Source organism: Rhinoraja longicauda, chromosome 26 (genome assembly GCF_053455715.1).
Source record: "Rhinoraja longicauda isolate Sanriku21f chromosome 26, sRhiLon1.1, whole genome shotgun sequence".
Taxonomy (NCBI): domain Eukaryota; kingdom Metazoa; phylum Chordata; class Chondrichthyes; order Rajiformes; family Arhynchobatidae; genus Rhinoraja; species Rhinoraja longicauda.
In genome coordinates this window covers 19,713,120-20,001,477 of record NC_135978.1, presented here as the reverse complement: position 1 = coordinate 20,001,477, position 288,358 = coordinate 19,713,120, and the positions used below count along the sequence as shown (strand labels likewise).

The 288,358-nt window shown below is 46.2% G+C and overlaps 4 protein-coding genes and 1 pseudogene across 8 annotated transcripts in view; 4 read left to right on the top strand and 1 right to left on the bottom strand.

The window, feature by feature from the left end:
* Nucleotides 1-5,204, top strand: part of LOC144606389 (schlafen family member 13-like) — a 10,221-nt gene extending 5,017 nt beyond the window's left edge. Inside the window, exons 3-4 of the mRNA XM_078422430.1 lie at nt 819-1,578; nt 4,355-5,204. Of these exons, the coding sequence (XP_078278556.1) occupies nt 819-1,578; nt 4,355-5,162 (1,568 nt within the window). The 3' untranslated portion in view covers nt 5,163-5,204. The remainder of the gene's footprint in view (nt 1-818; nt 1,579-4,354) is intronic.
* A 17,321-nt stretch (nt 5,205-22,525) lies between these two features.
* LOC144606277 (schlafen family member 13-like) lies at nt 22,526-32,882 on the top strand. The gene is made up of 4 exons (XM_078422213.1): nt 22,526-23,576; nt 23,703-23,831; nt 27,527-28,286; nt 31,788-32,882. Exons 1-4 carry the CDS (start codon nt 22,526-22,528, stop codon nt 32,593-32,595), a joined length of 2,748 nt encoding a protein of 915 aa, XP_078278339.1. The 3' UTR covers nt 32,596-32,882.
* An 11,810-nt stretch (nt 32,883-44,692) lies between these two features.
* On the top strand, nt 44,693-66,325 carry LOC144606151 (schlafen family member 13-like; annotated as a pseudogene).
* A 23,554-nt stretch (nt 66,326-89,879) lies between these two features.
* On the top strand, nt 89,880-231,754 carry camkk1a (calcium/calmodulin-dependent protein kinase kinase 1, alpha a). 5 transcript variants are annotated; one of them, XM_078422029.1, is made up of 17 exons: nt 89,880-89,998; nt 157,826-158,371; nt 182,259-182,306; nt 183,337-183,390; nt 188,124-188,175; nt 192,424-192,557; nt 193,493-193,529; nt 195,353-195,374; nt 195,483-195,571; nt 198,779-198,978; nt 203,050-203,103; nt 206,504-206,577; nt 208,330-208,417; nt 211,310-211,438; nt 212,520-212,623; nt 221,116-221,163; nt 227,775-231,754. In XM_078422029.1, the coding sequence occupies exons 2-17, from the start codon at nt 157,925-157,927 to the stop codon at nt 227,845-227,847; spliced, it is 1,653 nt and encodes a 550-aa protein (XP_078278155.1). In that variant the 5' UTR covers nt 89,880-89,998; nt 157,826-157,924; the 3' UTR covers nt 227,848-231,754. The 5 variants fall into 5 exon arrangements, with proteins under 5 accessions (XP_078278155.1, XP_078278160.1, XP_078278157.1 ...); XM_078422031.1 differs by lacking the exon at nt 89,880-89,998 and adding an exon at nt 107,275-107,389; XM_078422033.1 differs by lacking the exon at nt 89,880-89,998 and adding an exon at nt 143,319-143,410.
* Nucleotides 231,755-244,624: 12,870 nt separating this feature from the next.
* On the bottom strand, nt 244,625-278,166 carry p2rx1 (purinergic receptor P2X, ligand-gated ion channel, 1). Its single transcript, XM_078421947.1, has 11 exons — nt 278,027-278,166; nt 269,255-269,402; nt 264,423-264,494; nt 262,215-262,284; nt 260,092-260,188; nt 258,827-258,907; nt 258,582-258,723; nt 256,690-256,826; nt 250,971-251,061; nt 245,484-245,549; nt 244,625-244,738 (listed from the first exon to the last, which is right to left on the bottom strand). Exons 1-11 carry the CDS (start codon nt 278,164-278,166, stop codon nt 244,625-244,627), a joined length of 1,158 nt encoding a protein of 385 aa, XP_078278073.1.
* Nucleotides 278,167-288,358: the final 10,192 nt, after the last annotated feature.

Sequence of the window (288,358 nt, the reverse complement as noted above, 5' to 3'; positions counted from 1 at the left end):
TTTATCCTCACCTGGACATCCAGGGTTTCCTGTACCTGTTAGCCTTGCTTTCTATCCTGGCAGGTACATATTGGTCCTGAACTCACGCTATTTCATTGAATGCTTGCAATTATGCAGATGTAGACTTACCTGTAAGTGGATGCTCCCAGTGTTGCCTTTGCCCAGTAAGTTGCAACTGATAATGCAACTAAATAGGGTTATGGTGAGTGAAGGGACAACATATCTCTTCAGTCATGAGATGTTACTTAATGTGACCAAGAAATAGAGGTTCAATTGAAAAAGAACATGTCCAAACAGAAGATAGACACAAAGTGCTGGAGTAACTCAATGGGACAGGCAGCGTCTGTGGAGAGAATGAATGCGTGATGGTTCGAGTTGAGAGCCTACTTCAGACTGCTGTCCATACAGATACTGAAAGATAAACAAAGAGGAAAAATGGGATTACATTATGAAAGAAAATAAATTTAATGTTTGACATTTTTAACAATAGTATTTCACTCGTGTGAAGGAATGATATCACACTAGTTTGCTCATTTTTGTGTATAAGATTTTTGGTCGTTGATAAATGTGTTATTAAAATGATACTTATACAATTAAGTACCTTTCTTTGGCAGATTTACTGAATGTGAATGTTCAGGATAGTGATGAAACTCTGGGAGGTTGGCAGTGAACTGCCGTTTCCATGTAGCAAAACATGTGGCAATTTACAAAGCTCAGGTTACCTCAACCCAATGACCTAGTTGGAGCAAGTTGTTCTAATGCTATTTAGTACCTTTGTCATCAGTTTAATAATGCAGTTTTCACTCTATCATTTTCAGAAGACGGTAATTCATTTAGTGGAATCAAAACATATCCAGAATCGGTCTATGAAGAACTAATTTATGATCATCCAAATTTGAAAAGCCTGCTCCCTGGAATGAAACCTGAAGGAAGAGAAGGGATTCTGATATTCTCCAGAAGCTGGGCTGTTAATATTAACTTACCAGGGCACCCAGGTGTAATATGCGATGCCCTGCTCCTGGCCACGGGCGGAGCTCCACTGCTCTATACTATTGTCAAAGAAGAAAACGAGGCAATAACTGAATATTCAAGAAGCAAGGCCATGACCATCAAACAAAAGCTGGTGAATGTGGGTGGATATGCAGGAAAACTCTGTGTCATTCATAAAATCCTTCACTATGTAGACCCTGAAATGGCTGAAGATGGTAATGCAAGCAGTCAGCAGCAGACTGAGAATGTGTTACCAGTTCGGTACCCACCGAGTTATGAAGACTTAACACAAGATGACATCACAAAATTGCTGAAAGCAGTCACCATTGTTAATCTACATTTCACGTCTGTCCTAAGTGATAAGATTGGCAGTGAATTTTTCAATCTACTATCATTGCAACAATTTGAGATTCTTGATTCAAAACACGACATTAAGAAATGTAAAAAACTGTTCATACATGGTCTTCCTGGAACTGGCAAAACAGTTATGGCCGAACAACTCGTCAGAAGAATTATCAACACCTTCCGCTGTGGAAAAGATGGAGTTCTTTACATTTGTGAAAATAGTCCTTTGCAGATAATTATGAGGTAATATCTGCATTTCTACCATTGCAAGTTCTAGCATTACAATTTATTTGGCGTATAGTGTGGAGTTCTGGTCGCCCCATTAGCGAAAAGATGTGGAGGCTTTGGAGAGGGTGCAGAGGAGGTTTACCAGAATACTGTCTGGATTAGAGGGTTCCAGCGACTGGCAAAGGTTGGATAGATTGGATTGGTTTCTCAAGAACGTTGGAGGTTGAGGGGAGACTTGATAGAAGTCTATAAAATTATGAGAGGCATAGATAGGGTAGACAGTCAGAATATTTTCCCCAAGTGGAAATGTCCAATAATAGAGGGCGTATCCATAAGGTCAAGGTTTAATGGCGATGTGTGGGGCAAGCTTTTTTTACAAAGAATGATTGGGGCCTGAACACATTGGCAGGGGTGGTGGTGGAGGCACATACAATGGTGGCATTTAAGATCCTTTTAGATAGGCTCATGGAAGTGCAGGGAATAGAGCACTTTAAATGGATTATGTGTAGGCAGATAAGATCTGCAAATGGTGGTGCATGTATGGAACAAACTGCCAGAGGAGGTAGTTGAGGCAAGGACTGTCCCTTCGTTTAATGAACAGTTAGACAAGTACATGGATAGGACAGGTTTGGAGGGATATAGACCAAGTGCAGGCAAGTTGGATTAGTGTAGCTGGGATATTGTTGACCAGTTTGGGCAAGTTGAGCCATAGGGCCTGTTTCCCCACTCTATCACTCAATTTGTGTTACTTGGCATCACGGTTGGCACAAGCATTGTGGGCCGAAGAGCCTATTGGTGTGCTGTACTATTCTGTGAGAGTTCTCTATCTTCAAAATAGACAGTTGTATTTGATAGCCATAGAGCTGTACAGCATGGAAACAGCCACCATGCACATGTTGACCAAGTTGCCATTCTAGCCTTGTCCCATTTGCCTGCATTTGGCCCATAACTCTAACCCTTTCTACCCATGTATCTGTCAAAATGTAGGTCAGTCAGCTCCTCTGACTGACCTACCTTTCCATTTCTGCTCCTACTTGCCGTGGCTCTGGGAGTAATCCAGAGATTACCGCCTTTGAGATCCTGTTTTTAACTTGTAATTTGGAAAATCTCACTATCCTATCGATAATCCTTATTGGTCTGGTCGATATCTTGACCTCGTCTACCTTGTTATGTTCATAATCAACATTGTAGACTGAAAAGATTTTTTTTAAATCCTTTACTTCAGGATGTCCAAACCCACTATGAAATGTAGTCCAACAGAACCTGACAACCATTTTGTACAGAACAAGGGATCAGGAAGCAGTAATGTGATAACGATCAGTCAGTCCATTTGTGACGGACAAATGTTGGCCAGGACTCCAGAGATAACTCCCTTGTCCTTTGAGTTTGCCTCATGGCACATGGGTCCTGGCTTCACATCTCATCCAAAGGATGTTGCAACTGCTTTGGAGTATCACTGGATATTGTTGTTCAGGTTTCTGGAGTTGAATCTACAAACTGAGATGAGACAAAGCCACAGCTGGCAAGCTTTCCATTGCAGTCCTGCAGAAACATCTGCACAAGTATTAACTATGTGCCCAGATGCATGAAGACTTTCACTATTTATTGCTTCTGAAATTTTATTTTTGACACATATCATGTTTTTTAAATATAAGAAAATAACTGCAAATGCTGGTAGAAATCGAAGGTATTTATTCACAAATGCTGGAGTAACTCAGCAGGTCAGGCAGCATCTCAGGAGAGAAGGAATGGGTGACGTTTCGGGTCAAGGCCCTTCTTCAGACTGATGACAGGGGGGCGGGACAAAGGAAGGATATAGGTGGAGACAGGAAGATAGAGGGAGATCTGGGAAGGAGGAGGGGAAGAGAGGGACAGAGGAACTATCTAAAGTTGGAGACATCGATGTTCATACCACTGGGCTGCAAGCTGCCCAGGCGAAATATGAGGTGCTGTTCCTCCAATTTCCGGTGGGTTTCACTATGGCACTGGAGGAGGCCCATGACATAAAGGTCAGCCTGGGAATGGGAGGGGGAGTTGAAGTGCTCGGCCACCGGGAGATCAGGTTGGTCAATGCAGACCGAGCGCAGGTGTTGAGTGAAGCGATCGCCGAGCCTGCGCTTGGTTTCGCCGATGTAAATAAGTTGACATCTAGAGCAGTGGATGCAATAGATGAGGTTGGAGGAGGTGCAGGTAAACCTTTGCCTCACCTGGAAAGACTGTTTGGGTCCATGGATGGAGTTGATGGGGGAGGTAAAGGGACAGGTGTTGCATCTCGTGCGGTTGCAGGGGAAAGTGCCCAGGGTTGGGGTGGTTTGGGTAGGAAGGGACGAGTGGACCAGGGAGTTACGGAGGGAACGGTCTCTGCGGAACGCAGAGAGGGGTGGGGATGGGAAGATATGGCCAGTGGTGGGGTCGCGTTGTAGGTGATCGAAGTGTTGGCGGATGATTTGTTGGATACACTGGCTGGTGGGGTGGAAGGTGAGAACGAGGGGGATTCTGTCCTTGTTGCGAGTGGAGGGAGGGGGAGCAAGAGCGGAGCTGCGGGATGTAGAAGAGACCCTAGTGAGAGCCTCATCTATAATGGAAGAGGGGAAGACCCGTTTCCTGAATAATGAGGACATCTCTGATGCCCTAGTGTGAAACACCTCATCCCGGGCGCAGATGCGGCGTAGACGGAGGAATTGGGAGTAGGGGATAGACTTTTTGCAGGGGACCGGGTGGGAAGAAGTATAGTTTTTTAAATAATATTTTATTGAATTTTTAATAATATATTATTGAATTTTAATTTTAGCCGAAGATTGGAATGTACGTGTGTTACAAGGAAAACGTTTATGAAGCAGGAGTTTCCAAGTGTGAAACATATCATTGTTGATGCGGCTCAAAACTTCCGCATTGAAGATGGTCTCTGGTATGAAAAGGCTGAGGGTCTCAGAACAAAAGAAGAAACGCATCCTAATGGACCAGGAGTCTTCTGGATTTTCATGGATCATTTCCAAACTTCCCACATTTTTAAGACTGGGTTACCCAGAATTGATTCACAGGATCCAAAAGAGGAGTTGACAATAGTGGTTCGGAATGCAAAGGAAATACAAAATGTTGTCCTTGAACATGTCAAAAAGAGTTTACAATCTGGGAAAGAAGGATCTAGATTTCTGGAAGACCTAGCTCAAAGTGCCATTTGCAATCACTCATTTGGAGGGGTGGCTACGATTAATGATAAAATGACACACGAGGAGATTGTTAGCAACTTAGCTGAGCAAATACAATTGTACTTTAAGGAAGGCTATGCACCTAAAGATATAGCCATCCTGTGCAGTATTCACACAGAATGTGACAGGTACCGTGAACCACTACTGGCATTGCTTAATACACGTTTAGTAAGTGCAGAGGAAATACGGGAAAATGCTATTGTCCTAGATAGTTTCCGCCGATTTTCAGGCCTAGAAAGGTCAATTGTATTTGGCATCAACCCTGTACCTCATTCAACACAGAGCGAACTAACTCCTAATATTATGGTCTGTGTGGCTTCGCGAGCAAGGACAAAACTTCATATATTTTATGAAGGTCCCTCTCCTCTTGGCTCTATGCATAATAATTGAATCTGAGGTCGCTTTTAAAGGGGTGGGATAATTATTGATGATACAAGACAATTCTTAACATTTAATGTGGGTGTGGTAGTAAAGGGTGGGTGTTGCTTCAAAGAGTGCAGTTTCTAACAGAATGCAAAGGTTTGGACTTGTTAAGTGGGAGATAAGAGCTGCTTCTTTGGTGTTTTATTTAAAGCAGGATTAAATTAATAAACATCTGCATGAACGGTTTGTAGATTAGGATAGTGCTAAATCCCTGTATGAGAGGGCAGTGCTGCACTCTGAAATTTATAGTTTAAACCGGGAAAAAAATGTTTCTTAGAATTAATAGACAATTTATTTACATTGTGGGGGATGGCTGAAACCTGCAGTTTCTGCAGCATGTGGGTATTCAGGACACCACAATTCCTGGGGACCATGTCTGCATAAAGTGCCTTCAGCTGCATGAACTTGACCTCAGGATTCTGAAGCTTGAGAAATAGCTGAGGTTGCCGCAGGGTAAGGGAAGCCGGGAGTTTTCTCCGCTGTATACTCCAGCAACTGGCTATCTCATACCCTCTGCATTTGAAAGACAGGAAACTTGGGAATGTTGAGGGTGTGTATTTTTCTTAATCCAGTGGTGAATGACGATTGCTTGAAAGAGGTAGGCTAGAACATAGCACCATTGATAGAGGACTTCCCACAGAGATACAGAGAAGGGTAGAAATGTAATGGCTTTGGAGGATAGCATGGTCAGGGGTTCAGAGCAGTGTTTCTCTAACTATCTGTATTTCATGCCTGACGGGGTGCCTCCCTGGTGCCATGGTAAAAGAACTTCACCAAGGACACAGTGAATGGTAGGGCTCTGGGTAGTGTTGTAGAGCAGAGGGATTAGAGGAGTGGAGATGCATAGTTCCCTGAAGGTGGAATCGCAGGTAGATCGGGTGGCTTTTGGCACATTGGCCTTCATCAGCCAGAGTATTGAGTATAGACGTTGGGAGGTCATGCTGCAGTTGTAAAAGACGTTGGTGAGGCCACATTTCTGGGCACTGTGTTATAGGAAAGATGTTATCAAGTTGGAAAGGGGACAGAGAAGATTTACATGGATGTTGCCAGGTCTAGAGGGTCTGAGCTATAGGCAGAGGTTGAGTAGGCTGGGACTCTATTTCTTGGAGCGCAGGAGGATGAGGGATGATCTTATAGAGGTGTATGACCATGAGAGAAATAGATCGCATAGTGTCTTGCCCAGAGTAGGTGAATCGAAGACCAGAGGACATAGGTTTAAGGAAAAGGGGAAAAGATTTAATAGGAATCTGAGGCGTAACCTTTTCACACAAAGGGTGGTGGATGTATGGAACAAAGTGCCAGAGGAGGTAGTTGAGGCAGGGACTATCCCAACATTTAAGAAGCAGTTAGACAGGTACATGGATAGGACGGGTTTGGAGGGATATGGACCAAATGCTGGTAGGTGGGACTAGTGTAACTGAGACATGTTGGCCGGTGTGGGCAAGTTGGGCCAACGGGCCTGTTTCTACATTGTATCACTCTCTGACTCTATGACACATAACATTCTAAAATGGAGGGGGCAGGGGGGGGGATGGGACAATTAGTTGGGGTTCATTTTGGAAAAAGAAACAATGTCAAGGGAAGGAAACGGATTGAGGTTCACCAGTCAGAGTTTCCAGGGCAGGAGAGAAGGAAGTTAAAATGTAGGATCTCTGAAATGGTAATCTCTGAATTATTCCCAGTATTGAGTGATAGTAAGAGTAAAAATAAAATGATAAAATGGACCAGTGTGTGGTTCAAGGAATGGTTCAGGAAGGAAAACTTCATTTTCTTGGGGCTTTGGGAGAAGGAGTGGGACAGGAGGGACTGGTTCCCCAGGAATGGGTAATACCTCACAAGACTGGGATCAATATCCTGATTGGGTGTTTCAGTGATGATGATGATGATGATTAAAATAAACTGGTAGGTTGGACGGGCATCGGCGCATTGTAATAAGTAAAAGGAATAGGATACTTAAAGGACTTGGGAGTGTTAGAGAAGAGAATTAAAGAGCAGATGAAGAGACAACAAGGAATACAAAAATAGATCCAAAATGTTTGTAAACACATGGAGTGGAAGGAATAAGGTGAGCGTAGTGCGTGCAAATTGACATGTGGCAATAATTGAAACAGGACTCGAAAGACACAGACTGGGCAGTCATGTCTGGGTTCCAGGTGTTCAGTAAGGATAGAGAAGTGAAAAGAAAGGCAGGACTAATTAAGGAAGATAGTACAGTGTTGGATGGAGAGATGAGCTCTTGTGGGGCCAGTTCTTGAGAAGTCAATTACTGAATCCATTTGGATAGAGTTGAGAAGTATGGGTGTCAGGGTTTAGGGGGAGAAGGCAGGAAAATGGGATTAGGAGGAAGAGATAGATCAGCCATGATGAAATGGCAGAGTAGACGATGGGCTGAATGGCCTAATTCTGCTCCTATCACTTATGAACTTATAAATAAGAAGGGAGCTAACATGTTCCTGAAGGTATTCCAATGACCACCAAATGATGGAAGAAGTTTAGGAGTGGTGAAATTGGCGGATTTCAAATGCTGCAAAATTGATTGGGAAAATATAGTCATGCAACACAGACACTGACCCCTTGGCACCCCATAGTCATGATAACTGTTGCACCATTAGGTATGTAGCCTTATACGCTGTGATGATTCAGGTGCTTATCTAGATGTTTCTCAAATGTTGTGAGAGAATCTGGCTCCACCACCTCTTTAGACAGTTCCTTCCATATTACATTACCTTCTGTGTGGGGGAGAAAAATTCCCTCTCACAACTTATCACCTCGTACTGATGTCCTCTTCGTTTAGACAGCTGTACCATCGGAAATAGATTCTTACTATATATCCCTCTCATAATTTTGTATATCTATGTCACATCATTCCCATTATCCTTCCCCTGTCCAGGAAAACATCCCCATCCTATCCAATCCTTTATATTTGAACTGCTGTAATTCAGATAACATCCAGGTAAATCTCTTCTGCACCTCCTTCAGCGCATTCAATTCGAACTACAGTGTGGTGACCAGAACTGAATTCAATACTTCAGATGTGGTCTAACCAATGTTTTATGAAGATGTTACATGATGCCCATATTATTATATTCTCTGCCGTGGCTGTTGAAGGCAAGGGACACTCCCAAGTCACCATCTTAAATATCTGTGTTGCCACTTTTTGGGATCTATGAACTTGTACCTCAGTCTTTATTTACCAACATTTCTTAGTGCACAACCATTGACTGTATAAGTCCTGTCCCTGTTTAGCTTCCCAAATGCATAACCTTGCTGCACTTATGGGAATTCACTTAAAATTTCCCACACTCCACCCAGCTAAAGAATATCATGCTGTAACCTTAGACAATCCATCTCCAATGCTAGAGTAAAATTAGAGTTTGTGTTACTATTAGAGTTATTTTTAAAATAAAGGACAAAGTCGGAGAGAACTTTCAAAACCCTGGTCAGAAGGCAGCTTTCTTGACAAACATGGTTGAGTAAGCCAGCGTTGTTAGATTTGTTTCTGGGGAAATGAGATGGCCCATGTGTGCATGAGAGAATGCTTCAGGAGTAGGAATCATGAGATTGATAGTGTTTGGATTCGTAACAAGAAGAGCAGGGAGAACTTTAAAGTAGGTCTGCTTAATCTGACGAGGCTAATTTCAGTGGGATCTGGATAATGTGGAATGACATCAGAACAACAGGTGTGCTCTGAAGATCAGGTGTTTTGTATGTAGGCTGAGTATGTTTCTCCCAAAGGGAAAGATAATTGGGTCAAAGCCTGTGCTCCTTGGATGACAAAGGAGGGAGAGAGAACTTGCTGGAAGAAGAACGTGTGGACGATGCATGTGTGGGAAGGAACTAGATGCTGGTTTATACTGAAGATAGACACAAAGTACTGGAGTAACACAGCAGGATGGGCAACATCTCCAGAGGAAAGGAATAGGTGATGTTTCGGGTTGGAACGTCTGAAGAAGGGTTCCGACCCAAAACGTCACCTGTTCCTTCTCTGCAGAGATGCTGCCTGACCGGTTGAGTTACTCCAGCATTTGGGGTGTATGATGCATGTCAGGTGAATAACTAGAGGAAAGCAGGCGGATTGTAGTAAGCTGAGTGGGGAAGTGTGAAGGAAAATAAGGCAAGCAATGAAAGAGCTTGAGAAGAGAATGACAGTTGTCATGAAGGGAACCCCGAGTTCTTTGTATATGCATGCAAACAGTGGGTGGGTCGGTCATGGGCCGGTGTGGTGCAAATTGGTGATGAAGCAAATCATCTTTGCAAAGATGCATAAGTACAGCTGGAATTCAGAAAGATTACTTTATATCAATCTTCACCTAAGAAGATGCTGCCAGAAGTGGGGAAACAACAGAGATAATCAATGGTGTGAAAATTGATAGGGAGGAGGAACTAGAAAGGCTGACGATGTTTTAATGTAAAAGGTTCACATTGATGCATAGAGAGTGGAGGGATATGGATCATAAGTGCGGCACGGTGGCGCGGCAGTAGGGTTGCTGCTTTACAGCGCCAGAGACCTGGGTTAAAACTCAACTATGGGTGCTGGCTGTACGAAGTCTGTACCTTCTCTCCGTGACCTGGGTGGGCTTTCTCCGAGTGCTCGGGTTGCCTTCCACACTCCAAAGACTTGCAGGTTTGTAGGTTAATTGTCTTGGTAAAATTGGCCCTAGTGAGTAGGATACTGTTAGTGTGCGGGGATTGCTGATCGGTGCGTACTCTGTTTCCGCGCTATATCTCTAAACTAAACGAAAACTATAAGCAGGCAGAGGAAATTGGTTTAACCTGACATCATGATCGGCATGGGCATTGTGGACCGAAGGGCCTGTTCCTGTGCTGTACTGTGTTCCAAGTTACCAGGTGTGGATGTGATATACCTAGGGGATGTACTGCTGAGGGTGGAGTTCCCAAAATATTCCAATCTTCTGTGCAAACAAGTGAGGTTTTTGATGATGCCTCTCTCTGAGAAGGACAAAGCTAATTAATGGGATTATCCGCAGAGCTAAGCCTATGTTTTCCATTGTGGAGTATATATCGTTAATAACCATTTTATCAAAAAATATATTGCTTTCTATTTTGATTAAAATGTTTTTGCTACTTTTGGTCTATGCGCAATGTTGTGTATCATCTTGCATAACGAACTTTCCAATCAAGCATTATATTCATGAAATTGTTTTTTTCATTGTACTCGTACATTAATTCTGAACGGTTCAATATGCTATTGGCTGTTTTATCTTTGCACGTTCAAATATGGTTGTATAAACTATAGGCTTTCAATAAACTAACTGTTACTTATAGCTTGAGGTTGGTTCTCTCCATGTCATGATCCTCTTGAGGTGAATTGAGAGTGAAATACTGATGCTCGATTTGAGTATCAGCTGTGAGTATTCAACTCAATTGTTTATTAACAACAAATTGGGTATCAGAGGTCACTAAATCTAAATCCTAATCAGTTGAAATTTCATATTTACATTGCGATCCCCTTGAAGATCTCCTAATCTTGGTATCATCTTTACTCTTCTAATAGACACATATTGGAATCAGGCTCGGGAGGCACAGTGGTGCAGCGGTAGAGTTACTACCTTACAGCGGTGGAGACCCCGGTTTGACCCTGACTACGGGTGCTGTCAGTATGGAGTTTGTGTACTGTTCCCCCAAAACACTGATTACACTGCGAGAGGCATAATGGACGGCGGGTTTTGCCTACTAAAATGGCGGACGTTATGCTCCTTTGCGTGCTACACTTCAGTATAGGTGATTTCGACAGAGTGGACCTTCTTGCTCCTCTAGTATCTTTGGATGGGCCTGACTAAGGGCACTGTGTAAACCAGCCCAAACTGAGGAACACAAATATGTTAAGTATGGATCAATCACAATAGGTAAACAGTCCCAAGTGATAGTGAACAGCTATTAATGGTGTGATTCCTCTGATTTTTAGAGTTAATTCTCTTGGTATCAGCTAGATCCAGGCCACAGGACTCCAGTTTGAAAAACAACCTTCCACCATCATTCTCTTCTTTCTCCCTTCCTCCCATCAAGCCAATTCTCTATCCAGTCGGCTAGCTCTCCCAGATTCCCATGTGATCTAACGTTCCAGAGCAGCCTACCATGCAAAACCCTATCAAATGCCTTGCTGAAGACCATGTAGGCAACGTCTACAACTGTACCCTGGTCAACCTGTTTGGAGCAGGTGAGAATCGTATGTGTCAAACATGTAAAATTACAATTAAGGTGGTACCGCACCATCGCACATGGGCTCTGGCAGCGGGGGACCACGTCCCATGCGGTTCTGGACACTGTAGATAAAATATATCACGTGAGTTGACCCTAATGCGAGTGTTGGTGTGGTCACTGCCAAACCCAATGTTATTCCTGATGCCTCACTACCTTAACTAATCTTTTTTAGTTACAATTTTCCCAGTAAATCTCCTTTGCACCCTCCACAGAACAATCAATTTGTTTTACAGGTTCAGAGTGGAAACAGGCCTTTCGATCGACTGAGTCCATGCCCCACCAACCTGCACACTGGTTATATTTTATCCCACTTTCACATCCAGCACACTAGGGGCAAAACACAGAAGCCAATTAACCAACAAACTCTTTGGAATGTGGGAAGAAACTGGAGTATCTGGAGAATCTGGTCACAGAGACAGCGCCTGCATTCAGGATCCAACCTGGGTCACTGAGGCTGCAAGATAGCAACTCTACCATTGAGCCATTGCGCCACTTCTTTTCTGTGATGCGGTGACCATAACAACACACTTCCAACTCAATGGTTCAATGGTCCTTTATTGTCACGTGTGCCGAGGTACAGTGAAATTTGATTTACAAATGATGGGAGCATAATGTGGAGCGTATATGGTAATGGTTGCGAACTTCAAGTTTCTTGGCATTCATATGTCCAAAGATCTACCAAAGACCAACTACATTAATGCGATACCCAAGAAGGCATACCAACATCTCTACTTCCTGAGCAGATGGGTGAAATTCAGCATGTCTTCCGTGACTCCTGCAACACTGTCTGGTTGCATCACAGCTTGCTTTTGGAACAGCTCTGCACGTGACCACAAGAAATTGCAGACAGTTGTCCATGTTGCCCAGTTCAACTGGCCTATGCCTCCATTTACACCGTATGCTGCGTTAGAAAGGAGTTAACAAAATCAAAGATTTGGCCCATCCCGGTCATTCTTTCTTATCTCTGCTCCTGTCCAGCAGAAGTTAGAGAAGTAGATCTATATCCAGCTGTAGCCCTAGACAGCTCTCTTCTCTATCTATAACACCTCTAATTTTCATGTCACCTGCATGGCACTGATGTAAATACAAGAAACTGCAGTTGCTAATTTACTCAAAAGGGCACAATGTGCTGGAGTTGACACGCTGCATCACTCCAGCACTTTGTCTCCTTCTCACTTCTAACTGATGTTGTGTACAGTCCCAGCACCCTTCCCTGCTCTGTTCTGGTGAGTCACCACCCAGCAAAGTAGAATGGAGCTAAATTTAAATAAAGCAGAACAAAATAAATGCAGGTTTTGGAACTGATTCGTCGGAATGAAAGATACTAGAGGAGCAAGATAGTCCACTCGACTCTATAAACTGTAGTAAGTCATAGGTACATTTCAGCGCCATTTTAGTGGGCAGATTCTGCGTGCTGGACTGTGCAGTGTTCACGACTCTGCGATTTCTTCGTATATAAAATGTTTGCAAACGATTATTTTTGTTCCACTTCTTGGATAGATTTTTTTTTTAGATTTTGGAGATACAGCGCTGAAACAGGCCCTTCGGCCCAACGGGTCCGCGCCGCCCAGCGATTCCCACACACTAACACTATCCTACACCCACTATGGACAATTTTTACATTTGCCCAGCCAATTAACCTACATACCTGGACGTCTTTGGAGTGTGGGTGGAAACCGAAGATCTCGGAGAAAACCCACGCAGGTCACGGGGAGAACGTACAAACTCCTTACAGATGGCGCCCGTAGTCAGGATCGAACCTGAGTCTCTGGCGCTGCATTCGCTGTAAGGCAGCAACTCTACGGCTGCGCCAACGTGCCACACGATAAGTTGATAGTTGACATTTATAACTATTTCTTGAAGAGTTGCTGCTTTGTGATCTTTAAACTTTGGATGTTACTGATTGGATATTTGCGCTAGAAATCCGTTCTGTATCAGGCCAATTGATCATATTTAATGAACTGCTCTTTGCTTTCTCTGTTAATTTTTAATTTCACCTACATGAGCTGTATCTCTTTTTGTTTTATTTTTTAAAGTGATGGAAGCAGAGATTAGGCATTTGCAAACAATAGAACTCTACTATATCTACAATATAATTGAAAAGACATTTAACTTAATATTTAGAGCCAAGAAAATTTGAATTGGTGAATTGATTAGTTAAAAACCCTTGACAGCCACTAAAATGACCAATGCTGCCTGACATGGTACAGAAGCATGAATCCAATTCAAATAGACACAGTGGTGGAGTAAATCACTGGATCAGGTAGCATCTGTGGAGAATAAAGATGGGTGATGTTTCAGGTTGGGACCCTTCTTCAGACAAGGGGGGGGGGGCGGGGGGGGGGGAAGGGCTTGTATAAATCAGGAACTGATCTTTTCATAAAAAGTGTTACTCTTGTTTGTGAAGTTCATTTTTGAATGAGGTAAAATTGAAGGGGGTTGGTGCAATATACTGCTAACCCACAAATATGTCATTATGAGATATTCACATTTGAAACATCCATAAATCACAAAAAACATGAAGCTGCCTATGTTATTTAACCAACTTATCGGTTGAATTTAAATATGATTTTTTTACAGAGTGTAGCGTAGTGGGTAAGGATCGTGTTATTGCATATAACTAATTTTTCACAAAAGTAAGGGTTAGCACTATATTGCACCGATACCCTCTATTATATGCTAAATTCAAAACAAAACTATTGTACGTTATTCATATCTAAAGCCAGCACTTCTGTATCAGTGTAGGTATGTGCGCATTACATTTTATTACACTAATATACAATGAAAAGAATGAAAAAATATCTTGACATGTGTTCATAGTTATTTTATTCACAATATTAGGATTTCTGGAAATGGGTTTGATGTCACTGATTGCGAATGTATATGGGTAGGCCCTAATGAAATGTATGTGAGAGAACAGTCATCATGATCGGGAGAACCATGTGCTGAGAAGTGTGTGCATGACTGATTTTAGAGAGAGCGAGTGTGTGAGTGTGGGAGAGAAAAATGTTGCTAAACAAATAATTAGAGGAAATCAAGAAATCAAGAAAGAAACTCATATATATATATATATATATATAATCTTTTTTTGCGCACACACACACACACACACATATATATATGTGTGTGTGTGTGCGTGTGTATGTATATGTACATCATGTGAAAAATTAGATGAAGAGTTAAATAGAACTTTGCTTTAAATCAAAGCTGCTTCTGATCCATGAGAAGGATCTTTGAGATCTATTTATCTCTATCTTTCCTCTCACACACAAACACACACACATTTATAATAATTTAAATTTGTGCAGAGTGTGTTTGATCAATACAAGGGAAACTGTACAAAAGAGGGTGCTGGGGAAGAAAGATGGGAGGGAAATGGGCAGAATCAGTAAGAAATAATAAAATCAGAGAAATTAAGCTGGAGAAAAACATTTTAAAATAAAATAACAAAAAAATGTGAGTTGATAGGTGAGATATTTTCTGCATTTTAATGGTATCATCACATATACTGTTCCCCCACAACACTGATTACACTGCGAGAGGCATAGACAAACGGCGGGTTTTTCTTACTAAAATAGCGGACGTCCCGCTCCTCTGTGTACTGCACTTCAGTACAGGCGATTTCGACGGAGTGGTCCATCTTGCTCCTCTAGGACCTTTGGTCGGCATGCAAGACAAACCACCCCCCCTTCCCATCATTCTTACTGGGCGATATAAGAGACAGATGTTGCGCTGAACGTCGAGCCGAGACGAAACGAAACGAAACAAAACAAAACAGTTGGAGTGGAAGAAGTTTCGCTTCAGGAGTTCAGTATTTCCCGCGGTTAATCGCAATCTAAAGCAAAGGCGATCTATTTCCCCCTGGCTTTGATAATCGAAGGTTAGTGTTAATACAATTGCATTTTGATCCTAGAGAGACACAGAATGCTGGAGTAACTGTCTCAGCGGGACAGGCAGCATCTCTAGAGGGAAGAGATTCTCTCCAGAAATGCCACCTGTCCCGCAGAGTTACTCCAACATTTTGTGTCCATCTTCGATGAAGTTCCCATGCGTTTTGATCCTATTTGGGGTTATGTCCACGCGTCGTTGATGGGTGACCCGGTTCAGGAGCAGCGAATCTCCGCGGGAAACCGCTTTTCAAAGCAGCCGCCCCAGACCCGCCTGTTTCACCGCTTGTGTACACTGCCAGGGCCAGGAAGCGAGCGGGCAAGATCATTTCTGACCCCCTCTAACCCTGGCCACAAAAGTTGTAGATGCTGGTTTATATTTTTTAAAAGGCACAAATTGCTGGAGTAACTCAAGTGGTTTGAAAATATAGAATATTATTTTATTTTTAGTTTAGAGGTGTAACATGGAAACAGGCCCTTCGGCCCACCGTCCAATCTGACCCTCTATCATTTATGCACACTAATCCTGTGTTACCTAATTTTTCATTTACTCCTTACGTATTGGAGGCAATTCTTTTAGAGGACGGTTTTAATCTAGCTGTTTTTATTTATTCGATTGATTTCCATGTTCAAAGTTGGTGTCTTTTTCATGGCAGAGATAGTGGGAGGATGGAGTTGGAAGTTAACTGAATAGCCCCACATATCTGCATTCACTGAACTTCATAACAGCAGATTCGTAAAGTAATCTGTTTTGATTAACACCTGGTGTAGGGCCTCAACCTGAAACCCCTGAGGAAGTGGTTCTCAACCTGAAACGTTACCGATTCCTTTACTCAGATGCTGCCTGACCTGCTGAGTTACTCCAGTATTTTGTGCCTATTTTTGGTGTAAACCAGCATCTGCGGTTCCTTCCTACCCAATGTTTGCCTCCACAGATGCTGCTAGACCTGCTGAATTCCTCCTACCATTTGGAGATTCCAGCATCTGCAATCTCCTGTGTCTCCTCTGTTTTTATTTCTCTCGAGTCATTACATTGCTCAGAAGCCGACTGGTTTCATATATTGCTCTGTCTGCACCAATCAGTTGTAACTCTATCATAATTTAAACTGCTGTTCCTAGTAATATATAATTACAGTGAAAAGGATAAAGTATTATATTGGATGCAAAGAACTGCAGATGTTGGTTTACAAAAAAAGACACAAAGTGCTGAAGTAACTTGGTGGGTTAGGCAGCTTTTCTGGAGAACATGAACTCTTCGCATCGGGACTCTTCTTCAGACTGAGTTACTCCAGCACTTTGTATCTTTTATTATTTTTTAATAGTTGTGAGGACAATGCAGAGGCTGCAGTGGGAAACAGAGTTATGTGTGTGGACAAGTGATGGAGTATAATGTGGTGCGTATATGTAATGGTTGAGAACTTCAGGTTTCTGGGGCATTCATATTAGCAAAGATCTATCATGGACCAACTACATTAATGCGACACCCAAGAAGGCACACCGACATCTCTACTTCCCGAGGAGTTGGATGAAATTCAGCATGTCTCCTGTGGCACCTGCAACATATAAACCACACTGTCTCGTTGCATCACAGCTTGATTTGGGAACAGCTCTCCCCAAGACCACAAGAAATCACAAACAGTTGTAAATGTAGCTCAGTTCAACTGGCCTATGCCTCCATCTACACCGTATGCTGCCTTAGAAAGGAACTAACATAATCAAAGATTTGTCCCATCCTGGTCATTCTTTCTTATCCCTGCTCCTGTTCAGCAGAAGGTACAGAAGTTGATCTATATCCAGCTGTAGCCCTAGATAGCTTTCTATTGCATCTACAGCACCTCTAATTGATACCTTTGAATTGTACCAGCATCTGCAGTTATTTTCCTACACCTCTAATTTTCATGTCACCTGCAAACTTATTAATCATAAACACCCATATTCACTTCATGTTGAAGATATATATCACAAACAAGGTTTCCAGCAGTGATCCTTTCAAGTGCACTCCAATATTTTGGTGGTCCTCCACAACAGAGGAGGAATTTTCCTCTCAATTCTGGCACATTCCCTTGTCACTGTTGCACCTACCTATTGCCTCCTGCTTCTGTGTAATGAATTGCACTTTTCTGACCATGTGTACCTTCCCTCATCTAAAACTTTCCACCTCAACAACTAACTATTCTATATCTTGATTTTCTCATATCAAACCGTGCTGTGCTCAGCTTTCTAAAAAATGAGAGCAGTGTGAAATTTCAGTTTCAAATGCTGGTTTTTAAAATCCAGCCGATTTTTGTTTGATTCTTTTCCCGATTTAAAGTTGGCGCCTTTTTATTTTAGCTGATGTGGAAAGAAGGGAAATGACTGAATAGCGCCATCTGTCTTCATTTACTGAATATAATATCCCAGAACAGCAGATTCGCGAAAGATCTATTTTACTTTTCTCAACTCATTTATGTTGTTTGGAAGCCAATTGGCATGAAATCAGAAGCAGATTTTTCATAAATCACCCTCTATGCACCAATTAATTGCAATACTGTCAATTTTTAAAGCCTAGTACAATGATAATTACGATGATAAAGAGAAAACATTATTTTGGATATTTGTGAGGAGGATTCAGGGTCTGCAGAAGGAAACAGGTTATGTGAGTGAACAAAGGTTTGGCAGATGAAGTATAATTGTGGGAAAGTCTGAGATGAGCCATTTTGGTAGGAAGAATGATGAAATGAAAATTATTTTTATAATAGAGAAAATGCTTAATGTTTTAAGGCATCCTTGGCTCAGAAATATTTCAGAAACTTTTCTAAGACAACTAGCTCACTGTTTATTCAGCATTCTCCCCTCTGCACTGCACGTAGGAATAGATACCGTAACCAATGTGTATGGAGCTGTTTCCTATCGAGGGACATGGGGAAACAGGAATGTGGGAAACATTTAGTGTGAGCAGTCTCTACAAATTGACAAAGTGTTGGTATTGGTTTATATTTGTTTGCGTGAGTACAATCAAGCCATACACAAGTACAATAGATTTTGTAAAGAGTAAATATCAGAGTGCAGTGGATGGTGTTACAGCATTACAGTTACTGAGAAGGCACAGATAAAGAAAAGTGCAAGGTCCGCAATGAAGTAGGTTGGAAGATCAGGACTATGCTCTAGTTTATGAAAGGACTGTTCAGTAGCCTGATAGCAGCAGGGAAGAAGCTGTTCCTGAATCTGTTGGGATGTGCTATCAAGCTTTTGCATCTTCAAAAGCTGCAAGAAGTATGAGTTATGTCATCACTCGAGCTTTGGGTTCTTTTAATAATAAGAAAGTTTATCGAGTGAGATCCAGCATGGAAGCTGGTGCTCAGGTCGCTCACATAATATTTTCTTAATGTCTTTTATTACAGGACTGAATCGGGTTGGAGCAATCAAGAGGAGTGGATTTGGAAAAAGCCACATCTAACGGGGACTAAGTTTTGCATCAGGAGGGCATTATTTCTCATAAGTATCTGCACCAATTGGAATTTAAATCCACGACAATCTCTATCATTGAGAGTTAATGATTAGTGTCAATACAATGACAGTTACTCTCAAGATAGACACAAAATGCTGGAGTAACTCTGGGTAAGGCAGCATCTCTGGAGAAAAGGAATAGGAAGCATTACCTATTCCGTTTCTCAAGAGATGCTGCTTGACCTGCTGAGTTACTCCAGCATTTTGTGTCTATCTTTGGTGTAAACCAGCATTGCAGTTCCTTCCAAGACAGTCTCAATTTGTTTTGTTCAAATATGTTCCTGTCCATTGCAACTTTCATGTTGAAGATATATATCACAAACAAGGTTCCCAGCAGTGATCATTTCAAGTGCACTCCAATATTTTGCTGGTCCTCCACAACAGAGGAGGACTTTTCCTCTCATTTCTGGCACATTCCCTTGTCACTGTTGCACCTACCTATTGCCTCCTGCTTCTCTGTAATGAATTGCACTTTTCCGACCATGTGTACCTTCCCTCATCTAAAACTTTCCACCTCAACAACTAACCATTCCATATCTTGATTTTCTCATATCAAACCGTGCTGTGCTCAGCTTTCTAATCAAGTACAATAAGATCTTTGGAATGTTATGATTAGGGAAACTTTTGAAATAAAGTTCAAAAGAAAATGAAAGCAGTGTGAAATTTCAGTTTCAAATGCTGGTTTTTAAAATCCAGCCGATTTTTGTTTAATTCTTTTCCCGATTTAAAGTTGGCGCCTTTTATTTTGGCTGATGTGGAAAGAAGGGAAATGACTGAATAGCGCCATCTGTCTTCATTTACTGAATATAATATCCCAGAACAACAGATTCGTGAAATATCCATTTTACTTTTCTCAACTCATTTATGTTGTTTGGAAGCCAATTGGCATGAAATCAGAAGCAGATTTTTCATAAATCACCCTCTATGCACCAATTAATTGCAATACTGTCAATTTTTAAAGCCTAGTACAACGATAATTACGATGATAAAGAGAAAACATTATTTTGGATATTTGTGAGGAGGATTCAGGGTCTGCAGAAGGAAACAGGTTATGTGAGTGAACAAAGGTTTGGCAGATGAAGTATAATTGTGGGAAAGTCTGAGATGAGCCATTTTGGTAGGAAGAATGATGAAATGAAAATTATTTTTAAAATAGAGAAAATGCTTAATGTTTTAAGGCATCCTTGGCTCAGAAATATTTCAGAAACTTTTCTAAGACAACTAGCTCACTGTTTATTCAGCATTCTCCCCTCTGCACAGCACGTAGGAATAGATACCATAAGCAATGTGTATGGAGCTGTTTCCTGTCGAGGGACATGGGGAAACAGGAATGTGGGAAACATTTAGTGTGAGCAGTCTCTGTAAGTTGACAAAGTGTTGGTATTGGTTTATATTTGTTTGCATGAGTACAATCAAGCCATACACAAGTACAATAGATTTTGTAAAGAATAAATATCAGTGTGCAGAGGATGGTGTTACAGCATTACAGTTACTGAGAAGGCACAGATAAAGAAAAGTACAAGGTCTGCAATGAAGTAGGTTGGGAGATCAAGACTATGCTCTAGTTTATGAAAGGACTGTTCAGTAGCCTGATAGCAGCAGGGAAGAAGCTGTTCCTGAATCTGTTGGGATGTGCTATCAAGCTTTTGCATCTTCAAAAGCTGCAAGAAGTATGAGTTATGTCATCACTCAAGAGCTTTGGGTTCTTTTAATAAGAAGAAAGTTTATCGAGTGAGATCCAGCATGGAAGCTGGTGCTCAGGTCGCTCACATAATGTTTTCTTAATGTCTTTTATTACAGGACTGAATCGGGTTGGAGCAATCAAGAGGAGTGGATTTGGAAAAAGGCACATCTAACGGGGACTAAGTATTGCATCAGGAGGACATTATTTCTCATAAGTATTTGCACCAATTGGAATTTAAATCCACAACAATATCATTGAGAGTTAATGATTAGTGTTAATACAATGACAGTTACTCTCAAGATAGACACAGAATGCTGGAGTAACTCTGGGTAAGGCAGCATCTCTGGAGAAAAGGAATAGGAAGCATTACCTATTCCGTTTCTCCAGAGATGCTGCTTGACCCGCTGAGTTTCTCCAGCATTTTGTGTCTATCTTTGGTGTAAACCAGCATTGCAGTTCCTTCCAGGACAGTCTCAATTTGTTTTGTTCAAATATAGACTATAGTATGTTCCTGTCCATTGCAACTTGTTTAATCGGGATCCTATTCCCACACCCTCTTTCATTTAATTGGGGCTTCGCTCCCACGCATTCCCTCCCCTCCCCCAAACTATCTTTGATTGTACTTTACTGGCTTTACGTTGCACTAAACTATATTCCCTTGTGTATCTGTACACTGTGTATGGCTCGATTTTAATCTAGTTAGCACGCAACAAAGACTTTTCACTGTACTCCGTACACATGGAAATAAGCTAAACTGAAACTGATACCTCCATTCCCATCCTTTTAAAATCCAAATACCATGTTCCTTTAAACTCAACTGTTTCATTATTTGTTATATCGCTGAACAATATCCAAAAAGGGTGAATTAAATGTGTGCTTGTATATTAGAAATAATATCCGATAGTTTGTGAATTCTGACACCACCAGAGTACCGTGGCTGTTGGATTATCGGAACTTTACTGTATCATGTTTGCCAACCAGTACTTGAAACTAGTTGGCACCTCTTTAATCACAATGCAAAATGCTTGCTAATTTGTGCCGAGACTAGTCAAAATATTATACTGGACAAGAATCACCAATGACTAATAATGAGAGAAAACTCACACCATTTAATGCATTGGTTTTGAGATCACGTACCTCCATCAATTGCATGTTGTTTTTGCTGTTCATTGACATTACCAGCATTAAGTTCCAATATCCAATAGTCCTCTATGTCAAAGATAGACACAATGCTGGGGTAACTCAGTGGGTCAGGCAGCATCTCTGGAGAAATAGGATAGGTGATGTTTCAGGTCAGGACCCATCAAAGAAATTTCACAGTGGAACGGATAAAATGTAATAAAAAGGAACTGCAGAAGCTGGCAGCATCTATAAGTTGGCTTCACTAGATTGCTGCCTCATTTACAGATGCAGTAGGTGCTTCTTTTGTCCTGCCCTTTGCACTGAGGATACGCTCTGTGTTGTAGTCTTGTGTGACACTACAAACACGTGAGACGACTTAGATGCAGAACAGATCCACCAGTTGACAATTGGTGGTTCACGAGGCACAGCAGAAGCAGAAATATAAACTACCACTATCTGTAACCTCATGCCTTGGCATATTGCTCACTCAACCAGTGCCATCAAACAAGGAGATTAATCGTGATTCATCCAGGCATGCAGAGTGTGCTAAACAACAAGACACAATTTACAGTCAGAAACTAAGTGATCTCACAATCTACAGGCCTAATTAAAAATCTGTGATGATATCAGATCTAGTAAATGGTGGTGGAAAATTAAACAATTACTGGAGAACACCCCCAGCCTTGTGGTTGGAGTGGCCCAGTGAAGCAGTGGTGTGCAGTGAAGAAAAAACTGAGCATTCATGACCCTGTTCACCCACAAGTGCTAAATAAATACTCTGTCCTGAGATTCCCACTGCAAAGCATTAATTTCTCACACATTGAATGACATGGACACATATGCAGTGAGACCTTTAACCACAATAGGAAGTTGGATATTGCTGTTGAGTTTCCATCTGATACATTTCCTATGTTATGTTTTATTCCAGGATGGCTCTTGAGACCATACGATTGATGGAGACCCCGTATCCGGACCTGGTGCTGGATGCAGGCACTGTAGACTTTGGGGAAATGCATAGGAAAAAGATGAAAGGCCATTCCTTGAAAAAGGCACAGTGCAGAAACTTAGTTATAGCAGCATGTGCCCTTTTAAATTCTGGTGGTGGAATCATTCATGTGAAAGTGGGGAATGAGGATTACAACCAGCGCACTGATGCAATTGGATTAGATATAGAACAGGAAATTTGCAGTTTGGTAATGGACTCGTCATTAATAGAATTCCTGCAGCAAGGTACCACCATGAGGATTTTTGTGCAGTCATGGATCAATAGCATGAATGAAAAGAGTAAATTGCCACGGTTATGTTCTATAGCAAGCAATGTTTACTGTAGGAGAGGTACTCAGTGTATTCAATTGAAAACCTTTGAAGTGGAGGAATTATTCCAAAGAAAATCCACTTCATCCCAAAGTAGTGATGAAGAAGATTCAGATTCTAGTGATGGCCCAGCAGCAAAAAAGCCTTTTTCAAACCCTAAATATAAAAATACTGAGTTACCTTTTGATATCTTAGTTCAAAATGAATTTCAACATGGTAATTTTTTGCATTTTGGTGAATCTGAACACATTGAATTTAAAGATTTTTCTCGGGAAAAGATCTCCAACAGGATAAATGAAGTAATTCCAACATTAATATCTTCCTTTGCAAATGCAAATGGTGGGTTTATATTCATAGGTGTCACTGATTCGAGGGTAGTTGTTGGATGTAAGCTTGAAGAACCTGATAGTTTTATATCCAACATTGTCAAAAGAAAACTCAAGATTGTACATAATTGTTCCTGTCCAAGGAACATTGCATACAGACTTAATGTTGCCAATGTTATGAAGGAATCAGAAGTTGTTGGCTCTTTGATAATGTTATACATTGAGCAGTCATGCTGTGCAGTGTTTGCTGACAATCCTGACAGCTGGACAGTAGAAGATGACCACGTTAAGAGAATGGAATCTACTAAATGGGCTGAGATGTTGTTGGCTAAAGATCCTGGTAAGTGCCTGTTGTCTAAAATCTTTTGAAGTTCACCCCACACAGTGGAAATATTCTAGTGTAATAAAGTTAAATTCTCCGGATTGCTGGTGAGGTATAATTTTGAACATTTTATCTTTCCTGCAGAGATGGAAGAACTCTGTATGAATTTTAAGAAGGAATTAAGTGTGACTGCATCACCACCAAGGTGTAAGCCTGTGTTTTCACTTGGAGGGGATGACTCTTTGGACAAGATAGTACAAAAGCTCTATAAAGGTTTGAAGCAACAGTGATTTTTTTTCATTGTTTCAATTGTGCTTTATTAACACATGCAAAATACCAAAGTTCTTTTTGAGTCGCCAGGTTGGCACCATTTCCAAAGTCCTGTCCGTGTGCTTGGTCTTTGTCTGGATGTTCAGCGAACCGATGCCCCTAACCTAAGCTGGTCACCTTTGTTGAACAGGGGCACCTCCTGCAGCCGACTTTGAAGGCGTGGAAGTCCCGGGTCCCTGTCTGACTGGCCCTTGCTCCTCGTGATCGTCATCGCTGGCTTCCTCTTCTTCAGTTCTCTGGTCTCTGGAGGACGAGCAGGGGCTGGGCTGGGCGCGGCACCTTCCGCCCCCACTAGAGGTCGCGGCCGCTGGGACTTTCTGTGGGTTCCCGATTCTGCGGCGGAAGAGCCGGATGTGCTGCCGGGCATGGCTGCGGCACCCAGGGTGACCCCCTGTAGTAAATGCCATAGAGTCGCGCAACATGGAAACAGGCCATTCATCCCACCATGTCCACGCTGACCAGTGGGAACCATTCCATATTAATCACATCTTCTAGTACTTAGCCTGCATGCCAAGGCAATTCAAGCGCTTGTCTATACATTTCTTAAATGTTCTCAGCGACTAAGTTTCTACTGCTCTCTCAGGCAATACATTGCAGGTACTTGCCACTCTGATGAAGGAAGCTCCCACCCCACTCCCCTCTCAGATCTCCTCTCGAGCTCTTGCCCCTTAGTGCAAATCTACTTCACTGGTTTTATCTACCTCTGAAAACATTTCCTGCTGTCTCTCCCTACCTCTACATCTCATAATTTTGTGTCGCTCTTCTATTTCTTCGTAAACTCCAGGGAAAACAGACCTAGCCTTCCCAGTCTTTTCTCGTACTGAAATACTCTAGCCCAGGCAATTTCCTGGTGAAACTCCTCTACATCCTCTCTCACATCCTACCTATAGTGTAGTGACATAACTACACATACAGTATTTTATGCTAATGTCTGAACAGACATGGGCAGCACGTTGGCGCAGAGGTAGAGTTGCTGCCCTAGAGCGAACGCAGCGCCGGAGACCCGGGTTCGATCCTGACTACGGGTGCTGTTTGCACGTTCTCCCCTTGACCTGCATGGGTTTTCACCGAGATCTTCGGTTTCCTCCCACACTCCAAAGAGGTACAGGTTTGTAGGTTAATTGGCTTGGTAAATGTAAAAGTTGTCCCTAGTGGGTATAGGATAGTGTTAATGTGTGGGGATCTCTGGTCGGCGTGGACCAATTGGGTCGAAAGGGCCTGTTTCCACACTGTATCTCTAAACAGTATTTTATGAAGTTGGGCCATCACCATCCTGCTCTTGTATTCAGTACCATGACATGAAGACCAGTATCCCAAATGCCCTTTTAACGATGTCATCTACCGCAATACTGCCAACAAGGATGATTGGACTTTTACATCAAGGACCATCTGTTCCTCAATATTCCCTGCACCTCAACCACTCATGGTGTACGGCCGTGCCTCATTAGTATTCCCAAAATACATCGCCTCACATTTATCAGCATCAAACTCCACCTGCCCATTTCTCAGCCCAATTCACTGACATCAATATCTTCCTTTGGCCCAAGACTATCCTGTACACTATCAACAACTTCACTAATTTTGTGTGTCATTTGCAAAGTTATTGATCATGCCGCTACATTCACATCCAAATTATTTACATTCATTACCACTAGTCACGTGTATTCAATCACAAAAATAACCCTATACATCACCCTCTGTCTTCTATTCCAAACCATTTGGATCCAATTTACCAACTTGCCCTGGATTTAGGAACAGTCGCCCATGCAGGGTTTTGTGGAATTCCTTATTGAAGTACATGTAAACCACATCTACTCAGGTTTATCTATCAATACATGTTTGCTACTCAAAAAAATTAAATCAGATTTTGTTAGACAGGATCTGTCCTTGACAAAGCCATGCTGGCTACCTCTGATCAGCCCCTACCTATCCAGGTGATCAATAACCCTGTCATCTAGGATTTTCCATCTTCCCCACTACTGATATGAGGCTCATGGATCTATAGTTAACTGGCTTTTCCCTGATTCTTGACACTAGGAACCACATTTGCCATCCTTCAGTCCTGTTGTACCTCACATGGACAATTAAAAAAATCTCATCCAGAGCCCCAGCAATTTCTTAATTTCCTCCCATTGCAGCTTGAGATACAGCTCATTTGGTCATTTAAGCCTGCTAAGGCATCAAGTACCTCCTCTTTGTTTGTGGAGGCTTGCAATCGAATTTCTCCTTCCCAATGTCTGAACCATCCAACTACAAAGTCTGCTCTGTGAATACCAACAAAATTAATTCATTTTAGTCCTCGTGTATGTGGTCTAGCTTCCCAATGGATCCTACTCTTTCCTGGTTATTTTTTTGCCACTGTCATTTGTCGAACCTGATTTGCCTTCCTAATGTTCTTATTAATTTTCTTAGTTTAGTTTAGACATGCAGAGATACAGCGCGGATACCCTTTCGGCCCACCGAGTCCGCGCCACCCCCGCACACTTGAGACGATTTACAATTTTACCAAGCCAATTAACCTACAAACCTGTACGTCTTTGGAGTGTGGGAGGAAACCGGAGCTCCCGGAGAAAATCCACGCAGGTCACGGAGAACGTATACATTTTATACAGACAGCACCCATTGTCAGAATGGAACCCGGGTCTCTGGCGCTGTAAGGCAGCAACTCTAGAATTAGATTCAGATTTACTTTAACTATGTCTGCCGCTGCCATTTCGTGACTCCAATTAGCCTTCCTAATTTCCTTATTAATTTTCTCCCAACACTTTTTATATCCTTGATGGATTTCTACACCTACCATATGCTTGTTTTCTCTTTATCCTCACCTGGACATCCAGGGTTTCCTGTACCTGTTAGCCTTGCTTTCTATCCTGGCAGGTACATATTGGTCCTGAACTCGCGCTATTTCATTGAATGCTTGCAATTATGCAGATGTAGACTTACCTGTAAGTGGATGCTCCCAGTGTTGCCTTTGCCCAGTATGTTGCAACTGATAATGCAACTAAATATGGTTATGGTGAGTGAAGGGACAACATATCTCTTCAGTCATGAGATGTTACCTAATGAGACTAAGAAATAGAGGTTCAATTGAAAAGGAACATGTCCAAACAGAAGATAGACACAAAGTGCTGGAGTAACTCAGTGGGACAGGCAGCGTCTGTGGAGAGAATGAATGGGTGATGGTTCGGGTTGAGAGCCTACTTCAGACCGCTGTCCATACAGCTATTGAAAGATACACAAAGAGAGGAAAAATGGGATTACATCATGAAAGAAAATAAATTTAATGTTTGACATTTTTATCAATAGTATTTCACTCGTGTGAAGGAATGATATCACACTAGTTTGCTCATTTTTGTGTATAAGATTTTTGGTCATTAATAAATGTGTTATTAAAATGATACTTGTATAATTAAGTAACTTTCTTTGGCATATTTACTGGGCACTCGTGAATGTTGAGGATAGTGATGAAACTCTGGGAGGTTGGCAGTGAACTGCCGTTTCCATGTAGCAAAACATGTGGGAATTTACAAAGCTCGGGTTACCTCAACCCAATGACCTAGTTGGAGCAAGTTGTTCTAATGCTATTTAGTACCTTCGTCATCAGCTTAATAATGCAGTTTTCACTCTATCATTTTCAGAGGACCGTAATTCATTTAGTGGAATCAAAACATATCCAGAATCGGTCTATGAAGAACTAATTTATGATCATCCAAATTTGACAAGCCTGCTCCCTGGAATGAAACCTGGAGGAAGGAAGGGGATTCTAATATTCTCCAGAAGCTGGGCTGTTGATATAAACTTACCAGGGCACCACGGTGTAATATGCGATGCCCTGCTCCTGGCCACGGGCGGAGCTCCACTGCTCTATACTATTGTCAAAGAAGAAAACGATGCAATAACTGAATATTCAAGGAGCACAGCCATGACCATCAAACAAAAGCTGGTGAATGTGGGTGGATATGCAGGAAAACTCTGTGTCATTCCTAAAATCCTTCACTATGTAGACCCTGAAATGGCTGAAGATGGTAATGCAAGCAGTCAGCAGCAGACTGAGAATGTGTTACCAGTTCGGTACCCACCCAGTTATGAAGACTTAACAAAAGATGACATCACAAAATTGCTGAAAGCAGTCACCATTGTGCTACTACATTTCACGTCTTTCCTAAGTGATAGGATTGGCAATGAATTTCTCAATTTACTATCATTCGAGCAATTTCAGATCCTTCATTCAAAACACGACATTGAGAAATGTAAAAAACTGTTCATACATGGTCTTCCTGGAACTGGCAAAACAGTTATGGCCGAACAACTCGTCAGAAGAACTATCAACACCTTCCGCTGTACAAGAGATGAAGTTCTTTACATTTGTGAAAATAGTCCGTTGCAGATAATTATGAGGTAATATCTGCATTTGTACCATTGCAAGTTTTAGCATTACAATTTATTTGGCGTATAGTGTGGAGTTCTGGTCGACCCATTAGCGAAAAGATGTGGAGGCTTTGGAGAGGGTGCAGAGGAGGTTTACCAGAATGCTGTCTGGATTAGAGGGTTCCAACGACTGGCAAAGGTTGGATAGATTGGATTGGTTTCTCAAGAACATTGGAGGTTGAGGGGTGACTTGATAGAAGTCTATAAAATTTTGAGAGGCATAGATAGGGTAGACAGTCAGAATATTTTCCCCAAGTGGAAATGTCCAATACTAGAGGGCATAGCCATAAGGTGAAAGTTTAATGGAGATGTGCGGGGCAAGCTTTTTTTACGAAGAATAATTGGGGCCTGAATACATTGGTGGTGGAGGCACATACAATGGTGGCATTTAAGATCCTTTTAGATAGGCTCATGGAAGTGCAGGGAATAGAGCACTTTGTATGGATTATGTGTAGGCAGATAAGATCTGCAAAGGGTGGTGGGTGTATGGAACAAGCTGCCAGAGGAGCTAGTTGAGGCTGTGACTATCCCTGCGTTTAAGGAACAGTTAGACAGGTACATGGATAGGACAGGTTTGGAGGGGTATAGACCAAGTGCAGGCAAGTAGGATTAGTGTAGCTGGGATATTGTTGGTCGGTGTGGGCAAGTTGGGCCGTAGGGCCTGTTTCCACACTCTATCACTCTATGTCTCAATTTGTATTACTTGGCATCACGGTTGGCACAAGGATTGTAGGCCGAAAAGCCTATTGGTGTGCTGTACTATTCTGTGAGAGTTCTCTATCTTCAAAATAGACAGTTGTATTTGATAGCCATAGAGCTGTACAGCACGGAAACAGGCCCTTCAGCCCACCATGCACATGTTGACCAAGTTGCTATTCTAGCCTCGTCCCATTTGCCTGCATTTGGCCCATAACTCTCTAAACCCTTTCTACCCATGTATCTGTCAAAATGTTTTTTAAAAGTTGGAAGTGTGTCTGCTTCTGAAGAGTCCTCTAGCAGCTCATTCCAGATATGGACCACTTTCTGAGTAAGTAGGTTCTCCATAAGGTTCCTCTTAAATCTTTGTCCTCTCCTCTAATTTTAGAATCCTATCCCCTGGGAAAAAGACTGAGTGCTTCCTTTATCCATGCCCTTCATGATATTGTACACCTCAACAAGTTCGCTCCTCAGCCTCCTATGCTCCAAAGAAAAAATCTCAGCCTAGCTAACCTTCCCTGTAACTCAAGCCCAAGTAACATCCTGGTGAATCTCTTCTGCACATTTTCCAACTTGATGACATTGTTCCGATAGCTGGGTGACTGGAACTACACACAACCCAAGTGTAGCTTCACCAATAACTTGTACACTACATCATTTTGTACTGCTATTTCAACTTTTGTACTCAATGCCATTCCCAATGGAGGCAAGCATGCCAAAGGCCTTATTCCCCATCCTGCCCATTTGATTCTCCACTTTCTCCACTTTGTTCTACAACACTCTCCAAGGCTCTACCGTTTACTGTGTTAATCCTGCTCTGGTTTGACATATGAAAGTACAACACCTCACACTGACCAGAGTTAAATTCCACTTGCCATTCTTTAGCCTTCCTCCTCAACTAATCTGGATCCTTTTGTAAACTTCAATACCATTTCTCACGGTCCACAATATTTTGGTGTCATTTTTGTGTAAATCTACCAACAATGTTAACTATATCATCTTTCAAATTGTTAATATATGCAACAAACAACAGCACCAAGCCCAGCAGCACTCGGTTGGACCCAGGACTGTAAACAGAAAAGTAACCCTCCACAACTACCATTTGATTCCTTCCCGCAGGCCAATTATGAATCTGATTGAATAGGTCACCTTGGCTTCCATGCGATCTAATTTTCCCGTCTAGCCGACCAGGAGGTTTTGCGAAATGATTTGCTCGAGTCCATATGGGCAATGTCCTGTCCTGTAAATCTCTTGGTGACCTCCATCAGATCTGTGAGATATAATTTCCTATGCACAAAGCCATACTGACTATCCCTAATCAGTGCCTGTAAAAAATAGAGGCAGATTGTGTCCCTAAGAATCACCTTCAATGACTTCCCAACCACTGGCGTTAGGCTTAACAGCCTGTAGTACTCTGGCTTGTCCTTGCTGCCCTTTTAAATAATGGTATAACATTAGCCACCCTCCAGTCTTTCTGAATTTCACCAGTGGAAGATGATGCAAATATCTCTGCACAGTTTCCTGCCTAGCTTCCCACAACTAGGCCCGAGGATCGGGCCCTGGGGCATTATCCCCCTTAAGGCTCTTTAAACCTGCTAATACCATCTCTTTGGTCCTTTGTATCTGATCAAAGCCAACACAGCACCTTTATCTCAATTACTCAGCTTCTACGATCTCAATAAAAATGGATGAGAAATAATCATTTAATATCTTCCCCCATATCTTGTGGCTTTACACAAAATGGCCATGCTGATCTTTAAGGGGACCTACCCTTACCATAGCCACCTTTTTACTCTTAATATACCTTTGGAATCTTTTAGTTTTTACTTTACCTTGCCTGCCAGATCTATTTCATGTCCTCTTTTAGCCCTTCTGATTACTTTCTTAAGTGTACTCCAACACTTCTTATACTTGTGGAGGCATTTGATTGATCCGGATGGCCTAAATCTAATTTATGCCTCTTTTTAATGTGACTACACTTTAAACCACCAGTCTTTCCTCTCTCTTTCCCCCGGTACCTGTGTCCTATCTAATAATCTTGCTCTTTTAGACTATGGTAATTGTCCCCAACTCATCTGCCTGCTTTCTGATCTTGATTCCTATTAGTTTAAACTCTGCTAAGTAACACAATCTCCCTCCCAGGATATTGCTCGCCCTCCAGCTAAGGTGCAATCGTCCCTCATGTACAGGTTACCTCTGCCCCTGAAGAGACCACTAATGATCCAAATACCTGAACCCCTACCCCTTGCACCAGCTCCTCTGACTGACCTACCTTTCCATTTCTGCTCCTACTTGCCGTGGCTCTGGGAATAATCCAGAGATTACCGCCTTTGAGATCCTGTTTTTAACTTGTAATTTGGAAAATCTCACTATCCTATCGATTTAGATTTGATAATCCTTATTGGTCTGGTCTTTCTCTTGGCCTCGTCTACCTTGTAATGTTCATAATCATCCTTGTGGCTGAAAAGATTTTTTTTTAATCCTTTACTTCAGGATGTCCAAACCCACTATGAAATGTAGTCCAACAGAACCTGACAACCATTTTGTACAGAACAAGGGATCAGGAAGCAGTAATGTGATAACGATCAGTTAGTCCATTTGTGACGGACAAATGTTGGCCAGGACTCCAGAGATAACTCCCTTGTCCTTTGAGTTTGCCTCATGACACATGGGTCCTGGCTTCACATCTCATCCACAGGATGTTGCAACAGATCATGTTTTTAAAATAATATTTTCATGAATTTTTAATAATATTTTCTTGAATTTTTATTTTAGCCAAAGATTGGAATGTACGTGTGTTACAAGGACAGCGTTTATGAAGCAGGAGTTTCCAAGTGTGAAACATATCATTGTTGATGAGGCTCAAAACTTCCGCATTAAAGATGGTCCCTGGTATGAAAAGGCCGAGGGTCTCAGAACAAAAGAAGAAACGCATCCTAATGGACCAGGAGTCTTCTGGATTTTCATGGATCATTTCCAAACTTCCCACATTTTTAAGACTGGGTTACCCAGAATTGATTCACAGGATCCGAAAGAGGAGTTGACAATAGTGGTTCGGAATGCAAAGAAAATACACAATGTTGTCCTTAAACATGTCAATAAGAGTTTACAATCTAGGAAAAAAAGATCTAGATTTCTGGAAAAGCTAGCTCAAAGTGCCATTTGCAATCACTCATTTGCAGGGGTGGCTACGATTAATCGTAAAATGACACACAAGATGATTGTCAGCAACTTAGCAGGGCAAATACAATTGTACTTTAATAAAGGCTATGCACCTAAAGATATAGCCATCCTGTGCAGTACTAGCACAGAATGTGAGAGGTACCATAATCCACTACTGGCATTGCTTAATACACATTTAGTAAGAGCAGAGGAAATACTGGAAAATGCTATTGTCCTAGATAGTTTGCGCCGATTTTCAGGCCTAGAAAGGACAATTGTATTTGGCATCAACCCTGTACCTCATTCAACACAGAGCGAACTAACTCCTAATATTGTGGTCTGTGTGGCTTCGCGAGCAAGGACAAAACTTCATATATTTTATGAAGATCCCTCTCCTCTTGGCTCTCTGCATAATAATTGAATCTGAGGTTGCTTTTAAAGGGGTGGGATAATTATTGATGATACAAGACAATTCTTAACATTTAACGTGGGTGTGGTAGTAAAGGGTGGGTGTTGCTTCAAAGAGTGCAGTTTCTAACAGAATGCAAAGGTTTGGAGTTGTTAAGTGGGAGATAAGAGCTGCTTCTTTGGTGTTTTAATTAAATCAGGATTAAATTAATAAACATCTGCATGAATGGTTTGTAGATTAGGATAGTGCTAAATCCCTGTATGAGAGGGCAGTGCTGCACTCTGGAATTTATAGTTTAAACTGGGGAAAAAATGTTTCTTAGAATTAATAGACAATTTATTTACATTGTGGGGGATGGCTGAAACCTGCAGTTTCTGCAGCATGTGGGTATTCAGGACACCACAATTCCTGGGGACCATGTCTGCATAAAGTGCCTTCAGCTGCATGAACTTGACCTCAGGATTCTGAAGTTTGAGAAATAGCTGAGGTTGCTGCAGGGTCAGGGAAGCCGGGAGTTTTCTCCGCTGTATACTCCAGCAACTGGCTATCTCATAGCCTCTGCATTTGAAAGACAGGAAACTTGGGAATATTGAGGGTGCGTATTTTTCTTAATCCAGTGGTGAATGGCGATTGCTTGAAAGAGGTAGGCTAGAACATAGCACCATTGATAGAGGACTTCCCACAGAGATACAGAGAAGGGTAGAAATGTAATGGCTGTGGAGGATAGCATGGTCAGGGGTTCAGAGCAGTGTTTCTCTAACTATCTGTGTATTTCATGCCTGACGGGTTGCCTCCCTGGTGCCATGGTAAAAGAACTTCACCAAGGACACAGTGAATGGTAGGGCTCTGGGTAGTGTTGTAGAGCAGAGGGATTTAGGAGTGGAGATGCATAGTTCCCTGAAGGTGGAATCGCAGGTAGATCGGGTGGCTTTTGGCACATTGGCCTTCATCAGCCAGAGTATTGAGTATAGGCGTTGGGAGGTCATGCTGCAGTTGTAAAAGTCGTTGGTGAGGCCACATTTTATTGTGTTCAGTTCTAGGCACTGTGTTATAGGAAAGATGTTGTCAAATTGGAAAGGGGACAGACGATTTACATGGATGTTGCCAGGTCTAGAGGGTCTGAGCTATAGGCAGAGGTTGAGTAGGCTGGGACTCTATTTCTTGGAGTGCAGGAGGATGAGGGATGATCTTATAGAGGTTGATAAGACCATGAGAGAAATAGATCGCATAGTCTCTTGCCCAGAGTAGGTGAATCGAAGACCAGAGGACTTAGGTTTAAGGAAAAGGGGAAAAGATTTAATAGGAATCTGAGGCGTAACCTTTTCACACAAAGGGTGGTGGATGTATGGAACAAAGTGCCAGAGGAGGTAGTTGAGGCAGGGACTATCCCAACATTTAAGAAGCAGTTAGACAGGTACATGGATAGGACGGGTTTGGAGGGATATGGACCAAATGCTGGTAGGTGGGACTAGTGTAGCTGAGACATGTTGGCCGGTGTGGGCAAGTTGGGCCAAAGGGCCCGTTTCTACATTGTATCACTCTCTGACTCTATGACACATAACATTCTAAAATGGAGTGGGGGGGGGGGACAATTAGTTGGGGTTCATTTTGGAAAAAGAAACAATGTCAAGGGAAGGAAACGGATTGAGGTTCACCAGTCAGAGTTTCCAGGGCAGGAGAGAAGGAAGTTAAAATGTAGGATCTCTGAAATGGTAATCTCTGAATTATTCCCAGTATTGAGTGATAGTAAGAGTAAAAATAAAATGATAAAATGGACCAGTGTGTGGTTCAAGGAATGGTTCAGGAAGGAAAACTTCATTTTCTTGGGGCTTTGGGAGAAGGAGTGGGACAGGAGGGACTGGTTCCCCAGGAATGGGTAATACCTCACAAGACTGGGATCAATATCCTGATTGGGTGTTTCAGTGATGATGATGATGATTAAAATAAACTGGTAGGTTGGATGGGCATCAGCACATTGTAATAAGAAAAAGGAATAGGATACTTAAAGGACTTGGGAGTGTTAGAGAAAAGAATTAAAGAGCAAACGAAGAGACAACAAGGAATACAAAAATGGATCCAAAATGTTTGTAAACACATGGAGTGGAAGGAATAAGGTGAGCAAATTGACATGTGGCAATAATTGAAACAGGACTCGAAAGACACAGACTGGGCAGTCATGTCTGGGTTCCAGGTGTTCAGTAAGGATAGACAAGTGAAAAGAAAGGCAGGACTAATTAAGGAAGATAGTACAGTGTTGGATGGAGAGGCGAGCTCTTGTGGGGCCAGTTCTTGAAGTCAATTACTGAATCCATTTGGATAGAGTTGAGAAGTATGGGTGTCAGGGTTTAGGGGGAGAAGGCAGGAGAATGGGATTAGGAGGAAGAGATAGATCAGCCATGATGAAATGGCAGAGTAGACGATGGGCTGAATGGCCTAATTCTGCTCCTATCACTTATGAACTTATAAATGAGAAGGGAGCTAACATGTTCCTGAAGGTATTCCAATGACCACCAAATGATGGAAGAAGTTTAGGAGTGATGAAATTGGCGGATTTCAAATGCTGCAAAATTGATTGGGAAAATATAGTCATGCAACACAGACACTGACCCCTTGGCACCCCATAGTCATGATAACTGTTGCACCATTAGGTATGTAGCCTTCTATGCTGTGATGCTTCAGGTGCTTATCTAGATGTTTCTCAAATGTTGTGAGAGAACCTGGCTCCACCACCTCTTTAGACAGTGCCTTCCATATTACATTACCTTCTGTGTGGGGGAGAAAAATTCCCTCTCACAACTTATCACCTCGTACTGATGTCCTCTTCGTTTAGAAAGCTGTACCATCGGAAATAGATTCTTACTATCTATCCCTCTCATAATTTTGTATATCTAGGTCACATCATTCCCATTATCCTTCCCCAGTCCAGAAAAACATCCCCATCCTATCCAATCCTTTATATTTGAACTGCTGTAATTCAGATAACATCCAGGTAAATCTCTTCTGCACCTCCTTCAGCGCACTCAATTCGAACTACAGTGTGGTGACCAGAACTGAATTCAATACTTCAGATGTGGTCTAACCAATGTTTTATGAAGATGTTACATGATGCCCATGTTATTATATTCTCTGCCGTGGCTGATGAAAGCAAGGGACATTCCCTCGTCACCATCTTAAATATCTGTGTTGCCACTTTTTGGGATCTATGAACTTGTACCTCAGTCTTTATTTACCAACATTTCTTAGTGCACAACCATTGACTGTATAAGTCCTGTCCCTGTTTAGCTTCCCAAATGCATAACCTTGCTGCACTTATGGGAATTCACTTAAAATTTCCCACATTCCACCCAGCTAAAGAATATCATGCTGTAACCTTAGACAATCCACCTCCAATGCTAGAGTAAAATTAGAGTTTGTGTTACTATTAGAGTTATTTTTAGAGTAAAGGACAAAGTCGGAGAGAACTTTCAAAAACCTGGTCAGAAGGCAGCTTTCTTGACAAACATGGTTGAGTAAGCCAGCGTTGTTAGATTTGTTTCTGGGGAAATGAGATGGCCCATGTGGGCATGAGAGAATGCTTCAGGAGTATCATATCATATCATATCATATATATACAGCCGGAAACAGGCCTTTTCGGCCCTCCAAGTCCGTGCCGCCCAGTGATCCCCGTACATTAACACTATCCTACACCCACTAGGGACAATTTTTTTTTACATTTTACCCAGCCAATTAACCTACATACCTGTACGTCTTTGGAGTGTGGGAGGAAACCGAAGATCTCGGAGTAAACCCACGCAGGTCACGGGGAGAACGTACAAACTCCTTACAGTGCAGCACCCGTAGTCAGGATCGAACCTGAGTCTCCGGCGCTGCATTCGCTGTAAAGCAGCAACTCTACCGCTGCGCTACCGTGCCGCCCGTGTTTGGATTAGTAAACAAGAAGAGCAGGGAGAACATTAAAGTAGGTCTGCTTAATCTGACGAGGCTAATTTCAGTGGGATCTGGATGATGTGGAATGACATCAGAACAACAGGTGTGCTCTGAAGATCAGGTGTTTTGTATGTAGGCTGAGTATGTTTCTCCCAAAGGGAAAGATAATTGGGTCAAAGCCTGTGCTCCTTGGATGACAAAGGAGGGAGAGAGAACTTGCTGGAAGAAGAACGTGTGGACGATGCATGTGTGGGAAGGAACTAGATGCTGGTTTATACTGAAGGTAGACACAAAGTACTGGAGTAACACAGCAGGACGGGCAACATCTCCAGTGAAAAGGAATAGGTGATGTTTCGGGTTGGAACGTCTGAAAAGGGTTCCGACCCAAAACATCACCTGTTCCTTCTCTGCAGAGATGCTGCCTGACCGGTTGAGTTACTCCAGCATTTGGGGTGTATGATGCATGTCAGGTGAATAACTAGAGGAAAGCAGGCGGATTGTAGTAAGCTGAGTGGGGAAGTGTGAAGGAAAATAAGGCAAGCAATGAAAGAGCTTGAGAAGAGAATGACAGTTGTCATGAAGGGAACCCCGAGGTCTTTGTATATGCATGCAAACAGTGGGTGGGTCGGTCATGGGCCAGTGTGGTGCAAATTAGTGATGAAGCAAATCATCTTTGCAAAGATGCATAAGTACAGCTGGAATTCAGAAAGATTACTTTATATCAATCTTCACCTAAGAAGATGCTGCCAGAAGTGGGGAAACAACAGAGATAATCAATGGCATGAAAATTGATAGGGAGGAGGTACTAGAAAGGCTGACGAGGTTTTAATGTAAAAGGTTCACATTGATGCATAGAGAGTGGAGGGATATGGATCATAAGTGCGGCACGGTGGCGCGGCAGTAGGGTTGCTGCCTTACAGCGCCAGAGACCTGGGTTAAAACTCAACTATGGGTGCTGGCTGTACGAAGTCTGTACCTTCTCTCCGTGACCTGGGTGGGCTTTCTCCGAGTGCTCGGGTTGCCTTCCACACTCCAAAGACTTGCAGGTTTGTAGGTTAATTGTCTTGGTAAAATTGGCCCTAGTGAGTGTAGGATACTGTTAGTGTGCGGGGATCGCTGATCGGTACGTACACTGTGGGCTGAAGGGTCTGTTTCCGCGCTATATCTCTAAACTAAACAAAAACTATAAGCTGGCAGAGGAAAGTGGTTTAACCTGACATCATGGTCGGCATGGGCATTGTGGGCCGAAGGGCCTGTTCCTGTGCTGTACTGTGTTCCAAGTTACCAGGTGTGGATGTGATATACCTATGTGATATACTGCTGAGGGTGGAGTTCCCAAAAATTTCCAATCCTCTGTGCAAACAAGTGAGGTGCTGGAGATCTGGAAAATAGCAAATGTAACACCAAAATAAAAATGGGGGAGGAAGGACATGCCCAGTAACTACAGGTCGTTCGGTTAATCCTGGTGGTGACGAAGTTCTTAGAAACGAGTTAAAATTAAACGCCCAAAATGGGAACTGGAAGCGAATATCATAATATCAGAAGAAGGGTGGGAGGAATCATTTAAAGAGGGACATAAACTAACTAAGAGCCCAACATGGAGGGAATTTGACTGGAAAGTTAAAATGCGTTACTTTTATACTCCAGTCATTACATCGAAATATAGTAATACAACTGATTTATGTTGGAGGGAGTGTGGAGAAGTTGGGGACTCCACTCATATATTCTGGGATTGCCCAAAAATACAGGATTTCTGGAAGAATATTCAAAAGGAAATTAAACAGATTATGGGCATTAACTTCCCTCTGGAACCAGCACTTTACATTTTGGGTATAATTCCTGACAGTATGACAGATAAGAGTTCGAAACATTTACTGACAATCCTGCTGCTGATAGCAAAGAAGACGATAACAACTTCGTGGTTGAAACCACAGCCTCCAAGCATAATGCAATGGAGAGATAGGGTAAAAAATGTGTATATAATGGAAAAAATCACAGCAAGGTTACAGTTGACAACAGACATGTTTGATAAAAGATGGTCATTATTAATACAGGCAATGCCGGGACTCGAGTCTCTTCCGTTTTTGGGAACTTAAAGTAAGGGTATTTACATTCAATATGCATCTCCTATGTTTGTTTAGTTTGTGTTTGTATGTATGTAAAAAAAATAAAAATAAAAATAAAGTATAAAAAAATTAAACGCCCAGTAAATTTGTTAAGAAAGAGACTTCACTGATTGTTAAAGGCAAATAATCTGGTTAAATTTCTTTAGAACATAGAACAGTTGAGGACGATAAAGGGGGCTTCAGCCCACAATGTCTGTGTGGAAAATACTGCCAGTATGTAATATGGGAAGGTTGAATAAGAAGAATAGTGGAAGCCATTTTCAGAAGACTGAATGGATTTCGAGGAGACATGAGATGGTCTATCCAAAGGCATATTATCCAGACTGTTGTTTGGAATTAAAAGACCAGTAACTGCAAACCTAAGAGATTAGATGAAGGCAGGAGAAGAGTAGAGGTGAATGGTTGTTTATCAGACTGGAGGATGATAGGTGTTCCCAGGAGTCCCTGCCTTAACCATTGCTTTTATATATCTATATAGCAGTCATGTTTATGCAGTGAGCAGGTGTGATCTAGTGTAAGAAAATAACTGCAGATGCTGGTACAAATCGAAGGTATTTATTTCACAAAATGCTGGAGTAACTCAGCAGGTCAGGCAGCATCTTTTATTTCACAAAATGCTGGAGTAACTATTTCACAAAATGCTGGAGTAACATTTATGTTAATGATTAACATAGGTGTGATCTAGCGTTCACTGCTTGTTAGGACGGTGAAAACAGTCTTTGAGTCTTTCAGAAGGGAATTAGATGGGGATGTGAATGAATGATGTGCAGGATTATTGAGAAAGAAGGAAGGAATGGGACAGATGGGATGATTTTACAAAGAGCAGCAAAATCTGGATGGCCTCTTGTGCCATTTAATTTGTAATAAACTTCATTATTAAGTAATTTTTGATGATGCCTCTCTCTGAGAAGGACAAAGCTAATTAATGGGATTATCTGCAGAACTAAGCCTATGTTTTCCATTGTGGAGTATATATCGTTAATAACCATTTTATCCAAAAATATATTGCTTTCTATTTTGATTAAAATGTTTTAGCTACTTTTGGTCTATGCGCAATGTTGTGTATCATCTTGCATAACGAACTTTCCAATCAAGCATTATATTCATGAAATTGTTTATTTCATTGTACTCATACATTAATTCTGAACGGTTCAATATGCTATTTATTGGCTGTTTTATCTTTGCCCGTTCAAATATACTTGTATAAACCATAGGCTTTCAATAAACTAACTGTTACTTATAGCTTGAGGTTGGTTCTCTCCATGTCGTGATCCTCTTAAGGTGAATTGAGAGTGAAATACTGATGCTCGATTTGAGTATCAGCTGTGAGTATTCAACTCAATTGTTTATTAACAACAAATTGGGTATCATAGGTCACCAAATCTAAATCCTAATCAGTTGAAATTTCATATTTACCTTGTGATCCCCTTGAAGATATCCTAATCTCGGTATCATCTTTACTCTTCTAATAGGCACACATATTGGAATCAGGCTCGGGAGGCACAGTGGTGCAGCGGTAGAGTTACTACCTTACAGCGGTGGAGACCCCGGTTTGACCCTGACTACGGGTGCTGTCAGTATGGAGTTTGTATATTCTCCCTGTGTCCGTTGGGCGCTCCGGTTTCCTCCCACATTCCAAAGACCTGTAGGTTTGTAGGTTAATTGGCTTCTGTAAATAGTCTCTAGTGTATAGGATAGAACTAATGTATGGGTGATTGCTGGTCGGTGCTGACTTGATGGGCCGAAGGACCTGCTTCCACGCAGTATCACACTAACCCAACAAGGGCATTCAATGTGATAGGCCCAAAGATAATAGAGCAGAGTAACATAGACCACTCGACCCTAAATATGTTAAGTATGGATCAATCACAATAGGTAAATAGTCCCAAGTGATAGTGAACAGCTCTTAATGGTGTGATTCCTCTGATTTTTAGAGTTCATTCTCTTGGTATCAGCTAGATCCTGGCCACAGGACTCCAGTTCGAAAAACAACCTTCCACCATCATCCTCTTCTTTCTCCCTTCCTCCCATCAAGCCAATTCCCTATCCAGTCGGCTAGCTCTCCCAGGTTCCCATGTGATCTAACGTTCCAGAGCAGCCGACCATGCAAAACCCTATCAAATGCCTTGCTGAAGACCATGTAGGCAACGTCTACAACTGTACCCTGGTCAACCTGTTTGGTGCAGGTGAGAATCGTATGTGTCAAACATGTACAATTACAATTAAGGTGGTACCGCACCATCGCACATGGGCTCTGGCAGTGGGGGACCACGTCCCATGCGATTCTGGACACTGTAAATAAAATATATCATGTGAGTTGACCCTAATGCGTGTGTTGGTGTGGTCACTGCCAAACCCAATGTTATTTCTGATTCCACACTACCTTAACCAATCTTTTTTAGTTACAATTTTCCCAGTAAATCTCCTTTGCACCCTCCACAGAACAATCAGTTTGTTTTACAGGTTCAGAGTGGAAACAGGCCTTTCGATCGACTGAGTCCATGCCCCACCAACCTGCACACCGGTTATATTTTATCCCACTTTCACATCCGGCACACTAGGGGCAAATTACAGAAGCCAATTAACCAACAAACTCTTTGGAATGTGGGAAGAAACTGGAGTATCTGGAGAATCTGGTCACAGAGACAGCGCCTGCATTCAGGATCCAACCTGGGTCACTGAGGCTGCAAGATAGCAACTCTACCATTGAGCCACTGCGTCACTTCTTTTCTGTGATGCGGTGACCATAACAACACACTTCCAACTCAATGGTTCAATGGTCCTTTATTGTCACGTGTGCCGAGGGTACAGTGAAATTTGACTTACAAATGATGGGAGCATAATGTGGAGCGTATATGGTAATGGTTGCGAACTTCAAGTTTCTTGGCATTCATATTACCACAGATCTACCATGGACCAACTACATTAATGCGATACCCAAGAAGGCATACCAACATCTCTACTTCCTGAGCAGATGGGTGAAATTCAGCATGTCTTCCGTGACTCTTGCAACACTGTCTGGTTGCATCACAGCTTGCTTTTGGAACAGCTCTGCACGTGACCACAAGAAATTGCAGACAGTTGTCCATGTTGCCCAGTTCAACTGGCCTATGCCTCCATTTACACCGTGTGCTGCGTTAGAAAGGAGTTAACAAAATCAAAGATTTGGCCCATCCCGGTCATTCTTTCTTATCTCTCTGCTCCTGTCCAGCAGAAGTTAGAGAAGTAGATCTATATCCAGCTGTAGCCCTAGACAGCTCTCTTCTCTATCTATAACACCTCTAATTTTCATGTCACCTGCATGGCACTGATGTAAATACAAGAAACTGCAGTTGCTAATTTACTCAAAAGGGCACAATGTGCTGGAGTTGACACGCTGCATCACTCCAGCACTTTGTCTCCTTCTCACTTCTAACTGATGTTGTGTACAGTCCCAGCACCCTTCCCTGCTCTGTTCTGGTGAGTCACCACCCAGCAAAGTAGAATGGAGCTAAATTTAAATAAAGCAGAACAAAATAAATGCTGGTTTTGGAACTGATTCGTCGGAATGAAAGATACTAGAGGAGCAAGATAGTCCACTCGACTCTATAAACTGTAGTAAGTCATAGGTACATTTCAGCGCCATTTTAGTGGGCAGATTCTGTGTGCTGGACTGGGCAGTGTTCACGACTCTGCGATTTCTTCGTATATAAAATGTTTGCAAACGATTATTTTTGTTCCACTTCTTGGATAGATTTTTTTTTTAGATTTTGGAGATACAGCGCTGAAACAGGCCCTTCGGCCCAACGGGTCCGCGCCGCCCAGCGATTCCCACACACTAACACTATCCTACACCCACTATGGACAATTTTTACATTTGCCCAGCCAATTAACCTACATACCTGTACGTCTTTGGAGTGTGGGTGGAAACCGAAGATCTCGGAGAAAACCCACGCAGGTCACGGGGAGAACGTACAAACTCCGTACAGATGGCGCCCGTAGTCAGGATCGAACCTGAGTCTCTGGCGCTGCATTCGCTGTAAGGCAGCAACTCTACCGCTGCGCCAACGTGCCACACGATAAGTTGATAGTTGACATTTATAACTATTTCTTGAAGAGTTGCTGCTTTGTGATCTTTAAACTTTGGATGTTACTGATTGAATATTTGCGCTAGAAATCCATTCTGTATCAGGCCAATTGATCATATTTAATGAACTGCTCTTCTTTGCTTTCTCTGTTAATTTTAATTTCACCTACACGAGCTGTATCTCTTTTTGTTTTATTTTTTAAAGTGATGGAAGCAGAGATTAGGCATTTGCAAACAATAGAACTCTACTATATCCACAATATAATTGAAAAGACATTTAACTTAATATTTAGAGCCAAGAAAATTTGAATTGGTGATCAGTTAAAAACCCTTGACAGCCACTAAAATGACCAATGCTGCCTGACATGGTACAGAAGCATGAATCCAATTCAAATAGACACGGTGGTGGAGGAAATCACTGGGTCAGGTAGCATCTCTGGAGAATAAAGATGGGTGATGTTTCAGGTTGGGACTCTTCTTCAGACAAGGGGGGGGGGGGGGGGAGGGGGGAGGGCTTGTATAAATCAGGACCTGATCTTTTCATTGGTTAGCTGATATGCGAAACAGCACAACCCTGTATATCTTGCACACAAAATGATGTAAATCTTACCCTGAATGACAGAAATAAAAAGTGTTATTCTTGTTTGTGAAGTTCATTTTTGAATGATGTAAAATTGAAAGGGGTCGGTGCAATATACTGCTAACCCACAAATATGTCATTATGAGATATTCACATTTGAAACATCCATAAATCACAGAAAACATGAAGCTGCCTATGTTATTTAACCAACTTATCGGTTGAATTTATATATGATTTTTTTAACAGATTGTAGCGTAGTGGGTAAGGATCGTGTTAATGCATATAACTAATTTTTCACAAAAGTAAGGGTTAGCACTATATTGCACCGATACCCTCTATTGTATGCTAAATTCAAAACAAAACTATTGTACGTTATTCATATCTAAAGCCAGCACTTCTGTATCAGTGTAGGTATGTGCGCATTACATTTTATTACACTAATATACAATGAAAAGAATGAAAAAATATCTTGACATGTGTTCATAGTTATTTTATTCACAATATTAGGATTTCTGGAAATGGGTTTGATGTCACTGATTGCGAATGTATATGGGTAGGCCCTAATGAAATGTATGTGAGAGAACAGTCATCATGATCTGGAGAACCATGTGCTGAGAAGTGTGTGCATGACTGATTTTAGAGAGAGCGAGTGTGTGAGTGTGGGAGAGAAAAATGTTGCTAAACAAATAATTAGAGGAAATCAAGAAATCAAGAAAGACACTCTATATATATATATATATATATATATCTTTTTTTGCGCACACACACACACACACACACATATATATGTGTGTGTGTGTGCGTGTGTATGTATATGTACATCATGTGAAAAATTAGATGAAGAGTTAAATAGAACTTTGCTTTAAATCAAAGCTGCTTCTGATCCATGAGAAGGATCTTTGAGATCTATTTATCTCTATCTTGCCTCTCACACACAAACACACACACATTTATAATAATTTAAATTTGTGCAGAGTGTGTTTGATCAATACAAGGGAAACTGTACAAAAGAGGGTGCTGGGGAGGAAAGATGGGAGGGAAATGGGCAGAATCAGTAAGAAATAATAAAATCAGAGAAATTAAGCTGGAGAAAAACATTTTAAAATAAAATAACAAAAAAATGTGAGTTGATAGGTGAGATATTTTCTGCATTTTAATGGTATCATCACATATACTGTTCCCCCACAACACTGATTACACTGCGAGAGGCATAGACAAACGGCGGGTTTTTCTGACTAAAATAGCGGACGTCCCGCTCCTCTGTGTACTGCACTTCAGTACAGGCGATTTCGACGGAGTGGTCCATCTTGCTCCTCTAGGACCTTTGGTCGGCATGTAAGCCAAACCCCCCCCCCCGCCCTACCCATCATTCTTACTGGGCGATATAAGAGACAGATGTTCCGCTGAACGTCGAGCCGAGACGAAACGAAACTACTGGAGTGGAAGAAGTTTCGCTTCAGGAGTTCAGTAATTCCCGCGGTTAATCGCAATCCAATCCAAAGGCGATCTATTTCCCCCCTGGCTTTGATAATCGAAGGTTAGTGTTAATACAATTACATTTTGATCATAGAGAGACACAGAATGCTGGAGTAACTGTCTCAGCGGGACAGGCAGCATCTCTAGAGGGAAGAGATTCTCTCCAGAAATGCCACCTGTCCCGCAGAGTTACTCCAGCATTTTGTGCCCAACTTCGATGCAGTTCCCATGCGTTTTGATCCTATTTGGGGTTATGTCCACGCGTCGTTGATGGGTGACCCGGTTCAGGAACAGCGAATCTCCGCGGGAAACCGCTTTTCAAAGCAGCCGCCCCAGACCCGCCTGTTTCACTACTTGTGTACACTGCCAGGGCCAGGAAGCGAGCGGGCAAGATCATCTCTGACCCCCTCTAACCCTGGCCACAAAACTTGCAGATGCTGGTTTATATTTTTAAAAAGGCACAAATTGCTGGAGTAACTCAAGTGGTTTGAAAATATAGAATATTATTTTATTTTTAGTTTAGAGGTGTAACATGGAAACAGGCCCTTCGGCCCACAAGGGCCAATCTGACCCTCTATCATTTATTCACACTAATCCTGTGTTACCTAATTTCTCATTTGCTCCTTACATATTGGAGGCAATTCTTTTAGAGGCCGGTTTTAATCTAGCTGTTTTTATTTATTCGATTGATTTCCATAGAGTTGCTGCTTTACAGCGAATGCAGCGCCGGAGAATCAGGTTCGATCCTGACTACGGGTGCTGCACTGTAAGGAGTTTGTACATTCTCCCCGTGACCTGCGTGGGTTTTCTCCGAGATCTTCGGTTTCCTCCCACACTCCAAAGACGTACAGGTATGTAGGTTAATTGGCTGGGTAAATGTGAAAATTGTCCCTAGTGGGTGTAGGATAGTGTTAATGTACGGGGATCACTGGGCGGCACGGACTTGGAGGGCCGAAAAGGCCTGTTTCCGGCTGTATATATATGATATGATATGATATGTTCAAAGTTGGTGCCTTTTTCATGGCAGAGATAGTGGGAGGACGGAGTTGGAAGTTAACTGAATAGCCCCACCTATCTGCATTCACTGAACTTCATAACAGCAGATTCGTAAAGTAATCTGTTTTGATTAACACCCGGTGAAGGTCCTCAACCTGAAACCCCTGAGGAAGTGGTTCTCAACCTGAAACATTACCGATTCCTTTACTCAGATGCTGCCTGACCTGCTGAGTTACTCCAGCATTTTGTGCATATTTTTGGTGTAAACCAGCATCTGCAGTTCCTTCCTACCCAATGTTTGCCTCCACAGATGCTGCTAGACCTGCTGAATTCCTCCTACCATTTGGAGATTCCAGCATCTGCAATCTCCTGTGTCTCCTCTGTTTTTATTTCTCTCGAGTCATTACATTGTTCAGAAGCCGACTGGTTTCATATATTGCTCTGTCTGCTGTTCCTAGTAATATATAATTACAGTGAAAAGGATAAAGTATTATATTGGATGCAAAGAACTGCAGATGTTGGTTTACAAAAAAAGACACAAAGTGCTGAAGTAACTTGGTGGGTTAGGCAGCATTTCTGGAGAACATGAACTCTTCGCATCGGGACTCTTCTTCAGACTGAGTTACTCCAGCACTTTGTATCTTTTATTATTTTTTAATAGTTGTGAGGACAATGCAGAGGCTGCAGTGGGAAACAGAGTTATGTGTGTGGACAAATGATGGAGCATAATGTGGTGCGTATATGGTAATGGTTGAGAACTTCAAGTTTCTGGGGCATTCATATTAGCAAAGATCTATCATGGACCAATTACATTAATGTGACACCCAAGAAGACACACCGACATCTCTACTTCCTGAGGAGTTGGATGAAATTCAGCATGTCTCCTGTGGCACCTGCAACATATAAACCACACTGTCTGGTTGCATCACAGCTTGATTTGGGAACAGCTCTCCCCAAGACCACAAGAAATTACATACAGTTGTAAATGTAGCTCAGTTCAACTGGCCTATGCCTCCATCTACACCGTATGCTGCCTTAGAAAGGAACCAACATAATCAAAGATTTGTCCCATCCTGGTCATTCTTTCTTATCCCTGCTCCTGTCCAGCAGAAGGTACAGAAGTTGATCTATATCCAGCTGTAGTCCTAGATAGCTTTATATTCCATCTACAGTACCTCTAATTGATACCTTTGATTTGTACCTGCATCTGCAGTTATTTTCCTACACCTCTAATTTTCATGTCACCTGCAAAGTTATTAATCATAAACACCCATATTCACTTCATGTTGAAGATATATATCACAAACAAGGTTCCCAGCAGTGATCCTTTCCAGTGCACTCCAATATTTTGCTGGTCCTCCACAACAGAGGAGGACTTTTCCTCTCATTTCTGGCACATTCCCTTGTCACTGTTGCACCTACCTAAAGACATTGCCTCCTGCTTCTGTGTAATGAATTGCACTTTTCTGACCATGTGTACCTTCCCTCATCTAAAACTTTCCACCTCAACAAGTAACTATTCTATATCTTGATTTTCTCATATCAAACCGTGCTGTGCTCAGCTTTCTAATCAAGTACAATAAGGTCTTTGGAATGTTATGATTAGGGAAACTTTTGAAATAAAGTTCAAAAGAAAATGAAAGCAGTGTGAAATTTCAGTTCCAAATGCTGCTTTTTAAAATCCATCCGATTTTTGTTTGATTCTTTTCCCGATTTAAAGTTGGCGCCTTTTATTTTGGCTGATGTGGAAAGAAGGGAAATGACAGAATAGCGCCATCTGTCTTCATTTACTGAATATAATATCCCAGAACAACAGATTCTCGAAAGATCTATTTTACTTTTCTCAGCTCATTTATGTTGTTTGGAAGCCAATTGGCATGAAATCAGAAGCAGATTTTTCATAAATCACCCTCTATGCACCAATTAATTGCAATACTGTCGATTTTTAAATCCTAGTACAACGATATGTCAAGTCAAGTCAAATTTATTTGTCACATACACATACTTGATGTGCAGTGAAATGAAAGTGGCAATGCCTGCGGGTTGTGCACAAAAAGAATTACAGTTACAGCATATAAATAAAGTTAATAAGTTACTAAACAGAGCACAAAAAGTGTCGACAAAAATTTAGTCTCTGGGGTTATCAAAGTTGACAGTCCTGATGGCCTGTGGGAAGAAGCTCCGTCTCATCCTCTCCGTTTTCACAGCGTGACAGTGGAGGCGTTTGCCTGATCGTAGCATCTGGAACAGTCCGTTACTGGGGTGGCAGGGGTCCCTCATGATCTTGCTTGCTCTGGATCTGCACCTCCTGATGTATAGGTCCTGCAGGGGGACGAGTGTAGTTCCCATGGTGCGTTCTGCCGAACGCACTACTCTCTGCAGGGCCATCCTGTCCTGGGCAGAGCTGTTCCCAAACCAGACTGTAATGTTGCCGGACAGGATGCTCTCTACAGCCCCAGAGTAGAAGCAATGAAGGATCCTCAGCGACACTCTGAATTTCCTCAGTTGTTTAAGGTGGTAAAGGCGCTGCTTAGCCTTACCCACCAGTGCGGCAATGTGCGTTGCCCACGTCAGATCCTCTGCGATGCGGACTCCCAAGTATTTGAAACTGCTCACCCTATCCACAATAGACCCATTTATCTCCAGTGGCGTGTACGTCCTTGGATGTTTAGCCCTTCTGAAGTCCACAATCAGCTCCTTTGTTTTAGTGACATTCAAGAGGAGGCTATTGTCCTGGCACCAGAGTGCCAGATCAGCCACCTCCTCCCGGTAGGCCTTCTCATCGTTGTTGGAGATCCGGCCCACCACCACTGTGTCATCAGCAAACTTGATGATGGAGTTTGAGCTGAACCTGGCCCTACAGTCATGTGTGTACAGGGAGTACAGTAGGGGGCTAAGGATGCAGCCCTGGGGGATCCTATGTTCAGGGTGAGGGAGCTAGATGTGTGTTCCCCCATCCTGACCACTTGGGGCCTGGCAGTGAGAAAGTCCAGGACCCAGGCACACAGAGGGGTGCTAAGCCCCAGTTCCAGCAGCTTCTCAACCAGTCTGCTGGGGACTATTGTGTTGAATGCTGAACTAAAGTCAATGAACAGCATCCTCACATAGCCCCCCTGGCTGTCCAGATGAGAGAGAGCGGTGTGTAGAACCTGGGAGACCGCATCATCCGTGGACCTGTTCGGACGGTATGCGAACTGTAGTGGGTCCATGTTGCGGGGAAGGAGGGCGCAGATGTGCTTCTTGACTAGCCTCTCAAAGCATTTCATGGCAACCGAGGTGAGGGCCACCGGTCGGTAGTCATTTAAACACGCTGGAGAGGCATTCTTTGGCACCGGTACAATGATGGATCTTTTGAAGCATGCAGGGACCACGGACTTTGCCAAGGAGAGGTTGAATATTGTGGTGAGCACTGGAGCAAGCTGAGTAGCACAAGACTTTAGTACTCGCCCAGATATACCATCTGGGCCTCCAGCTTTCCTCGTGTTCACACGCGTCAGAGCCCACCTCACCTCATGCTCGGACACCGAGAATGTGTGCACATCCCCGGTGGTGGATCCCCCTCCAGCCTCGCTAGCCAGCGCCCCTTCGGTGCTGTTTTTAGACGGCGAGCTGGTGGTGTTACCCGTCTCAAACCGTGCGTAAAAAGATGATAAAGAGAAAACATTATTTTGGATATTTGTGAGGAGGATTCAGGGTCAATAAACAATAGAAAATAGGTGCAGGAGAAGGCCATTCGGCCCTTCGAGCCAGCACCGCCATTCAATGTGATCATGGCTGATCATTCTCAATCAGTACCCCGTTCCTGCCTTCTCCCCATACCCCCTGACTCCGCTATCTTTAAGAGCTCTATCTAGCTCTCTCTTGAATGTATTCAGAGAATTGGCCTCCACTGCCCTCTGAGGCAGAGAATTCCACAGATTCACAACTCTCTGACTAAAAAAGTTTTTCCTCATCTCTGTTCTAAATGGCCTACCCCTTATTCTTAAACTGTGGCCCCTGGTTCTGGATTCCCCCAACATTGGGAACATGTTTCCTGCCTCTAACGTGTCCAACCCCTTAATAATTTTATACGTTTCAATAAGATACTCTCTCATCCTTCTAAATTCCAGTGTATACAAACCTAGTCGCTCCAGTCTTTCAACATATGACAGTCCCGCCATTCCTGGAATTAACCTAGTAAACCTACGCTGCACGCTCTCAATAGCAAGAATATCCTTCCTCAAATTTGGAGACCAAAACTGCACACAGTACTCCAGGTGCGGTCTCACTAGGGCCCTTTACAACTGCAGAAGGACCTCTTTGCTCCTATACTCAACTCCTCTTGTTATGAAGGCCAACATTCCATTGGCTTTCTTCACTGCCTGCTGTACCTGCATGCTTCCTTTCAGTGACTGATGCACTAAGACACCCAGATCACGTTGTACGTCCCCTTTTCCTAACTTGACACCATTCAGATAATAATCTGCCTTCCTATTCTTACCACCAAAGTGGATAACCTCACACTTATTTACATTAAACTGCATCTGCCATGCATCCGCTCACTCACACAACCTGTCCAAGTCACCCTGCAACCTCATAGCATCTTCCTCACAGTTCACACTGCCACCTAGCTTTGTATCATCGGCAAATTTGCTAATGGTACTTTTAATCCCTTCATCCAAGTCATTGATGTATATTGTAAATAGCTGCGGTCCCAACACCGAGCCTTGCGGTATCCCACTAGTCACTGCCTGCCATTCTGAAAGGGACCCATTTATCCCCACTCTTTGCTTTCTGTCTGTCAACCAACTTTCTATCCATGTCAGTACCCTACCTCCAATACCATGTGCTCTAATTTTGCCCACCAATCTCCTATGTGGGACCTTGTCGAAGGCTTTCTGAAAGTCGAGGTACACCACATCCACCGGCTCTCCCCTGTCAATTTTCCTAGTTACATCCTCAAAAAAATCCAGTAGATTAGTCAAGCACGATTTCCCCTTCGTAAATCCATGCTGACTCAGAACGATCCTGTTACTGCGATCCAAATGTTCCGCAATTTCGTCTTTTATAATTGACTCCAGCATCTTCCCGACCACTGATGTCAGACTAACTGGTCTATAATTTCCCGTTTTCTCTCTCCCTCCTTTCTTGAAAAGTGGGATAACATTAGCTACCCTCCAATCCACAGGAACTGACCCGGAATCTATACAACAGTATAACAGAACTTTATTGTCATTCGGTATAAATACCGAACGAAATTTCAGCAGTCACAAGACACAGCAAAAAAGAAAAGAACACAGGACACACGACCCCAACACCAACATCCATCACAGTGATTCCAAACACCCCCTCACTGTGATGGAAGGCAACAAAACTTCCACTCTCATCCCCCCCGCGCCCACGGACAGGCAGCTCGACCCCTACCGAGGCAACCGACACGCACAGCCCCCGCAAGGGGATGGAAGGCCCCGCGGCCGAGCCACACCGGGCACTGAAACGTCCCGCGGCCGAGCCGCGCCGGCAATGTTAAGTCCAGCGGCCGAGCCGCACCGGGCACTGAAACGTCCCGCAGCCGAGCCGCGCCGGCGATGTTAAGTCCCGCAGCCGAGCCGCACCGGGCACTGAAACGTCCCGCAGCCGAGCCGCGCCGGCGATGTTAAGTCCAGCGGCCGAGCCGCATCGGGCACTGAAACGTCCCGCAGCCGAGCTGCGCCGGCGATGTTAAGTCCAGCGGCCGAGCCGCACCGGGCGATGGAAGGCCCCGCGGCCGAGCCGCACCGGGCGATGGAAGGCCCCGCGGCCGAGCCGCACCGGGCACTGAACCGTCCCGCGGCCATACCGGACGATGGAAGGCCCCGCGGCCGAGCCGCGCCGGGCACTGTTAGGTCCCACGGCCGAGCCGTGCCGGCGATGTTAAGTCCAGCGGCCGAGCTGGAAGGCCCCGCGGGCGATGGAAGGCCCCGCGGCCGAGCTGCGCCCCGGGGAAGAGACCCAATAAAAGAAAGGTTTCCCCCACCCCACCCCACCCCCCCCCACACACCCCCACACCTTCCACACATACACAGCCAAAAACAGAAACAAGAACCATCCCAACACCGACACACACAAAAAAAAGACAAACAGACTGCCAGAGAGCCGCAGCCGTTAGGCGCAGCCACATTGGAAAAGAATCACTAATGCGTCCACAATTTCTAGAGCCGCCTCCTTAAGCACCCTGGGATGCAGACCATCAGGCCCTGGGGATTTATCAGCCTTGAGTCCCATCAGTCTACCCAAAACTTTTTCCTGCCTAATGTGGATTTCCTCCAGTTCCTCTGTCACCCTAGGATCTCTGGCCACTAGAACATCTGGGAGATTGTTTGTATCCTCCTTAGTGAAGACAGATCCAAAGTACCGGTTCAACTCGTCTGCCATTTCCTTGTTCCCCATAATAAATTCCCCTGCTACTGTCTTCAAGAGACCCACATTTGCCTTGACTATTTTTTTCCTCTTCACATACCTAAAAAAGCTTTTACTATCCTCCTTTATATTATTGGCTAGTTTAGCCTCGCACCTCATCTTTTCTCCCCGTATTGCCTTTTTAGTTATCTTCTGTTGCTCTTTAAAAGAGTCCCAATCCTCTGGCTTCCCACTCTTCTTTGCTATGTTATACTTCTTCCCTTTTATTTTTATGCTGTCCTTGACTTCCCTTGTCAGCCACGGGTGCCTCTTACTCCCCTTAGAATCTTTCCTCCTCTTTGGGATAAATTGATCCTGCAACTTCTGCATTATTCCCAGGAATACCTGCCATTGCTGTTCCACAGTCTTCCCTGCTAGGGCCTCCTTCCAGTAAATTTTGGCCAGCTCCTGCCTCATGCCTCTGTAATCCCCTTTGCTATACTGTAATACTGACACCTCCGATTTTCCCTTCTCCCTCTCAATTTGTAGAGGAAAACTTATCATATTGTGGTCACTGCCTCCTAATGGCTCATTTACCTCAAGTCCCCTTATCAGGTCAGGTTCATTACATAACACTAAATCCAGAATTGCCTTCTCCCTGGTAGGCTCCAGTACAAGCTGTTCTAAGAATCCATCTCGGAGGCACTCCACAAACTCTCTTTCCTGGGGTCCATTACCAACCTGATTTTCCCAGTCTACCTGCATGTTGAAATCTCCCATGACCACCGTAGCATTACATTTGCAACATGCCAATTTTAGCTCCTGATTCAACTTGCACCCTATGTCGAGGCTACTGTTTGGGGGCCTGTAGATGACTCCCATTATGGTCTTTTTACCCTTACAATTCCTCATCTCTGTTCATACTGATTCTACATCTCCTGATTCTATGTCACTCGTTGCAAGGGAGTGAATATCATTCCTTACCAACAGAGCTACCCCACCCCCTCTCCCCACCTGCCTGTTTTTTCTGTACGTTGTGTACCCCTGAATATTCAGCTCCCAGCCCTGGTCCTCTTATAGCCATGTCTCAGTGATTCCCACAACATCATACTTGCCAATGTATAACCGAGCCTCAAGCTCATCCACTTTATTTTTTATACTTCGCGCATTTAAATACAACACTTTAACTTCGGTATTAACTTCCCCTCTCACACCGGTCACAATTGGCCCTGACCTTACTCTCATATCCCTTCTAGAACTTCCCTTCCCATTAATTCAAGAGTCCTTTACAGTTTCTCCTGTATTCGCTTCCCCTTTAACTCCATCTTCATATTCCCAATTTGTCAACCCCTCCCCCCCACTACTTAGTTTAAAGCCACGCTTGTAGCGCTAGCAAAACTGCCTGCCAGAATGTTGGTCCCCCTGCTGTTAAGGTGTAACCCGTCCCTTTTGTACAGGTCACCCCTACCCCAGAAGAGATCCCAGTGGTCCAGAAATCTAAATCCCTGCTCCCTGCACCAGCCCCTCAGCCATACATTCATAAGAAGAAGCCATACATGCAGAAGGAAACAGGTTATGTGAGTGAACAAAGGTTTGGCAGATGAAGTATAATTGTGGGAAAGTCTGAGATGAGCCATTTTGATAGGAAGAATGATGAAATACAAAATATTTTTAAAATAGAGAAAATGCTTAATGTTTTAAGGCATCCTTGGCTCAGAAATATTACAGAAACTTTTCTAAGACAACTAGCTCACTGTTTATTCAGCATTCTCCCCTCTGCACTACACGTAAGAATAGATACCGTGACCAATGTGTATGGAGCTGTCGAGGGACATGGGGAAACAGGAATGTGGGAAACATTTAGTGTGAGCAGTCTCTGCAAGTTGACAAAGTGTTGGTATTGGTTTATATTTGTTTGCGTGAGTACAATCAAGCCATACACAAGTACAATAGATTTTGTAAAGAATAAATATCAGAGTGCAGAGGATGGTGTTACAGCATTACAGTTACTGAGAAGGCACAGATAAAGAAAAGTGCAAGGTCCACAATGAAGTAGGTTGGGAGATCGAGACTATGCTCTAGTTTATGAAAGGACTGTTCAGTAGCCTGATAATAGCAGGGAAGAAGCTGTTCCTGAATCTGTTGGGATGTGCTATCAAGCTTTTGCATCTTCAAAAGCTGCAAGAAGTATGAGTTATGTCATCACTCAAGAGATTTAGGTTATTTTAATAAGAAGAAAGTTTATCGAGTGAGATCCAGCATGGAAGCTGGTGCTCAGGTCGCTCACATAATATTTTCTTAATGTCTTTTATTACAGGACTGAATCGGGTTGGAGCATTTAAGAGGAATGGATTTGGAAAAAGCCACATCTAATGGGGACTAAGTTTTGCATCAGGGGGGCATTATTTCTCATAAGTATTTGCACCAATTGGAATTTAAATGCACAACAATCTCTATCATTGAGAGTTAAAGATTAGTGTTAATACAATGACAGTTACTCTCAAGATAGACACAGAATGCTGGAGTAACTCTGGGTAAGGCAGCATCTCTGGAGAAAAGGAATAGGAAGCATTACCTATTCCGTTTCTCCAGAGATGCTGCTTGACCCGCTGAGTTACTCTAGCATTTTGTGTCTATCTTTGGTGTAAACCAGCATTGCAGTTCCTTCCAAGACAGTCTCAATTTGTTTTGTTCAAACATAGACTATAGTATGTTCCTGTCCATTGCAACTTGTTTAATCAGGATCCTATTCCCACACCCTCTTTCATTTAATTGGGGCTTCGCTCCCACGCATCCCCCCCCCCCCCCCAAACTATCTTTGATTGTACTTTACTGGCTTTACGTTGCACTAAACTATATTCCCTTGTGTATCTGTACACTGTGTATGGCTCGATTTTAATCTAGTTAGCACGCAACAAAGACTTTTCACTGTACCTCCGTACACGTGGAAATAAGCTAAACTGAAATTGACACCTCCATTCCCATCCTTTTAAAATCCAAATACCATGTTCCTTTAAACTCAACTGTTTCATTATCTGTTATATCACTGAACAATATCCAAAAGGGTGAATTAAATGTGTGCTTGTATATTAGGTATAATATCCGATAGTTTGTGAATTCTGACACCACCAGAGTGCCGTGGGTGCTGGATTATCGGAACTTTACTGTATCATGTTTGCCAACCAGTACTTGAAACTAGTTGGCACCTCTTTAATCACAATGCAAAGTGCTTGCTAATTTGTGCCGAGACTAGTCAAAATATTATACTGGACAAGAATCATCAATGACTAATAATGAGAGAAAACACACACCATTTAATGCATTGGTTTTGAGATCACGTACCTCCATCAATTGCATGTTGTTTTTGCTGTTCATTGACATTACCAGCATTAAGTTCCAATATCCAATAGTCCTCTAAGTCAAAGATAGACACAATGCTGGGGTAACTCAGTGGGTCAGGCAGCATCTCTGGAGAAATAGGATAGTTGATGTTTCAGGTCAGGACCCATCTTCAAGACCCCGTGGAAGAGAAAAACTTCTTCAAAGAAATTTCACAGTGGAACGGATAAAATGTAATAAAAAGGAACTGCAGAAGCTGGCAGCATCTATAAGTTGGCTTCACTAGTTTGCTGCCTCATTTACAGATGCAGCAGGTGCTTCTTTTGTCCTGCCCTTTGCACTGAGGATACGCTCCGTGTTGTAGTCTTGTGTGACACTACAAACACGTGAGATGACTTAGATGCAGAACAGATCCACCAGTCGACAATTGGTGGTTCATTGAGGCACAGCAGAAGCAGAAATGTAAACTAACACTATCTGTAACCTCATGCCTTGGCATATTGCTCACTCAACCAGTGCCATCAAACAAGGGGATTAACCGTGATTCATCCAGGCATGCAGAGTGTGCTAAACAACAAGACACAATTTACAGTCAGAAACTAAGTGATCTCACAATCTACAGGCCTAATTAAAAATCTGTGATGATATCAGATCTAGTAAATGGTGGTGGAAAATTAAACAATTACTGGAGAACACCCCCAGCCTTGTGGTTGGAGTGGCCCAGTGAAGCAGTGGTGTGCAGTGAAGAAAACACTGAGCATTCATGACCCTGTTCACCCACAAGTGCTAAATAAATACTCTGTCCTGAGATTCCCACTGCAAAGCATTAATTTCTCACACATTGAATGACATGGACACATATGCAATGAGACCTTTAACCACAATGGGAAGTTGGATATTGCTGTTGAGTTTCCATCTGATACATTTCCTATGTTATGTTTTATTCCAGGATGGCTCTTGAGAGCATACGATTGATGGAGACCCCGTATCCGGACCTGGTGCTGGATGCAGGCACTGCAGACTTTGGGGAAAAGCATAGGAAAAAGATGAAAGGCCATTCCTTGAAAAAGGCGCAGTGCAGCAACTTAGTTATAGCGGCATGTGCCCTTTTAAATTCTGGTGGTGGAATCATTCATTTGAAAGTGGGGAATGAGGATTACAACCAGCGCACTGATGCAATTGGATTAGATATAGAACAGGAAATTTGCAGTTTGGTAATGGACTCGTCATTAATAGAATTCATGCAGCAAGGTACCACCATGAGGATTTTTGTGCTGTCTTGGATCAATAGCATCAATGAAAAGAGTAAATTGCCACGGTTGTGTTCTATAGCAAGCAATGTTTACTGTAGGAGAGGCACTCAGTGTATTCAATTGAAAACCTTTGAAGTGGAGGAATTATTCCAAAGAAAATCCACTTCATCCCGAAGTAGTGATGAAGAAGATTCAGATTCTAGTAATGACCCACCAGCAAAAAAGCCTTTTTTAAACCCTAAATGTAGAAATACTGAGTTACCTTTTGATATGTTAGTTCAAAATGAATTTTGACGTGGTGAAAATTTGGATTTTGGTGAATCTGAACACATTGAATTTAAAGATTTTTCTGGCGAAAAGATCTCCAACAGGATAAATGAAGCAATTCCAAAATTAATGTCTTCCTTTGCAAATGCAAATGGTGGGTTTATATTCATAGGTGTCACTGATTCGAGCGTAGTTGTTGGATGTAAGCTTGAAGATCCTAAAAGTTTTATATCCAACATTGTCAAAAAAAACCTCAAGATTGAACATAATTGTTCCTGTCGAAGGGGCATTGCATACACACTTAATGCTGCCAGTGTTATGAAGGGATCAGAAGTTGTTGGCTCTTTGATAATGTTATACATTGAGCAGTCATGCGGTGTAGTATTTGCTGACAATCCTGACAGCTGGACAGTAGAAGATGACCACGTTAAGAGAATGGAATCTACTAAATGGACTGAGATGTTGTTGGCTAAAGATCCTGGTAAGTGCCTGTTGTCTAAAATCTTTTGAAGTTCACCCCACACAATGGAAATATTCTAGTGTAATAAAGTTAAATTCACTGGGTTGCTGGTGAGGTATAATTTTGAACATTTTATCTTTCATGCAGAGATGGAAGAACTCGGTATGAATTTTAAGAAGGAATTAAGTGTGACTGCATCACCATCAAGGTGTAAGCCTGTGTTTTCACTTGGAGGGGATGACTCTTTGGAGAAGATAGTACAAAAGCTCTATAAAGGTTTGAAGCAACAGTAATTTTTTTTCATTGTTTCAATTGTGCTTTATTAACACATGCAAAATACAGAAGTTCTTTTTGAGTCGCCAGGTTGGCACCATTTCCAAAGTCCTGTCCGTGTGCTTGGTCTTTGTCTGGGTTGTTCAGCGAACCGATGCCCCTAACCTAGGCTGTTCACCTTTGTTGAACAGGGGCACCTCCTGCAGCCGACTTTGAAGGCGTGGAAGTCCCGGGTCCCTCTCCGACTGGCCCTTGCTCCTCGTGATCGTCATCGCTGGCTCCCTCTTCTTCAGTTCTCTGGTCTGGAGGACGAGCAGGGGCTGGGCTTGGCACCTTCCCCCCACTAGAGGCCGCGGCCGCTGGAACTTTCTGTGGGTTCCCGGTTCTGCGGCGGACGAGCCGGATGTGCTGCCGGGCATGGCTGCGGCACCCAGGGAGACCCCCTGTAGTAAATGCCATAGAGTCCCGCAACATGGAAACAGGCCATTCATCCCACCATGTCCACGCTGACCAGTGGGAACCATTCCATATTATTCACATCTTCTAGTACTTAGCCTGCATGCCAAGGCAATTCAAGCGCTTGTCTAGACATTTCTTAAATGTTCTCAGCGACTAAGTTTCTACTGCTCTCTTAGGCAACGTATTACAGGTACTTGCCACTAAAGCTCCTCTCGAGCTCTTGCCCGTGAGTGCAAATCTACTTCACTGAGTTTTATCTACCTCTGAAAACATTTCCTGCTGTCTCTCCCTACCTCTACATCTCATAATTTTGTGTTGCTCTTCTATTCCTTCGTAAACTCCAGGGAAAACAGACCTAGCCTTCCCAGTTTCTTCTCGTACTGAAATCCTCTAGCCCAGGCAATTTCCTGGAGAAACTCTTCTACATCCTCTCTCACATCCTACCTATAGTGTAGTGACATAACTACACATACACCATCCTGCTCTTGTATTCAGTGCCATGACTGATGAAGACCAGTATCCCAAATGCCCTTTTAACGATGTCATCTACCGCAATACTGCCAACAAGGATGATTGGACTTTTACATCAAGGACCTTCTGTTCCTCAATATTCTCTGCACCTCAACCACTCATGGTGTACGGCCGTGCCTCATTAGTATTCCCAAAATACATCACTTCACACTTATCAGCATCAAACTCCACCTGCCCATTTATCAGCCCAATTCACTGACATCAATATCTTCCTTTGGCCCAAGACTATCCCGTACACTATCAACAACTTCACTAATTTTTGTGTCATTTGCAAATTTATTGATCATGCCGCTACATTCACATCCAAATTATTTACATGAATTACCACTAGTCAAGGGTATTCAATCACAAAAATAACCCTATACATCACCCTCTGTCTTCTATTCCAAACCATTTGGATCCAATTTACCAACTTGCCCTGGATTTTAGAACAGTCGACCATGCAGGGTTTTGTGGAATTCCTTATTGAAGTACATGTAGACCACATCTACTCAGGTTTCTCTATCAATACATGTTAGCTATTCAAAAAAAATTAAATCAGATTTTGTTAGACAGGATCTGTCCTTGACAAAGCCATGCTGGCTACCTCTGATCAGCCCCTACTTATCCAGGTGATCAATAACCCTGTCATCTAGGATTTTCCATCTTCCCCACTACTGATATGAGGCTCATGGGTCTATAGTTAACTGGCTTTTCCCTGATTCTTGACAATAGGAACCACATTTCTCCTTCCCAATGTCTGAACCATCCAACTACAAAGTCTGCTCTGTGAATACCAACAAAATTAATTCATTTTAGTCCTCGTGTATGTGGTCTAGCTTCCCAATGGATCCTACTCTTTCCTGGTTATTTTTTTGCCACTGCCATTTGTTGAACCTGATTTGCCTTCCTAATGTTCTTATTAATTTTCTTAGTTTAGTTTAGACATGCAGAGATACAGCGCGGATACCCTTTCGGCCCACCGAGTCCGCGCCACCCCCACCCCCGCACACTTGAGATGATTTACAATTTTACCAAGCCAATTAACCTACAAACCTGTACGTCTTTGGAGTGTGGGAGGAAACCGGAGCTCCCGGAGAAAATCCACGCAGGTCATGGAGAACGTACAAATTTTATACAGACAGCACCCATTGTCGGAATGGAACCCGGGTCTCTGGCACTGTAAGGCAGCAACTCTAGAATTAGATTCAGATTTACTTTAACTATGTCTGCTGCTGCCATTTTGTGACCCCAATTAGCCTTCCTAATTTCCTTATTAATTTTCTCCCGACACTTTTTATATCCTTGATGGATTTCTACACCTGCCATATGCTTTTTTTCTCTTTATCCTCACCTGGACATCCAGGGTTTCCTGTACCTGTTAGCCTTGCTTTTTATCCATGGCAGGTACATATTGGTCCTAAACTTGCGCTATTTCACTGAATGCTTGCAACTAAATAGGGTTATGGTGAGTGAAGGGACAACATATCTCTTCAGTCATGAGATGTAACCTAATGAGACTAAGAAATAGAGGTTCAATTGAAAAGGAACATGTCCAAACAGAAGATAGACACAAAGTGCTGGAGTAACTCAGTGGGACAGGCAGCGTCTGTAGAGAGAATGAATGGGTGATGGTTCGGGTTGAGAGCCTACTTCAGGCCGCTGTCCATACAGATACTGAAAGATACACAAAGAGAGGAAAAATGGGATTACATCATGAAAGAAAATAAATTTAATGTTTGACATTTTTATCAATAGTATTTCACTCGTGTGAAGGAATGATATCACACTAGTTTGCTCATTTTTGTGTATAAGATTTTTGGTCATTAATAAATGTGTTATTAAAATGATACTTATATAATTAAGTAACTTTGGCATATTTACTGGGCACTCGTGAATGTTGAGGATAGTGATGAAACTCTGGGAGGTTGGCAGTGAACTGCCGTTTCCATGTAGCAAAACATGTGGGAATTTACAAAGCTCGGGTTACCTCAACGCAATGACCTAGTTGGAGCAAGTTGTTCTAATGCTATTTAGTACCTTCGTCATCAGCTTAATAATGCAGTTTTCACTCTATCATTTTCAGAGGACCGTAATTCATTTAGTGGAATCAAAACATATCCAGAATCGGTCTATGAAGAACTATTTCATAATCATCCAAATTTGACAAGCCTGCTCCCTGGAATGAAACCTGGAGGAAGGAAGGGGATTCTGATATTCTCCAGAAGCTGGGCTGTTGATATAAACTTACCAGGACACCAAGGTGTAATATGCGATGCCCTGCTCCTGGCCACGGGCGGAGCTCCACTGCTCTATACTATTGTCAAAGAAGAAAACTATGCAATAACTGAATATTCAAGGAGCACAGCCATGACCATCAAACAAAAGCTGGTGAATGTGGGTGGATATGCAGGAAAACTCTGTGTCATTCCTAAAATCCTTCACTATGTAGACCCTGAAATGGCTGAAGATGGTAATGCAAGCAGTCAGCAGCAGACTGAGAATGTGTTACCAGTTCGGTACCCACCGAGTTATGAAGACTTAACAAAAGATGACATCACAAAATTGCTGAAAGCAGTCACCATTGTTAAACTACATTTCACGTCTGTCCTAAGTGATAGGATTGGCAATGAATTTCTCAATCTACTATCATTCCAGCAATTTCAGATCCTTCATTCAAAACACGACATTGAGAAATGTAAAAAACTGTTCATACATGGGCTTCCTGGATCTGGCAAAACAGTTATGGCCGAACAACTCGTCAAGAATTATCAACACCTTCCGCTGGACAAGAGATGAAGTTCTTTACATTTGTGAAAATAGTCCGTTGCAGATAATTATGAGGTATCATATCATATCATATCATATCATATATATACAGCCGGAAACAGGCCTTTTCGGCCCACCAAGTCCGTGCCGCCCAGCGATCCCCGCACATTAACATTATCCTACACCCACTAGGGACAATTTTTACATTTACCCAGCCAATTAACCTACATACCTGTACGTCTTTGGAGTGTGGGAGGAAACCGAAGATCTCGGAGAAAACCCACGCAGGTCACGGGGAGAACGTACAAACTCCTTACAGTGCAGCACCCGTAGTCAGGATCGAACCTGAGTCTCCGGCGCTGCATTCGCTGTAAAGCAGCAACTCTACCGCTGCGCTACCGCTGCGCTATCTGCATTTCTACCATTGCAAGTTTTAGCATTACAATTTATTTGGCGTATAGTGTGGAGTTCTGGTCGCCCCATTAGCGAAAAGACATGGAGGCTTTGGAGAGGGTGCAGAGGAGGTTTACCAGAATGCTGTCTGGATTAGAGGGTTCCAGCGACTGGCAAAGGTTGGATAGATTGGATTGGTTTCTCAAGAACATTGGAGGTTGAGGGGAGACTTGATAGAAGTCTATAAAATTATGAGAGGCACAGATAGGGTAGACAGTCAGAATATTTTCCCCAAGTGGAAATGTCCAATACAAGAGGGCATAGCCATAAGGTGAAAGTTTAATGGAGATGTGTGGGGCAAGCTTTTTATACGAAGAATAATTGGGGCCTGAACACATTGGTGGTGGAGGCACATACAATGGTGGCATTTAAGATCCTTTTAGATAGGCTCATGGAAGTGCAGGGAATAGAGCACTTTGTATGGATTATGTGTAGGCAGATAAGATCTGCAAAGGGTGGTGGGTGTATGGAACAAGCTGCCAGAGGAGGTAGTTGAGGCTGTGACTATCCCTGCGTTTAAGGAACAGTTAGACAGGTACGTGGATAGGACAGGTTTGGAGGGATATAGACCAAGTGCAGGCAAGTAGGATTAGTGTAGCTGGGATATTGTTGGTCGGTGTGGGCAAGTTGGGCCGTAGGGCCTGTTTCCACACTCTATCACTCTATGTCTCAATTTGTATTACTTGGCATCACGGTTGGGTCAACGATTGTAGGCCGAAAAGCCTATTGGTGTGCTGTACTATTCTGTGAGAGTTCTCTATCTTCAAAATAGACAGTTGTATTTGATAGCCATAGAGCTGTACAGCACGGAAACAGGCCCTTCAGCCCACCATGCACATGCTGACCAAGTTGCTATTCTAGCCTCGTCCCATTTGCCTGCATTTGGCCCATAACTCTCTAAACCCTTTCTACCCATGTATCTGTCAAAATGTTTTTTAAAAGTTGGAAGTGTGTCTGCTTCTGAAGAGTCCTCTAGCAGCTCATTCCAGATATGGACCACTTTCTGAGTAAGTAGGTTCTCCATAAGGTTCCTCTTAAATCTTTGTCCTCTCCTCTAATTTTAGAATCCTATCCCCTGGGAAAAAGACTGAGTGCTTCCTTTATCCATGCCCTTCATGATATTGTACACCTCAACAAGTTCGCTCCTCAGCCTCCTATGCTCCAAAGAAAAAATCTCAGCCTAGCTAACCTTCCCTGTAACTCAAGCCCAAGTAACATCCTGGTGAATCTCTTCTGCACATTTTCCAACTTGATGACATTGTTCCGATAGCTGGGTGACTGGAACTACACACAACCCAAGTATAGCTTCACCAATAACTTGTACACTACATCATTTTGTACTGCTATTTCAACTTTTGTACTCAATGCCATTCCCAATGGAGGCAAGCATGCCAAAGGCCTTATTCCCCACCCTGCCCATTTGTTTCTCCACTTTGTTCTACAACACTCTCCAAGGCTCTACCGTTTACTGTGTTAATCCTGCTCTGGTTTGACATATGAAAGTACAACACCTCACACTGACCAGAGTTAAATTCCACTTGCCATTCTTTAGCCTTCCTCCTCAACTAATCTGGATCCTTTTGTAAACTTCAATACCATTTCTCACGGTCCACAATATTTTGGTGTCATTTTTGTGTAAATCTACCAACAATGTTAACTATATCATCTTTCAAATTGTTAATATATGCAACAAACAACAGCACCAAGCCCAGCAGCACTCGGTTGGACCCAGGACTGTAAACTGGAGAGTAACCCTCCACAACTACCATTTGATTCCTTCCTGCAGGCCAATTATGAATCTGATTGAATAGGTCACCTTGGCTTCCATGCGATCTAATTTTCCAGTCTAGCCGACCAGGAGGTTTTGCGAAATGATTTGCTCGAGTCCATATGGGCAATGTCCTGTCCTGTAAATCTCTTGGTGACCTCCATCAGATCTGTGAGATATAATTTCCTATGCACAAAGCCATACTGACTATCCCTAATCAGTGCCTGTAAAAAATAGAGGCAGATTGTGTCCCTAAGAATCACCTTCAATGACTTCCCAACCACTGGCGTTAGGCTTACCAGCCTGTAGTACTCTGGCTTGTCCTTGCTGCCCTTTTAAATAATGGTATAACATTAGCCACCCTCCAGTCTTTCTGAATTTCACCAGTGGAAGATGATGCAAATATCTCTGCACAGTTTCCTGCCTAGCTTCCCACAACTAGGCCCGAGGATCGGGCCCCGGGGCATTATCCCCCTTAAGGCTCTTTAAACCTGCTAATACCGTCTCTTTGGTCCTTTGTATCTGATCAAAGCCAACACAGCACCTTTATCTCAATTACTCAGCTTCTACGATCTCAATAAAAATGGATGAGAAATAATCATTTAATATCTTCCCCCATATCTTGTGGCTTTACACAAAAATGGCCATGCTGATCTTTAAGGGGTCCTACCCTTACCATAGCCACCTTTTTACTCTTAATATACCTTTGGAATCTTTTAGTTTTTCCTTTACCTTGCCTGCCAGATCCTCTTTTAGTCCTTCTGATTACTTTCTTAAGTGTACTCCTACACTTCTTATACTTGTGGAGGCATTTGATTGATCCGGATGGCCTAAATCTAATTTATGCCTCTTTTTAATGTGACTACACTTTAAACCACCAGTCTCTCCTCTCTCTTTCCCCCGGTACCTGTGTCCTATCTAATAATCTTGCTCTTTTAGACTATGGTAATTGTCCCCAACTCATCTGCCTGCTTTCTGATCTTGATTCCTATTAGTTTAAACTCTGCTAAGTAACACAATCTCCCTCCCAGGATATTGCTCACCCTCCAGCTAAGGTGCAAACGTCCCTCATGTACAGGTTACCTCTGCCCCTGAAGAGACCCTAATGATCCAAATACCTGAACCCCTACCCCTTGCACCAGCTCCTCTGACTGACCTACCTTTCCATTTCTGCTCCTACTTGCCGTGGCTCTGGGAATAATCCAGAGATTACCGCCTTTGAGATCCTGTTTTTAACTTGTAATTTGGAAAATCTCACTATCCTATCGATTTAGATTCGATAATCCTTATCGGTCTGGTCTTTATTTTGGCCTCGTCTACCTTGTTATGTTCATAATCATCCTTGTAGGCTGAAAAGATTTTTTTTTAATCCTTTACTTCAGGATGTCCAAACCCACTATGAAATGTAGTCCAACAGAACCTGACAACCATTTTGTACAGAACAAGGGATCAGGAAGCAGTAATGTGATAACGATCAGTCAGTCCATTTGTGACGGACAAATGTTGGCCAGGACTCCAGAGATAACTCCCTTGTCCTTTGAGTTTGCCTCATGGCACATGGGTCCTGGCTTCACATCTCATCCAAAGGATGTTGCAACTGCTTTGGAGTATCACTGGATATTGCTGTTCAGGTTTCTGGAGTTGAATCTACAAACTGAGATGAGACAAAGCCACAGCTGGCAAGCTTTCCATTGCAGTCCTGCGGAAACATCTACACAAGTATTAACTATGTGCCCAGATGCATGAAGACTTTTACTATTTATTGCTTCTGAAATTTTATTTTTGACACAAATCATGTTTTTAAAATAATATTTTCTTGAATTTTTAATAATATTTTCTTGAATTTTTATTTTAGCCAAAGATTGGAATGTACGTGTGTTACAAGGACAGCGTTTATGAAGCAGGAGTTTCCAAGTGTGAAACATATCATTGTTGATGAGGCTCAAAACTTCCGCAATGAAGATGGTCCCTGGTATGAAAAGGCTGAGGGTCTCAGAACAAAAGAAGAAACGCATCCTAATGGACCAGGAGTCTTCTGGATTTTCATGGATCATTTCCAAACTTCCCACATTTTTGAGACTGGGTTACCCAGAATTGATTCACAGGATCCAAAAGAGGAGTTGACAATAGTGGTTCGGAATGCAAAGAAAATACACAATGTTGTCCTTGAACATGTCAATAAGAGTTTACAATTTGGGCAAGAAGGATTTAGATATCTGGAAGAGCTAGCACAAAGTGCCATTTGCAATCACTCATTTGCAGGGGTGGCTACGATTAATCGTAAAAAGACACACAAGGTGATTGTTAGCAACTTAGCGGAGCAAATACAATCGTACTTTAAGGAAGGCTATGCACCTAAAGATATAGCCATCCTGTGCAGTACTACCACAGAATGTGAGAGGTACCGTGATCCACTACTGGCATTGCTTAATACACATTTAGTAAGAGCAGAGGAAATACTGGAAAATGCTATTGTCCTAGATAGTTTGCGCCGATTTTCAGGCCTAGAAAGGACAATTGTATTTGGCATCAACCCTGTACCTCATCCAAAACAAAAAAAACTAACTCCTAATATTATGGTCTGTGTGGCTTCGCGAGCAAGGACAAAACTTCATATATTTTATGAAGATCCCTCTCCTCTTGGCTCTATGCATAATAATTGAATCTGAGGTTGCTTTTAAAGGGGTGGGATAATTATTGATGATACAAGACTATTCTTAACATTTAACATGGGTGTGGTAGTGCAGGGTGGGTGTTGCTTCAATAGACAATAGACAATAGGTGCAGGAGTAGGCCATTCAGCCCTTCGAGCCAGCACCACCATTCAATGCGATCATGGCTGATCACTTTCAATCAGTACCCCGTTCCTGCCTTCTCCCCATACCCCCTCACTCCGCTATCCTTAAGAGCTCTATCCAGCTCTCTCTTGAAAGCAACAACGAACTGGCCTCCACTGCCTTCTGAGGCAGAGAATTCCACACCTTCACCACTCTCTGACTGAAAAAGTTCTTCCTCATCTCCGTTCTAAATGGCCTACCCCTTATTCTTAAACTGTGGCCCCTTGTTCTGGACTCCCCCAACATTGGGAACATGTTTCCTGCCTCTAATGTGTCCAATCCCCTAATTATCTTATATGTTTCAATAAGATCCCCTCTCATCCTTCTAAATTCCAGTGTATACAAGCCTAATTGCTCCAGCCTTTCAACATACGACAGTCCCGCCATTCCGGGAATTAACCTAGTGAACCTACGCTGCACGCCCTCAATAGCAAGAATATCCTTCCTCAAATTTGGAGACCAAAACTGCACACAGTACTCCAGGTGCGGTCTCACCAGGGCCCGGTACAACTGTAGAAGGACCTCTTTGCTCCTATACTCAACTCCTCTTGTTATGAAGGCCAACATTCCATTGGCTTTCTTCACTGCCTGCTGTACCTGCATGCTTCCTTTCAGTGACTGATGCACTAGGACACCCAGATCTCGTTGAACATCCCCTCTTCTTAACTTGACACCATTCAGATAATAATCTGCCTTTCTATTCTTACTTCCAAAGTGAATAACCTCACACTTATCTACATTATACTGCATCTGCCATGTATCCGCCCACTCACACAACCTGTCCAAGTCACCCTGCAGCCTTATTGCATCTTCCTCACAATTCACACTACCCCCCAGCTTAGTATCATCTGCAAATTTGCTAATGGTACTTTTAATCCCTTCATCTAAGTCATTAATGTATATCGTAAATAGCTGGGGTCCCAGCACCGACCCTTGCGGTACCCCACTGGTCACTGCCTGCCATTCCGAAAGGGACCCATTTATCCCCACTCTTTGCTTTCTGTCTGTCAACCAATTTTCTATCCATGTCAGTACCCTACCCCCAATACTATGTGCTCTAATTTTGCCCACTAATCTCCTATGTGGGACCTTGTCGAAGGCTTTCTGAAAGTCAAGGTACACCACATCCACTGACTCTCCCCTGTCAATTTTCCTAGTTACATCCTCAAAAAATTCCAGTAGATTTGTCAAGCATGATTTCCCCTTCGTAAATCCATGCTGACTCGGAATGATCCTGTTACTGCTATCCAAATGCTCAGCAATTTCATCTTTTATAATTGACTCCAGCATCTTCCTCACCACTGATGTCAGACTAACTGGTCTATAATTACCCGTTTTCTCTCTCCCTCCTTTCTTAAAAAGTGGGATAACATTTGCTATCCTCCAATCCACAGGAACTGATCCTGAATCTATAGAACATTGAAAAATGATCTCCAATGCTTCCACTATTTCTAGAGCCACCTCCTTAAGCACTCTGGGATGCAGACCATCAGGCCCTGGGGATTTATCAGCCTTCAGTCCCATCAGTCTACCCAAAACCATTTCCTGCCTAATGTGGATTTCCTTCAGTTCCTCCATCACCCTAGGTTCTCCGGCCCCTAGAACATTTGGGAGATTGTGTGTATCTTCTTCAGTGAAGACAGATCCAAAGTAACGGTTTAACTCGTCTGCCATTTCTTTGTTCCCCATAATAAATTCCCCTGCTTCTGTCTTCAAGGGACCCACATTTGCCTTGACTATTTTTTTCCTCTTCACGTACCTAAAAAAACTTTTGCTATCCTCCTTTATATTACTGGCTAGTTTACCCTCGTACCTCATCTTTTTTCCCCGTATTGCCTTTTTAGTTAACTTTTGTTGCTCTTTAAAAGAGTCCCAATCCTCTGTCTTCCCACTCTTCTTTGCTATGTTATACTTCCTCTCCTTAATTTTTATGCTGTCCTTGACTTCCCTTGTCAGCCACAGGTGTCTCTTACTCCCCTTAGAGTTTTTCCGCCTCTTTGGGATAAATTGATCCTGCAACCTCTGCATTATTCCCAGGAATACCTTCCATTGCTGTTCTACCGTCTTCCCTGCTAGGGCCTCCTTCCAGTCAATTTTGGCCAGCTCCTGCCTCATGCCTCTGTAATCCCCTTTGCTATACTGTAATACTGACCCTTCCGATTTTCCCTTCTGCCTTTCCATTTGCAGAGTAAAACTTATCATGTTGTGATCACTGCCTCCTAATGGCTCTTGTACCTCTAGTCCCCTTATCAGATCAGGATCATTACACAACACTAAATCCAGAATTGCCTTCTCCCATAACCATAACCACCGTAGCATTACATTTGTGACACGCCAATTTTATCTCCTGATTCAAAGAGTGCAGTTTCTAACAGAATGCAAAGGTTTGGACTTGTTAAGTGGGAGATAAGAACTGCTTCTTTGGTGTTTTATTTAAAGCAGGATTAAATTAATAAACATCTGCATGAACGGTTTGTAGATTAGGATAGTGCTAAATCCCTGTATGAGAGGGCAATTTATAGTTTAAACCGGGAAAAAAAAAGTTTCTTAGAATTAATAGACAATTTATTTACATTGTGGGGGATGGCTGAAACCTGCAGTTTCTGCAGCATGTGGGTATTCAGGACACCACAATTCCTGGGGACCATGTCTGCATAAAGTGCCTTCAGTTGCATGAACTTGACCTCAGGATTCTGAAGCTTGAGAAATAGCGGAGGTTGCTGCAGGGTAAAGGAAGCCGGGAGTTTTCTCCGCTGTATACTCCAGCAACTGGCTATCTCATAGCCTCTGCATTTGAAAGACAGGAAACTTGGGAATGTTGAGGGTGTGTATTTTTCTTAATCCAGTGGTGAATGGCGATTGCTTGAAAGAGGTAGGCTAGAACATAGCACCATTGATAGAGGACTTCCTACAGAGATACAGAGAAGGGTAGAAAGTAATGGCTGTGGAGGATAGCATGGTCAGGGGTTCAGAGCAGTGTTTCTCTAACTATCTGTGTATTTCATGCCTGACGGGGTGCCTCCCTGGTGCCATGGTAAAAGAACTTCACCAAGGACACCGTGAATGGTAGGGCTCTGGGTAGTTCTTAGAAACGAGCCAAAGTTAAAATTAAACGTCCAGTAAATTTGTTAATGAAGAGACATCACTGATTGTTAAAGGCAAATAATTGTTGTCTAATTTGGTTAAATTTCTTTAGAACATAGAACAGTTGAGGACGAGAAAGGGGGCTTCAACCCATAATGACTGTGTGGAAAATACTGCCAGTATGTAATATGGGAAGGTTGAATAAGAAGAATAGTGGAAGCCATTTTCAAAAGACTGAATGGATTTCCAGGAGACATAAGAAGGTCTATCCAAAGGCATATTAGCCAGACTGTTGTTTGGAATTAAAAGACCAGTAACTGCAAACATAAGAGATTAGATGAAGGCAGGAGAAGAGTAGAGGTGAATGGTTGTTTATCAGACTGGAGGATGATAGGTGTTCCCAGGAGTCCCTGCCTTAACCATTGCTTTTATATATCTGTATATAGCAGTCATGTTTATGCAGTGAGCAGGTGTGATCTAGTGTAAGAAAATAACTGCAGATGCTGGTACAAATCGAAGGTATTTATTTCACAAAATGCTGGAGTAACTCAGCAGGTCAGGCAGCATCTTTTATTTCACAAAATGCTGGAGTAACATTTATGTTACATGAGTAACATAGGTGTGATCTAGCGTTCACTGCTTGTTAGGATGGTGAAAACAGAGCTAATTGAGTCTTTCAGAAGGGAATTAGATGATGTGAATGAATGATGTGCAGGATTATTGAGAACGAAGGAAGGAATGGGACAGATGGGATTATTTTACAAAGAGCAGCAAAATCTGGATGGCCTCTTGTGCCATTTAATTTGTCATAAACTTCATTATTAAGTAATTTTTGATGATGCCTCTCTCTGAGAAGGACAAAGCTAATTAATGGGATTATCCGCAAAGCTAAGCCTATGTTTTCCATTGTGGAGTATATATCGTTAATAACCATTTTATCCAAAAATATATTGCTTCCTATTTTGATTTAAATGTTTTAGCTACTTTTGGTCTATGCGCAATGTTGTGTATCATCTTGCATAACGAACTTTCCAATCAAGCATTATATTTATGAAATTGTTTATTTCATTGTACTCGTACATTAATTCGAACGGTTCAATATGCTATTTATTGGCTGTTTTATCTTTGCATGTTCAAATATGGTTGTATAAACTATAGGCTTTCAATAAACTAACTGTTACTTATAGCTTGAGGTTGGTTCTCTCCATGTCATGATCGTCTTGAGGTGAATTGAGAGTGAAATACTGATGCTCGATTTGAGTATCAGCTGTGAGTATTCAACTCAATTGTTTATTAACAACAAATTGGGTATCAGAGGTCACCAAATCTAAATCCTAATCAGTTGAAATTTCATATTTACCTCGTGATCCCCTTGAAGATCTCCTAATCTCGGTATCATCTTTACTCTTCTAATAGACACATATTGGAATCAGGCTCGGGAGGCACAGTGGTGCAGCGGTAGAGTTACTACCTTACAGCGGTGGAGACCCCGGTTTGACCCTGACTACGGGTGCTGTCAGTATGGAGTTTGTATATTCTCCCTGTGTCCGCTGGGTGCTCCGGTTTCCTCCCACATTCCAAAGACCTGCAGGTTTGTAGGTTAATTGTAAATAGTCTCTAGTGTGTAGGATAGAACTAATGTATGGGTGATTGCTGGTCGGCGCTGACTTGATGGGCCGAAGGACCTGCTTCCACGCCGTATCACACTAACCCAACAAGTGCATTCAATGTGATGGGCCCAAAGATAATAGAGCAGAGTAAGATAGACCACTCGACCCTAAAACCCGTAGTATCTCATGGCGCCATTTTAGTAGGCAGAAACTTGCAGAAACATTTAAAATGAAAAATAACAAAAGTCTGTGAATTGATAGATGAGATATCTTCTGCATTTTAATGGTATCATCACACATACTGTTCCCCCAAAACACTGATTACACTGCGAGAGGCATAACGGACGGCGGGTTTTGCCTACTAAAATGGCGGACGTTACGCTTCTTTGCGTGCTGCACTTCAGCATAGGAGATTTCGACGGAGTGGTCCATCTTGCTCCTCTAGTATCTTTGGATGGGCCTGACTAAGGGCACTGTGTAAACCAGCCCAAACTGAGGAACACAAATATGTTAAGTATGGATCAATCACAATAGGTAAATAGTCCCAAGTGATAGTGAACAGCTCTTAATGGTGTGATTCCTCTGATTTTTAGAGTTAATTCTCTTGGTATCAGCTAGAAAGCTATTCAAAAGCATTATGCATTGATTCAGGAGCTTCCCATCGGGAAATATTACTTGATGATAAAGAAGGCATGATTAATATATAACTCTCACAAAATAGAATTTGGTGAGGCTTTTTTGGTATGTTCAGGCTGAGGGCATAATGTGCTGGGTACACATAACCTATCGTAAACTTTATAGATGATGCAAACAGATGGCCGATAATATACCGGTGGACAGTTTAGTGAAATGGGCCCTGGGAGAAGAAATTCAGCAGTAGATTGTGGAGCAATACATTTTGTTGAGAACAATGAAGAAGGCAGAATAAATTAATGGGACCATTTTAAAGCAGAAACCAGGAGAAGGATTCTAGATTGTTCACAAGTAAATGTTCGGATAGACTCGGATAGAGTGGATGTGGGAGAGTCTCGGTCTAGAGGTCATTGCCTCAGAATTAAGGAAGGAGATGTGGAGGAATTTCTTTAATCGGAATGTGGTGAATCTGTGGAATTCTTTGCCACAGAAGGCAGTGGAGGCCAAGTCAATAGATATTTTTAAGGCAGAGATAGATAGATTCTTGATTAATATGGGTGTCGGAGGTTATGGGGAGAAGGGAGGAGAATGGGGTTAGGAGGGAGAGATAGATCAGCCATGATTGAATGGCGGAGTAGATGGTGGGCCGAATGGCCTAAATCTGCTCCTATCACTTATGACCTTATGACTTAAAATGCTGGAGTAATTCAATGGGTCAGACAGCATCTCTGGAGAAAAGGAGTCTGATGAAGGGTCTTGACCCGAAACATCACCTATTCCTCTTCTCCAGAGATGCTGCCTGACCTGCTGAGTTACTCCAGCATTTTGTGTCTATCTTCAGTGTAAACCAGCATCTGCAGTTCCTTCTTACATATTAAATGTTTGGATATTGCAGGACAACAGAAGGCTCTTCATTTGATGTTATATTATCTCTGGATGTAAAAGGAGGTCATTTCACAATCAGGCTAAATTAGCTCGATCCTAAACCCCGACTAATTTTACCGTTACTCTGCACATTTCCATCAGCATTTACCTTCACTCCAGGGGTAATTTACAGTGGCCAATAAATCCTCCAAACTGCAATCTTTAGGGTGTGGGAGTAAACTGGAGCACCCAAGGCAAACTATGAAGTCATAGCAAGAAGTGCAAACTCCACGTACACCCAAGGTCACGGTTCAATGGTGTGCAGTTTTGGTCTCCTAATTTGTGGAAGGACATCCTTGAAATTGAGGCAGTGCAGCGTAGGTTCACGAGGTTAATCCCCGGGATGGCGGGACAGTCATACGAGGAAACATTGGGAAGGCTGGGCTTGTATTCACTGGAGTTTAGAAGGATGAGAGGGGATCTTATAGAGACGTATAAAAAGACTGGACAAGCTAGATGCAGGAAAAATGTTCCCAATGTTGGGGGAAAAGTCAGAACCAGGGGCCACAGTCAAAGAATAAAGGGGAGGCCATTTAAAACTGAGGTGCGAAGAAACTTTTTCACCCAGAGAGTTGTGGAATTCTCTGCCACAGAAGGCAGTGGAGGCTAATTCACTGGATAAATTTAACAGAGAGTTAGATTGAGCTCTAGAGGCTAGTGGAATCAAGGGATATGGGGAAAAGGCAGGCACAGGTTACTGATTGTGGATGAACAGCCATGATCACAATGAATGGTGGTGCTGGCTCGAAGGGCCAAATGGCCTCCTCCTGCACCTATTTTCTATGTTTATTGTCACGTATGCACTGCACAGTGAAATTCTTTACGAGTTGTGATATTTTGGCACCATTTACAAAAAGGTCCAAAGTCCGGTCGGTCCACATGCTGGAGGTACTGGAGTGCCCCCAATACAGGTACGCTCCAGACTGCCTCCGTCGCCCTCGACCGCAATGTGTCCCGGGGGCGCCTCCTGCAGCCAACATTGAAGGTGCTGGAGGCAGTACCCCGGTCCCTCTCCTACCAGGTCACTCCTCTCATCCATCGTCACCAGTGGCTCCCTGTTCCTTGACTCTCTGCTCAACCTGAGTCACTGGAGCTGTGAGGGAACAACTCTACTAACTAAAAGATAGTCACCATTGTAATATATATTAAAAAAATGCACTGGACAATTTGCACGCAATTGTTCTACAGTGTGGTCATGTGATCTCTTATATCCGCCTAAGACTGAGGGGAGGACCTTTTACAATGTCCTATTCAAAAGTCAGCACCACGCTTGCAGTGCTCCCTTAGTACTGGACGGCACTGAAAAGTCAGCCTGGATTTCCATACCTATGTCTCAGGCACAAGACTTGAACCCACAACCTTATGAGGCAGAGACAAGGATGCCACCAACTGAGTAGAGATAACTAGAATGATGGGAGGGATGAAAGACCTCAGTTACAGAGAAAGGTTGTAGATTTGACAGAGGTGTTCTAACTCATGAAAGGCTTTAATGACTAAATCAAAAGAACCAATTGGTGAAGGGCCAGTGGGCAAGGGTTTAAGGTGGGTTTAAGGGCAAAGATTCTGAGTAACTTGGGAAGCCATTTGTATTCTCTGTATAGTGACCACAGCTGTGTGTAGTGTGACCACACGGCAGCACAGTGGGCAGCGGTTGAGTTGCTGCCTTACAGCGCCAGAGACCTGGGTTTGATCCTGACTACCGGTACTGTCTGCATGGAGTTTGTACGTTTTCCTTATGACCACATGGGTTTTCCTCGGGTACTCCGGTTTCCTCCTGCACTCCAAAAGACGTGCAGGTTTGTAGGTTAATTGCTTTGGTAAAAATTGTACAATGTCCATTGTGTGTAGGATAGTGTTAGTGTATGGGGATCGCTGGTCGGCGCAGACTCGGTGGTCCGAAAGGCCTGTTTCCGCACTGTATTTCTGTATGGGTATCTCTGCACTGCATGGATTGGCTATGTAAGCAGGTTCAGTTATGTAGGTTCAGCACTAACATTACAAAGAGAATGTCATACAATCCCAGCTGTTATCAGGCAACTGAATCATCCTACCATAACTAGAGAGAGGTCCTGAACTACTATCTAGCTCATTGGTGACCCTCGGACTATCTTTAATCGGACTTTACTAGCTTTAGCTTGCACTAAGTGTTATCCCCTTATCATCTGTCTATACGCTGTAAATGGCTCAGTTGTAATCATGTATTGTCTTTCTGCTGACTGATTAGCACGCAACAAAAGCTTTTCACTGTACCTCGGTACATGTAACAATAAACTGAACGGAAATGAACAATCTTGGAGAGAAAGTTAACTCCACTGAGAAATTGCAAGGGTGAGGGTAACTAGGTCAATGAGCAGGCGTGGGCAATCTTCTATGCTGTTTCTTTTTATGATTCTAAAGCTGTTTCCCAATCACGTTGCTGAATAGGTTATCATTCAAAAGAACCATTCCCATGGTATCATTGGTAGGATATGCCACATGATATTGAAACCATTTTGAGGGACAAATTGGAAAGCTTCCAAACACTGGGAATATAATAGATGTCAACCTCTGCATGTTAAGTGTTCTGGAGCAACACTCCAGGTTCTGGTTTGTACTGTGGCTAGGGTTAATGGCATATCATGATGACTACACTATAGCCTCTGGCACTATTCAATACATCATGTAACCACTCGTGTAGCCACATTCTCTGTCTATAAGCACTCACAACTTCACAATCATCTGGCTAGAAATTTGATTGCGCCCAGATTTTTGTACTAAATCTGCTTTGCAGTTAGCCCACATCTATTTGTACGTGTATAATAATCTGAATCTTTGGAGGCATGTTTCAGTTTTAGTTTAGTTTTAGAGATACAGCATGGAAACAGGCCTTTTGGCCCACTGAGTCTGCATTGACCTATGCACTAGTTTTATCCTACACACTAGGAACAATTTATGGAAGCCAGTTAACCTACAAAAACATGCACGTCTTTGGGATGTGGGAGAAAACCGGAACGTCCAGAGAAATCCCGCACTGTCCCAGGGAGAATGTGTGAATGCTGTACAGATGGCACCCGTAGTTAGGACTGAACCCGGGTCTCTGGCGCTGTGAGACATGTTAGACTGAATGGCATGCAAACAAAACCTTCTCACATTTAAAAATAGGGGTCACCCATATGTTAGTCAGGTGTGAGGCCATTTCACAGGGTGTTTGGAACTCCCTTCCTTAAGGGAGGTTGACACAAGGTGTGGAATCCTTTAAAAATGAATCCAATAAAAACATGGAGGTGAGTGGGTACATGGGATTTTCAGATTAATGCCATGCGCTATTAAACATGGTATGGGGGGGGGGATATATATATATAGATGTGGTGAGAAAATTAGTTAAAAGACAGAAAAGAGAGTACAAATAAATAGGTACTATTGGGAGGAGGTGACAAATCAGTTCAGTGTGGTTGATTGTCACGTGTACCGAGATACAGTGAAAAGCTTTTGTTGCGTGCTAACCAGCCAGCAGAAAGACAATACATGATTACAATCGAGCCATTCGCAGTGTACAGATACGTGATGGATGACAGGCACGATGAGATGCCACAGCGATGAATGTGGGTGCCTCAGATGTTCACAATCTCTATCGATCTGGATGGAGGAGCCAAGTGCAACAGAGGCAGCTAGGTGGCAGTGTGGGCTGTGAGGAGGTTATGTGAATGGACCAGGATGTGGCAAATGGAATATAATGTGCAAAATTTATGATGTCAAACACTTTGATGGAACAAATTGAAACGCGGAGTATTTTTTTTAAATGGAGAGAGATTGAAAGACATCAGTGTCAGAGAGACCTGGGTGCCGTTGTACACAAAACACTGGAGGAACTCAGCGGGTCAGGCAGCATCTCTGGAGAACATGAATAGGTGAAGTTTCGGGTCAGGACCCTACTTTGGACTGGTGGGGGTGGGAAGAGAAAGCTGGAAGAGAAGTGGGTGGTGGGGACAGGACAAAGCCTGGTAAGGCTTTGATTTCTTAATTATTGATTTCTCTAACCTCAAGTAACCCCTTGCACGCCCTCTCTCTCCGTCCCTCCACACCCTAGTCACCGTACTAGAATCACTGTCGTCCTGTTGAGTTTCACTGTCCCTATAATTGGTTATCTCTACACCTACAGCCAACAATGGACCATTGTGGGCTCCACCATTCCTTGATCATCATTGCTTTTTGCATATCTTTTGTTCTATGTGCCTTTTGTATCTCCTGTTTCACTTTCCGCTGACTCATTCTGAAGAAGGGTCTCAACCCAAAACATCACCTAGTACATGTAGGATAGGGCTAGTGTTCAGGGGATCGCTTGTCGGCACGGACTCTGTGGTCCAAAGGGCCTATTTCCTCGCTGTATCTTTCAACTAAACTAAACTAAAAGTGTTTGGCAAAATGGTAGTCGAGTCTATTAGTGATATTGACCTTTATTGCAAGTAGATTTGTGTACAAGAGTGGAGCTTCGTTGCTCTAATTACATAAGACCCCAGTGAAACCATATCTGGTATTTTATTCCAACCTAAAGAAGGATATGTATAATGTGATAGAGTGATTAAGTTTATTTTAGGAGATCAGGCAGACTGGGCCTCTATTATCTTGAGTAAGGGAATCGAGAAGCAGAGGACATGGGTGAGGGAGGGAGAAACATTTAATTAAGACCGGAGGGGTCATTTTTTCCACACAAAGAGTGGTGGGTGTATGGAACGAGCTGCCGGAAGAGGTAGTTGAGGACGGTACTATTGCAATGTTTAAGAAACATTTGGACAGGTACATGGATAGGACAGGTTTAGAGGGATATGGGCCAAACACAGGCAGGTGGGACTAGTGTAGATAGGAGATTTTGGCTGGTGTGGGCAAGTTGGGCCGAAGGGCCTGTTTCCATGCTGTATGAATCTATGACTCTATGATGAGCTGGAGGCAAGAAAAGACCAGGACCAATGAGGGCCGGTCCCAAATGACCTCAGGCAGGGTGGTGCCTGGTGAGCCCATTATTGGCCAGGGAAAGTGTGATCTCAAGAGGGAAACAATGTGGGGAACTGTGGAACTGGTAAAAAGAACTATGATGGAGGAAGGGGGCAATGGGGAGGGGTGGGGGGTGGGAAGTGTGCTGGCCAGTTTGAGATCAAGAAGATGATGGCTGTTGGGTCTCTGGAAAAGCATTAAGGTGGATAAATGGCCAGGGCCTGATGGGATCAATCCCAGGTTATTGAGAGAGACAGAGAAGAGATTGCAGGGGCCTTGACGAAGATCTTTGTATTCTCTCTAGCCACATGCAAGGTCCTGGAGAAGGGGAAGCATTGCCAACATCATTCCTTCGTTAAAGAAGGGAAGTAGACATAATCAGGGATATTAATGGCCAGTGAACCTTACATCAGTGGTAGGGAAGCTATAGGAGAGGATGCTTTGGAATAGGATTTATCTGCAATTGGAAGAGAATGGGTTAATAGAGATAGTCTGGAGAGGTTTGTCCGTGGCAGGTCATATCTTATGAACTTGATTAGGTTTTATGAGGAGATGGTAAGGTGATCAATGAGGGCAGTGGATGTTATTGACATTGATTTTAGTAAGTAATTTGATAAAGTCCCTCATGGCTGATTGGCTGATCCAGAAGATTAAAATGCGTGGGATCCACAATGAATTCGAAGTTTGGATTCAGAACTGTCTTACCGGTAGAACACAGAGGGTAGTGATGGAAGGGTGTATATTTCTGGCTGGAGGTCTGTGACCAGTGGAGTTCTGGGATCTGTGCTGGGATCTCTGTTGCTTATGTTATTTTAAAATGACTTGGACGTAAATGTAAATGGGTCGGTTAGTAAGTTTGCAAACAACACCAAAATTGGTGGAATTTGTGGACAGTGAGGAAAGCTGTCAGTGGGATATGGATCAGTTATAGATATGGGCAGAGAAATGGCAGATGGAGTTTAATCTAAACAAGTGTGGCATGTTGCATTTTGGGAGGTTGGGCGTAAGGGGAAAGTATACAGTTAAGGCGATTGCATAATATTGCAGGTTTATAAAACTTTAGAGTATTGTGTGCAGTTCTGCTCATCCCATCACCAAAAGGATGTGTAGGCTTTGGAGAAGGCGCAGAAAAGGTTTCCGAGAATGCTGTCTGTATTTTTCTCTTCTTCTTCTTAAGCCCTTGGCTCCTCTAGGGAGCGTAGGCCATTGACAAATGTCCTCCACCTCACTCGGTTGTTGGCGGTTCTTTCGAGATCTCCCCAGTTGAGCCCACTCCCAGACATTTCTGCCTGGACATCTCTTCTCCAGCTGTTCCTGGGGCGACCTCTTTTCCTTTTACCTTGGGGGTTCCATTTCAGGGCTTGCCGGGTGATGTTTGTTGCAGGTTTTCTGAGGATGTGTCCAATCCAACTCCATTTTCTCTTTCGAATTTGTAAGTCAATGGGATCCTGGCTTGTTCTTTTCCACAGGTTCACATTGCTTACTTTGTCTCTCCTCCAGATGTTTAGTATTCTCCTGAGGCAGGTGTTAATGAATTAAAGGGTATTAATTATAAGAGGGAATTGGACCAACTTGCATTGTTTTCTCTGGAGTGTCAGAGTTGAGGGGACACCTGATAGAAGTAGATACAATTCTGAGTGGCAAAGATAAGGTAAACAGACGGAAACTTTTCCCTGGGATAAAGATGACAGGACTTAGCTTTAAGGTCAGTGGGGGAAAGTTTAAAGATGCGCAGAGCAGGTTTTTTACAGGGAGTGATGGGTGCCTGGAATGCACTGCCAGGGTCGGGAGTGAAAGCAGATACAATAGTGGCGTCCAAGAGGCTTATAGTTAGGCACATGGAAATGCAGGGAATGGAGGGATATGGATCACATGCAGGCAGAGGAGATTAATTCGGCATCATGTTTAGTTCAGACGTTGTGGGCAGTATGTACGTTAGTATAATGTGCGTGTCTGCTAAAATCAAGATTTTCTATGTACCTGTACCTCTCCATACTAGTGCATATGATAATAAACTTGATAAACCTGATTTGAATAGGAACTGGTTAGGTGCAGTATGTTCTATGCGTCTTTATCTTCTGTAGAGCTGTCCCAAGACCTTTGTATAAACTCATTGCTCCTGTTCTGGATGCAAATGCAGCAGCTTTGGTATTAAGGGAGGGTCACTGTTTTGTCTGTTTATATTAAATGAACAATGTTTATACTAACTTAAACCTTAGTTTACATCATCCCTCACACCCTTATCTCCTGTGTTAACTGTGCACCATCACAGAATAACGGGGCGGCACAGCGGTAGAGTTGCTGCCTTACAGCGCTTACAGCGCCAGAGACCCAGGTTCGATCCTGGCTACGGGTGCTTGCCTGTAAAGAGTTTGGACGTTCTCCCTGTGACCTGCGTGGGTTTTCTCTGAGAACTTCGGTTTCCTCCCACGCTCCAAAGACGTGCAGGTTTGTAGGTTAATTGGTATAATGGTATAAATGAAAAAATTGTCCCTCGTGTAGGATAATGTTAATCTGCAGGGATCGCTGGTCGGTACAGACTCAGCGGGCCGAAGGACCTGTTTTTGCGCTGTATCTCTAAACACTAAAAGAAAACTAAACTAAACATTCAATATAGTGTTCCAATATATTAAATTCAATTTACAGGTCACCTTGAACCACTCTTGTCAAAAGAACAGCAGAGAAATAGGCCTTGCTGCCCATTGAGTCCATGCCAAACACCAGACACCTATTTACGCTAATCCTACATAAATTCCATTTTTTAATCACCCCCAAATTCTCATCTACTTCCCCTGATTTTACCATTCAGCTATACATTAGCAGTAATTTACACCAGTCAACTAGCCCACCAATTTGCACAGGCTGTGGGTGGAAACCAGACCACACCAGAAGAAACCCTTGCAGTCACAAGGAGAACATGCAAACTCCACACAAGCAGCATCCGAGGTCAGTATTGAACCTATCAAAGGGTATCACAGTTCTTCAGATTCCAATACCTTCTTCTGGATGGCAGAAGTGAAAGGAAAGCATGGCCAGGGTGGTGTGGGTCCTTGATGATGCTGGCTGTCTTTTTGAGGCAGCGCCTCCTGTAGATCCCTTTCATGGTGGGGAGGTCAGTAACACTCTCCATATTAGAATGGTGGGAGCATCTTCCCCTGAAGGACTACAGCATTCAAGAAGGTAGCCATTGCCAAGAGGCAATGTTTAAGCCTGAAGAGGGGTCCTGTCCTCCAGAGAGGCTGCCCGACTCGCTCTGAGTTCCTCCAATACCTTGTGTCTCTTGGTCATCAATTGTGTTTCTTGTTGAAGATTCCAGCATCTGCAGCTCCTTGTGTCTCTATTATTATAGTTTAGAGTTTAGTTTAGAGATACAGTGGGGAAACAGGCCCTTCAGCCCACTGAGTCTCTGCCAACCAACGATCACCCATATATATACTAGTTCCAGTCCGCACACTAGGGACAAATTTTTACAGAAGCCAATTAACCTACAAATTTGATTTGATAGCATCGATACGGAAGCGACATTCAAAATCTCGTTGTACTTGTACAATGACAATAAAGGATATTGTATTGTATTGTATTGTATTGTATTAAACCTGGGAGGAAACTAGTGGGTATGGGGAGAAGGCAGGAACGGGGCACTGATTGAGAATGATCAGCCATGATCACATTGAATGGCGGTGCTGGCTCGAAGGACCGAATGGCCTCCCGAATTGTCTATGGCACCCGGAGGAAATCCATATGGTCACAGGAAGAACGTACAAACTTTGTACAGACGGCACCCAAGGTCAGGATTGCACCGGGGTCTCTGGCGCTGTGAGGCAGCAACTGTTCCGCTGCACCACTCACTGCGCCACTGTACTGATGACACCAAACCGAGCTATGGACGTGGATCACATGAGGCAGCTCCAGTTCTCCCTTCACACGGGTTCCTCCCTTTGCTTTAAAGGCCCCAAGGGAATGTGCAAAGGAGAACAGATTGCACTCACAAAGCAAGAGCCTCAGGCAATGACACGACTGACACGTAACTGTAATTAGCACAGCATTAACGAGCTGAACAAGCCTCACTCAGCCACATCATCAGTGCGAAGGTGACAACAATCTCCTTCCTCCCCACAGTGACCCGGCACTCTGCAAGTGATTACTGGGACTGAATGCATGTAAAGCACAGGTGTTGCTTGTAACACCAGCCGTGATTTTCAAATTCTAGAAATTCTCCACAAGGGATTAATTTATTTGTTTGAAACTGCAGGCATTATCCACGTCAAGATAAATAAACCAACAATGTCAGCTTGAGCTTGTCCTTTTTGGCGATGGATCCATTTGAAAATATAATACAGATAAACCCTCCTGTACGTCCGCTGATCTGAACGCACCCATAAACTGGGGTTGGTACATCATTGGAGACACCAGAGGCTGCAGATGCGGGAATCTTGAGCAAAAAAACAAACTGCTGGGGGAGCTCTGAAAAAGGGTCCCGACCCAAAATGTTGCCTGTCCCATTTCCTGCTACAAATAGAACATAGAAACGTAGAACAGTTTAGCACAGGAACAAAGACTGAAGAAGGGTCTCAACCCGAAATGTCACCCATTCCTTCTCTCCAGAGATGCAGCCTGACCCTCAGACTGAAGAAGGGTCTCGACCTGAAACGTCACCCATTCCTTCTCTCCAGAGATGCTGCCTGAGTTACTCCAGCATTTTGTGTCTATCTTCGGTTTAAATCAGCATCTGCAGTTCCTTCCTACACATGATGATAAGTTAATCTGATCTGCTTGTACATGACAGTATAGCTGCTATAGCACATATACATGACAAATATATGTGCTATACTATAGCACATATATTTGTCATGTAACATGTTGACTGCACTTCCCAATATGCTGGATTTAGCTAATTTCCAAAGACAATATTTCACTTTTACAATTCTCAGCCACCCAGAGGTATTTTGTAGGCAGATGTTTCCAAACCACATTAAGTGGGAAACTGAGAGAGTGGGGGGTGGAGGGGAGGGGAGGGGAGGGGGGGGGGGGAGGGGAGGGGAGGGGGGGGGACGGCACGGCGACAAAGAAGACTGTAGGTGTTTGAATCTTGAACAAAAAAGAGAAATACATCAAATTTAAGCTGTGCCCTTTCTGCATTTTTTCTTCCCAGTTACTGTGTTACAGTGTTTTGATCAGAAACATTGACTCTGTTTATTTTTCCATATTTGCCTCATGACCTGCCTTTTTTTCCCCTACTGTTTTTATTACATAATCACAGTTACAAAGTACTATGTAAATCAAAACTGCTTGTGCGGTTTGCAGACGTCAGGTGTTAAGTTACAACATTATCATCCATATCCATGACGCCCTTGAGACCCCGCAGCGACCAGTGTTCAAGGAGACCTTCAATATCTCCGTGGACACCGACCGGGTGTGCTCTCTCCAGGGACACACGGGCATGGACACTGGCCTGGAAGAGGGACAGGTAGTTGACTCGGGCGGAACCCTCGACTGCCTGCTGCCTGGACCATCTTGGTCAGGTTCGTGCAGGACCTGCTGAATGTTTCCAGCATTTTTCTGTACCTATAACCGATTATTTTATTGGTTGTGAATCTCTTGGAGACATCTTTTTTTTTTTTTTTTTAATTTTATTTAAATTTTAACAAAACAAATACATATTAAGTGCAAAGGAAATTCAAGTCACTTTTTGGACATGGACTGGTTGTCTACCTGTAGTTGAAGGCCTGCCTATTTACTGATTGTAAGGTGAATAATGGATTACACTGTAAATGTACATGGTTCAATTGCATCATCTTTTGTTTCCTTAATTTGCACAGAATGGAGATTATGGTACAAATTCATGCAAATAGTTTAAATTGGCAGTGCTTTTGATTGGAAGATCTAAGCACATTCAGATCCAGATTAGTTTATTGTCATATCCACCAGCGTGCAGTGAAATTCCTTGTTCACATGAAGCTCACAGAGTGAACAGTATAATTCAATAATGTCACAATGCCTACAAATTATTTGGGTGGCACAGTGGCACATCTGGTGGAACTGCAGCCTCACAGCGCCAAAGACCCGAGTTCGATCCTGACCTCGAGTGCTGTCTGTGCAAACTTTGCACATTTTCACTGTGACTGTGTGGGTTTCCTCCAGGTCCTCTGGGTTCCTCCCACATCTCCCACAAAAGTGTGCGAGTTAATTGGACAAATGTAAATTTCCCCTAGTTTGCAGGAAATGGATGCAAAAGTGGAATAACATAGAACTAAACAGTTGATCGATGGTCGGCATGAACTTGGTGGGCCGCAGGGCTTGTTTCCATGCTGTATCTTACATGCAGACAATCAATTTGCATCTGAACTGATAACAATGATAACATTAGTGGAGCTTTAACTGTATGATACTCATTTCCATTTCTTTCTGTATTGTAGTCTCAGCATGCAAATCTGCAGATGTTGGTGATAAGAAAAGCTTCCCTCTGGGTATCGGCACCAGGTATATTGAGATGTATTTATAGACGTACTTAGATGGCCACTTGAAGGCCATGGTGTTGGTCAAGATGCTGGAAAATGGGAAGGGTTAGAGAAGTAATTGATGACTGGGACATTTTCCAGCTTTATAACAAGGGCATATATATACACACTGAGCTTTTTTATTATATTCTTTACAGAGTACTATGTTTACATATTCTGTTGTGCTGCTACGAGTAAGAATTTCATTGTTTAATTTAGAGACACAGCGTGGAAACAGGCCCTTCAGCCCTCCGAGTCTACGCCGACCAGCAATCCCAGCACATTAACGTTATCATACACACACTGGAGACAATTTTTTACACATACACCAAGCCAATTAACCTACATATCTGCACGTCTTTGGAGTGTGGGAGGAAATGGAAGATCTCTGAGAAAACCTACGCAGGTCACGGGGAGAGCGTACAAACTCCGTACAGATAGCACCCGTAGTGGGGATGGAACCTGGGTCTCCGGCGCTGCTAGCGCTGTCAGGCTGCAACTCTACCGCTGGATATATGACAAGAAAACACTCTTGACTTGAATAAAATTCTATCATAGGACAATCAGATCTTTTACATTACTGATGACGTACGACTAAATTCAAACCTTTCTGTCGGCAGAAAATCCAACATCATGGACACTTGAGCGAGCTAATTCAAAATTGTTATTCAACCCTACTTGTTTCTGGGTTAAATTGGAAGATAAAAATTAATTCCCTGGGAAGAATCGATGGTCAAAAATCCATTGCCCCTCGCACAGGCCTCGCAAATGATCTTTAGAGTCACAAATTGTCAAGATATTGCAGCTCCTGAAACTAAGGTTTACGCGATGCACTTATTCACAGGCAAACGTGTCTACAAAAAGGTAATGATTCTCTTGGGCACATAGTACTCTGGCATGAATCCATAAAACAACCTTCTTGGCATCGGGCCACGACAGATTGATTAACAAGGCACAGTTGGATTTATTCTCCCTTTGACAGTTTAAGCTTTTTTAATTTTCTGGATTTAGTGCAGGGGATCGAGATACTAAATTATACTGTCTTCTTTCAATATGACCATTAACATCACTGCGTAGGAACTGCTTCATATAGCCCTGTATTACCGAGAGTCGAGTCTTAAGAGTCATAGAGTCAAACAGTGTGGAAACAGGCCCTTCAGCCCAACGTGTCAGTGGGTACCGTCTACACTAGTCCAACCTGCCTGCATTTGGCCCGTATCCCTCTAAACCTGTTCTATCCATGTACCTGTCTAAATATTTCTTAAATGTTGCGATATTTCCTGCCTCAATTATCTCCTCCAGCATTCCATACACACTTCACCGTCTATGTGAAAAAGTTACCCCTCAGCTTCCTATTAAATCATTCCCCCATAGCCTTAAACCTACGTCCTCTAGTTCTTGATTCCCCTACTCTGGGCAAGAGACTCTGTGCGTCTACCTGATCTATTCCTCTCGTGGGAGTAGCAGGATTGTTTTCTGGTGAAATGGTACCCACTGTGAAGTTGGTTCAGGCGCTCACAGTTACAGCCTGATGGCAGATATACACAGAGTCATCTGACTTTCCACACAATGCCCATTTCCACCCGTACCAAACAATATCAGAGCTTCACACCGACTGTTTAGTTTAGTTTAGTTTAGTTTAGAGATACAGCACAGAAGCAGGCCCTTCGGCCCAACAAGTCCCCACCGACCAAAGATCCCCACACATTAACACTCGGGACAATTTACACAGAGCAAGCCAATTAACCTACAAACTACGTCATGCTGGGTCCTTGCATGAGATTGTTGCCACATAAAGGTTTACTCTGCTGACACTGGGAGCTCTGACTGGGCACCTCCAGATCACACCGTGGGACACCTTCCAAAGTCCACAGGACTTGCAAAGACTGACAGGGGGCATTTCCTCCACAACTTATTTGCCGGATGTTTTATACACCAGAGAGTGGATGACAATCTGGAATGTGCTGCCTGGGGAGGTGGTGGAATCGGATATAATCAGGACAATCCGCGGTGTGGTCCTTTGGAAATGCTGATCATCTGGAACCTTCTTACTGTGCAATGTATTGGCATTGGTTTATTGGGGCCATGGTTTCTGTGCTCCTTTTGACTCACGACGTGCCACATCCTATTCTGACTCAATGTGTAGAAAGGAACTACAGATGCTACTTTAAACCAAAGATAGACACAAAAAGCTGGAGTAACTCAGCGGGTCAGACAGCATCTCTGGAGAGAAGGAATAGGTGATGTTTCGGGTCTGAAGAAAGGTCTCGACCCGAAACCTCACCTTTCCCTTCTCTTCAGAACTGCAGTCTCAATTTCGAGAGAGAGTTCGATTTAGCTCTTAGGGTGAAAGGAATCAAGGGATATGGGAAAAAAGCAGGAACGGGGTACTGATTTTAGATGATCAGCCATGATCATATTGAGTGGCGGTGCTGGCTCGAAGGGCCAAATGGCCTACTCCTGCATCTTTTTTTCTATGTTTCTATATTTCGCTGCTTCAAGCATTTTGTGTCTATTTCCTATTCTGACTCACCAGGTTCCCAGTTCCCAATTTCCCTTCTGACTCACTAGAGTCCTGATTCTCATGCTCTCCTTAAACTGACCAGGATCTCATTCTCCACTGACCCTTTAGAGTTACCGGGTTCAATATTACATCTATATACTAAAACTCTCGTTTGTTTGTTCGTTTGTTCCAGAACTACAGCCAAAATGGTACACGATAGCGCAACAATTTTAGGCCCACCTTACTCATCGTCGTCCCTTTGGTGCTAATGGAAGGTTTCATTGAAATCGGTGTTATCTTTTTTAAGTTATTCACATTTTAAAATTTAAATCTATCTCCAAGGGAGGGAGGGGGAGGAGGGAGGATAAGGGGGGTTGATGGGGATGGAGTGGGGGAGGGCAAGGTGGAGGGGGTGGAGGGAGAGGGGTTGGGGCAGGGAGGGGAAGAGGTAGGGGAAGAGGTAGGGGAGGAGGGAGGGGGGTAAGGAGGGGGCGAGGGGGAGAGGGGGAGAGGGGGAAGAGGGGGGATGGGGGAGGAGAGGGTGCTGCATCAATGCAGGAGAGGTTTGGGCCCAACGGGTCCACTTGGTCTACTTTATTATAAAATTATCTAACACTTTTTAAAAACGTGAATAAAAATATGTTTGATATTAATTGGGAGAATAACTTCCCAGGGATATTTTGGTTAACATATGAGGAGCATTTGAAGGCTCTGGGTCTGTACTCGCTGGAGTTTAGAAGGAAGAGGGGGATCTCATTGAAACCTACTGGATAATGAAAGGCCAAGATAGAGTGGACGTGGAAAGGGTGTTTCCAGGAATGAGAGAGTCTAGAATCAGAGGGCACAGCCTCAGAATTAAAGGGCCTCTCTTGAGAATGGAGATGAGGAGAAATTACTTCAGCCAGAGGGTGGCGAATCTCTAGAATTCTTTGCCCAGATTGCTATGGAGGTCAAGCAGACACTAGATATTTTTAAAGTGGAGATTGATAGGTTCTTGACTAGTTAGGGTGGCAAAGGTTACAATGAGAAGACAGGAGAATTGGGTTCAGAGTGAAAAATAGATCAGACATGATTGAATGGTGGAGTAGGCTTGATGGCCAAATGGCTTACCTCTGCTCCTATGTCTTTTGGCCTAACATCTAATAGCCTAGAAAGTCGATACCACCAAAGCTTAGAGTGTGACAGATAATTGAGATTTACTGCAGTATATTTATTAGCAGATTCCTGAGATTAACAGAACAGTTCCTTCCCCTGCAACCGCAGAAGGTGCAACACCTGTCGCTGTACCTTCTCCCTCGACTCAGTCCAGAGATCCCAACAGTCCTTTCAGGTTAGGCAGAGGTTCACTTGCACCTCCTCCAACCTCATCTACTGTATCCGTTGTTCATTATGTGGACTCTTATACATCGGTGAGACCAAACGCAGATCGTTTCGCGGAACACCTTCGCTCAGCCTGTGTGAACCAACCTGATCTCCCGGTTGCCAGAAACTTTAATTCACCTTCCCATTCCTACAAAGACCTTTCTGTCCTCAGTCTCCTCCATTGTCAGACTGAGGCTAAACACAAATTGAAGGAACGACATCTCATATTTCGCATGGGCAGCTTGCAGCCCAGTGGTATGAATATTGATTTCTCTCACTTCAGGTAGCCCAAACATTCCCTCTCTCTCTATCCCTCCCCCATCCAAGTTGCACTAGCTTCTCATTTTCACCCAACAAACAGCTTACAATGGCCTGTTTCCTTTATCATCGTTACATTTTTGCATATCTTTCATTCATTGTTCTTTATCTCTCCACATCACCGTCTATATCTCTCGTTTCCCTTATCCCTATCCAGTCTGGAGAAGGTTCTCGACCCGAAACGTCACCCATTCCTTCTCTCCAGTGATGGTGCCTGTCCCGCTGAGTTACTCCAGATTTTTGTGTCTATCCTCATCTCTGTATCTCCCTCTCCCCCGACTCAGTCTAAAGGAGGGTCTTGACCTGAAACATCACGCATTCCTTCTGTCAGGGTGATTAATGCTGCCTGTCTCGCTGAGTACTCCAGAACTTTGTGTCTATCTTTAGTTTAAACCAGCATCTGCAGTTCCTTCCTACACAATATGAACATTGAATTCTCCAATATCAGGTATCCTTCTAGCTGAGATTCCCACCAGGGAACCGGGTTCGATCCTGTTTACAGATGCTGTCTATGTGGAGTTTGTAGGTTCTCTCCCTGACCGCATGGGTTATCTCCTGGTGCTCCGGTTTCCACCCACACTCCAAAGATGTACAGGTTTGTAGGTTAATTGGCTTTGGTAAAAGTTATAAATTGTCCCTCGTGTGTACGATAGTTCGATCGTGGTCGGCATGGACTCAATGAGCAGAGGGCCCTGCTTCTACTCTGTATCTCTAAAACTTTGTACACCGCTGTACACCTTCCTTTCCAGCCCCCCCCCCCCCCAATCTCCCCGCTAACCTCCTTCTTCCTCCACCCACTCTCCTTACTCCAGGTATCCAATTTTTCTTCCCCTCTCCCCACCATCACTCCCTCTGGTTCTACATTTCACTCTCCACCGCCCTTTCTTATCAGATTCCACCATCTGCACCCTTTTGTCTCTTGTGCACTTGTCACCTCCAGTCTCGGTTACTATCTCCACCTTTCTCTCCCCCACTTGACCCATCTCTCCATTAATCCACATACACAGTAGAAGGGTCTCAGCTGCACCCACCTACCCACCCATCACTTGCCAGTTCTTGGCCCACCCCTTGTCCTCATCTCTCCAGACCACCTGTTTTTTCCCCTCCACCATCAGCCCCGAAGAAGGGTCTCCACCCGAAATCTCATTTTCCTCCACAGATGCTGCCTGGTCCGTTGAGTTTTCCTCCAGCAGTTTTTTTGCTTTTGTTTTTTAATGCTCAGGGTTCCAGCTTCTCCAGTATTTTTTTGTCCCTCCTTTTACTGCCTTGTTCTAAAACCGTGATTGCGGTGCAGTCGTCGAGCGCTAGGACCCGGCGGGTCCTTGCCGAGACTGGGTCCGCCCGCTGCCCGCAGTACGCTCGGCTCGGTAGTGGGGTGGAGCGGAGCGATCGGGGAGCCGAGCGTTGCCGAGTCGGAGCTCCTGCACGGGGGCCACTGCGAGCTGCGGCGGCTGCGGTGGTGGTGGTGGTGGTGGTGGTGGCGGGCTGGGCTGGACGGACAGCGCGGGCACTTCGACCGCGGAACCAGAGGCACACTGCGGCAGCGAGCAGCGAGCGGCGGCGTGGACGGGACGGGACGGGACGAGACGGGGCAGCTCAGGTAGGAGAACCCGGGGAGAGTAGGTGCTGGAGGAGGGAAGGTGACGGTGGAGCTGACAGTGGCGACAATGTCTAATGACAGAAACCAGCAACTGTGTGTATAAAGCAGGGATCAGGCACAATGTTCCCATGGAGCATCGTGTGTCCAATAACAGAAATCAGCTACAATGTGTCTGTTATTGAATCAGCTACAATGTATCCACTACTGTAATCAGCTACATTGTATCCACTACTGTAATCAGCCACAATGTATCCACTACGGCAAACAACTACAATGTGTCTGGTTATTGAATCAGCCACAATGTATCCACTACTGTAATCAGCTACAATGTGTCCACCACTGTAATCAGCCACAATGTGTCCAATACTGTAATCAGCTACAAGGTGTCCACCACTGTAATCAGCCACAATGTGTCCAATACTGTAATCAGCTACAATGTGTCCACCACTGTAATCAGCTACAATGTGTCCACCACTGTAATCAGCCACAATGTGTCCAATACTGTAATCAGCCACAATGTGTCCAATACTGTGATCAGCGACAATGTGTCCAATACTGTAATCAGCTACAAGGTGTCCAATACTGTGATCAGCGACAATGTATCCAACCACTGTAATCAGCTACAATGTGCCCAATACTGTAATCAGCTACAATGTGTCCAATACTGTAATCAGATACAATGTGTCTGTTATTGAATCAGCCACAATGTGTCCACCACTGTAATCAGCTACAATGTGTCCACTACTGTAATCAGCTACAATGTGCCCAATAACATCATAAATTACAGTCTGTCCCGTCAGCTGGCCATTCAAATACAGCTTGTCCAATAACAGAATTCTGCCTCAGAGTCCCGAATAGCAGAAATCTTCCAAAAGATGTCCAATAACATTCTAAGAGGGGAGGCTAAACAGCCAAGAGATCATGGTCCATGTTGGTACTCATGACTTGGGTAAGAGAGATGAGGTGCACCAATATCAGGAAGTCACGATGCTGCTCTAAAGGACATTGTTTGGGCCACAAATGGAGTATTGTGTGCAGCTCTGGTGGGCCCCATTGCATGGAGGCTTTGGAGAGGGTGCAGAGGAGGTTTGGCAGAACACTGCCTGGATTGAAGTGTTTCAGCTGCAGGGCGAAGTAGGATAGGCTTGGATTGTTCTCTCTGGAACGTTGGAGGTTGAGGGGAGATTTGATAGAAATGTATATAATTATGAGAGGCATTGATACAGTAGATAGTCAAAAGCTTTATCCCAGGGTGGAAATGTCGGTCCAACACTAGAGGGCACAGCTATAAATTGAGGGGGGGGGGGGGGAGTTTAATGGAGATGTGTGGGGCAAGTCTTTTTCATAGAAAGTGGTGGGGGTCTGGAATGCATTGCCAGGGGTGATGGTGGAGGCTGATAGAGTGCTGTTTAAGAGGCTTTTATTTAGGCATGTGAATGTGCAGGGAATCGAGGTGTATGGATCACGGAGAAGCGGATGAGAAGAATTTAACAAGGCATCGTGTTCAGCACAAATATTGTGAGCCAAATGGCCCATTCATGTGCTGTACTCTTCTATGTTCCAACATGAAATCAGGGAGCTAGATTAAAGAGTCAAAGAGCGAGACCTTTACGATTGTAATCTCTGGCTTGCTAGTGAGTATAGGAGTTGAGGAATAACTCAGATAACCGAGTGGTAAAGGAGGGAAGGCTTTGGTGTGTTGCATCAGTGGGACTGTTTCTTGTGGAGGAGGGACATGCAGAAGCTGCATCAGTCAGCACAAACAGAAACTGGTCTGACATCTTCCAGGGAGGTTTATTCGTGATGTTGGGGAGAGTTTAAACTAACTTCGCAGGGGAATGGGGCTCAGAGTGGCTGTACAGTTGGAGTGGAGGTACTGTTACACATAGAAGAAAAACAAAGTCAGTCCAATAGGCAAACAATACGAATTGTAAAGGTGCAGGGGAGGATTAGAAGGCTCAGTGCATGAATCTTATGTAAAGAGCCTGACAGGTAAGGCAAATGAAGTTAACAATGTTAGGAATATAATGCAATATAACACAGTACATTGTGGACAGCCCGATTATAATCATGTATTGTCTTTCCGCTGACTGGATAGCATGCAGCTAAAAGCTTTTTACTACACCTCAGTACATGTGACAATAAACTAAACTAAACTAAAAATATGGTCAAAAGAGGGGCAGGACTAACATCTCAACGTTCCAGGGGAGAGATGCTTGCATGATCTGGGAGGTAATAAAAGAGGATCGCAGAAGACCATCACTGCTGTAATGAGGGAAGATGTCCTGGAAGGCTCTCCAATTGAGGCTAGACACAAAATGCTGGAGTAATTCAGTGGGACAGGCAGCATCTCTGAAGAGAAGGAATGGGTGACGTTTCGAGTCGAGACCCTTCTTCAGAAATTGAGGCCATTTGTGTAGAGCTTGGAAATCAAATAGTGGGAATCACTCACTTTGTGGAGTCTTCAACCTGGTGGAGGAGCAGATGAACAGACAAATCACAGAGGGATGTAAGAACAATAGGGTTAAAGTAGTAGAGGATTTCAGTTTCTGGGATTGCCTCAGTGTGAAAGGCCAAGACGGAATTTTAATGTGCATCCAGAGAAACATTTTGAGCCAGCGTTTTGAAACATTTTGAGCTACTTGCCCAGATTAGATCCAGCACTAGGATAATTAGACAAGTGCTGGATCTAATCTGGGCAAGTAGTTAAAGGGTCTGTGGGTGAGCATTTGGGGGACAGTGACAATGATTCTAAGTTTCAAGATGGTAATGGAAAGGAATAAGGAAGCGATGTTCATAAGTTCTAGGAGCAGAATTAAGCCATTCAGCCCATCGAGTCTACTCTGCCATTCAATCATGGCTGATCTATCTTTCCTTCTCAACCCCATCCTCCTGCCTTTGGCCCATAATCCATGACACCCTTCAAGAATCTGTCAATCTTAGCCTTAAAAATATCCATTGACAGCCTCCACAGCCTTCTGTGGCAATGAATGCCACAGATTCACCACCCTCTGATTAAAGAAATTCCTCCTCATCTCCTTTATAAAAGTACATCCTTTTATTCTGAGGCTATGGCCTCTGGTGCTATACTCTCCCACAAGTGGAAGCATCCTCTCCACCTTCACCCTATCCAGGCCTCTATCCAACGATGCTGAATTTGAGGAAGGACAATTTCAAAACCTCAATGGGACGTGACAAAAAATAGTTTGGGAGTAGCTCGTTGTGGTAAATCTACATCTGACCGCTGGGAGCCCTTTATAAGTGACATTGTGAGGGTTCGGGACCAGCTGTGCTCCTGGAAGTGTGGTAGTAAAGGAAGGCAAGTGCTGGGGAGCCTGCAGGATTGTGAGGATGTGATAAAGGAAAAAGCAAAAGCACATGGCAGGTCCAGAGCATTGAAGTCACGGAGGCCCTTCAAGAGCATGGAATGTGTAAGAGTGCAGTTTAACAAAAAAATGGAGGGGAAATGCAGACTATTAACTGCAGACAAAATGTATGAAAATCCCAAGAGGTAACCAGATTAGAGCCCACCAGGGACCTAAGGAGGAGCCTATGTGTGGTAGACGTGGAAGGGGTCTTAAAATTAATACTTCTCATCTGTATTCATTGGGGAAAAATTAAGCAACATGTTAATACTTTTTTTAAAGTGGAGATATTAGATGTCAGGCACAAAGGTGGATAAATCCCCAAGGCCTCATGAGGCGAGAGAGGAAATCACTGAGACTCTGGCAGAGATTTGTCCACCTTTGGAAAGGCAGGAGTTGAACAGGCATCGTCAGCAGGGCTTTGTTGGTGGGAGATCCTTTCTGACTAATTCAGTTGAGTCTTTTTGAAGATGCAATAAATTATATTGATAATGAACAGTCTATGTGTGGGAAGTAACTGCAGATGCTGGTTTACACCGAAGATAGACACAAAACACTCAGCGGGCCAGGCAGCATCTCTGGAGAAAAGGAATAGGTAACATTTTGGTTCAGAACCCTTCTTCAGACCCTGAGTCTGAAGAAGAGTTCTGACCTGAAACATCACCTATTCCTTTTTGCCCGAGATGCTGCCTGACCCGCTGAGTTGCTCCAGCATTTTGTGTCCATCTTCGGTTGATGGAGTCTACGTGGACTTCAGTGAGGCCATTGACAAGGTCCCACATGGTCCAAAAGCTTAGAGCCCCTGGTCAAATTAGATGCAAAGTTTGCTTGGTAATAGGGAGAGTGATAGTCGTGGGTTGTTCTGGGGTAGGATGCCTGTGACCAACAGTGCACTACAGGCATTGATGCTGAGACCCCGACGGTTTGTCACCGTCCGAAAAAATTGCCCACAAATAAGATCAGTAGTAACGTTTTTAATGGGACAATCAGTTTATGTCTGTAAAATAAGAAAAACTCCAGCTTTTTGCGTCAGTCTTTAAGAAAAATCACCCGCTGTGTTTCGAGTAACAGGGAGTAGGTTGCAGTGTGTCCCATTACATAAATCAGTTTCATCCTGTTGATAACCACTACTCTTTGTCTTATCTGAAGCATCCTCTCGCCTGTCCAGTAAAATAAATGGGCTGCTGTGTGTTTAATGAAGGAAGTCAGGTGTAGTGTGTCCAGTATCACAAATTAGCCTTTGAGAGTCTGTGATGATAAATAGTTGCAATAACAAAGAAAGCCATCAGTATGTATGAACAAAGTGGCCAATGAACTACAAGGTGACCAGAAGCAGAAACAATTTCAAGGATTTCTTGTTGCAGGAATCAGTTATGACCATCTCAAAGTAAATATGAATTACATTTTCTGAATCACAAAAGTCAACTGCTGGGTATCAAATAATAGCAATCAGTTACTGTGTATCTAAGTAACAGGAATCATAGATAAATGATGACATGGAAGGAGGTTTTTCCTCCCATTATATCTGTGATGATCAAAAATTGCTACCTAGTTTTGACCAATGTTCCATCACTTAGTCCTTAACTTGCAGATTGCACCTCTTCAAATGCACATGCCAGGACTATCCAAATGTGATGTGAGCTTCTGCCACTATTACACTTCCAGGCAGTGGGATTTAAACCCCACTGCCCTCTGGATAATTTTTCCTCTAATCCTTCTGCAAGTTATGCTAAAGGAAATAGGCCATCAGCATTTTACTTTAGTTTATTCTCACGTGTACTGAGGTACGGTGAAAAGCCTTCGTTGCGTGCTATCCAGTCAATGGATAAACAATACATGATTACAATCGGGTCATTCACAGTGTATAGATACTTGATAAGGGAATAACGTTCAGTGCAAGATAAAGTCAGCAAAGTCCGATCTAGGATAGTCCGAGGGTCACAAATGAAGTCGGTAGTAATTCAGGACTGCTCTCTGTGCTTCTCTGTGTAAGCTCTTCAAGAGTTTATACACCTCAGTTAAATCTTCCCTTGGGTTCTCCATTCAAAGTAAATCAACCTTCCATTAAATCTTTCCTTGTCGCCATAATTATCCAGTCCCAGCAAAACCTTTGCAAATCTCTTCTGCAGCGCAGCCATATCTTGCTATAAGGTGGTGACCAGAATGTATGTGTTGCACTCACCCTTTGTCCTAATGAGATGTGTGTACATTTCTAACATAACCTTTTTTCTTTATCGCATTCTATCGACTTAAATGGAAATTATTTCGAACATTATGCCTCATTGAACCGTACTGACAACAAAATACCCATGAACTGCTACTGAGCCAGTTTTGTATCTAATTTGCCAAATTTCATCCAATGCGAGATCTGGTTAAAATGCTTTGCTAAAATCCTTGCATCAAATACATGGCTTCATTGAGCTCCTTCAAAAAATCCAAATCTTTGGGTAGGTTGTACCTTCCCTAAATAAATCCATGCTGAGAGTTCCTGGGTTAATCTATGCCTTTCTAAATAGAGGTTATATTTTTCCTCAGCGGTTTTTACAAAAAAAACACCACTGGTTAAATTAATTGGCTTGAGATGAATCAATGTATTTTTTTTTTTAACGGTGGTACTTTGTAGCTCCCTATTTCTCTGTCTCACACGCATAGAATCATAGTCAAACTTTTTGCAGTTTCTTGCCTTATCATATCATATATATACAGCCGGAAACAGGCCTTTTTGGCCCACCAAGTCCGTGCCGCCCAGCGATCCCCATACATTAACACTATCCTACACCCACTAGGGACAATTTTTACATTTACCCAGCCAATTAAAATTTGGGCCAGGCAAATTATCCAATTTCCAAAGAAGCTAAACCCTTAATATTTATTTCTTTCTTATAGAAACTTACAAAATTCTTAAGGGGTTGGACAGGCTAGATGCAGGAAGATTGTTCCCGATGTTGGGGAAGTCCAGAACAAGGGGTCACAGTTTAAGGATAAGGGGGAAGTCTTTTAGGACCGAGATGAGAAAGTTTTTTTTCACACAGAGAGTGGTGAATCTGTGGAATTCTCTGCCACAGAAGGTAGTTGAGGCCAGTTCATTGGCTATATTTAAGAGGGAGTTAGATGTGGCCCTTGTGGCTAAAGGGATCAGGGGGTATGGAGAGAAGGCAGGTACGGGATACTGAGTTGGATGATCAGCCATGATCATATTGAATGGCGGTGCAGGCTCGAAGGGCCGAATGGCCTACTCTTGCGCCTATTTTCTATGCTTCTATGAACTATATCCATCTTAGTCAATATTTCAAGGTCACCTTTTTGCTGCAACACGCATCTCTTGTATTGTGAAAGAGGCGACAGAATATTCATTAAGAAACTCTTCCTCCATCCATCAAACATTCTTTTGTCTCGATGAGCCCTGTTCTTTCCTGAGCTGTTCTCTTGCTCTCTGTTTAATAACATAAGCCAGCTGCACTCCTACAATGACAGCAAGGCGTGGTTGTGTGTAAAACGACAATAATCACCCACATTGTGATGGATTAGAGAAACCAGCGTTAGTAACAACCCAGTAATAGATCCCCATTACGATATGCCCAAGAACAGCAAGTGGCTGTATCGTATCGAATAATTGTTACAACACCTCTGGGATTTTCCATTAAAAAGGTGCTGGATCAGGCAGCATCACTGGAAGATGTGGATAGGTAACATTTTACATCACCTATTTACATCCTCCACAGATGCTGCCTGACCCGCTGAGTTACACCAGCACTTTGGGTTTTGTTTTGTCAACCAGTATTTGCAGATCCTTGTGTCTCTCTTGGATTTTCCTTGATTTTACTAGTCAATATATATATATATTTTGGTACCATTTCTTTGCTTTCTTAATTTTAAAAACATTTTTACCGTCACGCTTTCTGTGCTCTTTACTCACGTTCACTGCTGTAATAAGGTCTCATTGTCTGACAGAATGTTTATCTTGCATGCACCTTGATATCAGGGGGGGGGGGGGGGAACCTTTGGCCATCCTTCAATTTTATGAGAGACCTTGTTTACCTCAACCACTTGAATTTCCTCTTTGCCGGCCTGCGGTCCATCACTCCAGGATTGATCTTTTCAAGCAGCTGTTTCCAATCCATTTTGCTAAATCATTTTGCGGTCCCATAAGATTGGCCATGACCCAATTTGGAAATGTTGATCTTGTTTTACATTTGCCCTTTTTCCATAACTGTGCTAAATTAAACTGAACGATGGTGATTATTGCAACATCGCTCTTCCACCGATATTTCTTTCACCTGCACAGCTTAATTCCCAGATTCAGAGCAGAAGTCGGCTACTGTGCCGAACAACAGAAATCAGCTGCAGTGCTTCCAGTAGCAGCAACGGGTGACTGTGTGTGGAGCAGCAGAAATCACCCACATTGTGCACGATATGAGAAATCGGCCTCTGTAACAGTTCAGTAACTGAAGTCCATTCTTCTGCATCCAATAACAGCAAGTGGCTACATTGCATCTAATAATAGAAATTAGTTACATTGTGGCCAATGAAGGAAATGTTACGCTGTCTAATAACAATCACCTACTAGGTGTGTTTGGGAAGAAGTCTCTTATACTATCTCCAAATCTGCTATCTGATTGTGGGGAAATTTCACTGGTTTGGCTTCTGGTTTACTGGGCGCTGATTTCTGCACTCCCCTTCACTCATGGAGTCCCAGTTTCCACTCTCCCTTGAAACTCAACTGGTTCAATCCCCACATTCACTCGAAATTGACCTGGTACTGTTTCTCATGCTCCCTTTACAGTTATAAGTTTGCTAGAACATTTACTAAGCGGAATATTCTGGTTGGGTGGCTTACAGCCCAACGGTATGAACGTTGAATTCTCCAATTTTAGTAACTTCTGACCCACCCACTCCGCCCCTTTCTCCCTCGCACCCCCTCCCCTGTGCTCCACGTGGACTCACACCTTTTTCTCCCCTTTCCTTCCCTCCCCCTCCTCCTTCTACATTCCAACCTCTGGCATCATAATTCACAACTCTAATCCTTTTGTCTCACACCTTTTTTCATCTCTGGCCTTTGTCCAAACCATCTGCCTATCAGAACCCCCCTCTACCTATTGCCTGCCATGCTTTGTCCTGCCCCTCCTCTCTTCTAGCTTTCTTCCTCCCCCCCCCCCCATCAATCTGAAGAAGGGTCCCAAACTGAAAGGACACTGATCAAAGTTTTCCGCGGATGCTGGCTGACCCGCCGAGTTACTCCAGCACTTTTTTATCTTCTTTTGTAAATCGGCATCTGCAATTCCTTGTTTCTACATTATCAGCATTACTTGCAATGCGTGTAATCAATTGCATTGTGCTGAATGACTGATGGCAGGCACTTTGTGCTCTTTAAACAGAATCGGGTGTGGGATCTCTGGTTACAGAGTCAAGCACAATGCAGGGTGCAACCGTACCAAATTAAAATTTAGCGCGATTCGGCTAGAGTTACTGTACGTTCATAAGTTCCAGGGGCAGAATTAGGCCATTCGGCCCATCAAGTCTACTCTGCCATTCAATCATGACTGTTCTATCGCTCCCTCTCAACCCCCTTCTCCTGCCTTCCCGTACTAGTACCTCTGACACCCGTACTAGAATCTGTCAATCTCCGCCATAAAAATATCCACTGACTTTTCCTCCACAGCCTTCTGTGACAATGAATTCCACAGATTCACTGTCATCTGACTTAAGAAATTCCTCCTCCTTTCTAAAGGTGTAACCTTTTATTCTGAGGCTATGGCCTCTGGTCCTAGACTCTCCCACTAATGGAAACACATCCACTCTACCCAGGCCTTTCACTATTCAGTAAGAGTATTTAGTTACAGTACTTACAGTTGCAGCTCCAGTATCTCATGGCAAAAAATCATAGACATTTACAGAACTGAAAGAGACCAATAGTCCAAATCTTCTCTGTTCATATCAGAACGGGCTATTTGTACTTCAAGTCACCCATCTGTAATGTTGGCGTGTTTATTCTCCTCTCTCCATTAGCAGAGCCTGACTCCAGCTCTGTATTTCGCATTCTCCATCTCTAACTGCTTCCATTAACCCATTGACTGTATGATCAGTTGTGTATTTATTCAAGGGGTGTGGGCTCCGTCAGCTGAGTCAGCATTTAATCGTCCATCCCTGGTTCCTCTTCAGCAGGTGGTGGTGAACTGCCTTCTTGAACCGCTGCAGTCCTTGAGGTGTGGGGATACTCACAACGCTGTTAGGGAGAGAGTTCCTGGATCTTGAACCAATAACGGTGAGGGAATGGAATATGTGTCCAAGTCAGGGTGGTCTGTGGCTTGGAGGACAAATTCCAGGTGGTGGGGTTCCATGCTTTTGCTGGCCTTTGTCCTTGTGGGTTTGCAAGGTGCTGCCCAAGGAATCTGGTGAGTTGCTGCACTGTGTCCTGTAGGTGGCACAAAACCTGCTGTCGGTGGGTGGAGTGAATGAATAGTGATGGATGCCTATCAGGTTAGCTGCTATGTCCTGTATGCTTCTGGGCTTCTTGTTGAAGTTGCACTCCTCCAGGCAAATGGGGTGTATTCCATCACAATCCCGACTCGAGCCTTGTAGATGGTAGAGCAGCTTTGGGGGAATTAAGAGGGTGGGTTACTTGCCACAGGATTGCTAGTCTCTGACATGCTCTTGTAGCCACATTGTTTATATGACTACTCGACAACCTAAGCCCATTGGAAAACCTGGCATCACCCTTTTACAGACACTCCCTTTTTTCCCTGTCCATCTGCCTCTCACCTTGTCCGTAACTTCAGCTGTTTTTTTTTAATCTCTTACCCAGTTCAGGTGAAGCATCATTGACCTAAAATGTTAACTCTTTTATTTCTCTCCCCACGGATGCTGCCTCATGTTCTGCTTATTTCCAGCATTTTCTGTTTTTATTTCACATTTCCTGCATCTAGCTGTTTTCTCTTTGGGTTTTCACTTACTTATCTCTTTGCAGGCTCTTTGTGTCATTGTCCCACCTGTCTTTGTATCATCAGCACATTAGCACCAAATCGGTCCCTTTAGCCAAGTTATTGGTGTGGTCCGTGTATAGTTACGGCCCCTGCATTGAGTGATGTGGTATCATACTGGTTACAGCTTGCGAACCTGATTACAGGTTACAGCTTGCTAACTCTTCATCCCAATGCTCAGTTTTCTGCTAGATTGACAATCTTCTATCCATGTCAATATATACCTCTTGCCACGAACACTTGTTACGATATGCCTTTTGGAAATCCAAATACACTGCATCTACAGCTACCCTTAATCCACCCTGCTCAGTTTGGTTTAGTTTAGAGATACAGCACGGAACGAGGCCCTTTGGCCCACCAAGTCCACACCGACCAACGATCACCGCACGCTACATGCACTAGGGACAATTTACACTTGTACCCAGCCAATTAACCCACAAACCTGTACGTCTTTGGAGTATGCGAGGAAACCGGAGCACCCGGGGAAAACCCACGCAGGTCACGGGGAGAACGTACAAACAGCATTCATATTCAGGATATAACTTGGGTTTCTGGTGCTGTAAGGCAGCAACTCTACCACTACACCACTATGCCACCGTAAGGCAGGAGAGCTTTGTCGAAGAGCACTAATGAAGTTCTCACGCCTGATTTCCCTTTCTAAAGCTCCTTGACTGTGTGATTGTATGGTGTTTTCCCTACATGTCCTGCAATAACTCCATGATGATGGATTCTAACATTTTCTCAAAGATGGGTGTCAGGCTATTCGGTGTTTAATTCCCTGCTTTTTTTGCCTCCTTCTGTTCCCGAATAGTGCCACTATATTTGCCAGTTTCCAATCCTCTGGGACCTCTCCAGAATGAAACCCCTGCATGTGCCATTGATGTACCCATGACCTTTAAGATGCCAAGTTGCAAATGATCAAATGCGCAATCAAATGCACTTTCAGTTTGTCAGCATGTTTGTAAGTGTCTGGGTAGATATTTCACATTACCTTGGCTCCTTGGACAGCCCTCCCAAGCCCGTGATCTCTGCCACTGACAAGGTTGACAGCAGCAGGTAGCAAGTACCCCTCCAACTCGTGCATCAACCAGACGAGGAGATATATCACCAGTCCTCCATCACTGCCAAACCCTTGCTGTAAGACTACCATCACCAGAAGGACTGCACCAAGGACTGGTCACTCCCTCTTCTGCCCCATCGGGCAAAAGGTATAGAAGTGTGAAAATGCACACCTCCAGATTCAGGGACAGTTTTGTCCCAGCTGTTATCAGGCACGGTAGCGCAGCGGTAGAGTTGCTGCTTTACAGCGAATGCAGCGCCGGAGACTCAGGTTCGATCCTGACTACGGGTGCTGCACTGTAAGGAGTTTGTACGTTCTCCTCGTGACCTGCGTGGGTTTTCTCCGAGATCTTCGGTTTCCTCCCACACTCCAAAGACGTACAGGTATGTAGGTTAATTGGCTGGGTAAATATAAAAATTGACCCTAGTGGGTGTAGGATAGTGTTAATGTACGGGGATCGCTGGGCGGCACGGACTTGGAGGGCCGAAAAGGCCTGTTTCCGGCTGTATATATATATATATGATATATGATCCCACCAACAACTAGAGAGCAGACTCATGAACTACTATCTACATCATTGGAGACCCTCGGACTATCTTTGATTAGACTTTACTGGCTTTATCTTGCACTAAACATTATTCACGTTATTCCCTTTATCATGTATCTGTACACTGTGGATGGTTCGATTGTAATCATGTATTGTCTTTCGGCTGACCGGTTATCAAGCAATAAAAGCTTTTCACTGCACTTTGGTACATGTGACAATAAACGAAACAAAACTCAAATGCAACTCGACCAATTCAAGGAGGAGGACCATCACCATCTTCTCAAGGCAATTAGGGATAGGCAGTAAATGCTGGTCTCCTCAGTGGAATGCAGATCCCAAAAATGGAATGAAAAGCAGCCAACTTGTTCTCAACGATATCTCAGCCTCTCTGAACATCTGACAAGAGCTCACAAAGCTCACGTCACACAACAACTGAGCTATAAAGAGCAGGTCATTCAAACACTCAGATCTTATCTTTCCCTTTTAATTTGCAATCTAAAGTTGTCCACAATGATGACCAGACTGACGAAGGGGGAGGAGCAGCTGGAAAGGCTGTTTGCCTGTGATACTTTGTCGACACAGGCCACCACTCCTTTCTAGTTCAGTTTAGAGATACAGCGCGAAAACAGGCCCTTCGGCTCACCGAGTCCCTACCGACCAGCGATCCCCGTAGACTAACACTATCCTACGCACACCAGGGACAATTTACATTTTAACCAAGCCAATTAACTCACAAACCTGTACGTCTTCGGAGAGTGGGAGGAAACCAGAGCATCCGGGGAAAATTCTCGCAGGTCACGGGGAGAACGCACAAACTCTGTACAGACAGCACCCGTGGGTAGGATCAAACCCAGAACTCTGGCGCTGTAGGGCGGCAACTCTGCCGCTGTGCCACTCATTCTCCTGTTGGAGCTGAGGATGTTACGGCTCAGCTAGTGCCCACAGGGCAAGTCGTATACCTTCCCTCTTTGTTAGACTTTATAAATCAGCCACAGTGGAGCTCGACAATGTGTCAGCAAAATCATACCAATGTCTCTTGAGATGAAGCGAGCTTCATGACTTGCGATGTGTTGTACACCTTGGTGTACCGTGATTAAAATGCAGTGGTCACTGGAGACAACTTTTTGATCCAATTTCTGTTGTTAATTAATTGAAATGAGCCATGCAAGCTGACAGGAAATGATTCCCGTCTCAGGGCGAAATGCATGATCCAGTTTCCCAACGCACGCAAACACTTAAGAAAAGGGTTTTCTTTTGGTATATTTGTACAATTTACACCTCAAGAAATAGATGCAAAATGGTCAATGTTGCGGAACTCTGATGCCACATTGTATCGCTGGCAAGGCTTTCTTTTGTTTCGACCGTCCTCGATGCAGTGAAATGGTGGCAGTGAATTTGAACTTCTTCTTGAACTTTGATGGGCCTTGTGAATGTGTTGCCAGTGTTGGATGGCAATCCCAGATTATTGGCCCCGCGGTGATGACAGAATAGTGATGGTGTGAGACAGGGAGGGCAGCCTGGAGCCAGTGGACCATCAGTTGCTTTTGGTCTTCTGGGTGGTAGAGTGGTTTGATTAGGAGATGCGCCGTATCTGCCGTGTTTGTCGTGACCGGCACCAAGTCTCATCCCCTTGGTCCATACACTTGATGATTCAATGATCCAGGTTAATTGCTTGAGTTAAGAATTCCTACCCTTCTTTCCAAATCCAACTTCCCTATTTCTGTATTTCTGTAGTCTCCTCTACCTTCAAATTCCACTGTGATGCCTGCACCAATTTGCTTCTGAACCTCCCTCCTCCCTGCATTTAATCACCGCATCACTGGTATCTGCGACTTCACATCGTCTTCTCTCTGCGACTTGATATCTACAACTTCATTTATATCTTCATTGGTGTCCACTTGTATCTTCATTGGTATCTGCATCCTGAGATAGTTTTCTCTATTATGACTCGAGTTCACAAGTTGTCGGAGTAGAATGAAGCCATTCGGCCCGTCGAGTCTACTCCACCATTCAATCGGGGCTGAGCTCTGCCTCCTAGTTCCATTTTCCTGCCTTCTCCCCAAAACTCTTGACACCTGTTCTAATCAAGAATTTGTCTATCTCTGCCTTAAAAAAATATCCACTTGGCCTCCACAACCCTCTGTGGCAATGAGTTCCACTGATTAACTACCCTCTAACTCAAATTCCTCCTCACCTCCTCTCTAAAAGAGTGCCTTTTAATGCTGAGGCTATGATCTCTGGTCCTAGACTCTCCCACCAGTGGAAACATCCTTTCCACATCCACTCTATCTATGCCTTTCATTATTTTGTAAGTTTCAATGAGGTCCCCCCTCAACCTTCTAAATTCCAATGAGTACTGGCCCCAATGCTCTACTCATTGGTATCTGAGACTTCATTGGTAACTTCATTGGTTTCATTGGTATTTGCGACTTCAGATAGTTTCCTCTACAGAACATAACAGCACAGGAATGGGCCCTTTGGCCCACAATGTCGGTGTTGAACATGATGCCTTGAGAAACTGACCTCGCCTGTCTGTACATGATCCATATCTCTCTATTCCCTGCATTTCCATGTGCCTATCAAAAAGCCTCTTAAATGCCACTATCGTATCTGCCTCTGCCACCATCTGCAATGCTTTCCAGCCCCGCACCACTCTCTGTGGAAAACAAAACATCCCCCTCGCCATTAACATCTCCATTAAGCATTTCCCTTCTCACATTGTAGCCATGCCCTCTAGTGCTGGACATTTCCACCCAGTGAGAACGGTTCTGTGGTCAGATTGCACCCTGGGATATCTGCACCGTTGATTCTGGACCTCGCCCCTCCCTGCATTTAATCACTGCATCTGCGACTTCAGCCTCCAAGGCACCTGTGCCCTGGAATCCACATTAGGGGCAATTTACAGAGGCCAATTAACCTACAAAACCCACATGTCTTTGGGACGGGGGAGGAAACCGGAGCTTCCGGAGGAAGCCCATGCGGAAGTCCGCAGGGAGAACGTGCAGACTCCACACAGACAGCACCCGAGGTCAGAATCGAACCTGGGTCTCTGGCGCTATGAGGCAGCAGCTCTACCAGCTGCATCACAGTGATGCCTGAGGCATGTTTCAGTGTAGATTATATGGAGCGAATTTACTTGAACTATCACAGTGCAGTGCAGGGCCTGTGTCCTCTCGCATGTAAATACATCTTAAGGTATGAGCTTAGTGACCCCTACCCTTTGCTGCAGGTTGCATATGGCTGCTCACCAAAAGATCGGCCTGATATTCTCCAATTTGCCACATGCACCTCTCCCCAGCCACTGTTCCTCATCCCTGGTGACGTCCTAACCCGCCCAAATGACCATCCATCCACTCTTTGGGTCCAATGCCCAGCAGAATATTGAAAGGGTGGGCAGGGGATAGTCCCACCAGGGGGCATCACCAGTTCCAAACACCTTTTAAAACACTGAATAAATTTATGCTGTTATGCAGATTCTAATTTAATAGATTCACGCAAAAATTCCCAAATGCTGTACTGCAGCGCCCAAGTCATATAGAGTTATAATCATAGTCATACAGCGTGGAAACAGGCCTTTCGGCCCAACTTGCCCACACTGACCAACATGTCCCATCTACACTAGTCCCACCTGCCTGCATTTGGCCCATATCCCTCTAAACCAGTCCTATCCATGTACCTGTGCAAATGTTTCTTAAACATTGCGATACTACCTGCTTCAACCACCTCCCACAGCTCCTCATTTCACACACTCATCCCGCTCTTTAAAAAAATATATCCCTCAGGTTCGTATTAAATCTTTCCCCCCTAACCTTAAACCTATGTATTAAATCTTTCCCCCCTAACCTTAAACCTATGTCCTCTAGTTCTTAATTCCCCTACTCTGGGCCAGAGACTTTGTACATCGACCCAATCTTATTCCTCTCATGATTTTGTACAAGTGCTTTGTTTAACATATATAACATATAACAACTACAGCATGGAAACAGGCCTGTCCGGCCCTACCAGTCCACGCCGACCATTCTCCCTGACCTAGTCTCATCTACCTGCACTCAGACCATAACCTTCCAATCCCCTCCTATCCATATACCTATCCAATTTACTCTTAAATAATAAAATCGAGCCAGCCTCCACCACTTCCACCGGAAGCCCATTCCATACAGCCACAACCCTCTGAGTAAAGAAGTTCCCCCTCATGTTACCCCTAAACCTTTGTCCCTCAATTCTGAAGCTATGTCCCCTTGTTGGAATCTTCCCCACTCTCAAAGGGAAAAGCCTACCCACGTCAACTCTGTCCGTCCCTCTCAAAATTTTAAAAACCTCTACCAAGTCCCCCCTCAACCTTCTACGCTCTTTTTATTTCTTTATTAAAAGTCACAAATTGAAGGAGATACACCATTAACTACTTGAAATCAATGTAAATTATTGGGTCATTTCATTCACAAAATGCTGGAGTAACTCAGCAGGTCAGGCAGCATCTCGGGAGAGAAGGAATGGGTGACGTTTCGGGTCGAGACCCTTCTTCAGACTGATTAAATCGATTTGTACCAGCATCTGCAGTTATTTTCTTATACTTCTTAAATTATTGGGTCAATATCTTGCAATTCATAGCGAAACCTCGGGAGACCATTTTGTAGGATCCGACAAAGCAATTTTGAAGTGATTGTTAATATAGCGTTGGACAGAGAAAGAGACATACAAAGAGGCAGAGGGAGCGATAGAGTGACTGGGAGAGAAAGAGAGGGACAAGGAGAGACAGAGAAGGACAGGCAGTGAGAAAATTAGATAGACGGAGAGACAGATGAAAAGAGAGAGAGAGAGAGAGAGAGAGAGAGAGAGAGAGAGAGAGAGCGAGAGAGAGAGAACGAGAGAGAACGAGAGAGAGAACGAGAGAGAGAACGAGAGAGAGAGAGAACGAGAGAGAGAACGAGAGAGAGAACGAGAGAGAGAGAACGAGAGAGAGAACGAGAGAGAGAGAGAACGAACATATCTAAAAAGTAAAGACAGACCAAGGGAAAGAAACTAGGGAGAGGCAGAGACAACAAAGTGCAGATAGACAACGGAGATAGACACACTGAAAGCAAGAGTGGGGGAAGCCTGACACAGGGAACTGAAAGAGACTAGTTGAAAATGGGTGTGAGCGCAGGAGAAAATCGCAGGATACGCTGATCTGGCGTCGTCAGCACCCTGAGGAAATTTTTTCGCTGTAACGTCTAGGAGATGAAAGGTGGATCATTGCATGCAGCAGAAGGTTTATCACCTCTGGTGACTGACTGTAGGTGAGGCTGCAGAGCACGGAGCTCCCTCTGCATGTTTGGTTGGGTTTGCGATCCGTCTGTGCAGCTCTGCAGTTCCAGGAGGGAGGACATTAACCATGCGGTGGGTTGAGGAGAGTAAAAAAGCTCTCTGCAGTGGCGACAGTGAAAGCGTTGCCCAGGTAACAAGGTACATTTGCACTAGGAGTATTTTTCACAGTAGAGATAATTAATCGATGGTAAGGGAAATGATACCATGTTACAGGCCATGCGTTTGGCTTTAGCTGCTGTAACGGCCTCAACAAATGTGTCAAAACCTAGTTTTTATACATCATGGTGGCGCAGCGGTAGAGTTGCTGCCTTACAGCGCTTGCAGCGCCAGAGACCTGGGTTCGATCCCGACTACGGGTGCTGTCTGTACGGAGTTTGTACGTTCCCCCCGTGACTGTGTGGGTTTTCTTCGAGATCTTCGATTTCCTCCCACACTCCAAAGGCGTACAGGTTTGCAGGATAATTGGCTTGGTATAAGTGTAAATTGTCCCTTGTGTGTGTGTAGGGTAGTGTTAATGTGTGGGGAGTGCTGGTCGGTGTGGACTCGGTGGGCCGAAGGGCCTGTTTCTGCGCTGTATCTCTAAACTAAACTAAACAAGATTTATTGATTTATTAACATGGCAGAACATTTAATCCTATTCATATATAAAATACTGCTGGCAATATTTAGATCACGCAGCACCTCTCGGCAGTGAAATGGGTTAATGTTTCAAACTGATGACTTTTCATCCTAACTGGGAAGAATTAGATCAATGTACATATTGAGTCGAAAGCTCCTGCAACAGACTGAATGTTGTAATCATTGTCACATTGTTCTGAAGAAGGCACATCACGTGACTCTCCTGTGTAATTTGATCATAGAGTGTCTTCATCCCTAAACACCAGCTGTAATATGGGCACCTGAGCATGGAGAGGCTGTAATTTTGAACATGATATCAGCTGCTGGGGGAACTCAGTGACTCAGGCAGCTTCTGTGCAGGGAAATTGACGGACAATGTTTCTGGACAGGATTTTATTCACAAAATGCTGGAGTAACTCAGCAGGTCAGGCAGCATCTCGGGAGAGAAGGAATGGGTGACGTTTCGGGTCGAGACCCTTCTTCAGACTGATGTCAGGGGGGCGGGACAAAGGAAGGATATAGGTGGAGACAGGAAGATAGAGGGAGATCTGGGAATGAGGAGGGGACGGGAGGGACAGGATCCATCCTCAGACTGAAGGAAGGCCTCGCCCCGAAATGTCACCTGTCCATTTCTCTCCATGCAAGCTGCCTGAGCCGCTGAGTTCACTGTGATTCGGGTATGATTCTACGTCTTGCAGCTTGGCACGGTGGTGCAGCTGGGTGAGCTGCTGCTGCCTCACAGCATCAGAGACATGGGCTCAATCCTAGACGTTTGCATTTCTCCCTGTGACCGTGTGGGTTTCCTCCAGATGCTCCAGTGTGCTCCCATATTAGTTTGGTTTAGAGACACAGTGTGGAAACAATACTTTGGCCCACCGAGTCAGCACCCACCAGCGACCCCCGTAACATTAACACCACGCTGATGACACTTACATTTATACCAAGCCAATTAACCTACAAACCTGTACGTCTTTGGAGTGTGGGAGGAAACCGAAGATCTCGGAGAAAACCCACGCAGGTCATGCCGGCTCCCCAACACTCAATAGTGTCATAGAGCATGGAAGCAGGCCCTTTGGCCCAACTTGCCCACACCGCCCAACATGTCCCATCTACACTAGTCCCACCTGCCTGCATTTGGCCCATATCCCTCTAAACCTGTCCTATCCACGTACCTGTCTAAACGTTTCTTAAATGTTGCGATAGGCCCTGCCTCAACTACTGTACTTCCGCTGGCAGCTGGATCCGTACACCCACCACCCTTTGTGTGAAAAAGTTACCCCTCAGATTCCTATTCAAACTTTTCCCTTTCACCTTAAACCTATGTCCTCTGGTCCTCGATTCGCCTACTCTTGGCAAGGTATCTACCCGATCCATTCCTCTCATGATTTGATACACCTCTATAAGATCACCCCTCATCTTCCTGTGCTCCAGGGAATAGAGTCCCAGCCTACTCAACCTCTCCCTTTCGCTCAGACCCTGTAGTCCTGGCAACATCCTCGTAAATCTTCTCTGAACCCTGTATGCTGTAACTTGCCCACCAGTTTTCAAAAGCATCCTTGTGTGAAGAATGATGCAATTTGATGTGTGCAGATCATGTTGGAACTTAGCATAGGGTGGCCAAGTCACATCTCACTCGATGATGAATACTTTTCCATTTGCATTGGCAGAACTCTCTTGAAAATCGAGCCGCACAATAGAATTTACCCGCCTTGCAGTTTACCTCAATCACTCTTGACTCCATTATTTCATTTGTAGTACTTAAACCTAATCAGATGACAAAGAAGCATAAATTGTATAATAACTCTCATGATTTGATACACCTCTATAAGATCACCCCTCATCCTCCTGCGCTCCAAGGAATAGAGTCCCAGCCTACTCAACATCTCCGTCTAGCTCAGAACCTCTAGCTCTGGCAACATCCTCGTAAATCTTCTCTGTACCCTTTTCAGCTTGACAGCATCTTTTCCATTACATGGTGCCCAGAACTGATCACCATACTTTAACTGTGGCTTCACCGATGTCTTATGGAACTGCAACGTGTGACCTCCCAAAACATGACCTATTAAATTGGAGCTTCAGGTGCTGCTCAGGTGCCAGAGGGCGGGAGGCCCGGAACCTTGGACAACCTCGTCTCTGCAGGCAGCGAGGCCTTTCTAGGCCCCGGCAGCCAGTAGATCCCAGGGCAACAATGTAAAGGGGAGGCAGACTGGGAGAAGAAGCTGAGGAGGTAAATGAAGAGGGAATTTCGCACTTCCGCTGCGTAAACGCTTCCTAACCAAAGAACATCTTTTATTGGTTGCCTGTCTACTGGAGATAGCTTTGAGTGGTAGCTGCACCACCAGGAAGTGTGTGCTTGGCCAAGTTCCTTATTTTTGACCAAGCAACATGTGTTTGAGAATTGAGGAAGTAAACTGCTGTGGTGACATAAAATAAACGAATCAACTTGCATTCTGGAAGATCTTCATTTCTGTGGAGTGCGGCGTACTAAATGCCAAGCACTGGCAAACATTTCCCTCGCCTGAAACAGCCTGCATTCAGGTAGCACCTTCAACGCAGCAAACCGTGCAGGCGGAATCGTGAAAACTGACAACAAGGAGACGCTTAACGCAGGTAAAAATAGGGAGTATTTTAAAGGAGAATTTAAGGGTTTGAGAGGCATTTGAACGAGTAAAGACCACCTACCGCTTCAGGGAAGAACTAAAGACTCAGGGAGCTGAAACCATTGGCAGATTGATGTCCATGGGGCCACAGGTGGAGGAACAGCCACCATGGAGGTCTACAGGGCTGCAGCAGCTCACATAGTGGAAGCGGACGGAGCATGGAGAAGGATTTGGACGCTTTGATAATTTTTTAACATTTTAAAATTTGAACCATTGCTGGAGGATGGGTGGGAGGGTTCTGCTGTGGCAAATATGGGCATGGTGATTGAATGGGCCTGGTGTCCATTAGGATGTTGGCAGTAGAGTTGACCACATTCACGCGAGTGGTTTTAATTGCAGCCAAACCTGGAATTGTGAATTTGGACAAATGTGATGGATCATGGTTTTAATATGATGAAATAGTTTAATAAGAAAAATGTACGTTGCTGGAGATTGGTCAACCTGCACAGAGGCACATTGGACTTTGTCGTGCAGTGAATGAGTTGGTGTTTGGTTTGTGGGCCCACCATCAGGAAACTGCACAGTAGCTCATGCTCGAGGCCTGATGTAACATTGAATTTGTCTTTGTGCAGGGAAAGGCCTTACTGCTGCACTGAAGCCTCCTGGAGTGGTACCCTGAACCGGGGCTCATGAGGGGAAGTGTACGGGGGGGATCGCCAGTTGGCACGGACTCGGTGGGCCGAATGGCCTGTTTCTGTGCTGTATCTCTAAATTCTAAAGTCTAAAGTGATAACGGCAAATAGCTAATGTTGGTCAGGGGACAAATCGTGGGTGGGCACTGGCTATACTCCCCTACTTGGCTGGTGTTAGAAGTTCTCTCACTTGTGCCCGAGGAAGGCAGACTGGCTCTGAGTTTCACATTTAATCCATTTAATTTGATGGGCAGCTTCTCAGAGGGAGCAGAACTCTCACTTCTTTTCTTGAGGTCATGGCTTGAACCCATGACCTTTCAACTCCAAGCTTTCCCATGGAGCGTGACCTTTATTACACGGCAGGAGAGATGAACAGATAAACGTGTGGGGCAAGTGCTTCTTTAACATGTATGCAGGCCAGAAAGATCTCTCCTTTCCTCAAGAATGTTTTGCTTGCACCGATTAGAGAGGTGGTGTTTTAAAATGACAATTTATTTATTATCTCTGGAAGCAGCTTGACTGAAGAGGATTAGGTGTTAGTGAGAGGAGTTAATTTAGTGTGATGGATTAGCAAGCAAACGACTTGTTTTGATTGAGGAAAGGAGCAGAGTCACACCGATTCAGAACGTCTTGAACATGGATCTGTACGTCAGCTCAAGGTTGTATTCAGTGTGGAGTGGATTTGCAGTGAAGGTAAGGGTTGTTATGGGAAAGATGAAGAATTTTTTGGAATGTTTTGAGGATATAACTAGGAAAATTGACAGGGGAGAGCCGGTGGGTGTGGTGTACCTCGACTTTCAGAAAGCCTTCGACAAGGTCCCACATAGGAGATTAGTGTGCAAAATTAGAGCACATGGTATTGGGGGTAGGGTACTGACATGGATAGAAAATTGGTTGACAGACAGAAAGCAAAGAGTGGGACTAAATGGGTCCCTTTCAGAATGGCAGGCAGTGACCAGTGGGGTACCGCAAGGCTCGGTGCTGGGACCGCAGCTATTTACAATATACATTAATGACTTGGATGAAGGGATTAAAAGTACCATTAGCAAATTTGCAGATGATACAAAGCTGGGTGGTAGTGTGAGCTGTGAGGAAGATGCTATGAGGTTGCAAGGTGACTTGGACAGGTTGCAAGGTGACTTGGACAACGTGATCTGGGTGTCCTAGTGCATCAGTCACTGAAAGGAAGCATGCAGGTACAGCAGGCAGTGAAGAAAGCCAATGGAATGTTGGCCTTCATAACAAGAGGAGTTGAGTATAGGAGCAAAGAGGTCCTTCTGCAGTTATATAGGGCCCTAGTGAGACCGCACCTGGAGTACTGTGTGCAGTTTTGGTCTCCAAATTTGAGGAAGGATATTCTTGCTATTGAGGGCGTGCAGCGTAGGTTTACTAGGTTAATTCCCAGAATGGCGGGACTGTCATATGTTGAAAGACTGGAGCGGCTAGGCTTGTATACACTGGAATTTAGAAGGATGAGAGGGGATCTTATCGAAACATATAAGATTATTAAGGGGTTGGGCACGTTAGAGGCAGGAAACATGTTCCCAATGTTGGGGGAGTCCAGGACCAGGGGCCACAGTTTAAGAATAAGGGGTAGGCCATTTAGAATGGAGATGAGGAAAAACTTTTTCAGTCAGAGAGTTGTAAATCTGTGGAATTCACTGCCTCAGAAGGCAGTGGAGGCTAAATCTCTCTGAATGCATTCAAGAGAGAGTTAGATAGAGCTCTTAAGGTTAGCGGAGTCGGGGGGGGGGGGGGGGTTGGGGGGGTATGGGGAGAAGGCAGGAACGGGGTACTGATTGAGAATGATCAGCCATGATCACATTGAATGGTGGTGCTGGCTCAAAGGGCCGAATGGCCTCCTCCTGCACCTATTGTCTAAGATAATGGGGAAAGAAGAATGGTCGGTTCCTTTGATGATACGGTTAGAATTTCCACTGGGTTGTAGAGGCAAGGAACTGCAGATGCTGGTGTATAAATGAAGACGCAAAATGTCGGAGTAACAACGGGTCAGGCGACATCCCAGAAGAACATGGATAGGTGACGTTTCGGGTCGGGACCCTTCTTCAAGTTGGGTTGTGCTTGGTTTCTGGCGCACTTATTCACAAGTTCTTGATAAGTCTCCCAAATCAAGGCATCCTGTGCTGATTTACAGGTAACTAACCCACTCAAGAGTTGTGCCGTGCCTACTGTGATAATCCAGTGTCATTCTGGGTTTCTGCTCATTGTGCCAATTTATAGGCCTTCCAGGAGTCTCCTCAAATTACACTTCTGTCAATGGTATAAATAGATTAATAGCATCTTTTAACATTTTTAAGATGTTAAGAAAGCACACCAATGCTTTTACTTTCTCCGAAGGGTAACATATCTACAAAGGACTATTACCAATTTCTTTTGATGCACTGTAGAAAGCATCCTATCAGGAGGCATCTGAGTCTGGTTTGACAACTGCTCTGCCAAAGACCGCAAGGGATTTCAGAAAGTTGTGAATGCAGCCCAGTCCATCTCACAAGCTGGCCTCTCCCCATCAAATCCATCTATGCTCCATGTTGCCTCGGGAAAGCAGCCAACGTAATCCTGGACCCCCCCTCTTCACTCTCTCATCAGGCGGAAGGTATAAAAGCTTGAAAGAACATAACATCAGATTCAAGGTGTGCAGGAAGGAACTGCAGATGCTGGTTTCCACCAAAGGTGGACACAAAAATCTGCAGTCACTCAGCAGGTTAGGCAGCATCTCTGGACAAAAGGAATAGGTGAGACCCTCCTTCTGAAGAAGAGTCTCGACCCAAAATGTCACCTATTCCTTTTCTCCAGAGATTGCTGCCGGACCCGCTGAATTACTCCAGCTTTTTGTGCCTATCTTCCATCAGATTCAAGAACAGCTTCTTCCCCACTATTAACAGATAGTCGAACATACCTCGCAATTGTCAGAGATAAATTATTGATCTTCCAATCTACCTTACTGCACCCCTTGCATTTTCTTTTACCAGCACTTTCTTTCCTGCTATAAAACTAGACTGTTAATGTTCTCTTTGGCATTGCCTGATGTAGTCATGAATAGTATGATTTGCCTGGATAGGAAGCAACGCGAAAATGTTCACGTTATCTCGATTCACGTGACAATAATAAATCATCCACAGATCCTGCCTGACTGGCTGAATTCCTCCAGCATTTTGATTTTTGCTCAAAGATTCCAGCTGTCGAGGTCGGGCTCATGCATTCTGAAGTTTATATTGAGAATCTTTGAATCTTATGATAAATTTGTAAGTTCATAAGTTACAGCAGCAGAATTAGGCCATTCGGCCCATCAAGTCTGCTCTACCATTCAATCATGGCTTATCTATCTTCCCTGTTCTCAACCCTGTTCTCCTGCCTTCTCCCCATAACCCCTGACACCTGTACTAATCAAGAATCTGAAGAAGGGTCTCGACCCGAAACGTCACCCATTCCTTCTCTCCCGAGATGCTGCCTGACCTGCTGAGTTACTCCAGCATTTTGTGAATAAATCGATTTGTACCAGCATCTGCAGTTATTTTCTTATACTAATCAAGAATCTGTCAGTCTCCGCCTTAAAAATATCCATTGACGGCCTCCATCGTTGTCTGTAGTAATGAATTCCACAGATTCACCACCCTCTGACTGAAGAAATTCCTCCTCACCTCCTTTCTAAAGGTACGTCCTTTTATTCTAAGGCTATGACCTCTGGTCCTAGACTGTCCCTGGACATTATTGAGACGCACGCGATTCTGAGGGGAGATTGTTACACTGCGATCGGAGGGGAAACATGCCCCTGGATCGGGGAGGCAAGGTTTCAGAATATACATCACGTAAAAGTGAGGGTGATATTACTTTCTCAGAGGGTCGTGAATCTTTGGAATTCTCGACGGTAGAGCACTGTCTGGGAAGAATCATTGAGTACATTGAAAATGGAGGCAGACACACTACAGGAGAGTAAAAGGGCGAGGGGGGTGGGGGGTGGTAGAGAGTAGGCAAGTGGTGCTGAGACCAAGATCAGATCACCCATGATTCCTTGTGAATGGTGGATTAGGCATGAGACGCCAACTAGCCTACCCCTGCTCAAAATTATGTTCTTGGGCCCTTATTCTTTTGATGGTAGAGGTTAAAGGTTTGGGAGGTGCTGTTAGGATAACCTTGGCACATAAGTGCAAATGCATTAGGGTTGGGGTTAGTGGTGTAGATGTTGCCAACCTGAGTCAGTGGTGGACGGAATAAATGTCTCCTTTCGTGGATGGGGAGGGTGGGGGGGGGGGGGGGATCAGTTTGACAAGCTTCGTTGTCATGGAAAGAAAGAAAATGGATAGGTGATGTTTCAGGTCAGGGCCCTTCTTCAGTCTGAGAAGAGTCCCGACCCAAAACATCACCATCCTTGCACTCCAGAGATGCTGCCTGACCTGCTGAGTTGCTCCAGCATTTTGCGTCTTTCCTTGATAAACCAGCGTCTGCAGTTCCTTGTTTGTACTTCTGTTTCCTGAGCTCAGGTGCATCACAAGTCCACCGAGCTTCGGTTTAGAGGCAAGAGCACATACAATTTTTTTCATTTCAAAAATAAACTATTCATGAAAGATATATGTACAAGAAATACAAAACATGGCATGGTGTTCTTTACCTCCTTGGTGTCGTCCACTCTATACGTACATTGTGTCATCGGGTTGATACATTCTAGGTACAAAGCACCGATGTCACTCAAGATAGACACAAGAAGCTGGAGTAACTCAGGGAGACAGGCAGCATCTCTGGAGAGAAGGAATGGGTGACGTTTCGGGTCGAGACCCTTCTTCAGACTAGTTAGGGACGAGGGAAATGAGAGATACAGACGATGATGTAGAGAGATAAAGAACGATGAATGAACACTATGCAAAAAAGTAACGATGATAAAGGAAACAGGCTATTGTTAGCTGTTTGTTGGGAGAAAACGAGAAGCTGCTGCAACAGGTATTTATTCACAAAATGCTGGAGTAACTCGGCAGGTCAGGCAGTATGGGAGATATTACGATATTATTTTACACATTAGACATTGTTGTTTAAGGTTTGTAACTACTTAGGCATTAGGCGCCTCTCTGTAACTAATTAAGGCGCTCCCTCCTTACCCGTGAAACGTGTCTGTACTTAGGCATTAGGCGCCTCTCTGTAACTAATTAAGGCGCTCTAGACATTCCTTACCCTTGACACGTGTCTGTAACTGCTCAGGCGGATAATTAATGGTGGAGCGAGGAGGAGAAACATATGAGTTGGAATGATGGATGAACCAGAATAGAAGATAATGGTGGCAGATAAAGAAAGACATAGGCCTTGGGGTGATGAATGGATGTGAGGGATGGACTAGCAGGGAAATAAGGGAGGCGAAGTATGAAGGGATGTGAGCATTGAGATAAGGATAAATTACTGAATGGGATTTAATAGTGGCGGGACAGACGGGTGACTGCAAAGAAATGAATGACCGAAGAAAGGAGTGTGGGTATGAGGTGATGTAAAGAAGATAAGGTTTGGAATAATCCTATAAACATAGGCTGCCCGATGTACTAAGTGGGCAGTCAGATGGTTGACATCCTGATTGTTCCAGCCGTTGTTTGCAAATAAAGGCTTTTAACTTCTTGAAGAATTCTCCGTGTCATCTGCTTCATTTTGAACACCGGTAACCACGACAGCAGCATCTCAGGAGAGAAGGAATGGGTGACCCTTCTTCAGACTGATGTCAGGGGGGCGGGACAAAGGAAGGATATAGGTGGAGACAGGAAGATAGAGGGAGATCTGGGAAGGAGGAGGGGAAGGGAGGGACAGAGGAACTATCTAAAGTTGGAGAAGTCGATGTTCATACCACTGGGCTGCTCGATTTGTACCAGCATCTGCAGTTATTGTCTTATAATACCAGCTGCTGCAACAGTATTTGCTGAGTTACTCCAGCTTTTTGTGCCTATCCGGTTTAAACCAGCATCTGCAGTTCCTTCCTACACCAATGTCACTCACGTGGCCTCTTTATACAACATATGTTCAAGTGGACCCAGACCTCAGTGCTCCTTGGTGGTACACAGCCAGATAAGCCACAGCTGACACTTTACGTTCATTTAAAATGCAGCGTGAACTTTGGCTGTTGTTACCACCTCAAACTAACTGCTCATTCTAGTCGCAGTGTAAATACTGCAGGACTAAATACTGTTAGAGGGGGATGGGTAATTTCTGTTCTTGAAGAGCTGAATTTCAACTGCAAGGTTGTACCCAGACATAAATTGATTTCTGTAAGTCGATTAAATTTTTATTGCGATAGTTTGCCGGTGGGATGCATTACAGAGCATGCACAATTAATTATGCAGAGTGGTGCGGGCAAATTTGAGAGTGGTGGTTTTGTTTATCGAGACTGATTTTAAAGTTAATGCAATTATTATGGATTTAAATCCATATATTAACTTCATGAAGGAAGTGCTTCATATAAACAATATCGATCATTGATTCTCTTTCTTCAGCCGTCAAGCGCAGCATGGTGGCGCAGCGGTAGAGCTATTGCCTTACAGCGCCAGAGACCCGGGTTCGATCCTGACTACGGGTGCTGTCTGTACGGAGTTTGTACGTTCTCCCCATGACCTGCGTGGGTTTTCTCCGAGATCTTCGGTTTCCTCCCACACTCCAAAGACATACAGGTTTGTAGGTTAATCAGCTTGGTATAATTGTATAAACGTAAAATTGTCCCTAGTGTGTGTAGGATAATGTTAATAGACAATACACGATAGGTGCAGGAGGAGGCCATTCGGCCCTTCGAGCCAGCACCGCCATTCAATGTGATCATGGCTGATCATTCACAATCAGTACCCCGTTCCTGCCTTCTCCCCATACCCCCTGACTCCGCTATCATTAGGAGCTCTATCTAGCTCTATCTTGAAAGTATCCAAAGAATTGGCGTCCACTGCCTTCTGAGGCAGAGAATTCCACAGATTTACAACTCTGAGTGAAAAAGTTTTTCCTCATCTCCGTTCTAAATGGCCTACCCGTTATTCTTAAACTGTGGCCCCTGGTGCAGGGATCACTGGTCGGTGCGGACTCAGAGGGCCAAAGGGCATGTTTCCATGCTGTATCTCTAAACTAAACTAAAAAACAAAATTCTGGTTGGGCAAGTTGATTTTCCGCTGATCATGGAACAGGAGATGAGTGATGATGATCATAGCACCTTAGAATTCAAAAGGCGGCCTTTGCAACACCTTCCTTATCCCAGGGCCGTCTTAACGCATGGACCTGATGGGCACTTGCCCGGGGCCCCACGAGCATAGGGGCACCATGCTGATCTGTGTATGTTAAGTGACTTGCAATAAATAAATACTACTTTAAAAATGTAGGTTCAATAAGTGCTTTTTTCGCAACATTTTCAGTCACTAAGTGCTTCTCACAGCGATCTGTAAGTGCTTTTCGCAACAATGTAGCACCCTAAGTCCATCGCTAAGTGCTTTTCGGTAAGTGCTTTTCGCCGGCACGACAGGGGGGGGCTGGCAGGGAAAGGGGGGTGGGGGAGAGTAACGGTAGGGGCCCCAGTACACTGCTTTGCCCGGGGGCCCATAATGCTGTAAAAACGGCCCTGCCTTATCCTGGTTCTTTGAAAGAGTCATTTACTTCGACCTGCTTCCCTGCACTTTCCCCAGGACCCTGCACTATTTTCCTTGACCGAATTCCCTTCGAAAGTTAAATATGCTTCCTCCTTGCAGTCAGTATGTTGTGGATCGTTGTAACTCATTGTATGAAAAAGATTCTTCTCATTTCACACTCTGGTTCATTCTCTGATATTTGTGTCACCTGGTTTACTGATGGGGTAAACTATCTCTACCAATCCTGTGAAACCTATTTATTCTTTTGAACATTTCTATCTCCCTAAATCACCTCCTCTGAGGAGAACAGAACCACAACTAACCTGTTAACAATGGACGCTCCTCATCGCTGTAGCTTCATGATACTTCCACTGCACCCCTTTCCTTCATCCTTAAAGTACGATGGCAGGAAATAAGCACATTGTTACGGCTGGAGCTTAGTTTATTTGAGAGATACAGCGAGGAAACAGGACCTTCGGCCCAAAGAGTCCGTGCAGACCAGCGATCCCCACACACTAAAACCATCCTATGCCTTTTATGGCCAATTTCCCAATTTTTACTGAAGCCAATTAACTTTCAAACCTGTATGTCTTTGGAATGTGAAAGGAAACAGGAGGACCCGGAAAAAACCCACGCAGGTCACGGGGAGAACGTACGTAATTTAGAGATACAGAGATACAGCGTGGAAACAGGCCCTTCAGCCCACTGAGTCCGCGCCGCCCAGCGATCCCTGCACATTAACACTATCCTCCACACACTAGGGACAATTATTACATTTTACCCAGTCAATTAACCTACATACCTGTACGTCTTTGGAGTGTGGGAGGAAACCGAAGATCTCGGAGAAAACCCACGCAGATCACGGGGAAAACGTACAAACTCCATACAGACGGCGCCCATAGTCAGGATCGAACCTGAGTCTCAGGCACTGCATTCGCTGTAAGGCAGCAACTCTACCGCTGCGCCACCGCGCCGCCACCGTAATCGGTACAGAAACACCCATAGTTAGGATCGAACCCGGGTCTCTGGCGCAGTAAGGTAGCAACTTAATCTCTGCACCTCCGTGCCGCTCATAAACAAATAATTTTATGAAGACTTGGTATTGATATTGTTCAAAATTGCCACATGTACTGAGATGCAATGAAAAACTTTGTTATAAGTGCCATTCAGCCAAATCACGCCATCCATGAGTAAAATCAAACCGTACATGAGCACAACAGGTAGTGGAAAGAGAGAGAAGACATAGAGTGCAGAATAGCGTTACAGCTACAGAGAAAGTGCAAATTAAAAAAACCCATAAAGGCCGCAACGACGTAGGTTGGAAGATCAAGCTACATCCTTAACACGTGAAAGTTCCTTCCAATAGACTGATCACAGAAGGGAAGAGGCTGTTTTTAATCTGGTGGTACGTACTTTCAAGATTTGTATCCTGTGTGCTTGTTGGGAGAGGGGAGAAGAGGGAATGATTGGGATGCGAGTGGTCCTTGATTATGTTGGCTACTTTACTGAGGCAGTGCGAAGTGTAGATGGAATTGATGGTCTTCTTGAATAAATTAGGTTCACTCCCCCTACTGTGGATTAGTGAGAATGCCTGGTGTACAAGGAAGAGGCACAATTGCAGTCCTCTGCAAAAAAATGCAACTTCCTACTGGCTGCTGGGAATCTTCGGCCTGTGTCTACTCTGAACGGAGAAAGAATTAGGATGGTTTTGAGAAGTGGGGTCCATGCATCAGGAGGACAAGAGACCATATCTCAATGCACTGCCAGGTGTGGTGGTGGAGGCAGAAACGATAGTGGCGTTTAGAGGCTTTTAAATAGGCAGGGGATGGAGCGGAATGGATCATGTGTAGGCTGAGGAAATTAGTTTATCGTGGCATCATGTTCAACCCAGATATTGTGGGCCGAAGGGCCTGTTCCTGTGCTCTCATTGTCCTGTAATGTACGGATGAATTTTTTTACAAAATGCTACAGGAAGTCTTCCAGTGCCTTAGAAATTCTTTTCAAATGCGGCTGCTCAGCTGATCTCAGTTGCTGTGAAGGCTGAAAACTGAGCTGCCCTTCAGGAAAGGCAAGAGGTCCTCAGCATGGACCTGTTGAGCTGAAAGTTTCATTAACGGAAGTACCACCAGCAGAATGGTGTCTAACGTATTAAATGTGGTCTATTAGGCAAGTTAACTATCAGTCAGAGCCTTAACTCTGGCTGCTGGCCCCAGCACCAGATCTGTCACCTTTCCAACAATGTGCCCTACACATAATGTGGACATACGTATCTCTCCAGGTCCCGAGTCCATTCTGATCTCTACGCGTGTGTAGGCACCTGAGGTTGAATTGCCTCTCACTTTAATTGCCTTGGGAAAGTTCTGTTCCATGAAAGGCACTGTAGGGGCACTCGATGTTCAATTTCAGGACAGCTCTCTGTCACCAAAATGATGGGATTCTAGACTGGGTGACAACCAAGAATAGTTTGGTGACTACTGGAGAGACAGTTGACGGCACGGAAAGGCGGCGCCCAGGACAGGATGGGTTGGCACCCCAGTCTGTGTCTCTCGTGAGAAAGAAACCCAATAAACTAAGGAAAGGCCTTATGCCATCAGACAAGAATGAAATGCTCGGAGAAGGAGGAAGAGGTGCAGCGCACAGGCCTTGAACCTGGTGAGAGGCAGGAGGAGCCCGGCCAGGACTCACCCCACAGAGCCCAGTCCCTCCACGCACCAGAGTCTCCCAACCCCTGCAGAGTAGTTATTCAGAGGGCTGATCCGTGGGCGGTTGCTGCTGGGGCGCAGGTCGGGGCCTGATCAACCCCGGCTGGGTCGCCTGGGCGAGCGAGGGTGTCTGATGTTGTGAGACCCGAAACACCCCATGACCCCAGGTCACATCACTGAGGATGCGTCCCAGCGCATCCAGAGGATGTATCTTGCACACATTGCCATCGGGCCAATAGATGCCCAGCCATAGTGCTTTGCATCGCATCTGCCTGGTGGAGCGAGTGGCTGCCGTGTGCACAGTGCACTAGAGCCGTTTATATGTACATTCAGCAGGAACAAAGAGAGCAAGGATTAACCCATGGGGGATGAGCAAAAGCAGATTATTCCATCCAAAGAGTCATCCGTAGCAGGGTAAGGAGAGGGCGAGCATGACCTTGTCCACCAGCAGTCATTAGTACACCCACAGGCAAGGGCGCTGGTAGCGGTCATATTCTGCCTGGTCTCTGCTCCGATTTACTTGGTGCTGTCAGGCATTACACAGTGAGAGCAGATTTGGGTTATAGATGGAGAAGCTCCTAACCCCATTCTCCTGCCTTCTTCCCATAACCTCTGACACTTGTACTAATTAAGAAACTATTTATCTCTGCCTTAAATATATCCACTGACTTGGCCTCCACAGACTTCTGTGGTAAAGAATTCCATAGATTCACCACCATCTGACTAAAGAAATTTCTCCTCATCTCTTTCCTAAAAAAACGTCCTTTAATTCTGAGGCCATGACCTCTAGTCCTAGACTCTCCCACTAGTGGAAACATCCTCTCCACATCCACTTTATCCAAGCCTTTCACTATTCTGTATGTTTCAATGAGATCTCCTCTCATTCTTCCAAACGCCCGTGAGTACAGGCCCGGTGCCGACAAACGCTCGTTGTAGGTTAACCTACTCATTCCTGGAGCTCCTGCTGATCCACTCTATTCGTCCTGAGTACAAATTCCAGTGACGTGGCCAAAGCAGATACCAACGGGCTTTGCGTAAGATAGACACAAGATACTGGAGTAACCAAGAGGGCCAGGCAGCCTCCCTGGAGAAAATGAGCAGGTGATGTTTTGGGTCGGGAGCCTTCTTTAGGCCTTGAGCTTTTTTTCTTTAGGCTTTGTGCAAGCTCAGCGGGGCATAGTTCCAACTCCTCTTGTCAGCGTTAGTCTTTGTAAAATACAGCAATCTGCCAAAGTGTACTTCAGTGAAGGAACTTTTCACCTTTGGGGCCCAGCAGATGGGAAAATAAGTATTGGTTCATTGGTATTGGTTTGGAATTGGATTATTATTGTCACATATACCAAGATACAGTGAAGACGTTTGTTTGCATGCTGTCCAGTTAAATCATATCTTCCACGATTAAAAACACGTCTTTGCGAGAAAATGAAGTATTGGAGTTGCCAGCATTAACTGAAATGGTTTCCTTGTGCTGTAAGCCACGTTGGTTTGAAAAATCCTGGGGTTTACTTACAAACCATTGGTTGGTAATGGCTGTTGCAGTGCCGATTTAATTGGTGATAAATAAATAGAAGTAAGGCTGGCTCCGAACTTCCATTAGCACCACACTTAACAAGAGGATTGACAATACTTTGGATAGCAATTTAAAAACTTTTGAGTGGTAGCTAGCAGCAATTCAGTATCATCAGAGAAAAGCACCTGCACCAACCAAAGGTTTCCAATCGCAGGGAGATGTCACAGCCAAATTAGAAGGGGAGTTGGGATGGTCACGTCCACTTCTCGGTTAGTGCGGGTGTCAGGGGTTATGGGGAGAAGGCAGGAGAATGGGGTTAGGAGGGAGAGATAGATCAGCCATGATTGAATGGCGGAGTAGACGATGGGCCGCATGGCCTAATTCTACTCCTATCACATGACTTTATGACCTTATGAGCCCGCACAGATTTGGAAAGGGTAGGTCATGTCTCACAACATCACGTTTGTAGTTTCAACATTGTCAGTGAGGGAGCACTTGAGGATGTGGTTTATATGGACTTCCAGAATGCATTTTTTGACAAAATTGCACAAAAAATTGTTAACAAATTGGGAGTACAATCTGTCCGTGGATTACAAATGCCCATCTTATGGACACCCCCACATCAGATCCAGCGCCCATCACATTATTAAATTCAAAGGCCCGATATATTTGCACAGGTTTGGTCTTATGCGCGGCAGAACTAGCTACTTTTCTTTCTTCGCACTAGTAATTGTTCTTTCTTATCTTCTTCTTGCGTTTGAGGCAGCAGAGGTTATGAAGATGCTTCTGCTTCTGCTGTCTCTGTTTGTTGTCGTTCGGCTGACTGAGGTCAGTTGACAGGGCTCACCATGGGGAGGTGAGACAACATGAGCCCCTTCTTTCTTATCAGTCTGAAGCGCTTTTGATGCCATACATTACGAGGCCGTGGAGGTATGGTAACAATATCGATTGATTTTTGTCTATTTTTCCGACTTGCAGACAAAAATCGATGTTTGTAAAACTGTAACAAATTCATTATCCGGAGATGCCCTGGACAGGAAATTGGGTGACCTTTTGTTTGGTATCTCTACTCTGCCACCAACCAATTATCCAGCTTCTCACGACTTCAAGCCAGCACAGTGAACTACTATTGGGAGCACAAAACTACAAAGAGATATTATTAATCAACTGAAGATAGACACAAAATGCTGGAGTAACTCAGCGAGACAGGCAGCATCTCTAGGAAGAAGGAATGGGTGACGTTTCGGGTCGAGACCCTTCTTTGGACCAACTGAGCAGACAAAACTGTGTAACGTGGGAGCTGCACTTTGAATATAAGCAATTTCAGAGTATTTTTAAATGTGAAAATTTAGGAAATTGGATTTCCAGGCCCAGGTGAAAAGTAGTTAAAAAGAGTGAAGAGGTGGCGTAGTAATGCAAATAATATGATGCTAGTTTTGTTATTTTCCTTTGAGGATGTGCTGACTCGATTGCAGCTCCTGGTAAGGCCAGTGCTTTCATCTACAGGCCTTGTCTCACCATGGAGACTATTGTTAAGGACCCCTCAGAAATTGAGAGTTCTTTCCTCTCTTTACATCCTGGGCCTTGCAGAGGCAAGCTGAGACCTTCCCCTTCCATGGCCTGCAAACTCCCTAATTTATCAATCTAATCTCCTTGGCCGAACATAGACACAAAAAGCTGGAGTTACTAAGCGGGATAGGCAGCATCTCTGGAGAGAAGGAATGGGTGACCTTTCGGGTCGAGACCCTTCTTCAGACTGTTCAGATGTTAAAATGTACTCCGTCTAGTGGAGCTGGTCCTCTGCGTAATCTCCTGGCCCTTCGGTCAACAACAAATCATCTCGGTGCTGAGGCAGAGCTGTGGTTTGCGTTGTGCAGTGTGGTTCAAGAGCCTGATGGTTGATGGGAAGATGCTGCTCTTGAATCTGGAGGTCATGGCTCCCAGGCTCCTGCACCTTCATCCCGATGTAAGCACCTTGTCCAGCATCGACACGGTGTGTCTGCCTCTTTGCTATTAGTTCAGGCCCAGTCTGTTTAATCTCCTCTCCTTGAACAGAATCCTTTAACTGCGCCTTTGGGGATTCATTGCATGAATGAGAAGTTTGTTACCTCCCCCAAAGAGCAGTGGTCTGAATCGTCTATTGGACCATGTGATTCTGTAGTAAGACCAGGGCAAAGTGATTTCAGTACAGATAATAAACGGACTCATTGTTAACATTTATATATATGTTCAGACAATAACAGATTTTTTTTAAAAACGGAAGTCACTTAAAGGGGAGAACAGGAGGAATGAGCAAAATAATATAAAGCATGAAAGGGTGATGTGACCGCTTCCCGTAAGAACATTAGTAATAAGATGATCTTCACAGTACAGGTGAGGTCACTGGCAATGATGTGGCTAGTACACCAGAAATAGTCAATAGTCAATAGTGCTTTATTTGTCAATAGTGCTTTATTTTTTCTGCATATATTACACATGCGGGCTCTGCATATATTACACATGCGGGCTCTGCATATATTACACATGCGGGCTCTGCATATATTACACATGCGGGCTCTGCATATATTACACGTGCGGGCGCTGCATATATCACATATGCGGGCTCAGCATATATTACACATGCGGGCTCCGCATATATTACACATGCGGGCTCTGCATATATTACACATGCGGGCTCTGCATATATTACACATGCGGGCTCTGCATATATTACACAAGTGGGCTCTGCATATATTACACATGCGGGCTCTGCATATATTACACAAGCGGGCGCCGCCATTATTCAGAGTCCGGACGGCTTAAGCGCTCGATGTACTGGAGTAATTCCAATGTCCCTCTCCTTGTTCGGCCATCTTTGTGTCCCAGGTCCGCCTCCTGCAGCCTACCTGAAGGCGCTGGCATTACCCCGGTTCACCCTCCTACCAGTCCTTGCTCCTCGCGTCCAGGTACACATCAGGCTTACGCTTTCACACCGGGGCTAGGGGCTGGGCTGCAGGACCTGCTGCCTATGAGTCACTTGTGGGGTCACCACTCAAACTGGGATGATGCTAAAAAAACATTAAAGGTGACAAATTGCTGGAACCTGCTGTTGAGAGAAACCAGACAGAATTGTCGTTGGTTCCACCTGTAACCTCCCACAATTTTGTGGAAAGGATTGATCCCGGTGCTGTTTGTAGGAGTTGCTGGGGTCTACTTGGCTGCTGTATTGCCCACATTACAACAGTGAACGCACTTTAAATACCTTCAATGTCTGCTGCATTTGGAGATGTGTGGAAGTTGTTAAGAGCATTATGTAGAGGCCACTACAAGGCCTAGAATTTAGATTTCTCCAGCACAAAGTGTTTCCAAAAACTGAATTACATTGTTCTTTACAGAATACATAAGGCGATTGGGATAAGACTGGGCAGGAGAGCAAAGGCATGTGAGGAGGGGAGTGGAATATAAAAAGATGCAAAGTGTATCAGGAGAGTAGGAATAGATGTTCGGATGGGATTACATTGCAGTATATTAGAATGGTATTAGACTGGCTGAGGTATTGGGAAAAAAGGACACAAAGTCTTGTCACGGTGGCGCAGCGATAGAGTTGCTGCCTTACAGCACCAGATACCTGGGTTCGATCCTACGGGTGCTGTCTATACGGAGTTTGTACAGTTTCCCTGGGTGCTCCGGTTTCTTTCCACACTCCAAAGATATACATGTTTGTCGATTAATTGGCTTTGGTAAAGATTATAATTTGTCCCTTGTGCGTTGGATAGTGTTCGTGTATTGGGATCGTAGGTCGGTGCGGACTCGGTGGGCCAAAGGGCCTGTTTTGCTCAGTATCTCTAAAAGAGCTGGAGTAACTTAGTGGGTCAGGCAGCATCTCTAGAGAATATGAGTAGGTGACATTTGGGGTTGGGACCCTTCCTCAGACTGATTGTAGTGGGTGAGGAAGAAAAGAGGTGGAAGAGAGGGGGGGGGGGGGGGCAGGCTGATTTGGAGTGGGATATTGATGTGGCATTAGAATGAAGAGTGGGATATTTTGGGATATTTGAAGGACATTGGGACTATGGTTTGAGTGAGATTAGATGGGATCAAATATTAATGGGTATGTTAAAAGCGATGGGGTGGATCTTTAAAGGATAATATGAGTGAGACATTTAATTGAAGGAGTTATGAGACATTGAGATTAACTTGGATAGAACATTAATGGCATTAGATTAACATTCACAACTCTAGGCAGGTGTGAGAGCCAGTTGTACCAGGCAGGTGTGAGAGCCAGAGCAATTTGAACGTTGGACCATCACGTTTTCTAACCTTCGAGCTCCATGCAGAATTCCCATTTATTTACCCGCAATACCGTCGAACTAACGGTGGTTTCTTTGTGTTGACCTTTGCCTCTTTTGCCACTTTCTGCCATTAAGCGATTAATTCCACTATCCTTCACCTATCTTTCCCTTAATATTTCTGTCACGCACTCGTATCTGAGCCGAATCTTTCCTTCCTGATTGGGAACCGAACGTCCTAATTTTGGAACCGGACCTTCCTAAAATCTGTTCCTTACATCATGTTTTATTTAGTTAGACCAAGCAAGCTGTTCCTTTTCCCTTGAGGCATGTGGAGCTTCCAATCCAGGAACACCGTGTGTTTCCAGTTAATTTATTTCTGGATCTCCTGACTGTTTTATTTTTCCAACCAGTGTTGGGTTTACTCGTGGAAGAGCCAAGCATTTCTTCAGAGGTGCCAGCTATGGTGGGCTTCAAAAATATCTGCGGCTTCTACTGATTAGGACCACCTGGTTGTTCACAAGGAGGTTCCTTGATGGGATTCTTGAGACCTCTCATGGGATTTTGTTGAGGCAGTGCTTCTGTTGCCAGCAAGACGATATCGGGCCAGATTACCCAAGTGGTCAGTCCGACATCAACGCCAATGGGTGAAGCACCATCTCACACTTCGCCGGTGATATAACAACATGTGCCAATATGCCTGGATCAGAGTGTTGCTGGGGAACTCACCTTTTGATGAAGAAGGTTGATTTAGTCAAGACTACATTGCCAGCTTGTGGTCAGGAGGAGAACACTATTGCAGTTAGGTGTGCCCACCTCTTCTTTGCTAATCATGCCCTTCCAGAAGATATTGTATTTCACGATACTGAGACTGAAGTTGTTGAGAGAATCAGTTGTTTCCTTTTTGGATACAGGCCAGAGTTTTCTTGAGATGAAAGTAGAAGTCTTTCTCAGCCTCATCTGAAACTTTGAGGTTTGGGCAAGTGTTCTGATGCTCACTATGTCTTGGTTCCATGGTAGACGGAGCCAAAGGGCCAGAAGATAATGACAAATAGTTCAGGGAGAGTCACTGAGAGGCCAGATGAGCTCATTCTTCATAGCAAAGCTCACTATGTGAAGATGACGTTCATCTTCAGGTTTGTCCTAAAGATGTACCCATTGCCACCTTCAAAAAATTGGCCATGTCCTGCCCATGGTGACCCCCAGGGAGGTGATATAGACTTTAGAAATACAGCGCGGAAACAGGCCCTTTGGCACACCGAGTACATGCCAGCCAGCGATCACCCCGTACACTAACACTGTCCTACACACTGGGGACAGTTTTTACAATTTTACCTAAGCCAATTAACATACAAACCTATATGGAGTGCGGGAGGAAACCGGAGCACCCAGAGAAAACCCACATGGTCACAGGGAGACTGTATAAATTCCGTACAGACAGCACTCGCAGTCAGGATTAATCCAGGGTCTCTGGTGTTGTAAGGCAGCAACTCTACCGCTGCGTCCCTGATGATGATATCAGTTGCTAGGCAGTGACAGCTGAGATCATGCAGATCTCTCTCTGCTGGGTCTGTCCATGTGGATCCAGCTGTTCCAGGTGCTGGGCATTACGTTGTTGAATGGAAACTGTCCCCGTGGGCTATCCAGTTTACACCAGCCCCCACATAGATTGACACGAGATACGGGGGCTGTCTGTACGGAGTTTGTATATTCTCCCCTTGACCGCGTAGGTTTTCTCCAAGATCTTTGGTTTCCTCCACACTCCAAAGACGTATAGGTTTGTAGGTTAATTGGCTTGGTATAAAGGAGGTGTAGGAAAATAGCTGCAGATGCTGGTATAAATCGAAGGTATTTTTTCACAAAATGCTGGAGTAACTCAGTAGGTCAGGCAGCATCTCAGGAGAGAAGGAATGGGTGACATTTCGGGTTGAGACCCTTCTTCAGACTTCAGTTTGAAGAAGGGTCTCGACCTGAAACGTCACCCATTCCTTCTCTCCTGAGATGCTGCCTGACCTGCTGAGTTACTCCAGCAATTTGTGAATAAATACCTTCGGCTTGGTATAAATGTAAATTATCCCGAGTATGTGGAGGATAATATTAATGTGCAGGGATTGCTGGTCAGTGCAGACCAGCAGGGATTGCTGGTGGGCCGAAGGGCCTGTCTCCGCGCAGTATTTCTCAACTAAACTAAAGTAAATAAAGTGACAACTCCTTGGTAAGGTTATGGTGCACTGTGGGTTCCAGGTAAACACGTCATCTCTTGCTCTTGTTAAGGGATCTGGTTTCTTCATATCCTGTTTTTGTCATCTTCTATATACTAAACCTCTCGTTTGTTTGTTTGTTTGTTCCTGAACTACAGCCAAAACGGTACACGATAGCGTGACAATTGTAGGTCCACCTTAATCACCGTCGTCCCTTTGGTGTTAATGGAAGAAGTTTCATTGAAATTGGTGTTATATTTTTAAAGTTATTCACATTTTAAAGTTTAAATCTATCCTAGGGAGGGAGGGAGAGGAGGGAGGATAATGGGAGCTGAGGGGGATGGAGTGGGGGTGGAGGGGATGGGGGAGGGGGAGGAGGGGGTGAGGGGTATGGGGGGAGGGGGAGGGGTGGGAGAGGGGGGGGGGGAGGAGAGGGTGCTACACCAATGCAGGAGAGGTTTGGCCTCAACATGTCCACTTGGTCTAGTAGCTAATAAAACCCACACCAGTGGTCCACAGCTGTAACACACGGAATAGGGTCCTCGCTGAGGCTGGCTGATAAGTAGCAAAGATCATTATGGCTGCTATGTACTTCCATGGGAGTTGGAAGTTTTTGCCCTGTGCATTGGGCGATACGTTGGAAGCAGAATGAGGCATTGGGACAGTATTTTTCAAACTGAATTTTTAAAGTCTGGTTGGTATGGTAACATAACAGGAAGTTGCTGTTCTATTTATTTTAAAAAGATGTTCCCAGTGATTGAGTTGCTCCAGTAATTACTCAGCTGTGGGCTGTAGTTTGGAAACCCAGACCATGAGCCAACTCAACGCTGTGCTTTAAGGAGTTGTTACTCTGATTCAATGAGTCCTCTCTCTCTCCCTCTCCCTCACCACCCTATTGTAAGTAACCGCCCTCCACTGTGATTAAAGGAGCATCTCCCAACAGACCCTCCCTCTCCACCTCCAGCTCGACCGAAAGGAATCGCCTCTTAAATGAGCCACCCTTAGCTCTGGTTAAAGGCAATGGCCCTTGCTGTGGTTAATGAGGCCCAGCCCCACCCTCCCCAAGCTCAGGTTAAAGGAGCTATTCCGGGCTCTAGCTTTCTTCTCGTTGCTACCATCAGGAAGCAGGTGTAGTAGTCTGAGAACCATGGCCTCCAGGACCAAGAACAGCATCTTCCCATCAAGCTCTTGGACCTCACTACCCAACCCCAACCACAACCCTCCCTCAGCGCCAATCTACTGTGGACTCTGCACTATTAAAGTTTTGGTTTTAGTATTAGTTTTTAGTTTTAGAGATACAGGGTGGAAAGAGGCCCTTCAGCCCACCGAGGCTGTGCAGACCACGATCACCCATACACTGGTTCTATCCTACATACGAGGAATAATTTACAGAAGCCAATTAACCTACAAACCCGCACGTCTTTGGCATGTGGGAGGAAACCGGAGCGCGCAGAGGAAACCCATGCGGTCACAGGAAGAATATACAAACTCTGTATGGACAGCACCTGAGATCAGGATTAAACCCGAGTCTCTGACGCTCTAAGGCAGCAACTCTATCGCTGCACCACTTTGTCGCCCTCGACACTATTGCTCTCCATATTTCCACTTGCATCATCATGGCCTGGTTCTCCTAGAACTGTTGATAATTTACTGTATGTTTGTTTGTTGTTGTTGCATTACTGTGCTTTTTAAGCTGCAGCAAGTACGAATTTCATTGTTGTGGTCCTCGTGCATATGGCAAATAAACAATTATGGACTGCTGGTTAACTTGTCACAAGTTTTGTCAGGGTGAGTCCTTACAACTTAAGCCTTTCTTGTTATCCCTACGATTCTTCTCTTCTGCGTTGGGGCCACCCCTAACATCATTCCTACAACCACTCATGGACAAACACACACACACACACTAACTGGCTTCCTTCCCCCTTCTCTCTCCCTTTCGTTCTGCCCCTCTCTTTTGCCACATCCCTGCTGCTCCTCTTGTCCTGACCAAAGCTTATAGAGCAGAGCAAGATAGACCACTCGACCCTGAAAACCGTAGTAGGTCATGGCGCCATTTTAGTAGGCAGAAACTTGCAGAGACATTTAAAAAGAAAAATAACAAAAATCTGTGAATTGATAGATGAGGTATATTCTGCATTTTTATGGTATTATCACACATACTGTTCCCCCAAAACACTGATTACACTGCGAGAGGCATAGCGAACGGCGGGTTTTGCTTACTAAAATGGCGGACGTTACGCTCCTTTGCGTACTACACTTCAGTATAGGCGATTTCGACTGAGTGGTTCATCTTGCCCCTCTAGTATCTTTGGTCCTGACTCCCAGCCCTCCTTCATTATGGGAGATGTACTGAATAGGTTACAGTGCTGCAGATGGTAAATCATATTTACCATGATAGTCTGAAGGGAATCGGGTAAAATTGTGGAATGTATTGGGAATGCATTAAAGATTAGGCGCAAACAGATCTTTATCTGCGTGGCATGCAGTGAGAGCCGGAGTGCCAAAGTGATCGGTGTTTGGGCCAAAGGGGAACGTTTAGGAAGGAGACCAGAGTGTGAGCTGTGAGGAGGATGCAAAGAATCTCCAATGTGATTTGGATAAGTGGACAAATGCCCGGCAGATGAAGTTCAACTTGGATAAATGTGAGGTTATACTTTACCTGATTCCCTTCAAGGTCCACATCCAACAACCCAACATGATGAAAGACTGTTGCATGGGTGCATAACCTACCCCTTCTCCTTTGCAAGACCTCCTCCTGCTGGGGCCTACCTATAACCAGCAAGTCTGTTCATCCGTACTTTTTCCTTGGCTGTCCCTCTGAATGACTTGCTCCCATGCCAGCTTTGATCAGGTCAGTGAAGATAGACACAACATTTTGGAGTAACTCAACGGGACAGTCAGCATCTCTGGATAGAAAGAATGGGTGACATTTCGGGTGGAGACCCTCTTCAGACTGAGAGTCAGGGGAGTGGGAAACACAGATAAGGTATGAAAACGAGACAACAAAGGGGATGAGGTTCAAGGAACATTTAGAATAGATCGTTGTTAGCTAGGGGAAGGTGACAATGAAGCATACAGAGATAAAATTTAATCAGGGGGACAGTCAGACTGGCCAGTGATCAGGTCAGATCAGGTCAGTGTTAGAATCACAGATCCTTCCATAGATGGTGTAGGAGGTGGTCATTGAAGGCAGGTGGATGGGAACTTTGTGAGGTGGTTTTGCCCACTAGCACAAGGCATTTGTTGCTACTGACCCCCAGGAGGTTCTTAATACAGTTCTGGATGTTCTTTCTTCACTTTGAGTCAGAATTTCCCAGAAGTTATTGGCAGTTACTTTGAGAAGAAAGCTTCAAGTGCAGACATGAACCTTTCCCATTGTCTGCCTGGTAATCTGTTTCTTTGATCAAGCTCGGAACAGAGTGCCTGTTTCAGAAGGCTGGTGCCTGGCTAGCGAGAGGTATGACGTGGTCAGTGTATCCACAGGCCTCCGTGCTGGGGATGTTGGCCTGGGAAGAGCGCATTGATGTTGGGCTGTTTATCTTTCCAGTGAATTTTGAGGAGAAAGTATGAGTGGAATCTTTTGTATGCCTTGAGGCGCTAACTATAGAGTCCAGGTCTCCGAGGCAAATAGGAGGACAGGGATTACTGCTGCCTGTTAGATCATGAGTCAGGTGCCCGGTTCGAATCCAGGATCGCCAAACACACTCCTCCTCAAACGACCAAGGATTGTGCTAGGGCTCGGAAGACAAAAGTGAATTTTGTGAACATTGCGATGTTGATGCCCCTTGGTGCTGGGAAGAGGCTCCAGGGAGACAGCAGGACTGTGGTACGACAACGGTGCTCTCTGTATGGGCTTTTGCATCTGCTCTCCTGGCGCTCCTGTTTCCTCCCACATCCCACACACGTTGGGGGTTGGTAGGTTAATTAGCCACTGCGGCTTGTGCCTAATTAAATGAGTGATAAAATGAGGAGGATGTTGATGGGAGTAGGAGGTATGATAAGTACGTGTGCAGATGAAATGAAAATTGGCAGTGTTGTGGATAACAAGGACGGTTGTCAGAGGATACAGCAGGATATAGATTAGCTGAAAAGCTGGGCGTAGTGTTGGTGGATTGATTTTAATCCCAACAAGTGCAAGATGATGCATTTTGGGAGGTCGAAAAAAGGTAAATCTAAAAGTTGGGATGTTATATTGCAACTTTACAAAACACTGGTTGGGCTGCACTTTAGTTTTGGTTAGAGATACAGCACGGAAACAGGCCCTTCGGCCCACCGAGTCCGCGCCGACCAGTGATCCCCGCACGCTTACACTATCCTGCACAGACTAGGGACAATTTATATTTTTATACCAAACCAATTAATCCTACAAACCTGTACGTCATTGGTGTGTGGGAGGAAACTGAAGAGCTCCATGAAAACCCACACGGTCACGGGGAGAACTCCGTATAGATGGCACCTGTAGTCGGGATCGAACCCGGGTCTGGCGCTGTAAGCACTGTAAGACAGCAACTCTACCGCTGCGCTACCATGCTGCCGCTTGGAGCATTGCGTGCAGTTTTGATCGTGTCACTCTGGCTATGCTGGAGAAAGTATGGAGGTGATTCACTAGGATGTTGTCCAGATTAGAGGACTTTAGTTATGGGATGGCTGATTGAATATGCTGGGGTTGTTTTCCCTAGACTGAAGGAGGTTGAGGGGTGACCTAATAAAAATGCATAAGATTATAAGATGCATAGGTAGGGTACATAGTTTAAATCTTGTCCCGATGATCGGTGTATCAAAAACAAGAGGGCGTAGTTTTAGGGTGAAAGGAAGAAGTTTTAATGAGGATCCAAAGTGCAAATCTTTACACAGTATGGCTGATTTCTGGAGCTCGCTGTCAGTAGAGGTGGTGGAGTCAGATACGATTAGTGGGGGGGGGGGGGGGGTGACAAAATATCTCTGGCTAACAGGACTATTAAATCCAGGGCAATTTAAAATAATTTTATTAAGGATGTAAGAAAAGCTACGGAAATAGCTCTTAGGGCTAACGGAATCAAGGGATATGGGGAAAATGCAGGAACGGGGTACTGATTTTGGATGAACAGTCATATTGAATGGCGGTGCTGGCTCGAAGGGCTGAATGGCCTACTCCTCCTGCACCTATTTTCAATGTTTCTATGATAGAATAGGGCCCATGAGGGATAATAGTGGATCTTGCTATCCACTTTGCTGCTGTAACACTGTAAATGTCCCCGGTGTGGGACGAATAAAGGAATATATTATTATTATCAACAATGGCAATCGGTGGTGAATGCCAAGGTGAGGTCCCTTTTTTTGTGTGTTCTGTGACTGCTGGAAAATGTAATTTCGTTCGGTATCTCGGTATCGAATGACAATAAAGCTCTGTATTCTGTATTCTTTCATCAGTGTTCACAAGGAAAATGGACTTTGGTTGGAGGATTCAGCAAAGGGGAGGGTAGAATTCCATCTCAAGCCTCTCAAAATAAAGAGGCGGTCCTGATGCCTTAACACAATGTACCCGATTAATACAACGGGTCAGGCAGCATCCGTTAAGGGAATGGAAAGACGATGTTTCATGTCTGGACCCTTCTTTTGACTGGTCAGACTGATGAACGCTCTGCCAGGGCTGGTGGTGGAGGCAAATTTGATAGTGGCATTTAAGAGGCTTTTAGATAGGCACATGTAGGGAATGCAGGGTTATAGAAATGGTGCTGAAATGTTATAGAAATTATACATTTAAGAGAGCTAACCCATTAGCCTTAAGTCCCATTCCCCTCTATCTGGGATATTCTTCTATTTATCCAATTTCCTTTAGAAGTAACTGTTGAATCTATTTTTCCACCTTGTTCAGCAATCTAGATAAAACAGCTTGCATAATGTTTAAAGCTTTGAGGAATTGAAATAAACCTTTTCTCTAAGGTCTAATGGGAATTATCCTTTTCTCTGAGGTCAAATGGGAATTTAGCAATTGTGCATTTCACTGTGTGTTTTAGCATCTGGACTGACTTTGGGCTTGTGAGCTGGGCCTTGAGGCTGGGGCAGTCACTGAATCGGGATGGAGATCTGTTTGAGTGGGAGGGGTGGGGGCAGAGGTGAAGGATGAAAGGTTGATCATGGTGCTGACCTTAAAGGGATTGCAGTCCACATGTGTGCCAGCAGCCCAACCATGGCCATTCCTTAGACTGTATAGAGTCATAGAATGATACAGTGTGAAAACAGCCCTTCGGCCCAACTTGCCTGCACCTTCGGCCAACGTGACCCAGCTAAAATAGTCCGACCTGCCTGCGTTTGGTCCATATCCCTCCAAACCTGTCCGATCTCTGTACCTGTCTAACTGTTTCTTAAACGTTGGGATAGTCCCAGTCTCAATTACCTCCTCTGGCATCTTGTTCCATACACCCACCACACCTTTGTGTGAAAAAGTTACCCCTCAGTTGCCCCACTTTTTTCCCCTTCACCTTAAACCTATGTCCTCGGGTCCTCGTTTCACCTACGGTGGGCAAGAGACTCTGTGCATCTACCCGATCTATTCCTCTCATGATTTGATACACCTCTATAAGATTACCCCTCATCTTCCTGTGCTCCAAGGAATAGAGTCCCAGCTTACTCAACCTCTCCTTATAGCTCCAGTCCTGGCAACATCCTCGTAAATCTTCTCTGAACCCTGTGTGTTGTAACTTGCCCACCAGTTTTCGAAAGCATCCTTGTGTGAAGAATGATGCAATTTGATGTGTGCAGATCATGTTGGAACTTGGCATAGGGTGGCCAAGTCACATCTCACTCCATGATGAATATTTTTCCATTTGCATTGGCAGAGCTCTCTCGAAAATCGCGTTGCACAATAGAATTTACCCGCCTTGCAGTTGTACCTCAATCACTCTCGACTGTTATTTCATTTGTAGTACTTAAACCTAATCAGATGATAAAGAAGCATAAATTGTATAATAACTGACAACCACTTTACTCTAACTTGACTCCAAAAAAAAAAGATCATTTGTAAATACGTTTACAGTAGATAGTTGAGAAAATATCTGTCAGAATTAAATTAGCACAGCTGCGGCAACTGTTAATTATGTTCTTGGCTCAGATTTCTGATACAGGACTCAAATCACATCTTTTGGTTTCATTAAAATTTTGGTACGAATATCTTGTTTAATGGATTGAATGCATATTAAGTATCCCGTGATCATTGCTGGATCGGGTGCTAGTGTATTTGGGAACAGCGCTCAACTAACAAAATCTATTTGTACAGAAAAGGACACGAAGTTCTGGAGCAAGTCAGCGGGTCAGGCAGCATGAAGAAGAGTCCCGATCCAATACGTCACTTTTCCATGTTCTCCAGAGATGTGGCCTGACCTGCTGAGTCACTCCAGCACTTTGTGTCCTTTTTAATATTCCACAATCGTTCATTTGAATGACTAAGAATCGAAAGTGTCAAATGGATCTATTGTTCAGTAGTTCAAAAGTTGGTGTTTTATCATTCATTGCCAATAGGAGAAAATTGGTAGTGATTTATAAATTCTCGTCCAATATGGCAAAGTTCCATCGTTGGTAGAGTTGCTGCCTCTTATCGAAACGTATAAGATTATTAACGGGTTGGGCACGTTAGAGGCAGGAAACATGTTCCCAATGTTGGGGGAGTCCAGAACCAGGGGCCACAGTTTAAGAATAAGGGGTAGGCCATTTAGAATGGAGATGAGGAAAAACTTTTTCAGTCAGAGAGTTGTGAATCTGTGGAATTCTCTGCCTCAGAAGGCAGTGGAGGCCAATTCTCTGAATGCATTCAAGAGAGAGCTAGATAGAGCTCTTAAGGATAGCGGAGTCAGGGGGTATGGGGAGAAGACAGGAACGGGGTACTGATTGAGAATGATCAGCCATGATCACATTGAATGGCGGTGCTGGCTCGAAGAGCCGAATAGCCTACTCCTGCACCTATTGTCTATTGTCTCACAGCACCAGAGTCCTGAATTCAATTCTGACCCCGGGTGCTGTCTGTGGGGAATTTGTACTTTCTTCCTGTGACAGCGTCGGTTTCCTCCGGATGTTCCGGCCTCCCCCCACATCCCAAAGACGTGCGGGTTTGTGGGATAGTTGGCCATCTGTAAAATTACTTGCAGTGTATTGGGAGTTGACGAGAAGATGGAGCAACATAGGACTCGTGTGAATGGGTGATCGATGGTCGCCAAAGGGCCTGTTTCCATGCTGTATCTCTAAACGAAACCAAACTGTAGACTTGATCCAGAGTTTCTGATAATTTATGAAAGTTGTTGGGACCTTGGAGAGTTTGGAGTGAGCCCTGAACCAGAGGCCACAATTGTAGTGTCCTTCTTCGCAGTGTGGAGATGAATGGTTTTAGGCTCGCCAAAGGGTTCCAAGTTGCTACATCCAAATTGGCCCTGCGCTGTTTTTTTTCCTTACGAGAGCTGCCACACTTCCAACGCGTTGCTTTATGTAAATGCAAGCCAGTTCCCTTTGGTTGGGTGTATTCCAGCAGAATGTGCCGTCACCTGGGACAGGATGTAGAAACCAATTAGCAACGAAATCTGTAAACATTGTAAGGTAGGCTGGCAGTAAATCTGTGCTAATTCCATGGAAATTTATGACTGAAAAGCTTCAGCCAGCAAAATATCTTGATTAAAAAGAGGTAATTTGATCTTTGCAAAATCTCTCCTGCCGGTGAAGTTGCCAGTATTCAGTTGCAGAGCAACTGGTTAATGAAGTGCCGGGACCGAGAGGCTCCAACCACTGACAGAATCCCCACTCATCCACTCGCATATCGCGCGTGCCTCCATCCATCTGTTTGTTTCATTTTATTGGCCCACACCGTACAGAGACTGTAAGAGGTTAGAAGACAGAAAACCAATTCTTGTTTGCGGTCCATGAATAATTAAAGTGGGTCTGAGCAAAGAGTGGTCGGTTGTCGTAGAAGTTTGAGCAGCCATAAGACATATTGCAGTTATCCCGTCACTTTCGCCTTCTGTCGACAATTTCTATGCCTTTGCATGTGTGCGTGTGCGTGTGTGTGCAGCAATGCATGTGCTAACCATGTGAATTATCCGTGTGCATGAATGTAAAAAATGGAAGCCTGAGCAAAACACAAAGTGCTGGAGAAACTCAACGGGCCAGACAATAGACAATGGACAATAGGTGCAGGAGTAGGCCATTCGGCCCTTCGAGCCAGCACCGCCATTCAATGTGATCATGGCTGATCATTCTCAATCAGTTCCCCGTTCCTGCCTTCTCCCCATACCCCCAGACTCCGCTATCCTTAAGAGCTCTCTCTAGCTCTCTCTTGAATGCATTCAGAGAATTAGCCTCCACTGCCTTCTGAGGCAGAGAATTCCACAGATTTACAACTCTCTGACTGAAAAAGTTTTTCCTCATCTCCGTTCTAAATGACTTACCCCTTATTCTTAAACGGTGGCCCCTGGTTCTGGAATCCCCCAACATTGGGAACATATTTCCTGCCTCTAACGTGTCCAACCCCTTAATAATCTTATATGTTTCGATAAGATCTCCTCTCATCCTTCTAAATTCCAGTGTATACAAGCCTAGTCACTCCAGTCTTTCAACAAGTCAGGGTGCACCTTTGGATGGAATGGACTGATGGTGTTTCTAGTTAGGAACCTTCTTCAGTTCCTTCCTGCCTTATTGCCCGAGTTCCTCCAGCACTTTGTACTTTGCTCATGATTCCGGCACCTGCAGTTTCATATGTCTCAAAATAGAAGCAGGAATCGTCCAATTGGCTCCTCACATCTGCTGCCCCCTCCAACTCCTCACTAAGGTCATGGCTGATCTTTTACCTCAATACTATATTCCTGCACTAACCCCATATCCTTTGATTCTCTTATCATCTAAAAAACCTTGATCTCTGCCTTGTATGTGGCCAGTGGCTGGACCTCAAGAGGCTCGGCAGCAGTGAATTCAAAAGATTCTCCACCCTCTGAGTGAAGGGACGTCTGACAATGGGATCGATTCTGACCACGGGTGCTGCCTGTGTGGAGTTTGCATGTTCTCCCTGTGACCGGCTGGGTTTCATCCGGGTTCACCGGGTTCCTCCCACTTCCCAAAGATGTGCAGCTTTTTAGGTTAATTGGCCTCTGTTAACCCCCCCCCCCCCCCCCCCCTACCGATCCCTCCAGTTTGTAGGCAATGGGATAACAGAACTAATGTGAATGGGTGGTGGTATGGTGGTGGTGGGCCGAAGGGCCTGTTTCCATGCTGTATCTCTAAACCAATCATTCCCAGTACAACAGCCTCTGAAGGCACTGCAGGCACTTTAAGTCTTTTTAGTTATAGATTGGAGAAAGGTGATTAACAAGCAAACGTCTGATGTATCTACCACACAATGTTCCACATACATTGAAGTTAAGCAAAAAAATATTGTGTGTTGTGAACCATGAGCATCTGTAAATGGAATGGATTGATGGTGTTTCCTGTTAGGACCCTTGTTGGATTTGTTGGCAGAAGGATAGAATCTCATCTGCAAAATACACTGCAGTACATGCCCTGGAGACTCTGACAGCAATTCCCAATCTCACAACCTCTCCCACCAAAAAGGACAGTTTAATGGAATGCCATCACCAAGGGCACCCCAGTGGGTACTCACCATTCTGACTTCATAAGATCATAAGACTCGGCTTGTACTCGCTGGAATTTAGAAGATTGAGGGGGGATCTTATAGAAACTTACAAATTTCTTAAGGGGTTGGACAGGCTAGATGCAGGAAGATTGTTCCCGATGTTGGGGAAGTCCAGGACAAGGGGTCACAGTTTAAGGATAAGGGGGAAGTCTTTTAGGACCGAGATGAGAAAGTTTTTTTTCACACAGACAGTGGTGAATCTGTGGAATTCTCTGCCACAGAGGGTAGTTGAGGCCAGTTCATTGGCTATATTTAAGAGGTAGTTAGATGTGGTCCTTGTGGCTAAAGGGATCAGGGGGTATGGAGAGAAGGCAGGTACGGGATACTGAGTTGGATGATCAGCCATGATCATATTGAATGGCGGTGCAGGCTCGAAGGGCCGAATGGCCTACTCCTGCACCTATTTTCTATGTTTCTATAAAATCATAAAATCATAAGATCATAAGATCATACTGTGGCACGGTGGCGCAGCGGTATAGTTGCTGCCTTACAGCGAATGCAGCGCCGGAGACTCAGGTTCGATCCTGACTACGGGCGCCGTCTGTATGGAGTTTGTACGTTCTCCCCGTGACCTGCGTGGGTTTTCTCCGAGATCTTCGGTTTCCTCCCACAGTCCAAAGACGTACAGGTATGTAGGATAATTGGCTGGGCAAAAAAATGTAAAAAATTGTCCCTAGTGTGTGTAGGATAGTGTTAGTGTGCGGGGATCGCTGGGCGGCACGGACCCGGTGGGCCGAAGGGCCTGTTTCCACGCTGTATCTCTAAATCTAAAATCTAAATCATGAGGCAGAAGTAGAATTAGGCCATTCGGCCCATCAAAGCCTTCTCCGCCATTCTATCAGGGCTGATCTATCTTTCCCTCCTGAACCCATTCTCCTGCCTTCTCCCCATAACCTCTGAAACCCGTACTAATCAATGGAAATGTATATCCAATATCTATGCTGGGTTTAAATCCTGGAACTCCCTTCCTAGCTGCAGTGCCTTCACTAGTGGGACTTCAGTGAATGGTTATCAAAGGTGAATGAATGAGACTTTACTGTCACATGTACCGAGGGTACCCAGGTACGGCAAGATGTTTGGTTTTGCATGCGACCTAGGCAGTGCACAAGTGTCGTCACGTGAATGGCGCCGACAAAGTTGCAAAGTACCCAACAGTCCTGTCTACTGCCTGCCGCCGCACATGGCGCCTCCCCTCCCCTCCCCTCCCCTCCCCTCCCCTCCCCTCCCCTCCCCTCCCCTCCCCTCCCCTCCCCTCCCCTCCCCTCCCCTCCCCTCCCCTCCCCTCCCCTCCCCTCCCCTCCCCTCCCCTCCCCTCCCCTCCCCTCCCCTCCCCTCCCCTCCCCTCCCCTCCCCTTCCCCTCCCCTCCTCTCCCTCTCCCCGCCAGATTCCCCCTTCGTTCTCAGCGCCCCGCCCCATCCCCACCCCCCACCCGACTCAGCACCAACATCTCAAGAACAATTAGGGACTGCCAATAAATACTGGCTTTGCCAGGAGCATCTGAACCTTGAAAGTGAATAATTAAATAAAATCTTTGCTCAAGATTCCAGCATCTGCAGTGTAAGGTGTTTTACGTGTAAGGTGTTTTACTATGGATACAGTGCCTGTGGCTGGAGCAGTTGCCATAGCGACATTGTGATCTGTCATTGAGTTCGATTGGATGGTATTAGTTCTAATAATTAAAAAAAATATGGACAAAAAGAGGCTAATAGTAGCCAGTGGGGGCTAATCTTAATTTGACTGTGGACGTTTATTTTGTTAAATTATTTATGATCAAATAATTTTCTAGGAATATTTGCACATTATTGCTGTTGATTGAGCTTCATGACGTAGAAAGATTCCTATGCCTGCAACATTATTTGGCAAAAATGCTGCTTGCCTAGCTCTCATCTTCCAAGTGGCCTTTCCACAGGGTATTTACAGGCCTCACTTTCCATCTGGACCTTCACTCTGCCCTCCCTCCCTCACAACCTCGCCTCCCCCTGTTCTTGGCACAATCGCAGGTGCTGCCTCGCCAGTAGGATGGTAGTGGGAGACTGTAGTGCGACTGGCGATTTAAAAACGTGCACCGCCTTCAAAATGGTTCCCAGCTTCCTGACCCTGCACGTTCCTGGGAATGTTTTGTTGCCCATTTTGGGTTCAAACCATTTGGGAGGAAGGAGGAGTGGCTGAGTGATGGGATCATTTACTGAGCTGAGATCTGTGTTTACAAAAAGCCCTACTAACTATCTGCTGCATACATCAAACCCACAGCACACCAATTCATCTACTTCCTGAGAAGGCTTAGGAAGTCCGGCATGTCCCCTACAACTCTCACCAACTTCTACAGATGCACTGTAGAAAGCATTTTATCACAGCTTGGTTTGGGAACAGCTCCATCCAAGACCGCAACAAAAATTGCAGTGAATTGTGGATGCAGCCCAGACCATCACACAAGCAAACCTCTCTTCTATTGACTCCATTTATACCTCAAGTTGCCCCCCCCCTGGCAAGGCCTGCAGCATAATCAAGGGTGAGTCGCACGATGGCCACTCCCTCTTCTCCCCTCTCTCATCAGGCAAGAGGTAGAGAAATGTGAAAACGCACATTCAGATTCAGGGACAGTTTCTTTCCAGCTATTATCAGGCAACTGAATCATCCCGCCAACAACTAGAGAGCAGTCCTGAACTACTATCTACCTCTTTAGTGACCCTCGGACTATTCTTGATCGGACTTCGCTGGCTTCACTTTGCACTAAACGTTATTCCCTTATCATGTATTTACTCACTGTAAATGGCTGGATTGTAATCATGTATTGTCTTTCTGCTGACTGGATAGCTTGCAACAAATGCTTTTTTCTGTACCTTGGTGCACGTGACAATAAACTAAACTGAACATTGAGTAAACTTGCTAAACTGGTTCTGCTTGCTGTAGGTGGATGGCATCTGAACCTTGATTATCCCCACATTATCATTCACACCTAGGTCTGTGTTACCATGGTGTCATTTCAAGGCTTCCCATAGGCCTTCTCCGATCACAGGGAGGTACCATCCTGACACAGAGCCAAGCTACACACCGTATGCTGACGAGCTCCAGCTCTGCTTCCCCACCACTCCTCTTAACCGCTCTGCCGACTCTTGTGTCGTCACACTACTCGTCTGATATTTAGTGGAGGATACCTTCTATTTGGCGGCATGGTGGCGCAGTGGTAGAGTTGCTGCCTTACAGCGAATGCAGCGCCGGAGACTCAGGTTCGATCCTGACTACGGGCGCCGTCTGTACGGAGTTTGTACGTTCTCCCCGTGACCTGCGTGGGTTTTCTCCGAGATCTTCGGTTTCCTCCCACACACCAAAGACGTACAGGTATGTAGGTTAATTGACTGGGTTAAATGTGTAAAAAAAAAATTGTCCCTAGTGTGTGGGGATAGTGTTAATGTGCGGGGATCGCTGGGCGGCGCGGACCCGGTGGGCCGAAGGGCCTGTTTCCGTGCTGTATCTCTAAATCTAAATCTAAATTAAGAAGTCTGCAGCCATTGCCTTGATCAAGAAACAAAGTGCTGGAGGAACTCAGCGGCACTGGCAGCATCTGTGGCGGGGATAGACAGACGTCCTTTCGGGTCAGGACTCCCCTTCAGACTGATGGAGTAAGGGGAAGAAAGCTGGCAAAGGGATGTGCTGCTGGGGCAAAGCCTGGCAAGTGATAGGTGGACATAGGTGAGGTGGGTTGATCGGCAAATGGGTGCAGTAAGCTTCTCTCTACATTTGTTCGTCAGGCCTACCCTGGCCAGCAGGTTTGCATTCACATGTTCATCAGTTATAGGAGTAGAATTAGGCCATTCGGCCCATTGAGTCCACTCCATTATTCAATCATGGTTGATCTCTGCCTCCTAATCCCATTTTCCTTCCTTCTCCCCATTACCCTTGGCACCTGCTCTCGTCAAGAATTTGACTATATCTGCCTTAAAAATATCCACTGACTTGGCCGCCACAGCCCTCTGTGGCAATGAGTTCCACAGATTAACTACCCTGCATTGGGTCCCAGCCCACCAAGACCTGCAATTCAAACTTAAGGCCTTCAAGCATGCACCCCTCCCCCCTTCCATCCTTATTCCTTTAATCTCCTTCCATGTAAACACCCACCACGTTTCTTCATTAACATATTCAATTCCTGTCTCCTATTACCTCACCAAAAATAGTTATATCCAACGTTTTTTTTCCCTTTCCTGAATTTTTCTTTGTCTCTTAAGATCGTCCTGATGATGTTTGTTACATTATTTGTGGGACCAAGGAACTAAGGCGACAAACTCAATGGAAATAATCTGGACTCGAGAGCTTCATTTTTAATCCCAAGATATGTTTGAGTGCACGGACAGGCCATTCACCGGGTGAGACCATGCTGGTTTATGGTCCAAATGTGCTTCTTACTGCTCTCATTATCACATTTTCCCAGCACATTTTTTCATGCCTTTCTCTCTTACAAACTTGCCCTGCTCATTACATCCAGCCTGTTCACTTCAACCACTCCAGTGGGAGGGAATTCCACATTCTCTTCACAGGATATAGACAGTCTTTCCTGAAAAATCTCTATTGTATTTATTCGTATCAGGCATTTATTGATGACTCTTGGTCTTCAACTCCCCCACAAGTGGAAACAACTTCACACCTACTCTCCCAAGCTTCCTCTATGAGATCATCCCTTGTCCTTAACTATTCCAGAGAAAGGTGACTCAGCCTTTTTTGGCTCTTCTGTGTGTGGGTGTGTGTGTGTGAGAGAGAGAAAAAGTGTGTGTGTGTGAAACTGTGTGTGTAGTGAAATGAGAGCTGTATTGTTGGGTTCTTCACCGCACCTGGAGTACTGCGTGCAGTTTTGGTCTCCAAATTTGAGGAAGGAAATTCTTGCTAATGAGGGCGTGCAGCGTAGGTTTACTAGGTTAATTCCCGGAATGGCGAGACTATCATATGTTGAAAGACTGGAGCGACTAGGCTTGTATACACTGGAATTTAGAAGGATGAGAGGGGATCTTATCGAAACGCATAAGATTATTAAGGGGTTGGACACGTTAGAGGCAAGAAACATGTTTCCAATGTTGGGGGAGTCCAGAACAAGGGGCCACAGTTTAAGAATAAGGGGTAGGCCATTTAGAACTGAGATGAGGAAAAACTTTTTCAGTCAGAGAGTTGTGAATCTGTGGAATTCTCTGCCTCAGAAGGCAGTGGAGGCCAATTCTCTGAATGCTTTCAAGAGAGAGCTAGATAGAGCTCTTAAGGATAGCGGAGTCAGGGGGTATGGGGAGAAGACAGGAACGGGGTACTGATTGAGAATGATCAGCCATGATCACATTGAATGGCGGTGCTGGCTCGAAGGGCCGAATGGCCTCCTCCTGCACCTATTGTCTATTGTTTACCCTGTACCACACCGAATCTCATTGTCTAAAACCCAGACCCATTCCATGGTGAAGCTGAGACCTCATTGATGCTCATCGGCAAGTTAAACCCTGCACAGACTTGGTCAGGTGCCTGGATGGTGCATCCCTGACCTTCAATGTCTTTTTATTTCTTGCAGCCCCGTTGAAACGCAAAAACTTCCCTTTTGAACTTTTTGCTTAGTATTTTTGATTTTAATTGCTTGTCTTTTGTTAATCACGCTTATTATATTTTAAATGTACTGCTTAAGCAAACTTGAAGTAAGACCAGGGTACAAGGGGTAGTACACCTGAATGTTAAACAACAGCACTGGAATATATCAGCCTGAACGTTTGTGGTGGAGGCAAGTTTCCTCTTGCACCACACCGCACACGAGGGCTTCGGATCGCCGGCTGCGGGAGCTTTGATTGCCCCGACTGAGGGTGGTTCGACAGCCCCGACCGCGGGAGAATAAAGAGGGAGAAGATTGGACTTTATTACCTTCCATCACAGTGTGGAATGCGGGGAGCCGCTGTGGTGGATGTTTATGTTAAATTTTATTTGATGTGGCTGTGTGTCTTGTTGCTTTTCACTTAGTGTGGCTGTATGGTAACTCAAATTTCACTGTACCGTAATTGGTACATGACACTGAAACCTTGAATTTTACACTTGGCTAACAAGCAAAGGAACAGACTGCTGGATGATCTCAGCTGGTCAGGGAGTATCTGGAGATATATGGACTAATGATATTTCGGGTTGTGTGTCTTCTTCAGACTGACTTGAAACATTATCAGTCTATTTCCCACCATAGATGCTATCTGACCGGCTTAGTCTCTCTACTGGTCTGTTTTATTGGTTCAAGATTTCAGCTTCTGCAGTCCCTTGGGTCTGCAAACAAAGCCTTGTGATGTAATGGACACCTTAAGATGCATTCTACGCCAAGGTTAGCAGATTGAAGGGGAGCCACAGTCATATCGAGCTTGGTTAGCTTCCGTTAATATATTGTAGCTTATTTTGAACAAAGTGTGTACGAAAATAACTGCAGATGCTGGTACAAATCGAAGGTATCTCAAAATGCTGGAGTAACTCAGCGGGTCAGGCAGCATCTCTGGAGAGAAGGAATGGATGATGAAACGTCACACATTCCTTCTCTCCAGAGATGCTGCCTGACCCGCTGAGTTACTCCAGCATTTTGTGATACCTTATTTTGAACAAACATGCTTTGGGCAACAGTCGCTTGCCTGATTCTCATTTACATGTTGTGATCGTTGCCCTAATGCTAATCAAGGCTCCTAACATTCTTGGCGAGGTAGGACCTTTGAGCAAGTCTCTGCACAAACGCGCGCAGAAGTGAGGCAATCTATCCCATTGCTGAATTACTCTGCTTTATGTCTGTTTAATGTCCAAGAAATAAAAACAGCTGAAGACCCTGTTTTTAGCTGTTCCTGCTCAAAGTCGTATTTTAAGACGGGGGATGGTTCCAAAATTTCTCTTTAATCTTTAGTGAAATGAAAACTCACGAAAGTAAAATCAAAAGTTTGGATGAGAGGCTCTCGGATCCTGGCGGCATTCTGGTTAAACTGTCATATGATAGGTTGCAAATTGCATCTGATAGTTTGCAAATCTTGACATATTCATTTAAAAAGCTTATTAATGTGCACGAAAGATGGATCTACATTGATAAGTTCTTACAACATTTTTTCAAAGAAACTCATTTTAAAATGCAAATTCATTTTGAGGTGATTCCTCTCCCTTTGTGCATTTCCCTGTGTTTTCCTTCCTTTTTCTTCAATATCCCACCTTCAGAACTGTAAAACTGAAAGATAAGTCAATCATTTCAAAGGTTAAACCTTCATGTTTTTTACTTGAAACCCTTAATGTTGTTAAAATGTAGAAAGGAAATAATCAGCTGCATTCCTTGACAGTAGTTCAAACTCGCACAGGGATAATTAAGATAATTTTCGTGCCTGCTGGAGAAATCCATTACCAGCCTAACAGCAGACTAGGCCATGGGCTCATGATGAGGGGGACGTTCCATAGTGTGTGTGTGTGGGACTGTGAACGAGTTCAAGCACATTAAATCGTACGGCGGAAAACCTGTTCCAAGTTGTGGAGGTCTGTGCGGCAACTTGCTCTGAGACTTCACTCAGCATCAGGCCCCTGAGGTGGGTGACTGCCCAATAGACAATAGACAATAGGTGCAGGAGTAGGCCATTTGGCCCTTCGAGCCAGCACCGCCATTCAATGTGATCATGGCTGATCATTCTCAATCAGTACCCCGTTCCTGCCTTCTCCCCATACCCCCTGACTCCGCTATCCTTAAGAGCTCTGTCTAGCTCTCTCTTGAATGCATTCAGAGAATTGGCCTCCACTGCCTTCTGAGGCAGAGAATTCCACAGATTCACAACTCTCTGACTGAAAAAGTTTTTCCTCATCTCAGTTCTAAATGGCCTACCCCTTATTCTTAAACTGTGGCCCCTTGTTCTGGACTCCCCCAACATTGGGAACATGTTTCCTGCCTCTAACGTGTCTAACCCCTTAATAATCTTATACGTTTCGATAAGATCTCCTCTCATCCTTCTAAATTCCAGTGTATACAAGCCTAGTCGCTCCAGTCTTTCAACATATGCCAGTCCCGCCATTCCGGGACTTGCCATGCGTGCCACCCGGGGCCATTGGTCCAAATCTATCCACACCAGATCCATATGGCTGGTCCTGTTGCCCAAGGTGGGGTGAAAGGTAAGGACCAAGGGAACTCTACCTCTATTTCTGTCTGCGGGGAGGTGGGAAGAGAGTGGAAGTATGGACAAAAGTATTGAGAAATGGATGAGAAATGGCTCCATCAACCACAGTGAAGGGGAAGCAGTCTTTGCTGATAGAGGGGTGGCACGGTGGCGCAGCGGTAGAACCTGCTGCCTTACAGCGCCAGAGACCCAGCTTCGATCCTGACCACGGGTGCTGTCTGTGTGGAGTTTCCGCGTCCTCCCTGCGACCACACAGGTTTTCTCTGAGTGGTTTCCCTCCCACGCCTCAAAGATCTTGCTGGTTTGTAGGTTAATTGGCTTCTGCAAATTGTCCCCAGTGTGTAGGATAGAACTAGTGTACAGGTGATCGTTGGTCGGCACTGACTTGGTGGGTTGAAGGGCCTGTTTCTTTTGTTTAAACTAATAGCAATGGGATCGTGGAGCAATGTAATCAGGTACTGTAGCTGGGCCATAGAATTACAGAGTCGTCCAGTCTGGAAACTAACCCTTTGGGCCCCAACTTCCCATCAACTTCCCACAAATTACACCACTTACCTACCACCAGGGACAATTTACAGCGGCCAATTTACAGCCAGCAGCTTGCAAGTCCTTGTGATGTGGGACGAAACTGGAGCACCTTCGTTTAGTTTAGAGATACAGCGCAGAAACAGGCCCCTCGGCCCACCATGTCTGTGTCGACCAGCGATCCCCGCACATTAACACTATCCTACACTCACTATGGACAATTTACAATTATACCGAGCCAATTAACCTACAAGCCTGTGCATCTTTTGGAGCGTGGGAGGAATCAGGAGATGACGGAGAAAACGCATGCAGGTCACAGGGTGAACGTACAAACTCCGTACAGACAGCACCCGTAGTCAGGATCGAACCCGGGGCTCTGGCGCTGCGAGGCAGCAACTCTACCACTGCCTCACCTGGGGGAAATCCACACAGTCACAAGGAAAACGAGCAAACTCCACACAGACGGCACCCGAGGTCAGGATCGAATCCACGCTTCTGGAGCTGTGAGGCGGCGGCTCTAAGATCAAGCAACCCCCACAGGCAGTACTGGCGCACTCCCGGCTGCACCCCCTGTCAAAGCTGTCTAGGGTTTTTTCTCAGTGCTGCTGCTGAGTGCGCTGGAGGGCCGACTGGTGAAGTGGTTGGGCTGGAAATTCTTTTGCATCGCACAACAATGTGTGGAATTCACTCTCGCGCCAAACACGTCTTTTCAGTCCGTGCACTTTGAAGAATGAGGCACAAAGTCTGCTGGCAAACACGATGTTTCAGGTAGAGGGGCTGAGTACACCTGGATGTATGAGAAAAGTGTCTCGATCCGAAACGTCACCTATTTCCCCCAGAGATGCTACCTGACCCGCTGAGTTACTCCAACTTTTCGTGTCTATCTTTCGCATAAACCAGTAATCAGCAGTTCATTTTTATTACCCATGTCAGATTCCTATTTATAGACCATAGCTCCGCCTTCAACACCCTAATCCCGACCAAACCGATCTCCAGATCCCTGGAGTTAGGAGTCGGGACCCCCTCCCAATGTGAACAATTGCCCAATGAAATGTCCGTGTAAGTACGATGCTCCTCTTGATGGAGATAATGTAAGCTGATTGCCTCTTCTGATGAAGAATGTATGATGCCCTCTGTCTACGTTTTTCATGGCAAATGCAATCTGACGACCATTCCCTCTGGAAGCAAGAGACACAGTTTTAAAATTGGAACTGGGCAATTAAGGACCTAAAATATGGATGACATCTTCACAGAAAGCATCCTGGTGATCTGGAACCATATCTCCAGCGGCCCTTGGCGCCCAGAATCACTGCAACTTCAAGTTAAGTCAAGTCACATGGACAATAAAGTGGAGTTGTTATTCACAAAATGCTGGAGTAACTCAGCAGGTCAGGCAGCATCTCAGGAGAGAAGGAATGGGTGACGTTTCGGGTCGAGACCCTTCTTCAGTCTGAAGAAGGGTCTCGACCCGAAACGTCACCCGTTCCTTCTCTCCTGAGATGCTGCCTGACCTGCTGAGTTACTCCAGTATTTTGTGAATAAATACCTTCAATTTGTACCAGCATCTGCAGTTATTTTCTTACATAAAGTGGAGTAGAGTATGAGAGCAGTTCCCAAAAATGCAGAAGCTGGAATCCTGAGCTAAAAACAAAGTTGCTGGAAGAGCTCAACAGGCCAGATGTCTTCTCAGGAGAGAAATGGATGGATGTTTAGGAGAATCGAAGGAACTGCAGATGCAGGTTTACAAAAAAAGAGACAAAGTGCTGGACGTACCCCAGTGGGTCAGGTAGCTTCTCTGGAGAATGTGGACGGGTGACGTTTCGGGTCGGGACACCTCTTGATTAGGACCAGGACCCTTTTTTTAGACTGATATATACAGCGCAGTGAGGTACAAGTACGATGGAAATCTTGCAAGAAAATTCAGACTTTCATGTCAGAGAAGGTTAGTTGCCTTTTGCAGAGTAGAGTCAGGAGATTTGGAGTTAAGATACAGTTCAGTCAGGACCTGAACTGAATGTCACAACTATCTCGGGGACCGTGCATGCCTCTAGCTCCCCATCACAAGTGGGCATGAGGCACCTGGGACGTTGTCTCCTCCTAGGGTAGGTGTGGCACGGGAAGGCTGAACGTGGTACTATTGACATAAATGCCACTGGCATAGCAGGAGCATTGGAAGCTTTTGGATTGTGTCAACAAGACACAGCAGGAGCTGGACTAAGAGAGAGTTAGATTTAGCTCTTAGGGCTAAAGGAATCAAGGGATATGGGGAAAAAGCAGGAACGGGGTACTGATTTTAGACGATCAGCCATGGTCATATTGAATGGCGGTGCTGGCTCGAAGCGCCGAATGGCCAACTCCTGCACCTATTTTTCTACGTTCTATGAAACAGAGAAGGTTCACTTGGGCATGCTCGTCATTTAAATATATCTGAAATGACATTGTTACTGAGCTTCATTTCTCTTGGGGCTGATCAATGAAGGACAGCGAGGGGCTGTTTGTTTGCGAGGAGCTGAAGACTGATTAGTGTCTTCACGAGCTAACAGATCTTGTGTGTTTAATTATTCTACCAGCTGGAGAATAAGCCCGGTAAGATCGTAAGCTCCAAGGTCAATACTTTGCAATGTCTGGCTTTGTCTCGTCATGGCAATATCATGTTGAAGGTTTTAGAAAATACGCTGCATTTCTTGTGGCATTGACAGCGCCGTGCCTATTGAAATTGCAATGCAAAGTTACTGTCAGCGGATAACACTTAATTACTTGTAATTAGCTGGAGTCACAGTTGCTAGGTATTCGCTTCTTTGTCACAAGCACAATTTAGACAGTAACACTGGAGAATCTCTTTTTAAGATAGTCCTTTGCATTTGGATACAGGGCTTTTCCGTCTGCAAGATGCTGTTCCAATTAGCAGCGCTTCGGTTATTCAGTCCATGGATGCATTTCTCTGCCTTCTAACAACTCATTTAATCCTCAACGTGTGAGTTTCTTTCATTCCAGAAAGATTCTCAGCAAACATTTCTGTGTGTGATGACTGATTAATTATTATCATGGATTGTCTTAATTGTTCAATTTCACTCGCTCTTTGCAGCCAGTCTCCCTGTGTGGGCTAACCAGGATTCTTTATAGGTTTAACATCTTTTCGCAGCTTTTGAATTCTATTCTTCTTGGGTATTAAGCCTAATGGATTGTTGTTTTTATCATGGCGTTATTACATTTTTTCCCCCCAATGATTGGTGTCACTGTACGGCTGGATCGCACTGCTCGCAAACTTCACGTGAACCTCTTGAATTTGCAACCGCAAGAGTGTGGTTGAATGCATGGGTATTTATTGGTGCCAGACAAAGTTAAAACACACTGAGGGAGCAGCTTCAACATCTGGCTGGGGGAACGCCCCTGTCTGGCCACACGTCTGCTTTGCATCAGGAGGGAGATGTAGTACGGCCGGTACAAGCATTGATCTGCGATGTTCCGGACTATTTTAACCCTTTGCTCACTCCACCTGATGCAACACTGGAGGTGGAGATGCCATCGGGGGTTGGAATTCTTCTTGGCATTCTAACTGGGTGCCCTGTGGGAACCTCTTCGTGGTGGTGGGTGGTGCGGGGTGGGATGGGATGGCAGCCATTTAGCTGTGACAATAGACAATAGACAATAGGTGCAGGAGGAGGCCATCCGGCCCTTCGAGCCAGCACCGCCATTCAATGTGATCATGGCTGATCATTCTCAATCAGTACCCCGTTCCTGCCTTCTCCCCATACCCCCTGACTCCGCTATCCTTAAGAGCTCTATCCAGCTCTCTCTTGAATGCATTCAGAGAATTGGCCTCCACTGCCTTCTGAGGCAGAGAATTCCACAGATTCACAACTCTCTGACTGAAAGCTTGGGTTCAAAGTAACTTTGAAAAGCTGGGCCCTGGGACTTTGGGTTTTAGTCAGCAACCTCTGTCGCTACTGATATTGGCACTTTTCCGTGCGGTAAACTGCAAGGGTCTTGGACGCGTGCAGACCCTTTGACCCAACATATTTATGTTACATTTCTGCTGAGTTACTCCGGTACTTGTACTTTACTCAAGATTCCTGCATCTGCGGTTCCATTGTGTCTCTATATCTCTTTTGTTATTCCACATCTTGATGATTTTTTCGGCATGTACAGTTAAAAGCTCTTACCTAATTTAGCTCTTCAAACCCATGGATTTCTATTTAAGATTTCAGCACTGGGTCAGGCTTAACAAATATTCTGCCGCAAATTTACAAATGTCTGCGTCTATAATCTTTAAATGTAGGACTGATTCGGCAGTGAGTTGGTCTTGAAATGGATGTCCACTCAGTTCATCTTTCATCTAAAAAAAAGTGCATTTATTTAGTATTTTTAACATTGACTTGTCACAACATCACGTGATTCATTGAGGTGTAAATAGACAAACAATGTCTCAACCCTGACACCCCAAACAACTTCAGACCAATCTCCAACCTACCCTTTCTGTCCAAAGTTTTGGAACGTGCTGTATCTTCCCAACTCAAATACCACCTCTCTACCAATAACCTGTATGAAACTTTCCAATCCGGATTCCGCTCCAACCACTGTACTGAAACTGCGCTCCTCAAAATCACAAACGACCTTTTCCTCTCCACCGACGCTGGCAACCTCAACATCCTCATCCTACTTGACCTCAGCGCCGCCTTTGACACCATAAATCACTCCATTCTCCTCACCCGACTTGAAACCTCCTTTAACATCACCGGCACAGCCCTATCCTGGTTCAAATCTTACCTCTCTGACAGGCACCAGTTCATCTCCATTAACAACTGTAAATCCCCCACCGCTCCCCTCCCCCAAGGTGTCCCCCAAGGCTCAGTCCTTGGCCCCCTCCTCTTCATCCTCTACCTGTTCCCCCTTGGTCAATTAATCCGCTGTCATGGTCTCAACTTCCACTCCTTCGCTGATGATATCCAGCTCCTCATCTCCACCAAGTCAATCTCCACCACCACACACTCTACACTGACAAACTGCATCACTGAAATAAAATCTTGGCTTCAATCAAATTTCCTCAAACTCAACTGCAACAAATCTGAAATCATCATCATTGGTCCAAAAACGCTCACCAAATCCACCCAAAACTTCATCCTCAATATTGATGGTCTCCCAGTATCCACCTCCCCTCACATCCGGAATCTTGGAATCATCTTTGATCAAACCCTCTCCTTCGACAAACACATCAAACACATCACAAAGACAGCCTTCTTCCACCTCAAAAACATTGCCCGTCTCCGTCCATCCCTCTCCTCCACAGCTGCAGAAACCCTCATCCACGCCTTCATCACCTCCCGTCTGGACTACTGCAACAGCCTCCTCTATGGCGCACCCTCAAAAATCATCAGTAAACTTCAATACATTCAAAACTCCGCTGCCCGTCTACTCACCCACACCCCGATCCGTGACCATATCACCCCCGTCCTTTACAAACTCCACTGGCTCCCCATCCCCCTGAGAATCCAGTACAAAATCCTCCTCATGACCTACAAAGCCCTCCATAACCTGGCTCCATCCTACCTGACTGACCTCCTCCACAGGCACACTCCCACCTGCACCCTCCGCTCTGCTGCTGCCAATCTCCTATCCCCCCCCCATCCGGACCAAACTCAGATCCTGGGGGGACAGGGCTTTCTCCATCGCTACTCCCACCCTATGGAACTCACTACCCCAAACCGTCAGAGACTCCTCCTCACTCACCACATTCAAAACATCACTGAAGTCTCACCTGTTCAGTACTGCCTTCAACCACTGAAGGTCACCTCAGCTTCTGTCTCCTTTCTCTGTTCGTTTACTTATTTATCTATTTATTCACTTCCCTATGTTCTTTAAATCCCTGTAAAGCGTCTTTGAGTGTATGAAAAGCGCTATATAAATGTAATACATTATTATTATTATTATTATTATTAATGTTAAAATGATATATCATAATTGGGCAAAAGAATAGAGAAATTGAAGAGATTTTTTTCTCTCCGGTCAATGCGATCTGCCGTACACTGCCTTATCTCCTTGAGTTACGGTCAGGTTCCATATTTACAGGGTCAATCTTGTCTTCAAGTGGGGTTATACACAAAATCACATGATACCATAACCCCACCTCCCCAGGATTGTAAAGTATGATGTTGATGAGGGCCAATTAACACAAACATTTGAACGTCTGAAGAAGGGTCTCGACCCGAAACGTCACCCATTCCTTCTCTCCCGAGATGCTGCCTGACCTGCTGAGTTACTCCAGCATTTTGTGAATAAATACCTTCGATTTGTACCAGCATCTGCAGTTATCTTCTAACGGCAGCGGCTGACTAGCAGTCTGTCCGTCTTTTTTTTGTTGTGTGTCGGTGTTGGGATGGTTTTTATATATATTTTTTGGTTGTGTATGTGTGGGAGGGGGTGGTGGTGTGGGTGGGTGGGTGGGGGGGGGGAACTTTTCTCTTCCTCACGGCGCGGGGTGCGGCTCGGCTGCGGGGCCTAACATCGCCCGCTGCGGCTCGGCCGCTGGACGCGGCTTGGCCGCTGGACTTAACAGTGCCCGGTGCGGCTTGGCCGCTGGACTTTACATCCCGGTGCGGCTTGGCCGCTGGACTTAACAGTGCCCGGTGCAGCTCGGCTGCGGGGCTTTACATCGCTGGTGCAGCTCGGCTGCGGGGCTTAACATCGCCCGGTGCAGCTCGGCTGCGGGGCATAACATCGCCCGGTGCAGCTCGGCTGCGGGGCTTTTCATCGCTGGTGCGGCTCGGCTGCGGACTTGACATCGCCCGGTGCGGCTCGACCACGGGACTTAGCTGCGCAAGGCTTAGTCGCGGGCCTTTCATTGCCCGGTTCGGCCGCGAGACGTTTCAGCGCCCGGTGCGGGGACTGTGCGGGTCGGTCGGGGACGAGCTGTCTGTCCATGGGCGTGGTGAAGAGAGTGGAAGTTTTGTTGCCTCCATCACAGTGAGGGGGTGTTTGGAGTCACTGTGATGGACGTTTGTGTTGGGGTCATGTGTCTTGTGTTCTTTTTTTTCTTTTTTTTCTATGACTGCTATGTAGTTTCGTTCGGTACTTCGATACCGAACGACAAATAAAGCTCTGTTATACCTGTTATACCTGTTATAACACAAACATTTATTTATTATCTTCCCCTGCCTCGTTACAATGGTGCAGAATCTATTTGTGGCTGGCATCGGTGGGCTTGGTATCATGGCTGTTACTTTGTTTAATAGAGTGCCAAGTACCAGAAGGTGTCCCATGCCAATTTCCAAAACAACTTACTTGAGTGGCCCCCTGCGGTGATACTAGCAGCCCGTGATCTCAAGATACAATGGTGTCTGGTGACTGCAGGGAGGCTACATGTAAACAGGTTTTTTTCAAGACTGGGTCTCATTGAAATATAATTATATTCATGGGGACCTTGTCTGTATGTGCATAATTCAGGTGTTCATAGTCTGGGGAGGGACTGCGTTGTGGTGGAAGCAGAATCAATCATAATATTATAATACATCACCTCCTATACATCAGGAGGTGCAGATCCAGCGTAAGCAAGATTATGAGGGACCCCTGCCACCCCAGTAACGGACTGTTCCAGATGCTCCGGTCGTGGAAACGGAGAGGATGAGACGGAGTTTCTTCCCACAGGCCATCAGGACTGTCAACTTTTATAACTCCAGACTAAATTTTTGTCTAGACTATAGTAACTTATTAACTTTATTTATATGCTGTAACTGCACTTAATATAATTGTATTTATTTGTTTTTGCATTTATTGCATATATGTTTGTACGCACCGTCAGGATTGGCTATTTTTTAATTTCGTTGTACTCGTTGCAATGACAATAAATGAATATTATTATTATTATTATTATAATTCTTTTTTGTGCACAATCCGCAGGCATTGCCACTTTCATTTCATTGCACATCGTGTATGTGACAAATAAACTTGACTTGACTTGACTTGAGAAAAGGAATTGGATAAATATTTGAATTCATGGTCATAGAGGGCAGTGGTGGATAGTTCTTTTTCTGACTGGAAATCGTAGAACAGTACAGCATGAAATGGGCCTTTCGGCCCGCAATGTTTGTGTCGAATAAAACAAGTTAAACGGATTTCATCTGCCGGTACATGCCATATCCTTCTATTCCCTGTGTCTATCCAAAAGCATCTTAAATGCAACTGTTGCATCCACCTCTATCACCACTTCTGGCAATGCGTTCCAGGCCCCCACTATTCTCTGCGTAAAATAAACTTGCCCAGCACATCTCCATTATACTCTATCCCTCTCGCCATATACCTATGTCCTCTAGTGTTGGACATTTCCACCCTGGGGAAAAAGGTTCTGACTGTCTACCCTATCTATTCCTCTCCTAATTTTTTTTACTATCAGACTCCCCTCGACTTCCGACGTTCCAGAGAAAGCAATCCAAGTCTATCCCTCTAATCCAGACATTCTGGTGAACTTTCTCTGCACCCTCTCCAAAGCCTCCACATCTTTCCTGTAATGGGATGACGAGAACTGCATGCAATACTCACAAATGCTGCCTTACCGCCGTCCGATGGAGCTGCAACACGACTTCCTGAGCCTTATATTAAACGTCCCTACTAATGAAAGCAAATGTACCATTCACTTTCTTTAACACCCCAGTGTGGGAGCCTATGGGCAAAGAGAAGAGTAGTGGGACTAACTTGAGGCTTAAAAGTGGCAAATAGCTCCCCCTGTGTTGTATAAAATAATGATAATTCCCTGAAGTAGATTGTAGTTAGGGAGATGTTGTAGAATGTTTAAGAATAAGGGGGTAGGCCATTTAAGACTGAGATGAGGAAAAACCTTTTCACCCAGACAGTTGTGAATCTGTGGAATCTGTTTAAAGGCAGTGGAGGCCAATTCACTGGATGTTTTCAAGAGAGAGTTAGGGCGAAAGCAATCAAGGGATATGGGGAAAAGCAGGAATGCGGTACTGATTTTGGATGATCAGCCATGATCATATTGAATGGCGGTGCTGGCTCGCAGGGCCGAATGGCCTATTCCTGCCACCTGTTTTCTATGTTTCTAATGTGTTCTTGCCCAAACGCCTTGTTTCCCATTCTAATTGTTTATTTATTTCAGCTCTGTAGGACCTGGGATATCTATTAAGGAAGAGGATCTCATGAGATTTGCAGTGGCTTCCAAAGTTGCTTCCATCTGCCGAGTCCGAGAAACGTGGTGATGTCAGCGGCGGAAAGGAGCTCCGGGCGCGAGGACAAGGAGATGGACATTGCTGGAGATCCTCAGCAGGAAGACCTGGCTCTGCAAGTGGCTGCCGTGCAGGTCTCCGAGGAATCTGCTTCCGCCAACATGGACAGTGGCAAGCAGCCCTCGGAAGTCAAGGATCTGGGCAGAGCAAAGGAGGGAGAAGATGCGCAATCAAACGGAGTGGGCCATCCTGCGGAGGACTCTGCCAGCACCCACGGGAGCGCAAGCAGCACGGCAAAGAAAGTAGGCCCCAGGCCCAAGCTCTCCAACAGGAAGCTGTCACTGCAAGAACGTTCCTCCGGAAACAGCCTCTCTGCCCGAGGGGACCAACCCAGCACTGGTCCCTATGCAACAGGACCACCGTCATCAGGCAGCCGGCCAACGTCTGACTCCAGCCGGGTCAATATGGGTGACTCCCAGGTGAGTTAATTTCCTAATTGAAACCCAGAGCCGCTCCCATCTAAAATAAAATACCATTTATTGTTTGGAATTAGTTGTAGATTTTTGGCTATTGACATTAGTGGAAGAGGAGATTCAAAAGATTGGGAGGTGTTGGTTGCAAAAAATGCCTGTCTTTAAACTTCAAAGGGGATCTGGTGTAGTTAGGGATATAATTGTGCCTGAACAATGTTCTGAAGATGGGTCTCAACTTGAAACGTCACCCATTTGCTCTCTCCAGAGATGCTGCCTGTCCTGCTGAGTTACTCCAACATTTTGTGTCTATCTTAATTGGTTCATTTGGGGTTGCTTTAAATGTCATGGATAGTATTTGATCTTGTTGTACACAGGTCAACAGTGTGATTGCTAAGTTCTGAACTGTGTTTGGTGCTACAGGCAGATCAATCCTTAATTCCATTGTGGAATAGTTTCCTGCCCGTGGTTTAATGTTGGTGCCAATCCGTTTAAAGCACAGTGGTGCCAAACTCAGGGATGTTATTCCCAGTGTACAAGAGGGATGGAGGGAGAACAGAGAGGGGCTTGTAGATTAGATCTAATATTGGAGAATTCTCCCCCCACCTCCCCCCCCCCCCTCACCACCAGTCTGAAGAAGGGTCCCGACCCGAAACAATATCTATCCATGTTCTCCAGAGATGCTGCCTGACCTGGTGAGTTACTCCAGCACCTTGTATCTTTTTTCAATGGTTAAATGGAGAAACATACAAACATACAAACATAGAAAATAGGTGCAGGATTAGGCCATTCGGCCCATTGAGCCAGCACCGCCATTCAATATCATCATGGCTGATCATCCAGAATCAGTATCTGATCAGTGCCTGAGGTCTGATATCTGTCCTTGCTGTTGGCAATACACCGTGCCACACGCAGAGAGGATCATGCCGAGGGCACTACCCGCTGCAGGAGAACCATTTATTTCTGCCAGCGGCAATCCACTATAGTTGTGGATAATTACATGAAAATGATCAACGGACTATAACGTTGGTGGTTCGTTTCCGTCGCAGGTTTGTTATCATGGTTGTTTGACATTCTGGACGTTTGTTGATTTTGTGTTGAACCAAGCTATCTATGCGTGTGAACCACACCTACTCCCTTAACAATTGTTTGGTTGTGCTTCCACTAGAAGTGTCGATAACACATTCTGCAAGGGACTGCCAGGTCAGTCAGCAGCAGAATGTGTTATTGACACTGCTACAAATTCACAAGAAGCAGAAGAGCTGCTGCCTCACAGCGCCAGAAACCCGGGTTCACTCCTGACCACAGGTGCTATCTGGGCAGAGTCTGTACGTCCTCCCTGTGACCACTTAGGTTTCCTCCGGGTGCTCCAGTTTCATCCCACATTCCAAGGACGTGCGGATTTGAAGGCTGCTGTAAATTGCTCCAAGTGTGTAGGACATAGAAACATAGAAAATAGGCGCAGGAGTAGGCCATTCGGCCCTTCGAGCCTGCACCACCATTCAATATGATCATGGCTGATCATCCAGCTCAGTAACCTGTACCTGCCTTCTCTCCATACCCCCCTGATCCCTTTAGCCACAAGGGCCACATCTAACTCCCTCTTAAATATAGCCAATGAACTGGCCTCAACTACCTTCTGTGGCAGAGAATTCCACAGACTCACCACTCTCTGTGTGAAGAAATGTTTTCTCACCTCGGTCCTAAAAGACTTCCCCCTTATCCTTAAGCTGTGACCCCTGGTTCTGGACTCCCCCAACATCGGGAACAATCTTCCCGCATCTAGCCTCTCCAACCCCTTAAGAATTTTATATGTTTCTATAAGATCCCCCCCATCAGTCTTCTAAATTCCAGCGAGTACAAGCCTAGTCTATCCAGTCTTTCTTCATATGAAAGTCCCGCCATCCCAGGGATCAATCTGGTGAACGAAAGGTTTAGAGGGATATGGGCCACTTGCAGACAGGTGGGACTAACTTAGATAGGAAATCTGGTCTAGTGGAGGGGTGATTGATGGTCAGCGTGGAGTTGTTGGGCCGAATGGACTGTTTCCACACTGTGTCGCTCAACTAAGGACAGACTTACACAATGGAAAGGGTACCTGAAGCAGGTGCAGTTGTGAATTCATTGTGAACTCTTTGCAAATCTCGCATTGTATGTGCAACATCGCGAGAGGCGATGCTTTTAATGGCGACTCCACTTTTCTGACTGAGTTGTCGTACACAGTACTGGAGCAACATTTTGCTTTGTTAGAGCTGTGATTTCATGCATTGTCATCATTTCGAGGATTGCATTTACACTTATTATATAGAGGGTGGGTTGTAGGCACTGCAAGGTGAAGATTTGTTGAGGTGCGGTGCCACATTCACCAAAGGGCACAGAGAATGTTCCGGACTGGGGCAGTGAACGTTCACAATTCACAACTCAGTTCATCTGTTGATACAGGAGACAGCGCATCTGTTGACACAACAGGCACAACGCCTTTTGTCACTATGATTGCAAAATCCAAGAGGACTAAAATAAATGTTTACATGGTACATTGAGATTGCTTCTCTTTCTTTTACATTTAAGAGCTATTGTTGTTCATCTCTGATTCTTGAGTAAGACCGCAACATCCAGTCTACCATGTTACAGCATGCATAGAAGTGGCCGATGAGACCAATCTGGGCTTGAAAGGTGCTCCCACACAGGTGACAGAGGTGTATAGACGCTGTAGTTGATGATGTACTTGATGTAGTAGATTTCCTCTTTGCTTCCTCTATTCTAACTTCCTCACGTGAGCGAGCATCACTTTTCATGCAGGAACACCAAACAGAATGAGGGGTAAACTAAAGAGCAGAGGTCTTGCCTACTCAATCTCTGCTCATATGACACACCCACCATGCCAGCAATCAATCTAATGGAACTTTGCTGCACTCTCTCAATAGCAAACGTACTGGGGGTTTTTTTTTTTTAGAAACAAGGAACTGCAGGTGCTGGTTAACACAAATGGACACAAAGTGCTGGAGTAACTCAACGGGTCAGGGCAGCATCTCTGGAGAACATGGATAGGTGGCGTTTCAGGGGTTGGGACTCTTCTTCAGTCTGAAGAAATACCCTTTATCCTGTACCTGTTCACTTTGGATGGCTTGATTCTAATCATTTATAGTCTTCTTGTTGACTGCATAGCACATTACAAAACAGTTTTTTACTGTACCTCACTCAGTACACGTGACAATAATAAATGAAACTAAACTAAGCTAAAGAAGGTTCCCGACCCGAAACGTCACCTATCCGTGTTCTCCAGGGATGCAGCCTGAACTGCTGAGTTACTCCAACACTGTGTCTTTTGTAATATATGTTTTTGAATGAGGTGTCCAAGATAATGGTCCTATTGTGGTCTCATCAAACCCCTTTATAGTTGTAGGACCACACCTTTACTCTTCGCCTCAGATTCTCTTTTGCATTTTAAGGCTAACATACAAAGTGATTTCCTAACACCTGCATGTTAGCTTTGGACACCCAGTACAAGGGCCCTGGTTCTCTGTCAACGTCATCATTATCCAATTGTCACTGTTTAAAAAAAATATGGGTGCTGTAACGAACAATAGTGTACACAGAATTGTCAGAATAGTGCATCCCTGCTCTGTCTTCCACAAATGCAACACACTTTGAATTTCGACATAGATGATAGACACAAAAAGCTGGAGTAACTCAGCGGGTCAGGCAGTGTCCCTGGAGAAAGGGAATAGGTACCGTTTCGGGTGAGACCCTTCCTTGACCCACTGTGTCTGCTGATATGCAAGTCATTGAGTTTTCCACAGACTTGGACTACTTTCCTTGAGCAGGACATTCTTTATGTGGCGAGCTGCCACTACAGACATAGCTATTTTGGAGTAGGAAGAGTCTGAAGAAGGGTCTCGTCCTGAAACATCACCCATTCCTTCTCTCCAGAGATGCTGCCTGTCCCGTTGAGTTACTCCAGCATTTTGTGTCTATTTTTGCTATTTTGGGGTATGTTTAGTTGACCAACGTGTTGGTCTCCAAATTTGAGGAAGGATATTCTTGCAGCGTAGGTTCACTAGGTTAATTCCTGGAATGGCGGGACTGTTGTATGTTGAAAGACTGGAGCGACTAGGCTTGTATTCACTGGAATTTAGAAGGATGAGAGGGGATCTTATTGAAACCTATAAGATTATTAAGGGATTTGACACGTTAGAGGCAGGAAACATGTTCCCAATGTTGGGGGAGTCCAGAACCAGGGGCCACAGTTTAAGAATAAGGGGTAGGTCATTTAGAACGGAGATGAGGAAAAACTTTTTCTGTCAAAGAGAGTTGTAAATCTGTGGAATTCTCTGCCTCAGAAGGCAGTGGAGGCCAATTCTCTGAATGCTTTCAAGAGACAGCTAGATAGAGCTCTTAAGGATTGCGGAGTCAGGGGGTATGGGGCGAAGGCAAGAACGGGGTACTGATTGAGAATGATCAGCCATGATCACATTGAATGGCGGTGCTATCTCGAAGGGCCGAATGGCCTACTCCTGCACTGATTGTCTATTGGTCATTGTTCTCTGTTAATGGTCTTGAATAAGAGCGTCTGCTTTGATGTTTACTTTCTCTGATTCTGTTCTTGTGGTCATTCGTCACTGATTGTTGTATTCTCTGAGGCTGCCAACAACCTTGCTAATTTGGGCAGCTCAATTTATCCCTACAAAGGGCTTTCCATCTGTTTGCTCTGAGGGGCATGCTATAATGATCTGTGTTTTTAGCTCTCATTTCAAGATCAGAAATGTTCTGTTTTGCTGCAAATTGTCTCCATCGGGCAGAATCTCGATCAGCTGCCTCTTTTCCTGCTTGTCCTAAGACAAGAGGCTGCTGGAGTATAAAGTGTGGGGAGGGAAATAAAGTTATGTATTTCGTAGGAAAAGCAGAAAGTCTGAGTATTTTGGAAATGGTGATGGATTGGTAAATGTTGATATTCAAAGGGTACTCCAGCCACTGAAAAGCTGGTGTGCAGGTGTAGAGGCAGCTAGGCAGGCAAATGGTCAAGAGAAGAACATGTCCCAATGGGGCAAGTGGACTCATTGATTTAAATACTGGGTTAAAGATGCTGCAATTACATGGAGCTTTGGTGCTTCCACACCTTGGTGCATTTTCTTCTTCTTGCCAAAAGAAGGATCTACTTTCCATGAAGGATGGCAGCAGAGATTACTGAGCTGATGGGTTTGTCAGACAGATTGGGTGGGATTATAGAGGATTGACAGATGAGCCCATTGATTATTGGAGTCCTACAACACAGACAACACAGTAACTGGCCCTTCAGCCCACCTCGTCCATACTGGCCATTAAGTACCGGTCAGTGCTGATCCCATTTACCCGCGCTTGGCCTAAAAAGATTATTTGGTCCTACGGTTTATGTCTATTTGTTGCACATGCCTTTTTAAAGTTTTGAGAGGCTTAGATAGGGTAGGCAGTCAGAGCCTTTTGCTCAAGGTGGAAATGTCCGAGACTAGAGAAAATAGCTTCAAGATGAGAGGGGCAAAGGTTAAAGGAGACGTTCGAGGCAAGTTTTTTTTTAACGCAGAGGCTGCCAGGTGTGGTGGTGGAGGCAGATACCGTGGTGGTATTTAAGAGGCTTTTAGAGAGAGATACAACGTGGAAACAGGCTGGTGGACTGTGAGGTTCAGTCATTGATCCAAAGCTGAGGTGGATTTTTGATGCAAGAGGAAGTAAGTGATATAGGGATGATGTGGGAAGATGGCATTGAAGATCAGGCAGGATCATGTTGAATGGTGGAGCAGGCTCGAGAGGTTGAAAAGGGCATCCATGCTCTTATTTATTTTATTACTAGACCAAGTGGACCCGTTGGGCCCCAAACCTCTCCTGCATTGGTGCAGCTCCCTCTCCTCCCCCCCTCCCCCTCCCCCTCCCTCCCCTCCCCCTCCCCTCCCCCTCCCTCCCCTCCCCCTCCCCACCCCCTCCCCTCCCCACCCCCTTCCCCCTCTCCATCCCCCTCAACCCCCCTTATCCACCTCCCCCTCCCTCCCTCCCTCCCTCCCTCCCTCCCTCCCTCCCTCCCTCCCTCCCTCCCTCCCTCCCTCCCTCCCTCCCTCCCTCCCTCCCTCCCTCCCTCCCTCCCTCCCTCCCTCCCTCCCTCCCTCCCTCCCTCCCTCCCTCCCTCTCTCCCTCCCTCCCTCCCTCCCTCCCTCCCTCCCTCCCTCCCTCCCTCCCTCCTCCCTAGGAGATAGATTTAAACTTTAAAGTGTGAATAACGTTTAAAATATAACACCGATTTCAATAAAACTACTTGCTTTACCATTAAAGTGATGACGGTGAGTAAGGTGGGCCTAAAATTGTCAAGCTATCGTGTACCGTTTTGGCTGTAGTTCGATCACAAATAAACAAGCAAACGAGAGTTTTAGTATGTAGATGCTGCATTTACCACAGGCTGCTCTGGAGTGGAGTACACTGACAATGCAGGATCTGCACCTGTGTATTCATTAGTTTTGGGTGATAACGTTTGATAAATATCCTGCTGTTCCTCACCACCACAATGTAACAGGAGTGCTGCTTGTTCCTACATATTGTTTGTGATTCCAAATGCATTTGTTGGTCCTTCAAAGCCACTGTCCTGAGTGAGACCGGACCAACGATGGCACAGAATGCCTTGCAGTTACATGAAGTTGCACAACTTGCCAGCAAGTGAGTGCAGTAAGGTCATAAGATCATAAGTGATAGGAGTAGAATTAGGCCATTTGGCCCATCAAGTCTACTCCACCATTCAATCATGGCTGATCTATCTCTCCTTCCTCACCCCATTCTCCTGCCTTTCTCCGTAACCTCTGACACCTGTCCGAATCAAAACTCTATCTATTTCTGCCGTAAAAATATCCACTGACTTGGCCTCCACAGCCCTCTGTGGCAAAGAATTCCACAGGTTCACCACCCTCTGACTAAAGAAATTTCTCCTCATCTCCTTCCCAAAAGAGCATCCTGTAATTCTGAGGCTGTGACCTCTAGTCCCAGACTCTGGAAAAATCCTCTCCACTTCCACTCTATCCAAGCCTTTCACTAGTCTGTATGTTTCAATGTGGTCCCCTCTCATTCTTCTCAACTCCAGTGAGTACAGGCCCAGTGCCGACAAACGCTCATCATAGGTTAACCTACTTATTCCTGGGATTATTCTTGTAAACCTTCTCTGGACCCTCTCCAGGGCCAGCACATACTTCCTCAGATATGGTGCCCAAAATTGCTCACAATATTCCAAATGCGGCCTTACCAGCTCCTTGTAGAGCCTCAGCATTGCATCCCTGTTTTTGTATACAAACATTGTATGCATGCACCGAACACACACCCGAGTCCTGCCACTTACTTCAACATACATTTTTGTATTGCTGGTTAACTCGCATTGATTCTGTTTAATTAGCTTCCTTGTGAAAATCTGTATTGGCACCTGCAAGAATTAAATGGCAGGCTGACTCGGAAACAGGCTCAGCAGCAAGAAATCCTACACCCTGGGCCAAAAATTGACAGCGGTAAAAAAAAAGAGTTTATTTTGTGGAATTAACACGTAATGCTCAATCTGGCGGTAAGTGCATCTCCAAGCCTGACTTTCTTCACACCAGTGGAAACCTGTGACAGGTTAACCCTTGCATCAGTGATTACGTTTCCAGACGTTTCCATACAACATGCATGGAGGCTATTTGCCCTATAGTCTATGCCAGGTCTCGGAGCAATCCCATCATTCTAGTTCCCCCACTTATTTCCCTGTAATCTTGTAACAGGCTCACCCTGTAACATGCGCACTATCACACTCTCATTCCCCCAGTAGCCATCTAAACCAGGTATAATTTCCAGGAGCCAGTTAACCTCAAAAAGCTGTACGTCCTTGGGATGTCAGATAGAGATCTAGGGGTTAGTGGAATCAAGGGATATGGGGAGAAGGCTGATTGTAGATGATCAGCCATGATCACAATGAATGGCGGTGCTGGCTCGAAGGGCCAAATAAATAGCCTCCTCCTGCACCGATGTTTCTATGTTTCTATGTGGGAGGAAACAAGAGCTCCTGGGGAAACCAATCTTGTTAATGAAAGAATGTGCAAACTCCACATTGGAAGTACCCGAGGTCAGGATTGAACCTGGGTGGCTGGAGCTGTGAAGCAGCTAAATCAGTAACAATATTCCTGTGTCACTCCCGTAGGACCTCTGCTGAGCACTACGAAAATGCAGTCTGAAGAAGGGTCTCAAACTGAAACATCACCCATTCCTTCTCTCCAGAGATGCTGCCTGTCCCGCTGAGTTACACCAGCATTTTGTGTCTACCTTCGGTGTGAACCAGTATCTGTAGTTCCTTCCTACACACAATGTAAACAATGTCTGCTCCCTTTTCTGCCACACCTCGGAAGTATATAGTCCTAAGGAGAAAGAGTTCTTTGAGGGGGTGCCTTAACCTGACAAAACAAGACAATTACACCTTTAATGTCAAGACAGCGTCCCAACCTTTGACTGGCATCTCAATTTTAGGAAACAATAAACTGCAGATGCTGGAATCTTGAACAAAAACAAAGTTCGGGAGGAACTCAGCAGGCCAGGCAGTATCTCAGAGAGTCATACAACATGGAAACAGGTTCTTTGGCCGAACTTGCCCACACTGACCAACATGTCCCACCTACACTAGTCCCACCTGCCTGTGTTTGGCCCATATCCCTCTGAAACTATCCTATCCATGTACCTGTCTAAATGTTTCTCAAATGTTTCTCAACTACCTCCTCTGGCAGCTCGTTCCATATATCCACCACCCTTTGTGTGAAAAGGTTACCCCTCAGATTCCTATTAAATCTTCCCCTCCTACACCTTAAACCTATGTTCCCTGGTTCTTGATGTCCTACTCTGTTCAAGAGACTCACGATTTTGTACATGTGTCAGATTGAGGAAGGGACCCTTCATGAAACATCGTCTGTCCATCTCCCTCCACAGATGCTGCCTGACCTGCATTCTGATTGAAGATGAGTCATCAGACTGAAGAAAAGTCCCAATCTGAATACCGACATTTAATACCTCCTCCCTTTTAATCTTATGGTACTCTAAAATTTCAACACATCCGTTCCTGAACTCTCCAGAGGATGCTGGCCAGGTCTTCTATGAATACATGTCATTTGTTTTCACTTAGGAGTCCTTCACTTAAGTGCCCTTCTCCTAAGTGATCCTACAGAGAAAAAAAAAAAAATTAACACTTCACTTATGTCCTTTGGCTTTACCCACAGAGTTCCTCCAGTGGTTTTGTTGTTGTTGCTGTCTGACCTTCTCCTCATCGAGGGCCAGGAGAGCAAGGAATGAGAGGCAACCATGTGTGCAGGAGCGGCTCAACAGACTGGACCCCTCCTCCCCCCCCCTTGTCCGCCTTGTGGGTGGGTGGGGGCACCTGAAAATCCCTGTTCACTTGAACATTGCTAGGACTCGCTGGGAAAAGGGTCTTTGCATATGGGGATTTCTTTGACCTTTGAGCCCCCCAGCATAATCAAGAACGAGTCTCACCCTCAGTCGGCCACTCCCTCTGCCTCCCCTCTCTCATCAGGCAAGAGGGACAGAAGTTTGAAAACGCACATCTCCAGATTCAGGGACAGTTTCTTCCCAGCTATTATCAGGCATCTGAACCATCCTATCCACAACTAGACACCGGTCCTGACCTACTGTCTACCTCAATGGAGTCCCTTCGGATAATCTTTAATCAGACTTTACAGACTTGCACTAAACATTATTCCCTTTATCATGTATCTGTACACTATGTGCGGTTCGATTGTAATCATGTACCGTTTTTCCACCGACTGGTTAGCACGCAACAAAAAGATTTTCACTGTACCCCGTATACGTGACAAACTAAACTAAACATCTTGCAAGTCCGAGCACAGTGCTGCCAATGGCATGGCCACTTTGCAAGTCCGAGCACAGTGCTGCCAATGGCATTGCCACTGTGTCATCCATTTCATGAAACGCTCCGCAACTCCAAGGAGTTAATGATGCACTCCAACGCCTCTACTTCCTTAGAAGGTTTAGGAAGTTCAGCATGTCCCCATCAACTCTCACCACCTTCTACAGTTTCTTCCTAGAAAGCAGTTTATCAGGATGCATCACAGCGAGGTTTGGGAACAGCTCCCTCCAAGACCGCAAGAACTTGCAAAGAATTGTGGACACAACCCAATCACACAAACCAACCTCACTGACTTCGTCAACTTCACGACTAAGTTCTATCCTGCACTCAAATTCACTTGGACCATCTCTGACATCTCCTTACCGTTTCTAGATCTCACCGTCTCCATCACAGGAGGCAGACTATTGACTGACATCTATTACAAACCCACTGACTCCCATAGCTGTCTAGACTAGACGTCTTCCCACCCTGCTTCCTGTAAAGACTCTATCCCCTACTCCCAATTCCTCTACGCTGCATCTGCGCCCAGGATGAGTTGTCCCATACCAGGTCATTGGAGATGTCCTCGTTCTTTAGGGAAAGGGGTCTCCCTCTTCCATTATAGATGAGGATCTCACTAGGGTCTCCTCGATATCCCGCAGCTCCGCTCTTGCTCCCCCTCCCCCCTTCGTAACAAGGACAGGGTCCCCCTTGTCCTCGCCTTCCACCCCATCAGCCGTCGCGTACAGCATATAATCCTCCGACATTTTCACCAACGGTCTCACACTTCTGGCCACACCTTCCCATCTCCACCCCTTTCTGCTTTTCGCAGAGACTGTTCCCATCGCAACTCTCTGGTCAACTCTTTCCTTCCCACCCAAACCACCCCCTCCCCAGGCGGCACGGTAGCGCAGCGGTAGAGTTGCTGCTTTACAGCGAATGCAGCGCCGGAGACTCAGGTTCGATCCTGACTACGGGTGCTGCACTGTAAGGAGTTTGTACGTTCTCCCCGTGACCTGCGTGGGTTTTCTCCGAGATCTTCGGTTTCCTCCCACACTCCAAAGACGTACAGGTATGTAGGTTAATTGGCTGGGTAAATGTAAAAATTGTCCCTAGTGGGTGTAGGATAGTGTTAATGTACGGGGATCGCTGGGCGGCACGGACTTGGAGGGCCGAAAAGGCCTGTTTCCGGCTGTATATATATGATATGATATGATACTTTCCCCTGCAATCGCAGGAGATGCAACACTTGTCCCTATACCTCCCCCCTCAACTCCGTCCAAGGACCCCGACAGTCTTTTTAGGTGAGGCAAAGGTTCACTTGCACCTCCTCCAACCTCATCTACTGCATCCGCTGTTCCAAGTGTCAAGTCCTGCATATTAGCGAAACTAAGCGCAGGCGATCGTTGCACTGAACACCTCCGCTCAGTCCGCCTATACCTACCTGATCTCTTGGTTGCTCAGCATTTTAACTCCCCCTCCCATTCCCAATCTGAACTTTCTGTTTTGGGTCTCCTCCATTGTCAGAGTGAGGCCCCGCACAAATTGGAGGAATTTCACTTGGGTAGCTTACACCCCAGTGGTATGAACATTGACTTCTATAACTTCAAGTAGCCCTTGCTTTCCCTCTCTCTCTCCACCCCCTTCCCCTTCCCAGTTCTCCCACCAGTCTTACTGTCTCCGACTACATTTTATCTCTGCACCGCCCACTCCCCTGACATCAGTCTGAAGAAGGGACTCGACCAGAAACATCACCCATTCCTTCTCTCCGGAGATGCTGCCTGTCCCGCTGAGTTACACCAGCATTTTGTGTCTACCCCCCTTCGATTTAAACCAGCATCTGCAGTTCTTTCCTACAAACTCCCTTCCATTGACTCCATTTACACCTCACGCTGCCTCGGCAATGCCACCAGCACAATTAAGAATGAGTGGCATCCCACTCATTCTCTCATCTGACTCCCTCTCCCATCTGGTTAGCACGCAACAAAAGCTTTTCACTCTACCTTGGTACACGTGACAATAAACTAAACTCCTCTCCGGCGTGGGCATTCTCCTGGAAGTCAGATGCGGGGTGTGCCATCATTAATAGCAATTAAATGAAGGACGCTGCACATTGTATTCTTTGTTCTCCTGCGATTGCTCAACCACAACCACAATGTTTCTTGCATGACCGACATCAGGCTCAGGTGTCACGCTGTGAGATTCCCAGGCATGTTAACATAGAATGTGTGCCCCAGTGCTGGTCTAATACAGCAATAACAGAATTTCACCTGGAGGAGATCACTAACACTCTGTACTCCGGGCAGAATTGATCCTTGCATTGCATTGGACTGGATAAAACATCCCTGATGGTTTGGTTTTGTGCTGGAAGCGTCTATTGTCCCTTAAACCGACCGAGTGGCTTTGAGCTTGGACAGGAGACACCTCCTGGATCTGTGATTTTCGAATCTCCTAAATAACAGGTTGCATTATGCTCAATCCAATCCAGCCTTTGCATCAGTTCTGTGAACACATTTCCCTGCTGGGGCATAGCGGGATGAGCCCTACTCAGGCCCTCCAGTCCATGGCCCTTCTGTCCTGCCTCCGTGTTTTTCAAATCTCCAGGATGATGCCAATGCTGGCTTCAGAATCCCACAGATTCTCCAGCTGATTATTGTGCTCCTTCATCCAGCTTGTCTGCGTATCTTGTTCGTCTTCTCTCTCTGCATTCTCTCCCCTCTCTCTCTCTCTCTCTCTTGCACCCTCTTGCTCTCTCCCTCCCTCTGTGCACTCTCCCCCTCTCTTTTTCTCTCTATCCCCTCTCTCTCGTGCCTGCACTCTTTCTGTTTCTCAGTCTTGCTCTCTCTTTTGATCTCTTCCCTCACTCTTCCTCTCTTTCTCTCTTCCACTTTCTTCCATTGACTCCATTTATACCTCACGCTGCCTTTCTCTTTCTCTCCCACTCTCTCTCTCTCTCTCCCACTCTCTCTCTCTCTCTCTCTTGCTTCCTCTCTCTCCCTTTCCTCACCTCCCCCAACTCAGCTGCTGTATTTTGCTGCCTTTTCCTGCGCATTACCTTTTGACATTTAATGATTCTTTATATCCAGGTAAAGGTTGGCCCTGCCTCTGAGGCACATCTGTTAGTTCCAGTCAGACAATGAAGGTTGAAGCTTTGCTGGCGTCCAGCACAGTTCTGAGGGAGCTCCGCATTGTCAGAAGTGCCATCCTTCAGGCGATACTTTGAACTGAAGCCTTGTCTGGACACAAAAGACACTGTGGTGCTATGCAAAGACATGCTGAGCAATTCTTTCCCAGGGTCCTGATCAAAATTTGTCCTCCTGTTAACATCACAAAAAAGATATTCCTCCTTGCTGATCGTGAGATTATTGCTATAGACAATAGACAATAGGTGCAGGAGTAGGCCATTCGGCCCTTCGAGCCAGCACCACCATTCAATATGATCATGGCTGATCATTCTCAATCAGTACCCCGTTCCTGCCTTCTCCCCATACCCCCTGACTCCGCTATCTTTAAGAGCTCTATCTAGCTCTCTCTTGAAAGCATCCATGCTTGTGTGGATGGAGGCCGTTTGGCCTATCACATCCATGCCAAGTGACACAAATCTAGTGAGGTAAGTCCTAGAGAGATGTAAGAGACTGCAGACGCTGGGATCTTGAGCAAAATACCAAGTGCTGGAGGAACTCAGCAGATCAGGCCACATCTGTGGAGGGAAATGGATGGACGACATTTCTTACAAACTTAATCGTGCTTTCCCACTGCTGGTCGACAGCCCCACACATCATGATGCATCAAGTGCTCAACCATTTAAGGATATCACAATAGCTTCTACCTCCGCCTCTTCTCTCAGACAGTCAGCCCCATTGTTTGCTCCCATCTGCTTTAATCTCGTTCATCACCACAATGACTCCATTTCTAAAACACTTCATTCTTTCTGTATGTCATTCCAGGGTGTCATGTGAGGCACTCTCTGGGATGCAAGTGCTTTCTTTTTAATCTAACCATTAAATATTAACCGCTTTCTCAATTCCCTGCATCTCAGCCCACATCCATTTAAATACTCTTTAAGTTTAGTGCTCCTAGTCCCGGAAGATTAATGAGCTTCCAGGATCTTACAGAGATGGATGAGCCCATTTTTAGACGGAAGTTGGCTTGTGCAGCACTAATGTCAGGTTACGTAGTGACCGGGACTCAAGCAGATGGAGATCAGATGATCAAACTGTTCCTCAGCTGTTAAAGTGGCAGAGTTTCAGTGTTAGTCAGCGAAGCTCAGCCTTTTTAGGCAACTCTCGCCCATGGCACAGAGACAGGGGATTCAAGATATTGCTCAGTCCTGAACAAACACTGATGAGACGGTGACCATGCGTGATGTTCTCCTGGTTCTGGCTCGGCAGAGATACAGCATGGATCACTCAGAGGTACCACGTCTTTATTGCAACATTGGCAGTGTCTGGGTAGCTTGTACGGTGGGAGAAGTTCACCACAACGCTGCCTGAATCCCAGGGTATTAGCGATGTGACGTTGGGCAAACTTGGATTGTTTTCTCGGGGAGTGTCGGTGGTTAAAAGGAGATGCAACACAGGTTTATAGGATTGTGAGAGGAACAGACAGTGTGGACAGAACCTTTTTTTCCAGGGCGGAAGTGTCACAGACGAGGGTATAGGTTTAAAGTCAGAGGGGGAACGTTTAAAGGAGATCTGCAGGGCAAGTTTTTTTTAAATACAAAGAATAGTGGAAAGTGCTGCCAGAGGTCGTGGTGGAAGCAGATATGAGAGTGGCGTTTAAGAGGCGTTTGGATAGGCACATGGATATGCAGGGAATGGAGGGATATGGATCATGTGCAGGCATGATATTTAGCACAGACGCTGAGCCGAATGGCCTGTTCCTTGTAGAGTGTTTATTCCCTTCGTTCACCTATCCATGTATCTGTCCCCTCCTGGGGGTAGGGGTGGGGCAAGAGGTGGGGGTGGGGCAAGAGGTGGGGTGGGGGTGGGCAAGAGGTGGGGGTGGGGCAAGAGGTGGGGGTGGGGCAAGAGGTGGGGGTGGGGCAAGAGGTGGGGGTGGGGCAAGAGGTAGGGTGGGGGTGGGGCAAGAGGTGGGGGTGGGGCAAGTGCGGGTGGGGCAAGAGGTGGGAGTGGGGCAAGAGGTGGGGGTGGGGCAAGGGGTGGGGCAAGAGGTGGGGGTGGGGGTGGGGCAAGAGGTGGGGGTGGGGCAAGAGGTGGGGGTAGGGGCGAGGCAAGAGGTGGGGGTGGGGCAAGTGCGGGTGGGGCAAGAGGTGGGAGTGGGGCAAGAGGTGGGGGTGGGGCAAGGGGTGGGGCAAGAGGTGGGGGTGGGGCAAGAGGTGGGGCAAGAGGTGGGGGTGGGGCAAGAGGTGGGGTTGGGGCAAGAGGTGGGGGTGGGGCAAGAGGTTGGGGTGGGGCGAGGTGGGGGTGGGGCAAGAGATGGGGGTTGGGGTGGGGCAAGTGGGGGTGGGGCAAGAGGTGGGGGTGGGGCAAGAGGTGAGGGTAGGGGTTTGGGCAAGAGCTGGCTGGTGAGGGATGGATACAGGTGAGGAGAGCTTGGTTGATAGATAATAGCTAGATGTGGGAGGGAAGGGTGGAGATAGTGATAAGAAGACAGAAGGTGATAAATGGACAATAAAAGGCCATAGATTGTATAATCAGATAGGAAAAGAAGTTGCAGAATGGAACTGAATGAGGCTGGTGGCGTATGGGAGCGAGGGGAAGGGTGAGGTGGAGGGGAGGGGAGGGGAGGGGAGGGGAGGGGATCCAGTGGAAGAAGTATATGGGTGATGGGCACATGTAGCTGGGAAGAGGGGTGGAGGAAATTGGGTGATCGGGGTCTGGAGCGTTAAAGGGTTGGAAGAAGGGTGTGTATGAGAGGAACAGGGTAGATAGAAGGAAAGCGAAAGGGAGAGAGGACGTGTGGGTTACTTAAAATTGGAAAATTCAATGTTCATGCCATTGGGTTGCAGACTACCCAGGTGGAATATGTGTTCACGTTTGTCTAGTTCACATTTCTAGTTCAGATTTGTCCTCACTCTAGTAGTGGAGGTGCTCGTCGGCAGATAGATTGTTGTGGGAATGGGAAGGTGTGAAAACGCACACCTCCAGATTCAAGGACAGTTTCTTCCCAACTGTTATCAGGCAACTGAACCATCCCACCAACAAATAGAGAGCAGACTCCTGAACTACTATCTACATCATTGGTACCTCGGACTATCTTTGATCGGACTTTGCTGGCTTTACCTTGCACCAAACGTTATTCCCTTATCATGTATCTGTACACTGTAAATGGCCCGAGTGTAATCGTGTATTGTGTTTCCGCTGACTGGAGAGCACGTAACAAAAGCTTTTCACTGTACCTCGGTACACGTGACAATAGACTAAACTGAACTGAAGGGGAACTAATATGGCGGCAACCGGGAGCTCCAGATCCAGCTGGCCACAGTGGATAGGGCACAGGAGCTTGGCAACATGGCTGCCTAGTCTGCAAATTGTCTCACTGACGTTGAGGAGGCCACATTGAGAGCACCAAATGCAAGATAGGAGATTGGAGGAGGTGGACATGAACGCTTGTCTCACCTGGAAGTGCAGTTTGGGTCCTTGGATGGAGGTGGAGGGTGGAGATGGAGAGACGTAGAAACATAGAAAATAGGTGCAGGAGGAGGCCGTTCGGCCCTTCGAGCCAGCACCGCCATTCATTGTGATCATGGCTGATCATCCACAATCAATAACCCGTGCCTGCCTTCTCCCCACACCCATTTGATTCCACTAGCCCCTAGAGCTCTATCCATGTGTGGCATCTCCTACAGTTGTAAGGGGAAGGGCCTGGGGGAGGGGGAGAGATGGGTGGGGAGGGATGTGTGAACTGAAATAGTGGTCCCTGCGGAAAGCAGAAAGCGTTAGGGAGAGGAGGAGACGACTGGGCGGAAGGTTATAGTTATAGATGGCAAATACGCCAAAGAATGATGTGCTGGTTTGGAAACGTGTGGGGTGAAAGGTAAGGACAAAGGGAACCACCTCTGCTCTGTCTGGGAGGAGGTGGTGAGAGAGTGGATGTATGGAAAAGGAGGAAATGGAGGGAAAGCAGCGTTTGCTGAGAAGGGAGATATCCTGGAGTGGAAAGCCTCAACTCGGGAACAGATGCGGTGGAGATAGAGATGGAGAAACTGAGAGAAAGGGGTGGCATCCTCGCAAGAGCCACATGGAGTTTGTACGTTCTCCCCGTGACCGCCTAGGTTTTCTCCGAGATCTTCGGTTCCCTCCCACACTCCAAAAACGGACAGGTTGGGAGGTTAATTGGCTTGGGTTTGTCTACTTGTTATAGGTGTCAATTGTCACTAGTGTGTGTCGGCTTGTGTTAATGTGTGGGGATCGCTGGCCGGTGCGGGCTCGGAGGGCCTGTTTCCCCGCTGTATCTCTCAAATAAACTAATCTAAACTAAAGCTGGGTGTGAGGAGTAGTCAAGGTAGTTGTGGGAGTCAGTAAGCTTGTGGTAAAGTTTCTGAAGGCTATTTTTCAGCTCTGCATGATTGACTTCTATATACTAAAACTCTCGTTTGTTATCTTGTTTGTGACTGAACTTCAGCCAAAACGGTACACGATAGCGCGACAATATTAGGCCCACCTTACTCACCATTGTCACTTTAGTGATAATGCAAGTAGTTTTATTGAAATCGGTCTTATATTTTTAAAGTTATTCACATTTTCAAGTTTAAAAAGAGGGGAGGAGGGAGGGAGGGGGGAAAGGGGGAGTGGGGGAGAAGGGAGAGGGGAGGGGGGGGTTGAGGAGAGAGGGGAGTGGGGGGGAGGACAGGGTGCTGCACCAATGCAGGAGAGGTTTGGGCCCAAAGGGTCCACTTGGTCTAGTAATAAAATAAAACCCTTTCCATTGCATAATCTTGGATAATGATGTAGAAAATCTATGAATTTTTGTAATAAAGTCCAGCTATCCTCTCGGATGGGAAATCGAAGCTCCAACTGACGTACCAAAGATACCAGGGATAGGTTTGGGCTGAAAGTCCTTCCTCTAATCTCTGCCTCTCCACAATCTATTTCGGGCAGAAAAACAGGCAGGAAGGAATGAAAAACTGCAGAGGCTGTAAATCTAAAATAAAAACAGAAAACGCTGGAAATATTCAGGTCAGGTCGCGTGCGTGGGAGGAGAAATAGAGTTAATGTTTCAGGGAACCGTTGTCAGATTTGGGAAATGTTGGAAATGAAACGGGTTTTGCTGCAGAGCAAGTGGGTGGGAAGTGAGACCACAGGGGGTCGGTGTGTGATGGTGTGCAGAGGGGGAGAGACTGCACGGTGATGTGATGGTACGTCTGTCACGCATGGAGGGTGAAGGTTGACGAGTAAACAGGAGCCGCTACCTGGGCAAGAAACTGGAGGAGAACGTGAAATTAGAAGAAAAAACGTGAAATTAGAGCGGAAATGGGACTGAGAATTTGAGTGAGAAGTGCCGGGAAGTTATACGAGCTGTCAAAGGAACGGGGTACTGATTGAGAATGATCAGCCATGATCACATTGAATGGCGGTGCTGGCTCGAAGGGCCGAATGGCCTCCTCCTGCACCTATTGACTATTGTCTATTGTCTATTGAAGTTCATCCAGCAGCATGTGAGACTAAGGGGTAGTCCTCATGTATAAAATCATACGGGGCATAGAAAGGGTGAATGCACACAGGCTTTATCCCAGGATAGGGGAATCAAAAACTGAAGGGCGTGGGTTTTAGGTGAGAGAGGAAAGCTTTAACAGGAACCTGAGGGGCATCTTTTTCACACAGAGGGTGGTGAGTATGTGGAACGAGCTGTCAAAGGAAGCAGTTGAGGCAGGTAGCATTTGAAAGACTTTTGGACAGGTACGCGGATTGGAAAGGTTTTGAGGGATATGGGTCAAATGTGGACAGATGGAAGGAGCTTGGAAGGGCATTTTGGTCAGCGTACATGAGTTGAGCTGAAGAGCCTGTTTCCATGCCGTATGAATCTCTTTTCCAGTATAATTTATTTTACATCTTCATTGCACTAAACCCAAAGTTCTTCAATATTACTGACAGATTATTTGTGCCTTTCCTTGCAAAAAGATGGACACACAGTCTTTATTTAATTGTTCTGCCATTTTCCTATTCTCTATTATAAATTCTCCCGCCTCTCTTGATTAGGGAGACAGATTTGCCATCGCTATTCTTTTCCTTTTTAACAGACCTACAGAAGCCCCTTTAGTTGGTTTTGGAACGTTGAACATAGAACAGTAGAGAAAAAAGACACAAGGTTCGGGTGTAACTCAATGGGATGGGCAGCATCTCTGGAGAATGTGGATGGGTGACATTTCAGTTCGGGACGTTTCTTCAGTCTGTCCTGAAATGTCACCTACCCATGTTCTCCCAGAGATGCTGCCTGACCTGCAGAGTTACTCCAGCACTGTGTGTCCTTTTTGTTGTTGTTGTAAACCAGAATCTGCAGTTCCTTGTATCTACATCGAACAGCAAAGCACAGGAACAGTCCCTTCAGCCTGTGCCCAACATGATGACGGCGCGGTGGCGCACCGGTAGAGTTGCTGCCTTACGGCGAATGCCGCGCCGGAGACTCGGGTTCGATCCTGACTACGGGTGCTGTCTGTACGGAGTTTGTACGTTCTCCCCGTGACCTGCGTGGGTTTTCTCCGAGATCTTTGGTTTCCTCGCACACTCCAAAGACGTACAGGTATGTAGGTTAATTGGTTGGGCAAATGTAAAAAAATCGTCCCTAGTGGGTGTAGGATGGTGTTAATGTGCGGGGATCGCTGGGCGGCGCGGACCCGGTGGGCCGAAGGGCCTCTTTCCGCGCTGTATCTCTAAATCTAAAATCTAAATGACATTAATCTGCTGTGCCTGCACGTGATCAATATCCCTCCATTCACTGCATATCATTCTGCCAATCTAAATGCCTCTTAAACATCACTATCATATCTACTCCTAGGCACCCATGCACTCTGCAAAACAAAATTAACTTGCCCCACACATCTCATTTAAACATTTCCACTCTGCCTTGAAAGCCATCCCCCTACTCTCTGACACTTCCACCATTGAAAAAGGGGAACTGTCTGTATCTATGCCTCTTGTGTAGGAAAATAACTGCAGATGCTGGTACAAATCGAAGGTATCACAAAATGCTGGAGTAACTTGTCACCCCATTCATTCTAGATTTTTAGATTTAGATTTAGAGATGCAGCGCAGAAACAGGCCCTTCGGCCCACCGGGTCCGCGCTGCCCAGCGATCCCCTCACACTAACACCTAACACACTACACCCACTAGGGACAATTTTTAATTTTTTTTTTACATTTGCCCAGCCAATTAACCTACATACCTGTACGTCTTTGGAGTGTGGGAGGAAACAGAAGATCTCGGAGAAAACCCACGCTGGTCACGGGGAGAGCGTACAAACTCCGTACAGACGGCGCCCGTAGTCAGGATCGAACCTGTAGATCAGTGCATGTTCCTTTAACATAGTGACCTCACCACTACTAACCACTCCCCATGGTCTCTTGTATAATTGTAGCTTCCCCACCCCCAGCTCGCTCTCTAGTTCCAGTGATGACCACGGACAGCTAGGGCATAATGTGTGTAGTGCAATTAATAAACCTATTCAGTAAAAGACTCTGTGTACGAGGGACGTCCTTTTACAGAACCCGAGTCTTTTTTCCTTATAGTTTGTACCCTCTAATTCAGACAGCATTCTGGTAAACCTCTTCTGCACCCTTCCCAAAGCCTCCACATCCATCCAGCGATGGGGTGAACAGAACTGCACATTAATGCTCTAAATGCGGCCTAAGTAAGGCCTAACCAGACTTCCTGACTCTTACACTCAATATCTCGACTGATGAAGGCAAGCAGACCACACGTCTACCACTCCGTCTACTTGTTTTGCTACTTTTAGGGAGCTGTGCATTTGGACCCCAAGATCCCCCTGTACATCAATGCCATTAAGGGTCTTGCAATTAACTGTACACTTTCCCCTCACATTTGACTTCCTAAAGTTCAACCACTCACATTACATTCCATCTGCTATTTCTCTACCCATATCTCTGTAACAAGATCCATATCCTGTTGTAACAGATCCATATCCTGTTGTCGGCTTTTGGTTAGGCTGCACCTGGTTAGGCTAGTTCGGTTTGTTTCGCTAGTTTGGTTTGCAGAGGGCATTAGTGGCATCCTGTTTGGCCAGGACATGATGAGCCGAAGAACGTGTTCCTGGGCCATACTGTGCTGTTCTATCTTTAATGTCAACAAATCCATCAATGTTGGTGTCGTCTGGAAACTTACTAACCAACACCTCTCTACATTGACGCCCAAATCATTTTTATACATCGCATCATCCAAGTCACATCCAACAACAGAGGTCCCAGCTCTGATCCCTACTGAACACGACTGGTCAGAGACTTCCAGCCAGAATGACATCCTTCACCACTACTCCCTCTCTTCCATGGATAAGCCATTTCTGAATTCAAACTACCAAGTCACCGTGGATTCTTCACACCTTAATCGTTTGGATCAGGGTATCATGAGGCTCTTTATCGCATGCCTTCTTAAAACCCACGTCGACACCATCCACTGCCCTACCCTCATTAATCACTTTTGTCATCTTCTCAAAAATAACTCAATCAGGTTAGTAAGATGTGGCCTGCCGTGTAAAAAGCCAAGCCGACTGTCCCTCGTTAACTAATTCTCATACAAATGCTATTCCAAAGAATCCTCTCCAACAGTTTCCCCTACCTCTGACGTGAGGCACACCGGCCTTTAATTTCCTGGATTATCGTTTCCCTTCTTAAACAAGGTACAATGTCTGTCTCTGATATACTCACGTATTTCATTTTCTCTGACATATCAATTTCTTGGTAATCCTTTGCTGAACTAAACAGCACTCCCAGCCTCCAGCTTACTGTTTTCCTGGAAATCCTGTGAGCTTTCTCACTTAGACTTCACACCATCTGCACTTTCTCATGTAAATGGAATGAGCTGTACTGTCTGACTGCGGGGTTTAGTGGGAAGGAGTAGGGTAATAGCTCCAGTCCACCTGGGCAGAGCTCAGTACTAAGGTCACATTTATGGCTTCCAGGAACAATGAATCAAATTCAGAAAAAATAAAATCCGCCCATGCTGCCCGATGTTCGCGTGTAGGAAAGAACTGCAGATGCTGGTTTACACCAGAGTCCAGTCTAAAGAAGGGTCTCAACCCGAAACATCACTCATCCCTTCTCTCCAGAATTGCTGCCTGTCCCGCTGAGTCTCTCTCTTTTTCTCTCTCTCCCTCTCTCCCTCCCCCTCCCTCCCCCTCCCTCCCCCTCCCCCCCCCCCCTCCCTCCCCCTCTCCCCCTCTCCCCCTCTCTCCCTCTCCCTCTCCCTCTCCCTCCCCTCTCCCCTTTGCAAACCAAACTAGCAAAACAAACTGAACTAGCCTAACCAGGTGCAAATGGTAAGTCGCTGTTTATTTTTGTAAATAACAATTCTCTCTTGTGGTTGGAATTCCAAAATGGCCTTTTGATTATTCCCGATATGAGGCTTGACCTGTGTTGGGAAAATTACAGGGAGGTCGGGCAATCAGTACCAGATGGGATAACCAGTCCCCCATCGATTCCATTAACACTTCCTGCTGCCTCGGGAACGCAGTCAATATAATCAAGGCAGAAGTTTGCAAGCACCCACCAGCAGATTTAAGAACGGCTTCTCCACTCTTATCAGACTACTGAATAGACCTCTCATATGCTCATGATGTATTCCCGATCTTCCAATCTACCATATTGAAGTCCATGCACATTTTCTATCTGCACTTTCTTTGTATAGTTAAGAAATACAGCGCAGAAAAAGGCTTTTATTTTCTGAGTCTGCGCTGACCAGTGATCCCTGCACACTAGCACTATCCCACACACAACAGGGATAATTTACAATGTTACCATGCCAATTAACCTACAAACCTGTTCGTCTTTGGAGTGTGGGAGGAAACCAGAGCTCCCGGGGAAAACCCACGCAGGGCACGGGGAGAACGTACAAACTCTGTACAGACATCAACCATAGTCAGGATCGAACCCGGGTCTCTGGCGCCGTAAGGCAGCAACTCTACCGCTGCGCCACCCCGTGTTGTACCGCTATCTTGTGCACTCTGTTCATTTTTTCTTTGGCACTACATGTGGTACTCGTGTACAGCGTGATTTGCCTAGATAGCAGGGCAAAAAAAAGTGTTTCACTTGGTATCTTGGTACATATGACTGCAATGATAAACCAAACTAAACAAGAATGATGTTGGTTCGACCACACCAGCAGCTCAGAGAGCAGTCCTGGACTCAGCAGCGTAGTCACAGACTATGCTGCTGATGGGAGCACAGCAGGGAATTACCCAAATTACTCCTGGATTCTGAGAGTCAAACTATGTGGAAAACTAAGGTAAGGAGAGTTATATTCTTTACGACTCTAAATGGGTGATTTGATCAAACCGAAGATCTCGGAGAAAACCCACGCAGGTCACGGGGAGAACGTACAAACTCCGTACAGACAGCACCCGTAGTCAGGATCGAACCTGAGTCTCCGGCGCTGCATTCGCTGTAAGGCAGTAACTCTACCGCTGCCCCACCGTGCCGCCCTGCGGATTACCCAAAGTCACGGATAGGTAACATTGCATTGTTTAAAATACCTGGCCGAGGGAAGTCACAAACTCCACTGCACCATAATCTGGAAATTAAAGTGCTGGTCTCTCCATTTCCCTTCCCCCTGACTCTCAGTTTGAAGAAGGGTCTTGACCCGCTGAGTTACTCCAGCATTTTTGTGTCTGTCTTTGGTTTAAACCAGCTTCTGTAGTTCCTTCCTACACTGCTGGTCTTTTACCTTTTGTTTCACAATTCCAGCCAAGTTAGCTGGAAGACGTTGCAGTTTCACTTGCTGAAGTGTGAGCTGAGCAGGATTAATTTGCCTGCTCCTGTTCTCTTCTGTAACAAATGCAAAAATCAAAGATAACCAGCGATTAATTTTGTTCCTATTTCTCTCTAGGACTTTATGCGTTTGAACCAATACCAGCTGAAGACTGAAATTGGAAAGGTAAATAGCAGCTGGTGTTTAAATGTTGCAACTCCATTCTAAGTAACTGTATGAGTTGGGAAGCCATGCCCTTCCCTATTGTTAGAGGTGCCTCTCTATCTTTTCCCACTGATGTTTTCAGGGACTGAATGGATTCTTATAGTCATAGAGTCATAAACAAGGAAACAGGTCCTTCAGCCCAAATCATCCATGCTCACCCATCCAAGCTACTCCCATTTGTCCATGCCTGGCCCATATCCCTCTAAACCTTTCTTATCCATGTACCTATCCAAATGTATTTTAAACGTTGCTATTGAAACCGCCACAACTATTTCCTCTGGAGGCTCGTTCCATGCACCCAAATTGCATTTTCCCCGAACATCATATCTGCATTTGCCTTTCATTCACAACATTCTTATGTTCTGGGTGCTGATGCTTTGCTGAGGTTGCCCGCCAGTGGACTCCCGGCAACGGGGTCAGAGGTCGGATGCCTGTAACTCATTTGTCTTCAGAGCTGAATCTTGAGTAGCTGCAGGAAGGGAGGAGAGGCATCTTCGCATTGAGCAGGGGAGAGCTTTCACCTTGGAAAGAGCTTTCCCCAGATCACCTATCAACCCCAATATAACAGGCCACAAAATGTTTCAAGCCGTTCTTGGTTTAGGCTTCAAACCAAGGTAGGCCAGCCAAGCCACTGGCAATTGGTGGGCTAAGTTGTTTGTGGATCATTCTTCCCCACACCTTGTCTGTCACTTGCCTAACAATCAGCAGAGTCCCAATGGACCGAATCCTTGCCCAAGCCACACCACCTTTAAAAGCACTGCTCAGGGCACCACCAGGAGCTTGGGGAATGGCCAAGCCTCGGCCTACTTCAGTCGCGGCCTAGGCCCGTGCTCTCCACTACCCGAGGATTTCAACGGATTGTGGTCTGGCATTGAACCCTGAATCTGTTCCATAGTAAGGCTGCGGTTTACAGGTTTCTATGTGTCTTTCCTCTAACGCTTGAGGAAATTATTTCACTAAGTGACTAATCTGAGCTTTGCTTTGTTGACAGGGATCCTATGGTGTGGTGAAGTTGGCGTACAATGAAAATGACGACAAGCATTACGTGAGTAAGCTGGAGATTAATTTCTTGTACTGGAGGTGGGGGCTGCTGTTTGGTGAGAGCCGTGTTTTCCTGTGGGCAGAGTTGGGTTAATACACCCTGCCCTTCCTTTGGTTTCACCTCAAAATGGACACCATTTCCAACAAAGTTGTGATGAACGAGTTGGAATATTATAACTGAGGGTGACAGTTACAAGCTATCTGATAGTTCCATTCCGAATGAGTTGTTTCGTTCGTGTTTATCGTATTTAGAACAACAGAGGTTAATTCTCTAAACCAAGTAAACTCGTTGGGAAAGTATTTAAGCTGACGTGGTGCTTCTTCTGTGGTAATGATTTGAATACTGAAGTATTTGAAATCCCCAAGCATCTCATAATAAACTGTTTAAACATATCCTTATGTTGAAACCTTTGATCATGTCGCCATGCCCTGTAGTTAAAAGAATTCACTGGAGTAAAAGATTCCAAAAAATTATGATTCAGTGTTACAAAAATGGTCAGCAGACCAGCATATAAATGTCTGGATTTGCTGCTTCGTCGAGGTTGCTTAATCTCGCTTGTATCTTTTATGCTTTAATATTTTTTTTAAATTTTGGAATGAAACCAATTTTAGCTTGAATGTGGGACAGTTTCCTCCCAGCCGTTATCAGGCAACTGAACCATCCTACCACAACTAGAGAGCAGTCCTGAACTACTATTTACCTCAATGGAGACCCTTGCACTATCTTTGATCGGACTTTATTGGCTTTATCTTGCACTAAACGTTATTCACGTTACTCTTTTTATCATGAATGTGTGCACTGGATGGCTTGATTGTAATCATCTATTGTATTCTCGCTGACTGGTTATCATGCAATAAAAGCTTTTCACTTTCCCTCGGTACAGGTGACAATAAACTAAACTAAACTAAAATAAACTAGAATGTAATGGTGAGGTGGCTGGGGAACAGGATGTTCCATAATCGCATCCCTCTGATCTTTCAAAAATGTATCGACCTGCTCTTTAATTACCCCCAATGATCCAGTCTCCATAACCTTCCATGACAGAGAATGTTAGAGACTCGCCACCCTCTGAAGAAGCAGCTATAGTTGACGGCCGTTGGGGGGGGCAGGTCTGTTTGTAGAAACATTGTTCTCTGTGTTGACAAGTATTGGTACTGGGAGATGTTTCAGGCGACAATAGATGGTGAGGTTAGAGTGAACGGCTGTGGCCAAATATGAGATGCCCGCATCCTGTTTTGGGGATGGAGGTTGGGTCAGCCCCAAACAGGTTCTAGCCTGGAGGTGCATGGGTTGGGGCCAGGACTTTATACTGGGGACTCCTACAAGCCACCCATTAACAGCCCCTCCAAGCTGAAGACCATTGTGTCCATAGAAGGGCAAGCAGCTTCCTATTGGCGGGAACCTGTGTTTGGATTCCCTCGGGTTAAAGGTTGATTATAGAGGGCTGCAGCTCCCACAATTCACAGGGGCAGAGAAATACCACTCTCTGTGACACTGGCCTCACTGAACTCTGGAGGGAACCTCCGCTTACTAAACACTTCAAGGGAAACTTTTTTTCACCCCTGTGCCTAGTTATCCTTTTATTTTCGATGGAATGGTTAGCTTGATGGAAAGTTAAATCACTCATCCTCAACCAAGTTATTTTGTTGAATTAAATGGAGACATACATAATGCCAAACCTACCATCATGGGAATGGCCGTCACTGGGTGATGTCGTGACTGCATTGGGGAAATGGATGATCACCTGATGATGGTGGCAATTCTGGAGTGGGGGAGTAAGCAGGGTTCCCAAGTAGAGGGATTGGGCCCATTTGGTAATTTCAGGTCCTTTTACTCCACACCCGCCACCACCTACCTCACCTGACCGCACTACCCTTTCTGATCCACGTGTTTATCAACTTTAGTTCAGGCAATTGATACAATTTGCCTTGGCTGCCAGACCCATAGGAAAATGGGTGACCCTTAGCTGTCCAGGAAACCGGTGGGAAAGCCATATGTCTGAGGACATTTGGGGATGGGCATTAGATGCTGATCAGCAATGCCCACATCCTCTGAAGGACCAGGTTCAATGGTGTCTACCTGTGACCACGTGAGCTAGGAGCAGGCCGAGTCCTGCACTCGGTCCCACAAGCTTGATCCCCCCATTCAATTTGATTGTAACTTCGTCCACACTCTCCTCCACACAAGGGAATCTTCCACCCTTTGCTTGTCAAGTATCTACCTACTCTGCCTTAAAAATATTCACAAAACTCTGCTTCCACTGCCTTTGGAGGAAGAGAATTTCAAACTCATGAGCCACATTTTTAAACTGTGAGCCCTAATTCTAGATTCTCCCATGACAGGGAACCTCTTTTTCTCAACCACCCTGCCAAGACCCCCAGGATCTTGTGTTTCAATCAAGTCCTCTCTCACTTTTCAAAGCACCACCAGATGCACTATGAACCCAATCAACCTCTTATTAGATAACTCACCAACTACACAAATGACACTGGCAAGCCTCCTATGAAGTGCTTCAATGTACTAACACATTTCCTTAAACAAGGAGGGGCACATCATACAGTTCTTGAATTGTACAGCCTTCAGCCCATGATGTTCATACCATGCTTTTTACCCATCCGCACTAATCCCGTTTGCCCTAATTAGGATCATACCCTTCTTCGCCAAGCCTATATAAGTGCCTGTCTAAATGCCATAGTGATCATACCTCACCATCTCCTCTTGCATCGTACTCCGGATATCAACCACCCTCAGTGTAAATAATCGTACCTATTTGATCCTCTTTAAAGCTCCTACCACTTTTCTTAAAACCATACCTTTTTGGTTTTGATACCCCTTCTGTGGTAAAAAAGATTTTGACCAACTACCTCTGTTGTGATATTGCAAGGACTATTTTATTATATCACAAGGACTATTTTGTTTGCCTGCGTAGCAACATGTATATATGAGAATGACGTAATTTTGGCGGGCACTCTGGTTCCAGGTGGCCGTGAAAGAAACTGAGCCTGGATTTATGCTCGGCTTTCAAACCCCTAAGTACGTGTTCTTGTGGCCATTCCAGTCATAACAACGGTATAACAGATACCGGACCACGAAGTACAACAACCTCATCCTTAAGTTGCCCGTTATATCTTATATGATTCTATCAGCTCATCCTCTGCCAGTCTATCCAGTCTATCCCGATAGCTAAAGTCCTCCAGTACAGTCAGCATCCTGGTGAATCTGCTCTGCACTCTCTGCAGTGCAACCATACCCTTCCAGTCGCATGATGGCCTGAACTGCACGCAATACTCCAAGTGCAGTCAAATCACTGCTTTATAAAGTTACAAAATAATGTCCTAACTTTTATAATTCAATGCCTCGAACTATGACGCCAAGCATGCCATGTGCATTCTTCACCACACTATCTGCCCATGTTGCTACTTTCAGAGAACAATGGGCTTGGATCCCTCGGTCTCTCTGTTCATTAACATTTCTTCGGGCCCTACATTTACTCTATATGTCTCACCCCGATTTGATTTCCCAAACGTTTTCACCTTGCACTTGTTGGCCTTAACTTCCTCTGCCGATGGTCCGCCCAACTTTCCGGCTGGTCTAATCCTGCTGTAGACAGCCTTCCTTGCCAACCACAACACCACCAATGTTTGTTATATCTTCAAACTCACTAATCATTTCCTCCCTCTGTCGTATCCAGTCTTTCACCTAGAACTCCAGACTTGATCAGCTACCTGGATAGGGTAGATTTAGAATGATACGGGCCAAATGCAGGCAGGTGGGACTAGTGTATCATATCATATATATACAGCCGGAAACAGGCCTTTTCAGCCCTCCAAGTCCGTGCCGCCCAGCGATCCCCGTACATTAACACTATCCTACACCCACTAGGGACAATTTTTTTAAAACATTTACCCAGCCAATTAACCTACATACCTGTACGTCTTTGGAGTGTGGGAGGAAACCGAAGATCTCGGAGAAAACCCACGCAGGTCACGGGGAGAACGTACAAACTCCTTACAGTGCAGCACCCGTAGTCAGGATCGAACCTGAGTCTCCAGCGCTGCATTCGCTGTAAAGCAGCAACTCTACCGCTGCGCTACCGTGCCGCCCTGTAGATCGGGCATGTTGGTCGGCGTGGGCAAGTTGGGCTGAAGGGCCTGATTCCATGCTGTATGACTCTATGTGGTTTCACCAATTCTCTACATAATTGAAGGAAAAGGAAAGAAAATTAATTCAATCTTATTTTTAGAAATCTCAGCTTTTCCTCCCCTTTCCCCATACACGATCTAAGCTGGTACAGTTTTGTTCCCCATTCCCCATAGAGTTCATCCCCACCATGATGAGAGTTTCACTTTCTGTGGCATTAAGTTGGGTCTCGGATACGTGAGCCTCCACCTCTACTGTACGTCCTTTTCCGTTCTCCTCCTTGGCAGGGTGCTGAAGCTGTGGCCTTCAGAGAGAGGGTTCAGGATCATGTGACTTCTCCCTGCACCCTGGCTCAGGGGCATGGTGGCAAGGTGCAGGCAAGCGCTCAGAGTCTCCGGTGCTTTTTTTGACCAGGATATATTTGAATCTTTGAATACCGCCCCCAGCAATTCTGCACTGATCTTTACTGCAGTAAAGTGTGTGGTAAATCTGCTTAAATTTGATTACTTGATTTTATCTCTTTTCTAGTGTTCAACAATGACATGGTGTTTTGTGTAAAAGCCCATGATGGTGACAGGACTATTCTTTCTCCCCAGGCCATGAAGGTACTTTCCAAAAAGAGGCTGATGAAACAGCAAGGATTTCCGCGTGAGTTGGCTTCCAGTTTTCCTGTTTAAACTCTGATACAATTTGTCCAATTCCAGGCTTTTACCCTTTACTGGTACTGGTGTGGGTGGATGTCCACTTCTGCCCCTCTTATGGCCTACATCCCCCCCCCCCTTATGGCCTACATCCCCCCCCCCCTCTCCCCACCCCTTATGGTCTATATTTCCCTCCCCCCCCCCCCTTATGGCCTACATCTCCCCCCCCCTCCCCCCCCTTATGGCCTACATCTCCACCCTCACCCCTTATGGCCGACATCTCTGCACCCTACGATCCACATCTCCCCCACACATGCCACCCTGTGCTGTACCTACATGTTAATTATCTGTGTGTTCAATCTTGCTAGCTCTGTCAGAATTTTATGCATTTCTAACACAATAACTCTTCTGAAAAATTATGTGGTCGATGGCTCATCAACTTCTGATTCTATAACCTCTAAGCATCTTGTCTTCACATTTCTTCATTACAGATCATAAGATCATAAGTGACAGGAGTAGAATTTGGCCATTCGGCCCATCAAGTCTACTCAATTCAATCATGGCTGATCTATCTCTCCTTCCTAACCCCATAACCTCTGACAGCTGTACTAATTAAGAATCTATTTATCTCTGCCTTAAATATATCCACTGACTTTGCCTCCACAGCCTTCTGTGGCAAAGAATTCCACAGATTCACCACCCTCTGATTGAAGAAATTCAATAGACAATAGGCAAATTCCTTCTCATCTTCCTAAAAGAATGTCCTTTGATTCTGTGGCTATGGCCCCTAGTCCTAGACTCTCCCACTAGTATAAACATCCTCTCCACATCCACTCTATCCAAGCCTTTCACTATTCTGTATGTTTCAATGAAGTCCCCCCCTCATTCTTCTAAACTCCAGCGAGTACAGGCCCAGTGCCGACAAACACTCATCATATGTTAATGATGATCCGGGCGCTTTGTCGAGAGCAGATGTCAGTCCAACTGGTTTATTGTTGCCCAGCTTTTTTTTCTCCCTTCTTAGATAATTATGTTATATTTACCACATTTGAGTGTGCCTGGACTGTTCCAGATTCCAGGGAGTTTTGGAAGATGGTTTGTCTGCAGCATTTTGTTCGAGAACTCAGACTTATAGATTATGTTTGATCCAGTGGAATTGTTGGGTTTTAGACCTGTCAATTTTTAAAATTAAATTTTAGGTTTTTAAAAAAAAAATCAGCTTCTTTGGTTAAGTTACCGACTTTAAGTTCCCCCTCCCCGATCTCAGCAGAAATTCAGTTTCCTGCTGTTTCAGGCACAGTGATTGTTATCTTGTCCAGTGAGGACAAACATCTCCATTATAAACATCACCAGTCTCTGCCAAAGGGCAGGCGTAGGCATCTGCCACTATCTTCCTTTCAACATGGTCGCAGATTGGTGAGACACACAGATATCTGCTTGAGGTTCCAAAGAGTATGATGCTGCACCCTTTGTTACAATTAAAGACAATGCAGGTACAGGGCGGGTTGTGTCATCTCCATTGCGAGAAAGAGAATCAGATTGGTGAAGAGTGACTCCAGCCATTGGAGTGTTGTCCCTGGAGCCCATTCATTGACTTCAGCTTAACCAGGACTTCCTGATGCCCCATTTGGCCAAGTGCTGCTTTGATGTCAAGGACTCGTATCGCCTTTGGTATTTAGTTCTTCGGTCCATATTTTGATCAGACTGTGATACGGTCTGGAGCTTGGTGGTCCTTGTAAAGTCCAAAATGAGCATCGGTGAGCAGCATTCTGCGACTTCAGACCTCGGGAGCAGACAGAGATCAACCCTGTACCCTGAATGACATGGCTACCAGTACAACAGACTTGCCTTTTTTCAGTGACCCACTTGATTAGCTGGGGAGAATGTTCCTAGTCGTTATAACTTGATGCAGCTTTAAGTCAAAGCCTTCAGGAACCGCACAAGGACAGGCAATGTGGGTACTGTTGTGTCGAACATGATGCCAAGACCATCTCTTACCTAGCTGCACATCATCCATATTCTTAAATTCCCTGCATAACCGTAGGCCTCTCCAAAAGCCTCTTAAATGGCACGATCGTATCTACCTCCACTACTAACCCTGGCAGTACGTTACAGGCACTCACTGTTTTCTCTGTGATTGGGTGGCTCAACATGTACGCTGCATGTAGCTGAATAGGTTCGCCCTTTCCAGCACCTTGTTTCCATCTCACCCAAGTTGTGCACTCCTCTCCCTCTGTTCAACTCTCCCGTTGTCTCTGTCTTTCTCTCATCTCTCTTTCTCTACCTCTTCTTTCTCTATCCCTCTCTTTCTTTCTCCTCCTTGTTCTCCTGCCTTTCTGTTCATTTATTTTTCTTTCCTTCTCCCTCTTTCCTCCCCTCTGTCATTATCTCTCTGTCTGTGTCTCACTGTCTCACTGTCTCTCTGCCTCTCTGCCTCTCTGCCTCTCTGTCTGTTTCTGACTCTCCCCCTCTCTGTCTCTCTGTCTCTCTGTGTCTCTCTGTTTCTCTGTCTCTCTGTCCCTCTGTCTCTCTGTCCCTCTGTCTCTCTGTCTCTCTGTCCCTCTGTCCCTTTGTCCCTCTGTCCCTCTATCCCTCTGTCTCTGTCTCTCTGTCCCTCTGTCTCTCTCTGTCTCTGCCTGTTTCTGACTCTCTCTCTCTGTCTCTCTGTCTCTCTCTCTCTGTCTCTCTGTCTCTCTGTCTCTCTGTCTCTCTGTCTCTCTGTGTCTCTGTCTCTCTGTCTCTTTTTCTGTGTCTTTCCCTTTTCTCAGTAATGACACTGGTGCAATAACAGTTTCTCAGGTCTTTTCTTGCTCAGGCATCATTGCTGGCCTCTGTCATATCCACTTTAGAAACTCTGAACGAAACATAAGAAACACTTCCAGCTCCCCTGGATTGGGTGAATCCACACTTGTGGCTCGACTTGTTTTGCTCGTGTTGTGGAGCAGGTTGCCGTGTACAGTTCAATGCGCATTGTTCAAAGTTTAATCTTCACACAGCTGCCAAACTTAGAGCTGCAAAGATGAGTGTTAGGGATCACATTGCAGTCTCCAACATTATCGTGTTAATAAACAAATCAGCGAGCTAGAAATTTGGACCAGTTCCTGTTGGCAGCGATCAACTAATCAACATTACCACCTGTTACAGTAACGATCATGTCAAAAATCTTGACAGTTTAATTGCATTGTCTCCAAATATTAGTTCCTTGAGAGAAACAAGGAACTGCAGGTGCTGGTTTACAAACCAACAAATTCCTCGCCACCATTCCATGGAGTCTGAACACCACACACTGGTTCAAAGGGAAGTGAGTGAATGGATTGGTGAAAATGTACCAACATTTGTAAACTCTTGCTCCTTGCCTGTTGACCAGTACGTCCGGCAGTGGGGGGCAACTCCAAAGCCACGAAACAGGGGCATGTCTGGTCACTCTGAGAGGAAGACGGCCAAAAGGACAGAGAGTGTCCGTGGAGAATGGTACGGTCACTGGAGCTGTGCTGAAATTCCTTAGTCTTCTGATGGTGTGGTGGATTTCCTGGCCATAACGTCATTGTGGTTATTGGTGATATTTATGCCTAGGAGCTTGAAGCTCTCCATTATCTCCACTTCATGGTGTTGCAGACTGGGTCGTGTACACCACCCTGCTTCCTGAAGTCGATGATTAGCTGCTTCACTTTGCTGACGTTGAGGGAGTAGTTCTTCTCTTAACGCCGTGCTACCGAGCTCTAAAGCTTCTTCCACTACCCTGCCTCGACATTGTTCGAGGTCCGGCCCACTACGGCGGTGTCATCCGCAAACCTGTAAGTGGAGACAGAGCATAATTTGTCCGTACAGTCATGAGTGTTTAGGGAGTTTAGAAATGGTCTGCGATCACAGCCTTGTGGGGCACCAGTGCTGAGAATTATTGTGCAGAGTGTTTTGTCATTTATTCTTACTGACTGAAGTCCATCGGTCTGGACATTGACAATCCGGTTGCAGATGGTTTATGCGCCCTAGGTCCAGGAGTCAGTGCCCATTTGAGAAGTATGACTAACACCCCAACCTATCAGGCACTCAATGAAGCATGTTCTTTGGCCTGCACTAGGAGTGCAGTTTAGGACAACAAAATCCAATGAGTCCTCAAGATTGTTTGCATCCCATTGTACAACCACGAAACACCAGCCCCTACACGAACTATGCCTGAGCTTCCCTGTTGCAAAATTCTGGGTGAGGTTGCGTCCTCTATTCAAAACGATGCATCACTCTTTGCTCTGGATTCCAGGTCGCCCCCCTCCTCGGGGATCAAAGCCCCCGTCTGGAGAGCAGCCCAAGGCTCCAGCGCCCCTGGAGCGGGTCTACCAGGAGATAGCCATACTGAAGAAGCTTGACCATCCCAACATCGTGAAACTAATGGAGGTGAGTTGCTTAGATGTTGACCCACTGAAAATGTTTTCATTGCATGCTGAACGTAGGCCTTGGCTGATGTCTGGTCATGTTATTTGATCCACCACAGCTTTGTCACTGCCAGGTGGGGATGTGAGACATGTTCGCCAGCAGGTGGACCCCAGTCCCTGGACCCCCCTCTAGTAGCTCAGCCTGCACAAGGCATTACTCCCCTCCCATCCCTCACACTGACCCTGAATATTCCACCACATCAGCTATTCTGTTTGGGAAAATCTTTATGTTAACAAGAGGGTGCATAAAATCTGGTGTCCAACATTGTAGTCACAGCCACACGTTTTAATTTGGATGGATGGATTTTGAGATAATTTAGTATCACCCGAAATGCTGGACATAGAAAGCTTTCAGACAAGTGCTAGAATGTGGGTTTACTAAGGATATGGATCTGTGGGCTGGCATGGACATGATGGGCTGAATGGCCTTTTGCCCATGTTGTATGACCCCATGACTCTACTTCTGAGTAGAACTTAGAACAATATAGCACAGTAACAGGCCCTTCGGCCCACAATGTTTATAGTGAACACGATGCAGAGTTAAATTAATCTCATGTAATTTATATCCCTCCACTCTCTTCATATCCATATGCATATCTAAAGGCCTATTTAAAGGCAGGAGTACAGAATATAGTATTACCATTACAGAGAAAGTGCATTTGAAAAAAAGTGCAGGGTCTGCAACGACGTAGATTGGAAGATCGATAATTCATTCTTCGTGTATGAAAGGTCTGTTCAGGAGTGTGTTAACAGCGGGGAAGATGCTGTACATATATCACAACAGTCAAAACTCCCTCGCTGGTTCTCCAGTACATTGGGACCTCCGGAACGTGTATATATTCAGGATTTTCTGCCCTTTTAATTCCATTTTGTTTGAATTCTCTCTCTTCTTTTCAGGTTCTGGATGACCCCACTGAAGATAATCTTCACATGGGTATGTGTTTGGCTGTTGCAGTATGGAGGGAAATGCCTTTGTGGTATTGCAGCAATACTGTAGCAGATAGTGTTTTCACTGTGTTGGACAAGAATATCCTTTGCTTTCTTTGCCTTGCCCTCCTGTAAGATTTTTTTCCAGCTGTGCTGTTTCCTCTCAATCAACCGATATTTCTTCTCCATCTCTGCTGACGTTAGCTCTCCGACTTTGGTTTCAGGACTGAGGTGGGTGGGAAGGGAGGTCAGTCCGTGGCCGCTCCGAGCTGCAAGCTCACCTCCACAGCCTCCAGCAGTGGGAGAGGAGCAGGGGCAAATGGCTGGACTTCCCCCTCTCGGGACTGAAGTGCTCTCAGTCCCAGCTTCCTGCCGGCGGGAGACATACCTGTGGTCCCACAGGGCAACAACCTCTCAGAGAGCCAGTCCCTGTCTGTTCACCCTCCTGTGCCGTCCACAGTGTCGGTCACTCTCTCGTGACATGGGTTAGTCCACAGAAAACCAGGCTACATCTCCAACACAACATGAAGGCAGTGCTACACTGTCTGAGGTGCCGTATTTCCACTCTGCTCTCTGCTCCCTGAGGTGCATGGATTCATCCTTGTGTAGGAAAATAACTGCAGATGCTGGTACAAATTGAAGGTATCACAAAATGCTGGAGTAACTCAGCAGGTCAGGCAGCATCTCTGGAGGGAAGGAATGTGGAGAAGGAGAGAGAGAATATTCCTACTCTCCAGAGATGCTGCCTGACCTGCTGAGTTACTCCAGCATTTTATGGATTCATCCTTTATCACTCAATAGGAGGAAAAACATGGGAGTTCCCACTTGGTGTCTCTGTCTATGATTTTATTTACGTTTCGGCATTGCTGGCAAAACCCTGTGCCGTTTTGAGACTTTCCCTCCTGCCTCCACTGTTGTTGTGTGGTGGGCCTTTGTTCCCCATTCTAGCGCATGGCCTTAGTGATCCTTAGTTTTGTGCGGGCTTGTGATGTGGGGAAAACTCTTAAAAGATGGGCAGGGATGTCCGGTGTGGAGAGCAGTCAGCAGAGCTGGCCTGCAAGGTCCCTGAGTGTGACGGGGCCTGGCTCAGACACCGAGAGCTGGTCAGAGCGAGTTTTCAGAAGAGGTTGCAGGTGTCAGTGAGGACTACCTTGTGTAGAGAGGACTGTACATCATTGTCATTACCAGAGGTGTTGATCAGAGGGTGGCTCCCAGGGCACATCGTGAGTTGGGTACCACCTCTTCTGTCAACATCTTACTCACTTCTCATCTGATTAGCACAGAGTTTTCTGATCAGCACAGTTTTCAGCTTGAGAATTTCTCCTGGCATTTCTGATCACTGAGCCTTGAGGGAATAGCAGCAGCAATTATGTGGGCGGAGGGATGTTTACTGAGATCCCAGTTTAGATCAGTCTCCCTGTTTTTTGCAGCTCTGTTTACGACTGCAAGAGATGTACCTGGCCCTTCAATGCAAAAAGCATTTTAGCGACTAGTGTTAACTTTCCCCAGAAACGTGCATCAAAGTGTTTAAGGCCATGCTCACACAACTTCTACAATGGCTATTTCCTCAGTGTAACGCAAATAAACTTCGGCATCAAAGCTTCCACGATACGCTTGAAGTTACAGGTTGGCTCCCGGCCATGTAGAGCAAAAGCAAGAGAGTAAAAATGTTTCGACAAATTGTGCACCAAGTTATTTTAAAGTGGAATAGATTCAAGTATTTGGAACTATATTTGTAGCCTTATTAACCCAGAATATATTGCCATATTTCTGTTTGATTTTTTTTTTAAACATTCATGTTCATTTTCTGTCCTTTTCTTGTGCTTGCAGTATTCGAGCTGATGAGCAAAGGGTAAGTTCTGTAGTGAATCATTAGTAAACGCGGCCCTTTTATAACGCTTGATTCTGCTGAGCTTCTAACTCCCCTCTTTCATACATCTTTTCTCTCCCACAATTTCAGCCCTGTGATGGAGGTGCCAGCGGACAACCCATTCTCGGAGAAACAGGCACATTTCTACTTCAGAGATATCATCTTGGGCATTGAATATTGTGAGTGTTAAACACCATGTTGCCATAGCAACTGCCTTCCACATAGTGATCACATTTTTGATATTAATCTCCCTTGCAGTACCTTTTGTTTTGTTACCCTGATGGTCATCTTGGAAAAAAATTGTATCCTGCTTAAAGTATTAAAAGTATTAAAGGAATATTTCCAAGAATAATTTTAGATAAATATCAGGAAAGATTTCTCAAAATAGCAATAGCAATAGCAAAAAGATGTGTGGCGGTCACTTGGAAAGATCACAATGAAATAAGAATTGCAAGATGGTATGCAGAAATGCGTAGTTGTATCCCATTAGAAAAAGCTACTTAGAGTCTGAGAAATAAATATGATTTCTTTTTGAAACTTTGGAACCCATTCACTTTAAAACTAGGATTAAGAATTGGAAATATTTAATTTCAGGATTGTTTTGATACCCCTAAAAAGAATTTAATAAGAAATTAGCCGGAAGTGTTTCCTTCTTGTCTCCAGGTTTCCTTCTTTCTTCTTTTTTTCCTTTTTTAATTTATTTTTTATTTTTTATCTTTCTTCTTCTCCTTTTTCCTCTTTTTTCTAACTGGGGGGTGGGGGGGGGTGGGGGGGGAGGGGGGTTGCGGGTGGGGAGATAATACAGAACAATACAAGTATAATCGAATTTAAAATGTATAATCGAATTTATAATGTAGGTACCATCGCGTACTATGAGTTCATACATGTATTTGTTTTGTTAAAATTTAAATAAAATTAATTAAAAAAAGTATTAAAAGTAACTTTTAGCTCCATTTTCAAGAAACAACTTTAAACCATTTGACTAGTTTGAACTATTTTCCAAAATGCAAAACAAGGGGGGAAAAAAATCTCGATGAGAAGTGTTTCATAATAGTGTTTTAAATGATCATTTTGTGATCGTTTCCATTTGGAGTAAAACTAATCGTGAAATGATCGTGTTGGAAGTTATGCTTGTGACTCCAGTGAGATTTCTGTAACAGGACTTCAGGAGATGATCTCATTCCTCACGCAATGCCCTGTCCGTACGTAGCTCGACTTAAAAACAGTTTCTTTCCCTGGGCCATAAGAACTGTGAATGGAAATACTTGACTTGATGTGACTCTCATTTTCGTTGCACTTTAAAAAAAAAAAAAACAGTATCTTAGGTGCAAAACTCATTTATTATTTATTAGTTTTTATTGTTTTTTATTGATATTGGTACTTGTTGTGTTGGTTCCTATGTTTGCGATTGTTTTTGAAAGATTTGCACTGTCGCACTGTTTCAGATGTAGCACTTCTAAATTTCGTTGTACTGTTCGTACAATGACATTAAAGGCATATTATTATTATTATTATTATTATTATTATTATTATTATTATTACCCCCGTAAATGTACCAGCCCTCCAACCCAATATGCAGAGCAAAGGGGAAGAGTGCAGAATATAGTTCTCAGCATTGTAGCGCACCATTTCCAGAGACAGAATCCAATATCTGCAATGGGATAGAGGTGAGTGCCATAGGATATGGAAGGATCATTTAGAAGCCTAATAACAAAAGGGAAGAAATTACAGATTGGGGATCATTTTTATACTCATTCGGAAGAGGCTGGGTGCTGAATCTTTTGCTTTATGGTCATTAGGATCGGAGTCTTTAACCAACACCCCGACCCCTCCATCTTCCTTCACTTTGATCTGTATCCCATTCCCTCCCCCCTCAATCTCTATCCCACTCCCACCCCCTCAATCTGAATCCTCTTCTCCTCAAACTGAGTCTCACACCTCTACCTCTCATTCTGGGATCTTATCGAAACGTATAAGATTATTAAGGGGTTGGACACGTTAGAGGCAGGAAACATGTTCCCAATGTTGGGGGAAGTCCAGAACAAGGGGGCACAGTTTAAGAATAAGGGGTAGGCCATTTAGAACGGAGATGAGGAAAAACTTTTTCAGTCAGAGAGTTGTGAATCTGTGGAATTCTCTGCCTCAGAAGGCAGTGGAGGCCAATTCTCTGAATGCATTCAAGAGAGAGCTAGATAGAGCACTTTAGGATAGCGGAGTCAGGGGGTATGGAGAGAAGGCAGGAACGGGGTACTGATTGAGTATGATCAGCCATGATCACATTGAATGGCGGTGCTGGCTCGAAGGGCCGAATGGTCTACTCCTATTGTCTATTGTCTATTGTCTATTGCCTATTCAACATTCCACTCCCACTTTCCCCTGATCTCTCACTCCCCCATTCTCTGAACTCCAATCTGTAGGAATTCCCTGTAGGAATATCGGAGAGAAACCTCATTGCCATCTCTATGTCATGAGGTTGAAGTTAGCCTAATCACCTGGAATTGTTGAGGGTCATGGAGTTAAACAGCTCCGATTCAGTTTCGTGGGCCCCAGGTTGCTCTGACCATCAAGTCAAGTCAAGTCATGTTTATTTGTCACACACACATACACGATGTGTAGTGAAATGAAAGTGGCAATGCCTGCGGATTGTGCACAGAAAAGAATTACAGTTACAGCATATAAATAAAGTTAATAAGTTACTATAGTGTAGACAAAAATTTAGTCTCTGGAGTTATAAAAGTTGACAGTCCTGATGGCCTGTGGGAAGAAACTCTGTCTCATCCTCTCCGTTTTCACAGCGTGACAGCGGAGGCGTTTGCCTGATCGTAGCATCTGGAACAGTCCGTTACTGGGGTGGCAGGGGTCCCTCATGATCTTGCTTGCTCTGGATCTGCACCTCCTGATGTATAGGTCCTGCAGGGGGACGAGTGTAGTTCCTATGGTGCGTTCTGCCATGCGTGTGAATAAAGTAAACCCGTTTTATTCTTCCCACAATCCCCATTAATTCTCCCCACCACATATTCCACCAACTACCAATGAACCGGCCGACCATCTGACTGTGTGATGTGGGAGGAAATGGGAGAATCTGGATCACAGGGAGAACCTGCAAATTTCACACAATCAGGATCTGGAGGTCAAGATTGGGTCTGCGTCTTTGGAGCTGTGGGGCAGCAACACTACCCGCCGCGCCACTCGTCTGCCCTGTATCACGTGAGGTGCCGATCACGAGCATGGCTGTGGCCTCTCTCCTGTGTCATTGCCCCGTCCACCTCTACCACCGCTGGCCGCACAGTGTGAAGCGGAACCAAAAATGGGCCTCGGTTTATACCTCGTTTATGTGTGTGTGTGTGCTGGCGAGGTGAAGTGATTGAATCTTTCACTTTCCCTAGTACACTACCAGAAGATCATCCACCGAGACATCAAGCCCTCAAACCTGCTGCTGGGGGACGATGGTCACATTAAGATTGCCGACTTCGGAGTGAGCAACCAGTTTGAAGGGAACGATGCCTTGTTGTCCAGCACGGCGGGAACCCCAGCGTTCATGGCGCCGGAGATGCTGTCCGAAGCCCGGAAGAGCTTTCACGGGAAGGTAGGTGGATGAGCCTCCATGTCCCAAAGGATGGAAGCCCCTTGTGCAAGGAAAGCTGGTTGGTGATTTCCACCGCTACACTCATTCACTTCCAATCAGCCTCGTGCTCTGAACGGCAATATTTAAAATTCTGAATAATAAAATAATCCACCCTTTCTTATCTCTGTAACCTCTCTGCGGCCCCTATACCCTTCCTTGTTTCTGTAACCCCCTTCCAGTCGCAATATCCCACCTTATCTTTATAACTGTTTCCGGTCCCTACAACCCCTCCCCCCCCCCCCCCCCCCCCCCTCTTTCTATAATCTCCTCTGGGCCTCATCCCCATCCACATCTCTGTCATCCCTCTAGTCCCTAAATCCCTGTCTATCTCTGTAACCATTCTCAGCCCCAACACCTCATCCTATCATTGTAACCTGTCGGTTTTCCTCAGGGAAGGGAGGATGTGACTTCTGAGGCAAGGAGTCAGATGCAGTGGTCGGACTGATAGCGATGTGTGGGTGAAGAAAGACAGGGTATGAGAGGCCTGTCTCCTGCCATGGGGGGGGGGGCAGAGAGATTTGTAGTGGAGAGGTGGGTGGGGGGCACATGGATGGTCTTCAAGGATGCGTTAAATGTGGATAATGTCTGTTGAATTGAGAGACATTGCTCAATCAATCTCTTTATGGGTCAATCCCTCCTTTGGGATAAAGATTGCCTTGCGTTTGGTGTGACATTAGATTTATTTCAAGGGTCAGCAGACAGAATGGATAGATTCCCAATGCAAAGTGTTCAGGCCAAACCCTGGATTGAAGCTGGAGGCTGTGGATTAAAGTTGCCTCCTTCTGACTGGATTGTGGGCAGATACTCCACATTTGCTTATTTTCCCACGTTCGTGTGTTTATGAGTCAGGGTTGGCACGGTGGAGCAGTAGGCAGAGGGTTTGGGATGGGAGGGTGGAAGATGCCGAGAAAAGGGATTGGGTTAATGCCACCCATGAACCAGAACATCAGGTGTGTAACAACTGTGTGAGCACAGCTACTGACGGTAACACCTTGTTCATCTTGACTTGACTGGACCGAAAATATCAATGCACTGTCCAAAAAGGTGCAGGGGGCACTCCTAAGGACCTTCGACAACTCTGTGGTGGCATCAGCCACTTTCTATGGAGTGGTCTGCTGGAGCAGCAGCATCTCAGCAGCGGAGGAGAAGAGACTTGACAAGCTGGTCAGGAAGGCCAGCTCTGTCCTGGGTTGCCCCCTCGACTCAGTACAGGCGGTGGGAGAGAGGAGGATGATGGCAAAGCTAACATCGCTGCTGGACAACGACTCCCACCCCATGCAGGACACCGTCACTGCACTGAGCAACTCCTTCAGTGACAGACTCCTTCACCCCAAGTGCGTGAAGGAGAGATATAGGAGGTCCTTCCTTCCCGCTGCTGTGAGACTGCACAACCAGCACTGCTCCCAGCAGACGGGTCAACTGACCAGTCAACAGTAACAGTAAAGAAAAAACACAGTAAATGATGACAATTATTCTTATCATATATCATATCATATATATACAGCCGGAAACAGGCCTTTTCGGCCCTCCAAGTCCGTGCCGCCCAGTGATCCCCATACATTAACACTATCCTACACCCACTAGGGACAATTTTTACATTTACCCAGCCAATTAACCTACATACCTGTACGTCTTTGGAGTGTGGGAGGAAACCGAAGATCTCGGAGAAAACCCACGCAGGTCACGGGGAGAACGTACAAACTCCTTACAGTGCAGCACCCGTAGTCAGGATCGAACCTGAGTCTCCGGCGCTGCATTCGCTGTAATTCGCTGTAAAGCAGCAACTCTACCGCTGCGCTACCGTGCCGCCCTATCTTTATTTTTATTTATATTGAATGTCTCTTGCTATCCACTTTGCTGCTGTAACACTGCAAATTTCCCCGGTGTGGGACAAATAAAGGAATACTAGACCAAGTGGACCCGTTGGGCCCATTCCTCGTAGACCGTCAAAATAGGCCCTCACCTCTCCTCCACCATTACACTGAGCACCGGCTCACCACAGGGCTGTGTGTTGAGCCCCATCCTTTACTCCCTCTACACTCACGACTGCGCCCCCACCCATCCCACCAACACCATCATCAAGTTCGCGGATGACACGACTGTGGTTGGACTCATCTCAGAAGGAGATGAGACAGCCTATAGGGATGAAATCCAAAGGCTGGCAGCATGGTGTTCAGTGAACAATCTGGTCCTGAACTCCTCCAAAACAAAGGAACTTATAATTGACTTTAGAAAAACCAGTGGAGATTACGACCCACTCTACATCAATGGGGTCTGTGTGGAAAGGGTACCAGCTTTCAGGTTCCTGGGTACGCACATCGCAGAGGATCTTACCTGGTCTACCAACACCATCACCACAGTAAAGAAGGCACAGCAGAGACTCCACTTCCTGAGGATCCTCAGGAAAACCAACTTGCAGGAGAAGCTCATGTTGTCCTTCTATCGCTGCTCCATCGAGAGTGTGCTGGCATACTGTATAACCACATGGTATGCCAGCTGCTCAGAAAAGGACAGGAAGGCCCTTCAGAGGGTTATCACGACGGCCCAGAAGATCATCGGCTGCTCACTGCCCTCCCTGGAGCACCTGTTCAGCCTACGCTGCCTCAGTAGAGCAGGCAAAATAATAAAAGATCCATCCCACCCCGGCCACCGTCTGTTTGTTCATCTGCCCTCTGGTCGACGTTTCAGGTCGATCAAATCCCGAACAAACAGACTTAAGAACAGTTTTTACCCCAGGGCCATACGAGAACTGAACACTACCTTTGCACTAGGCAACACCGTTAAAAAATCTTGTACTTAATATAATTGTATTTAATTGTATTTATGTATTTATTTGTTTTTGCATTTATTGCATATATGTTTGTACGCACCGTCAGGATTGGCTATTTTTTAATTTCGTTGTACTCGTTGCAATGACAATAAATGAATATTATTATTATTATTATTATTATTAGAGGGGGAACAGGGAAGGGGAGAGGGTGTCGTCACTGAGTGAACCCTGGACTCAACGCCTCTCCTGTATTGGTGTAGCACCCTCAACCCCCCCACTCAATCCCCCTTATCCGCCCCTCCTCCCCCACTGATCCACTCCATTCCCCCTACCCCCACTTGTCCCTCCCCTGCCCCCACCCCCACTCCCCCAGCCCTGCCTCCACCCCCATTCCCCCCTCCACACCCCTATTCCCTCCTCTTCTGACCCCCACCTCCCTCCCCTCCTCCCACCCCCACTCTCTCTCCTACCCACCCCCACTCTCTCCTTCCCCCCACTGTCCCCTTCCCCCCCACCCCCACTGTTCCCCCCCACCCCCACCCCCACTGCCCCCTCCCCCACCATATCCTCCCCCCTCCCCCACTCTCCGCACCCCACTCTCCCCTCCCCACCCCCACTTTCCCCGACCCCCTCCCCCTACACCCACTCTCCACAACCCCCCCCACCCCCACTCTCCCTCTCCTCCCCCCACCCCCACTCCCCCCCTACCTCCACCCACTCGGCCGCCACGCCCACACCCCTCCATGGAGCCGTTGACTGCGAAAGGCACTTACCAATGGGGTGGGGGAAGTCCCCACCCCAATCCCCGGCGAGAGGCGAGGGGAGAGGGGGGAGGTGCGAGGTGCGAGGGGAGAGGCGAGGAGAGGGGCCGAGGGAACGACTGAGCGCGGGCGGGCGTCGGCACTGCCGGCGGCCATCTTGTTTTAGCGAGCGAGGAGCAAATGAAGTCGAACGTGGAGCATTGTGACGTCAGGAAATGGGTTAGAAAGTGAATTTTTAAACTTTAATATGTCTGTAGCTTTAAAAATGTAGCTTCAATTTGAATTAGAGTTGTTACATAATATGCCCAGGATAACGGTGAGTAACGTGGCGCAGAAATTGTGGCGATACGGTGTGCCGTTTTGGCTGTGCGAAGCACCAAAATTATGGTGTTCACAAACACACATACACACGGACAGAGAGTTATAGTAATATATATATATATATAGATATAGATATAGATATTATATTATTATTATTATTATTATTATCTTGTGTTTCAGGCTCTGGATGTCTGGGCTATTGGAGTGACCTTGTACTGCCTGGTCTATGGCAAGGTAGGTCAAGAACTCGCAGGGTAAACTGTCCCAGGTTCTGGGATAGTTTCTTCCCAGCTGTTATCAGTCAATAGAACCGTCCTTTCACCAACTAGAGAATGGTCCTAACCTCCCATCTACCCCACTGGAGACCTTCAAACTACCTTTAATCGAGCTTTACTGGATTTTATCCTGCACTAAACATTGTTCTCTTTATTCTATATCTATATACTGTGGACGGCTTGATTGTGATCATGTATAGTCCTTTCGTTGACTGGATAGCACACAACTAAAAGCTTTTCACTGTACCTCGGTACGTATGACAATAATAAACAAAACTAAACTCGGTGGTAACCAGTAATGTTAGGCTGTGAATCACTTACTGCTTTCCACTGTGGTCATGGGGTTTTGTACATGTGAATTCTCTCTGGCTGGCTTGTGCCAGGATTATATCTTAAATCAGAGCAAGAATTACATTTATCACAGGTGACCTCCCATTGAAGATTCTGCTCAGAATGCAAAAACACCAGGCAAACTTCAGTGTAAGAAAATAACTGCAGATGCTGGTACAAATCGAAGGTATTTATTCACAAAATGCTGGAGTAACTCAGCAGGTCAACGTCAGTGGTCACATTGGCTGTGGGAGAGAGGAAGACATCAGCAGACTGGTTAAGTGACAAAATAGTAGCAAAGGGGAAGTGTGAGATACTGCTTTGGGGAGAGCAAAGAAGGAAATGGAAAATAGGGTATGTGTAGAGCATTAAGCAGAGGGAACATTGAGAGAGTATTTCCACTGATTCATCCGCGTAACCAGGACTGGTACATGCAGTGGTTCAGGAGGCAGAAGGGATACTTGCTGTTATTGACTGAAGGTTGGGGAAGTCACACTCTCGTTCGGCCACAGCTAGAAGTCTGCCTACAGGTGAGATCACCACTCGACAGGCAGGATGTGCCAGCGGGAGAGAGGGTGGCGAGGAGGTCTGCAGGGAGGGGGTGCCGAGGAAGGGCGGCACAACGCCAGAGACCCGGGTTTAATCCTGACTACGGTCACTGTATGGACGGAGTTCGCACATTCTACCTGTGACCGTGTAGATTTTCTCCGGGTGACAACAGACAATAGGTGCAGGAATAGACCATTCGGCCCTTCGAGCCAGCACCGCCATTCAATGTGATCATGGCTCCGGTTTTCTCCCACGTCCCAAAGGCGTGCAGGTTTGAAGGCTAATTGGCTTCAGTTAAAATTGTAAATTATCCCTAGCATGCAGGTGTCACTGAGCCTGAGGATCATCTAGATCCTTCTCTCCCGAGATGCTGCCTGACCTGCTGAGTTACTCCAGCATTTTGTGAATAAATACCTTTGAGTTGTACCAGCATCTGCAGTTATTTTCTTACACTACCTAGAATGTAGGATAGTGCTAGTGTTCAGTTTAGTTTATTAGTTGAGTTTATTGTCACGTGTACAGTGGAAAGCTTTTGTTGTGTGTTATCCAGTCAGCGGAAAGACATTACTTGATTACAATCAAGCTATTTACAGTGTATAGATATATGATAAGGGAATAACGTTTAGTGCAAGGTAAAGCCAGCAAAGTCCGAACAAGGATAGTCCGAGGGTCATCAATGAGGTAGATAGTAGTTCAGGACTGCTCTCTGGTTGTGGTCGGATGATGTAGTGTACGGGGTGATCACTGGTCAATGTGGACTCGGTGGGCCGAAGGGCCTGTTTCTGAGCTGTATTTCTAAAGCCTACAGGGCTGGGCCAGGCGGAAGAGTCAAGGTCTTGGGGAGAAGTGGTTGGAGCTGGAATGGTTTCCTTCGGAGTAAAGGTGAGATTTGATTAAATTGTGGTCAGAGGGTCAGTTAGTCAAAATCTAAAATAAATTAATATCTGAAAACAAACAGCTAGAGGACTTAGCAGGCTGTGAACTTAACTTGACCCGCTGGGTTAAAGTCATAGAGTCATACATAGAGGCACAGAAACAGGCCATTGGGCCCAACCTATCCATGCTGGCCAAGATGCCCCACTTAAGTTGGTCCCAATTGGCTGTGCTTAGCTCGCATCCTTCTAAACCTTTCCCATCCATGTATCTGTCCAAATGTCCCAGGAATGTGTCGTTGTACCTGCCCCATCCACTTCCTCTGGCAGTTTGTCCAGAAGTTTGTTTTTTGCTCACGTTTCCAGCATCTACAGGCTCTAATGTCTCCAAGTTAACATCAACGGGTGGGAGGGGGAGTGAGTTGGCAATTTTTCAAAATGTTCATTTGCTTTGAAAGGCCAGATGACAACTGTGCCTCTGGCACTGGTCCTAGCAGAATGTGTTGGCCAACACTTAAAACAACCAGCGAGACTCTGCTGTATTATTAAATGAGGGAACAAAGATTGGCTTCTTCTTACTTGTTAGGACCATAAACTAGCCTAGTGGGCGGCACGGTAGCGCAGCGGTAGAGTTGCTGCTTTACAGCGAATGCAGCGCCGGAGACTCAGGTTCGATCCTGACTACGGGTGCTGCACTGTAAGGAGTTTGTACGTTCTCCCCGTGAACCTGCGTGGGTTTTCTCCGAGATCTTCGGTTTCCTCCCACACTCCAAAGACGTACAGGTATGTAGGTTAATTGACTGGGTAAATGTAAAAATTGTCCCTAGTGGGTGTAGGATAGTGTTAATGTACGGGGATCGCTGGGCGGCACGGACTTGGAGGGCCGAAAAGGCCTGTTTCCGGCTGTATATATATGATATGATATGATATGATAGTAAATTCTAGCTCCATGTCCTCATTTACAGGACTGAAAACATCTGTATGGACAGAGATAAATGATGTTATGCGTGAGTGGCTTCGTGAAGTGGTTTTGCATTGTCAGTCTGGGCCTTCCTCAGTAGAAAGGCTGTGGTTTGGGCTACTCCACTGTCACCGATGCTTCATTCCTCCTCACTCTCTCTGGCAGTGTTAGCTGCTCCTTGGCCCGCTGCTGCCCTCCGCATTGCAGCCCTGTGGCACATTACCCGGAGGTCAGCAGTCCTTCAGTGCACCTTGGAACTGCTGGTCGCTGAGACTAAACCAGTGGAGAATGGTCGGAAACTCTTGCTGTCAACCTGCAGTCCAATCCATTCCAGCTGCAAAATCAATGTTGCAAATTGATGGCAGTGTACAGTGAACTGTACAGTTAGTGGGGTGCAACCATTTACTGCACTGTTCTTTCAGTCTTTTGTACTGCCTCAATGTGATCTACCATTCTTGCACACGTGTACTTGAGTATGATTGTGTCCATGTATATAGGAAGATTTTCACTGAACTGTTTGCAAAAGAGGAATTTCACTGTGCACTTGGTAAATGTGATAATAATGTACCATTGAGTCAGGCAATGTGCTTTGCACTGAATGGAACACTGGATGATGGCAATTACTCTGCTTTGTGTCTTTTCTGCAGTGTCCGTTTATGGATGACTACATCCTAGCACTTCATACCAAGATCAGAAACCGGCCTGTTGAGTTCCCAGAACGGTAGGTAGCACTGAAGGAAAGCAGCCGTGTCATTCATTCAATCCACTCCTTCCAACCTGGCAAGTGTCTCCTTCACTCACGGCGTGGAACTCACTGGGAACCAGGGGGCCCAAGGGTTGAACTTGCTTCGGCAATGGTAGGGCTTGGAGTGTGTTGCGGAGCAGAGCAATCCAGGAGTACAGGTGTGCAGCTCCCTAAACGTGTTGTCACAGGGTGGGTAGACACGGTAGTGAAAAGGCATCTGGCATTCTTCTTTCCATCAGTAAGGGTATCGAATACAGGGAAAAGGACTCTGAGCACTGGAGGTCAGGTGACGTTTTGGGCCTAGGTTAATTCCCGGAATGGCGGGACTGTCATATGTTGAAAGACATGGAGCGACTAGGCTTGTATACACTGGAATTTATGAGAGGAGATCTTATCGAAACGTATAAGATTATTAAGGGGTTGGACACGTTAGAGGCAGGAAACATGTTCCCAATGTTGGGGGAGTCCAGAACAAGGGGCCACAGTTTAAGAATAAGGGGTAGGCCATTTAGAACCAAGATGAGGAAAAACTTTTTCAGACAGAGAGTTGTGAATCTGTGGAATTCTCTGCCTCAGAAGGCAGTGGAGGCCAATTCTCTGAATGCATTCAAGAGAGAGCTAGATAGAGCTCTTAAGGATAGCGGAGTCAGGGGGTACGGGGAGAAGGCAGGAACGGGGTACTGATTGAGAATGATCAGCCATGATCACATTGAATGGCGGTGCTGGCTCGAAGGGTCGAATGGCCTCCTCCTGCACCTATTGTCTATTGTCTATTGTCTTCAGTCTGAACTCTCCGTGTTCTCCAGAGATGCAGCCTGATCTGCTGAGTTACTCCAGCACTTTGTGTCCTTGTATGTTAACAGGGAACTGCAGTTCCTTGGTTCTACTAGTGAAAAGGGCATTTGGCACTCTTCCTTTAATTAGTAAGAGTATTGAGTACAGAAGTTGGAATGACATTCCACAGCTGTACAAGGCATTGGCCAGACCACGTGGGGCGAACTGTGTGCAGGTCTGGGTGGGAAGGTTTCCATTAAGCTGGAAAGGGTGCAGGAAAGTTTCACCAGCATGAGTTGTAAGGAGAGGCTGGATCGGCGGGGATTTTTTACACTGGAACATAGGAGGCTGAGGGGTGAACTTACAAAGACATATAAAATCATGGGGGGCATAGATAAGGTGGATGATCATAGTCTTTTCCCAGGGTTGATTAGTCCTGAACGAGAGGGAATGTAAAAGATGAGAGATGGCGGCCTGAGGAATAATTTCTTCATGCAATGGGTGGTGGCTACGGGGAATGAAGTGCCAGGAGACGTGGTAGAGGCAGCAATTAAAAGACATTTGGACAAGTTTGTGAATGGGAAAGGCTTAGAGAGATTTGGGCCAAATGCAGGCAAATGGGCCTCGGTCATTTATAAAAGCTGGTGGGCATGGACAAGATGGGCCGAAGGACCTAATCCGTGATGTATTATCATGTGTCTCGATGAGGGACATACTCTTAAAGTTCGAGTAGCGATTCACACATAAGTCAGGTACATTGGACGCTGGGAGACTTCAGAAGGGGTAAAAGGCGACAGGGATAGACTTTTGAATAAGTGACTAGAAGGATGTGGAGCTACGGTGATAAAGAGCTCCAAGGATGTTCCCAGTGTCTGACTAGATAGTTGATTTGATGAAACTATTTATGTATTTCTGTTCTGTCCACCATTGTCATTCTGAACCTATCTGTCCCAGACCAGAAATCATTGAGGAACTGAAGAACCTGCTTCTCCAGATGTTGGATAAAAACCCTGACACGAGAATTACAATTCCTCAGATAAAGGTAGGACGTAACAGTACAATTATAACAATTATAAGTTTAAAACATTCTGGACTGTGTCCTTTGGTACCAAATGTTTAGACGCTACTCATTCAATTACATTAGAGTGTCAGTGAGATGCAGGGTAAAAAATCAAAAGTACCATTTAGACGATATGTAGGAAGCACAGAAAGAGAAGAAGGGCGGTGGCGCAGCGGTAGAGTTGCTGCCTTATACCGAATGCAGCGCCGGAGACCCGGGTTCAATCCCGACTACGGGTGCTGTCTGTACAGAGTTTGTACGTTCTCCCCGTGACCTGAGTGCGTTTTCTCCGAGATCTTCGGTTTCCTCCCACACACCAAAGATGTACACGTTTGTTGGTTAATTGGCTTGGTAAATGTAAAAAAAAATTGTCCCTAGTGTGTGTAGGATAGTGTTAATGTGCGGGGAGCGCTGGTCGGCGAGGACCCGGTGGGCCGCAGTGCCTGTTTCTGCGCTGTATCTCTAAACTAAACTAAACTAAACCAAGAAATGGAGGTGATGCATCACTGTTATTAAACGATGATATTGTAAAGGATCTTGGGACTGTGTGCAATTAGAATCAGTTGGATGGAATTAATAAGAAGCGGAGAACAGAAAAGTTTGGTTGGAGAAGTTTGTGGGCTGCTGAATAATGGCTTTGATGCAGGGAACAGTATAATCAGAGGTACATATGATGAGGATTTTCATCATTGTACAGATTGGCTCAGTGTCAACAATTCAGAAAATGAATTCTAAGGTGGCACGGTGGCGCAACGGTAGAGTTGCTGCCTTACAATGCCAGAGACCCGGGCTCCATTCTCATATCATATCATATCATATCATATATATACAGCCGGAAACAGGCCTTTTCGGCCCACCAAGTCCGTGCCGCCCAGCGATCCCCGTACATTAACACTATCCTACACCCACTAGGGACAATTTTTTTTTATAACATTTTTACCCAGCCAATTAACCTACATACCTGTACGTCTTTGGAGTGTGGGAGGAAACCGAAGATCTCGGAGAAAACCCACGCAGGTCACGGGGAGAACGTACAAACTCCTTACAGTGCAGCACCCGTAGTCAGGATCGAACCTGAGTCTCCGGCGCTGCATTCGCTGTAAAGCAGCAACTCTACCGCTGCGCTACCGTGCTGCCCTCATCTCAGTTTTAAATGGCCTCCCCTTTATTCTAAGACTGTGGCCCCTGGTTCTGGACTCGCCCAACATTGGGAAATTTTTTCCTTCATCTAGCTTGTCCAGTCCTTTTATAATTTTATATGTTTCTATAAGATCCCCTCTCATCCTTCTAAACTCCAGTGAATACAAGCCTAGTCGTTTCAATCTTTCCTCATATGTCAGTCCTGCCATCCCAGGGTTCAATCTCGTGAACCTTCGCTGCACTGCCTCAATTACAAGGATGTCCTTCCTCACTGTTGTAAAGGGAGCTGTAGGAAATGGCTGAACATATCTCCTCGAAGGGCCCGTGTTACCTGTGATGAGAGGGTGCGGACCAAGTGAGGCAAAGAAGGTTCAGGACAGCTCATGGCCATCCTACAGGGTCCTGGAAGGGAGCTGCCATGGCGGCGGCCATTGGGCATTTGCTAGATAGGAGCAAGCACGCATGCAGGAGGCCCTGAGTGTAGGTGCAGAGATGTATGGGGGTGGCAGTGAGGGAATAACATGAGGGAAGCCCTGGACAGAGGCACATGGGGCCCACAGAGAAACGTGAACCATCCCATGGGTTGTCTGACTCCGGATGAACTTGCTTTTGTCTTTGCCGGCTGTGACCTCCCCAAATGGATGGCCATTTGCGGCAGAGTTAAAAGCATTGTTGGGGTTTGATGATATCATTGTATCCTGAGCTGCATATTTAAAGGACAGCCCTGTTACCTGTGCTGAGAACACACTTTGGATGAATGTGCAGGTGCATGGGCAGTCCTTGCAGTTTCCATTACAAAAGCCCCATAATCATCAAACACAGCTCACTTACAACGGCCACCATTCTGATCGTGTTCAGGACCGTTGACACCAAAGGGCGGCACAGTGGAGCTGCTGCCTCGCTGTGCCAGGGACCCTGGCTCCATCCTGATCTGAGATGCCAGAAGCGTGGAGTTGCATGTCCTCCCTGTGACCATGCGGGTTCCTCCGGGTGCTCCGGTTTCATCCCACCTCAAAGGTTAATTGGCGGCTGTAAATTGCCCCAAGTGTGTCGAAGGGAGATCCTTTGAGAATATAAACCAACAGGGAAATGGAAAACACAAAACACATATGGGGCATTGTGTTATAGTGAACAATACTGCCACTAATAGTCCGTGATGCCCCTAGTTTGCTGGAATATGGGGGGAATGTTGGGAGAATAAAATGGGATTGGTGTGAGTGGGTGGCTGCCAGTCGCTGTTGACTGATGGGTTGAAGGTCCCTCTCTTTGACTCAGACTCCATGAAGTGGATTATTTATTCCTAGAAACGGCAAGGGTTTTGGAATAAGCAGCTGCTGGGATGTAAGACCATAAGACATAGGAGCAGAATTAGGCCATTCGGTCCTTCGAGTCTATTCCACCATTCGATCATGGTGATCTAGTTTTCCCTCTCATTACCATTCTCCTGCCTTCTTCCCATAACCTTTGATGCCTTTGCTAATCAAGAATCTATCAATCTCCGCTATAAAAATACCCAATGCCTTGGCCTCCACAGCTGTCTAGGGCAATTAGTTTCACAGATTCACCGCCCTCTGGCTAAAGAAATTTCTCTTCATTTCCATTCCAAAGGTACTTCCTTTTATTCTGAGGCTCTGTCCTCTGGTTCTAGACTCTCCCACTGCTGGAAATATCCTGTCCATGTCCGCTCTATCTAGGCCCTTCATTATTCGTAGTAATGCTGGTTTCTGTGCGCAGGACCATCCGTGGGTGACGAGGAATGGGACGGAGCCACTCCCACTGGAGGAGGAGCATTGCATTGAGGTGGAGGTCACTGAGGAGGAGGTGATGAACTCTGTCAAGTTGATCTCCAGCCTCTCCACTGTGGTAAGAAGCCCCTTTATCTTTCTTCTTCTTCTTCTTCTGTCGTATGTCTTTTAGACCTGCAGCTCCGTTGAGGCGAGCCAGGACAACGTGTCATCGTCCAGGTCAATCAGACCTCGTTCACCATTCGGCGGCCGGTATTTGGGGCAATGGGTGACTGTGCTCCACTGTCTGTGTTGGGTCCCCACACTCGCAGAAGGCACTGTCCACGAGACCCCACCCCAGACGAGAAGCAGCCACGCTGGCCCTTTCTCGAATGGCACAGACTAGTGATCTCCACCTTCTCCATCAGATCGTCACAGAGACACCACGACATGTGCGCCTCAAGTCACGGCGCCCCTTTGCCATGCAAGCCCACGAGCTGCTCTGTACAACACCGGTTGACGAGATGGAGAGACCACTGGAAGTCAGCGGAACCATCTAGGCTACACCGCTACATCGGTGAACCCATGGACGTCCCTGGCCAGGACCTGCCCCGAAAGCAGTGGATAACCCCTTTATCTTTAATGTAAAAACAAAAAGATTCATGCAACCCACAAGACCATGCTTTGAATTTTTTCCAATCCTTTCAGTTACATTTATGATCAAATGTCCATTTATTTAAGGTTTAGCACATTCTGTTTTGGGGGAGAGAGACCTTTGAGAATGTAAGCCGAAAGGGAATGGAAAATATGTAGGACGCCACATTGCAGTGAGCATTACGACCACTAGTGGCCGATGTGGGATATCCTCTGCCATCCCATCCCAGCAGGGCTGGATGGCTGCAGAGAGCAGGACACATTCTGTTGTCGGCTGGGCCTGTGGCATCTCCCCACTCTGACCTGAGTCACCCTTCCATCGCCAACAACAGGAGCATTGGTTGTGGCCCTGCCCTACGGTTGTGTGCCAGGTTTTGCTCAGGTTGGTGGTTGGTGGGATGAGGTTCCAGGTGCGTGACAATAGGAATCATGAGTCATTACTGGCCGCAGCGCTGGGTTATGAAGAGTTCTGGCTCCGGAAGCTGATTACTTAAGAAAACATGATGGGGTTCTTCATGCCAAGTTTAATGTAGACCAGCAACTGAACTCACCTCCCTAATTTGTAGATCCTGGTGAAGTCCATGCTCAGGAAGCGATCCTTTGGAAACCCTTTTGAGTTCCAGAAGAGGAAAGAGGGAAGGTCCATGTCGGCGCCCGGGAACCTCCTCATGTGAGTGTTTTGGACTTGATCTGCTCTGCATAAGCAGTGGTCTGGAGTAGATCGCAAACCCTTTTGCTTCCACTGCCATCTCAGACACTATTGTTACTATTGTCATGTGCGCTGAGATATAATGAAAGACTTTGTTTTGCGTGCCATCCAGGTAGAAATATCCATAAATTAGTAAAACAGCAAGTGTAATGGGGAAGGAAGCCAGTGCAGAATGTAATAGAAACATAGAAACATAGAAAATAGGTGCAGGAGTAGGCCATTCGGCCCTTCGAGCCTGCACCGCCATTCAATATGATCATGGCTGATCATTCAGCTCAGTAGCCTGTACCTGCCTTCTCTCCATACCCCCTGATCCCTTTAGCAAAAAGGGCCAAATCTAACTCCCTCTTAAATATAGCCAATGAACTGGCCTCAACTACCTTCTGTGGCAGAGAATTCCACAGACTCACCACTCTCTGTGTGAAGAAATGTTTTCTCATCTCGGTCCTAAAAGACTTCCCCCTTATCCTTAAGCTGTGACCCCTGGTTCTGGACTCCCCCAACATCGAGAACAATCTTCCCGCATCTAGCCTCTCCAACCCCTTAAGAATTTTATATGTTTCTATAAGATCCCCCCTCAGTCTTCTAAATTCCAGCGAGTACAAGCCTAGTCTATCCAGTCTTTCCTCATATGTAAGTCCCGCCATCCCAGGGATCAATCTGGTGAACCTTCTCTGTACTCCCTCTAAGGCAAGAACGTCTTTCCTCAGGTTAGGAGACCAAAACTGCACACAATACTCCAGGTGCGGTCTCACCAAGGCCCTGTACAACTGCAGCAGAACCTCCCTGCTCCTAAACTCAAATCCTCTTGCTATGAATGCCAACATACCATTCGCTTTCTTCACTGCCTGCTGCACCTGCATGCTTGCTTTCAATGACTGGTGCACCATGACACCCAGGTCACGTTGCATCCCCCCTTCTCCCAATCGGTCACCATTCAGGTAATACTCTGCTTTCCTGTTCTTGCCGCCAAAGTGGATAACCTCACATTTATCCACATTATATTGCATCTGCCATGCATTTGCCCACTCGCCTAATCTATCCAAGTCACTCTGCAGCCTCCTAGCATCCTCCTCGCAGCTAACACTGCCACCCAGCTTCGTGTCATCCGCAAACTTAGAGATGTTGCATTCATTTTCCCTCGTCCAAATGTTACAGCTACAGAGAAAATTATGATTTAAGAACATGTAAGGTCCACAACAAGGTAGATTAAGGGATCTGGACTAGAATCCATAGTTTCACAGTGTTATGTTCAAAACGTCTGATAGCAATGGGGAGGAAGCTGTCCTTAAATCTGGCCGTACAAACTTTCAAGCTTCTGTATCTTTTTCCCGACGAGGGGATAAATAAGACAGATGGACCTGGGTGAAAATGGTCCTTGGTTATGTGGGCCGTGAGGTGTACATTGAGTCAATGGAGGAGAGACTGGTTTGTGTGATGGACTGGGTCTGTGTCCACAACTCTGCAATCTCTTACGGTCTTGGGTAGAGCAGTTGCCAAATAAAGCTGTGATGCACCTGGATAGAAAAACGAAAAGGCCAGAAGAACTCAGCAAATCCTTTGTGGAGGGAACGGACAGATGACATTTCAGATCAGGATCCTTCTTCGGACTGAAGAAAGGTCCTGATCCGAAATGTCATCCTTCCATTCCCCCCATGGATTCTGCCGGACCCGCTGAGTTCCACTTGCCTTTTGTGTTATGTTCAAAATTCCAGCATTGGAAGTTTCATATGTGGCCCATGGTGCTTCTATATAAATTGGTAAGAACACTGGAGACATGCCAAACATCCTCGGTCTTCCTTGGAAGTAGAAGAGTTGTTGGTGTGCTTTCCTAAGATGGCCTAGACCAAATGAAGGATGTGTGTAAAGGTCAGTAGGCATTGACAGCAATAAGTGACACATTCTTCTGACTCGCTGATCTTGCTTTGTGCCGGTGAATGATTTGTTTCCACAGTTGTGCATTGGTTGGTTTCGCAGGAAAGGAAACAGGCTGATCGGTCCCTTAAGCTTCCTCAGTTAGATCACAGCAGTTTTGAACATCCGCTCCATTTAATCACCTTACATCCACAACGCCAGTAGTCAAGAGTGTTTAATTGTGCAGCCTACAATGGTATAAACATTGAATTCTCCAGTTTTAGGTAACCTCTAACAACCCATCCCTGCCCTTCCATTTCTCCCCCACACCATCCCCTTTCTCCCCCCCCTCCTCTTGCCTGTGCCCCACCTAGACTTGCACCCATTTCTTCTTCCCCCTCCACCTACATTCATTCCTCTGGCTTCACAATTCACAACTCTTCAATCCTTTTTGATCACCTATGGGCTTTGTCCAACCATCTGCCCATCACGAGCCCCCCTCGCCTGTATACACCTATTGCCTGCCCCTCTTTTTTTCTAGCTTTCTCCCTTTCCCCCCATCCCATCCCCAGTCAGTCCGAAGAAAGGTCCCGACCCTGAAATGTGACACCTATCCATGTTCTCCAGGGATGCTGCCTGAGCCGTTGAGTTACTCCAGCACTTTGTGTCAACTTTTTTTTCCCAAGTTGAACAGAAGAAGTGTAGTCAAAAAATGTCATTACAACCCCAGTTAGGAAGAAATGTTTCAAGCACTGTGTTCTTGGTCCAGCTGGCTCACAAAGGTGGAAGCAGGAAGTACGGGAGTGGTTTGAAGAACAAATAAATATTTGATTGAAATTGGCGACAAGATCAAAAATATTCGTGTAGAGCAAAGGATCTCTGCCAGAAATTAAGACTATTTACATTAAAACTCCCTTGGTTGTCTGGTGGGTAATGTCAAATTAGCTAGCTAGCATATTCTAGACTCAAATATATTTTCAAAGGAGGAAATGAACCAAGCACTCATGCTTTTTACTGAGTTGCTCAGTGTGGCTGAGTAAAACACTGGCAAGGTGTGATTTACACAACCGTGGCCATCATTTGTCCTTGGCTCTGAGGGATTGGGAAACAAGAGCACTGTGAAGAGCCGGCAGGATCTCTTCATCCCCACGCACATGAGGACCTGCTCTGGGGAGGCAACTGGATTATCGCTGACTTGACAAGGTTGACTGCACGGCTTGTTAGTCCTTTCACCCGGCTGACGTAACGCGCACTGAAACAGGAGACCGGCCACCTGGTTCATCGGCGGTTCTGGCAGATGAGAGCAAAGCCAGCCCTCATGACGCACTTGGTAACAGTGCTGCCAGATGGTTCTGAGTCCTTCTACTGGGAAGGGCCTGCATCCAGTCTCTGGTTGCTGCTGAGGTAATGGGTCTCAGCCAGGGAGACTGTGGTGTTTCGCCATTGATCCCATCATTGATATTGGGAAGATCTGTCAAGAGTTGTTCTGCCACCCTCTTTGGGAGATTTTATCCCAATGCCTTCAGGAAAGGCTCCGCTGTAATCTGCTCAATGCCACCTTCTTCCCTCTAAACTCTTATGCCTGTCTGGTGATCTAGACGGCCTTCTACCCTCTCACCCTCTCTCACTCTCTCTCTCATGCTTTCTCACTCGCCTCCCTCCCTCCCTCCCTCCCTCCCTCCCTCCCTCCCTCCCTCCCTCCCTCCCTCCCTCCCTCCCTCCCTCCCTCCTCAACTAACACTCCAGCAACCTCCAATTCCCATTAACATTTAAAAATTGTGAGACATCCTAATTCCTTCCTTCGTTGCTGTCATGGTGACCCACATTGCTTGGCAAGGTGGCCTGGTTTCCCACAATTAAAACACAGACCCTCCGGGTTCTGTTCCTGTTCTTATGCCGGTCCCTCATTTCCCTACAGTATTGGTGACACTTTGACTTTGTGTTGGTTTAATGTCTCTTTCTCTCAGGCTCTCATTATTCACCTCTACACCCATGCCTCCTCTGGATTTGCCCTCTGGATCACACACTATCCCAACCACCTCCTTCCTGAATAGTCAGATTAGTCTGAAAGATTAGTTTCTCAAACACCTCCTAAGATTATTCTCAGTCAGCTGGTCCTGTTGTACGGATTCATGAGCTGCACTGTAGTCCATCCACAGCCTAGTCAAGTGAGTTCCCCTTGTCCCTGCGGGCACTTTGTAGGACTGCCAGTGGATTCCCAGTTCCCTACCCCCATGAGTTCTTTCTTTAACTTACCAAATGTACTTACTTTACAAGTTGGGCTGGGACTTAACTTTTCCTTAACATTCAGTCTCAAGCATGACAAAAATGACCTCTTTTACTCCTCCTGAGTTTGATTTTTGCAACTCTTAAATGATTAAACGTTTGGACATTGGTCGGCTCCAGTTGCGCGACCCACGTTCTATCTGCTAATTAGGCCGCGGAGATGTCCACACCACGGGTGGCACTTCAACTTGCACGATTACGTGAATATCATCATTGGAAGGTCTGTGAGTCTCTTTCAACTCTTTTTATCCCAATTTATCCCAAAATGCCGATTGCCATTGTTCCTCTTTAAGGTAGGCAGTTTATTTATAACCAACTGTTGCTCTCAGGCTGTCAAAGGTCCCTGATGCTCCACGTATAGCCTGTCCCTTCGTCTTCTTCACTATCGACCTGGTCGGGGCTACAGGGACTGCGCCTGGTTTCTTTAGGTCCTTCTTTAGAAGGATGAGAGGAGATCTTATCGAAACGTATAAGATTATTAAGGGGTTGGACACGTTAGAGGCAGGAAACATGTTCCCAATGTTGGGGGAGTCCAGAACAAGGGGCCACAGTTTAAGAATAAGGGGTAGGCCATTTAGAACTGAGATGAGGAAAAACTTTTTCAGTCAGAGAGTTGTGAATCTGTGGAATTCTCTGCCTCAGAAGGCAGTGGAGGCCAATTCTCTGAATGCATTTAAGAGAGAGCTAGATAGAGCTCTTAAGGATAGCGGAGTCAGGGGCTATGGGGAAAAGGCAGGAACGGGGTACTGATTGAGAATGATCAGCCATGATCACATTGAATGGCGGTGCTGGCTCGAAGGGCCGAATGGCCTCCTCCTGCACCTATTGTCTATTGTCTATTGTCAGGGAATGGAGGTGAATGATAATTGTCATTATGTTTGTACCTCGAGGCTTCCTCCGCTAAACTTCCCCAGTCAGAGTCAGCTCCATCCACAGGCCGGGCAGTTGGTGGCTCGGCCACCTGTTCCATCCACAGGCCGGGCAGTAGGTGGCTCGGCCACCTGCTCCATCCACAGGCAGGGCAGTAGGTGGCTCGGCCACCCGTTCCCTCGTTTGGTTGCTTACGATGCTCGGCCTGTGCAGCCTTACTGCTGCTGTTCTTTACCTTGTCTTGTTGGTACTTCACCGTGGCTACGAGCACTCCATTTTCATGCTTATCTTTCCGCTGTCCCTTCCACCAATCCTTTTCCTCAGCATCGTATCCGTTCTTTATCGTCTTTTTAATTTTTTTTTTTATTATTGGCTATTGCAAACAATTGTTTGCACGATAGACCGTTGAGTCTGTATTGGAGTTCTACACTTTTCTTATCGGTAGCCATTATCAGTATGTCGTGTGTCCTACCGATATGCTGCATTATTTTAACACATTCTGCTGCCATTGCATCTTATTTCTTTGCATCAGAACCCTGATATTTAACGTCTCCACGCAATACCCAGACATCTACCTTTTGCTCGTCAGAATGCTGACATTTAACTTCTCCACAACAGAACTCTGATATCCAACCTCCCCGCGTCAGCACCCTGCCATCTTACCTCTCCCACTGCTCTTGCTGAGCAAAGTCACTGCGTGATCTTTTCCCCCCAGTTCTTTTTTCCTGTACTACAACTCATGGTCGCCTGAAAACAATATGGGATCTACTTTGGGGTGCCAACTATCTCACTCCCAAGTAAAGGACAAGGTGATGTCACCGCCCCGTGCCCCATGTGACCTCACCCTGCCAGCAGCCACGTGGTCCCACTCCACCAATGGTGGCCGCCCGGGCCGGGAGGCTGGTTGCTACGCAACCTCCGTCAGGCGGCGCCAGGGCCTCCTACACTGTCCGGACCTACAGCGTCCGGACCTACAGCGTCCAGATCTACAGTATCCGGGCCTACAGCGTCTGGGCCTACAGTGCCCCCCCAGGCCTAATATGGGACAAGGGCGATCACATATGGGACAAACCAATTTAGCCCAAAATACGGGATGTCCTGGCTAATACAGGACAGTTGGCAACCTGAGATCTACTCTGACTATGGGATAGTAAAATTGATCCCATCACCTGATTAGGTGCCACATTGTTGATGGTTGTCCTGTGCAGTACCCCTGCTCACAGCGCCAATAGTTGGAGGGAATTGTGTGTTTGACTTGTACCCCTGAATCTGGCTTTCATGTGGAGCCCACTCTCTTATTTAAGGCTCAGATTGGGACAGCACACAATGAGAATCTCAGGCACCAGCGGCAAGTTTCTCAAATAAGTCAGCATATTAGACAATAGGTGCAGGAGTAGGCCATATTACACCTTGTTACAATACACAGGCCGGCACGGTGGCGCAGCGGTAGAGTTGCTGCCATGCAGCGCAGGAGACCCTGGTTCGATCCTGACTACGGGTGCTGTCTGCACAGAGTCTGTACGTTCTCCCTGTGACCTGTGTGAATTTTCTCCGAGATCTTATCCCACACTCTAAAGACGTACAGGTTTGTAGGTTAATTGACTTGGTATTAATGTAAATTGTCCCTGGTGGTTGTAGGAGAGTGTTGATCCACGATAATGGGGATCACTGGTCGGCGCGGACCCGGTGGGCCAAAGGGCCTGTTTCCTCGCTATATCTCTAAACTAAACTAAATGGAGAAATATTTCGAGTGAGGGCTCAAAATACTCCACTGACTCAAAAACACCCACTAATTTTAAATATTTTTGCTACATTGGTTATGTGTGGATTTTGCATTTTCACAATGATTCATCAGTAAAGGTAATTTCTTTGTAGTTTTCACACCGTGTTTATGCCTGAGGGAGTTGCCTCCATCTTCCTGACAGCCAGCCAGCAAGTGGGTGCTATACATTATACTCATCTTTTTTCTGTCATGACTCATTTTGTGAGCAATTACTTTGCACTTGTCTACATACTAACCACTGTATGTTTATGTTGGCTCCAGGAGGCTCTGCTTGCAATCTAAACAACTCCTTAAACTAATTGCTGCCTCTTATAATGTGACCTTTAAGTTACATTAATTAAGTTGGCCCAATAAACCACCATGCTTTCCCAGTGTGTGGGACCGTGTTCCAAACCTGCCCAATTTTCTTAGAATCTCCAGTGGTTTCTCTTTCTGGTGAGTTGCTCAACATGAGTTCTGACATCAGACTCTGCTCTCTAAACTAGGGAGCTAACTAGTGGAAGAAGTTTATTTTCATTTAATCTACCAGTCTCCACTGATATCTCAAAATTCACCCTTTAGCCATTCAAATGCTGAGGTGAGCACCAAGATTTGGCACAATCTCTATTTGCATTTAACCTCGTAGTGGAAGTTGCATTCTGGCAAATCCTACTGGGTGCCATTAACCAGAACCTTGGTTGAACAGCCATATAAATACCTTGGCTGCAATGAGCAGATCAAATGCTGGGTACTCTGTGGTGAGTGACTGACCTCCTGACACACAAAGTGTACGGGGTACAAGTCAGGAGTGCGATGGAATACTCTCCACCTGCCTGGTTGAGGGAGCATTGACATTTTTCATGAACGTCAATACCATCCAGACATATTTCCCAACTGATTGTCATCCCATTGACCACCCTAAGGATTCCATCCTCACCTGTCCACCATTGCAACCGCCGCAAGATGTACGGTCGAGGCTATCCCGACAAAACCCAACCTGGATCTGCAATCCTCACCGCCAAGGTAGACAAGGGCTGCTTGTACAGGAGACCACACCACAGGTAGATTCTCCACTGAGTCGCACATCATCCTGACTTGGAAAAATACGATCGCTCCTTTATCCTCGCTTGAGTGTAAAGCCTGGAACTCCCTCTCCAGCTGCAGTGTGCTAGGCAGACTGCAGCAGTCCAAGGAGGTGGCTCACTCCTGCCTTCTCCAGGGCAATGAAGGAAGGGCAATCAATGCCATCAACACCAGAGCTTTACAGAGGAATAGGTCAGTGGTCGTGAGGGCACCTCTTCACTCGTGCGGTAGTTCTCCATTGAGACCAGCTGTGCATCCTGCGCACTAAGCTCACCCTGTCAACTGCACGAAGCTCAGGTAGAGGCAGCGATTGTTTGATGTCTCTACAGAGCAATGTTTAATGGGCGCATCCCACATCAAAGGTCATGGTTATGACAGATTACACAAATTAATGCAACAGCAAAGCTTTATCTCAGTAGCTGAGGTTCTGGTTAGTTTATAAGCCTGGAGGATGTCTTTTATCTTCTTTCTGAGGAATAAACCATCATCCTTAATAACATGCAGTAAATTATGCTGAATAAGTTCCCAATAACTTCCATATATTTTTCAACGATAATTTCCTTATCTTTTCTCAATTTTCTTTTCATTTTGCTGCCAGGGACAAGAGTTTATTTCAGTATTCCTCAAAAAGGCTCCCTTCATTAAGGTAACTTAACTGTGTCTATAACATCTGTGTGCGAAGATATGTAGTCTGCATGCACGTGTGAGTTTGTGTGCATGCGTGTGGGCTGTGTGAATGTCAGCGTGTGTAAGGTCCTGCCTATACATGTGTGCATTAGTGTATGTACATGTATGCTCATATGTGTACACGGATTTGTATGGTATGGTATGGATTTGTATGGTATGGTATGGATTTGTATGGTATGGTATGGATTTGTATGGCAAGTGTATGGTATGCCTGCACATGAATATGTGTAAGATGTGTAGTGTGTGTATGTGGTGGGGCAGTTTGTACACGTGAGAAAGATTGAGAGTTTGTGTGCATGCCTGCATTTATAAGATTTGGACTTTGGCATACCAGGGCACAATTCACAGATAAAGCAAGGCTTGGAGACACGGTTAACTGTGAGCGAGCTGGTAACAGACTGCAAGGGAATATTAACTGGGAGAATCAGTGGCAGATGCAGCATAATACTGTGAAACGTGAAGTGTTTATACTTGGCCGGAAGAATGAGAAGGGCCAATATAAACTCAAGACCACAATTGTAAACTGTGTGATCTGGAGCATATGTGCAGAGTTTGCAGAAAGTGGCGGGGAAGACTGAGAAAGTGGTTGAATCCTTCAGGATCCTGGGACTTATAAATATAGGGATGGTGTAAACGAGCAAGGAAGTCACGATGAAGCATTACAAAACAATGCTTGGCATTGTTTTAGGTGAAGTAATGAGTCCATTCTGGGTGCCATGTAGAACATAGAACAGTACAGCACAGGGTGAGGCCCTTCTCCCTGCGGTGTCTGTGCCGAACATGAGGCCAGGTTAAGCTAACCCCTTCTGCCTGCATGTGATCCAAATGCCGCTCTCATGTCTGTTTACCAGATACCCAGCATTCACTGAGTAACAAAACTTGAGCCGCAATTTTCCCCCTCTCACTTCTAAAGCTATGCCCCCTCGTTTTTGACATTTCTATCCTGGGGAAACATTTCTGTCTGCCTATCCTATCTATGACCCTCAATTTTTTTATATACTTCTATTGGGCCTCCTCCCAACCTGTGACGCTCCTGAGAAAAGCTTCCAATCTGAGCAACCGCTCTAGTTATGTCACAGTTTTGCACCTGTTAGGGCAAGCAATCCGCTCTCTCCTGAAGGGTAAAAAAAATGATAAAGAGAGAAAGAGGTTTGGGGGTGGAATTGTGGTGCTTGGGACCTTGAGAGTTGAAAGCATGGCCTCGAATGCCTGGAGCAAATAAGTAGCAAGAGTCACGAATCCAAAACTATAGATGGACGCAAAAAGCTGGAGTAACTCAGTGGGACAGGCAGCATCTCTGGAGAGAAGGAATGGGTGACATTTGGAGTCAACACCCTTCTTCAGACTCAAAGGGGGAGAGAGAGAGAGAGTGTAAGAAAATAACTGCAGATGCTGGTACAAATCGAAGGTATTTATTCACAAAATGCTGGAGTAACTCAGCAGGTCAGGCAGCATCTCAGGAGAGAAGGAATGGGCGACGTTTCGGGTCGAGACCCTTCTTTAGACTGATGTCAGGGGGGCGGGACAAAGGAAGGATAGAGGTGGAGACAGGAAGACAGTGGGAGATCTGGGAAGGGGGAGGGGAAGAGAGGGACAGAGGAACTATCTAAAGAGAGAGGGAGCGCTGCCTTCTTCTCTGAGCTTGTCGCGGTAGAAAATTTCTCCAAAACTCCCCAAAGATGTGATTCCTGCAAAACTATAGGATTGGTGTGAAGCTGAAGGACTTTACAAAGGTCAAAATTCTTTGCCCTACAGGGAGTCAGTGCGGACCAGCTAGCATGTAAAAAAACATTCAGTTGGAAGGGATAGGATGTCTTTTCATTGTTTGCTGGTTGATTCTTAACCAGCCCGATCTGACATCGATCTCTTCAGAGTATGATACACACTAATGGATCAGTGTAGAGTTCTGCTGCTCAGCAACCGTGTTCCAGAGGAGAAAACCAGCACGGAATTAGCTGAAGTAACAAAGCGGGCATTGGGAAAGGGGAGGATGGTAATTATGGGGCATCCTGATTACCGTAATTAAACAGGGGCTGATTAAACCAAGTGAGCATTGGACTGCCGTGACACCATCTGCTGGTGGAGAGGCCGGGAGAAACAAGGCTTTATTTAATTGGGAAATTGAGAGCTATGAAAACAGTAGTCATAACATTGAAATTAGATGTGACATATTGAATACAAGGTTACTGACTACAGATAATGGATCTCACAAAAGGCAATCTTGGAACTGTGGGTATCAACGTGGAGCGTTCAAACTGAGGAAATGTTGTAGGGACAAAATCCAAATGTAAATTAAATGCTTTTAATACTTTGTGTTGGAACTCAGACGATGCTGCTGTATGGGAGGGGCCAACATTTAAAGTGGCCTTCCTCGAAAGGCATGAACTCCAACTGTTCCTTCTCCCAACAATGGAAGAAACGCTGTTCTGCTGCCAGTGGGATTTCCATCAGTAGCTCTTGCCATGCAAACTCTTTCCTCCCTCTCCCGGGGGGGGGGGGGGGGGGGGGGGGGGGGGGGGGAGTGAAGGGCCAGTGAGGGGGGCAGAGGAAGACCTGGATTTAGGATGTGGATAGGATGTTTCCACTAGAGGGAGACTCTAGGACCAGAGGCCACAGCCTCAGAATTAAAGGACGTACCTTTAGAAAAAAGATGAGAAGGAATCACAGTGAGATTGTTACACCAAAGGTACTGGAAGAGAGAAGGTGGATGACGGTGAGAAAGGGAAGGAAACATGGAGTGCAAAGGTCCCCGGGTGTTGTACCTCTTGAGAACAGGTTCACCCACTTGGAAGCTGTCGGGGAAGAAGACGTTGCCACACTGAGCGGCAGACTGGTTTGCCAAAAGCAAAGAGGCCGACGTCAGGCAACGCCGTGGTAGTAGGAGACTCCATTGTGAGAGGTACGGACAGGGGTTTCTGCGGCAACAGACGGGATTCGAGGATGGTGTGCTGCCTCCCTGGTGCCAGGATCCAGGATGTCACGGACAAAGTGCAGGAAATCCTCAAGGGCGAAGGTGAACAGCTGGAAGTGGTAGAGCATGTTGGTACAAACGATGTCGGAAAGAAGGGGATGAATATTCTGCAGCGTGACTTTAGAGAGTTTGGAAAAATGCTGAAAAGCACGACCTCCAGGGTGGTTATCTCCGGTTTGCTTCCAGTTCCTCGTGCTGGCGAGAGCATGAACAGGGAGATACAGGACCTGAATGTGTAGCTGAGGAAATGGTGCAGGGCGCAGGGATTTAGATTCTTAGACCACTGGGATCTGTTTTGGGGTAAGGGGGAATTGTACAAAAGGGATAGATTGCACCTTAACAGGTGGGGGACCAGCATTCTGGCAGGCAGGTTTGCCACTGCTACACGGGTGGTTTAAAACTAAATAAGGGGGGGGGTGTCAAATGGGATAGTCAAGGATGGAGTTAAATGGAAAGAGAGTAAAGGGACAGTTAATGACCCCAGGAAAGAAAGCTCACAAAGGGATAGGAGAGAATGGCCAAGTGTAAGAGGGATCGATGTGAAGGGTGAGATGAGTAAGGAATTAAAAGTATTGTATATGAATGCGCGAAGTATAAGAAGTAAAGTAGATGAGCTTGAGGCTCAGTTAGAGGTTGGTAGATATGATATTGTGGGGATTACAGAGACGTGGCTGCAGGAGGATCGGGCCTGGGAACTTAATATTCAGGGTTATACACCCTATAGAAAGGACAGGCAGGTGGGCAGAGGTGGTGGGGTAGCTGCTGGTGAGGGATGAAATTCAGTCCCTTGCGAGGGAAGACACAGGGACTGACGAGGTAGAGTCACTGTGGATTGAGTTGAGGAATTGTACAGGCAAGGAGACACTAATTGGTGTTATCGACAGACCCCCAAATAGTAGCCCGGATGTAGGGTGTAAGGTGCAGCAGGAGTTAAAACTGGCATGTAAGACAGGTAATGCCACTGTGGTGATGGGCGATTTCAATATGCAGGTAGACTGGGAAAATCAGGTAGACTGAGAGGGGATCTTATAGAAACATATAAAATTTTAAAAGGACTGGACAAGCTAGATGCAGGAAAATTTTTCCCAATGTTGGGCGAGTCCAGAACCAGGGGCCACAGTCTTAGAATAAAGGGGAGGCCATTTAAAACTGAGGTGCGAAGGAACTTTTTCACCCGGAGAGTTGTGAATTTGTGGAATTCTCTGCCACAGAGGGCAGTGGAAGCCAAATCACGGGATGGATTTAAGAGAGAGTTAGATAGAGCTCTAGGGGCTAGTGGAATCAAGGGATATGGGGAGAATGCAGGCACGGGGTATTGATTGGGGACGATCAGCCATGATCACAATGAATGGCGGTGCTGGCTCGAAGGGCCGAATGGCCTCCTCCTGCACCTATTTTCTATGTTTCTATGTCTATGTTTCTATGAATTTCTTTAGTCAGAGGGCGGTGAATCTGTGGAATTCATTGGCACAGAAGGCTGTGGAGGCCATCAAAATATATTTTTGTGGGTATAGATTGATTCTTGATTAGTAAGGGTGTTAGGGGTTATGGAGAGAAGGCAGGAGAATGGGGTTGAGAGGGAAAGATAGATCAGTCATGATTGAATGGTAGAGTAGACTTGATGGGCGGAATAGCCTAATTCTGTTCCTACAACTTATGAATGTGCATTTATGAAGCATTGAGGGGAGAGTGGGGAAAGAGTTTGGGGGGCAGTAAGTGGAAAGTGAGAGGATAATGATGGAGCAGTGAGGGGTGGGGGAGGTGACAGCAAGAGGAGCCACACTTGTCTCGGACTAAACTTATGATCTGGTTACGTACGTGTGTGTTTCTCATGAGTGCCCCCCTGTAGATGGTTTGGATTCCTATTCTGCTCTTACCTGCAAAGAGCTTGTATCTTGCTGATCGAGGTGCTGTGATCGTGCACTCTGGTGCTGGCCTGGCGGAGGTCAGGCCCAACAATACCTGAGCTGAACACAGACCACCCCGATGTACAAGGGCCTTATTGCTGCAGGAGGGTGTGGACGATGCGGAGTTGGCTATTCACCCAGTGCGGATTCCTCACTGGGTTTGGTGGCGAGACCTCTCCTGAGTGCATTCTGAGGGGCCGGGCCAGGCACACCTTACTCCTTGGCCTGGATGTGCCCGTCACTCGAGGCCCCACCCAGCGGACACAGTGCAGTGCGGCTAAAAGGGCGGCACGGTGGCGCAGCGGCAGAGTTGCTGCCTCAAAGCGCCAGGGACCCAGGTTCGATCCTGACCACGGGTGCTGTCCGTACGGTGATTGTACGTTCTCCCCGTGACCTGCGTGGGTTTTCTCCGGGTGCTCCGGTTTCCTCCCACACTCCAAAGACGTGCAGGTTTGTAGGTTAATTGGAATTGTAAATTGTCCCTAGTGTGTGCAGTGTTAGTGTGCGGGGATCGCCGGTCGGCGTGGACTTGGTGGGCCAAAGGGCCTGCTTCCCCTCTGTATCTCTAAACTAAACCAAACTTAGGAAAAAGGAAAACCTGGATTTCCCTGTGGATACTGGAGAAGGTGGATGACGGGTGTCTTGAGAGTTTGGGAAGGGGAAGCTATCAGTTCACCCATGTGGAAAGTGGTAATGGGGTACGGTGTGCTGTACAGCTCCAGCTGAATCCGACACCCACTGAGAACTGCTGGGTAAATATTTCAGAGGCAAAGGAAGGGGCAAAATATAATTTGAAAATTTGTTTATTTAAACTTATTTAACTCTGCCTTTTATGTGTTATGTTTTTTGTCAAGTTTAGTTTTCCAATACAGGTCCATCACCAATTTTCCAGCAACTGGTTTTCCGGCCATCCTTCAATCCAGACAAAATCCCCCCCCCCCTTCCCCGGAAACCCCCCCAAGAAAGTGGCGCCTAGGCCGGGTGAGGTGGCCCATCACGACCTCATAGGGACTTCCACGGCTGTTGTTCGGTGGGATGAATTTGCCGCCTGTGGCTGGGGCCCTGGATTTCTGGCCCGGCCGGCTCCCACAGCCGGCTTTGTGGGCCGGTATCTTAGCCCCCCGGGGCCCTGACCTCTGTTGGTCTGGCAAAATGGATAATCCAGAAAGGCTCTGGAATGCAAGGGTGCTGGAAAATCAGTGGTGGGCCTGTACTATCAGTGATCGGGGAAGTCTGACCCTCGCCCCGGTTTTGCTGACTGCCAGAGGAATAAAGATGTTTCTGGCTCGGCTTTTCCTCACCTCGGCCGCTGAGGCCCTTCCATAGATGTCTCGCTGAACGCTGGGATGGACAGTGTGTGGCTCTCTGCCGCTGGGACTGCAGGGCCCTAGGCTTTGCTCAGCTTTTCTTCCTCATCCTGTGGCACCAGAGAAAGGCTGACTCTGTCTCCGCATAAAGGCAATTATTCCCTGGCTGCCCGCTGCCCCGCGGTGGCTTAATGCCCATTCCCGGAGCTGGGGAGAGGGGGGCCGGGGAGGTGGAGGCCTGCTCTGATCACCCTGGCCGGTTTGTACCCCGAGGGTGGTCTCCACAGCGACCGGCTCCTCCCGTTAGCGCGGCCCCTGGCCCCGATCCCTGGCCTCAGGGGAGAGGCCCCCTCTGCTGACTCATCCCGTCTGTTCCCTGTTGCAGGAAGCAGGCGAGCGGGGACGGAGGCAAGGACAGCGAGCTGCCGGACGTGTGTGAGGATGAAGCCATCTCCTGAGCCGCCCCGAGCCCGTGCATGCTGCCTTCGGCCCGTCGCACACTCCTGTCACACCCGTCTTCGCTCCTCATCCCACGCGGCCTTGAATGGACTAGAGGTTGTGTCGGCCGGCAGGTGTGCGCACAGCGGGTGGGCGGGGCAGGCGACTTCTGACCCCCGCCCCCCCACCCGAGCGGCCTCGCTGGACGAGGGGACGGCCCGCGGGTGGCGGGCTGGAGGAGGTCAGGCCGTCCAGCGCAGGTCCAGTCCTAGCCCCTTCCTCCTCCCCCTCTACTGACTGCTTGGACCCCCAGCGCCAGACCTCCTCACCTGCAGAGACCCCCAAGGAGGGGATGAGCCCGTTTCCTCAGAGCAGCTGCAGTCTGAAGAAGGATCCAGACCCGAAGCGTCATCTGTCAACTCCCTCCACAGAGGCTGCCTGACTCGCTGGGTTCCTCCAGCACTTTGTACTTTGCTCAAGATTCTAGCACCTGCGGTTCCTAGTGCCTCCACCAACTTCAGGAGCTGGCTGACTGATAATGGATTGGGAGGGTTGGCAGTGGAGGTGGTGGGGCTTACAGTGGGGCTGGGAAGCTGAGGTCAGGCAGCCGGGTACTCGTGGATACCAGACTGTTATTGCACTTCAGTGAGCAGAACTCTGCATAGAGCAGTGGGTGACGTTCTGTATCAACAGACCCGGCACCTGTGCGATTTTGCCTCCATTTTATTGATATGCATTTGCTTCATTTTTATTGATATGCATTTTATCAAATGGTTCAGCCGATGAATGGAATGGATAAGTGGGCAACCTAACTGACTTGGATGATTTACAGCCTGGTTTGATTCTTGCTGATGGGTTCAGGTTACTGCCCCAGTCGTGGGTCGAAGGGGAAGATAAATCTGGGGCAGTAACCTGAGCACAGGACTAGGCCCGACGGCTCACAAAGTCTGTGCCGAATACGATGCCAGGATAAACTCATCTCCTCCGCCTGCACATGAACCAAGTCCCTCCGTTCCCTGCAGATACATCCTTCTATCCAAAAGTCTCTTGACCACCACCCTTGGCAGTGCGTTCCAGGCAACCACCACTCTCTGTGGAAGAAAACCCCCAAAAAACTTTCCCCGCACATCCATTAAACTTTGCCCCTCCCACCTTAAAGCTACGGCCTCTAGTATTGGACATTTCCAACCTGGGAGGAAGAACTGACTGCCTACCAGGTCCAGCTTTCCATAATTGTACCTGCTCCTCTGAGTCGAGGATGACCCATCCAGTCCCGGTCTGGAAGCTGTGAGGAGAGGCCTTGCAGCCCTGGAACCAGCCTGTGTGTGTCCTCGCCAAGTAGACAGGCAGGAGGCGCGACCATAGCACCTCGTCTCACGGGGCCAAACCCGTATCCAGCCACCTGCCTGCCCGGCCAGCCAGGTGCTGTCCTCTTCCTCCACCCCCACCCCCACCTCCTCCCTAGTGCTCTGAGGAGTGGGCATGGGATGGAGGAGGCAGGAGCCACCACCACTCTCCAGCCTCTGGGTCAGCAGCACCATCCCTCCAAGACCTGGCTGACCCCCTGGCCCAGACTGATGAAGGGTCGCCTATTCCTTTTCTCCAGATAGGCTCCCTGACCCGCTGAGTTACTCCAGCATTTTGTGTCTATCCCCTGGCTCAGACCCTGGCAGACACACTGTAAATGCTACAGGAATCTGGCAGCGGAGGACAAGGGTTCAAAAGATGGGCTGGGGGTGGGCAGCCGGGCTGTTTGCCGACAACATCCGTGGGGAATGGCGAGGCTGGCCCCATCACCGACACTGCCGACCCCCTGGGTCACCCCCTCAGTTTCTCAGGACCGCACTTGCTGACAGTAATAGGCAGACAGAATGCAGGAATCTCACACTGACCGAGGTGACTTAACAAGTCTGCACAGTCACCCTCACTTCCTCATCATGAACGCTGCGTGCATTCTAGATTGCATTGTCGCACGGTTGACAGTCACCGAGTTTGTGGTCACATTGTACAATCACACTGTATTATCACACAGTGAGAGTCATGCAGCGCGGAAACAGGCCCTTCGGCCCAACTTCCCCACACCAACCAACATGTCCCATCTACACTAGTCCCACCTGCCTGTGTTCGGCCCATAACCCTCTCAGCCTGTTCTATCCATGCACCACACTGAATAGTCACACTGGATAGTCAGACTGTACATTCACACAGCATTATCGCACATATTACAGTCATACTGGAGTCACACAGTACTGACACACGGTACTATCACTGTTTACATTCATACTGTAGAGTAATGCAGTTTTTTTAATCGCACTTTATAATCACATTGTAGAATTACAGTTTACAGTCACACAGTATAATCACACAGTATAGTCACACAGTTTACAGTCACACAGTTTACAGTCACACAGTTTACAGTCACACAGTTTACAGTCACACAGTATAATCACACGGTTTACTGTCACACAGTTTACAGTCACACAGTATAATCACACGGTTTACAGTCACACAGTTTACAGTCACACAGTATAATCACACAGCTTACAGTCACACTGCAGAGTCACAAGTTTGCCGACTCATGGTAAGGCTCCCACGTTTGGTAGCCACATTATAGTCACACTATAGAATCCCACAGTTTGCAGTCACATAACATAATCACACAGTTTACAGTTGTACTATACAGGTGCTCCTCGACTTACGACGGGGTTCTGGTCCGAGAAATCCATCGCAAACCGAAAATATTGTAAGTCGAAATGCATTGAATACGCGCGATCACGTGGCCGGGAGCGAGCGGTGGCTCGCCACGGGTCGCTGCCGTTTACACCATCGCAAGGTCGAGATATCGCAAGTCGAAGCATCGTAAGCCGGGGAGCACCTGTAGTGCCACATATTGTGGCCACATTGTAGCGTAACACAGTTTACAGTCACTCAGCGTAATTGCATTATCGAGAGGCACACAATGTTTGCAGTCACCACAGTGTCACACAGATTACAGTGCCCTGGAGTTGAAAGTCACACAAGTTAGTCACACAATGTAGTCACAGTTTACATTCACACAGAATAGTCACACGGCTCACAGACATGCAGTGGAGTTTAACACGACTGTAACGTTGCATTGTCTCTTGAGTTTCCAATCGCATAACAACGCAGTTAATAATCTGAAGGGGTCTCGACCCGAAACGTCACCCATTCCTTCTCTCCAGAGATGCTGCCTGTCCCGTTGTTACTCCAGCGTTTTGCGTCTACCTTCAATTTAAACCAGCATCCGCAGTTTTTCCAACGCAGTTAATAGTCACACAATTTACAGTCGCACAACACTATCAAATGTTTTACAGACACACTACATAATCACACAATTTAGAACACAAGATTGTCAAACTTTAATTGTGCAGCGTCCTCACACCGTTACAGAGTTAGTCGTTATGGTACGACTGTGTTGCGAGGTTTGCAGTTATATAAGACACACGACCACACAACCTACAGCATTTACAGTCATTCAGCATCATGCTGTGCAGCTTGCAGTCGTGTTTACACCTGCAGACACGTAGACACGCACCAGTTAATGTTACACATGTTACTGCCAGATAGTTTGCAATAACACACATTTCAGTGCCACTGTGCACAATCATTCACCACACAGCCACACAATTAATTGTGGCACAGTTTACGGTCGTACTTTCCAATACCACAGCAGACAAACAAAGATTTTCCAGGTGCACTACAAGGTACAATTACTGTGCTGCGGCATCCAGTCAAACGGGGGGTCAGCCTACACACTCACACGGTAGATTGGAGCAGATGGAGCAACAGTCAGTGTGGATCAGTGGACTGAAGGGCCGGTGGGGTGATTAGCCGCAGTGATTAATCGCAGTCAAAAGCCCCACAGTGACAAACAAACCAAAGGGGAATCAATGGGCTGGAGAGAGGGGGAGAGAGAGAGAGGGGGGGAGAGAGAGAGGGGGGAGAGAGAGAGAGGGGGAGAGAGAGAGAGGGGGAGAGAGAGAGAGAGGGGGGGGGAGAGAGAGAGAATATAGTTTGTGTGAATTCGGAGGAGAATAAGAACGAAGGGATTGGAATGACAGGGACCAGATGAGCCAAATAACCGCCTCCTGTGTCGTAATGACTGAGTTAGGGTGAGAAATATCGGGTGTGGTTCTCACATTAACCATCCCGATTACAGATGAAAGTAGCCCACACACCAAGGCATAAGTCCTCAGAATACTGCAGATGCTGGTCTGCAACCCGAAGCAGATTGATGGCAGGACTCAGCGGGTCAAGCAGCATCTGTGGAGGCTAAAACTGAGTAGACCAGTAGCATGAAGGCAAAGGACACTGCAAACGCTGAAATCTGCAGCAAAGTATCTGGAGCAGCCCTGATGCGGGGTCTCGACCCAAAACGTCGACTTATACCTTTTGCCTCCAGAGATGCTGCCTGACCTGTTGAGTTTGCCCAGCATTCTGTTTGTGTGATTCAGGTGTTAGAATAGGCCATTCCCGGTCAGCTCCTCTGTCCTTCCTGGGGTTGGGCTCTCCAAGGGCATTGAGTGAGAGAGCATGCTACATTTTTCACCACCCTTGGAGAAACGCTTTCAAGGTTTCTCACCTGAGTGGACCATGCTTTGATCCAAAGTTCTGCCCATGCACTTGTTCTTAATCCTTTTGGAGCAACAATTGCTCGACTTTGCAAATGCTGGAGACACTCAGCAGGTCAGGCACCATCACTGGAAATATCAGCCCTGGCCAGAGGGATCATTGTGTTTAATTTATCCTGTAAAACTAACTTGGTTTTGAACTTTCATTCGGCTGAGGATTTAATCAAGATATCGGAAGCAAATACTCCCCTCCATCCCTCACCTTCAAAGGCAGAGGCAGTCACGAACAAACGCTCCCAATGGCTGCAGGTACAGGCGAGGGGCGAGGGGCAAGGTCAATAGACAATAGGTGCAGGAGGAGGCCATTCGGCCCTTCGAGCCAGCACCGCCATTCAATGTGATCATGGCAGATCATTCTCAATCAGTACCCCGTTCCTGCCTTCTCCCCATACCCCCTAACTCTGCTATCCTTAAGAGCTCTATCTAGCTCTCTCTTGAATGCATTCAGAGAATTTGCCTCCACTGCCTTCTGAGGCAGAGAATTCCACAGATTCACAACTGACTGAAAATGTTTTTCCTCATCTCAGTTCTAAATGGCCTACCCCTTATTCTTAAACTGTGGCCCCTGGTTCTGGACTCCCCCAACATTGGGAACATGTTTCCTGCCTCTAACGTGACCAACCCCTTAATAATCTTAGACGTTTCGATAAGATCTCCTCTCATCCTTCTAAATTCCAGTGTATACAAGCCTAGTCGCTCCAGTCTTTCAACATATGACAGTCCCGCCATTCCGGGAATTAACCTAGTAAACCTACGCTGCACGCCCTCAATAGCAGGGTCGTGGGCAAGAGTTGGTTAACGTCACAGCATAGAGTTAGCAACTGCAGTTCTGGATGTGCCACCATCAGGACTGCATGGAAAGATGGGAGAGTAGGAAGGGCTGGGCTGGTGCTTTGGAGAAATGCATTGCAGCTACAGCGCCTGTGCAAGTAGAGAAATGCGGTCGTCTCACATTGTTTATTAATGCGACGCGATTGGCAAGGTTAAGAGGAGGCACAGGGGAGACCAATTCTAGGTGGTGCAAGTCACTGCGGATGTTCCCCTTTCACACCCGCTCCTTCCAGAGCTGTGGCTGAGCGATGCTCCGACCAAGATGAGCCAGGAGCACCGAGACACCAGCCCTCCCATGATGATGCCCCCCTCCCCTCGATCCCACAACAGTGCACTGAGATGCCACTGTCCTGCTCTTTTACCTTTTGCACCACCCTTCAGTTCAGCTCCTCTCCCACCAACCAGGGTGTCAGGGGAGAAGGCAGGATAACGGGTTTGAGAGGGAGAGTTAGATCAGCCACGATTGAATGGCGGAGTAGACTTGATGGGCCGAATGGCCTCATTCCGCTCCTGTCACTTATGAACATGAACCAGACCCCTCCCATGACCCAGTGCTGCCTTGGGGCCTCTAGCCAGCCACCGACCTGCCTGATGGCCCACCACACCCCAGCCACTTCCTTAATCCAAGCCCCGAGCCCAGGCCTGGATCAGCCCCCTCTCCCCACCACTCCTGTCCACTTGGCCCTTGTTTGTGGGCATGCCGGGACGTGCATCACTGTGACCAACAAAACTGATGCATGCAGCTGGCGGCGAGAACTCTAGCCGCCATCTTGGTTGCCCATAAACACTTTGCTGGTGGGCCGCTTCGCTCTACCTCCTCCAGCCCTGGGAGAGGGGATTAATGGATGGGCAGACCAAGCCCAGCAAGTACCCGGTGGGACTTGACACTGCACAAAGCAAGTAGGGCAGAAGGCACTGCATGGATTAGCAACAGTTGTCCATGGGAGAGGGCTGTCCCCACTGTAACATGCCTGGCATTCCATGCATGAGCCTCAGTTGTATTGTACCCAGCATGGCAACCAAGGTTAAATGATATGTCTATGTCCCATTGCAACGCGTCACGGAATGCTGTTGCTGGCAGATGACCGTGTCGGTTTGTGTGGCTGATGAGGCAAGAGAGATGTTTCAATTCTAACGCTCAGCCTTTGATCAGCGGCGTTAAATTGCTGAAAGGTCTCCTGTGGCTTTTTTACTTCGATGTCGTCAAATTATCAAGGTGTCATCCTTCCACTGCACCTGGCTGGAATGTGAATCTCCGTGTTTGCTGTGTCTAATGGATGTTACATGAATCTGCACTGTTTCAAACTATATCTTATGCATGATGGAACTGTACTTAATCTGGGGAGAGATGCAAATGTTACTCTGTAAATATGTATTAATATAAAGAGCATATTTTTTGCATGCTTTTATATTCTAGCAATGAGATAAAAAAAACCTTCAGTGAGTTACTCATAATGAGCAATTTACGGACTCAATTGATTGAATAATTGCATGGAATGCAAGATTACTGTAAATTTAAAGTTCAATAAAACCTGTTATATTCCAGACTTTGTTCAAGAGTTTGAACCTATATCTGTATTTGTTCTTCATAACTCTTCTGGTTCCGAGTCGGATAGGGTCTTCAACATTACAACCCTTGCTTGCTTTTGCCTGCTTGTCCTATCAAATCTTTGTGTAATTGAAGTTTTACAAGACAGCTTAAAGAAAGGTTGCGCCCCCCAAATAAAAGGTATTAGTGCAAAGCACAATTAGAAAACGAGTCCGTGTGGAGCAAGAGGTGGTCCATAGTGATCTATTGATGAGGTCGGATTCAGGTTGAGTGAAAAAGGCACAAAGTGCTGGAGGAAATCAGTGGGTCAGGCAGCAACTTTGGAGAACGTTGATAGGTGACGCTTCAGGTCGGGACCCTTCTTCAATCTGTAGAAGAGTTCCGATTTGAAATATCACCCATCCAGCTTCTCCTGAGATGTTGCCTGACCCACTGAGTTGCTCCAACACTTTGTGTCTATTTTTTGTAAACGAGCATCTGCAGTTCCTTGTTCAAAGTAGGCCAGACTGGGAGTGGGAGGGGGAGTTGAAGTGCTCAGCCACCGGGAGATCAGGTTGGTTAAGGCGGACTGAGCGAAGGTGTTGAGCGAAACGATCGCCGAGCCTCCAGTGCCATAGTGAGGCCCACCGGAAATTGGAGGAACAGCACCTCATATTTCGCTTGGGCAGCTTGCAGCCCAGCAGTATGAACATTGACTTCTCCAACTTTAGATAGTTCCTCTGTCCCTCTCTCCCGCCCCCCCCCCTCCCCCTTCCCAGATCTCCCTCTAACTTCCTGTCTCCACCTATAATTCTTCCTTTGTCCCGCCCCCCTGACATCAGTCTGAAGAAGGGTCTCGACCCGAAACGTCACCCATTCCTTCTCTCCTGAGATGCTGCCTGACCCTGCTGAGTTACTCCAGCATTTTGTAAATAAATACCTTCGAAGCACTTCCTTGTTTCTACATAATGGGTCAGCACATGGAGAGAGAGAGGGAGTGGAGGTGGGTACGTGATGTGAGGGTGCTGCCATGATCTGATCCAGTGGGTTGGAATGACCGGGGGAACCTCCTCCATTTCCTATGATCGCCAACGGACATCCTTTCAAATGAATTTGAATTTAATTATAATTCACCCACTGCAAGTGATTGTGGCTGTGGTTAAAAATGTCTTTTCACCTTCTTCATGGCCAACATCTTTTGTCCTGTATTTCTCCATCCCTCTGTGGATGCTCTTCACTCTTACAGAACCATAGAGCGCAGTCATGGCCCCTTTGGCCCACGTCGTCCATGCCGACTCTGATGCCTTTCTAGGCATGTGCCAATTGCCTGCATTAGGCCCGCATTCCTCTCTGCCTTTCCATTCCAAATACCCGTCCAAATTACTTTTAAATGTTATAAATAACAGAAGGATGAGAGGAGATTACAAGGATGAAAGGAGATCTTATAGAAGGATGAGAGGAGATCTTATCGAAACGTATAAGATTATTAAGGGGTTGGACACGTTAGAGGCAGGAAACATGTTCCCAATGTTGGGGGAGTCCAGAACAAGGGGCCACAGTTTAAGAATAAGGGGTAGGCCATTTAAAACTGAGATGAGGAAAAACTTTTTCAGTCAGAGAGTTGTGAATCTGTGGAATTCTCTGCCTCAGAAGGCAGTGGAGGCCAATTCTCTGAATGCTTTCAAGAGAGAGCTAGATAGAGCTCTTAAGGATAGCGGAGTCAGGGGGTATGGGGAGAAGGCAGGAACGGGGTACTGATTGAGAATGATCAGCCATGATCACATTGAATGGTGGTGCTGGCTCGAAGGGCTGAATGGCCTCCTCCTGCACCTATTATCTATTGTCTATAAGAGTATCTGTCTCCATCATGGACACTGAGGGCCAAAGGGCCATTTCCAGTGCTGCACTGTTCTGTGTTCTAAATTAAATTTCTTCCCGCCAACACTCTGCCGAACTATCCAGCTAATCCTTGTCTCACTGTGACTTGAGACAACCTTCGTCACCATCTCGGATTCCACCATTATTCATGTGATCTACAAACTTACTAATCAGACCACCTACCTTCTCTTCCAAGTCATAGTATATATATTCCTTCCAGTAAAACAGTTGTTACAGACATCCAGTCAATAAAACATACATCAAGCACTATTCTCTGCCTCCGACCTCCCTGTTAGTTTTGGATTGGGGTTTGCCTTAGATCCCTTGTGCCTTAACCTGCTGCCCCAGCCTCAATTGTGGGTCCTTGTCAAGATCCTCATTGAAGTCCACATCTCCCACATCCACTGCGCTGCCTTCTTCAATTTCTTAGTTGCCTCTGAGAAAACACGATCATGTTTGGGAAGGATAGTTTCTTCTGCACAAAACCACGCTGACTCCTCCTGAGTAGCCACGGCCTTACAAGTGAACATAAATCCTATCCCTCAGAATATTTTGCAACAACTACGGTGGCGTAGCGGAAGAACTACTGCCTTACAGCGCCAGAGACCTTGGTTCGACCCTGACTACAGGTGCTATCGGTACGGAGTTTGTACGTTCTCTCTGTGACCTGCGAGGGTTTTCTCCGAGATCTTCGGTTTCCCCTCGCACTCCAAAGACGTACAGTTTTGCAGGTTAATTGGCTTTGTAGAAATGTAAATTGTCCCTAGTGTGTGTAGGGTAGTGTTAATGTGTGAAGATCGCTGGTCGGTGCGGCCGAAGGGCCTGTTTCCACGCTGTATCTCTAAACTAGACTAAACACCAATGCCTTTAGCTCCTCAGAGGAGATTTGGTATGTTGTTGAAAACTTTCATCAAACCTCGATAAGTGTACTGAGGAAAGCATACTGACTGGCTGTATTATGACCAGGCAAGGGAGATGTAATGTGGAAGGACAAAGGATGCTGCAGAAAGGGGTGGCCATTACTGACCTCGACACCATTGAAGGGATCTCCAGGAAATGCTACATCAAGAAGGCAGCTAATATCATCAAAGACACACACCACCGCCTCTCTGTGCTACCATCAAAGAGAAAGTGCAGGGCCCTGAGAACTGTTACTTCCAGGTTCAAGAACAGCTTCTTCCCATCAGACATCAGATTCTTGACCTACCCTGCACAATCCTAACCACAAACCCAACCTCAGCACCAAACCTCTCCAGACTTTGCACTACTGTGGTTGTTCTGCGTTCTTTGTTTTTTGCAATATCAGGTTCTGCTTCCTTGATTAGTGCGGGTGTCAGAGGTTATGGGGAGAAGGCAGGAGAACGGTGGATAGATAGATCAGCCACGATTGAATGGTGGATTAGACGATGGGCCGAATGGCCTAATTCTTCTCCGATCACTTCTGGTTTACTGAGAATAGCTGATAAATTATTATATTTTTAAATTTTTGTTCTTGTGGCACCTAATGTGCCGATAAAGCAGCTGCATGTAAGAATTGCATCCTTCCCGTTCGTATCCGGCACATATGATAAATAAACATCTCTCTTGACAATTCATATCCGGCTCCATAACGACACCAAGGGTATATATCAAATTGCACATCCGCCTGTAACTAAAATGCCCAGGTGGGAGATTTCATTTCTTCAGACACCTGGTGCCGCTAACCACACCAGAGTCAGGCTGTCCCTGGACTGGGGTCACCATGTGAACTGATGTGGATTCACACAGTTCAGGCTGAATCACCTTCAACGTCTTAGACTGTAATCGTCAAGCTTACGGTCGGGTTGTCTGGTGAGACCCCAATGCCCCTGCCAAGGGCCCGTGACTGTAGAGAGCTTTGCGCACATAGTCTTTTAATTCAGGCAGCAATACTCCCTTTTCGTGGTCAGGAGTTTAGGAGCAGGGAGGTTCTACTGCAGTTGTACAGGGCCTTGGTGAGACCGCACCTGGAGTATTGTGTGCAGTTTTGGGCTCCTAATCTGAGGAAAGACGTTCTTGCCTTAGAGGGAGTACAGAGAAGGTTCACTAGATTGATCCCTGGGATGGCGGGACTTTCATATGAAGAAAGACTGGATAGACTAGGCTTGTACTCGCTGGAATTTAGAAGACTGAGGGGGGATCTTATAGAAACATATAAAATTCTTAAGGGGTTGGAGAGGCTAGATGCGGGAAGATTGTTCCCGATGTTGGGGGAGTCCAGAACCAGGGGTCACAGCTTAAGGATAAGGGGGAAGTCTTTTAGGACCGAGATGAGAAAACATTTCTTCACACAGAGAGTGGTGAGTCTGTGGAATTCTCTGCCACAGAAGGTAGTTGAGGCCAGTTCATTGGCTATATTTAAGAGGGAGTTAGATTTGGCCCTTTTTGCTAAAGGGATCAGGGGGTCTAGAGAGAAGGCAGGTACAGGCTACTGAGCTGGATGATCAGCCATGATCATATTGAATGGTGGTGCAGGCTCGAAGGGCCGAATGGCCTACTCCTGCACCTATTTTCTATGTTTCTATGTTTCTATGTCACCTTCTCAAACGTGAACACCCGTATTAAATCGTCTGGTCGCCTTCTCAAACGTAATCACCCATATTAAATCCTGGGTGTCTTGCTGAAGTCCAATTTTTTTCCCCAACAAAACCACTTAATGTTAAGGTAATAGTCTGCCCCCACTGATTTCATTTCCTCTCTGGATACCCTGGCCAAGATGAACAGATGTAAATGCAATAAAAGATGCAAAAGATGTCTCTTAGACAGGTTGTCAGCAACACCACAGGGCCTCTCGGTGGCAGGGAGCAGCCACAGGGGGAACAGCTGGAAGCTGGTTGCTTCACAGAGCCCATTACAGGCCTGAATTAGGCCTGAATTATCTCCTGTTGTGCGGCTTCTCAAAGACAGTTTACTGAGTGTCGGGCAAACAGAGTTCGGCCTCCCTGCTGTGTCTGATAGAAGTTGCAGAAAAATCCACATGTTGTTTCTGGTTCTGGGGCTGTGGACAAACCAGTAATTACCACTCATCTATCAAGGATGCCCTGGAGAAGAAATAATGACTTGCATTTATATACTGCCTTTCATGGCCACGGCACATCTCAAACCATTTCATGCTCATTAACCCACTGCTAATTTCCCCACTGCCCTCGCGAGGGTTGTTTATAGCAGCCAATGAGGCCACCATCATTGGATGATTAACAGGTAACAAGGAGCCAAAGTACATGAGGCAGCTCGATAACCCGTTGGAGTGGTGCCAGGACAACAGTCATGCTCTTAACTCTAGCAAGACCAAGGTGCTGATTGTCGACTTCAGCAAGGGAAAACTGAGGGATAATGCATCTGTCTTCATCAGAGAGAGTCAACAGCTTTGTTCCTGGGCATGCACATCTCTGAAGATCTGCCCTGGGCCGCCGACTTTGATGCAATTCCAAAGAAAGCTCACCAACGGCTCTATTTCCTTGGAGGTTTGGGAGACGCATCATGTCACCGAATACTCTATATCGAGGTTCTATAGGTGTACAATGGCCAGTATACTGACTAGATGCATCATGGCCTGGTTTGGTAACTCAAAAGCTCAAGTGCAAAGGAAGCTGCAGATAGTGGTGGGCATTGCCTGGTCCATTATGGGTATTGACCTCCCCACCACTGAAGGGTTCAACAGGAAGCGCTGCCTCAAGAAGGCAGCTAATATCACCAAAGACCCACATCACCTTGGCCACACTCTCATCTTGCTGCCACCATCGAGAGGAAGCCATAGGCGCCTAAGAACCATCAGCCATCAAGCTCTTGAACCAACCTGCACAGCCCCACTCAGCACCAAATTACAATCGACTTTGCACTACTAAGTACTCAGGCTTGCACTAGCATGGTCCTGTGCACGGGTGCAGGTTTGGGCCCAGGAGCCTGGAAGTCCAGAGAAAGTTGGGACCCTTGGATGTGTCGGGTGCAGTGAGCAGGAACAAAACTAATCAACTCCTTCCTGGGGCACGGGGCACTAAGCACTTTGGCCCCACACTCAGGAGTGAAACCCTCAGATTGCAGACTGCCTGAATCCGGGTGTGGTGCTCGTGGAATGAGCATGGCTGGCGGTAGCACAGACCGCAAGTTAACCTCGACTCCCCAGCCCACACCTTCACACTGCCAGCAACCCTTCACTTTAACAGCAGGCACAGCAGGCAGTGAAGAAAGCTAACGGCATGTTGGCCTTTATGACAAGAGGAGTTGAGTATAGGTGCAAAGAGGTCCTTCTGCAGTTGTACAGGGCCCTAGTGAGACCACACGTAGAGTGCTGTGTGCAGTTTTGGTCTCCAAATTTGAGGAAGGACATTCTTGCTATTGAGGGCGTGCAGCGTAGGTGCACTAGGTTAATTCCCGGAATGGCGGGACTGTCGTATGTTGAAAGACTGGAGCTACTAGGCTTGTATACGCTGGAATTTAGAAGGATGAGAGGGGATCTTATTGAAACATATAAGATTATTAAGGGATTGGACACGTTAGAGGCAGGAAACGTTACCAATTTTGGGGGAGTCCAGAACCAGGGGCCACAGTTTAAGAATAAGGGGTGGGCCAATTAGAACAGAGATGAGGAAAAACTTTTTCAGTCAGAGTTGTAAATCTGTGGAATTCTCTGCCTCAGAAGGCAGTGGAGGCCAATTCTCTGGATGCTTTCAAGAGAGAGCTAGAGAGAGCTCTTAAAAATAGCGGAGTCAAGGGATATGGGGAGAAGGCAGGAACGGGGTACTGATTGTGAATGATTGAATGGCGGTGCTGGCTTGAAGGGCCGAATGGCCTACTCCTGCACCTATTGTCTATTGTCTATTGTTTATTGTCCTCATGCACCTGTCCTTGGGCCACTGCCATCTCCCACTTGCGTGCCACAGCCCCGCCTTGGCTTCATCACCTGCTGCTCTGAGTGGAGAACCTATTGAGACCACACTGCAGAAAGCAGCAAAGTTGGTGCTGGTGGAGTATGTGCATCTCTGGAGGAGTGCCAGGGACAGAGCATGTAATCAATGACTCACCTTCCCCAGACAGTGGCTGGTCCTCTGTCCCCACCCTGTGGAGTGGAGAGGGACTGCAATCACCAGTGAATACGAGGAATGGTAGACCCGTGCATTCTGTGGAAATCTGTCCATCAGCCACCATATCCTTTGCCTAATGAGAGTGTGAAAACTCAATTATTTCCTTGCTGCCTCTTAATCGTGGACTTATTTGTAAGGTGAAGCCATTTGATCAGTTGCCTCTGCTGCCTCCCTCCCTCCCTCCCCCCTCCAACTGAAGTGTTTGAATGTACTATTCTCCACTGGCTACTTCTACTATTCCCCAATCCTGGCCTCAAATGAATCCCATCTCTGCTTCTACTCCAATTTTCCTAGTGTCTCCTCTGAGCTTAGCGCATTCTCACGAATCTCCCAACCATCCTACTTCCCTTCCAACACCTCTGTGGCTCATATTGTTAACAGCTTTCCTCCATCATTTTTCCCAGGGTCGATCCTTGCTCGTTCCTAGCCTTTGTCCACATCATCAGAACATTGGCCATTGATTTACACCTGTCCCTCGCGAGCATCAACTTTATTTCACCATCACCTCGCCTGTTCCTTCATTGTCTTAAAGTGTCAGTCTGCTTGTTGGATAAATATTCCTGGGTAGGCAGAAACCTCCAATAAACAACAGAGCAACCAAAGGGCCTGTCCCACTTAGGCGATCTTTTTGGCGACTGCCGGCGACTGTCAAAGTCGTAGCAGATCGCCGAACTTTTCTTTTACCCGACGACAATGATCACGACAATGCCGAGTCAGGTCGAGATTACAGCGTCTTCTGAAACATCGCGAAAATTCCCACGCTGTCAATGCTACTCCGGCGTCCTGGTTTTCGCTGAAATCACTGACAAGTCGGTAAGTACTTGAGTGTTTTGAACTATAACGTCTTGTATGGGTTACTTAAAAACCAAGCTTCACTGTAACAAGGAATAAACTGGATTTACTTCCAGTTTACTAATAGTTGTATTTTTAAAAAAAATTTAAAAAGTGGTTCAGTGGATTTTTGTGAAAAGTGTGTGGGCATTCTTTGAAAATGTAAGGGAGATGCATATTTGGTTTCTGGGTTGCATATCTGGGTTGGGAGCCCACTTTAAATGTAACGGCTGAGGCCAAAAACCTACTGTCGCCTCCAATCTACCTGTCAAATGTCCTGACGGTAAATAAATTGGTTAAACACAAGCATTTTATGGTATTTTGAAATGACTTTACTTATTTTAATATTATGTGCTTCTAAATATATATGAAAGATAGATGAGCCATGATTGAATGGCGGAGTGGACTTGATGGGCAGAATGGCCTAATTCTGCTCCTATCACTTATGAACATGAAGTTTGAGGCCAAGTCCGGTGGTTTGGGAAGGATGTATGCAAAATAAACTATTAAAAGAAGGTTGACTTGTCATGCTGACTTTATTTGCCATGTGCAACTGCACAGTGAAATTCCTTTTGCATATTTACACACAGGCACCACCATGTTTTGGTGTCAGTTTGCTTTAGTTGAATTGGATTGGCATTGTCTGATACGCAGAAGACATGGTTCTGATGACAGGACTTGTTCTGCCTGGGCACTTCTTCAGGAGGGAGAGGAAGGGCATCTTCAAGCTCTTCTTGTTAGTCTTTGGTCGCTGTTGGATGGAAATCCGGTTACATCATGCCATTGCCTGAGAAGGCAATATGGTCATCGCATTAGTTAATCAAAGCTAATCAAAGAGCCAGGATCAAGTGTAAGTTTTATTGAAGCTCTCGGTCCAGACTATTCAGGTTCTTAGAAGTAAACCGAGTGAACGTGGGTTGGATAATTTGGTTTGGTTTGGTTGGTTTATTATTATTGTCACATGAGCCAAGATACAATGAAAAGGTTTGCTGTGCGTGTTATCCAGGCACATCATACCACACATGAGGCATCAGCGATGTGCGTCTCTTGTAGAAGGAGGACATCAGCATCAAGGTCCTTAGCAGATCTTGAGATGTATCCATTCTTTGCCCTGGACATTCCTTCCACCTTTAGCTGGTAGATGCGTAGAGATTTCCCGATGCTGTGGCAGTCTTGGCCCTGTGCAGGGCCGTTTGGGTTACGGGTCACTAGTGCCATTGTCAAAAGTGACACCAAAACTCTACATCTGTTAGATTGTGCACACTCGGGGTGATTGCATTGGTCGAAACAGGGTGGACCACGTGAAGGTCGGAACTTTAGGCTGTGCATGCCATACGCAAGAAGAAGAAGGTACCGCACGTGAGTACATCATGCATTATAAAAGAGAAAGGAATACAGTGTTACAGTCACACAGAAAGTACCGATAAAAAACAATTACAAGGGGCACAAGGAGGTAGATTGGAAGATCTGGAATTCATCCCTAGCACATGAAAGGTCTGTTCAGTCAACTGATAACAGCAGGGAAGAGGCTTTTCTCCAATCTGGTGGCACGTGCTTTCAAGCTTTTGTGTCTTCTGCCCGATGGGAGAGCGGAGAAGAGGGAATGGCTGGGGTGTGAGTGGTCCTTGCTGAAGTTGGCTGCTTCTTGAGGCAACATTACCTTGGGGAGCTGCTGCTGGACGACTCAATGGTTTAACGGTACTTTATTGTCACATGCACCGGGGGCACGGTGACATTCATTTTTTGCATACAGTTCAGTAAAAATCTTACAATGCGTGGGCACAATCATACTTAACAAGGGTAGGAAGAGCAGATTTCACTGAGACAGTACACAAGAGTTGCCATGTTTCTAGCGCCATTTTGTATAATTCAAGTGCAACGCTGTTAAAAATCTAGAGTCCCAACTTGGCCGTAAAGGCCCGTTGTCCTGGTGGTGGCACGGGGTCGGAGTTGGAGGGTCGGCCTGTCCAGACGATACCTAATGTCCACTCCCTGCCCGGAGCGACGCCTCCAGGTTCTTGAACTTCTTTTCCTTGTAGTAGTTGCGTTTTGGAAGGAGGTGAAGGAGGACTAAGTCACACACAATAGTCGCCTTTAAAGAAAGGAACGGATCGTTCAAAAACAGCCACGTTTCAGCTGCAAAAGCTGATCTAGCGCAGCCAGCAAGGTGATCGTCCTGTCGAGTCATGTCCCCCCCGTCCCCCCACCTCTCCATCGCCACTGACCCTGCCCACGATAACCTTATGATCCTCACTCAACCCCTCCACTGGCCCTGACCCACCAGTTATCTGCTCTATGGCCAATCAGACCCTCCCCCATCTGATCAGCTGACTCCCTCCTTGATCACCAACCATGGCCCTGACTCATTTCCCTGACCCAGTTCCAGCTACAGGGCAACTCTCTGAACTCAGTGAAAGTCCTGCCCCCCCCCCCCCTCACTTTCCTGAACTTAATAGAAACATAGAAAATAGGTGCAGGAGGAGGCCATTTGGCCCTTCGAGCCAGCACTGCCATTCATTGTGATCATGGCTGATCATCCACAATCAGTAATCTGTGCCTGCCTTTTCCCCCATATCCCTTGATTCCACGAGCCCCTAGAGCTCTATCTAACTTCAGGTCTTCACGAGCAGAGGGAACGGGTGGAGGCTGTTTGGCCCTAACGTTGGCTGCCCACCAACTCCATCTCCTCGCAGTCCCGTAGACCCCGAGCACTCTGACTGCTTGCCCTCCCCGACCCTGGCACAACGTCGCAGAGGGAGCATGCGACTTCATGCAGGGAGTGCCCTCTTCAGGGGTGCGGCCTGTGTGTGTGGAGATAATCCGGTTATTCTACTCACCACCCCAAACACACCGATCCCAGAGCCGATGGTTGTCATGGTCGGAATGATGTTAAATTTACCGGCCTGGGAAAACAGAATGAAGCCTGGGAATTAAGAGAATGTGCCAGAAGGAACAGCAGATGCCGGTTTACACCGAAAGTAGTAAATCAGCGGTTCAGGCAGCATCTCTTGGAGAGAAGGACTGGGTGACCTTTTGGTTCGAGAACCTTCTTCAGAATGAAGTGAGTGGGCAGTTCCTCATCCAATGGCCCACCAATGTATTACTAATACAGCCACAGGTCGATTGCTTGAGGAATGGTGATCAAAAGATCAAAGCACTACACCCCAGTATAGTTAACCTTTGTAATCCACCAAGGAAATGTCAACCTCGCTTAACTGTATTAAAATTTGTCTAATATTAACCACCCAGGACAAGAAATGCACACCTTCACTATAGCACTTTGATTGCCATAATTGTTTCAGAATGGGGCTTAGATTAGCTGGCACTATCAACTATAGATGCATCAATCATGTCTTCTCATTCAAGACTTCTGATGACCATGGGGAGCATTTGACTGGTGGTATCTGGGCCTCCTGGGTGACAGTGGTCCCTTGGATGATATGAATGGTGTTGCTTTGAGGCCAGAAGCGAGAGAGAGTGACATGTGATAGATGGGAGACACAAAATGCTGGAGTAACTCAGCGGGTCAGGCAGCATCTCTGGGGAGAAGGAATGGGTGACGTTTCGGGTCGACCTTAGAGAGGTATGTGTCATAGGCACAGTCCAAAAACATGCGGCTTTGTGGATCAATTGGCTTCTGTAAATTGCCTGTAAAGTGCATAGGATGCAAAAGTGGTCTACCATTGTGGTCACTCCAAAGACCTACAGGTTTGTAGGTTAATTGGCTTGGTATTATTGTAAATTGTCCCTAGTGTGTGTAGGATCATGTTAGTGTGTGGGGATTGCTGGTCGGAGAGGACTCGGTGGGCCGAAGGGCCTGTTTCCACGTTGTATCTCTAAACCAAACTAAACTCAGCTAAACATAGAACTAGTGTATGGGCGATCAACGGTCAGCGTTGACTCGGCGGGCCGCAGGGCCTGTTTATATGCTGTATCTGTAAACCAGATCTTCACAGAAATTAATACAAATAACTCACCTGCACATTTAAAAAATAATTAATTACCGCAGCAAGTCCAGCACCATTGCCCACCCCCAGCTGGCCTTGAGAACGTGAGCTGCCTTCTTGAACCATCGCAGTTCTTCTGATGCAGATCCCACAGTGCTGGTGCAGAGGATTTGGGGATTTAGATCCAACGATGATGGAAATGGTGATATATTTCCATACACAGGATGGTGCGTGACTTGGAGGGGAACCATGGTGGTGTTCCCATGCAGCTGCAGCATTTGTCCACCGTGCTGGGCTCGGGAGCTGCAGTTGGAGTAGACTGGGGCATGCAACTACAGAGCATTTTGCTGATGGTGTACAATGCAGCCACCAGTGTGCCAGTGGTGGAGGGGACAGATGTTTACTTTGGTTGATGGGGTGGCAATCAAACGGTTGGTACTGGGCTTCTTAAAGAGTTGTTGAAGTTAAAACATAGAAACATAGAAGGTAGGTGCAGAGGTAGGCCATTCGGCCCTTCGAGCCACCACTGCCATTCCAATATGATCATGGCTGATCATCCAAAATCAGTACCCTGTTCGTGCTTTTTCCCCATACCCCTTGATTCCGTTAGCCTTAAGAGCTAAATCTAACTCTCTCTTGAATTTGAATTCATGCAGACGTGGAAAGTGAGCCATTACACTCCTGACTTGTTCCCTGCACATAATGGAAAGGCTTTGGTGTGCCAGTTCACAAGTCACTTGCGGCAGGATTCCTGGTCTTTGACCTGAAATTGTTGCCAAGGCACAGATGTGGTTGGTCCACATGCGTTTCTGGACATTGGTGATGGGGTCTCGACAATGGAGATGCCATAGATAGATGGTTAGACCTGTTCCTGTTGGAGATGGTCACTGCCTGGCACTTTAGAGGCATGAATCTGACATTGCTTACCAGCCCATGTCTGACTATTGTCCTGATCTTTGCTGCCTGCAGGCGTAGGCAGCTTCATTATCGAATGAATTGTCACTGGAGATGAATGTTGCACAATTATTAATGAAAATCTCCATCTATGTCCTGTGATGGAGAGCGATCGGCGAGCTGATGTTGTGCCCAGAATACTGTCACGGCTGACTCATGTCTGACGAAGGGTCTCTACCCGAAACGTCACCCAGAGATGCTGCCTGACCCTCTGAGTTACTCCAGCACTTCGTGTCTATGTTGGGTCATGGAGTCATTCAGCATGGAAACGGGCCCTTTGACTCAACTGATCCATGCCGGCCCAAAATGCTCCATCTACACTAGTCCCACCTGCCTGACCTTGGCAACCATCCCTGCCATTGAGTCCTCCAATTTTATGTAAATACATAATCCTCCCCATCTTCCTTCTTCCCCCAAATAAACCCTCCTTTCTTCCCTCCTTCCCCGAGCCCCAACTGTACTCACCCCTATTTCTATCCCCCCCTTCCACCTACATTCCTTCCTCTAGCTTCACAATTTGCAACTCTTCAATCCTGCCGTCTCACACCAGAAGTCTCACACCTTCTGTCTTTTCATGTCTAGCCTTTGTCCAATCGTCTGATTATCAAATAACACTCCATCACCCTGTCTGTCTATTGCCTGCCAGGCTTTGTCCTGCCTCTCCTCTCTTCCAGCTTTCTCCCGCCCCCCCCCAGACCCCTCCCCCCCCCCCCCCCCCCCCCCCCCCCCCCCCCCACAATCAGTTTGAATAAGGGTCCCAACACGAAACATCGCCTATCCATGTTCTCCTGGGATACTGCCTGATGTGCTGTGTTACTCCAGTGCCTTATCCCTTTTCTATCCATGTTCCTGTCCGAATGTCTTATAAATATTGTTATAGTACCTGCCTCAACTAACTTCTCTCGCAGTTTGTTCCATGTAGCCACCACCCTCTGTATGAAGAATGAAAACACAGTGAGCTGGACGATTTCTAGGCAGATTCCTGGGGCTGAGATGACTGCCCTCTAGTGACCACAGCCATCTTCACAACCATATTGAGGGTTTGATTCCCCATTCATCAGTTTTATCAGGGCCTTTATCAGAGCAGCACAGTGGTACATCAGTAGAGTTGTTGCCTTACAGCGCCAGAGATCCGGGTTCGATCCTGACTACGGGTGCTTGTTTGTACGGAGTTTGTACGTTCACCCCGTGACCTGCTTGGATTTTTTCTGAGTGCTTCGATTTCCTCCCACACTCCAAAGACGTACAGGTTTGCAGGTTAATTGGCTTGGTATAATAGTAAATTGTCCCTAATGTTAGTGTGCGGGGATCGCTAGCCGTCGGGGACTCGATGGGCCAAAGGGCATATTTCCAAGCTGTATCACTAAACTAAACAAAGCTTTAGGTTCAATGCTCGATTAACTGCTCCTTTGTGCTAAAAAGCCACCTCTGAAACATGTATTATACTCCAGATATGGCCCAGGGCTGTCAGTTGGGTGGGATTTGGACCTGGAGGACTTTGAGGTGTAAGCGTGGTGGCCATCAGGATGGGTAAGATGAGCTGGGCCATGACTGTGTATGGAACAAGCTGCCAGAGGAGGTAGTTGAAGCAGGGACTATTCCAACATTTAATAAACAGTTAGACAGGTACATCGATAGGGCAGGTTTGGATGGATATGGACCAAATGCGGGCAGGTAGGACTAGTGTAGCTGAGGCATGTTGGGCCGAAGGGCCTGTTTCCACACTGTATCACTCTATAACTCTATGACTCCATGACTATCTGCTGGGAACAGGTGATGTTGCTGGAACAAGGGATGGTGACAGGCGACTGGTTGGTGATCTGGGGCATCGGTAGAGTGTTAAGTGGGAAATGGCCTTACACTGAGCACAAACGGATGGAGCTACAATGGCTTGGGCAGGTGGCCTTTGAAAGACTGCTGGAAACTGAAACTTCAAGTTTCAAGTCACGGTTGAAAAGAGGGATGTGTAATATCTCTCAACAGGCATAAAGATGGACAATTCCCCAGGTCTGATAAGATGCATCCCAGTTCCCAGCTTGCCTATGGGAGGGCAAGGGGGAAGATTGCCAGGGTGTGACGGAGATTATTAGATCTTCATTATCCGCCAGAGTAATGCCTGCCTGCTTGCCTGGCAGTGGAACCAGGGCCGTCATAACGCATGGGCCTGATGGGCACTTGCCCGGGGCCCCACGAGCATAGGGGCCCCATGCTGATCTGTGTATGTTAAGTGACTTGCAATAAATAAATACTACTTTTAAAATGTAGGTTCAATAAGTGCTTTTTTCGCAACATTTTCGGTCACTAAGTGCTTCTCACAGCGATCTGTAAGTGCTTTTCGCAACAATGTAGCACCCTAAGTCCATCGCTAAGTGCTTTTCGGTAAGTGCTTTTCGCCGGCACGACAGGGGGGGCTGGTAGGGAAAGGGGGGTGGGGGAGAGTAACGGTAGGGGCCCCAGTACACTGCTTTGCCCGGGGGCCCATAATGCTGTAAAAACGGCCCTGAGTGGAACCCCCTGTGCCTACAGCTGACTGGAGCTTTCTCTCCACTCTCCGTACAGCCCGAGCTCACCGGAGCACCGCTCCGACACCTCTGTAAAAAAACGCCAAGATAAACAGCGGGGAACTTTAACGAGCGGGGAATTTAACAGCGGAACCAGTGACAGCTCGAGCAACTAAATAATTAGCAGTGCAACACTGCGTGCAGCCGAGCCACCCATGTTGTTTGGCTGCGGCTTCACTCTCCAAGGGATGCCTTTCCCCTCCAGGCCTGGCTCTTGGCATGAAAATGGTCTCGTGGTTCTCACTGATAGCTGATGCATTCCAGGGCTGGGAAACAAGTGATCGGGCAGGAGATGGCTACAGTCTAACAGCAATGAGTAACTTTACTACCGATTGGTTATGCTACTTGATGGAAGTTTTGGAAGGCAAAAAAAAAAAACTTTTTTAATTGAAAGAGTCATCAAGTCACACAACACAGAGATAGGCCATTCAGCCCACTGGGTCCATTCTGACCATCAAGCTCCCAGTTTCTTTAATCCCATTGGAATCTTGTCATCTTCCCATCAATTCCCCCACATTTTATCACCCACCCACCAGGGATTATTTACAGTAGTTCATTCACCCTCCCCTCCCTCCCTCCTCATACACACCACAACCTGCACATCTTTTTGAGATGTGGAAAGAACCTGGAGCTCCTGGCAGGAATGCGTGCTGTCACATAGAACATGCAAACTCCACACAGACAGCGTTGGAGGTCGGGGTTGAACCTCGTGAGGCAGCGGCTCTGCCAGCTGTGGAAGTTGGCGTCAGGTAGGATCATCATTGCACAAAAACCACTTGACCATGTGGTACCTGATGAAGGCTCTGCCCCCATCACATATATCCTTTATCATGGAGAACACAAGAGCAGTAAACAGCCTTACCTTGCCGTGCACCATCACATCAAACCGAATTCCAAAGACCTTGTAGAGATCTCTCATTTCAGTGCCATTTTCCACATAGTATTTAGCATACCTTTGGAAAATAACAAGGGGATTTAATATGCTACCGATATCAGGCTAAGCCTGAAAGGAAGAGATGGCAGATGTTGGGATCTTGATCAAAATACAAACTGCTGGAGGAAGTCGGCGGGTCAGGCAGCATTTGCGGAGGGAAATGGACAGACGACATTTCGGGTCGGGGCCCTTCTTCAGATTGATGGAGTAGAGAGGAGAGAGGAGAGAGCTGGCAGAGAGAGATGAGGACAAGGGGTGAGGCAGAAGCTGTAAGTAATGGGTGGATCCAGGTGATGAGGAGTTGACGGATAAAGCCAGGTGGGGAGAGAAGGATGGAGGGTAGCAACTAAACCTGGAGACGATCATTGGAAAAGACAAGGGTGCAATGTGATAACGAAGGAAGATGGGGGGTGAAATGTATAAACAGAGGGATTTATTTTTCTCTATGGCATCATTCACAATCTCAGCATGATCCAAAGCCACTGACTTAGTTCTGATTGAAGTCACTGGCATAATGTAGTCAAGTCAAGTCAAGTCAATTTTGTTTTTGTATAACACATTTAAAAACAACCCACGTTGACCAAAGTGGTGGGCAATTAGAGCCCTGTAACCTCCCAACAACATGGACATGGTTATAGATGTACAACTGGCTTCAGAGATGATGGGGGTTGAGGGATACTGACCAGGACAATGGGTGCACACTGCTCAGTGTGGACATGAGGGGTCAAATGCCCTGGCCCTGCCATGCTGTGTAACTGTGAGCAGGACATCCCTGGCCCTCTCTGAAGCCGCCACACAATCTCTCTCTCAAGGGCAGATAGACCTTGGCGAATGCTGTTCCAAAACCCAGTAGCTCCTGCCACAGCTGGAGTTGTTACACATTGTTCTCTTAGCGCAGTTGTTGTCCCCGTTACTTATTACACTGAGGTGGGCCAGTGAAGGTCAGCTCAGGGAACTGCCTGGGTCGCCCCGAAGTAAGAGGCCAACGTCAGCCAACAGTGTTGAGGACCACACGACCCAGGGCACCTCCTGCAGACCAAGGTCAGATGGCAGAAGCAGAGGCCGCCTACACAGCCACTGGATCTGTGTTGTCGCCACAGCAGCTCCGTGGAGATCCTGTGCTTCTTTATGACTTCCAGAGTGGATCTCTCTGTCGGCACATGGGAGCAGGAGGAGTGGACCTGCTCACCCGTGCCTGGCCCGTCTGCTCACGTGTGCCTGGCCCGTCAGCCCACAGTGTGATCGTGGCCAAGCTGAATCCGCCTGCCCTGCTCTGCTCTGCCACATTTACTGCCCTCCCTTACCAAAGACTGGCCAGTACCACTCGGCTGATCCACAGTCTCGGTGGTCGTGCTGGGGGGCCAGAGCTCCAAGCTCCCTGCCTCCCTCGGGGGGGGGAAGCCCTTGCTGAGATTGTCCGCAAACCTCTGAAGCAGTTGAGTGTCTATGCGCCCAGCCCGGGCACAAGTGGAATGTTATTTGTGTAAACAAATGTTTCTCAGGCCTTTTATGGTTTGAATTCTAAATATTGCAACTTTGTGGATATATACTGGATTCCCCTTATTCAAGTGGGGAGTTCTAGGAACTAGCATTGTACATTCCTCTGCCATTTGACAGACGATGGGGCTGCTCTTTATTCCTTCTCCTGCAGCTTCTCTTGGGGTGCAGGTCCACAGGATGACTCAGGTGGTTAGTGCAGTGAAGAAGGCGTTTGATATCCAGCTGGTCTTGTATATCGAAACAAAGGACTGCACATGCTGCTTAATACACAAAAGGACCCAAAGTGCTGGAGTAACTCAGGAGGTCAGGCAGCATCTTTGGAGAACATGGGCAGGTGATGTTTTGGGTCATTTCTTGAGTCTGACGGAAGGTCTGGACCCGAAGCGTCACCTATCCGTATTCTCCAGATAGACTGCCTCATCTGCTGAGTTACTACACCACTTTGTGCCTTTAAGGCATTTGGTATGTTTACCTTCATCGGACCAGGCATTCAGTATAAGAATTGGGAAGTCACGTTGCAGCTGCAGCAAACACGACTCACACTGCAACTCTGTACAGTTCTGGTCGCCGCACTGCAGGAAAAATGAGGTAGCAGGAGAGAGAGGGAGGGAGAGAGAGGGAGGGAGAGAGAGAGAGAGAGAGAGGGAGGGGGAGAGAGAGAGAGAGAGAGAGAGAGAGAGAGAGAGAGAGAGAGAGAGAGAGAGAGAGAGAGAGAGAGAGAGAGAGAGAGAGAAAATGCAGAAGAGAATCATCAAGAGAGAGAGAATGCAGAAGAGAATCATCAAGAGATATTGCCGGAAAGGAGGGCTGTCATCATAGGATAGGCTGGATTTATTCTTGTTGGAACATAAGAGGCTGAGAAGTGACCTGATAGAGGTTTATAAAATAATGACAGGCATGGATAGGATATTAACTCTTTCTCTGAGGGCAGTGGAGTCCAGAAATAGAGGTTTAATGTGAGGACAAAAATTTAAAGGAGATCTGAAAGGTAGGTTTCTCACACCGAGGGCAGTGAATATCTGGATTGGGTTGCCAGAGGAGGTGGGACTAGCAGATCCAATTACAAAACTTAAGAGGCGTTAGGATAGTTCTATACAGGTAAAAAACACAGAGGGAGATGGATCTAATGAGAGAAAATGATCAGCAATGAGCTGTTGAGTTATACAGACCCTTTGGCCCAACTCATCAATGCCAACCAAATTGCCTACCTGAGCTAGTCCCATTGACCTGTGTATGGCCCATATCCCTCTAAATGTTTCCTATCCATGTACCTGTCCAAACATCTTTTATACCCTGTTATTGTATCTGCCTCTACTATGTCTTTTGGCTGCTTGCTCCAGATACCCTCCAGTCTCTGAGCGATGAAGTTGCCCCTCAGTTTCCCTTTAAATCTTTCCCCTCTAGTTTTAAACAACCCTACATTGGGAAAATGGGGTTTTCATGACCATAAGACATAGGAACAGAATGAGGCCATTCAGCCCATCAAGTCTACTTCCCCATTCCATCATGACTGAATGAACAATTTTGTTGTCACCCACAAACTTGTTAATCATGCCAACTGAATTCTCATTCAAATTGTTAATATTGATAACAAAGGCTGTGGTCCCAGCACCAATTCCTGCAGAACACCACTGGCTACACAACTCCAACAACCACTGTCTGACTCCAACCACAAAGCCAATTTTGTTGGACCTTTTGGATTTGCCTATCATGTGGGACTTCCTTCGGTAGTAAGGAAGGCAAATTCAATTCTAGCATTTAAATCAAGCGGACTGGAAATCAAAAGCAGAGATGTATTGCTGAGGCTCTGAGGAGCCGGTCAGGCTACATTTGCGGTACCGTGAGCAAATCTGGGTCCCATATCTGAGGAAGGATGTGCTGGCTCTGGAGAGGAGGTCTACAACAATGATTCCAGGCATGAGTGGGTTAGCATATGATGAGCGTTTGACAGCACTGGACCTGTACTCGCTGGAGTTTAGAAGGTTGAGGGGGGAACCTGATTAAAACTTACAAAGGAATGAAAGGCATAGAATGGATGTGGAGAGGATGTTTCCACTGGTGGGAGAGTCTAGGACCAGAGGTCATACCCTCAGAATTAAAGGGCGCTCTTTCAGAAAGGTGGTGAGGAGGTACTTCTTTACTCAGAGGGTAGTTAATCTGTGGAACACATTGCCACAGAGGGCTGTGGAGGCCAAGTCAGTGGATATTTTTAAGGCAGAGATAGACAAATTCTTGATTAGAACAGGTGTCAAGGGTTATGGGGAGAATGCAGGAAAATGGGATTAGGAGACAAAGGTCAGCCATGATTGAATGGCGGAGTAGATTCAATGGGCCGAATGGCCTAATTCTACTCCTATAACTTGTGAACTTGTGAACTCCTATAACTTGTGAACTCATGAAAGACCTTGTGAACTTGTGAACTCATGAAAGACCTTGTGCCCATGTAGACAACGTCTACTGCCTCCCTCATCAATCCTGTTGGTCATCTCTTCAAAAAACTCAATCAAATTTGCAAGACGCCATTTCAATGCACGAAGCCATGCTGACTATTCACAATCTGTCCTTGTCTTTCCAAATGCAGATGGACCCTCTCGATCCTGTTTCTCAAAGCCCCAACATTGACTTTTCCACCAATGATGTCAGGCTCACCAACTCGAGTTTCCCTGGCTTGTCCTTGCAGCCCTTCTTGAATAAAGGCACAACATTGGCCACCCTCTGTGGATAAAGATGGTACACAACTGAACCTGGACTGAAACACTACTTCTTCTCTTTGCTTCCCACAATGTCCCCTGGGATACGCTTAGTCAGGTCCCGGAGAACAACGAGGGTCTGTTTCTGTGCTGTATGTTTCTATGAACCCACAATTTCATGAAATGGCCATGGAAGTGACGTGACTCGATTAATTAACTTTATCTTCCTGTTGATGAAAGTGGAGAACGCAAGATCAACCCACTCTCAGCTTTGGGTGACTTTGTTCTTCAAGGAAAAGGAAGGCCTTAGAGTGTTAGAAATATTAACTAAGCTTCTCTCTCCACAAATGCTGCCTGACCTGCTGAGTATTTGTGTCACTCTCTGCTTTTATTCCAGATTTTCAGCAACTGCAGTTCTATATTTCTGGAAACAATCCATTGCTGCCTTAGAAACGCTTTGGAACCTGATTTGAGGATGGCCTTATTATTTATATTTTGTATGTTTCTTTTCATTATACATTTTACATCAACGCACTCATTGATACTAATTCCATGTTATTCTCACCACGTTCTATCAACTCTCCACAGATATTCACACACCCAGGGCAATTATAATTGGCTAATTAACTAACCAATTAATTAACTAACCAATTAATTAACTAACCAACTAATTAACTAACCAATTAACTAATTAATTAACTAACCAAACCGTACATCTCTTGGATGTTTGATGAAACTGGATCAATTGGAGGAAGCTCATGCAGTCACGGGGAGAACGGTGGCACAGTGGTAGAATTGCTGCCTTACAGCTCCAGAGACCCGGGTTCGATTCTGACCACAGGTGCTGTCCATATAGAGTTTGTACGTTCTCCCCGTGACCTGCGTGGGTTTTCTCTGGGTGCTCCAGTTTCCTCCCACACTCCAAAGACGTATGGGTTTGTAGGTTAATTGGCTTCGGTAAAATTGTAAATTGTCCCTAATGTGTGTAGGATAGTGTCAATGAGTGAGGATCGGTGGTCGGCGCGGACTCGGTGGGCCGGAAGGGCCTGTTTTCGCGCTGTGTGTGTAGGATAGTGTCAATGAGTGGGGATCGGTGGTCGGCGCGGACTCGGTGGGCCGAAAGGGCCTGTTTTCGCGCTGTATCTCTAAACTAAATTGAAAAAACTTGCAAACTCCACACATGCAGCACCCAAGGACGGATCAGGGTCTCCGGCGTTTTGATTCTACCAGCTGCGCCACTGTGCCACCCAGCCTCTTCACCAGGCCAAGTGCATTCTCCCATCAAAGGCTGGGGCCTGATGCCTGACTGCTTCCCACGACTTGGACTGGGTGAGACTCCCGTACCACCTCCTGAGCTTCGTGCCACAGGGAAATCCTCCTGCCCTTACGCCGGATGTGAGTTAGGTGTAGATGTGTAGCCCACTCACCAGCACCGTCACCTGTCGGGGGTTGCTCACCTGAAGTTGAAGCCCACTGACACCTGGTCCTTGGTCAGGCTCCGGTAGAGCTGGTGGAAGCTGTAGGTGGGTTTGCAGTGAGCCACCGGCCAGTCCAGGTCACAGTCCCATTCTATCACGATGCCAATCATGGCTCCCTTCAACAAGGCAAGATCAGAGCCCTCTGTCAGCAACCCTCTTTGAATGTGTCCAGTCTCACGCTGTGCTTTCACCTCTAAACCAGGTTATTGTTGTCACATGGCACCTAGACTGGTATTGAACACATGACAGGAGTGGCGGGCAGTGACCAGATGGAAGCCACTGTCCAGCCTTTGTCAAACCTTCCTGCATCACTCTGTTATGTCGGGGTGATCATAATGGGGCAGATTCACAAGGGCACCCAATAAATCCACCTGCGGTAAAATTATAACTTCCACTTCCAAGCAGGAGAAACTCATCCCCACATCCACTCACTCTCTGATGCTCATTTTCATTGACGCCACTGCTGGTGTGTGTGTGTGTGTGTGTGTGTGTGTGTGTGTGTGTGTGTGTGTGTGTGTGTGTGTGTGCATATGTGTGTACGCGCGTGTGTGTATGTGTGTGTGTGTGTGTGTGTCCAAGGATTGATAATCAGAAACTTTTCCCCATTCCGAGATGTAAGAGACTCGAGGACATGGGCTTAAGACAAAGGTGGTCCCTTGTCTCTGTGTGTGTCCTGTGTGTGCCTGTGTGTCTCCTCTGTGTGTCTTCTGAGTGTGCGGCCTCCGTGTGTGTGTGTCCGGTGTCCATTTGTGCGTGTGTGTGTGGGTGTGTGTGTGTGCGTGTGTATGCGCGTGTGTGTGTGTATGTGTGTGTGTGCCAGTCTGGTGTCCATGTGTGTTCGGTGTCCATTTGTACATGTGTGCATGTGTGTGTGCGCCTGCGTGCGTGTGTGCGTGCGTGTGTGCATGTGTGTGCGTGCATGTGTGTATGTGCGAATGTGTGTGTGTGCATGTGTGTGCGTGCCTGTGTGTGTGTGTGTGCGCGCGTGTGTATGTGCGTGCATGTGTGTATGTACGTATGTGTGTGTGTATGTGCATTCAACCCCACCGCCGGGTACCCATCCATACTGATCCCATCTACCAACACGTGGCCCATAATGGCAGAGTAGACACGTTGGGCCGAATGGCCTCCTTTCTCCGATGCTCCGATGACTTATGAACATGAAATTCCTCGGGCAGGCGCAGCAGCCAAGAGGAAGACCTTCAGTAGTGGGAGGTGTGGAGGTGGAGGACAGTGAAGGCCAGAGGAAGGTGGAGATGTGATTTGAGGCAAATTATCACCAGCAGCTGCCTCTCCTTTTAAGAGCACATTGAATGAGGGGTAACATGAGGGGGAACTTCTTTACTCAGAGGGTTGTGGCTGTATGGAATGGGCTTCCGGTGGAAGTGGTGGAGGCTGGCTCGATTTTATTATTTAAGAGTAAATTGGATAGGTATATGGATAGGAGGGGATTGGAGGGTTATGGTCTGAGTGCAGGTAGATGAGACTAGGTCAGGGAGAATGGTCGGCGTGGACTGGTAGGGCCGGACAGGCCTGTTTCCATGCTGTAGTTGTTATATGTTATATATGTTATATGAATATACCCCTGCCTGTTCCGTCAAAAGGAAACAAGTTCTCGGTTGCTCGCATTTTCGTATTAAAATAATCATGAGATATGGGGTTCCTGAGGTCAAAGATAAGCCACGTCTTATTGGGGGCAACGTTGATGGAAATGTGGGGAGAATAAACTGTGATAGCGTTAGATTAATATACAAACGGGTGCTTGATGGTTGGTGGGACCTATTTCTGTGCTACACCTCTGTATGACTCCATGATGCTACGTTCTGAAGAGTCCTCCCTCCATCCCCACTGTAGATGGGGTCTAGACTTACTCTGTACGCCAGTGCAGAGAAGTTCTCCTTTATCTCTTCAGCAATGTATCCCAAACGAAACACAGGACAAAGAGGGTGGTGGACCTTGTGGTAGGTACAGTTGCGCAGATATGCCTTGGTAACGAATTCCACTAAATTCCTCCTGGAAAACAGCGTACACTCGGTCAAACCACAACTGGCTATTTTTCTTACCCAAAGTTACCTTGAGAAACTCTGAGTGAAAACTCAATATTGCGAATTGGTACCTCGAAACACCGAAGGCCGTGAAAGTGACCGAGTTCTTGATAAAGATGGTGAAGTTTTCTGCGGCCATCAGCAAGGGAGGACTGTGGAAGGAAGAAGGAGGATCATCGTCAGGGATTACCAACGGCAGCAGGCTGGGCTGTGATGTGGTGCTGGCATGACCTGCCATGCCATCGTTGGACAGGGATGGGATGGAACCCCGTCACCCAAAATGTGGGACGTCCTTGGGAAATCTCAAGGAAAGAAGTCAATTGCCAGAGGGAGTCAGCGGGTCAAGCAGCATCTATGGAGGCAAGTGATCAGCTGGCGTTTGGGTTTGGGGCACTCATCTGGACTGAAAGAGTAGAGGGGAGAAAACTGGTGTGAAGAGGTGAGAGGGGAGGTGGGGCAGGTGATTGCAAGCGATGGGTTGATCCAGGTGAGGAGGGGTTGATGTTAGATGGAGTCAGATGAGGGAAGGGAGGGTGGAGATAGTGACAGTGGAAGGTGATTAGTGGAGAGAACAAAAGGCTGGAGGTGAGGGAATCTGATGAGAAAGGAAAGTGAAGAGTGGAACTGGATAAGGATGGAGGGGGGATGGTGGACAGGTGGGAACAGTGAAGAGAGGGGAGGGGGTAGGGGACACAGTGGGAGGAGTGTGGTGGGAGATGGGGTAATGGGATGGATAGGCGAAGGGAATAAACTAGGTGATAGGGGACAGAGTGGGGGGGGGGGGGGGGGGGGGAGGTGTGGCGGGGGTTGTCAGAAAGTAGGATATGCAAGAAGAACAGGGTGGATCAGAAGGAGGTGGGAAGGGACAGGCGTTACCTGTAATTAGATAATACAATGTTCATGCCACTGGAGGATCAGTCACAGAGCAAGGCCACAGAGATTGGCCTTGAGTTCAAGGAAATGGAGGGAAATGGGGTTAGTGCAGGAAAGTGGTGCTGAGCTAAAAGATCAGCCGTGAACATTGAATGGCTGGGCCCCCTACATCTGCTGCTGTTTCTCATGCCCCCTACATGCGATGCCTGAGAGAGTTGCTGGGGGAGCCAGCCACTCATAGTGTGAGCAGGATTCACTGCAGGCACAGTGAGCTGGTGGCGAGGGCGGTGAACTTCACAGCTGGTCCTAACACAAGGGCACGAGATGGTTCGGGCGTCTCAGTAATGGGCCGGGTGATTAAAGGCATCGTTGCTTCAACAGCTGGAGCCACGGGTGTAGGGTTGACTTCACTGCCATTCGCCACAGTCGATGCCAGGCCTGGAATTGGATGAGAGCTCCTTACTTTGGAAGATGGAGGTCATTTTCCACCGGGCACCAGCCGAAGACCTCACAGGTCTTCACTCCTGCAGAGTTGTTTCGGCAACTCCCACTCATCATACCTGGCGGTTACAAATGTCAGTGATTGGCGGTTTAGTTTGGATTCGTTTAGAGATACAGTGCGGAAACAGGCCTTTCGGTCCACCCCGTATACTAGCATTATCCTACCCACACACTAAAGGGACAATTTACATTTACACCAAGCCAATCAACCTGCAAACTTGTACGTCTTTGGAGTGCGGGAGGAAATTTAAGATCTCGGAGAAAGCCCAGGCGGGTCACGGGGAGAAGGTCCAAACTCCATACAGACAGCACCCGTAGTCGGGATCGAACCCGGGTCTCTGGCGCTGCGAGGCAGCAACTCTACCGCTGGGCCACCGTGGCTGTCGTTCCAAGGGGTAAAATGTAACGCGCATGTTACAGAGGGTGTGAGCAATGCTGGACAATGTGGACGTGGACCACAGTAAAGTGGTGGGGAAACTCTGGTGAGGCCAAGCATTGGTCTAGCAAGGAAGAAGTGGAGGGGCTGACACCTCTCCACTCCGACAACCTGGGTTCGATCCTGACTGGATGGAGTTTGCACCCTTTCCCCTGTGACAGCACGGCTCTCCCCCGCTCTCCTCCCACATCCCAAAGACGCCCAGGACGGCCGCTGCAAATCACCCCTGGTACGTAGGGTGAGTGAGAACGTGGAGGAATTGATGGGAGCTGCGATGGAACAGGTAAGCAGGCAAGTAAAGGGGGCTTGCGATTGATGCTATTGCTCTGAGAGCCTGCATAGACTCAATGGGCTGAATGGCCTTCATAGCGTGAGAAGATGGAAATACACAGAATAAAATCCATCAAAAACCATGTGTCGCGCTTGCTATATCTAATCTATTTTGCTCTTATCTCCGAATATTTTCATGCCTCCCTCCAGTTTTAGTGCAGTGTTTATGTGTGTGTTGTTAGGTTTGCGTGCTATTGTATGTTCTTTTTTGGTACCTGCACTGATGTACAGCACTTTGGTCGACGTGGGTTGTGTTTAAATGTGCTCCCTCCACTTCTCTTGCCCTTGAGATATTTTGGTGGGTCTGGGGGTCGAGTCTTGCTCAAAGGAGCTGAGACGAGGAGAACCCTGTGTCCTCCCAGTTTCTGGGAATCTCCTGACACCTATTATGTAAGTCAGGGAATGCCTGAGTTGGAAAATGTCGAAACTCAGCTCGTTTTTCATCAAATCATAGTCATAGAGCAGGGAAACTGCCCTGTGCTCCATTGTAACTGTGTGGTCATAAACTACCTGCTTACGCCAATTACATTCTATTCTCTCCACATTCCCTACAACACCCCAGATTTGTCCACCACTCACCCATGCAGTAGGCGGAATTAATAGCGGACAATTAACCCACCAACCTGCATGTCTTTGGGACACTGGAGGAGACCCATGTGTCACAGGGAGAATGTGCAAACACTTGAGGTCAGGATTGAACCCCGGGCTCAGGAGTTGGGAAGCAGCAGCTCCACCAGCTGCACCACAGAGCCGTGTGTGTTTAAGGAGAGGTATTCTCTGCCCTTGCACACTTGGTTGCTGGTTTTGGATGCAAACTGTGGCTGAAAACTGTGACTCCAAAATCGCCAAGCTCAAAGTTGGCCCAAAACATGGGCTCAGTCTTGATCCAAATCAGCCAGTGGGGGGGGGGGGGGAAGGGAAAGTGGAGGGAGGGCAGTGTTCTGTGGGGGCGAGGGAAAGTGGAGGGCAGGCAGTGTTCTGTGGGGGCGGGCAGTGAATGGTAGCAGGGGAGCGGTCTACATGATGTAAGCACGACATGTAATGAGTTAGAAACGAAGAACTGCGGATGATGGTTAATTGCACAAAAGGACACAAAGTTCTCGAGTAACTCAACAGGTCAGGAAGCATCAGTGGAGATCAGGGACACGTGATGTTTCGATTCGAGACCCTTCTTCAGACTTTTGAGTTAAAATAATTGCCCTTGCTTGAAGCTGCTTTACAGCAGCTAGTGGAGGTAGAACTGCCCAGCTGCCAGCAGCATCCAAGGCCCACCGGGGCTACTTTGCAGAAGACGAGTATCATGAGTATGTGATCCTTACCTTGTCCATAGCGGCTGAACTTTCCTGTGGGACAATCGCTGTCTGCTTCACACTCTCCAGACGTACGATGCTGTGGTAAAGACAACAGAGCAAGTGACAGGTTGACTGACACCAAGTCATAAACCAGCACTGCCCTGATCAGTCTGACCGCGTGGGTTTTCTCCGGGTGCTCCGGTTTCCTCCCACACGCCAAAGACGTACAGGTTTGTAGGTTAATTGGCCTCTGTAAATTGTCCCTAGTGTTAGTGTACGGGTCGCTGGTTGGCACGGACTCAGTGGGCTGAAGGACCTGTTTCCGTGCGAGATCTCTAAAGTCTGAAGTCGTAAGCCCCTCCATCCTGCCAAGCCATGCTCCAGCTCGACCCTCAGCGAGACCTCCTTGGAATCAGAGGGATGTGGGTTCGAGTCCCATTCCAGACCAGTGACTGAGAAAAGGCTGGCATTCTGACACCTTGCCCCAGAGTGAATCATTGCCCCAGGCGACCACAAACACAAGCCCCATGACCAGGCCCGCCACTGGTGAGAGAGTCACAAAAAGCTGGAGTAACTCAGCGGGACAGGCAGCATCTCTGGAGAGAAGGAATGGGTGATGTTTTGGGTTGAGACCCTCCTTCAGACTGATCCAGTGAGAGGGTGTTTATCCATGATGTTCAACAGCATTGACATGGACATCAACATCCAGCAAGGAGCCATTCCCTCCTCTTCTTCCCGAGGTCACTTGGAGTCGAGGGTGTCTTGCTTCTACTCCAGTTGTGAGATCAAGGTGGGGACCTGCAGACAGTGCCGCAGGTGGATGGTGAGGGGGGGTGACTTGTACTGACTATCAAGTCAAGTCAAGTCAAGTCAATTTTATTTGTGTAGCACATTTAAACACAACCCACGTTGACCAAAGTGCTGTACATCAGTGCAGGTACTAAAAAGAACATACAATAGCACAGAAACCTAACAACGCACACATAAACAGTTTACAGCGCCCCCTCAGAGGGCCTCAAACGCTAGGGGATAGAAGTAGGTTTTGAGCCTGGACTACGTGCGCTCCATATGCATGGGCTCAAAGTTCACAATACTATCACAATGCTGATCTGTGTCCATCTTGAGCAGTCATAGACCTGGGTTTCCAGGAGTAGGTGACTTTCCAAAGAGACTTTTTTACATAAAGGGTGGTTGGTGTATGGGAACGAGTTGCCAGAGGAGGTAGTTGAGGCAGGCGCTATCGCATCGTTTAAGAAACATTTAGACAGGTACATGGATACGACAGGTTTAGAGGGATATGGGCCAAACGCAGGAAGGTGGGACGAGCGTAGATGGGACATGTTGATTAGCATCGGCTAATTGGGCCAAAGGGCCTGTTTCCACGCTGTATTATGACTCTAAGACTCTGAGAGAACACCTTTGGCTCTTCAATCCACTTGCTAGTGTCTTCCTCAGGCAAAGCTTGAGATAGAAAGACTGTTTCAGGTCTGATGTCAGGAGGCGGTTGAACTGAGAGCCTCACTGCTGAGCCAGTGGCCTGGGAGAGGCTGCTGACGGTTCACTGATCCTGTTAATGGGCATGGCCTCAGAATAAAAGGAAGCACCTTCATCTTTCTAAAGAGCAATTTCTTTAGCCAGAGGGTGGTGAATCTGTGGGCCAAGATATTGGGTATTTTTAAAGCGGCAATTGATATGTTCTCGAATATATCAATTCGAGATATATTCTATCTCTCTTGAAGAGATAGATCGTGGCTGATCTATTTGTCCCTCTCAACCCTATTCACTTGGTTGCGAGGAGAGGACAAGTGAATAGGGTTGAGCGGGAAAAATAGATCAGCCACGATCTATCTCTTGCAAGAGAGAGTTAGATATAGCTCATAGGGCTAATGGAATCAAGGGATATGGGGAAAAAACAGGAACGGGGGTACTGATTTAGGATGATCAGCCATGATCATATTGAATGGTGATAAGGCTCGAAGGGCCAAATGGCCTACTCCTGCACCTATCTTCTATGTTTCTATGTTTCTATGTTTCTATGATTGAAAGGCAGAGCAGACTAGAAGGGCTGAATGGCCTAATTCTGCTCCGATCTCTAATGGAGTGGCATAGGTTGAATCTGATGCCCATCTGTTGGCGTCAATACTGCAGCACATGGGACGGGCTGTAAATGGACTCCACCCATACACGGGCAATGGTGGCTCAGGTACCCCACTGGGAGAACAGCTAGGGCCTTACCTGTGTACAGAACCTCATGGACTGCCTCCGAGTTAGGATGTAATTGGTCATTATGACAAAGGAGTTCGATCCCTAAGGAAGAAAACACAGACAGGTAATGAGAGGCAGAGTTATTTGGCGTGATATTTGACTCTGCATTAAAGTTTGACAAGCAAGTCAACGTTGTGGTAAAAGCCAGCTTCTTCCAGCTTCGTACCATATCTAAAATAAAACCTTTCCTCCAATTTGACGACATTGAAGAAATCATTCACGCATTCATTTCATCCCGCCTAGACTACTGCAACTCCCTATACACTGGATCAGCCAATCTTCCCTGTCCCGCCTGCAATAGGTCCAAAACGCCGCAGCGAGACTCCTGACGGGTACCCGTAAAAGGGACCACATCACCCCGATTCTAGCCTCTCTCCACTGGCTCCCAGTACGGTACAGAATCAACTTCAAGCTCCTATTCACATACAAAGCCCTAAACGGGCTTGCCCCCCCCCCAATATCAAAAATCTTCTAACCACCACTCTATCTCCAGGTCCCTCAGGTCGGCTGATTTGGGGCTACTCACTATCCCGCGGTCTAGGCTTAAGCTCAGGGGTGACCGCGCTTTTGCGGTTGCAGCTCCTAGACTGTGGAACAGCATCCCTCTCCCCATCAGAACTGCCCCCTCCATCGACTCCTTTAAGTCCAGGCTCAAAACCTATTTCTACTCCCTAGCGTTTGAGACCCTCTGAGGGGGCGCTGTGAACTGTTTATGTATGTGCTGTTATGTTTGTGTGCCATTGTATGTTCGTTCTTAGTACCTGAACTGATGTACCGCACTTTGGTCAACGTGGGTTGTTTTTAAATGTGCTATACAAATAAAATTGACTTGACTTGACTTGACTTGAGAGTGAGGTATGTAAGTAATACCCGCTCTCTGACTCTGACTGATAGTTCACAGCCCAGATATGGAATTCCAACCTTCTCAGCACAGCTTAAGGAGCACAATTTAAAGAGCACATCTGAAACAACTTTGTGGCAGGCAGCCTTTGCCAGGATGTGGGCAGAGCTGGCATGGCCCGCTGTTTATTTTCTGCCCCCGGTGGAATCTTTCTTCCAGCTCTCAATCTTCCCAGGGTCATGGCCGTGAACCTTTCCCAAGTTCTCTGACTCTGGACTTTTCACAAAGGTCTCTGACCATAGACCCTTTTTCTCAGGTACATGAAGCTGAACCTTTCCACCAGGAACAAGGCCCAAAAACCCCAGCCCTGAACAATTCCCCCAGGGTCATAACCCTGAACTCCGACCCCAGGACCTTCCTCCAGGGTTATGACCCTGCACCTTTGCCTCAGCATCACAGCTCTGAACCTTTCACCAAGAGACCCTGGACATCCCCCTCCCCTCACACTGCCCCCTGCGTTATAGTCCCCAAGGACTCCATTCATAGACCTGTCTCCAAAGACCGACCCCGGGCCTCAGTCCCAGGATGTTGACCCTGCAGGCCCGGGTTCCTGATCCTGAACGTATCTGTTCTGAAAAACACTGAAAAGGTTTGTTTTGTGTTCCCTCCAGTCCGATCATACCACATGTAAATACCTACATAATCAAGGTAGTGCACAAGAGGAAAAGCACAGAATGTGGTGTAAAGTGCTACAGCTACTGAGAAGATGCAGATAAAAAAGTGCAAGGGCCATAAAGAGGTAGGTTGGGTGATCAAGACTTCATCTTCATGCGTGAGAAGGCCGATCTAGAATCTGATTACAGCAGGAAAGAAGCTGTTCTTGAATCTGGTGGGTACCTGCTTCAAGCTTTTGTAACCTGTCAAGGGCATCCTCTTACCTCATCTCCTTGGTCCAAACAGGCACGATGGGGTCTGGAGCTGAGTGACGTTGGTTCGCATTAGCTTCATAAGTTCAGAAGTTAGAGGAGCAGAATTAGGCCATTCGGCCCATCAGGTCCACTCTGCCATTCAATCATGGCTGCTCTGTCTTTCCCTCTCAACCCCATTCACCTGCCTTCTCCCCATAACCCCTGACACTTTCACTAATCCAGAGTCTGTCAATCTCCGCCTCAAAAATATCCATTGCCGTGGCCTCCACAGCCGTCTGTGGCAACGGATTTCACAGATTCACCACCCTCTGACTAAAGAAATCCCTCCTCGTCTCCTTTGCCTTGTTGGATTTGAAGTATCAATTAATGTGCTGTCACTAACACTGTCCATCTACTTGCAGACTGCTGGGCGATATTTAGCTGGACTGGATTTATCCAGTTTGGGGGAAGAAGACAAGTTCTCCCGGTTTCAGGTAGATGGTGTTGCAAGTGTCCACCCCATCCCACCTGACCACAAGCTGACCAGGTGACCCCAAAGATCTACCACTGAAATGTCAGGAGTGGGTCGGGAGTGGGTGGGCAGTGGGTGGGCAGTGGGTGGGCAGTGGGTGGGCAGTGGGTGGGCAGTGGTGGGCAGTGGGTGGGCAGTGGGTGGGCAGTGGGTCAGGAGTGGGGTGGGCAGTGGGTGGGCAGTGGGTGGGGAGTGGGTGGGCAGTGGGTGGGCAGTGGGTGGGCAGTGGGTCGGGAGTGGGTCAGGAGTGGGTGGGCAGTGGGTGGGCAGTGGGTGGGCAGTGGGTCAGGAGTGGGTGGGCAGTGGGTGGGCAGTGGGTCAGAAGTGGGGTGGGCAGTGGGTCAGGAGTGGGTGGGCAGTGGGTCAACAGTGGGTCGGGAGTGGGGTGGGCAGTGGGTCGGGAGTGGGGTGGGCAGTGGGTGGGCAGTGGGTGGGCAGTGGGTGGGGAGTGGGTGGGCAGTGGGTGGGCAGTGGGTCAGGAGTGGGTGGGCAGTGGGGTGGGCAGTGGGTGGGCAGTGGGTGGGCAGTGGGTGGGCAGTGGGTCGGGAGTGGGTCAGGAGCGGGTGGGCAGTGGGTGGGCAGTGGGTCAGGAGTGGGTGGGCAGTGGGTGGGCAGTGGGGGTCAGAAGTGGGTGGCAGTGGGGTCAGGAGTGGGTGGGCAGTGGGTCAACAGTGGGTCGGGAGTGGGTGGGGCAGTGGGTCGGGAGTGGGGTGGGCAGTGGGTGGGCAGTGGGTGGGCAGTGGGTGGGGAGTGGGTGGGGCAGTGGGTGGGCAGTGGGTCAGGAGTGGGTGGGCAGTGGGGTGGGCAGTGGGTGGGCAGTGGGGGTGGGCAGTGGGTGGGGCAGTGGGTCAACAGTGGGTCAACAGTGGGTCGGCAGTGGGTGGGCAGTGGGTGGGCAGTGGGGTGGGGAGTGGGTGGGGAGTGGGTGGGCAGTGGGTGGACAGTGGGTCAACAGTGGGTCGGCAGTGGGTGGGCAGTGGGGTGGGCAGTGGGTGGGGAGTGGGTGGGGAGTGGGTCAACAGTGGGGGCAGTGGGTCGGCAATGGGTCAGGAGTGGGTCAGGAGTGGGTGGGCAGTGGGTCGGCAGTGGGTCGGCAGTGGCTGTTGGACACCAATGGGTGGGCAGTGGGTGGGCAGTGGGTGGGCAGTGGGTCAGGAGTGGGTCAGGAGTGGGTGGGCAGTGGGTCAGGAGTGGGTGGGCAGTGGGTGGGCAATGGGTGGGCAGTGGGTGGGCAGTGGGTGGGGCAGTGGCGTGGGCAGTGGGTGGGCAGTGGTGTGGGCAGTGGGTCGGGAGTGGGTCAGGAGTGGGTGGGCAGTGGGTGGGCAGTGGGTCAGGAGTGGGGTGGGCAGTGGGTGGGCAGTGGGTGGGCAGTGGGTGGGGAGTGGGTGGGGCAGTGGGTGGGCAGTGGGTCAGGAGTGGGTGGGCAGTGGGTGGGCAGTGGGTGGGCAGTGGGTGGGCAGTGGGTGGGCAGTGGGTCAACAGTGGGTCAACAGTGGGTCGGCAGTGGAAGTGGGCAGTGGGTGGGCAGTGGGTGGGGAGTGGGTGGGGAGTGGGTGGGCAGTGGGTGGACAGTGGGTCAACAGTGGGTCGGCAGTGGGTGGGCAGTGGGTGGGCAGTGGGTGGGGAGTGGGTGGGGAGTGGGTCAACAGTGGGGGCAGTGGGTCGGCAATGGGTCAGGAGTGGGTCAGGAGTGGGTGGGCAGTGGGTCGGCAGTGGGTCGGCAGTGGCTGTTGGACACCAATGGGTGGGCAGTGGGTGGGCAGTGGGTGGGCAGTGGGTCAGGAGTGGGTCAGGAGTGGGTGGGCAGTGGGTCAGGAGTGGGTGGGCAGTGGGTGGGCAATGGGTGGGCAGTGGGTGGGCAGTGGGTGGGCAGTGGGTGGGCAGTGGGTGGGCAGTGGGTGGGCAGTGGGTCGGGAGTGGGTCAGGAGTGGGTGGGCAGTGGGTGGGCAGTGGGTCAGGAGTGGGTGGGCAGTGGGTGGGCAGTGGGTGGGCAGTGGGTCAGAAGTGGGTGGGCAGTGGGTCAGGAGTGGGTGGGCAGTGGGTCAACAGTGGGTCGGGAGTGGGTGGGCAGTGGGTCGGGAGTGGGTGGGCAGTGGGTGGGCAGTGGGTGGGCAGTGGGTGGGGAGTGGGTGGGCAGTGGGTGGGCTGTGGGTCAGGAGTGGGTGGGCAGTGGGTGGGCAGTGGGTGGGCAGTGGGTGGGCAGTGGGTGGGCAGTGGGTCAACAGTGGGTCAACAGTGGGTCGGCAGTGGGTGGGCAGTGGGTGGGCAGTGGGTGGGGAGTGGGTGGGGAGTGGGTGGGCAGTGGGTGGACAGTGGGTCAACAGTGGGTCGGCAGTGGGTGGGCAGTGGGTGGGCAGTGGGTGGGGAGTGGGTGGGGAGTGGGTCAACAGTGGGGGCAGTGGGTTGGCAATGGGTCAGGAGTGGGTCAGGAGTGGGTGGGCAGTGGGTCGGCAGTGGGTCGGCAGTGGCTGTTGGACACCAATGGTCAAGCACAGTTAACGTTGACGCTCGCATTTCTTACCTGCGATGGGAAAGTGTAGTCAACCACGTCCAGCACCTTGGGGCCAACGCTGGAGAGGTTGGTGAAGCCGAAGCCTTTCACCTTCACGGAGACGGAGCTGACGGTGGAGCCTGTGCTCTGGTAGCCCTTCTCGTAGATAAAAACCCAGCTGCAGCAAGTGAACAAAACCTGGATGTTAACTTCAGCCAGCAGCAGGGAGCCTGCAGTGAGAATTGGAGGAGCGTGGAATCTCATGGGTAGTGGTGCCTGAGACAGTGACAGAGATATGGTGAGGTGGGAGCCAGTGTGGTGTGAGCAGGGGGGGGGGGGGGGGGGGAATGGCCGATGCCTTCTCCCTGGGCTTTGGGATGGCATTATATGAATATCAGAGTCATACAGGTGAGAATACAGGTGGCAGACTGAGAGATCCCTGGTCCCGTTTTCCAGCTCAAGGTACAGGAACGTTTCCCGACACCAGAATACCCACCCAACCCACCACATGCAAGGGACCCAACTGGAGCACTCCCTCCCGCCTGTACACGGTGCAGGTATAGAAACATAGAAACATAGAAACATAGAAACATAGGTGCAGGAGTAGGCCATTCGGCCCTTCGAGCCTGCACCGCCATTCAATATGATCATGGCTGATCATCCAACTCAGTAACCTGTACCTGCCTTCTCTCCATACCCCCTGATCCCTTTAGCCACAAGGGCCACATCTAACTCCCTCTTAACTATAGCCAATGAACTGGCCTCGACTACCTTCTGTGGCTGAGAATTCCACAGATTCACCACTCTCTGTGTGAAAAAAAACTTTCTCATCTCGGTCCTAAAAGACTTCCCCCTTATCCTTAAACTGTGACCCCTTGTTCTGGACTTCCCCAACATCGGGAACAATCTTCCTGCATCTAGCCTGTCCAACCCCTTAAGAATTTTGTAAGTTTCTATAAGATCCCCCCCTCAATCTTCTAAATTCCAGCGAGTACAAGCCGAGTCTATCCAGTCTTTCTTCATATGAAAGCCCTGCCATCCCAGGGATCAATCTGGCGAACCTTCGCTGTACTCCCTCTATGGCAAGAATGTCTTTCCTCAGATTAGGACCCATGTGCGGCCCATGTCCCGCCCCTGCACAGCGGCTGTCACTTCCACTTCACCTGGGTGTATCTACATCTCCCACTTCACCTGGGTCGCAGTGTCCGAGTCTCCAGACAACGGAGGAAGACGTTTCATCAACATTGCCTTTGTCCTGAAGACAGACAAGCAGGGCAGGCAGCATCCCTGGAGAAAAGGAATAGGTGATGTTTCACATCGAGACCCTTCTTCAGACTGCTTCTGTGTCTGTCTTCAGTTTAAACCAGCATCTGCAGTTCCTCCCCACACCTTTGCGTGTGGCTGCACCAACACTGGGGACTGTCCCAGCTCCCTCTCGCCCCTTCCTGATCTCCGAGGCCACCTCCCTACCCCAGGCTCAATCTCTTATTCCAGCCTTGCCACTCAATCCTTGGCTTCTTCCATTCTGCCTCTTTCTCGGCCACAGGGATTTAACTTTCCGCACGCCATCAGTTGCATTTTGACAGCACCAGAGAACCGATTTCCAGCCCAGGTCTGGCCACCATGCGGCATCCTGCATGCTGTCGGCAGGTCCCCAAACATTGCAAAGCCAAAGAATGACTCTGTATTCATATAATGCCGTCCCAAAGCCCAGGGAGAAGGCATCTGCCACCCCCCCCCCCCCCCCCCCCCCCCCCTGCTCACACCACACTGGCTCCCACCTCACCATATCTCTGCCACTGTCTCAGGCAACACTACCCATGAGATTCAACGCTCCTCCAATTCTTATTTCTAGTGCAGTCCAATATTTCAGGCTAAACCAAAGCACAAAGCGTGGAGTGTTTGGTTTAGGTCAAGCAAAATCTGTGGAGGGAATGGATATAGGTGATGTTTCCGTTTGCGACCTTCCTTTTTGTCTCATATTGTAGGCTATACCTTCAGGTATCAGGGTTCCAGCTTCTGGATTTCCCCTCAACAAACCTCCCCACCCCTCGCTCCTCTTTTAAAACCCTCTTCTTCAACCTCACTTTTGTTCACATCTCGACATAGTTCCTCGGGAGGCACATTATGCCTGACAACGCTTCTGAGAAGTGATTTACAATGTCTCACTGCACCAACAGTGCCCGGCAAAGGCACATATTTCCCAAACTCTGGAATTTTTGGGTGCCATGGGAAATTGTTCCCAACCTCGTTTATTAACTCTGGAATCTAAGGGCTTGCTTTTCACACACACTGACATGCAATGGACAAAATTTCACTGGAAATTGCACGAAAACATTCGGTCATGGTTGCAATTTTAATACGTTTCTTAGAACTCGACTAAGCATGATTTATTGTTCCTGGCTGGTGATGGCTGTGTTTAGAGTCAGTTTTTCATAGTCAGCAGATAATATTTTGTGTTCATGGTCAAACTGTGCCTTTAGACTTTAGGGATGCAGCCTGGAAACAGGCCCTTCGGCCCACCAAATCCGCACCGACCAGTGATCACTAACGCTACCGACACACTAGGGACAATTCACAGAAGCCATTTAACCTACAAACCTGTACGTCTTTGGAGTGTGGGAGGAAACCGGAGCACCTGAAAACCCACGCGGTCACGGGGAGAACGTACAAACTCCGTACAGACAGCACCCATAGTCAAAACCCGAACCTGGGTCTCTGGCGCTGCAAGGCAGCAACTCTATCGCTGCATCACTGTGCTGCCCTAAAGATTATTAAGGGGTTGGACACGTTAGAGGCAGGAAACATGTTCCCAATGTTGGGGGAGTCCAGAACCAGGGGCCACAGTTTAAGAATAAGGGGTAGGCCATTTAGAACTGAGATGAGGAAAAACTTTTTCAGTCAATCTGTGGAATTCTCTGCCTCAGAAGGCAGTGGAGGCCAATTCTCTGAATGCATTCAAGAGAGAGCTGGATAGAGCTCTTAAGGATAGCGGAGTCAGGGGGTATGGGGAGAAGGCAGGAACGGGGTACTGATTGAGAATGATCAGCCATGATCACATTGAATGGTGGTGCTGGCTCGAAGGGCCGAATGGCCTCCTCCTGCACCTATTGTCTACTGTCTATTGTCTAAACCTTCCTGAGCGTGGGTAATCTAAGCTAGTGTTGCACCACGAATACAATGCAATACATATACAATACAACGAATACATCCAATACAAAGGAGAAGTCAGCAAGGTTTTGTTTTACAGTGGACATCACGTCTCACAAAACCCGATAAGAGCTTTTGAGGAGGTAACTCAGAGACGTTGTGAAGGTAGACTGATTGATGTGGTTCACATAGATTTCGGCCTGGCTTTTGCCAAGGTCCCATGGTAGGCTGGCCCAGAAAACTAAAGGGCAAGGGACAAGGCTGGAGAATGGGGCTGATAGATCAGCCATGATTGAGTGGTGGGAGTGGACTTGATGGGCCGAATTGCTTAATTCTGCTCCTAGAACTTATGAAAAAAAACATTTTGTCCACTTCATTCCTCATTGACACACGGCTCTATATCCATGGGGGCATGGGAGCAGAATTAAGCAATCCGGTAATCTTCTGGAATTCTTTGAGGGTGTAACCAGGAAAATTGACAGGGGAGAGCCGGTGGATGTGGTGTACCTTGACTTTCAGAAAGCCTTTGACAAGGTTCCACATAGGAGATTAGTGGGCAAAATTAGAGCACATGGTATTGGAGGTAGGGTACTGACATGGATAGAAAATCGGTTGACAGACAGAAAGCAAAGAGTGGGGATAAATGGGTCCCTTTCAGAATAGCAGGCAGTAACTAGTGGGGTGCCGCAAGGCTCGGTGCTGGGACCGCAGCTATTTACAATATACATTAATGACTTGGATGAAGGGATTAAAAGTACCATTAGCAAATTTGCAGATGATACAAAGCTGGGTGGTAGTGTGAGCTGTGAGGAAGATGCTATAAGGTTGCAGGGTGACTTGGACAGGTTGTGTGAGTGGGCGGATGCATGGCAGATGCAGTTTAATGTGGATAAGTGTGAGGTTATCCACTTTGGTGGTAAGAATAGGAAGGCAGAGTAGTATCTGAATGGTGTCAAGTTAGGAACAGGGGACGTACAACGAGATATGGGTGTCCTAGTGCATCAGTCACTGAAAGGAAGCATGCAGGTACAGCAGGCAGTGAAGAAAGCCAATGGAATGTTGGTCTTAATAACAAGAGGCCAGTTCATTGGCTATATTTAAGAGGGAGTTAGATGTGGCCCTTTTTGCTAAAGGGATCAGGGGGTATGGAGAGAAGGCAGGTACAGGCTACTGAGCTGGATGATCAGCCATGATCATATTGAATGGCGGTGCAGGCTCGAAGGGCCGAATGGCCTACTCCTGCACCTATTTTCTATGTTTCTATGTTTCTATGTTTCTATGTTTCTAAGAGGAGTTGAGTATAGGAGCAAAGAGGTCCTTCTGCAGTTGTACAGGGCCCTAGTGAGACCGCACCTGGAGTACTGTGTGCAATTTTGGTCTCCAAATTTGAGGAAGGATATTCTTGCTATTGAGCGCGTGCAGCGTAGGTTTACTAGGTTAATTCCCGGAATGGCGGGACTGTCATATGTTGAAAGACTGGAGCGACTAGGCTTGTATACACTGGAATCTAGAGGGATGAGAGGAGATCTTATCGAAACGTATAAGATTATTAAGGGGTTGGACACGTTAGAGGCAGGAAACATGTTCCCAATGTTGGGGGAGTCCAGAACAAGGGGCCACAGTTTAAGAATAAGGGGTAGGCCATTTAGAACTGAGATGAGAAAAAACCTTTTCAGTCAGAGAGTTGTGAATCTGTGGAATTCTCTGCCTCAGAAGGCAGTAGAGGCCAATTCTCCGAATGCATTCAAGAGGGAGCTAGATGGAGCTCTTAAGGATAGCGGAGTCAGGGGGTATGGGGAGAAGGCAGGAACGGGGTACTGATTGAGAATGATCAGCCATGATCACATTGAATGGCGGTGCGTACAGGCTCGAAGGGCCGAATGGCCTCCTCCTGCACCTATTGTCTACTCTTATCTGCTGCCGTGGACATGCATGGAAAGCTGCCATGCACACAGTGCAACTGCAGAGGCAACTGCTAGTCGCAGTCTGTGCTGACAGAAACCGAGGCAGCTTGCGGTAAATCCCACAAAGGACACGGGATAAAAGTAAATCACTTCAGAGGTGACTGTAGAGCAATGTATTTGCCACACCAGAGGCATTAGAAATAAGTGGCAGCAGGGTGGTGCAGCGGGAAGAGTTGCTGCCTTACAGCGCCAGGGACCCGGGTTCCATCCTTACTACGGGTGCTGTTTGTACGGAGTTTGGACATTCTCCCCGTGACCTGCACGGGTTTTCTCCGGGATCACCGGTTTCCTCCCACACTCCCAAGACATACAGGTTTATAGGTTAAATGACTTGGTATCATTGTAAATTGTCCCTAGTGTGTGTATGAGAGTGTATGTTTATGGGGATCGTTGGTCGGTGTGGACTCGGTGGGCCAAATGGGCCTGTTCCTGCGCTGTATCTCTAAACTAAACTAAACTAAACTAAACTAAACTAGATAGACCCTATTACGACCAATCTTTCCTCATAAGACAATCCACCCTTCCTAAGTATCAGTCCAGTATATCTTCTCCGAATGGCTTCCAATACATTGACATTCTGCAAATAAGGAGACCAATACTACATGCAGCACTCCAGATTTTGGCTCAACATTGTCATGTTTTCAAGAGAGAGTTAGATTTAGCTCTTAGGGCTAAGGGAATCAAGGGGTACGGGGAAAAAGCCGGAATGGGGTACTGATTTTTGGATGACCAGCCATATTAAATGGCGGTGCTTGGTCCGAAGGGTCGAATGGCCTACTCCTGCACCTATTTTCTATGTTTCTATGTTTCTACGTATAGCTGGAGCATATCTTCCAAGCACGGCTCCAGTTTCCTAAGGTACCCTAGCAACAGTGAAAACTCGTGCGGAGAAGATTGGACGGCAGGTGGAACGATCATAAAAGATAACTGATGCCGAGAGCAATGGGTGGGGAACAATAGACAATAGGTGCAGGAGGAGGCCATTCGGTCCTTCGAGCCAGTACCACCATTCAATGTGATCATGGCTGATCATTCCCAAACAGTACCCCGTTCCTGTCTTCTCCCCATACCCCCTGACTCCGCCATCCTTAAGAGCTCTATCTAGCTCTCTCTTGAAAGCATTCAGAGAACTGGCCTCCACTGCCTTCTGAGGCAGAGAATTCCACAGATTTACAACTCTCTGACTGAAAAGGTTTTTCCTCATCTTTGTTCTAAATGGCCTACCCCTTATTCTTAAACTGTGGCCCCTGGTTCTGGACTCCCCCAACATTGGGAACATGTTTCCTGCCTCTAACGTGTCCAACCCCTTAATAATCTTATATGTTTCAATAAGATCCCCTCTCATTCTTCTAAATTCCAGTGTATACAAGCCTAGTCACTCCAGTCTTTCAACATACGACATTCCCACCATTCCGGGAATTAACCTAGTAAACCTATGCTGCAATAGCAAGAATATCCTTCCTCAAATTTGGAGACCAAAACTGCACACAGTACTCCAGGTGCGGTCTCACTAGGGCCCTGTACAACTGTAGAAGGACCTCTTTGCTCCTATACTCAACTCCTCTTGTTATGAAGGCCAACATTCCATTGACTTTCTTCACTGCCTGCTGGACCTGCATGCTTCCTTTCATGCACTAGGACACCCATATCTCGTTGTACGTCCCCTTTTCCTAACTTGAAACCATTCAGATAATAATCTGCCTTCCTATTCTTATCACCAAAGTGGATAACCTCACACTTATCCACATTAAACTGCATCTGCCATGCAACCACCCACTCACACAACCTGTCCAAGTCACCCTGCAACCTCATAGCATCTTCCTCACAGCGCACACTACCACCCAGCTTTGTATCATCTGCAAATTTGCTAATGGTCCTTTTAATCCCTTCATCCAAGTCATTAATGTATATTATAAATAGCTGCGGTCCCAGCACCGAGCCTTGCGGTACCCCACTAGTTACTGCCTGCCATACATTAGGCAGGAAATGGTGTTGGGTAGACTGATGGGACTGAAGGCTGATAAATCCCCAGGGCCTGATGGTCTGCATCCCAGGGTACTTAAGGAGGTGGCTCTAGAAATTGTGGACGCATTGGTGATCATTTTCCAATGTTCTATAGATTCAGGATCAGTTCCTGTGGATTGGAGGGTAGCTAATGTTATCCCATTTATCCATTTATCCCCACTCTTTGCTTTCTGTCTGCCAACCAATTTTCTATCCATGTCAGTACCCTACCCTCAATACCATGTGCTCTAATTTTGCACACTAATCTCCTATGTGGGACCTTGTCGAAGGCTTTCTGAAAGTCAAGGTACACTACATCCACCGGCTCTCCCCTGTCCATTTTCCTAGTTACATCCTCAAAAAATCCCAGAAGATTAGTCAAGCATGATTTCCCCTTCGTAAATCCATGCTGACTCGGAACGATCCTGTTACTGCTATCCAAATGCTCTGCAATTTCGTCTTTTATAATTGACTCCAGCACCTTCCCCACCACTGATGTCAGACTAACTGGTCTATAATTTCCTGTTTTCTCTCTCCCTCCTATCTTAAAAAGTGGGATAACATTAGCTACCCTCCAATCCACAGGAACTGATCCTGAATCTATAGAACATTGGAAAATGATCACCAATGCGTCCACAATTTCTAGAGCCACCTCCTTAAGTACCCTGGGATGCAGACCATCAGGCTCTGGGGATTTATCAGCCTTCAGTCCCATCAGTCTACCCAACACCATTTCCTGCCTAATGTAAATTTCCTTCAGTTCCTCCGTCACCCTAGGATCTCTGGCCACTAGAACATCTGGAAGATTGTTTGTATCCTCCTTAGTGAAGACAGATCCAAAGTACCGGTTCAACTCGTCTGCCATTTCCTTGTTTTCCGTAATAAATTCCCCTGCTTCTGCCTTCAAGGGACCACATTTGCCTTAACTATTTTTTTCCTCTTCACGTACCTAAAAAAGCTTTTACTATCCTCCTTTATATTATTGGCCAGCTTATCTTCGTACCTCATCTTTTCTCCCCGTATTGCCTTTTTAGTTATCTTCTGTTGCTCTTTAAAAGAGTCCCAATCCTCTGGCTTCCCGTTCTTCTTTGCTATGTTATACTTCTTCTCTTTTATTTTCATGCTGTCCTTGACTGCCCTTGTCAGCCATGGGTGCCTCTTACTCCCCTTAGAATCTTTCCTCCTCTTTGGGATGAATTGATCCTGCAACTTCTGCATTATTCCCAGGAATACCTGCCATTGCTGTTCCACCATCTTCCCTGCTAGGGTCTCCTTCCAGTCAAATCTGGCCAGCTCCTGCCTCATGCCTCTGTAATCCCCTTTGCTATACTGTAATACTGACACTTCCGATTTTCCCTTCTCCCTCTCAACGGTGGGAGAGAGGCAGAGAATGAGCAGAGAGGCAGAGAATGAGCAGAGAGGGCGGGAATGCGGGGCGGGGAAGCGAATGCTGTTCGTTCAACAATCCCGGCAATGTTCGTCCACAGCGTACCTTCAAGTCTGGAGATTTTAGGAAGCAGATTGCGGCCAACCTCAAGCCAAGTCTCTTCTTGCCTCTTTGTTATATCTGGAATGGCAGCCTACTAACCTCCTGCTACCCCTACGTGCAGAATGACCCGAGTCTCATCTCTCCAGCCTCACTTAATGCACAATAGGCAAGAGGGGGAAACAAACGTTCTCTTACCCCACAATGTAAGCAAGCACAACGAGCTGGATCAGTCGGAAAATCAGTCCGATCCTCTTGTCCCTCAGAGCTATCAACCGAGGGGTCTGGTACTCAAATAAAAAGTCAGACACAATTTCAATCCGTTTGTTGGATCCCATGATCTCTGGAGTGAAGACTCCCCACACTAACTCGAGCTGGAAACTTCACTGCACTTCTATACATCTGTCCGGAATTCATTGCTGGTATCTAGTGGGTGGAGCATATTGACAAAGATATTTCATGAGATACGAGTGAAAAAAAATGGATCTGCAGGAGACTGCTTGGTAACCCTTTGTGAACCGATTGCCTGGCATCAGGACAAGAAGGGACTTCTTTTTAATATGATTCCCTTTTTGGAATGTGACCACAGGCAAAGCCAGCTAAAATGACAACAAAATACAAGCAGGAATGGGCTGTTCAGCCCACACACCTTGAGCCTATCCCCATCTTTTCACTAAAGTCCACTCCTCTGCACTATCCCTGCACCCCTCGATTCCCTACACACCCAGAAATCTATCCACCTGCGATCTGAATGTACCCCCAGTTATTGAACCTCCACTGCCCTGGGTAGAAAAGTCTGAAGATTCACTGTCCTCTGAGTGAAGAAGTGTATTCTCATCTCAGCCTTGAGTGATGTACTCCTCATATGGAGACTGTGGCCCTGATTATAGACACCTTAGTCAGGAAATGTCATCTCTAGATACACACTGTCAAACCCCTTAAGAACATTGAGCATTTCAATGAAATTACCCCACATCCTCATTTGACTAAAACTCAATAATGTTCCAACCCAGTTTGTTTATCTTCTCCTCTTTGGGGTGAGATAATATTCTGGTGAGCCTTCACATTACTCACACTATCACAAATATATCCTTCCCTCGGCGGGGGAGTCCAGACCTGGACACAGTATGTCAAGTGTAGTCTCAATACAATTGCATTGAGATTTCTCCAAAAAGGAGAATCTCAGCGGGTCGGGCAGCATCTCTGGAGAACATGGATGGGTGATGTTTCACGTCGGGACCCTCCTCCAGACTGCAGTAAAGGACAGCAGCAGTAATCACAGAGGGGGAGCAGTAAGAGAGGGTCTCACTGCGCTCCCGTCAGAGAGAGGAGGAGAACTTCTTTAAAGTAGCCAGACCGTGAGGAGATCTCATAGCGGAGCAGTCAAAATGTAGTAACACGGAACCGCAGATGCTGGTTTACACAAATGGACACTATGTGCCGGAGTAACTCAGCAGGTCAGGCAGCATCTCTGGAGTACACAAAACGACTCAAAGTACTGGAGTAACTTCCAGAGATGCTGCCTGACCTGCTGAGTTACTCCGGCACTCTGTGTCCTTTTGAGATGCCTCTGGTTTTGGACTTGAATCCTGTTGCAATAAAGGCCAGTTGGCCATTTCCTTCAAATTGCTTGTTGTGTCTGCATTTAACTTTCAGTTATTTGTCTTCAGGCAGACCCAGTTGCCGACAAAACACCTTTCAATCGTTCAGCATTTTAACAATGTGCTGCTTTCCTATTTATTTCCCGCTTAAATGGATGACTTCCCATTCTTCCACATTATATTCCTTCTGCCGTGTTCCGTCCATTCATCTGAACTGGAAATATCTCATAATTATATGAATATAGGAGCCAGATGAGGCCATTCAGACTTGCTCCCTTCGACAGGACCAGGGTTGATCTTCCACTTCAGCACCTCTCTCCTGCACTATCCCCATGCAAAAAGCTGGGAACGCTGCCCAGTCCATCACGGGTTCTGACTCCCCACCATCGAAGGGATTCACAGGAGTCGCTGCCTCAAAAAGCCAGGCAGCATCTTCAGAGATCCACACCACCCCGGCCATACATTCAATTCACCCCTGCCATTGGGAAGAAGGTACAGGAGCCTGAAAACTGTAATGTCCAGGTTCAGGAAAAGCTTCTTCCCTACAGCCCTACGGCTATTAAACACTACAACCTCAAATAAGCTCTGAACTACATAGACCTGGGGGCAATTGTTTTGTCTTTTTACACTATTATTGTGTACATTTTTATGAGTACGTACGTGTTTGTGTCTAAATATATATATCAAATCAAATCAAATTGTCATTCAAAAATAAATTTGAATGCAATTGTCGTTACCATGCAGTCATAAACAATAAAGACCACAAGACACACAATTACATAAGTTTAACACAGACAACCATCACAGTGATTCCTCCAGGCACACCCTCACTGTGATGGAAGGCAAAGAAAAGTTTTATCTCCTCCTCTGTTCCTCTCCCACGGTCAGGCGGTCAAACTGCTGCTTCGAGGCGATCGAGGCTCCCGACTTTTGAAACCCCCGCCGGGCGATGGAAGGTCCCAGGGCCGAGCCGAGCAGGCCGATGAAGGTCCTGAGCCCCCCGCCGGGCGATGGAAAGTGCCGCGGCCGAGCCACGCAGGGCGATGAAGGTTGAGCCTTACGATTCGGGGCGGTCGAAGCTGCTACGGCTGGAGCTCCCGAAAGCCGGTCGCCAGCCAGGGACCTGCGAGCTCCCGATGTTGAGGTCCTCAGAGCCCGCGGCCGAAGCCTCCGAAAGTGGAGATGGTAAGTCCAGGCCCTGCGACCGGAGCCTCAAGGTCGATCCCAGCTGGAGGCCATCAACTCCACGGTGTTAGGCCGTAGCGCCAACAGAGATACGACATGGAAAAAGGTCGCATCTCCGTTGAGGAAGAGATTTTAAAAAAACACATATATATACATGTCTGTGTGTGTGTGGGGGTATATATGTGTCTGTGTTTGTATAGATATATATCAAGAACTTTTTTTCTTGTTTATTATATTGTTTACAGTGTACTATGTTTACATATTCTGTTGTGCTGCTGCAAGTAAGAATTTCACTGTTCTATCTGGAGCATATGACAATAAAACACTTGATTCTTTTGATTCCCTTAATATTCAGAAACCTGGCGATGTTGGATCAGGGACTGAACCTCCAAAGACCGACAGGGTGGAGAATTCCAAAGGTTCAACGTTCCTTGGGTGAGAAATGTTCCCTTCTCTCAGTCCTGAATAGCCCGAAGCTCATTCTCAACATTAAGCCCTCTGGTCCGAGACTATCAAGGGTTTCCCACTCTCCCCCTCCCTACAGATCTGGTCCAGTTCATTTGCTTTCTATCACCCCACCCATGATGCACTCTGGCTTTTTCTTTGGTTTGATTTCAAAAATGTTTGCCTTTGTTCACCGCTCTCAAGAACTTTTCTCAAACAACTTCAACAAATTAAATCATGTCAAAAGAATTAATTGGACTTGAAAGTAAGTGGATGCTCTTAGTGACGCCGCATCCTGTTGTAGGAGCGAGTTCAAAGCCGGCTGAGTACTGTTTACATTGGAAAGGTTGTGTCCCACTCAGAATGGCCTATTTATTGCTGCCTTCCTTGGCATTAAATACCCGATGATTGAAGTCAAACAATTTGGAAGCTTTCCAAATGGGGCTGGGTCAGCTCGGAGTGCCGAATGCCCCAGAACAGACCATGGTCACTGCAGACTGAAGCTGGGAGGATGTAAGGTCGGGCCCATTGAGCACCAAGATTCACCCAACAAGGGAGTGTTTCCCTTGAACCTTTCCGGTCAAACAACATCCACACTAAACTGATTGTCAGCGGGCTTCTCAGCAAATGCTGGGAACACCCTGCAGGTCAGGCAGCATCTCGGTGCAGGGAAACATAGTCAATGCTTCATGTCCAAGACTCTTCCTCAGAACTGGGAAAGAGAGAAAACAGTTCGCTATCCCACTCCCATTCTAACCTCTGTCCTTGGCCTCCTGCACTGTTCCAACCCAAGCTCAGAGAGGAGCAACTCATCTTCTGTTTGGACACCATGCAGTCTGCAAGACCCAGCGCTCAGGGCCGTCTTAACGCATGGGCCTGATGGGCACTTGCCCGGGGCCCCACGAGCATAGGGGCCCCATGCTGATCTGTGTATGTTAAGTGACTTGCAATAAATAAATACTACTTTAAAAATGTAGGTTCAATAAGTGCTTTTTTCGCAACATTTTCGGTCCCAGTGTTTTTTTCGCAACATTTTCCATCCCTACGTGCTTCTCACAGCGATCTGTAAGTGCTTTTCGCAACAATGTAGCACCCTAAGTCCATCGCTAAGTGTTTTTCGGTAAGTGCTTTTCGCCGGCACGACGGGGGGGGGGGGCTGGTAGGGAAAGGGGGGTGGGGGAGAGTAACGGTGGGGGCGACGGGGAGGGTGGGAGGAGGAGAGAGTGGGGGTGGGAGGAGGCAGAGTGGGACTGGGGAGGGGGACAGCAAGGGTGGGGGTTGGTGGTGGGGGGGGAAGAGAGAGTGGGGGAAATGGGGGTGCTGGGGAAAGGGGGGTGTTTAATTTTATCGACCATTTACATTTTTATTCCTGTGAGTAGTTGTCGTAGGGGCCCCAGTACACTGCTTTGCCCGGGGCCCATAATGCTGTAAAGACGGCCCTGCCAGCGCTGAATCTTCAGCTTCAGGTAACTTCCAACTTCCCCCTTGTATCAGAAGCGGCCATGTCTGCAGCAGTTTAACTCTGTGTTTTTCTTTCTTTCTTTCTTTCTTTCTTTCTTTCTTTCTTTCTTTCTTTCTTTCTTTCTTTCTTTCTTTCTTTCTTTCTTTCTTTCTTTCTTTCTTTCTTTCTTTCTTTCTTTCTTTCTTTCTTTCTTTCTTTCTTTCTTTCTTTCTTTCTTTCTTTCTTTCTTTCTTTCTTTCTTTCTTTCTTTCTCTCTCTCTTTCTCTCTCTCTTTTTCTCTCTCTCTCTCTCTCTCTCTCTCTCTCTCTCTCTCTCTCTCTCTCTCTCTCTCTCTCTCTCTCTCTCTCTCCCTCTCTCTCCCTCTCTCTCCCTCTCTCTCTCTCTCTCTCTCTCTCCCTCCCTCTCTCTCTCTCTCTCTCTCTCTCCTGACTTTACCTGATAATTTCCTGCGGCTCCAACCCACATCTGGCAGCTTTTGCGTGTTCTGTCGTTGTTCGTTCTCTCTGACTGCCCACATTACTTATCCAACCACTGGGGTTCATCAACAGCTTCTCCCCAGGGCAATGGCGACGTTGTGCTCCATGCACGGCATGCATTCTGCACACCCCGGGAGGACCTTGCTATCCCGACTGACTTGCCGCTTCCTCCATGGACTGCTTAATGGTGCATCTCAACTCTTGCCAGCACGTTGCGGAGCACGAGGGGGGAGGAGGAGAGGCAGGAGGTGGAGGAGGAGAAGGGGACCATGCCGAGCGACTCCTTCAGGTCTCTACAGCAGCTGTTTGCCATGGTTCTCACGAGGTGAAGCCACAACTGAACCAACCCTGGTGGATGGATGAAGGTCATTGCTGCCTGTGGCCATTGAGACCCACCTCATCGCCCACCTCCCCCTCCCTCTACCAGAGCCCTTTAGTCGACCAAGTCTCTACTGACCATCAACCCATGTACCCTGATCCACTCCACTTAGTGCCCCGGCTATACTTCCACATTCACAATTAATCAACCATGGCTATGTTGCTCGTGTTCTCTTTAGCTGGAGACTAGCAGATTTTGGACAAGAATTGGCAAACATAGAAACATAGAAAATGGGTGCAGGAGGAGGCCATTTGGCCCTTCGAGCCAGCACTGCCATTCATTGTGATCATTGCTGATCATCCACAATCAGTACCCTGTGTCTGCTTTCTCCCCATATCCCTTGATTCCACTAGCCCCTAGAGCTCTAGTCAGGCCTCATATCCCCTTGAAGAACCTGCTGCTTTCAGTCCAGTCAGTTTGCGAGGGACTCTGCTGTTCACAGTTCTCTTCAACATAGTTTTCTCTCTACACTTTGCCCAGTCAGGGCCTCACCCTCCCAGTGCTAAAGTCAGAGGTCCAAACCCACATCTCCCATTGACAATACACAATACACAATAGACAATAGGTGCAGGAGGAGGCCATTCGGCCCTTCGAGCCAGCACCGTCATTCAATGTGATCGTGGCTGATCATTCTCAATCAGTACGCCATTCCTGCCTTCTCCCCATACCCCCTGACTCCGCTATCCTTAAGAGCTCTATCTAGCTCTCTCTTGAATGCATTCAGAGAATTAGCCTCCACTGCCTTCTGAGGCAGAGAATTCCACAGATTCACAACTCTCTGACTGAAAAAGCTTTTCCTCATCTCCGTTCTAAATGGCCTACCCCTTATTCTTAAACTGTGGCCCCTGGTTCTGGACTCCCCCAACATTGGGAACATGTTTCCTGCCTCTAACGTGTCCAACCCCTTAATAATCTTATATGTTTCAATTAGAATCCCTCTAAATTCCAGTGTATACAAGCCTAGTCGCTCCAGTCTTTCAACATATGACAGTCCCGCCATTCAGTCGAATTAACCTAGTAAACCTACGCTGCACGCCCTCAATAGCAAGAATATCCTTCCTCAAATTTGGAGACCAAAACTTTGACCTCAACCACCAAGCTCCCCGACCACACGCCACCTGAGCCTGGGCTGTTGCCGGAGTCGCTGAAATCAGATCCACGTGGGAATAAGTGACACAGCTCCCCTGACACCTCTTCAATCCCCATGCAGTGGGTTAGTGTTCCGAGTACTCAGGATGTTTTATTCATGTTAGTATTTCAGCAAAGTGCCAGAACCCCTTCAACAAGCTTTCCTGTTATTTAGGAGATTTATCTCCCTGTCACCGATAACGATCTTTAATTGCATCCCATTTATCTTTGAGAATGATGACTCTGGGGACTGCAGTAACTTCACTTTGCTTTTCGGCGTCTACTAATATCATGCTGTCCACCAGTGCATGTTAGTCACGGTTGGTTAGCTGGGGGGGGCTTGGGTGAGACTCTGCAGCAGAGCCTCCTGGTCTTGGAGAGGAAGATGTAATGTCCTCTGTAAGACCCTGTTGTGGCTAGCACAATGAATATACGCCCGACTTCTTGTAAGAAGATTTTATTACTGATCCTTCACCAGGAAACTTCTAGAAGGTCACCTGACCTCAGTCACAAGGCACAAGCCCATTGGCCAGCTTCTGCTCTTGGCCTCAAGCAGAAGCTTACTGGAAATGGGTATGGAAGGAGTGATTTTGGTTCACTGGGGTGACTGGGGAAGGTAAGATTGGCAAATCCTGGCCAATTGAGAAGACGTTTACTGAACATGGTTGAAAGAGGATAAACACAAAATGCTGGAGTAACTCAGTGGGTCAGGCCATCCTTATGATTATTGGAAGTTCTTCCATATCGTTTGAAATGAGCCTACCTGTTATCTTTGCAGTGCCCACCACTGTGAGATTGGCTTAATTTACCTGTCATTTCCTGTTTTCAGTTCTTAATTCTGAGTGAAACCTCCTGCTCCTTACTGATTCAAACCTCTTTCAACCATGTGTAGGAAAGAACTGCAGATGCTGGTTTACTCCGAACGCAAGAGTAATAGGTGACTTTTTGGGCCGAGACCCTTCTTCAGACTGAGTCTCTGTCTTCCTCTGGGGAAGTAGGGTTTCGACCCGTAACGTCACCTATTACTCCAGCTGTTAGCGCACATCTTTGGTGTAAACCAGCATCTGCAGTTCCTTCCTACACTTGGTTGAAAGAGGTTTGGATCAATAAGGAGCAGTAGTTTTAACCCAGCATTAACAACTGGAAACAGGAAATGACAGATTAGTCAAGCCAATCTTCACAGTGGAGGGTCAAAAGGTCATAAGGAATAGGAGTAGAATTAGGCCATTCGGCCCTACTCTACCATTCAATCATGGCTGATCTATCTCTCCCTCCTAACCCCATTCTCCTGCCTTCTCCCCATGACCTCTGACAGGTGTACTAATCAAGAATCTATCTATCTCTGCCTTAAAAATATCCGTTGACTTGGCCTCCACAGCCTTCTGTGGCAAAGAATTCCACAGATTCACCATCTTCTGACTAAAGAAATTTCTCCTCATCTCCTTCCTAAAAGAACGTCCTTTAATTCTGAGGCTGTGACCGCCAGTCCTAGACTCTCCCACTAGTGGAAACATCCTCTCCACATCCACTCTATCCAAGCCTTTCACTATTTTGTATGTTTCAATGAGGTTCCCCCCTCGTTCTTCTAAACTCCAGCGAGTACAGGCCCAACGGCCATCAGATGGCACTGCAAATATCTCATGGATAACAGGTAGGCTAATCTCAAACGCTGTGGAAGAACTTCCAATAATCTCTATCATAAGGACAGGATATTGGAAGAACTAGTCGGACTAAAGGCTGATAAAGTGGCCAGGCCTAGATGACTTGCTTCCTAGGGTTTTGAGGGGAGCGGTGTGAGAAACAGTGAAGCTGTTGGTTGATGTTGTTCAATATTCACTGTGCTCTGGAAATGTTCCTATGGATTGGAAGACAACAAATGTGACTCCATTGTTCAAGAAGGAGGGGGAAACAAAATGTTACGACAGAGCCTTACACCCTGCTTGCTGCAGAGTCATAGGCATCTAGGCTCAAATTTACATGCATAAATTACTCACAAATTCTACAAAACTGTGAAAAGGAAAAGACTGCATAAAACATGAAGTTAACCGGCAAACCCGCCACGGTTTTGGGATGTGGGAGGAAACCGGAGCATCCGGAGGAAACCCACGCGGTCACAGGAAGAGCATGTAAATTCCACACAGTCAGAGCCCGAGGTCAGGATTGAACCTGGGTCTCTGGCGCTGTGAGGCAGCAGCTCTACCCGCTGTGCCACTGTGCAGCTCTCAAGTTGGAGGAGATGAGCTGTTTCTGAACCTGGTGGTGTGGGACTTCAGGCTACTATACCTCCTGCCCGACAGGAGTAGCGAGGAGTGGTGAGAAGAGGGCATGACGCGATGCTGGGGACCCTCGATGATGCTTTCTTCAAGCAGATGCCCCCCCCATAGATGCTTTTGATGGTGGGGAGGGATGGATTTGTCGGTGATGGCTGGGGCTCAGTCCACCACTCTCTGCAGCCTCTTGTACTCCTGAGCATTGGAATTGTTGTGCGCGCTCACAATGCAACCAGTCAGGTTACTATCTACAGTGCACCTGCAGAGGTTTGCGAGAATATCTAGAGATATACTGAGACCCTGGCTCCACCTTCGTGATTCCTCTTTTATATAACAACGGAACTCATTTGGTTTGATAGTATTTGGCAGTTTGCTCTCATGATTAAGGGCAAACCGGCAAATACTATGATTAAGGGTGGCACAAATACATGATTAAGGGTGGCACAGCGGCAGAGTTGCTGCCTTAAAGCTCCAGAGACCCAGGTTCGATCCTGACTACGGATGCTGTCTGTACGGAGTTTGTACATTCTCCCCATGACCTGCGTGGGTTTTCTCCTGGCGCTCCAAACGTTCCTCCCACGTTCCAAACGCATACAGGTTTGTAGGCTAATTGGTTTGGTAAATTGTTCACAGTGTGTGTAGGATAGTGTTAGTGTGTGGGGGTCGCTGGTCAGCGTGGACTTGCCGGGCCGAAGGGCCTGCTTCAGAGCTGTATCTCATAACTGAAAAATTAGTTTTCATCATCCTTACCATCTTTTTCATTTCTCACTGCTGGATCTTATAACATTCCCAGTCCTCTGGCTCCTGCCCTTGCTAGGTTATATGCTCCAGTCTCTGATTTAATATTTCCCTCGACCTGTCTTTCTCCAGAGAACTCTTTTTCTAATTGGGAATGATTTCTGCTGAGTTTTAATTATCTTCCACTGTTCATCTACTGACTACACCTGAGCCAGTTTTACCTCTTCCACTCTAAATAACTCCATTTCCACACCATCAGCATTATCTTTATTTAGGTAGAGTACATTGGTTTTTGACTTTGAGTGGTTGTCCTAAACTTGTATCTGGAGGATTCTCATAGTACACAGGCCAATTAATTTAGTTTTAGTGATATAGAGCCTACCAAGTCGGCACTAACCAGCGATCCCCTCACATTAACACTACCCTACACACACTGGGAACAATTTACACATACATGAAGCCAATTAACCGACATACCTGTACGTCTTTAGTGTGTGGGAGGAAACCGAAGATCTCAGAGAAAACACACGCGGTCACGGGGAGAACGTACAAACTCCGTACAGACAAGCACTTGTAGTCGGGATCAAACCCGGGTCTCTGGTGCTACAAGCACTGTAAGGCAGTAACTCTACCACTGAGCCACCATAATCTACAGACCAGCACATCTTTGGTGTCTGGGAGAAAGCCCATGTGGTCACGGGTAGAACATGCAAACTCCACACGGTCAGCAGGTGAGGTGAGGATTGGACCTGGTTGACTGGAGCTGTGAGGCAGTAGCACTACCAGCTGCATGGCTGCGCTGCGCGGCGCGGTTGTGCACGACATGCTAATCTCATCATGCCTTTGC

Excerpts from the sequence above, each read along its gene's own strand:
- LOC144606277 (XM_078422213.1), top strand. The coding sequence starts at position 22,526 with ATGGCTCTTGAGACCATACGATTGATGGAGACCCCGTATCCGGACCTG. Across the intron at positions 23,832-27,526 it reads AGTACAAAAGCTCTATAAAG|AGGACCGTAATTCATTTAGT; the intron begins GTTTGAAGCAAC and ends TATCATTTTCAG. Across the intron at positions 28,287-31,787 it reads CCGTTGCAGATAATTATGAG|CCAAAGATTGGAATGTACGT; the intron begins GTAATATCTGCA and ends TTTTTATTTTAG.
- camkk1a (XM_078422029.1), top strand. The coding sequence starts at position 157,925 with ATGTCAGCGGCGGAAAGGAGCTCCGGGCGCGAGGACAAGGAGATGGAC. Across the intron at positions 183,391-188,123 it reads AAAATGACGACAAGCATTAC|GCCATGAAGGTACTTTCCAA; the intron begins GTGAGTAAGCTG and ends CTTTCTCCCCAG. Across the intron at positions 203,104-206,503 it reads ACTGCCTGGTCTATGGCAAG|TGTCCGTTTATGGATGACTA; the intron begins GTAGGTCAAGAA and ends TCTTTTCTGCAG.
- p2rx1 (XM_078421947.1), bottom strand. The coding sequence starts at position 278,166 with ATGGGATCCAACAAACGGATTGAAATTGTGTCTGACTTTTTATTTGAG. Across the intron at positions 258,724-258,826 it reads ACGGCCTTCGGTGTTTCGAG|GAGGAATTTAGTGGAATTCG; the intron begins GTACCAATTCGC and ends GCTGTTTTCCAG. Across the intron at positions 245,550-250,970 it reads ATGTGATGGTGCACGGCAAG|GCCGGTAAATTTAACATCAT; the intron begins GTAAGGCTGTTT and ends CTGTTTTCCCAG.